This window comes from Melanaphis sacchari, unplaced genomic scaffold (genome assembly GCF_002803265.2).
Source record: "Melanaphis sacchari strain LSU unplaced genomic scaffold, SCAv2.0 Contig45_pilon_pilon, whole genome shotgun sequence".
Taxonomy (NCBI): domain Eukaryota; kingdom Metazoa; phylum Arthropoda; class Insecta; order Hemiptera; family Aphididae; genus Melanaphis; species Melanaphis sacchari.
The window spans coordinates 1217511-1505868 of NW_020271303.1; the positions used below are offsets into that span (position 1 = coordinate 1217511).

Genomic DNA, 288358 nt, shown 5'->3' on the forward strand with positions numbered 1-288358 from the left:
TATATATATAGTGAACTCTTGGTAACTCAAAGTTCAACGAGAAAAAATAAAATTCGAATTATTAAACATTTCGAGGTATCAAAATCCTGCAATTAAGTTTTATGGAGTATGAAGGAGAATTTCGAGATACCTAAAGGCGGCCGTCGTGTAAGGATATTATCGTTCCAAACATATTTTTATTTAATACTGCATGGTAATAATATCAGTGGCACGTAATATCTATACCACCAACAATACCTACGCGTTTATTGTCAGAGAGCTTTTTATATTAATGTTTAGGGAATTTCAGCTATAAAACTCGAGGGGAAAAATTCACCCAATTAAAAGTCAAAATAATAAATTATACACGACGATATAGCTTAAGCACAAACATACCTACCCACACATATCTAATACGTCTGTACCCGAAGGCCATATTTTACTTTCGGGAATAATATAATTTAGTTATAAATATGCGATGATGAACAAAGAGTGTCTGATTTTTCATCGGCAGCGGTGTACAACGTGTGTTGCAGTTAAATCGTGTATCATATTATGTTATGATAGCGATTTTATCGACATTTAATTTCAAAATGCCACAAAGCTTTTAATGAAATGATTATGCATTTAAAACGAATTAATATTATTTTGACATTAAACCATATACACGAAAATTTTTTTTTTCAAATTTCTTAAAATAATGAAATAGTATGAAATATAAGTTGAGCACCCGGCTCACAGTAAATTCCACCTCAGACGTCACGGCAAATGTGGTATTTTATAACAATAGAAATTGTACTAATTTGTAAGTATGTATTTATACACAATAGTTTTTTATCATAGTTGCTTATTGTATTTTTCATTAATAACCTTAGAGGTTCGTCATAACACGACGTACCTATTTTACCACGAGTTTTTAGTGCCAATAAATACACTTACTTATGGATAAAAGTTTAAAAAAAAGTCGAATTAGGCTTTGAATTGTAAAATAAATATTAAACATATTTCAAAACAAATATGATGTCATTTTCTCAAAAAAATTATTTTCTTTTGATCCCGTAATAGTTGGCGAAATCAGTATAATAGCCCGATAGCCGATATGCGTCAACATAAAATAAATATCATTTGAATTTTAAAATATGTTTTCGTGCTCTCTAATCATGAAACCATTTGTAAAATACTTTGGATATTTGAGTTGTTTTGAATTTTACTTCGAATTTCGTCGAAACCGTCTACATCATTGATATTAAACCCCTTCGAAAAACTTCGGTGAAACCACGCGCCCTCCCAGGCCCTAACGACAATGCATGTACATAATATTTTTATTATCTATGATTTTTTTTTTTCTTCTACAATTTAACTCCGCTGGCCAACTGCGTTTTTGCGGTCGCCTCGTCCGCCTCGGTCATGTCCACACGTAACTCCGTCACGTCGTGCAACCCCGTAACCTCACTCTCTCGCACTTACACCCACCTACACGTACCCACCCCGATACACTAACAAGCACCTACTCTCACCTACACGTACGTATACACACGGACTAACACTCGTGCGCGGGTGAGAGGAGACACGCGCGCACGCGTTCGAATACGCCGCCGCCGGCGGCTCGGAAACGGTTTCCATGCGGCGACTGCGGCGCTGCTCATTGCTCCTGTCCCTGCGAATCGCTCTCTCACCGCGACGTTTCGCGGTGAACATTTCGGACGGACTCTGTTGCATGCGGGTCTCGGAGAAGAGTCATTTTCACCCGCTGCCACCGCCGCCGCAATCGCGTCCCCGTAATCGTAAAACGTTTTTTTAGAAATTTTTTTTTTCGTTTCGTTTTTATTTTTTAGATCGCTCGTGGTTTTTCGATATATATTTATTTTTATTTTTTTATTCTCACACGTTTCCAATTATTCTGACGAGCGACCCCGTCCCCTGCCACTTTCCACCGAATGCTTCAAAATATTCCGTTCTTTTTATACTATGCATATCGCATAAACGCCATCCGTCGTCTCGTCTCCGAAGATCGGTTCAGACTCGCACGATTGTTTTGGGTAAGTCCATACACACGCACGCACACACTACTCATTGTATTTATTACGTTTCATTCGTCACAGCAACTAATTTATTGTTATCGTCCACATGTACAACTGTATGATTTTTAACACAATAATGTGCTCATGAGCATTTAACGTATCTCTAAGAGATATTTATACGGTTTTGACATCGAGTAAATTGTTGTTATGCACGTCATCTGCAGACGATAGTTACGATTAAGTCGAAAAATCGTGTACGATATATACCTATTATTAGTTCGCTATCACATTAACACGTACAAAATTAATCGGTTTGTTAAATGCATATTATGTGTATCTCTCTTACCACTGTAAATGTTTTGCGTGCATAGAACGGATGATACTAAATATTAATTACTAGTCGATAGACTATTAATTGAACTATAATACAAAATAAGTAGGTCTATAACAATATTGACTATAAAGACAAAATTCGCGGTAGCCACTAAGGTTCGTTGGATTTATTAATGTTTCATCAATTTAAAAACTATATATTTATACATTTAATATAATATAAACTTTTTATTTATTACTTTGAATTAAGTAATATTTTATTTCTATAAATCAGCTGGATGAAATTATTGTATAGTTATTCAAACAGAAAATATTCTAAAATAATTTTTTTCCGAAAACTATCAATTTAAAAATTCCCAAATAAAACTTAAAATTAGCATAAATTAATTTAAAATTTTTAAGAAATAGTAATATTATAGTTATAACTAAATGTGTTTTTTCGATACTTAAACTATAATATTGGTTTTTAAAATATTGAATAATATACAAAAAGGCCTTTAAACCTATCAATCATATAGGATTTTGATCTCTTTTAATTTTATTAATACATTTAATTTTAAACGTCAAAATACCTATTATATATTGAAGTGTGTAGTTTTATAATATAACAAAATTAAATTTTGAATAATGATATAATCATTTTCAAGTTGATTGTATATTATTTGAGATATTTAATTCATATTCTGATTAATCAATATAAAATGTTAAAATATTGTTACTGACAAATATATAGAGATTATTTTTTTTAGTTTTACATATTATTAGATGTAAACAATTATTTTTTCAAATTAAACTACTTTATTAACATTTATTTACACTTATTAAAACTACCATGGCGACCCATAGTAGTATTTATTTTGTAAAAGTTACAAGTTTGAATTGAATAAATTGCTATTATTCTAATTGCACTATCACCAGATCAACAAGAAAATTTATTATAATAATTAACTTGGTCTTTTTTAATAAACTATTAAAAATGTATTTTTTTAATGTGATTATAATATATAAAAATTAAAACATTAGATTATAAGCATAATAACTTAAAATATTCATTATCCAAAGAAAATTTGTATAATTATATATTTTTTTAAATCAATTATCTAAGTAATTATAATTTTTAGGTTTACTTTGAAATAAAAAGATAAAAATAGAAATAATGTGATTAGTATAAACATGTGTGGCAAAAATTAACCCTTGAATACAACTTTAATCTTTTGTAAAAGTGAAATTATAACTTTTATTGAAATTATTTAAAAATATTTTATTCAAAACAAAATTCTATCGATATATTTATAAGCTTGAAAAGTTTTAAAAACATCGTATAATAAATTTGCTTGGAAAAAAATATTAATAATTTATCAAAAACATAAAAATAGTTAAGACCATTATTTTCTATACTTAATCAATAATTTATAAATTGTGTATTAAAAATAATATAGGATTACCTACTAAATATCTATGCTTTTAAGTAAACGATATTTGTTCATTATTTAATACGGCGTATGAATATTGAATAGGTAAAGTACATTCAGATAGAATAATCTTAATATTATTATTATTACATTCTAACGTTTATTTTATATAATAAAATTGTACACATGTGTCACATAAATATATTTTCTTTATTTTTATGTACATAAATAAAATATACGAAACTATAAAAATTATAATACTAAGTAGGAGAGTAGTATATATGTTTTTTTTAATTATATACAAACATATTATTATAAAAAGTTTGTACAGAATTAACAGTTTAAATTACTCTTACGAGATGTTTAGAAAAAAATAAGTTTTCAATAGAGCGTTTAAATGTAAAATCATTTACGTTATTGATATAACCGAAATATGTAGGTATATTTATAGATAACCAAAGAATTCCCTCGGTTTTCATAAAATGTAAAATACGCCGATCTAAAAACATAATATACTTGAACTAGAAGTTTCGAGAAAAAAAACCATAGGTATAACTTTTTATTTTATGGGTTTCAATTTTTTTTTTCTCATTTATATATTTTGAGTTTTTACTCTGAACGTAATACATTCTATACATACAATATACATATCATTTGACGTCTTGAACTTGTTATACCATGCAACCTTTAGGTTTCAGGGTTTTATTACTTTTCAGCGAAAAAAAAACAAAAACACAAAAACAAAACTATAGTGAAAAAAAAACTTATACATTTTTAGTTGGGCGTTTCATGAAAACCGAATGTATAATATTATAAAATAAGCTTTTTAATCCTTTCAAACGTAAAATGTCCGCGTGTTTTTAATTAAGTGTCCGTCGTATATCACGAAAAAAAATAAAATCCATCCCTTTTTCAGCATAATGTAGAATTTGACGATACTGTACACGGCGGCGATATACAAACATACATGCATGCATCTCTCTACAGATACACAATATAAACATAATAGTATATTGAGCGTAATCGTTGGCGATTATACGCAGCGTCCGATTAAAATATACTATACATATACGTTATGTACTGGAACTCCATCACGTTCATCTCGGTTGTCGGTAACCACCTCAAGTAACACTACCGCTACCGTAACACGTGTATTTCCGGGTTGTATACGCACGTACATTTTGCAGGAAAAACTTAGTGGTTCAAATTACGACCGTATAATACTGTTGTCGGTCCAATCACGACGACACTTCGACCGTATTTCATTTATTATACACTACAGTAGACCAGTTATTCTAAAGCCTTTTCAAAGTTCAGACAAACTTAAGTATTATTATTATTTTCGGTGAAAGCTAAAATTATTTTTCTGTTTTACTCACGGGTGTAGGTGACCCCGCGGTCTTCAATAATCCTTAACTCTCCACCTTCTAAAGGCTTATAAGTCCCAAGTTTAAAATCAGCTAATGTAAACGACTTGAACACTATTATATGTTTTAAACGAATCATTTTTTATACTATACAAAATTATCTACTTAATATAATATATAAGACACAATATATCAACATTTTATATCGATATAATTTTTTAAGTTGTTTACTCTTTTGTATGTCAAAGTGTATTTTTTATTTCATATCTAGAACAGAATATTATTTGAAGTATTTTGATCTATAAAAATCAGATTTTGGATAATTAGTTTTCTTTACTTTCAGTTTTTAAAATAATAAGTGTCTTATGTTTTATATACCACTCAGTATATGTTAATCAAAGAACTGTGATATACAAATTATAATTGCATTCGGTAAGCAATACCTTAAAGTTTTTTTTTTTTTTTTTTTTAGCTTTTAGTATATAACTATAATAGTTCAACAAACCATACCTTAAAGTTATACGACGTTATTGTGTTGTGATCACATTTTAATAACATAATTATTGTATAATTTGACAAAATATAGTATAAAACAGAGAGATTTACTAAACATGCTCACACCCAGTTCTCTTCAATTGTATATTTATTTAATTATAACTATTTTTGTTATTTTTGAGTATAATACTCAAGTACCATCACATTGATCTATGTTTTGATATTATATAATATTGTGATGTATCACTTTTTTTTAAATATACTTTATTTCCTCGTTAATGGTTAATCATATAATATTTTTGAAAACTTTCTCTACCTAATTTTAAGTTGAATGAGTTGTAATTGATGTACTTAATATTATGATAATAAACTTTGTTTTGTTTAGTCTATTGCTTTTAACAAACTATACTTAGATATTTATATTTATTACTATATTTTGAATGTGCTACAGTCATAATATCTTTCTAAAAATCCTATACCTAATTAATTACTATTCATAGAACATCGATGAATATGAAACTGTATAATAACTTATATTTTAACAAGTTCGTAATTCTAATTTTCTAATTTGAAAAATTTGTATCAATTTGTAATAATAACAATATTTAAGTATCGTAATTAAAAATTTCAAAAATGAAATATAAAGAAATACACGACTATAAAATACATTGAGGTGAGCATGCTTGGTAAATCATTCTGTATATTCTGTTTTAATTTGATTTGATTTTTACGATATAGTACCATTTAAAAACAGAGATTGTTCATAATTGATCGTTGCGTGAGCTTAGTTAATTTGAATACAAAATATTACCCATTGAACTTATAAAAACGCATGCTAGCCTTTAGGTAAACAAATATATAAACAAAAAGCAATTTTTACTGGGAAAGCTTTTTTTAACGTACCTACAGCGGTTGTGCGGAGTGATGGTCATCTCCTACCGTTATGCTCGCTTGAACGGTTTAAATAAATCGAAAATACCCATCGACTTATTATTAAAAAAAAAAAGACCATGCTCGATGGATGTCGCTCGGTACTTCAAATCCAAAAAAGGTAAAAATGGTATATATATTTACAATGCACATGCAACGGCTGAGTACAAACTTAACGGCTGTCGTATCCTCGATCACTTTGACGAAAAAAACGGAGTCTGCAGCAATAAAAAAAAAAAAAAATCAAACATCCTCATTAGCAATACTTAAAAGTTTCTGCCACCGATAAGAGACGAGCGCTGAATCTTAGTCTACTTGGACGTTTTCACCGACGCGAGGACGACTTTCGAGCAAACGACGTTACGTAATATATAATAAGAGGTAACTGACGGTTTGGCTGTAATAATATGACATTATAGATAGTATATATTTGTCACATACCACGCCATTATTATTAGCGTCCGGCAAAATTCAATTTGTCCAGAAATCCGTCAACTCCCGTGAAAAGTAAAAGGTTTTTGAAGAAATCAAGAAATGATTCTGTGAACGGATTCGCGCGTTTAGTCGGCAGTGCGTACATTGTCCCAGAGTCAGACGTGCTTCAATCTTAACACTTCATTACCTCGATACGAATTTATTACTGCCGGGAAATCGCGTCGTTATCACCGCCACCGAACTCGCGAAAACACGGCCATGCGTGTACCAGCGTGTACCAGCCGCAAAACCATATAGAATATAATATTGTAGTAAGGTACGTTCAATTTCACCGGTTTTTAGCGAAACCTTTCCGGGGAGGAGCGGGTGATCGGCGATGCGGTGGCAGGGGTGCGACCGTTTTCCTGACAGACGTTACACGCCGACCGACCGGCTGTCGTTCCGTCAAAATCTCCGGATCCGCCGCAGTACCGCAAAATCCGCACACCCACACGCCCACCAACCATCCCACCACATGGATGCACACGCATAAGCACAGACCCACACACATTTACATCCACGATACGAACGCATCCACCTCCATAATCCGCTACCTCCACTTATCTTTGTGAACGCGTAACATTTGCGGTACCGCATAATATATTATATATATATAATATATATGATCAGCCTCCTTGTCTCGCCGTTGTCCGTTGCGACTTTTCAGTCGCCATATTCGCGTCAGCCATACGTGTTCGCATCACGCGATACGCCGCGCCACCGCCAAAATACGACCTGCACGCGCGTTATTCTCGACGGCGGTCGGTTGACTGTCACACGCGCGCGCACGCACACTCACGCACATACGTTCACGAACCATACACTTACATTAATCAATATTTTTATTTTTCTCTTTCCCATATTTCATTATTACCTTTGTTTTTTGTCTTCATTTTTTTTTTTTTTTCGTTATTGACGGTGTGTTTTCATTTTAAGCGCAGTTTTATAGTGGCCCGTTTTGATGATATATTATTATGTATTATGTGTTTCTTTAAATCCGCGTGAAATTTGTTTACGAGACAGATAACACACACGAAAACAACGATAATCGCTCGTGCCGAATGCACTAACACAGTAATATATTACAATATAAAATCACAACGTATTAAATTTGCAGACACATTTTTGTCCGCCTGTCGAAACTAATCCATTACACTTGAAAACGTCACTGCGCTGTAGTGTATATTATATCCGTAATATCATTAATTAATTGTTTGTACAAATGAGATACTCCATGCTCGCTCACGCGCTTTACTGATTGACTAACAGGATGATTAAATAAGGAAACATTTATAGAAAAGTCAAATAATTCACTTCTGTAGTAGCAGTAGTATTTTATTGGACGTGCCTAAGACGGTCGAGCGTGCAACCAACGTTATAGCGAATCTAAATTGTATTTGTGTTATAATTAAAATTGCCAACGGCAAAATTTTGTAGAGAAAAATGATAATTCCGTGACAATGTATTTATGGAAATATAAATATATATATATATATATATAATTCAATAAAGCGCAATGTTTCTCAAAAGGAGATTAATAAATTTTAAAAAAAGTCACAACAATAATAATTAACGTATAATAATTATTAAATTGATTATAACGCAGGTACAGACTATAGAGGAATAATTGTAGTCCTTACAATTTATTATTTTAAATTCATTTTAACATATTATACTGAAAATTGTTTAACCTAAAATACATTTAGTTATTCGTCCCAGTCATATTGCTGACTTGACTACGACTATGACTTGAATATATGACTTGTTTTCTCTTTATAAATATACTACGCAAAATATTTTATTCAAAAGTATTTTTAGATATACATAACTAATAATGGCATTAGTTCTTATCAAACTGTAAATATTATCAGAGTTCATCGTTTTTTGTCTTAATTTAAAACAAAATCTAGGATTTTATAATATACTCAATAATAAATAAAAAACACATATAAACGTTATAATATACTTCTATTATTTTCTATGAATTTCCTTATTAATATGTCATGTTCTTTTTTTTGTCAATTTTATTTATTCTACGTATTTTTTTATTAACTATGTAATGTTTTAAAATAGTTTTTACTTGTATGCGTATATTAAACTGTACAAATACATCATTATCATCTAAGATACCTTTCGTAATATAATTTAACAATAATATACTCAGAAAAATAGATTAAAATAAAATATAGTTATATTTCTATTCATGAAAATTATTTTTTATGCATACATATTACACACATAAAATCACAATATTATTAAGAATGTTCATAAAAAAAAATATTTTTGTATTCTCGCGAATAATTTCATAGATTTAATAAAACAAATATTGTTCTAAATACATTATTATAATGCATTTAATAAAGATAATTTAAATTTCAAATCTGTTGCATACTTATATGTAAATTCGATATGAATATTATTTTAAGCCTGGTTATAAGTTTTACATTTAAATATTAATCAATACATATATTTGCTAGATAAAACAAAAAAAAAAATGGAATTTTATAGTAACATGAGCATAACAAAAAAATTTAAGCTTTTATAGATAACATATTCATTATTTATGTTACATAAAATTTAGAAAATATTTCGGTTACCTAAATCGTCTAAAAATAAAAACAAAAATAACATATTATTCTGATAACTTATGAATTTTTTGTATTTTAGTAGATAATACCTCTTGTATTATGTTTGCTATTAACATTTTTTTTTTTTTTTTTTTATGCATATTTTAACGGTATTATGCAATAATAAATATACCTCCACGCACACCAAACTTCTTATATATAAAATTCTCCTCAAAACAATATGGACGTACGGTCTGCAGCTATGGGGTAGTGCAAAAAAAAAAACGTTAACAAAATACAAGCATTCCAAAACATTGCTCTAAGGAAATTAACAAATGCATCTCCTTACGTCTCAAATTTTTCCCTTCATTCAAACCTAAAACTAAAAACAATAGCTGAGGAATTCAAATGTTTCTATAAAAGATTCCACAACCACCTAAGCACTCATTCTATTGGCTTCTGCTACCATACCAATTAACCCCCCCCCCCCCAAGACGCCTAAGGCGCAAGTGGTGTCGTGATTTTTTATATTAAAAAAAAAAAAAAAAAATTATTAAGTAAATAATTAATAACCATAAAAAGTGTCATCAATAGCTCCTTTTATCAAACTATTTCATGTGAATGTATTTTTAGCATATATTCTTATTTTATTAATAATACAGATTGTATATTAGGTACTTGTAAAAATAAAAATAAAAAGGCATATTTTAAACTCAAGTATTAATAATTAATAATGGACATTATGAACAAATTTATAATTTAGTTTATAAAGTTGATAAAAAAATTCAAACCCATTTAATATTTCAATTATTTAAATCATAAATTATTTTTTCATTTAATTCATGTCATCTGTCTGATTTCTGGTATTATTCACATAATGCACTTTAGAAGTTCCTATTAAAACATTTAATAAAAATGTAATTAATCGTATTTCTAAAATCCATTTCAGGTCACAGGACCTAAAAAATAATTTATCTAATCTTAAAATTATTTTCTTTTATGATAGGTTTTTGCATTTTATAATAATTTCAATTTATGTTCTTAAAATGAATATAAGTCAAATCAAGTGTAAAATAAAAATGAATATATCATAATGAACCTATATTATAATATTATATTATATTACTAACATGCCAAATAGTTGTAATTATCCGCCTATATTAGCGTATCCTAGGTCTACTTTAACCTGTATGTACCAAGTCTAGATATATTAGAAATAATTAAATTTCCCTTAGCTGGGGTAAAATGTGCATAATAATATCTTTAAAAGCACAAAGATGTCTTTGAATTTTCCAGAGATTAGATAAAATTTGGGGACTTCTTAGTTATATTTGAGGTTTCTATAAGAATTTTATGTACTGATTAATAACATTTAATAAGAGCACAAGACATCTAACTGTCCAAAATCTGATAAATCCATCTAGCTGCCAGTCTAACTTAAATGTAAATTCAATTTTACATGATAATGATTAATGATAAAATAAATTTTGATCGACTTCCCATATCCTAATAATATTATAATTAACTGACGAACTCTAGCCTAGAATTTTAGTGGCCCATTTATTTATTACATAAATCAACCCATCCATTCACGATAATTGCTGATCACGCTTTTACGCGGAAGGTACAACCTGTATTATAGTTATTAATGAGTACTCATCATCATTATAACGTGTATCATACGGGTGTTAACTTATTAACTGGATCTTAAATCTATACTTAAATCTGTACTTTAAGCATTTTATTTTATAACTAAACAGTAAATTATTTCTATCGATTCCATAAACATAAAATATATAATAAATGAATTAATAACAAGAAAGTATCAAAAATATTTAATTATATATAAGTAGTTTTACGTTAAATTAGAGTTTGATTAATTATAATTAAAGAGAAAAATGTTATTAAAATATGAGTCTGGATAAATATATTATGACATCGTTCGTTACAACTTATAAACAATAATATGAGTCAATAAATAAATATTATACAAGCAATACATATGTGTAATAACTATAATATAGAATTCAGTAATCGTAGAATGCAATATTTCTGTTGGAAACGACCAAGTCATTTGTTTATAAACACTTATAGATGAATACAAATTCTTTACTAGGTACATCCAATATACATCCATAATATTAAACTTTAATGCTAAATGTTATATTGTTATACCATAAGATACTTTTATTCTTGGCAAATGAAAATAAACCTTATCTCAACACAACGCCGCAGCTAACCTTTAGTATATTATTATTATCGATACAAATTTTTAGCGAAATCTCTACTTGCCTACTGTACAAATATACCGTTATCTTTTGTGAGCCTCGGGAGTAGAACTACAGTTCGAAACACTGCGCCAATCACGACCGATAATTAGACAAAGGATTTACTCGAATGAAATTACATTTATGTCACCATGGTCCGTCACTATGTATTTGTTTCGCAAAGCGTCGAATAATGCGGTGAGTAGCAGCGCTGTTTTCTTTTATTCAAAGACAATAACGATTTTAGAAACTTTTCCGTTTACGAACACCATAGCGGTTTTCTCCACTGAAAATAAAAATAAAATAAAACGCAACTCGGCACCATTCTAACATAATATAATCCGTAAAAACTCCCAATGTAAACATAATACCAAAAACTAAATGAGACAAAGTCTACACCTGTTTTCATAATTTTTCGACTTATTTAAAATCTAAAATAAAAAATTGAATAACAATTGCTTCACTTTATATTTCTTTATATTTTTTCTTTATTACCATCAATAATACCCCGTATCTAACAATAGTATAATTTTAGAGCGCAATAATTTGATTATAAAATATTTATTTATTTATGTTTGGGAAGCGGAATAAAAATACATCAACCTCAACTTTTAATACTTAAATCAACTTTGTATTTAAAAAGAAACCTTTTTAAATTTTATTCATAATTTATAATTAATTTTTCTATCGATGAAAAGTAATTATAACATTATCATACCTTGGTATACGTAGAAATATAAAATTTGAATGAACATAAAATAATGAACTTTTTATGTAATAATAAAAAGGTTACAATTATTGAAAATAGTATTTTTTTTATTTTTTTTATTTTTTGACTAAAAGAGATAGAAGACTACAAAGTATTCCTATAAAATATTAAAACAATTAATATTTTTAAATGATACATTTTTGTGAAAAAGATAAAAGTACCTGTATTGCTTTAAAATTAAATTAATAACTTGAAATAGAATGCATTTTAATTTATTCGATATATTATACTACATAGAATAATGAAAAAAAATCTTCAACTTGTTTAATAAAAGCTTTAACATTAATCAACAACATTAAATTTCAATAATGTGTATCCAAATACAAAGAATAAAATAAAATAATAATAAAAAAAAATATGAAATATTACAACAGAAGTATGGAAAACTACAGGGATATTTCTACAATAGATTAATTATGTTCAATAAATATTATATTTTTATTAAAAAAAAAGTAATACAGAGTTTAATTTTTAAACAATACTACTATATTACGTTACAATATAACAGTCTATTAGAATACGTTTTATATTTACGACTACCGTTGGACCTAACAGTAAAATATTTAAATATGTTTAGTTTAATAAATTTAGTTTAAACTACATTAGGGTGTAATATCATCAATATTTACGTAAAATATTAGGAGCAAAATTATTTTATTATTTCGTAAACAATATTTAAAATATTTAAACTTAAGATGATATCAAGTAAAATATAATAAACTAGGCATTGAAATTTTAAATTTAGATGCAGTTTGAATTTATGTAATATTCTTAACTTAATAAAAATAAACAACTAGTAATCAGTCATCGCAGTATAACGTATAAATAAATGATGGATCAGAGTGAGATTTCTATTTCAATAAACATTTAAAATTAAAACGTTATTGAAACTGACGTATATTCGTAATTTATTAAAGAATTAAAAAATATAGTAATGTACCGTACAAAAACATGGTTCGATAAAAATAAGTAATGTTTACTTGTTAACTTTACTTAGAACATTATATAAACCTATAAGGAATACAAGTATAATATAAACAATTAAATGATAGAACTGTGTTCGAGAATCATATTTTTAGAAGTACGCAAACATCGAGTAAACACTTCACATATATGTAGACCATTGGAATCTTGGATTACATATTGAGGATATACTTTTTTTTTCATTTTCTTCAGCTTTTATTTCTTCTTCTTTTGACTAACTTTTCCAACCGCATTTTCGTATTCGACAAAAACGTGTCCAGCATTATAAAGAAGTACACGCATCCTCGGAGACATGCGAATGACGGCGGTACAAAAATACTACGACTCAGAAATAAAAGAAATTTGTATGGAAAAAAAACAAATCGTGCAACTACAAACGCATTACGTGTATATGACAGCCAACAATTAGATTTGCTTATTCTTTTGCTTCGTAACGTTTTGTTTGTATCCCATTTTTTTTTTCAATATTTATATTCCATGAATATTTTTCTCCTCGTGACATTATTTTAATATTACAAAAAAATTCATTTACTATTTGTACACAATTAATTATAACATTCGTTGCTGAATCAAATAAACCAACTACTGACTTTCTGAAATCAATTGAGATATATTTAAATTAATATACTCTATATGTTAAAGTTTTTAAAGTAAGACACTGATTCTGTTCAGTCAAGTTTCTGTGTATAATTATTCATGAGTCTACCGCAGAATACGACCAATAATAATTATTACCATAACTATAAGCCTGACGCCAACTATATTATCATATCAAATTTTAAATTATTAAATCGGTGAACTCGTATTTAAACAGTAGTACAACATCATGTCACAAATACTAACTTTTACATGAGATAAGCAGAAATGAAGACGAATTTTAATTATACTTTATGTAATTTTATAGTTTTCTATTTTAATAAAATTTTGTATTATAAAAAAATTACCTTAAACGATGGTTTATTTTTATTCTATATTTGTTTTAATATTTATTAGCTATACTATAACAGTTTTAATAGCTATTACTCAAAACTCGATTCTACTACATAGTGGTTTTTTTTGTATGATAAAGTGTGATAAAGAAATTAAACGTTTCCGTGGTAATTTACATATTTTGCAGTCTATTATAATCCGACTAGGATTGCAGTCAATAATACATAAACTTCGATTTTCCTCTCTCCAACTTCTCATTCAAAACATCTATGGGTGGCATTTACAAACTCTTTTATCATTTCTTTATTCGCTTTTAAAATTTCCATTAATTTTCCGAAATATTTATACGTTGCGCTATCGCTAAGTATCGCAAAGTATATAATACCTGAATAAACGAATGCGCATATAATACCCTGCGGCCTGTTTAGAACCTATCACGCCGACAGAATAATAATAATAATATTGTGGTGCCGACGGCCACTGCTTTGATGTAACTGATCAAAATTATTCATCACAGAATAAGTAGGAATCGTTGTAGCGTTATTGGACACTTGCGTAATCGATTTACGGCTTTATTTCTAGAGCGCGCGTATTATTATAATATATACACACAGTTGCTCCATATAAATTTTATATAAAACACGCAAACGCAAAATATTAATAATAATGCATACCATGCTCATGATTGTCTTTAATGATATGAAATGGTTGAAATATTTTTAATTTAAATTTTCATCACAAAATATTATATAGCGTACCAACATGCTATGAAAAAAAATTTTAGTGCAAATCTTATAGGTAGTATTATTAGTGCATACACGTCGTCAAATCAGATTTTATAAAAACTCAGCTGCTACAGTGTACGTGAATAATGTTCTCGAATCTGTACATATAACATTGTATACACGCAGAATAGTATGTCTGTACAAAAGCAATTCGTCGGATGTTCAAGTGGTTTGGATGTAAATAATATATTCTAAATCGAACCGTATTTAAAACGCGACCGCAATAAAAAAAAAGCAGCTTTTCTCTGGAATACAAATTAAAATTCTCAGCAAACCGTTTTCTCTACGACAATTGAAATTAATTTTCATCCATTCATACGGTCTATGGTTAGACACGTTGCAATCGTCAACTGCGATGAAATAAATAAAAATAAAAAACAAAACAAAAACGCACATTTATTCGAGCGTTATAAATGATTTATTTTCTCCGCGGCGAAATTGAATTGTATTTTTGCAAACAATAGTAACTTATTGTCTGTTGATTATTTCAAACTGCGTATGCATTTTGAAAATACATAGTATTTTTTGTATATAATATAAACAAAAGTATTACATTATTATTATCACTATTTTTAAATTGAAAATACAAATATGTTGTATGTATATTTAAAAAAATTGGTAAGTTATAACCGAAGATGTAAGTATATGTTTCGATACAGATAGATATAATTTGTTTGGAAATTAAAGTTATTCAAACGAAAGCGTTAGAGCAGTTCGTAATTCGGCCCACTTGAATGAAGAAGAAAGCTTTCAGTAATTAATAAGTGGGTTACATAAATTTAATTCAATTTAAATATTAGTTAACTTATATAGTATATACTATATATGTATACATACAAGAACAAAAACTTAACAGACTACGGTTCTAACAACATAAACTAATTCTATTTCAACGCGATTATAAGCTTTTATTATATTATTAATGGATTTCGTGATGTTTAATAATACGTTTCATCTTTAGAAGTATATTACCTATATATAGTACAAGACAACAAATCAGTAGACCTGTCAGTATAATTTGAATGTACGAACTATTGCAAAATAATTTATTCAGAAATTCTATGGTACTATAATAGTTGTTTTACCACCAAATCCGTACATTATATAAGACACTGAGAATTCTAAATTACTTTATTACGTTCTTGTATATGTATTTAATGACACTGTCAAATGAATATAATCAACAGCTCTAAATGCAAAATAATGACAGTAATATCCAAGTTACGACAAAAAAATACACAATTAGCATTTAATAAAATCTTAGTAAATATTTTATAAAATAAATTTTAACAAAAAATCCAGTATTATATAAGTATAAGTATAGCTATCAAATCATTCTATCCTCAATTTAAATTCCTATTTGTAAATCGATTTATGCATTGGAGTTAACTCGTTAATATTCATATCATACAAAAATATGAAAACTATTTTAGTAAAGCTTAATGTACCCTAAAATTATAATTCATTACTGAAAAATATTTAATATTATGTAAAAAAAAAAAAAATACGTAAAGCGTTGCTTCTAAACTTTCTTTGAAAATTCATGTTTTTCAAAATCTTATATTTAAAAGCATGCATTAATTCAAAACTAATAGCTTACATTCACACGGAATCTTTAAATATACACATTCTTGTATGTAATTATTAAAATAATTCACAAAATAAAAATGAATACCATTATAAATAACTCTGGATAACTCCCTGTATCCCTGTATATTTTCATGTCTCATGAACTTTAACAATTACGCGTATGGTGAAGTTTCAAATTTCCCTTTCTTATATAAAGTAAAAATGATCCCGTAGGGCTCAAAAACAGATAAGAAACCATAGATAAAAAAGAAACTTAAGTCGGGCTGAGAGAAATAAAGCACTAAAAAATATTTGTAGCAAAACTAGGTCAGAATTCTTAGTAATATTCTGAAATTTCTTCACCCCAACTTAATATCTGATGTTTAAACTTAAAACACATATGTCTAAATGTATCATTTACACCTGTTAACAAAAAAATATATATAAATAATAAAACTATCTACTCGAGTACGTTTATTTTATTTAAAATAAAATAATCAACATTTATAGGTATTAATCATAGTTTTTAAAAAATTTTAATGCAACCCTTTATAAAATATTTGTGTCATCTCAAAATGAATTACTTTAAATAACTCGATACAATTAAAATTATCGTCAGTTATTCATATTAAATAATGAGTAATTTATCAAAAAATATTTTCATGTATTTCGAATAATATCTTCATCTATAGTGTTGCTAATTATAATTACATCACAATCAAATCCTTGAATTCACGAATATTTTCTACTGTTGAGCTTGTTTGTTATTAATTAATAAGAAAAAAACAAAAATTATTTTGTACTATCTATAACATGCACATAAAATATTATATAGGATAAAAGTTCTAAATGGTAACATATAATAGAGTTCTGGTTTTTTTTTTTTTTTTATAACAAGAACGCATTAATATTGCATTGTTAGATCATGTTTCGCAATTTCATAATAATTATTATTTATAAGTATATGTAAATCATAATATTTACTATAACTTAATAAATATAATAATATTTAAATACATTCAAAAATAAAGAATTAAAAAAAATTTATCACTTTTGTTATAAATCTATGGATTGTTCAACATGATTTGCTAGAGTTGCAAAATCTATTTACTTAAATAATCAGATCAATGATTAATAACATATTATAAACATAATATTTATTTATTTTAATCCTAGATTATTTAAACGACAAATATATATATTTATATATATATACATAGTATAATAAAATGCAATTTTTAATTTATTTATAAAACAATTTATACTTCATTCATATTTTTTTCATGACATTTTCTGAATTAACACAGAATAGATTCGTAATAGCAAAAGCAAAATAAAAATAAATATTTTTTTGCATTTTTTTTATAATCGTCCATTGTGACTAAAATAATTCATTTTCAAATAAATCATACTATCAATTAAAATTAAAATATACAGATAAGAAATTATTAAACTTTTAGTTGGCAAACGTTGAAACGTTACATAGATTATGCTCAAGAAAAGTCAGCAAAAGTTGGATAATACAAGTTTTAAAATAATCCACTTTGGTGCACTATTATAATGTGTATCGTCGTTTAATACTTGCTCGATATTTATAATTATTACTAAATTTGAAAATATTTATGAGATAAGTACAAAAATAATATATTACATTAGTTCATAAATACACGTACCTGAATATTTTATATTTTCCTAGATAACTAAGATAAAAATTTTTTAAAATATAGTTAAGATATTTCTTAAAGAGTTTATGTGAGGATAATATGCTTAAATATCGTTAAATATTACATATTTTATTAAATATTAATATTATTTTGTTTCAAATTTTTTAAGTTTAAGAATCTTATAAAACATTTTCAAAACATGGTTACAAAAACAAAAGTTGTTATGAATTTTAACTCAAAATAGTTTGCAATTTTAACGAAATTCTTAAAAAAATTATGCGGATAAAAAAATAACTTTGGTGAAATATTGTATTAAATTTTCAAGAATTTTGATCCAACGAATAATTTTTTATCGATATTTATAGAAGAAAAAAATAAAAATCGTAAATTTCTTATGCTTATAAATATCTCAAAAATAGTCAATACAATTTTAAACTTTCATTGTATAACTAAAACGATAATATAAAAATTTTGTAAAAATTTCAAATATATACGGTTATTTTTATTTTTGAAAAACGTCAAAAAAATAAAAAATAAAATTTTGAAAATTGGATTTGCATGAAAATATTGATTTTTCTTTATTTTATTTTTTTGTTTTTCCAAATTATAAAAATAAGTGATGGTGTTTGACCTATTTAAAGTACATTTATACCTATATTTTTATTAACGTTTATAAAATGGTTTAATCATGCACTTGTTCAAAAAAAAAAATATATCATAATAAAATCGGTACATTCGTCTCTCCATTTAGAATCTAATACTAAAATTTTAACTTTTAAGTTTATAAAAAGTTTAAAATTCTAAATATTTTCTACATCTATAATTATTAGATGCTTATGTAAATAAAAATTCATATTTCATGAAATTTAAGTGTATCTTGAAAAGTTAAATATATTTAATATTTATACTAATTACATGTTTCAACAAGCTAAAAAACTAACCATTGAAAATATACTTGTTAAAATTTAAAGTGCTTATAGTAATCAAGTTAGAAAATCTTTAATTTACTTAACTATTAAAGTCACGCAATACTATTTATTTTAATTATTTTATATTATTTTTTATTACATACAATTTACTAATTTCAACTCATGTTTCAATATAATTTTATTATTATTTAAGCATTACAAAATTCAATGTATTATATACATGAAACGCGTCTAATAATATTATTAGACTATTAGATAATTTATAATTAAAATGTTCATAATTTTATAACTATTTTGTGAAAATATTTTTAAAATAGTTTAAATATATATCAAGACATAAATGATAATTTATTTATTGTATTTTATTTAAATTTTTATTTGTGTTACGTAAAGTAATTAAAAACAATATTTGTATATTAAACCTAATATACAAATAAAATAAAATATTTTAAACACATTTAAATTTCTAAAACATTAAATATTATTATTAATTAAAAAAAAAGTATTGAATTCATTCTCAAAAATACGTTAATTATGGAAATTATTTTTAGAAATAAATTTAATGAAACATATTTGCGATAAATTGCAAGTATCTAACTTTCTTTACCTTTATGACATGTGTTATAAAGTTTTCTTTCCATGAACATTTCAAAAATGTTAAACTTACATATCTTGAAAAAAATTTTTCACTTTTTTACGTATCAAAATGTATACCTCATTTAAAGTCCAATAAATCAAAGAACATAGAATAGTGAATAATTTAATAATATATAAAATCATTTTTAATTTTACTAAATTTAATTAAATAAAGTATCAAGATTTTTCAAATAATTTACTCTAGATCATAAATACTTCTTAAGACTTAAAGTGTAAAGTATAATATAAATTAACAGTAATTAGTTACATTATCGTTTTAAATATGCAATACTATTTAACAACAGAGTTGCTAATAATATTTCTCATATTTAATACATTAATTCAATCTTGTAAGCTTAGAAAAATTCAACGATTGATCTTAAACCAGAGCAAATTATTCCAAAAATCCGGTTTTTATTTATTTTTTATCAAACAATAAATATTCAACTAATATATAATTCAATAAAAAATAAAAGTGTAACGCAATTTTTATTTTAAATGTCAACAAATTTTCTTAATTATATGATGAAATTTAAATTTAAATACGCTTGAACTTTTGTTTCTGTTCTGTATTTGTGATTTATAAGTGAATTTATAATTAGTTATGTTGAAATTTAAAATAAAACAAAACAAAACTTTAAGCTTGTATATATATTCTTACGAAAATAAAATAAATTACATGATAGAAAAACAAATTCAGTTACAAGTTAAAATAATATAAAATAAAATAATGAGAACGTATAATTTATATTATGTTCACAGTTCACATACTACTAAAATATTTTAGTTTTAAAAATATATACCATGTTATATATATATATATATATTTTTAGGCCATGTACCCTATAAAAATAAATCAATGAAATATTTTCATGTTCTTTGTAATGACTAAAAAACACATTTGAAATAAGCCCTTACCTTTTTATTAATGTAATAATGTTATATAAACAACTGAGACTATGAAATATTTAGACATTATAACAATTAGATATAATACGACGTGTGCTATAAATATATAACCAATTATAGCATTATTAATTGACATGATCATTTCTAAGATTACAAATGTTGAAGTTCAATTATTAATTTTTAATTTATTATGTATAAATATAATGTTTTTCATTTTTTGAGAACATATAAAAAAAGGACAATTTATAAATTACATTATCATTTTTTTTTTTTTTTTTTGATATAATTACTTATATAGACATTAGACAGTTAAATGTGAACATTATTCAATTTAATATCTACCTTCAGTTATTGTTTGTCAAAAATGAATTTAATTAAATTGTAATATTTTTTTATTCATTTTATTAAAAATCTAAAAACTTTTTGGAAAAAAAAACTTGGAGATAAAAACAAACCTCAGAAAAAACTAACTACCTATTCTATGTTTTAATCAATGAAGGCTTAGTGCAAATTTTAAGACATTTTTACTGTTAAAGATAATTTTTTTTTAATAAATAAATTAAAATAATATTTAAACTATTAATAGTAAAAATATGCATTTAAAATAAATATTATTAAATAATGGTTTTATACAATAGTGTCAAAATTAATCTAATTTAACAACTCAAAATAACAGTAATATAGGCATTTTTTTCTGTCAAGATTTTCATGACATAAATATTTTTATCTATTTACTGGTGGTTATATTTTCTACGAAAGCTATAACTAACAACTAAACTAAATATCACGCTTCAGCCCTTAGGAATAAATATAACCTTTGGGCACGTACAATTTCAAACAAATAGCGAACACACATAAATTCTGATATCGGTTAGGTTGAGACAAAGAGAGTACATTATGGCACCAAAGTGGTAATTAATATAATATATATTCATAATATATAGACTTATAGAATAGTATATTCTAGAAATCGTTATATATTAAACATTAAATTTAGTAAGAAAATAGACTACTATAAATTACATAATATATTTTATAAATAAATCAAAATACGAGAATATATCCATGGACGTTTGTACTGAGTAATTTATAATATTATCAAGAAGAGACCATGAATTTTATTGAAACTTCAATACATTAAAAATGTTCAAACTTAACTTTTCTTATACGATATTAATGTATTTAGATTGTTTAAAGTTACGTATTGTGATAAAAATTGCACTGAAATTGATTTGTATTTAGTTTTCACATTACATTGTTTTTGCGTATATAAAAACTAAAAATTCCTCTAATTTTTTTTTTTTTTTTAATGTTCTATATAAAGAGTTTTCTCCAAAAATATACTAACATATAAAAAAGGAATAATTACATGAAACTTTTTAAATTATAAAATTCTCATGGGATACCCTGTATTATATTTCAAAACTTAAATAAATAAATTTAAAAAAAATAAATATAACTAAATTTTATCCTAATACTCAAATGTTTTATTACACACAAAACACAGATCCAAAGCTTGCCTAACTAATACGCGGTACACATTCAATATGTTGATTTTTATCATTAAAATTCAAAGAATACTATTTTTTTAACTCTATAATATTTAAAATAATATCATATTCATAAATAAAAACCTTTTTTTTATGCTACTATGTTTACTTATTGTATTGAGTTTTATTTTCCAGGAATTGAACTAAATGCACTGATTACTTATAATGTAACTTTGCAATGATAATGTCACTTAATTAAATTTGTATTTAAAATTATAAGAGAATTGAATAAACCATTTTGATAAATGAACAAATATTACATATTTTGATTGGTTCAAGTTTACTATTTACGCATTCGTAAATCAACGTATTAATAATATTTTACAAATGTATACAAAGTGTTAACAAGTGCTTATAGTCAATAACATTGTAATAAATCAGACATATTTTAATTGAAGTATTACACATAATACTAATTGAAATATTCTAATAAAATACCACTTGCATTAACAAATAGACATTTAAACTGTTATATTCTGTACTTCAGATAATTTTATATAAAATAAATCATAGTATTAGGCCAAGTGTATTGTGTATGTAATATTTATATACTGCAATACAACATAATTTAATTATTATAATTTATATAGCTTAATTTATTCATGGCTTTTTTATTACCATCAGTCAGTTGAGTGGTCGAAATCATAAAAAAATAAATATAAAATTAGCATGCGGAATAACATTCCCCACATTCAAGTTAATTATTTTTTTTAGATTTAAGATGTATTGAATAATAGTAATAGGTATATTTTATAATTCTATTTATTCAGTGGCAGATGATGCAGTAAAATTAAATTTAAAAAAGTGGAAAAATTGGAAATATCTCTACTATATAGTAAAAGTCAAATATACCTCTCTTATCATTAAAATTAATGTTTAGAATTTGAATTTAATGATAGATAATTGTATACAAATTACGAACAACAGTTCTTAATAAAGACTCAGCCCATATTTCTAGCTATATTTATATTTATATTGAAATAGTTAATTTTACTATTATAAGTATAATATAAATAAGCAATAATTAAAATTAATCAATTAAAATATTATCATTGCAAATACAATAAGATTTCAAGTTCTGACTAATATTTTTAAATTACATACAACAAAATAACTAAACTCTTTATTCTTCATTTGAATATGAACTTAATTCAACTTTTGAAATTTAAATTTCTATTCAAAATATGTGACAATTAATTTTTTGGATTTTAGTAATATATAAACATAATAGTAATTATAAGTCTTCAATGATACTTTAAATTTCCATCAAACTATTTTTTATACGTTTATAACAAATGTAACATATGAAACAAGAAAATTTGTTTTCGTAAAATTTTTGGTTTTTCATATTTTTTTTAGAAATTTGTAAACTACTTACAATACCTACTTAATTTTTTCAATTGAAATATTTGGCATGAATACAACTACTAACATCATAATATAGGTTAAACATTCTATATTTTTTACTAGCTGTAAACAATATTTTCAATTTTTTTATTGTAATAACTATAACAGGAAATAAGTTAACCATAAAGCGTAGTAGCCCATAATTTCATGATTACACTTATGTAATATTTTTTTTTATTTTTATTATATTAATATTTTTTTTTATTTTTTTTTTTTTTTTTTTTGTTATAGATAGGACCAATATAATTTCCAAAATTAATTTCGAGCAGTGCTTTATATGATATAAGTATGTAAATTATTATTTTAAGTAATGGACTTCGTGCATGTAAGCTTATAGATTACTTTTTCTCATGATAAATCAAACTCATTTGGAAAAATTTAACATTTTAACACGGAAACTGCGGTTAACAAGGTCGAACTTGGTCAGTCGTATTGATTTCACATACCTACATTTACCCCTGGATGCTTGTTCTCCCTTCCTTTCACAGCTCTCTTGCAACATGCTCAGCCAACATAAAACGGTTCATTGAGTATGGTAATGAACAGCAACATTATCTCTTATAGTATAGTAACTATATCAGTAAGGTTGGCATTTTCCGGCCATAACACATATAATGCGAGGGTATGAAATATAATTTCTATACATTTTGTAGATTAAATCAACACTATATATTAAACCTAAAAACAAATATCGATTTTCATGCGTAGATATTTAATATTATTCCTCTATTTGCTTGTATTTGATATATTTAAAAATATATTATTTATCTAAATCACCGTTCAAATAACACTGGGATTCAGATGTACACATAAATTGTATTTTAATGTTTACAAATCGGATATTAAATCATTTTTAAATAATATTAAATCATGAATATCATAAAAACTTAACTGTTAATAGTACAAATTATATTCTATGGAATCAGAAACATGTCAAGTAATTTTACTAAAAAAATTAAATAAAACAAAATTTAGTTTTTTATCACAATATTGAGTAAGCACACTTTTTTTTTTTTAATAGAAGTTTTTTCAAAGGTACTTGTAATTTAGTTCATACTTAAAAATAAACTCTAAAATAACTTAACTTATAAATCTATAAGTTGCTAAAATTATGTACGTAATTTATTTTGCCACTTACTAAATTTGTCTTTTTAATTTTATTTTTCTATCGTGAAAACAAAACTACCTACCCGTGGTTAATGTTCTCTGGTCTTCAACAGATATGAATTACTATTAATAATTGACTAATAACTCGTGCTCACGTGTAATTTTATACTTTAAAAGAAAATAGATTGATAGTTTAACTATATAGAATATATTTATCTAATATTATCAACAATACTATAAACATTAGTAATTTGAATCGTTATTAATTATTTTTTAAGTTTTATCATACTTTAAATGTATATTAGTAATTCAATGACCGGTGCTTAGTTTTAAAATAAATAAATCTAAATTCAAATATATGATAAATTAAGATGGTGTACGCATGACGATATTCCAAAATAAAATAAAATATATTTGTTTATGACATATATAACAATAACATAAAATAACTGTTTGGTTTATTATATCACATTGCTTATGATCTTCACAAATTATTACAGTTACTACCCTGAAGTAACATAATTCGGTTGGTATGTGTATATCGTAATATATGTGTGCGTATTATAGGTAAAAACGTGACGACCTAAACAGCTAGCGAGCGAGCATATTGTGTTATACGCATAACGAGTAAACGCGTTGTGGATTTGGACTCGTGGTGTTGTTCATAAATCAAAAGATAATAATAATAATAATATTATTATTATTATTATTATTATTATTATTATTATTATTACTGTACTTTGTTATAATGAAGACGAAGATGAAGACGACAATGACGACGGCAAATCAACACACTCACAATACGAATAACGCGTAGGTGTTTGTATATAATATATTAATATTTTACTCTAAAAGGCGTTTACGTCAAACGTTTACGTTTCGTTGTACGTTCGCGCTACGTCATTTCCGCTGCGTAAAATATAGAATACTAGAATGATAATATTAAAATAATAAATTATTGTGTTATATGATTGATTGAACGGTAGAACGATGGATTGACGACGGAAACAGACAAGAACGACGAATAATAATGTGAAGGAAGTAGCTTATTTTTGCATCGAATTAGTATCAAAACGTCATTCAGTAGGTATCTATTTAAAATAATTATATGATACGTTTGAATCGGTTCCGATTCCGTATCACAACATCGTCTTTGGTAATTTCCGTAGACTTTGAATACTTCATTCTCTTTCACTTACCGAATTAAAAGTTGAAATTTAAAATTATTTAAAAATATTGATATATGGTATTATGTTGTACTTACGGTTTTTGATCATTTCTTATTAAACGTATTCTTTATTTTTATATCTTTTACTTGTGTCCAAAGTTTGTAATATAAAAAATTATTTTGCTTCGATTCAATTTGTTTTTGAAAATGTCTTCTAACTGAAAAATGTTTAGGCGTACTAAATACAAGTAAGTTGTTGCTAGACTCAATGAAATTTTACCATCAATTCAGACGATGACATCATAAAATATTGAAAACTAATTATAATATTTTTGAATGTGGGAACTAATTCGGAAAATCGCAAAAAAACGCACAATAAGCGAATTGTCTGGAGATTTTAGAATATGATATATTATTGTTGTTATTATTATTACTGACCCTTTATATATTTTTAGTGGCGTTCTATTTTCTATATTTTCTTTCTTTTCAAAATTATTTTATTTATTTATTTTTTTTTTTATTACCTACACGTTTTTATTGGTATCTTGGCAGCCGATGGACCATGTTTCCCCACCTTAATCCTTGGATTACACCAAAACTACGGGCGTACATTTATTTTTCTTCTCTTCACTCGGAACACCTCATTATCTAACCCTGCATTTTTCTCCAACGTCACGATGTCTATAATAAACACTTTCGACTACAGCATCATTATTATTCTATCCGTTCATCGTATCCGAAACGCGTACAACGTTTATACATTACGCTGTATGCACACAAAAAGTATTTCTATTCGTAGATATAACACAAAAATTGCATCTCACTCTAAATAATATACGAAATGCACTGCGGTAATCTTTTATACGGAAAACACATTATTTGTAAAAAAAAAAACCATTTTAACTTTCAATAGCTGGTGATATCCTGCACTGGTGTTCCATTACCCACAATGAACTAAGACTACTTTATTTGCTAATAAAGAATTATAAGTTCTTCAATTTAATTCCAAACCAAAAAACAATAAAAGTTCCAATAAATAGTCTGTGAATCTTGGGCTGTTTTTGAATCAGATTAAGTTTCTAGCTGACAGAAGTACTTGGTATTTATTTTACAACTAATCAAAAATCTAGTTTCGTATTAACCTACCTATTAACACTGAATATTTATGAGATATGCTTGCATAAGCCATACTATGATAATGATAATAATTGTGTGAATATTATAAGAATTGAAATTATTGTTTTAAATTTATAAACAAAAAATACCAAATACATGTTATTATTTCTCATTGACTAAATTATACGCCACATAAGTTTTAATTATCCTCCACATTTTAAGAATAATAATAAATAACTACAATTGGTATAATTGCCCAATTCAATTTCTTTTTAATTGTTGTTTAAAATTAGTATTACACTTCATATTATAAATCAATAAGTATTATAAAATGTATACATTATTCAATTATAATTAAAAAAATCAATTATTGGCTTCTCTATGAACATAATCATTGCATCTAAGTAATTGTGAGTTTTTAGACAAATTTTAATCAGTTTACAATAACTGCTAATTACGACAGAGAAGTACACTATATTCTATATATTATAATTTTAGTTGTATTTAACTTGTTTCGTGAAATATAAATAAAATAATAATGACACTTAATATAATAATTGCATAATTAGTTTATATGTTACACATATTATATCATTTTATTTACATTTATTTTATTTCATTTGCTACACAGTTTTAACTATAAATATTCAATATAAAGAATACAATAAAATATTATTTACTCTTATTTTTATATTTATTCATCTTAAAAACTTGGTTATAATATTTCCCAATTAAACAGTTAAGTTAAAGAATCAATACTGGTATTTAAATTATAGAGCATAAAATGAAGTTATTAAGTCAAGTTATTCACATAAATCAGTATAATAATTAATTAATATATTTAAGATTTTCTTCTCCCTCTCTAATCTGTATAATAATAATATGTATACCTGTAATAGAACACTGCGTATATTATTTATGTTTATAAAATATTAATATAAAAAGTAAATTTGTTATACTCAGCTATTTTATTTTTTTAATTTGTTGCTTTGTTATAAATTATTGAAATGTCGTAGTTTATGAACAAATTAATTCTCAAATTCAATGGTAGCTAATAAGTATTTTTTATTTTTTCAATAATGGCAACAAATTAGATTTGAATATTCTAATTCTATAATACTTTAATACATAAAAAATGCACAGAGATATCCTAATATATTTTGAATGTTATTATATATTTTAAATATATTCTTTACTTTTAGTAACATTCAAATTAAAACTTAAAAAATAGTACATCTAGCCAAAATTATATCTCAAACAATATATTGTTAAGTTAAGCATGTGTCTATAGGTAGCTAAATGTTTATTTTACTTTTAATATAAGTTTTAATTGTTGAAAAACATATTAAACGATTAAATGTACCATTAAATATGTTTTACATATTTATACCAATGCATATTACACATACCTACATATTATTATTAGCTTTTATCGTCGTCGTCGTAAAAACCCTGCTCCGATCGCTCTCCAGCCAACACCCAAAAGGTGTATATGGTTGTATGTTGCAGACTCGATTATCGATAAGCCACAAATACCTATATATTATATTATTACTGTTGTTCGAACAAAGGACATAGTCATAATAATAATAATAATATAAAATACGTATAGCTGATAATGTACTTATACAGTTGATTCTGCGGTGCGAGTGGCGACGGTGCGACATACTGAATCCAATGTAGCTGATGACGGTAATCGGATTAGGACTGAGACGATTGGCGCATATAATAATACGCTTAAAACAATGTACATGCCTACGGTTAATCGAATATTACACTTAGTAGAGGCACGAAACATGTGGTTCTGGCAACGGTAGTTGAGTACGACAGAATTATGGAAAAATAGTGTAAGAAAGAGAGAGAGTGCATATGTACGCCTGTGTGTGTAGTGTGTATATATGTATGTGTGTATTTGTGTGTGTGTGTATGTGTGAGAGGTAGAGAATTCGCAGATGTCAGGAAATAAACTCGACTCTCGCAAAATTTCCGCACGAATTCTCGGAGCCACCGACTAGCGCACGCTCCGATTTCCTCCTCTTCCCTTATCACCACTTCATCGTCCGACGAACGCGGCGAATACTATTTAACACTCGTTGTTTATTTTTTTCGCACTCCGCTCAAACATAATTATTGCCCCCGGTTCCGCTGTGTATGTCGGTTTGTGGAAGGGGAGCGTACGCAATTATTGCCTCAGCCCTAGTGAACGGAGCGCATATTATGCAGTCTGTTAATTACCGTCATGCCGTTCCTTCCGACCGGATGTCCGAGCCAATCCACAATCTCCTCCAAAAAGAAACTCTTTCGTCGAATTCTCTAGCCACCACAGGAAATGATCTAGACTTCTATTATACGTCACGAGACCTAACTCGTATAGTGTCGAAGACGTTGATGTTACTTGTCGTTATTGTTGTTTCCGCTGTTTTTATTATCATTTTAATTATTATTATATTTTTAATACGACAATCCACTGATACCTCTATGTGCATAGACGCTGCAATGTATTTCCAACACATGTCTATACCTAAAATTCGATTGTAATACCCTCGGGAAGTTGTGTATATAATATATATATATCCCCTATATATGTATATTATGTACACGCTCAATCGATATCGCGTGGCGTACAAAAGAAGAGCCCGACACTTTGTGTGGTGCCTTTTGTACACCGTTCTTCTTTTCATAAGACACGTACTTAAGCTCTGAATACCACCACCCTTCATCGCCATCACAAGCTGCAACACCAACAACGCCAAGGAAGACAACTGAATATTCTCGAATAATACTACTCGAGCCAAACAAAATAAAATACATTTTTAACACCCATTTTATCGTAGGAAAATGAAACTCAACGGGGAAAAAAACGTACCTATATAATAAAATGTTACGTTATTAGACGTTATAGTTTAAATTATTTTTTTTCATTATTATTATTCGTATTGTAGAAAGTGTAATTGTATTATTCACGTTCAAGAATTTTAAACAGAAAATAGATTTTATCAAATTTGTTTCCAAATCACATCTGCATGACAATGGATATTGAATACCTAAACTATAAAATTGCACCATATAAGGCCCTTAATTCTTAAGAAATTAAAATACCTACAAGAAAATTACAAAACTACAAAGAAATATCGTTTTGATAAACAATAGTTTCAATCAAACTATTTTAACAACAATTATTTATAAAATATCAATAGCTATGAGATTAAAATAAGTTTTGTAAATGATTCTATTAAACATTGAAAATAATCAGACTTATTATAAAGTCACAAAATTGTACTGACTGGTTAGTAAAGTTCAATAATGCTTAACTAATCAGTAATCACTATTTTCACAAATCATAGCAATAGTCAACCATAAATTATTATAGTCAGAATTCAATTAATTTAAAACAATAACATACTTAGGTTAGATTACACAAATGAATATAGTAAATAGTATAAAATTACGCATTTAACTATTTATCAATTAATTATTTGCTTTATTTTTAATACGCGATGAAATATTTTTTTTTATCTTTTGATTTGAAAAATATATCATTTGCAATTACAAAGTTCATTTAAAAATATTATATAATCATATTTCTAAAAATTATAGTTTGATATCTTTCTGTAATAGTCACATTTTTTTTTTTTTTTATTATTATATAATAGTATATTTGAATACATTATATTATAATCTAAACTCTATTACAAAATAAAACAATCAATCGTAAAAATACATATTACTATTATAACGAAAAAATATACGTCTAAACTGTATTCAACGTGTATCTAAATTATAATTATGATTAGAGACTTTTACATTTAACATGGTTAAACATACAAGTATATATTTTGAGAATATTAAAAAGTTACATACGAATCCTTTTATACAGTAACAAGCTAAGTTATAAGACATAATTCTTAGCATATTATTGTATCATTAAACGCATTAAACTTATAAATATTTCTAAAACTTAAAAGTTAACTAATTAAATGTCAGAATTTCCATGCAACAATTATTTTTCATAACTAAATGTATCTAATTAATATTTATACAATAATATAAATAATTCATATATTTTTCGATTAGGCAGTCTAAAGTCTAAAATGCTGAAAATTATATAAGCTAATATTTTATTTACTTAAAATTATTATAGTATTAAATAAAATAAAAATGTTTTCTGCAACATTTCTCAATTTAAAATTATCGTTTTATTTAGATAATGAACACTTACTGTATATAACATTATACTAATCAGAACATAAGAAAGCATATTGACTAAATAAAATCTTTTGTCAACAGTTACTTTTAAATAATTTACTATAGTTTTTTCTAGTTTTTTTTTTTTTTTTATATTTAATTACAGATTATGTGTAACATAAATTTATTATATTTTACATAGATGGGATTCTTATAGATTTATATTATAACCTAAGTTATTTTAAGACAAGGCTATTGTTCGTTGTATAATACTATAAGGCTATATAATACTATAAATTTTATAATTTATATACTATACTTCTAAATATACCTTTGTAAAATCTAACATTATATTTATATTCACAGTATTTTTTTACATAAAAATTTGTCCTTATCATAATTTTTATCCAAACCATTAGAATACTAGATAATGCATGAAATTTTTTTTAAAAAAATTAACACCATTGTTTAATTGTATAAAGCATAAAGCCCATTGTTTCTACACAATACTCGGGTTTCTTATAATATGTTTTATGACGTAGATATACCAAAGGGAATTATATAATGAATATTATAACTTAGATGTGAAGTAATTACCGTAGATACACGTGTTTATTATACACGATAGTGTATCTTCAGACAAGGCCATCCGCTTTGCACTACCTTAACGAGTATTCTAAGTTAATAATCTTTGGGAATGTATGTACCTTGTGGCTTGAATATTCAAACACCAAACGAAGCCTAATAAAAGAAAATTGTTTTTGTTTAAGATTAAAAATGTTAATAAATTAGAAATAATAAAATGTGAAATTATACGTGAAAAAAAAATTAAGCATATTTATAATAGAATCTTGAGCGATAAATAAAATGATCTGCGTAATTAAATAAGTTAAACCATACTATTTAAAAATAATTGATACACGAACATTTTAATTAGAATTGTATACCCTATTATAATAATCGTTAATTTTATTAATGTACTAAAAGCCTTGATTTTCCAATACCATAGAAATAAAAAAATTGAAATTTAGTGAATAAGCTCTAAACATTTATAAAAAGTATCTACCCAAAGTCTTATAAGATCTTATATCAATGAACTTTTAGACATGATATCATGTAGGTAGGTACTCATAATTTACAATTATTTATGTTTTTTCATTCTCTATTAATAGTAAATACTAAAAAAAAAGTAAATAGTGATTAATATTCGTCAAAATCATGACTGTTTTATAATAGAATTGGTAAATTTAATCTATAAATAGGTATTTATTATATATAAGAACTATAAGTTAATATACCAAGTACGTTAATACACAAAATGTGATTAAAAAAAGTAAAGACATTAAAGACATAAGCAAATTATATTATATACTACGTACCTACATAAATATGTTTTTTTTTTTTTATAAGTCAAATTTTTGAATTTATTATGCATCATTATGACTCAGTGGACTAAATTGTAATTAGACCTTAGTCATTTATTTAAAGACTTTTTAGAACAACGAAATGTGTTAAGTTAAAATTACGATAGCCGTTTTCAGATGTTATATAGGGGAAGTAAATTCCATTAAGTTGACCTCTAAATGTTGTGTGCTAACAATAAACATTGAAACAGTGAGAGCCAGAAGCATTTTAAATGAGAGAGAAAAAACTCGTCCCCGTTTAGGGAATTAACCGGTGAATTAAACATGCATAATATACTTGAGTCTATAGCATGACGTTTTACCGTTAAAATGTCCACTTTTCGTTTTTTAAGCAATACACACAGTTACATATTACAGCAAAACGATTTTTATAATCGACAGTAAATTTAAACGAAATTAAACCGATCGAATCAATATTATTCAGAAGTATGCCAATTGTATGAATAATGCATAGAATCAATTAAAATATAATTCTAGATAATTACATTTACCAGCAATAAGAATAAACGACTTGAGACTCAACTGATGTTTTAATTTGCTTGTTTTTTGCCAAACCAATAATAATATAATTACTGGAAAGACAATTAAACACAACCCCGTAGTATACCCATGTTATACGTATCTGGTATCTACATACATTATAAAAATGTTTATTAAATATAATCCATCATATTATAAATCTCTTATTATTTTTCAAATTTTAATTTACTTAATATTTTTAAAAAAACAATTATTTATACCACACATTGCGCACTGAATTTTAAATTAAAATTGATATGAATAATTTACTTTTTCAAAATTCTAGATCATCAGAAATGTTTTGTAATAACTAATAACGTGTTTAGATGTAAAAATAATCGACAGTCATTAAATAACGTAGCTACAAATTTCAAATGAAACCCAATAAATAGATTGATATAGCTTAGCATTACTTTTAAAAAAAAATTCTTGAACCAGTGAAATAGATTAATATTTTAACTAATTTTAATGATTCAAAATACACTATTACAAGTTTTATGACTCGGCTATTAAAAAGAAAATACAAATTAAATATGTTTTATCATAACTTCTTACTAAAATTAATACCTATCCATATATTAAACAATACATTTAACGAGCTTTTTTTATGAGAAAATTTGTCACTATAGAATGATGCCGTAAGCCAAGCTTAATAACAATATTTTAATCCATTATATATTGTGTACCTTAATTTCTTTTTTTAGATAAAAATTATGAATAAAAAAACAACTACGTATAGTGAACAAAGCAGCCAAAAAGAGATTAATGTTATCTTTAATTTATTGTTGTCCCATCGCCAAGTGTTTTCAATGTTTTACGAGATGATTACTTTTAAACCGGTAGTTCTGATAAACGGAATTAATTAAATTTCTTGAGTTATAAACGGAGAAAATGCAACATTTTTCCATCATCCACCCAAAAATTGTCAAATCATAAAATAGTTCTATGTATAGTATATATATATACCTGTATATATCTTTCATTTTATATAATATTATTATTATTACATTCATTGTTCGTGCTTTTGGAAGCTAAATAATAAATATTCCGACATTTGATATTGTCGAGACTCGAACAATCGATGTATTTCCGAGTGTAAACACAAACCAAAGCCACCATGACAATTTTACGTATAATACGGGATTATAATAAAACAAATCTACGTTATCAAGTAAAAACACTGACTCCTTTGTCGTTTAACAAACACAGTGGATTCAAACAAATATTTTCGTTTTTATTTTCTACGATCAATAAGGATAACTACTCCAATGGTTCTAACTGTTCTAAGACCACAATGTAATACTTTATGTTAACCAAGTACATAATAAAAATAACTCCAAAACTTGGTTTTTTTAAAACAAAAAAGAAATTCCAACAATTCTCTTTTATAGTTTCATAGAATCATATTATTATATTATTATTATAATATATTATTTTATATGATTTTCTTGACATTCTGATGAACATTCTTAAAAATCCTTTTATTTTTCAAACACACACATAGTATTGTATTGTTACAATTTTAATTAAATAAATAACATGATTATAATATTAAATATGCTATAAAAACTAATGTTTCAAATAGTCTTAGTGTAATTAGTAACTATTACCTATACCCCAAATAGTCAAATTTAATATATGTACGAAATATTAGGAAAAAAAATAAATACTACAAATGTATTAAAATTAAAATAAATTTCATTAACAATTGACAATTTTAAATAAAAAAATAATTATCGTTTGATAGTCAATGTACAATTGGAGTTTTTAATAAATACGATAAAATATTACTTGATTTTCTAGTTGTGCCATGACTGAAACAGTAACTACGATAGTATTACTTCCATTTCAGTTGCATTGTTTATTGTACAATATAATAATAACACAATTACCTATACAAAATCATCAATACATACAAATGTAAATATACCTATTCATAAACAATATATGAACCATGGTGGACAAAGCCTACTTCTAAAATATATACACAATATTATGTGATATAATAATAACAACAATGGCATTCTCTACCTTTGATGGGGTGCTACATAAAATAAAATATTACTAAACAAATCACAAATGCATTTCGATAACGTTAAAATATTATTGTTTAATGTTTTACACAACAACTAAAACAACAAGGTAAAATTTTCTTATCGAACCATTTTGATACTAAACTTGTTTGAACACGTTCAAAAGCATTTTAATTGAAACCCCTAGTATGACCGCAAACATAATACCCATCTAAAGGAAAATATGTTTTCATTATTGCATTATAATTTGAAATTTCCTATAGATTAAACATGTATTTGACGCGTGCATAATAATACTATTACTAACCATGTATGATCTACATAACAGTATTTTACCATTATTTTAAAAAACAAAAAAGTGGTTTTAAATAAAAATAATATGTATATGATTTATAATCAATAATTAAATATGTTTTTAATCTTTCTTTTACCACTGACAATAAATAAATAAATAAATCTTGTAATAAAACATAATATGTTAATTTTTAGTTGCAAAATGCAATTGCACAAATACAAATATTTAACTAACTTTCGTATTGATTTTTTATTAGTAATAATGATAAATCAAAATATTAAGACCAATATGTTATGAATTTTTTTAAATTATAAGACTTAATCAAACCTTAGATAGATCAAAAAATAAAATGAAAAATTAAATCGAAAAATGTAAAAATATATACATTTATTCTTCGAATATGTTTTAAAAACGTTTACAAAAATATTATACTATTGCTTATTATATTTAATTTAAACTATCCAATTAAAAATTTATCAAACAGATTAAATACTTGTATTCAATTTTCTTCGTTTCGTACAAAATAAATTTTAAAATATCAATTTCACATTATAACATTATATTAGCCATATAGAAGCCGTTTCTGTTTTCAAAAAAAAAAAAAAAATTAATAATAATAACACTCGATGAATGTATTATAATATTTTAATGATAAACAAATGAATTTCTATGTGTTTAAAGAAAATCACTTGAAATCGTAGTAGTAGGTACATCGTTATAATCGGATTCAGTAGCTACAGTAAACACGTCTCATCAAAACATGCTCTAATTGGCCGCTGTGGCGCTGATAATACGATGCATGTTGTTACACAAATCTAACAACGTCCACGGAGAGGTTAGAAAAATAAACTTAACAATAACACTAATATTACAGCGGTAGATAGGTAAGCACGTGTTGTAATACACGTGTTCGACACGTATCTATAAACATTTCACCGTTCGAACGTTTTTCTCTAGTTCCGTAAATATTTGCTAAAACAAATTTATATATATATACATATACGTCGTAGATATAAATAAAAAATCTCGTTTCGAATTCAAAATATCACTCGGCCACTTTTCCCGTGACCCGAATCATACTTTTATTTTTGTACGCGCACGCACACAGCTCGTTCACACGCGTGTGGAAGGTTTTATCGTAGTGACGTGACTGCAAACTACACGCACACACGCACACACGCACACATACACACACTAGACTATAGTAGTCAACCCCCCTAACCCTGACCAGCGTTTTGAACACATGTGCCACTGCCGGAAATGTGGTGGGGAAAAAAGGCCACGCAAAAAAATAAAAAACAAACAAAGTTCACTTGTGTAATATACCACATATTATTGTTATATGACTATGCGGTGTGCCTTATAAACGGGTGAAAAACGGAAATCGGACAGGCAATAGTTTATCAACGACGGACTACTGGCTCGCTGTCAGCGAAGATGGCTATAATATATATAATATAATCCTAGACCCACCCAAGGCTTTCCTTCAGTTATACAATGTCTACTCCAGAATTTAAACAAAATTGATAAATGTTTATCGATGAAAAAAAGAAAGAAAGGTTATTAGGTTATTTCATTTCTCTTTGGATAGCGACAAATTTGACGTTTTTTTCAATCAAAAATCAAATAAACTATATGATATCCTTTAACCATTTATTGACGTCATAATTTCAAAAAATATCAAATATAAATTTCAAACAAAAAAAATCCTAAATAATATTTTGCCCCAAAAACGCAAAATACAATATAACATGAATAAAATTTTGCATATTAAAAAACCATAAGTGTAAAGAAATATATTTTGGTATGAACTTTTTCTTTGACGCCTATCACTAAGAATAATATGCAAAAACATTTAAATGTAATGTCGGTACCAATTATTAAATTTTCGCACCAGCAATTAAAATGTCCTCCGAAAGCTCCTGTTGAATCGCATCATACACTTCGTCATTCTAATATTGTGTGCTATCGCTGATGATGGAAACCACAAGGAAACTTACTCGGTGAAGCCGAACGCGCTCGATGAGATTCCGCAGAAATGGTTCTATACCACACAGACGAGAATTGAAGAGAACACTCATCACGATTATTCTCTCTGCGTGAATCTTTGCATCCAAATATTATATATATATATATATATATACAGTAGCAAGCGTTTCGCAATGATGTGGGTACCGTAGTAAATAATAACGAATAATGACTGTGCCGCTGCTTCGAAATTCACGAACGGTTTTACACCAGTTATCTGCGTGTCTTCGTATACGCAAACGACCACAACCAATAATATCATTACTATAGGTATCATATTATTTAAATAATTTAATAGACATACTCTGCAAAATATTTAGACACAATAATTACTAACGATTTCAAATTCTCGTATTTATTTATTTATGAATTTTATTGTCTTCACAATATTGGCCGCTATGAACGTTATACTTCAGGACTACCGATTGCTGTTTAGACTATACCTAATTCCAAAAAATAAAACTAAATTATTTTTTCAAATACTATTTTTATTTATATATATACACATATATTATAATTTTGTGGATTCTTTTTTAATATTTTTCTTTATAGTCTATTGTTAGATATCATGATAATATTTGTAAGAGCAAAAATTCTGTTGTGTACTAAACAAAATCATATTACCCAGTTTCTTTATCTATATAATTAACAACAATTTTGCGGATTGACTCACATTTATTTAAGAACTTCAGAAAAACATATTTCTCTTTAATCCATCAGTTCAATTTAGTACCTTTAACAGAATTGTCAACTCTTTCGCAAAAAAAACATAAATACGATTTTAGATTGAGGTAAATATACAAAAATATACTTAAATATTATTTTTGATAAATTTTTAGCTATTATACAGATGTATTTAATAAAAATTACAGGTTACATTTATTAAATATTATTACCAAAAAATTGTTTTTTAAAAATATTTTAATTTTAAATTTACATTTTGAAAGAAAAAAATACAAGAATAATATTTTAAATACAGAATCAAATAAATATTATTCAAAATTAATTTAGAATCCACGGCAAAATACCTGTTAAAAGTATTGTTTAAATATACCTACCTACGTGATATTAGTTTGAAGTATAGTAGGTATAGTATAGGTGTAGATAAAATAAATTGCAATGATAGTCGAAACACGTAATGAACCGTGAGATATTTAAAAATCTATAAATTTTTTTCTACTAGCGGATATTTCTTCCAGGAAGACATATTTCATGGTTGAGTTGTTATGCTCCTGTTTACCGTGGTGTACAAATCAGCACTGCCTTCTGGAACTGGTCGTAATGATTTTTATTAATGATGACAATACCTCGCTTTTAACTTTTAATCAGGTGGAAAAAACGAAATTCTTCGGCATTCGTTTTCATACTAATTCCATACCGCTAGTATTTCGTAAATTTTGTTTATAGTACAATAAATAAAATTTTCTTTACGTTTATTTTAATGAAAATGAATTATTTCTAATTTTAAGAAAATTATTAACACTACTGGTTAATAAATATCAAACTTTTTAATAAACAAATAATATTTTAAGTAATTTTAGTTTTACTTAAATAAAAACTATGTAACTGCTATTAGAATTTAATGAAATTCTAATTTTAAATGCATGAAATTATGTTTCCTGATGATATTTAAGCATTTTTTAATAACTCATTAACTTTTTTATAATTATTCATACATATTTTAACTTCAGAGAATTTTATATCAACAATTATAGCCCTTATTGGTTAGAATTAAACGAAATTTCTCACTCGTAATAAATTTTATGAACATGATGCATTAATATTTTAACATAATATCGTTTAAGAAATATGAAAATGTTATATTTTCCGGTAAAATATATTTAGTTTTATTTATATTTATTTAAAATGAACCTACGAAAAAAATATGTATTTGATATAATTTAAAATGTTTATTAAGTACACATTATATTATTATTGTAAGTGATAAAAATATATCATAAATATACTGTAGTAGTAAGTAGTAAATTTATTCTACGATACATTTATCCCCTATCGTTTCTCGTTTCCGATATTAAATCGAATTTGTCTTAGAGTTTGCACTAACAAGATAACCTTTGAATGTGTTTTTATATCTTCTTTTTCGTAATCAAGCAAAAAAATATCAACTGTAAATATCAGTTTAGTAACTTCATTGTATTTTATTGCCAGCTATAACAATTTTACATCAGAATATTTGTTTTACAATTCCCAAATGATACCTTCTCCAAATAAAATGTAAGGTTTGTTACACAAAAACATCATATAATTAATATATCCCGTGTATGATTTTATGACAGATAACAATTTTAATTAATTTTTTTATATATATATAAATAGGTAATCTAAAAAATGTAATGTTTTGTTCAAAAAATTAAATTACATTTTTTAACAGAAACAATAGAATATCAGTGCAAATATAAATAAAATTCATATAGTTTAATTTTTGTTTAAAAAAAAAAACAATATTTTATAATTAAATTTATTTTCATACGAAAATATAAACTACGCGAGTATGTTTGAAATTTTTCAATAAAATAATACTAACAAAATTGACAAAATATATCAGAATTTACGTGTAAAACTTTATTCATTTAAACAAAATTAATACATATCATCATTAATATTTTAAGAGATAGAAACGAAACTTTCTCATTTATCGTAGCATTTAAATCCCAAATGATTTTTCTTAAGCAAGTTTATATTTTATCAGCTGACATAGATTATAATATAAAGTAATAGCGGTATAAATAAATTTGGTTTACAACGACTCAAAAAAAATTTGTATTTAAGTATGAACAAATAATATTAATCTCTATCCACCTAGCTAGACAATCAAAATAAATTGATATTTTTAGTCTAGACTTAATAATAAATAATACAAACACTGGATAAAACTGTAGAATATTGACTTTTGAAATCAATTTTCTACAAAAACTAATTAATCAAAACAAATTTTTTTAACTAGGTAAATCTATACAAAAAAAAAAAAAATTCTAAATTTAAACATTTAAATAAATAATTTATATTTTAAACTCAATACATAAGTATAAAATTATTAACCGTTAAAATAATTAATGAAATATAGAAAAAAAAAATGTCTATAAAATACTAACCAACTTATATGAACCGAACATAACTATTCTTTTTATAAATAAAAATGTACTTCTAAGATAAATGTAATATTAAAGATTAATTTATGAGAGATAAATATAAGATATATTAAATTATATTTTAAAAATTAAGAACTAATAGATACCTTAACAAAAATAAATAAATCAATATTAAAATATTATTAAATCTCAAAGTTATTTTTTTTTAATATACATATATACATATATCGTATAAATTATCCAATTTTTTGATATAATTTATTAAATTGTAGGTAATATAAGCCTGAAACTGAAAGAAACATACTCAAATTGTTGATAATACGTATCAAAAATAGTAGGCTGGTTAAAGTATACTTTAATGATACTGAAAATTGGATAAAAAAGTTATAGTACATTTTTTACACATATTACCTTCCGGAAGTTTTATATTTACCATAAAAATGAGAGAATATGTTTATTATCGTGTTCATGTTTAGATAAATTTGAGTGATATACACCTGAATAAGAAAAATAAACACATTTTTTGAACTTTTGACCTGTATTTTGGGCATATGCAACAATTTTTTGTTTTAAACACAATTTATTTTTTGCTGTCATCATAATTCGTTTATCGTATCTTTTTAGAGGATCAGTAAAATAAGTATGCTGAATTAACAAATTTTACTCCCATGGGAAATATAGAGCTTAAAGAATACTAATATTTTTAATTAGTTTTGTACGATAAATATTTTTAGTATTAATATAATGTATTGTGTATCATAATATATACATTACATATTTTGTAAAAAAAAATAAATTACTTATACTATCAAATTGATTTGTATGTATCTACTTTATAAATGAATTGAGTCTTGTAAGAAATATCAGGTAAAGTTAGATTATAACTAAACAAAAAACAATTTTTATAACTTTTTTCTTATATTATTATACACGTTTTTGTAAATATTTTCGTACATTACACAAATATTTAAATCATGATTAAATTTAACTACCAAATGTTAATAGGTAACCAAAATTTATTTTAAGAACAAATATAATCATTGAAAAAGTTATTAAAAAATAAAATAAAGGTTTATTCTATCTAATAAAAAAAGTAATAATAAAGACTTTTTTTACTTAATATGGGTATATTTTTATCTTATTTGTATGTCTTGGTTTATACATAACTTTAAATTTCAACTGCATACATTATTTTAAAACATTTATGAAATAACATTTAATAACATATTATTCTATATCAAATAAACTAAAAAATCAAATTATTCAAGCCCTTAAAAAATTTAATAATGTTTCAGGAAACTAAAAATATAATAATAAATCTAATATATCCATCATTCCACACTATTATATTATAATCCAACACTTTTTTATTATAATAAAAACTGATATGTAATAAAATATTATACTTTGTAACATTCAACAATTGTTAAGTATACAAATCATTTATCTCCTTATTCCATATTCCGAGTGGTATGATATGAAATTTAAACAAATACAACAATGTACATTTTATATTTCTTAAATTTAACCCAAAATAAATAATTGTAACAAAAAAAAATAAGGAACAGTACAATAAGTAGAAATTCTGAACAATGTTTGAATAATAAAAACATATTTCATGATTACCACTCGTCAGGTAAAGTTTTATCATCTATTATAACTGCTCGTTCATTTAATTCAAAAAAAATTTATTTATCGCTGTTTTTAAAATCTCATTAGTTTATAGTGTAAATGTGTAATTGAGATAAAAACTTTTGATCATTTAATCACAAATTTCAAGCATTGAACCAATATTTTTTGAAAACATTGTGAGTGAAAATAGACCAGATTATTTTATAATTTTATACTTAGAAATCGAAAACAACAAATATTTTTATAGAATTAATTTAACCTAACCTATTTTTCTGTTTAATGTTTACATGACTCGTTCATATATTTCTAAAAACCGTACAGTACCTACTTAGAATTGATTATTACAATAAAAAATTCCATATATAACTTAATTTGTATTATTGTATTGTTTTAGTATTAGAGATAATATGAATAAATTATAAGTGATACCTAACTTTTTAAAGATAAGTTAAATAGTACTTATTAATCAGGTGTTTTTATTGATGGTTATATTAGTACTTAAATATATCGAAAATATACAGTATCTGTTTTCTAGATACAAGTTTTAAAAATGTCTAATAGTAATAGTTAAATCGATGTTATCTAACTTTGAAAACAAATTGTTTTAACCGAAACAGGTCCAGTTCTCGAATTCATTAATGGTAACACGGCGGCATAAATAGGCAATTTAGCTACAGTAATGTCGTGCATCAGTTTTCCCGTTTCTCATAAATCATAACTATTAGGTATATTTATATGTAATATACGTATATTTTCAATAACTAAATCATGATTATGATACAAATTTTAATCATAATGACATAATAAAATATAATATAAGCTAATAAACCAGATATACACCAAAGATAACTTTTGCCGCTTATTTACCTGTTAAAAATTTAATTCTAATGATTGACTTATAAACACCGTAATAAAATTATAACAATGTTTTATGTGAATAAATGTTAATATACAAATATTAACTTTTTTTTTTTTAATCTATAAATATTAAAAAAATTTACTTATTTTGTTATAACTCAAATTACTCTTCAAACGTTGTTAAAAAAAAATTATCTATATTCACAATAAAGCTTGTGGAAATGGATAATCATAATAAGATTTATCTAATACGTAAATTAGTAACGTACAATAATATCACGAAAAAAAAAAATCACATACTTTAATAAATTTAACAGAATCTTTATAACACGATATTTATAATAAACATAAATCATTCAATTTTTCAAAAAAACGTATGAAGACTATTAACTTAGTAAAGGTACATTTATCGTAGATCTCATACACCCAAAATAACTTAAAACTTAAAAAATTAATATTTTTCAGCTATTTTTATTATAGTTAAAATTAAAATAATAACGATTTTAAATCAAATTAAGTTTATCATAAAAAACTACGTTTTAAACTTCCACGGACTAGTTTTAATTTCTCTGATCTTCCTAAATAATTATTTTTTCGTTCGATAGAAAATAATTCCTAAAACTTCTATTAAGCTTTTCAAAATAGTACTCTGTAACATAATTCTTTCTACTAATAATCTTCACTAAAAATCTACCAAATTTTCATTTTTACTATTTATATAGTATTTTTATAAATATCAAATAGTTCTAAACATAATTACAAAACACTAATTAATAATCCATATGACATCAATTTATTTTCGTATCCATTAATATAATAATAAAAAATAAAATGAAATATATTTTTTTAATATAAAATTAAAATATTAAATAGAGCCATATTCTATAATATGTCTTAACATGGTTCCTATAAAAGCGTTCAGTAAGCATATTTCATAATTTTTACGCCAACAAGCATCATCACAACACTAATTATTATCCTGATGATGCCAAAAATATTAAACTTACTCAAAAAGAACTAACGAGCTCAGTGTTTGGAAATTAAGGGAAGAAAAATATTAAACTGACCCTATCTAATTATTATAAGTCTTATTTTACATGTTAAGTTAGCCAAAAACTATGAGAGAAAAAGTTTAAAAAATTTAAACGTGTTATAAATTAATCTTTACCAATCATGTTTACGTAACACATTAATATGTTATTATCTAACAAAATAAATTAAAATGCGTTATTATAAATTATTATTATTATTATTATTATTATTATTAACATACAACCGACATCACCAAATTATAATGTTTATTATTATTTTTGTTCTCAACAGTTGTATATTGCAAAATTATTAGTCTTAATTAGTTCAATAACATTAATATACCTTACTTCGGTGTATTATCTTTATTATTGTTATAATTTTAACAATGTTTATTATTGTAACGCACATATACAATTCATAAAAGCGGTGTAGAGAAAATTCATTTTTAATATTTACTTCAAATAAAATACCATGCATTTCTATTTCTAAAGATCATAAAATATTATGACCAAGTGAATTTTATTTTATTTTTTTTCCTATTACAGCAGTAAAATATTCGTACTTACCATTTTTGTGATCGTTATTAAAATGTTTATGAAGTATTTTTGAACTGCAAGTTTTAAAAATATCAATATTATAAAATTATAGTAAAGCCACATTTAATATTATTTCAAATATTTTCATTACCTATAATTACTTTAACTTAAAATAAACAAAAAAAAAAACAATTGTTGTTTTTACTTTACCTAAAAAAAAAAAAAAAGAAATAGCATTTTAGACTAATATTTATGACATTTTTTTAAAAGTTGAATTATTAATTCTCAAATATTCAAATAGTGATTAAGTATCAATAATGTATAAAAGAGTTTTGTAAAAGAATTTTATGCGTATATACGTTAACTGATCACTGAGGTAAAAAAAGTTTAAAATAACAATTTGAAGTTTGATAAAAATTTAAAAAATTTTGAATTTACCAAGATCGATTGATAAAATCATAAAATTCTGACATTTATTGACAGTTTTCGATATAACCAAAATCTAACTGGTATTTGTACATTTTCCATATCATTTATATTATATACATACAAACATTTATACAATATATATAATATTATAAGCGTTCATAGTTGAAAATAATTAAATATTATGCATTATGCAACCATGTCCAGAAATTCATCTCTATAAGTTACAACACCAGATGAATGTTATGCCCGCATAATATCACTGCTGTAGACAAATAACGAATTCGTACTTGTAAACCTTACCGAAAGTTAATGAGCATGCTGCGTTGCGGTTATGATGTTCGGATATCATAATGATGCGATAATAATACAACAACAATTGCACAAAACGTTATTATTAGACATTATACTATACCAACTACACGTTTTTATCACGGGCTTATCGCAAAAATACACAAACGTATAACGTAATAATTTATACAGTGTATAACATTCCCAGATGTCAGTCGTTTGCAAAAATAAGTCATGTGAATTACCGATCACAACGAAGATTGAAATTCGGATGCAAAGTAGTAGTATGTAAAGTCTTAGTGCCTCTTACCAAAATTCCACTCAAATGTACCTCGCCTTTGATTTTTAAATTTAACATTATTGTTTCATCTTATATTTTGTTGTTATTACGAAGGGCTAAAACCCCCTAACAGATAATTTAGACTGATCTAGTCTATGGAAAAACATTAATAAAACATCGAAGTCGTTACGATTCGCTATAGCTAATCTGATTGATTACATCGGTCTCTGCAAAAGCTTATCGCTACTGTTACAATGTTTCAGATGGAAATATAAACAATTACAACTACGCGGTTTATTTAAATAATAAAGTGTACACACACATAGTATAGTTTATTTTGATGGTAATGGAAACCTGAGACCACTAATAGTGACACAGCACAAACGCTTGAAAACAGTAGATATAGCCCCATTACCACCATTCAACACCTCACTCCCTCCTTAACCACAATGAGGACACGATTTGATGCTACGGCATTTAAAGGTATCGCAAGTAACACCCAGTCTTTTCGCCAGTGAAAAACAGCAAAAAAAAAGTGGTTAAGTAAGCAACCATTCTGTACAATAAGTATCAGCTGTCAAATATACTTAGTCATTTGCCAGCTTATATTACAAAGTATACCTATTTCATTATATTGTTATTAAAATGATTTATTTTACTATGAATAGAATGATAAAATTTTGACCAAAAACATTGAATTTATTGTATTATTATTATAGTGTTTATTAAATAAAATCATATTGTATGTATTAACTATCATAGTAAAAGTTTCAAATCTCCAAGAATAATATTTTTGAACTAAAACAAAATAACTAAAATTGTTATGCTTCGTTTAAATATTTAATTTGGTTAAAAATCAAAATATTTTTAAAATAAACTAAAACTAGTTATCATAATAATATAACTATAATATCTCAAATTTAAAAACAGTTTAATAAATAAAATATAATTTGTACATCTGAAAACTCAACTAACGTTGATAATAATAATAATAATTATTATTATTAATATTATTATTATTCCCCAACACCAGTGCAATGGAATAACAAACAAATAGTCAACCGATAGAGGCGCACTACACAATATCCGTCGGAGAAATTCATAGCCATGATACATAATATATGTTTTCAACACGAGTAAAAAACGTAATACGCATCTATTATTACAAGTCCAACCCCTATATTATAATATTACCAACCAATTGATATACCATGCGTATTATAATAATATCAAAACATACAACCATTACGGTACGCAGCGGTCGGCACAATAACGTTGTTATTATTACTATTACTGTTATTAATAATAATATTATTATTAATATATAGACGGCACGGAAATATGCTGAAGACACGCGGCACCGGCGTAATCGAATTAATTACGCCGTTCGGCGACGACGAGCGTTTCAGAGAATACAGGGTGAAAGAGTGGTGTAAGTGAGCGAGGGGTTGCATTCGCGACCGCAACCGAGACGTCGTGAATATTTCAACGCGGTCGTCCGCTCGCTTTTTATTGCACGATTCGCGTACACGACCGATGGCTCGGCCCTTACTCTCACCGCTACGCGCGACCTGCGAACCACCGCCGTCAGCTCACCCGTTAGCACACTACTCTCCCCCCCACCAACCAATACGACCACCTTAACCCTCCCCGCGAAGGACCCGGACGACAGCGACGGGTGCGCGGTGCAAACGTGTAAATTATTCACTCGCCCCGCGAAAGCCTCGAGTAGGCTTTCCGTAAATCGTTTTACCCGTACAATGGCAATAATAATAAAAATAACATTATTATCAGGCCGAAAATCGTGTGCCCCAGTGCACCCGACACCGCCTCCGTCAACTCCCCGACCGACGACCGCCGCCAGGACGGCGCATCGTTACCGCGACGGTGGTCGAAAATCACGCGAATTCTGACGTCAATTTAAATATTTGATGGCCTCGGAACGCCGTTCATTATCTCAACGGTATGATTATTGTTCGTCCGATTAATTTCACCGGCCGTCGGAAAATATATTATTTTCGTGCTTTATGTATAGTGTATGTGCGTAAAGTAGGTACCTGCTACGCATTATTAGTGACTGCGATACATGCGAACGAAAATTGACGAATACGAAAATCGTGTCCGCCGTTGTCAGTTCAACGCCAATCACGGTGTTATGAATAATTCCTAGATGACTATGATATTACTATGATACTTTTTATAATTTCTAAATTTTTTTTTTTTTGTCTTGGCCTTCGTGTTTTTTCAGAGCAGAAAAATACTTCAAACTTCCATTTTGACCGTCGTTTTTGCTAGTAAAATCGAATCTAATTTGATCGATACACTGTTGAGTGAAAAGTAGAAAACGCCAAATATTTTTAATAATTGAAAATAACTGAAAATAAAACAGTGAAAAATGAAAATATTTACGCAACACGAATGTTAAACAAAATCGATTATTTTTGTTGTTATTACTGTTGTAATTAATTGCCGTAGTGATTTGATTGTCGAAGTATGTGTTTTAGGTTTATTTTACACGTGTCTCCGTGATATATACTTGCATTCCGTTAATCCACGATAAATATTTTGTTTATATTTTAAAACCATAAATATACTGCTATACACATTTTTTCGCTTAAAAATCTATATAGATATTTAGCTTACATTGTATTAGATAAGCTATCACATATGAGCTTTAGAAATATTAAAAGAAACTATTATGGTGTCAAGCAGCTTATACTTGACAATTTTGTGAAATTTGTATATATGTAAAAAAAAAAATTAGCTATAAATACTGTAACAACGAAATAATAGCTAAGTAATAACAATGGCAATATAAAATAATAATAATTAAAATATTAAAAAAACGGTTAGGTATAAGCTACGATTTTATCTTTCTAAATTCTAAAAAAATAACCATAAAGTTTTGAAATTTAACAAATATCAACTTAATAATTTTTATTTTTATGATTATTATTATTTACCTATGATGTAATTTACAAAGTATTTTGTTTTCTTTTAAATTATAAACTGACTATTGAAATATTCACCTTTAAAATTATTATTCACGTTATTTTACCTAGCTAATGTTTATTTTTAACTTATATTAATGCATTTGTTTTGGACTGTTAACGATTATGCAAATTTCTTTTAAAATTATTATAATAACGACTAAAAATATCTAAAATATAAACTCCATTTTTTTATTAAGTGTTTGAAGTTTTTATAATAAAAAAATCTTCATATTTTCAATTTTCAATTATAATTTAAAAACATTTTACAATATTTTAATACATTTTTTTTTGCATAACTTAAAAACATGAAAATACATAAATACTATTTTGTTTGTCATTAATACCATTACCGACAAAAATTACATGTACCTAATACATATTTAACATTTAAATGAAATTCCTCCAATATTGTATTAAACTTAATTAGTATCTTTATTGCTTATCGTTTGACTCAACTTTATGGTTTTTAAACCATCATTACAATAAAAATAATTAAAAGACACTTCCGGTGAAATGGTGAGCTAGAGGAAAATGTTCTGTTGATAGAATAAAGCGTTGGAAAAATTGTATCAGAAAACTAATTGTATTCAACGAAACTTTATGTATAAAATAATATATTTTGTAGATTTTTGGTATTTTAACGATAAACTAGGTTATAAATCTAAGTTAAATAAAATTGTTCTTGAGCTTCTTTTAAAATTACTGCTAGCGTCTTTGTCAGTAAATCAAAAGACTTAAAAATCGACATTGATATTAACATTATTTTTTTTTTTTAACAAAAGTATAATTCGTTACTCTGTATCATTAAAATTAACAATACATTTTTCTATTATTCTATTTTACACACTTAAACGAATACAATTATGTCAATTTCAAGTCTAAAATAAAAATAAAAGTTATAATAAAATGTCATGGTTTCACAACAATAATACTGAAAACATTTTTGTTTTTCATTTGTGATCTTCGATTGGTAATGCTTTTAACTTATTAAATCTGTCGACTAAAATTTAATGGATGCAAATGTTGATCATGCGTTTCATTATCTCCAAAAACTGGACTCACAGATGCCTCTTCCCGAAGATTTTTTTTTTTATTTTCATTCTTACCACTGTCGGTGAAAAAGTACGCGTTACTATATACTACGCATAATAACTATGTTCTGACGGAACAATGGTTGCTATCTTTTTAATTACTACGTTCCATTGTAATGTAAAATCAAAAAAATAGTAGATACGATTCTTGTGTATTACCCCAAAATAACATAAAAAAAAAAACCTGGATTCCATAGAAATAAAGTATCCGAACGTATGTATATGAGAACGCACATACAAGTAGAACAAAAACTAATGGACTAATAAACCATGAACATATTAGATACATAATAAAATTACACAGCAACCCTTTACGATGTATACCTATGGGTGCGTCGTCGTGTCAAAGGATAAAATTTGTTTTATGTATAAATAAACAAGACGTGATTTTAATGTTTAAAAATAATGGTTTTTTAAGTCAATATTATATCGGATACAATGGGTGTATAATAACTAAAAGAATACATTTTAAATACGATATTATATACCTAGGTCATTAACACTAATTATATATCGTTCAAAAATATTGAATCTTATTATTATCCGTACAATTCGTTCGTCAACATGTAAAAATTTAAGATTCTGAGCGGGATAATAAAAGTAGAATTGGTTTTACAATAAGCTTTTTATTAATTTTTTATAACAATTGGTAATATTTTAAATCACGTTAATCCCACAAGTAATTTCAACTTTTATAAAGAAAGCAAACAAGATTATACACATGAACAAACATAGTTTTATTATAAAAATACTATGATATATTACTCTCGAAATACATCTCTCTAGTAATATAAAAATATAATGATTATATATGGTATAATATTTTTTTCTTATATCTTAAAAATAATTTTTTTGTACAGTTTAATATATATCACTTCAAAATTATAATAGTGCTATAAAAACAATATAATTAAATAATTTGGATCTATAAGGGGTTTATCAGGGTATCTTATTCCAAATAATTTACAATGAAAACTTATTGACAACAACTGTGGCTGGTATTAATGTTTACATATAAATAACTATGTTACTAAAACCTTGAACCTGGTCAAATTGTCTGAGAAATGTGTACTTTATAATAATAAAATTTAATTAAAGACACAAACATTTATTCTTCAAAAGGTGGTTTTATTATATATTTTCCTATTACAGTGGACTCAGATGTTTGAGTTTTTGGTTCATATAACTTGTAACTTTAATTTATATGTTTAAGTTCTTTTACTCTCAACACAAATTTAATTTCAAAATTAAATACATATAAATTAACGAATGAACTATATTTGACAATATTTTAAGCTGAGGACTTTTTTGTAAAGTTTTAGCTATCCAATAAAATATAATCAAACATTTATTTCATATTTAATATATTTAAAAATCGTATTAAAATCATATGGCTCATTCAAACTAATATATAAATTATATTTATCACCTAATATTTCCACTACTCCTAAAATCATATTGGCCGTATTGAAATTTCCATTGTACGATGGAAAAATGTGCAGTTGCAATTTACATAGAATATGTAGCAACGCTCAATCAACTACTTTATAGTCATAAATTACTCAATGCTCGAAGTGCATAATTATATTTAAACACACTGCCGGTAAAATTTCCACGCTCACATTATGTAAATTAAGTGTCTTTGAAAAGTTTGTGTTTACCGACTCATCATAAGCTATAAGGTTTGTAAATTTCCATATATAACTTACATTATAACAAACTATTATTTATTTCAACATCAAAATTAATTTACATTTATGTGGATATGTTTGTATTTTATGCAGAATCTATAAAAATATTTTATCACTAGGATGAAATATATTAAGATATTTCACCATTATTTATTAGCAGCGTGCTAAAATGTTTTCAGTATCCCAAACATAAATGTGGCTGTTAAAATAAAATATAATGACGAAGCTGTTTGAGTTTATACTGAACGAAACGATATTATTAGGTTGACAGTCTTATAATATTATAGGTTATTCAAATAATGTTAAAATTACTATTCAATTTAATCAAATAATACGAGCTAAACGTTAAAATAAGTATTTCGATGTAGTTCACGCGAACATCAAACGTATTAATTCTTGTGTTCCAAAACGAACAATCATTTTGACAGTAGAACTAGTAGGCGTTTGTGTGTTTAAGTCGGTTTGAAATACTTAACGAGAAAAAAAACGAAATAAACAAATAAAAATAAATTTATAGTTGAGCAAATACACAATGAACAAAGTCAAGGTTAGATTTCTGCCAAGGCCGTTTCTATGGCGAGGTGAAAGAGGTTCTCGTAGAAGTGGATTTTTATCAAGGATCCTATGTCGTGACGACTGACGGGGTATTTTCCGTGCCGGGTGGTACAACAACCAGCGTTGTATGTACAACAATGTATAGTAGTCATAGCAACGACTATGGCCAAAACATTTTTGCCCAGGGCTGTCCACGAGAAAGAAAGAGAAAAATAGAGACTATAACGATGGCGATGAAGACTCGGTATAATCACACAAAGTTGTGTTTCAGTTCGTTCGTTTACTAATAGTACAGGGAGGGAAGTGATACTTAACGAAAGGTATATATTGCGTGAATAACCTGTAACTCCGCTGCACTGTAAAACTTCAAAATAATCGGTTGTTATTAAGTTTTTTTTTTTTTTAAATCATACGTGCGTGTAAAATAATTAACTTCTTGATAAAAATTGATATATTATTATTAAAATTCTAATATGGAGAATATAATGTAAGGTATAAGTGATAAAACGATAATCACGAGACACTTTTATAGATTTCATAAAAAATAAATTTATGTTTATGCTTATTTAATGATTATGGCTTTAAGCTTAATCCCATTTATATAACAATATAGAGCACTACGAACATTGAGTGTTATAGCATTTATTATCGACAGCCACGTTATAGATGGTACATCATATTTGTACCAACAATTAAGGCAAGATAAACTATATAAATCATTCGAAAAACTAACTTAATCAGCACATCACATATTTTAAGAAAAAGAACATTGTTATCGACCGAAAAAATATTATCGCCAAATTCAGACAATTTTTTTTTAAATAACTAATTTGAAGTGCTTGATTGTTAACAAATTATCAGAAAAAATAGGCATGAAAAAATTTAACAAACCATTACATAACATAGATTACAAACAACGAAATTGATTCATAATTACTTTATAACTGATTTCCAATTGAAAATAAGTGATAATATTGTTTATTAAAGGACAAGTTTTGATTTTAACGACATGAATGTGATTGTCACGCTACAGAAATATACATTTATACTCTACAGCATTTACTTAATTTTTGTTACATAATATTAAACAATCTGTGTTCATAAAATAATGCAAAAATTATTAAAAACAACTAAGATTACACTACAATATATAAATTGTCAAAATTTCATATTAATCAAGGAAAATAATTAATTATATTTGAATAAGACGTTAAAGTTAAATGAAACACAATTTATGCTCATTTAGCAATAAATATTAGTGTCAACAATTAACGTGCTAATTCAATAACTTCAATGCCCTAATTATTATAACTTATTATATTAATAAATGTTTATATGATTTTAAGTTTGAATTAAAATAATATAATAAAGGATCCTCCTTGTATAATATATTAACACTATAACAAAATCATTTAATAATATTATTAGACGTCGAGTAATTGTACGAATAAATCAGTTTTTATTGTACAGTTTTAAAAAATATAATATTAAATTCAAAAAATAACTAAATAATATAAAATTACATACTTATAAACTTCATTTATAATTTGCAAGTGTACAAAAAAAAAAAATTAGGTTTTTAGCTTAATAAATCAAATGAACCTCTATTTATACATTTTAAAACTTCTTATATTTGGTCTTGGTTATCAAATTTATTAAACAATGTACTAAGTTAAAACAAAAATAAAAAATATATATGGAGTACAACACGTATTTGAATTTAAAAGCTAAAAAATATTTAAAAAAAGGTTAGTCTATTGAACACAGCATAATATATAAAATTTCCAATCTACAGAAATACCTTATAAAATTGTTTGATCTTTTTATTTTTTTCAAAAAGAAAATACGAGTATTAGCATTATAAAAGCAATTGCGCCGTCAGGATGTTCAGAATCCAAAATTTTGATCTAAAAATTATTTTTAATCTTTTAGCATATTGTTATACATATACGTTTTATGTCATGAATACACTTTAAATAAAGAATTTAATTTTAATCTGATTAATTAAAACATTGTGTATGAGATTTGTTCATCAATAGATCAGTTATTCAATGTTCTTTATATGTTTTTCAGTACCTGCACGATCTTATGGTCGTATAGAATAGCCGTATAAATAATACCATTGGTAAAATAATACGTAATAATATTTTTTATTTGTATGGACTTCTGCAATTGCCAAAATTTAAAACACTAAACCGTTATAGGGCATATAGTGCACATAGGTAACACAAAAACCATAACTGTATAAACTACAATACATCCTCCGTGTGGTGCCGGATGTAACCACTCCTATATCATAAGTCTGTACTGGAAAATTGCCAATAACATAGTTTGGTTACACGTCTCGAATATATATTTACAATATCAACCCACACACGTGCGGTTCTCATGCGGCTACATTTGTTTTGATGGTATAAAACAACGTTCCAATAACGCTTTATAATATAGATAATAGAATAATTATATTGACAAACCTATATTACGTTTATGTAATGCATATATACATTATAAATATATACATATATGTATAATTTATTGTTTATAAATTAATTGAAAATTAATTCTAGGCCAACCTATAAATATACAGGTACCTAATCGAGAAATCCTTTGAATGAAAGTTTGGAATTTAGTAAACTTTTATCAGTAGTTTAATAGCATTAGCCCAAGTAATATTATTTTGAATATGCATGTAAAAGCACTTCCGAATCATTTAGCGAACGCTCAATGATGTACAATGATAAATGGCTGTGGACTCATACACTCGATAAAATGATAATGAAAAATAAAATAAAGTGTTCACTTTATACACATTAAATGACCCTTAACGCTTGAAATGCATAATAACGGTATGATTTATTTATTATGTCATTTAATTTTACTTTATTACATCAAATTACAATATTTTCATCAATCTTTAAAAATTAATCCAAAAAAACTCTAAATATTAGAAAAATTGTACAGCTTGATAACTTTTGCAATAATACATTTATTATACACCTAAAGTTCTTAATATTTATAATCTTGAAATTGAGTTTTTGATACATTCATATTATTCTAGAATAAGAATAATTATAATTAACTCAATAACAGTATCATTGAATAATAAATACATATAGTTTGAAACTGATTTAATATTAACAAAATATTAATCCAATACAAAAAATAAATTTAAAATGTGCTTATACATTAAATACAACATAAAGTATAATAGTATAAGTATAAATAAATCAACATAAATAAATATTTATATTTTTTTTTTTTTCAGAAATGGAAAAATTATCATGTTATGGATAACAGTAATAACCGATTCAGTCATTTTGTATCAACGAATGAATTCTTCGTAATATGACTAGTAAAAACATATTTTTAATTATTATTGTAGCTTTTTACAAACAAACATTCTACAATAATTCCTGAAATAATTGGCTAAAAATTAATTCCGAGTTGATCTATTAAATAATATTTTAACCACTAGTAATAACATCAAAATTTTACCACAAAAAAAATAAATTCAAACATTTTCATACAAAATATTTTTAGCGTATTTTAAATATTACAAACCGGCAAACATATTTGTACATTTCTACAATTAATTAATTAGGTTAACCTTCAACGTCAAAAGAAGCGTTAGGTTAAACAATAAATACATCATGTTTTATTTTCTATACAGTAGCTCTAAGTGTAAACTATTAACAAGTGTTTGTTTTTAGAGAGGTAACTTCAAATAGTAATAATAATAATACCAAACTCATAAAATCATAAAGCAAAAAGATTGATGTTTTTAGAAACTGTAGTGATTTTTGTACAGTACACTTCACCTGTTACTATACGTACTAATTATTTAACGACATAGCACGATTCTGGTTGGTTTGAGGTGGTTGTGAGAAGAAAGATAGGTAAATAGAACACTTGTATTTGTTGAAGTATGAAAAAGTTATAATAATTTATTAGTACTACGTAAAAACAATAAATAAATAAAATAATAACTAACTTCTATGTAAAAATTATTAGTACTAGGTATGACTGAGTACTCGCGGCGATGTGATTGTGACAAAGTCCATGACGAACAAAAGGGTGAAGCCAGTCTAGCACTGTGACTACTTTCTGACCAATGGCCAAATGCTCCATCCGTATTTATATAGGTTCTATCAATAACATTTAATGGTGTAATGGCATATACTTAATTATGTAAATCAATAAAAACAACTTGTTGTTTCCACATTTGACATATTAAGCTTATTATGCTATTTGTATTATATGTATTTTAGGTAGTGCACTTGCGCCAAATACTGTTTATTAATGCCTACTTTATGTACAACATAAATTATATCACTTCTATCTTTATCATACATATTACACTTAAAAACTATTATTTTGGTTTTTAGGATTACTAATCATGGAAATGTCAGTTATTATATTTCAAAATATCAATAAGATTTGTTTTGATAAATTATTTTGTTTAACTAAAAATAGAAGAAAACAATTATTGAAAATAATAATACACGTGAATACAATATAATATATTTATTATCAGATAAAATAATATTGAAAACAAAGAAATTGTTTTGATAGCATTTTAATTTTAATTGAAAGTTTTTTAAAAACTTACCAAAGAAAATTATAACTTAATCTTAATAAAACTATATTAGATGTGAACTCAAGATTAAAATTTGAAAATTTATGAGACTATGTTTTAATAAATTGCATAATATTAAATTTCAAAATGTTTATTATTTATTGTATCTGATAACAAGACACTCATGATATATTAATATACTTATTATTAATTATTATAATTTGATTCGTAGCCTCTAGTATTTAAATTCACACATTTTCCGCGTCGACTATTAAACCACATTAAAAATTAAATATAAATAAATCCATATCATATTATATAGTACTTATTTAAGTATATTAAACTGTTTTTTTTTTTTTTTGCGTAATCGATCAAATTGCACGTCATATGTACGTATTTATACGATAAGACTTTTTACGGCAAACCTTGAGAATTATAAAAAAATATCAAAGGGATAACGTCACGTACACCATAATATATATTAACTATCACAGATATACAATTTGAAATATTAAAAACAATAAAATATACCAGTGACAAATAAAAATTTTGAAATAATTAGAATTTAAAAAAATAATAATATTTCTTATTCTTTAGTTATTAGTTGTTATTAGTTAATAAATATATTTTAGGTTACAAAACTATACATTTTTTCTATATAAAATATAGACGATAAACTTTCTAACTCGAATTAAATTTATCATACATTAAACGTAACAGCAGTTGTACTAATTTAAAAATAAATCAATATGAAAAATTTAATCATGAATAGAGTAAATGCATCATAATACTCATAAAGCATATTATAATATCATATGAAAAAAAAACTGTTAGTATTTTAAATTGAATTATTTTTCATCTAAAATACATAATATTCCATTAAAAAAAAAATGCCTCTTTTAAATGAATTAAAGTTTACAAATCTTTGAGATAATAAAGTTGAATATTTCAAATGATAATTCTTACAGTTTTATTGAAATTTACCTTTTACATAATTAACATAATATTTAAGACATATCTGTTTAAAAATAGAATTTGATTTGTATGTGTTAAATAAATTAATCAAAAAATATAATAATAATCCGACAATAAGGTTTGGATAACATTAACTACCCATTTTCCTTAATCAATAGTGTTATAAATGTGCAAAATTTCATAATGGTTTACATTACATTGCTTTGAATATCAAACTTACATTATATTTACATATAAATAAATATTATACACATAATATTTGACTACAATTTAAAAATATATTTTTATATTTAAAAAAAAATGTTATTTTGCGTTTTTATAATAATAGCTATACAAATGTTATTGTACTGATATTATTACTGATACATTGATACTTTGAGTCCTTGACATGTATGTTATTCCAGTTTGATTTGTGTTTGAAAGTCTTTCTATGTATATAGTTTCAAATATTAACTATATAACGTAGATTTATATTTTAAAATCATATTTCAATTGTTTTTATGAACAAATGTATTCCACAATCAGTTTATTGTACAGTACTTATCAATGGAATTATCATTCCCTAAAAATCTAACGACTTGCAATAAAATAAAACTGCATAGAAAATGATTAAATACTATTATTATATGAACATGGAAATAAATCGTATATTAAATACATTTACGAACTATTGACAGTTTAAAATAGTATTCTATTCGTTTTACAGTCACTTATTGTATTAAGTATGTTCCTAAGTTTGAACATTTAAAAAAAAAACCTTTTTACCATTTTAAAAAGTTGTATAAAAAGTTATATAGCTGAATCTCTGCTTACAAATCAAAGTAATAATAAAAATTTTAGCTTAAAATACAGTACATTATGATATTATTTTTTAATAAAAACACATAGTAGATTGTTAAAAAATATAGTAAGCAACATTATATAAGATAACTTTTTAATTCAATTTTATTGACTTTTTTATAAACATGTTAACCAGACATAATACATTATATTAAAAACATATACCTCTATTAAAACACATCTGTTTTTATAAAAAAACATCAGATTCATTTACCCACGTTTAATTTTGTCTATTAGACACTAGCCAAAGAACAATAACGAATTAAAATCCGAAGTAGTTAAGATTTCTATAAGCACTTGTATGGAAAATTTAAGACTGTTGTTATTTGAAATTTTAACGTTAAGCGAATAATTTGACATAATCAATGGCGTAAATAATTACTTACTTCGCCGGTAAAATATACGAAATCAAGTTGAGTGAATGAAATCGCTATGTTAAATTCATTACCATTATGCGTGTTTAATTAAGAATCGAACGTTTTGGATCGCTAGTTGTATTAATAAGTAACGATGAATGGACTCGATGCAAATACGTATATACACACACCCTCAAACGTTTATTAGCTGGAATATTAATATAGTGATATTTCTCTATAAACTAAGAAGGTGATGTACTAGTATCTATGTCACTGCTCATAATTTAAAAAGGCCAAGTGTACTGCAGTACGTTGTGTAAATCTTTCCTCGGACGCTGTGGTATTACAAGGAGATGAAAGCTTAGAACCTTTTGTCAGAGATTTTACCCTCTCAATCCAAAACAAAATTTTTAAACGAAATATTGTTATTCTAATGTAAATAAATCCATATTATTAGTAATCAATGTTAAGAAGCCGGTAAGATAGTATAAATGAATGAATAGAATTTTGGATAATTTATTTATATTATATAATTGGCGTTGGTATATGGCTCACGATAAAGTTAAACACATAAAAGCACAACGCTTAATCGCTGTAAAACCAATACATTCTAAACTTCGCTTGAAATCTATAACGTCTGATTGTATTTCAAGAGGGAGGGGTGAACCTCCTCTTAACTAAACTTCACCAACCTAATCTATAGTAATATTCATTTTTTATTTTCAGTTAAATTTATTAGTGTTAGACTATTATATATATGATTATAAATACATACAAAATCTAAGGCAAAACTTCCGAAGGAGGGGAGACGATTCACCCAACACGTCCTTCTCTAATACTTCACTGGTATATAATACAGCCTCTGTGGTACTAATATTGTACACTCAAGCGATAGTTAAATAAACAGTATACTATATACTATTATACCAAATACAATAAACGTTTATATACAGCTCATCTTTGATTGTGCAAAAACAAATAAGTTCGACGTGCTTGTTGACTTAGTGACGTATCCTTTGAGTGCAACGCACAAGTCGTTTCGCATTAATTTTTATACCAGCTATTATGGTCGTTTTTAATGAATTTTTTTTTTTTTTTTGTTAGTTAAGTTGGTATATGAAATATGTGTGTAAATTAGTTCAAGTACAGAAAATTATTATTTATTTTTATCAGAATTAACGGAATGGAATTCTATAAAAAATATTGTTTTATTACATTATATTATCGTTCAATTAAAACAATTATTTCTTTTTCTCTTTCAAAAACTATACTTTAATACTATATTGAAAATCTAAAATATTTTTTTTTAAATGCGTCGTGCATTTGTCATTAATTAATGGATTTTCTGAAAATTTAAAATAGATTCTATCGTTTTTATATTTTACATTGGTGAAGAATCTATTTTCATCAAGGTATTTTTCTATTTCGATTGAAGTATTTAAGTATTATGTACGACATTGAATATTGTAATTTTATTACACAAATATCTTGTCAAACATAATATTTCATTCTGTAAATATGCGGCAAATCCACCATAAGATAAAAAATAAATAAATAATGTCTATTCAAATTATTTTCTTTTGTTATCATTAATGAAATTTTTCATTTATTTTCATGGAACACCTCTTCTGGTCTCGTATCAATAACAGATATTTTCTTATTACAACGGATACAAAATAATATGATATCTGTTACATCACAACCCAATACTAGCATGAATGATAATTGATAACATATATTATAGAGCAAATTGTATTTACTCAAGTGTACAATAGAATAATCGACGTATCCATTAGTATTATCATGTAATGATAAAATAAGGTACTAAATTTTCATGAACTCGCTAGCAACGAAATAATCATGTATTATTTATTATTATTTAGTATTCACAAAATAGGCAAGGGTAGCGAGTAAATTTAAAAAAAACTCAAAAAAATATTTTGGAAAATACTTTTGTTACCTAATAATAATACTTATTATCTGTATATGATTTAATTCAGTTGGAATATCAAATTCCTTGCTGTGTATTATATTGATGTATATATATTATCCTCAATTTAAATATTAATAAAGAAAAATATGACATAATTATTTTTAAAGAAGTTAATTCATTTTGTCAACAGCTACTAAAAGTGTGTGAAAACAACATTTAACTTCACATTCATTCTGTGCACGTGTTCTTCAATATTTTAAGTATATATTTTAATTTAATCAATATAATTTTGTGGAAACGATAATACGCAAATAAAATGAATTTTACCTTTTGACCTTTACACTATTATAATATTATACACTACTGTGCGAACATTTAGTAACTATATTGAATATTTACACAATAACAATTCTTAAAGAAAAACTAATTTTTCCTTATAAAATATACGCTGCTCACATAAACATCTAAAAGGAAAACTAAGGTGAAAAATATATTGTAGCACACTAGCAGAATATTAAATTAGAAATAAATTAGTATACAAAAATGATATACATCATACAATTTTTTTTAAATCTTAAATTCAATTTATTTTTGATTGCAACAAAGTAAGTTAATTACTACCGTATACATTTTTTAATTGATTTATATAGTAAGTAATGATAATAAATTGATTATTATTGGAAACTAAATTTTTTTTCTCGTTAGTACAAACTTTTTTCTTGGCTTTTTTTTTTTATTTTTTTGTTTGTCATTCATGGAAAAAGTATAGCCTAATGAACTTTTCTTTTAAAAACTGAGTAATTCAGAGATCGTTATGGAGAAAAAATTAAAAATAATATATAATACTTAACGCGTAACAATATAATATTGTTCTGTTTCATTCGAGCCAATTTCGTAGAAAATTTTAAAATATATTTTCAATATCATACCGTAAATAATAATTTAGCAATAGATATAGTTTACAGTGTATGTACCATTAAATAAAATATTTTTTTGAATATTTAAAAGCTTATTCTCTATAATAATTTTACTAAAATCGTGTATAATTCATAAGATATTTTTAAAACCATCGTTTTCCCGAAGCGCAGAAATTACAAATACGACCGTGAGAGTGCACTTGTGAGAAAATCGCGAGTACATAATATATTATATCGCAATTCACCAATCTACGACAAATTTTGTGACAAACTATTTCGTATTAATACAAAGTGACTATTTGTACCAAGTACAAGAATTAAATTATTATATATTATTATTATTATTATTACTTAATTAGTTGTAACTTGTAGTGCTTTGAGGCAACAAACACGCCAGATTAAAAAAGTAATATTCACTGGAGAAATCTGAAAATAATTTTTTTTCTATAAATTAAAATTTAACAATTTAACAGTTTGTGCATAATTTGGTAGTGTTGTACTATATTATGTCTATATGGCTGCAACCGTACCTGGTAAGAAAGTTCATATTATATATCTATTATTTATTTATAATTTGCACAGGCTCAACCCTGATTTGATAAAAAAATTCATGTATAAACAAATTAAAGTCGATACAAAATATTAATAGTTAACGATAAAAAAAAATGCTCTAAAAACAATAAATTAAACAGATAAATCATTGAAAGTAAACGCCGATTACACATACACTAAAATATAAAATGGAGGTCCGGATTTATTACACTATAACGTGATGGAAAATTGTTCGATATAGCCGTGGTTCGATGGCACACTAAAAAAATACATGATAAATTTATTAAGCACAATATTATGATAATAGTACGTAATGATAAGTATTTTATGTGATATATACGTATACGGCGCATATATTATAATGATACACACTCAACAGTCCAATTGGCAATATTAGTAAACGAAATCTTATGTCGAACAAGAAATTATAACGATAAGAGTAGGGTAAGCAAAGCAAACACTTAGTTATGTATTTATTATTGGTTTTGCGGGTATCTCTCCCTATACATTCTTGACGCGGCGACGTGGGTAAAAAAATGTCTAATTTGCGTGATATTTTTTCTCCTATCCGACACGTGCTTAATAATAAATATAATACAACAAAGATCCAATAGTCACCATCCGCTTAGTAGTGGTGCGCAGATGTTTTCAGCATAAAAAAAATGAAGCCCTCCATGTTTGTTATCGTCATCCAATATCTTTTAAAAAGCCCATAATATATTGCAAGTGCAGCATGTTTATTGAACCATCTTCTACCAACAGCGGACGTACGACAAACTGTTACTATGTTACTAAATCATACGCACGAAAATTCAGATTTTTTGTCGATAATACCACGTGGACTAATACCCTCGTCTATTCCGTATATTTTATAGAATAAAAATGCGATATACTGCGTCGTGAAATCCTGCCGTTCGTGGTTTTCCATACCCCTTGGTAAAATATTACGACAAAGGACAGGTCAAATATTTTTATTCCGATTATATCATTATTATTTGTCAAATTTATCACCAATACATTTCCATATTTCCATCCATGTTCTAACACACTCGATGAGAGCAAAATATTAAACGTAGGGACGTAGGATATAAATTATCTTTATGCACTACAGACAACATTTAAAGAGAACGTAGTCACGTGAGATCGAAAAACGTACTTTTTGTAAACGTAACTGGATCCTCAAGCACTGTTCGTTTTCTATATACTTAAGGTTCCTCCCTGCCCAAAAAGCATATGCCATTACAAACCAAATATAAACGCGTGCATTCACACCTACACACAAACGTACACTTTGGAAATTCAGTGAGACGAAGGTGTATTATAGGCCACAGCACACTGATAAATTACACATGTAATAACGACTAAAATTATAATATCATTGCAATACGATATATGAAAATAATATTTTTGAAAACATTATAAAAAAAAAAATGTATAACATTGCGTGCAAAAAACTTTACATTTTTTAATATTTTTCGAGATGAAATATACATATAAAATGATGTAAAATAATAATATACGTACATCATACTGTAAAAGAAGACATATTATACTACTTGAAAAAAAACTATTACGCGCCATTTTAAAATGAACAATCTTTTATTCCTGACACCTTCGTAAAGGAATACCACAACTAGACAGTAGATAGTGATCAATCGCCACGATAGTATTTTCGGCTCGTTACGTGGTCATAAAATATTGTTACTCCATAATTTGTTTGAAACAAAAAAAAAATACAAACTCGTATAAAAAAACCCATGACCATCAATTAAGATTCAAAATACGTACCTATTATTAATATAAAATATAATTATTTTACTTGTACTTCGAATTTCGAATGTACGAATTTCAAGAATTATTTTAACTACAAATATTCAATAGATTTCCTCTTAACCATTAAATCTAAATTTTATAACCACAGTTAGCCTACTAGTTTTTTTTTTTTTTTTCAAGTAATTTATATATGAAAACGTTATCATGACGTAATGAAGTCGTGTAATCCATTAATGAATTATTTATCTATATATGTATGTCAAGCATTGTAATTGAATGGTACCCTTAAATTATTTTAACCATGCATATTTAAGTAGCTTAAACCCTTAAAGAGAATTTTTAGAAAACCAAAAGATTAATTTTAATTATTTATTAACATAACCGATTACACTCTAAAGTTCTAATGTTTCGTCCTATCCACATTAAACTTTTGAGAAAAAGCAGTGGTTTGAAATTATATATTATTTAAATTAAATCAATTATTTACGAGTACTATAAGTAATACAATCATATTAAGTATTAACTATTCCAAAATAATACGTAGTTTAATATACTTATACTTATCTATAGTGTAATATAATAAATGATAGGCACTGTTTGTATTGGTGTCATACATATAACAATACTTATAAAAAATATATATTTTTCCTTTGTTATTCTTTCATATTGGATAGAAAAATATTATTTCGTTTATAAATATCATTAAATAATTTAGCTTATACTCATAATATTTTATTGTTGTAATAGTTTTAAAATAAATACAATATGCTATAAACATACTAATCAAAAGTTAATTTTTCTTTAGGATATTAATATTATTTATATAAAAAAAAATATTCAATTATAAATTTTAAAACCAATCAATTAAATACAAAAATTATAAATAGCTAGGTATTTAATGTTTAAATTCAAAACTAAATATTAAAATATTTTTACCTAAATATGACTAAGAAGTAAGTATACTACACTGTGTGAAAATACCTTAAAAGAAATTTAATCGACAACTGAATAAATTAGTAACATCAAAACATAAAAATAAATGAATAAAAAAATAGATGTGCATTTAAACGTTTCTAACATTTCTAAATATTTAAAAAATATAAAAGAGAATGCTTCAAGTAAAATCAGTAATCACTATTCTACCGAAGTGTGACCCAAATCCATATTAATTTCATATTTCTGATACTTGGAAACCAATTAATATTTAGTAACATGATCCATCATAGAATACTGAACTTTCAAACTAAAAATGACATTCACTTTCTATGATATTTATTTACTCTTTTTCAACAATAAATTAGGTTTAAGTAATTCAAAAATATTAATAAGTACCTGAGTAGGTACTATTGATTATTTATTTATCAATGAGATATAAATGTATTTTAATTGACTTTTTTTGACTATCGAAGTAAAAAATAATTATAACCAATAATACAAACTTTGATAAAGTATTCATAGAATTTTTATCACTAAATTTATAATGATAAGATAAATAAATATAACATAATAACATCATATTAAAATAATAAAATGATAAATGTGTAATATAAAAATACATCTTAAAACCAATTACCTACTTCAAAATGTATAGGTACATACTACACATATTATACTGATATTTACTTCCTTCGTTCATAATATCAAATTTAAATTAATCAATCTTAAAATTAATCTTATTGTATAAATTGTTCAAACTGTAAATGTTGAACACAATTTCAGTTATAATATATATATATATATATATATATATATATATAACTGGCTTGTGAAATATTTATAAAATCATTTTCATAGGTAATTGAATAACATTCAAAATAAATACTTAATGTAAACGATATTTAAAAAATAAATGTTCGTGAATAGTAAAATAAATGTATTTGTGGTATAAGAAAAATATTGTTTTCATGAAAATTGTGCACACAGACTTTTTCACCTCGGCACAATAATTTAATAATACCTGTATACGCATATTAAAATATATAGTGAAGTTCCCACAATGTTTAAATAAAAAACTTTAAAAGTTCACAAAACACACATATAATAAGCATTATATAAACGAGTACATTAAGCACACTGAATTCAAAAGTTCTAGGACTGTATCCAATTTATTTTGTCCAACATACGTTAACGTTGATATACCTATTAAATAAAATCTTATTAATTTTTTTATAGTTTATGAACTTTTATATTTAAATTACATCTGTATATTACCCATGATTCTGAGGAATGAAGATTACCATCTAGCATGTAATATAGTATCCAATTAATATGTATATATAATATATAAATATATATATATTGTTTTTTTTACCATCATTGTGTAAAAATATCCACTTTAAAAAAATGTAATTAAACTTAAGCTCCTATAGAATAAGTGTGTTGTAAAATATTTAAATATATTTTTAATATTAATATACAGTCGATTTCGCTTATTACAATGCCGTATATAACGATATTCCAGGTAAAACGATTCCAACAATGTATTTGATTGATTTTATATGTTTAGTACTTTTAGTCGTGTATAAAATATCGGTTACAAGTTACAACGATAATCCGGATATAACGATGTTATTTTGAAATGAAAATTGGTTTTTATATTCGCCTATAGAAATTAATAATACATGCACAAGTAGTAAATTTGATTTCGTTCGAAGCAATAATTCTTAATCTTATCTGTAACAGATAATGTGTCTTGTACGACACGTATACTTATTTAAAGTACCGTCTATTTCGGAAGTTAATTTTTATATTGATCAGGTGCGTACTTTAGTTTCAGTAAACAGCCATATAAATACATCAGAAGTATCAATAACATTAAAAAATATTTCTAATTTTGTTAAAAAATCTTATTCAAATTATAAACAAAGCACTATAACAGTTTATTTTTCAAACAAATCGTAAACATATAATATGTACTATAGCATGTGTGTTCTTTTATTAAAAATTATAAATATCTTTAATGTTAAAATATGTAATCTTAAATAAAATAATACATCAAAAAATGTGTTTAATAAATCAATTTTTCAAAAAATCAAATTACTTTTTATAATTTTGATATAACAAAGTTTGGTTTAAGGATTAAATTCTCTAGGTCTCTTGAAGATCGTTATAAGCGAATCGACTGTAGGTAATTTAAAAAATGAAAACGAATTTCTAATATATTTATTTTTATCTGCGAAACGCGGCAAATGTGAATTAATAACAGTAGATAGGTAGTTATATCTATGATATTGAGGATAATACTCAACACACAATATTTTTGATTGCTATCGTATTAGCAACGGTGGTTAACGCTCTCAAATTGTTCAATTGTTCGACATGAGGGATAAAATCTGTATCTACTAGCAAATAATTTATAACATATAATACATCTCAAGTCAAATATTTAACTAATGATGATCACATTTTTTGAATTAAGCATATAATTTCGTTATTTAGTTTTCCTGTATTTTATTTGTATGTCAGTATAAGGGCATTATTAAAGTTATTAATTGAATTGACTGAACAATATGGATAGCATATTACTAAAGCATGGTGGTATTATCCCCACAACATAATCATAAAACATTTCTACCGCATAAAAATGTATTTTCAAGTATGCATCTAGCTTTGTCTCTTTTGTGGTATTCATTATTTTTATCAGTATTCTCCCTCTTCTTCCGCCTGTATTAAAACCCCGATACGTGCTTATGTCATCAAAAAATAAATGTTTGTTCGCACTACTTTGAATCTACTACCTAGATAAAAAATATACTCATAACATTGCCAAAATAATTAATTTACTTATAAACAAAAGCTTTTTTATAACATAAACTAATTGTTAATACATTGATCGAAACAAATTAAGTCCATTAATTTTTTCCTAATATAAGCACCATAGAATCAAAATATTTTATTTTGTCAAAATTGTTGTTATTATAAAAAAAAAAATAATAATTATTTACCATGTTATATCTTGTATTTTATATTATAAATAACAACTTGTAGATTATCGAAGTTTTAAATTCTCTATTTTTGGATCTCAATAAAGATCAAAAAAAAACAAACATAAAATACAAATACAATGTTTATACATTTTCATAGAAAATTACAATCTCACCAAAACACATTAATTTGAAATAACATTTCAGCAATAATATTAGGCATAAACAACTTAGTATGAAAGTTAAAAGATCATGTGTGCTGTGATCTCTCAAAAATTTAACCTAAATAATTAATAATTTCAATTAATAGAGTAAGATTTTATCGTTAGATTACATCTTTTTTTCTATTAATATTTCTGTCAATTATTAGTTATTACACTCATGTATGCAAATTGCTTACATTTCACAATATATTTCTTACTATTTATTTATACTTTAAAATTTGTTTATTGAACTTTGACATGTATTTTAAATATTCAATATAAAAATATGCACTAAATTTTAAACTTAACCTATATTTTTTTATATGAATTTATTACATACTAAATTAATTAACCTAAACCTAATCTTGTAAAATTTATTTTTTTTTTAGAAAATTCACAAAACATAATATTTTATAATGTGTAATTAATATTATACTTTTTAATATTTACTTTACGTTATTTTATTGTTTAGTATTAAAGCATGCAACTTAAATTAAATAAGAAACCATAGTAAAAAAAAAAAAAAAAATTAAATTATTTTCACTACTGAATTACTATTTTTGAGATTAAACACCTTTTAATATAGTTGATTAGGTAAAAAAATATCTTACAATAACTATCTAATGATGTATTTAAGTTTTTTGTGTAAAAATAAAAATATAATCTCACGCGCACTATCGTCTATACATAAATATGAAATGCAATTTTGTTGTTTTTAATCAAAAACCTCATCGACAATTGTATTTTAAGTATGTAGATCAGTTTATTTAATATGTGAAAACCAAATAAATGCATATGTACAAGCCTAAATTATTAAATCTTTTTAAAATGTGTAAAAATCACTGGCCTGTAAATATCAAAACACGAATACAAAAAATATATTAAAGACAAATAAGTACATCGTTTAACAAACTCAACGCATTTTTACCAGTTCTATTACGTCTTGTCATTTACCCAATAAAAATGCATATAATATTTATAAACAAACAGAAAAGTGTTGGTTTTAAATCAAAGAAATCTGAATACATGGTTTTAAAGCACTATGAATAAGTAATTAGTTATTATTATTATCTTTTAGTATACCTTACCAACACTGCCTAGTGCCTACCTACTATGCACATATAGACACGTCTGTGTACAAACAAAACGAAAAGCTATTAAACATCAATGCCCGACAAACAAACACTCAGAGAGGGATTTATATTTAATTCAAGACTCAATTTTCCGTTTTTTCCCCTCTCTAACCCCATACTCTAAACTGTTAGGAATTTATTATCTTTATTGACACCATCGACTCAACTGAAAACCCCGTAGGTAAGTTAGGTTAGTAGATGCATCCACATTGAAAATAATAGGAGAAGAGAGAACCATTATGTATAGGTCACGCTGTAGATGACATACCACTAAACATCCTCGTATACATTATTAATATACGGTATACATAGGTACTTATACAAAAAGAATATTAAACGTAAATAAATATTAAGTGACACGCCATTAACCTAAACAATTAAAACGAAACTAAAGAAAAAAAAATGTATAAACCTATATTTATAAATTCATTTTAAACTTTTAAATAACATATTCTAAAGCAACAGTCACGTTTATCGTATGGTTTAACAATTTTGATACCAATGTTACCCAAATGGCAATTACAATATTCATATTTATCTTATGTACTGAATTCCTTGCTATGAATAGGGTACAATATATTAAATGCAATAACCATTGAAAACTATAATATAAATCTATTATGATAACAAAGCCACGTAACTTTCACACAAATTATTTTCTCTGACTTTGTAATAAAAAAAAAAATTATCGAGCATAAAAATATAATTTAAAATTTTATAATGAAAATTACTCGTATATAATAGCTCATATATTCCCAAATATGATATTTTATAGCTCTAAGAATTATCTTTATATGTAAAATGTAAAGATATGGAATAATAAGACTATACAGTATCATGAAATACACAATACAAATAGTAAAATACAGCTAAACACGATTAACTGACTATTAAATGTTTACTTAAGTTTGAGTGTTATTAAAAATACTACTGAACATTTATTATTTTATGAATAAAGAAAATAATGGTTAAGTATTTATTATAAATATTGAGGCAAAAAATAATGATAAAAATAAAATAGAAATAATATGTCTACAAAGCATTACTATGAGAGATTAATATAAATTAAAATACAATAATGTAAATAACTCAATATTTAAATTTAATAAATAATAAAGATAAAAATTAAATTATTTTTTCGTACATATACGTTTTAAGAACATAATAAATTAAAAGTTGTTTAATTATAGAATATGACCTATATTCACGAAGCAATTTTCCAATCAAACTAAAAAATCTCAAAGATTAGACAAAAATTTAATTTAAATTACTATGATATGGTTTTTTTTTTTTCAAATATATGAATTCTGGTAAATATTTTTGAAGAATATTACAAATAATTAATGTAACGTTTTATATATAAGAATAAACTGTGACTAAAAAATTATTTTGTATCACTTAATAATTAAAAATATACCCAATATTGTAATATTTTAAAACAAAATAATTTACATTAGAGTGTTTTAATTATTTTTTAATTCCATAGCATAATCAATAAAAAAGACATATGCATAGATCCTCATTGTATAATAGTAACTAGAACATAACCTTAAAATTTAATTAAACAACACAGACATGAATACAATTCATAAACTCAATAAGTCAAGATGGCAACTATTGGAGTTTTCAATCCAGATTTATTGGCATCATAATAAAGTTGACACCTACTTTATATATAGTATTAAATCAGTATCAACAAAAGTTATGCATAATGCATAAAAATATACTTAATGTTGTATAATAAGATTTGATATTTTAATTTTAGCATCAATTTAAAAAACGTATTAATTTTTTCATGGGCCACCAATTGCACGGATCAATCACTTTAAAAAGCATTGTACTGAAAACTTATAAAATTCATATAATACTACTCGTATTATAACTTTTTCCTTTTACACTTACAACAAAAACATTAGCTACGTTACTTTGAACTAAACCTAGTTAATTTGTTTCAATAATATCAATTTTTTTATTAAAGTATAAATAAATTTAAATATAATTTGAAAAAAAATCTTATAAATTACATAATAATGTAATTTTTTATAAAAAGTTAAAGTTAAAATTAGTATATTATCTATAGATACTAGTGTGTTAATATTGCATAGTACAATGTATAATTGAAAACTTTACACTCAAATGTTAACAATATATTAATTAATGAAATATCATTATTCATTAGTTATTTATTATAGTATAATATAATTAATATTTATTTTTTATAACAGTATCATAATAAATTTAAAAAAAAAATCATTATAGTTCTAACTGTCTCAAATTGGAAACTCTAAAAAATACATTATAATATAAATGATTTTATAGCAGTTTGCATAAATAAATTCTAGAAACTAAATCAAACCAAAAAAAAAAAACCCCGAATTTACAAATAAATATTAAAAACTAAACAAACCAACAAAAACAACAATAAATGATTTCATCATACAATAAAATTATAATATATCAAAAACATAATGAAACAAAATGTTAACAAATATTATAAAATGAATTTAAAAATATCAAAAACTTTTAATATTTGTTCTTACTTGTCAATATTTGTATCATATAATCTACCTATCGTATTAACAGCATATTAACCTACACTAAACTCAATAATAAATATCAACAAGAAACTTCAAACAGTACTACTGCGTTAATATTATATACGAATATTAAACCATTAAACCATGAATATTATATACTTTTATGATTATACATCGCAATAACCGTTTTACTGAATATCAAATGCCATTTTGAGCGAAAATTGAGTTAGGTTTCGTTTAAGGATTCAATGACTCACAATCAGTCATGCAGAATAATGTATACCTAGGAAGTTACTGACGTAATATAATATACTAATTTTTTTTCAAAAAATGATGTTTCAACCGCTTGCATTTCATTTTGAACCAGCTTGCACCGCGGCCGTCGACCAAGCTATAATTGACTTTAAAAGAATCTGCGAAATTTTACCCCCACCACCATACAAAACAACAATTTATACTGGTGCAAATATTAAAGCGTCTTATTTCCATACACAGGGTACCAGATCAAACCGATAAGGAACAGTGGTAAGAAAACCGAGGACATTCGTTTTTGGAAAAATGCTGCGGACAACACTGCTACTACACAACCTGACCAGGCCTGAATCGTGTCCATCGTGGAAAACCGAATCTAATAAGTATGAACATTATAATATCCGGACGGCAACAAACCGTCGGGAACTAGAATACTATAATATATGATTTATTACTGTTGTCATCGCTATATTATTATTCAACGTGGGTTGTTATCGCTGTCGATTTACAGAGAGTAGTTCTCCCCCCCTCCCGGGTCGCCAAGATTTTCGACCGGATATTATATTATATTAAGCATATCAGGCTAATGTTTGAATGAAAATCTCAATACTTCTATATAAAATATTACGACCACGAAATTTTTATTACGATCGGGCCAAATACAAAATTCATAAAGATCGTCGAGGTTCGATTCTTTATGCCTATCTCCCCCCCCCCCCCTAATGATTTACCATTTTATGTGTATATGTGTGTATGTATATATGTCTGTGGCACCAGGGTAGTCGCTTTTTCATTGTTATGCCAACAGTTTGACGTGCGCTGACCTTTTTATTTAGCTGTAACTGAAGCTCCCTGAAATTGGACTGTTCAAAGAATAAAATATTTAAGGCCATGATAGACGACAGACACGGCTGCTTTCTACCACAAATAGTGAGTGGCCTTCGAGAAATGGAAAAAAAATTTGGACCATTTTACATCAAATGTTTACTTTTTTTGAGCACTGATCAAAAATATCGTTTTCATATTCGCTGTTCACGCATTTGGGATTAATTTTTATTTTACATCATATTAAAATTCTAGTATCACAGTCAAATAAATAATATAATACAATTCCACGAGCACACGCGCATACCACACTATAATAATAATAATATGTAACACATGATGATTGTTGTATTGTATGTATATATAATTGAAAACTCTATATTGAGTCTGATGACATAGTGCATAGGTAGAAAAACACATGTACTTTTTTTTTAATGACCAGTAAACATGTATCCATCTGTTTGCGGCGGCCGTTGCAAATAACAGAAACCATTTATATTTTATTGGCTATGACAGGTCGGCAACTGGAATAATTTAGTTCCGACGTGTCCCCGAAGCTTATAGAATATATATAGATATATGATTAAATGAATTCTATGTAGCCACAAAATCAATAACAATTCATACATGTTTTTATTGCCATAAAAATAATATTGTGAATCCACTTTAAAGTTTGAAGTAAAAATAAAATGTATCTATAACAAAATTTTTTTTTGTCAGTACTATTCAATTAATTAATTATCCATTTTATCGGTTTTATTCATATATAATATGATTTTTAAAACGTAAAAACCTGTATTTAAATACTCGGCCAATTTACAATATCCACGTTTTGCTTATTTCATCGCGGCCGTTATGATATCATAGTGTGCCCATAATTTCAGTTGTACGGGCTTTTGTTTCAAAATCATTCATTAAAAGGACTTTCCTTCATATTCAAATATTATATATAGATGTTTATTTCGGCTTACAGGATATCTTACATGTAGCCGTTAAGGATGTGAAATTCAAGCATCAACAATTTTCACTCTTTTAAATGTGAATTGTGATATGGTCAAGTGCAGTAGAAGAATAAAATAAGAACATACAAGGAACAGTGAAATTATTATGTAATACCCATAATTTTAATGTAATACTAAAGCTGAATGCGATTGAATACGATTTTAGGTAAGGATAATATTTTAAATATTTTATACTTATGTATAATAATAATTTATTTATTAGTATTATTCATTTGACATTATTTTACACGATAAAAGGAGGATATCCAAATAGACGCTCGTTATTTAACAATAACTATGCGTGATAATACAATATATATTATGTATTAGTTTTGAAATAGGTATTTATAATTAGTAATCAATATAATTACAATTATATTATTTGCGTCACCGAAGAAAAATAATGATCAAAATAACACAAAACATCAGGTGGGCTTTTGAAAAGAAATCTGTCGCGTTCGCTGCTGCTGTTACTTAGGTTTCTATATAGATACTAATACTTTAGACCACTTTTTTACATAAATTGTAAATTTTGATGAATATAATAGTAATTAATTATTCTTTTAACGTATATATTTATAGTAATTATTATTATTATTATTATTATTATTATTATTCATAAAATATAATGAAAACTACAGAAAACTTTAAGGGGTGGTCTTGGTAAACAAAACACGACTATTCGTGCGGCGGTATTGCTAAAAAGTTTCTCGTCATGGACGCTCGGAACAATATCATCTAATAATAATAAAATACGCATTTTAGTTTAATTTAGAAAACTCTTTCGTTAAACTCACAATCCAGAACCCAACTTATATATACAATTAATAATTATACAGTATGTCTGTCTCACCGTGTTTGTCATCCCGCTTACTATGTATAAATGCTACCTATACGATAAAACTTTAAAACCATTTGAATACATAATGTACCTAAATTAATAATTCAATCATTAAAATATTTACATAAATTAGCCTGAATTTTTAAGTTACAGGAATAATAAAATAAAAACAGTATTTTATTATTTCCAATTTAAGTAAACTTAAAACAAAATACTTCAATAACGTTGTCGGTGTTTTCAAAAATATCCAAGTTGATTTAATAACTAAATAATTAAGAAAATATTACGATTCTACTTTATACCTAAAGTTCTATATAGGACTGAGCTACCTTTTGACATAAAATTCATATCATTGTCGTTTCATAATTGGATGATCACAGATCCCGTAAATTTTCCTATTGTTATATTTTGCTTTTATAACCAAACTAAATAGATAAATTAACTCAATTTTTATTTGATTATTTTATAAAAAAAAATGTATTTCAATCATTTTCACTTTTACATACATTTCTGTTATTATTATTTTTAAATTATGGAATTCAGATACAATTCTATACTTTACACAAAGTTAGTCAATAATATGACAATTGATATTTTTAAAACTTGGATACTATTTTATATGAAATAAAAATTTAAGCACATTTAAGCACGAGGTTAAGTTAGGTTGGGTTTGTCATGGTATATGTCATGATTGAATAACATAATTTTCAGATCTAGAATGTATATATACACATATATAAATAAATTATACTACTTATACTCCATTAATAATGATGATATTTATGCGATACGTAAGTTCGCAGATGGATCAAACTGTTGTCAACGGTTCGGTCGCGGTGGCAGTCGGCAACGGCACTGCCGGCGGCGATCCTGGATCGGTGTCTGGCACCAACTGGACCACAGCAGTGGTAGCGCATGCGGACCTAACGCCGGTACTTTCACCGTTCGAGTCCTGGCAAAAAGTCCTCATTGTGATGGTTATCGGCGTATGCATGGTCCTCACCATCACCGGCAACATACTGGTGCTAGTATCGTTTATCGTGGATCGGACCATCCGTCAGCCAAGCAACTACTTCATTGCATCGCTGGCCGCCACGGACATGTTAATCGGTATGGCAAGCATGAAACCTGAAAAATCCAAAAACGCGTCGACAAATTATATGAGCATCTCCCTTCCCCCATCCCCACCCTACTAACACTTCTCGCCAGCCTCGGTTACGAAGTAAAATAAAGACAATACAGTCATCAAGAATCTATACGATATAAGTTCTTGGTGACTGTTTAAACTATACCAAACCTACATAAACTCCACCGTATAGCAACGAATCTACAATATTCTACGAAAACGATAGCTCCGAAATCTCGTCCCAAGAATGCTAGTACGAACTGTGAAAATTTTACTTCATGATACAGGGGGCGCAAATATCTGAGGGTACGATTGTCATATGCCCGCCAATATACCGTGTCAATCGGGAAGTGATGATTTTATATAGCGGTTTACATTACATTTGGAGAGAGTAAACTTATACTATCACGTCGCAAAAACATTTGTAAGTAAGCATATATATAAAGCTGCAGTGATGAATACGCATGACGATTTTTTTCCTTCCTTTTAAACACGTTTCAATCGGAAAATCGTTCAACTTTATTGAGTGAGATGTTTGTGGATGTATACATACATAATACCTATTTAAAAAAAATAGTACAAGTATTATACGATTTTCTATTTTCAGATTGTATTTGAAATAGAACTCATCTCTGGTCATTTATTTGTTCTATTAGCAATTAGCGAAAACCGTTCAGCGTAATAAACGATATAAAATAAAATAAAACACACATTTATTTGTTTTCAACTGACCCTCTTTTCGTGTCATTTTCTTAAATGGTAGAATAGTATGAGATTTTGATTTTAAGGCCGTTAAACTGTTTATTAATTTCATATAAAATAATTGAAATAAATATATATTACAGATGTACAAATGTGTGGTGGTTGGTATACACAATTTCATAAACTTTTATTATGTTTTATAACTGATATCGAAAATCGACTTAAATACTCCAGAAAAAATTGAAAATATTTAACAATTGTAAATTATATTATTTTGGTTATTTTAGTTAAAATCATTAATTAATTTACTGAATCTTTAACATTTGTGATAAGTTATTAACTTATTAAGAACCAAAATTTGTGATTCGTGACCATTCATGTTTAAAAAGATAAATAAACATTAAAATAATTCATTTTTATTAGTTAACATTTGAAGAAAAAAGTGATGTGATAACATTTTTTAATTGGAGTGAATTAATTTTCATGAAAAAAAATAAATATTATTCATAAGTACAGCGCTTATTTTTACTTGATCTAATCTCACATTATTTTGTTCAACACCCATTAAAGAACAACACGTAATACGATATCTGACCCATAATATACATTTTAATTTTAACCGTAGATACTTAATGTAAACAGTAAAACTCTTGTATTTGGAAACAAAGAAAATAAATGTCATTTACCAAAGCCCTACACCGAAGATTCACTAATTGCATCCGACTTCGCGTTTTAAGTTGCGATCAATTGTTATTTGAAATTACTTTCATTACTATTGATTGCGTGTCAAAATATTGTTTAAAATCTTTCAATAGACACACATATTGCTATACATCCTATATATCCAAATCATTTATACTCATCGGGGGCTCGGATACAATTCCAAATGACATGTGTCAAAGTATTATGGAATCGGAACACTAGATTATATAAAATATTTATTATACGTAATCCCAATAGTTTTTTTTCTATTGGGACCTTTGAAATAAATACCATTATCTTTTCTTTTTATTTTGACTTTTGTTCACCTTGACCTGCGTTCAAAATATATACTATGATATTTTATCACTTGCATAAAATATGATTGTTATCAGTGTTATCACATGCACTAAAATGTAAATGTGATACATTTTGGACAACCTTGGTGAAGTTTATTATTGTTCATGAAAAAAAAAAGGAATATAAAAAAAAAAAAAATATAAGGATCTAGTTGAAATTATAATAACAAAAAAAACATTATTAAATTCTATTTTTATTCGTAATCGTTAAAAAATAAATTCGGTGCAGAGAAATGGTTAAAATGCTGTAGGTATTATTAATTTTTTGTACCTACTAATCAATCATAATTAACTTGGATTATTCTTAGAATTATAATAATACTAGTATATGTACCTACCTACATAAATTATTGCCAATTAATATAAACTTTATTATCAAAAAAGTACATATTCAATATTTTAGCAAAATAAATAATTGGACTATTAAATTATTATACCTATAATATAAATAAGTTTCATACGATTTTTGTCAGACAGACTTTTAATATACTACTGTTTCACTTTAATTTAAATTCGTTTTTTATTCGTTAATAATATAATCAATAAGTACTCCGTTCCGCGTATTATGTGTAATAAATAATAATATAGTTTCTTTTATAATTATTTAAGAAACTCAGATCAGAAAATATTGATAAAACGAGTTGAAAAAACCACATGCAAAAATACGAAATTATTTACAATAATAATTAACCTTTTTCCACGCGCTAACGTAAAAATAACTATAGTATAATGACAATAAATTGACGTGGCTCGCACAAAATAAAAACAATTTTTTTCATGAATAATTGTATCAAAATGTTTAAAATATTATAAATATATTTTTTTTTAACTCAAGGTTGAAAAAACAATTTTTTCCTGACAAGTATTAAATAATTAGTAACAATAGAAATTCTTTAATACAAATGTCAATACATTATCATGAAATCTAGCAATTAATAATTTGAAACCTTGCGAAAAGTTAAGGAATTTTCGTATTTTCACAACAGTGAATGGACTGTGGAGTAAGTAAGGTATAGAATTGAATAGTTTATAAAGCTGAGAACAGTCGAACGTAAACTTTCTATAATTACACTACCACAATGATTTCATTGATCCTTTATATTTTATTTTATTAAGCAAAACGTTAACATCGCTTTTTTATTTTGTTTCACACCCACTCCATCAATATTTTGTTAACTTTATTTTAACAAATTTAATAATTGAATTAAAAATCGGAGTGATAAATATTTAATTCCAATCCAGAGTTATTGTTATAATTTTTCAACAGCAATATTATTTAGGTTAATATTTAAATAGATTATACACACTTCGAAAATGTGTTTTATAAATAAAACGGCTATACTTAATGATTAAGTACCTACAATTTCGTGTTTTATTACCCGAAAAATTATTAAGGGATATCATATACTTTATTTACACTCAGATGCTCTGGCATCTACAATTGACAAATTATTATGAACCATGAGTAAGACATAATATTATTAAAGAAATTATGTACAAAATATAATGTAAACGTATGGTACAATAAATTTAAATTATAATATTGTTATAAAAAAATTAAAACAGAAAAAGCAATACATCATCCAGCATAATTCGCAGAGGATTTATCGAGATCATACTTTCCCGTAAGCCCATCGAATGACCTGACAAATTCGAAACCACTTGTTCTTTTGTTTAAAGTCATAATATTTTTAAACGCGATAGTTTATTTGATTCCAAACAAAAATATAGAAATTAAACTCGTTAAAAAGATAAAAAAAAAAACAAAAACAAAAACAAAATGCTAAGATTGCCAATTTTAAAATACCTTTTATCCGACATACTAATATACCTATATTATTTTATCTTAAACAATGCGCCATACAACACTCGCTTTCAAAAACGATTAACATAAACTATTATAATATTTTATTACTTATTAAACAACACGATAATATTTATTAATTCTTTAAAAAAAAAAATCAACAACTCAACGCTTCCTACGAAGAATAACGTAATTCGATTTTTATCATTTTTCAGAAGAGAGGTTGAAAGTTTTAACGTAATTCGAGTTACGTCTTTTTTCTTCGGAAAAATAATATAATAAACTATACCGTAAAATAATTTTGCTGTGAATTTCCAATTAACAATTGACGTAATTCTAGATACGCTCTTGTTCGCTGGTAAACACAATACAATAATGACTTAATAATTGATTTTATTTACCACCAGTTAGGCAGAGTAAATTAAATGCCATCTCTGTTAGAAAATAATGAAAAAAAAAAAAACTAACAGATAACCAAATAAACTGAAAAATGAAAAAAATTGATTATTGAATTACGTATAAGAGCTGTTGATATAGCTGGTTACATATCGAATAATCGGTTAAGATTTTGTTTAGAATCGTTATTTTTTAAATACCACACAAAACAATAACCAATATCTAACCAAAATAGGCAATAATAAGTGTCGTAATGCTTACCACGAAAAACAAAAACATCGCCTAAACAGGTGATCCCAAAACGACGTGTCGGTATAAAAGGGTCTAATTAAGGTCTCTGATAACGAATAAAAAAAAAAAAAATATGAAACGAAACACGCACCCATTTTACGTCGGGCGAACAACAGTACGCCGCCTAAACGGCTAAATCTGTATAAATAATATTAAATTATAATCCAACCGTGACTGAATCGATGTTTCGTCTGTTTGCCACCAACAGGTACAGTGTCGATGCCGTTTTACTGCGTGTACATACTGCAGGGCTACTGGGACCTGGGACCGTTGCTGTGCGATCTGTGGCTGTCCGTCGACTACACCGTGTGCTTGGTGTCGCAGTACACGGTGCTGCTGATCACGGTCGACCGGTTCTGTTCCGTGAAGATCGCCGCCCGGTACCGGGGCTGGCGGACCAAGGACAAGGTCATGTGGATGGTGGTGCTCACGTGGATCATCCCGGCGCTGTTGTTCTTCACCAGCATATTCGGCTGGGAACACTTTGTCGGCTACCGGGACCTGTTGCCGGGCCAGTGCGCCGTACAGTTCCTCAAGGATCCCGTGTTCAACACGGCGCTGATCATAGGCTACTTCTGGACCACGCTCATCGTGCTGTTCGTACTGTACGGCGGGATCTACAAGGTGGCGTACGAGATGCAAAAGAAGAGCGAAGCGAAACAGCGCAAGATGCAGTCGATGGTGGCACTGAGCGCGGGCACCGTGTCCGGCATGGCCGGTCACGCGGCCGGCATAGGAATGTCCAAGACTCAAAGCACTCTGCTCGTGCAAGACAAACCGCAGCAGCAGCAGCAGCAGCAGCAACTGCAGCAACAGCAACAACTGCAGCAACACCAACAACTGCAGCAACAACAGCAACACCATCAAAACCAACAGCAGCAGCAGCAGCAGCAGCAACAGCAACGACAGCGGGCGGCCGGGGGCAGTAACAGATCGGCGACCGGTGATGGTTTCGACGAGAACGCGGCGGCGGCTTGCAGGAACTCGGGCCCGGACGACCACAACTCCGCGGCCGTGGTGGTGGTGGACAAGGAGCGGTCGAGCAGCCCAGCGTTCGAGTCGGACGAGGAGAGCACGACGGGCGAGAAACAGCAGCAGCAGATCAACTGGCCGCGCAAGAAATCGGTGGCCGAGCTGATCGTCCAGTCGGCACTCGTCCAGCGGTCCAACAGCGGCATACACCTATCGCCGTCAGATAATCTCATACCGTACTCCGGTACGTCCGGTACGTCCGGTAACAACAACAACAACAACCACGGTAGTCCGATCGTCCGGTCGTTTTCCAACACGGCCGTCTTCAACTACGGGGCGCCGACAGGGGCGGCGGCGCAACCCTCCCGAACGACGCCGCCCGACACGCCCTCGCCGCCCGACAGCCGGGTGGACGCGCTCGTCGGCATGGACACGAGTGAGCTGCACTTCATGGACGACAGTTCGATCGTCATCGGGTCGCCGACGTTCGAGAGTCCCACGAACAGCACTAGTTCGATGAACGAAACCATGTCTTCGGCCCAATGTTCTCCGGCGCACGGCGCCGCGGCCTCGTCGTCGCTGCTGCAGGCCGCGCTCATCCGGGCGGCCGCGGCCCAGCAGATGAGCCAGTCGTGCGGCACCACCGCCGCCGCCGTCCCCAAGGTCAACACGGCCGTCGTCGTGGACGGCTGCCATCGCGGTTCCACGTGTACCACGACCGTGGTGGTGGCCGGGCGCGACGGCCGCGGTGCAGCGGGTAACGACGACGACGACGACTACGGCGACGATTACGGTGACGACGGCGACGCAGCCGCCACCGGTACCGGCGAAAAGTCCTCGTCCGAGACGACCAAGAGCGGCGGCGGCGGCGGAGGTAGCGGCAACGGGGGCGGCGGTGGAGGGAGTAGCGGCGGCGACAAGCGCGAGGGCAGTTCCCGCGGCGACTTCGTCCGGACCATCGGCAAGCGTCTGAAGGTGAAACGGCCCAAGGTGGCCGGCCGCCAAAAGTCCAAGTCCGAGAACAGGGCCCGAAAGGCGTTCCGCACCATATCGTTCATACTGGGCGCGTTCGTGGCCTGCTGGACACCGTACCACATACTGGCGCTCATCGAGGGCTTCTGCTCCAACCCGCCGTGCACCAACGAGCGGCTGTTCCTGTTCTCGTACTTCCTGTGCTACGCCAACAGCCCGATAAACCCGTTCTGTTACGCGCTGGCCAACCACCAGTTCAAGAAGACACTCACCAGGCTGATGAAGGGCGACTTCCATATATCATAGGCCGCGACTTCCATATATCATTGGCCGCGACGTCCGCCAAGCACGCAGCACCCGTGCGCGCGTGTTCCTGAAAACGATCGTTTCCGGACCGGCGTAAACGCCGTTCGGTTTTCCGTTTCGCGCGGCTCCGTCACTGTCGTCGCACCCCTCCACGCCGATATTACCCACGTGTAACGTTGTTCCTATACGTATGTGCGCGAGATCGCCAGAACGACGTCATTGCAAAGCGGCGATCGAAACGTTCTAAACTTTAACCGCTTTGGCCTGAACACTTTTTGTGCACAATAATAATTATTATGATTTTATTTCGGGTACTTTCGTCAGTCAATAGACGTATCCTCAAAATTCGGGAACCCCTATAAACCTCGTGGGAGCATTTAGGTACGGCATATATTCTTACAATAATCATAACTTTATTTATTAATTCTGTAATATATATATATATATGTGTGTGTGTGTGTATGTATATACATATTATATACATGATTATAGAAATGTTGTAAATATACTCGTAATAATCTATCTTAATAAAAAACAAAAAAAATTAAATTAAAAAAAAAACCACCACAATTGGCTTACTATACGTTAATCGATAAATAACTAAAAATATGTGTAGTACACATTCAGTTTAGTTTAGATTTTTATAGACCTTTTTATTAACGACTTGAAGATTTATCCGTGTAAATAAATATTATTAATTACAATATTATGTATTTTTGAACAGGGTAACATCAAAACTGTACTTTAAAATGTTTAATTATTCTTAAATCTATTGTTTTGTATATATTTTAAGTTATGACATACGCATAAGACATATAAGGTATAATAAAACAATGTGATATTTATAATTATTAGAATCATTGCGACAATATTTACCAATTTAGATTAATGTTTCGTTTAATTATTGTAAAGCTTATAAAAAAAAACGAATCCGGTTCACGGATTAAATGAGCCCTAATCTGTAAATGGAATTCGTTTTCACTAGATTTTAGAAACAAATCAGCTGTATTTTACATATAATTATAGTGTAATTAGTTTATTTTAGCCATTGTTTAGATAATAATATATTTATAAATTATATTAATATTTATTTATATAGTTGTGTGTAACGTCAAATAAATTAGTTATTCATATTTATTACAATAAACAATAGGGATTTTTAATTTATAACGATTGTTGTCTTTCATTGACCTATACTAATATTCAGATAATCTTTTACACGGGAACAAGTTACCTACATTGCGGTTTTATTACTTGAAACCAATTGAAAAATTAAAAATTGCGAAATTCGATCGCATGCAATTTATATAATACATATTTAACCCACTAAGAATTTAGTTTAGTCTTGTTCCCATATGAATCGCGTTCAGTCTTCAATCACTATTGATGAACACTGAAATAGTGAATCTACATTATTATTTAAATAGAAGATAATATTATGTAGGTACAATTACTTTAATGCAGTAAGATAGTTCGATTTCATATAATGAGGATGAAATTTCCACATCAATGCCAAATAAGTTAGGACTGAAATTTGATGTTTAAGATTTATACATAAATTTATTAGAATCTCAAAGGCAACATTATGCAACATGAAATTTATCGGTAAAAGTCGTTAGCACTTTTTAACCCATTTGAAACATATAATTTATATAAGTAACAATGATTTTTTTTATTATAAGTAGATATTACCTATAACTTATATCACCATAATATTAAGTATTATGCAAATATTGCGAATATAAAATATTCGGATGTCGGCCATCGGGCAATGTATCGACTGGTACTATAGATACACAGTGAATATTTACAAAAGATTAAAATAAAAGGTAGAGTTATATAAACATAAGACTTTATAAATAAATGTACATCTACTGTTTCTAATTTAAAACTTTACGCAAAAACTAGCGTGTAAATTAACAACTTTATAAATGGAATTTTAAAATTATTTCTTTAATTACCTATTTGTTTTTTAATATAACTTTCATTGTTCACGACAGTGTAAAATTTATGAAATTCATACTTAATTACCCGCATACCTACTTATTTGAAATCAGCGTAGAATTTTCAACAAAGTTACATCATTTTTGAATTCTTGAATATCTTGAAAATATACATAAAAAATAAAAATTTTAATTGCTTCTGTTTAAAAATTATTTTTCTTGTGAAACATATTTATATACCACAACAAATAAAAAACATACAAAAATAAAAATAAGAAATGACTTACATTGTAGTAATAAAAACAAACATATTACTACGTAATACGTATAACAAGTATACCTGTAGTAAAAAATATTTTTAAAAAAACACATATTTTAAAGTTATATTGTATTTATATTGTAAATACTCGTATATTGTAATTTTTTTTACCGCAAAAATTTCGTGCATGTATTTAAGTTACTTCTTATGGTTGTTATTTAATACAATTACCGTTAATAAGGCTGTTTTTGAAGTCTGTGCCTCAACTAAAATCAGTGGATAGGTCCAGGGCGGTCGGATGCGTAGAATTTATACTACTTAACTAATGTAGTATCTAGATAAGAGCGATTGAGTTCAACGATGATTTAAAAAAAGTAATGAAAATAATATTATTGTATTATAATTATTTATTTGTAAGTAATCTACCAGCAACAATGAAATGGACCTATCCAATCAATCCAAAAATATTCAGTTACCTACCTATAAGGAAATAGTCGTAATCAATTTTACATTATTAATTACTATTTATAGTCCGCAGATCTACACTATTAATTGTGACTATACATTCAAATGTCCAGTACATTTCACCTTCTTAAATCTCTGTGTACCTACAATAACGGAAGTGAATGCGGAACTGCAAGTCTACATGCTATGTATAATTTATTTACAGATGCCTTTGCTTAAAATATTATTAATAAATTCGTGCTGTTTAGTACGAATTATTAACGTACTATAATTATACCGTACTCCGGAACTCGCAATTCAACAATAAATCATTACCTATTAGGTAAAAAATAACAGTATAAAAATTATGAATTATGATTATAAAATGTATAAAAGAATACACTTTTTTTTAATCAACACAAATTATAAATGTTTATAGAATTTTATTTTATGTACCCATCATTTTATTATCATTAATTTTTCATTTAAAATATTTACTCAAAGAATCATAATAATTCTTATAGGATCACTACCTATTATTATCATAGATATCTTATTGCATATGAATAAAATTATGAAATAGTAGTTAAGAGACAAGAAGATGTCAATATCGTGTACCTATGTCACATGCCATTTTTCAATTTTCGTAATCATTAGTCATTACACAAAAAGGGATTATAATATAAAATAATGTAATGAATAACGTAGGTATATCTTATAAAAGGAGGTACTTTTTTATCTTAATAGTAGGTACTACCGGGCACCGACAACCTCTATATCTACTGTAAAATATCTCCAATACATATTACAAAGATATATTATATTATTTATACCACATACACAAAGATATGATATCAAATATTTTTACACACATCGCAATCGCACACCCACTTAAATAACACGCCACTGGATACTGACCCACAAAATATCTAGAATTTCCGAACAGAAAAATATAAGTTTATATGTAATAAAAAATAGGTACATAATTCCAAACCGTTAATAAGCAAATAAATTCGTGATCCACTAAATTAAGTAAATTTTTCGCAATAGGTTTTGAATCAAGATTTCCATTTTCAATAATATTAATCAAAGCACATTTCACTTCAGATAATTGTTTGTAAAGGACTTTTACTGCAGCAGCTTTAGAGGACCATCTAGTATCGGAAAATGGTTTAAGAGTTACTTTCAATGATTTCATCAATATTTCCCAACGTAAAGTAGAACCAGAAAAAAAATTAAATAGTTGTTGAATTTTACCGAACAATAGTTGCATTTGTTTATTTGATCCTACAGCATTTACACCTGCTAAATTTAAACAATGTGCTGTACAAGGTATAAATGTTGCTAAGTTATTTTTTTCTAAAATTTTTGCTTGAACCCCATTATACTTCCCTGCCATATTTGATCCGTTGTCATATGCTTGGCCCCTACAATTATTAATATCCAAACCATCTTGAGATATCTGATGTAATATTTCAGTAGTCAAACCACTACCAGTTTTTTCATGAGATTCTATAAAGCCTAAGAAACTTTCTTCTACAATTACTTTACTACCAGTGACACGAACGTATCTAATAACTTGACTCATTTGCTCTGTTCTTGACACATCTGGCGTGTAATCAAACATTATTGTATAATATTTAGCAGATTTAATTTGATGTATGATTTCATTTCGAACTCTTTTAGACAACAAAGCTATAAACTCATCTTGAATTTGATGAGAAAAGTAATTTATAGAACTTTTTTTATGTGATTCAATGTGTTCTTTTAATATAAGATCATATTTACTTATTAAACTTAACAAATTAAGAAAATGACCTGCGGATGGACTCCCAGGTATGTCTGAATGTCCCCTCAATCCTAAATTGTTGTTGGCACAGTACAATATTGCATTCAAAATTGCTTTTAAAATGTGTCTCCATTTTGCTTCTTGTGATCTTATTTCATTTTGTAAACAGTCATCAATAGCTCCACCATTTTTTAATTTTTTTTCAAAAATTTTGTTTGTTGTTTGAACAACAACGACAACACAGTAAAATTACATACAAAATATAAATGAAAAATGACAGAATAATGCATTTATCACTGGAAATTAATTTTGTGCTATTTTTGTCAGTATCGTCGTTGTTCATCGACGATAGTCGATAACGTTCATACTTATTATTTAAAATATATGTTTATATTTAATTTTTATTATTTGTCTGTCTTTATATGTAATATGTGCCGTCGACGTACGCCGATTGCGCAGCTATACGTGCTTTAATAAATAATAATTAATAATAGAATGATGATTATTTTACGCTGTGTATGATTTTATTTAATGTTTTTCATTCTTTTAAATGTAGCTATTATTATATAATAAACAAATTATGAGAAATAAAAATAGTTTTATAACTTCTAACAATAAACATTAAATAAAGGCCCACAAAAAATTACGCCCACCAAAATTTTACGCCCGGGGATCAATCCCCGGATCCCCCCCCTTAGTTCCGCCACTGAATACAAGCTGCAAAGCATTGTACATGAGTACATGACTAACTAAACTAATTTTAAGAGTGAAGACATAATATACATCACATTTTTTGAGTTTTCTTAAAGTCTTCATATTGCTCTGCTTATATAACCTTAATCTTAAATTTTTATAAATTAATGACAATCGACATCAATTTTTAAACTAAAATTTTTATAAAATATTCTGATAAATTAAATTTAAAAAATTAGAAATCTTTAAAATGTCAACATAAAAAATACTATAAAATTAAACATTTTTAAATATTTATATTATACTACAATTAATAATATAAAAATAAATTTTTATAATATTGCAGTGCTAACCATATTCAAAACAACATAGTATTTTTAATTTAATCACAGAAAAGAATTGAAAGTGAAAAATTATACTGAATGTAACTAGTTAAATGAATTGAATAAATTAAAACTTAAAAAAATTGTCAATACTTTGAATAACAAAAAATATAGTTATTTATTTTTGGAAAAATATAAATACACAACATAATCAATTTTCATTTATTGATTCATGATTGTATTATTTTTTACAATTATGATAAAAATGCTTACATATTATTATGTAAGTAATGCATTACCATTATCATAATTTAATTGTTCATTAGATCGTGAAATTTCAGGGTCTTGTTTAGCAGGTGATTGTTCTTCTATTATTTTAGTTTTTGTACCTAAACAAATTGATAAAATATCAAGCATATTGTATAATACATGTTTACATTAAACTATTACACAAATTTATTTACAGAAACAGTAAATGTAAATACATTACTTGGAGAAAATATATTGCTTAGGCGCAATGCTTTCTTTTTTAACTTTGACATAACTGTTTTATTTTTTTTAACTGAAGTCTTATTATAATCAACTTCAAGAGAACTATCATGTTCTTTTTTATTATCTTCACGAATAGAAATTTCAGAAGACTTTTGATTATCAAACTTCAAATAAAAACAAAAATTATTAATTACATAAACATTTTATTATGTAATAATAGTAATCAATACCATTTCATGTGAACAATTATTCTGTTCTACACTCTCGTCCATCCCATCCGTAAACCTATAATAATCTTCCAATCTTCTGTTAACTAAATCTTTGATTTCAAATTTTATTAAATCCATTAAAGAGGTATTTTTAAATAATTCATTTACTCGTGTCTGACCAAGTATCAATACAATTTTTATACTGTCTGCAAAGTCAGGAGACAATAAAGGTTCTGACAAATTTTCACAAACATTGTTATCATCAATATTTAAACGCGCTTCCAGTCTTAGTTTCTTTAGTTCATAAAAGTCTTTATCCGAACTTAAATCACCATTACATTGATAACAATCTGAATTTGTTTGATCTATATCTGAAATATCAATACTACAGATTCCTTTATATTTATTCATAGATATTGCATCAACTTTCCGTGGTGGTCGTTTTGGAGAACACACAGGTGTTGAATTTTCAATTAAAATATTTGTTTGTATACATTTTGAGGATTTTTCAGATTTATAAGAATCACACTGTTGATATTTATGATTTAAAACTGAAACATAATTTTAGATATTGGTTGTAATAATTAGATAATATCATACATATTAATATCATTATAATTCATAAGCGCGTCAGGTCTTCTTGACAACAGTAGTAAGGCCATTGTGAAGAGAATCCAAAAATCCAAACTCTCCCCCCACTATCACCAAAATATTTAAAATTGATTAGTATTAAATTAATTATGCTTAAAATAATAAAATACATTAAAATTATAAAATTAATATATACATACTAAAAAATTAAAATATGAATTATTTGAAATTTAGACTTAATTGTTACTAGTTAGTTTAACTTTTTGAAATACAATTCATGTATAAAACGATCAGTTTTATGAAATAAATAATAGTTATATTTTTTTTTTTAATTACAATCAATACCATATATAACGACAGCTAAAATACTGTTAAAAATATTCTATTATAACCAGCATTAATTAAACCATTTTTTTTTTTTTATGTATTATTGATTAATTAATTTAAAAATAAATATTATGTTTATAATTAAAATTATTAATAACTAAGCATTAACCAAAACTACTTATTATTTTAATTAAAATTTGTTAACAATTTATATACATTTGCAATTTACAAAAAGTGAAAAAAATTAGAAATGAATAAATTAAAAAATCAGAGATTTTTAACTGTTTGAAGTTATAATTTAATGACATATTTTATATGGTTAATTTAAGCATGCAAGTAGGTATGTAAATTTGCCAATAAGAGATTTGATGAAAATATGTAATCACCAATTATACGGTCATTATACACAGTTCTTATACAAAATATAAGGTACTGATTTTTAAGTTAAAATTACTATTATTGTCATTATGTCTGATGCCATTATACTCATTATAGATATTACAAACTAGTAGTTAACTGTTTTTTAATATTATTTGTTCTAATAACACACAAATAATATTTTAAATAAAATCTATCATAACACATAATCTATCATTTTTTAAGCAATTCCAGCAACACTATTTATAGAATACAAGGATCACTTATAAAGTTATAACCCTATGGTTGAATTTTACACTCATTATCTATATACAAAAATATGTATCAATATATACAAGTAAAACAATTAACCTGTTTAGGTTAATTTTCATACAACAGAATAATGTAAAATTATGCTACAGTATCTCAATGTATCCTATACTAAGATAAAGTTTTAATTGAAAAAAACAAAACCTTAATGACAAACCTGATTTAATAAGTATTCATAAGCCTTAATGAAATCAAATAAGATTTAAAAAAATTTTATAATTACTAGTTTTAGATTTAATACAATTTTGACTTTTTTCATATTCATTTTTAAGAGTGTTATAATTTTTCTCCAAGCTTTCATATTTTTGTTTCCAATACATTTCTTGTATCTGCATAGGGTTATCGCCTGGTTGAGGTATTAACTAAAAATTAAATTCAAATTTTTTTATTTTGACTCAAATACTCTATTTTATAAATATTATAATTAACTTACATGGTATAATAATTTATTTTTATGAACAGAATTACAGTTATTGAGGTCACGTTCATCAATGTGTATTTTAGAATTCTAAATTCATAAAACGTATTACTTTAATTTTAAATAAACATTTAAAATGAATAGGTATAATTTTAAAATATATTTTACTTTAAATTTATTCTCAAAAGTTGAAGTAATTTCATTCAATTGAGTTTGAAGTTGAAGAATTTCCGATTTTAAGCTATCAACACACTCATTTTCAGGTGAATTTGTAAAAGTGCATGAGTCAAGTTTATGTCGTCGGAAACAATGATATTTCAAATAAGAAACATCCATGAACATCTTTCCACACAATTCACAAAGTGCCATCGAATCTACCTAAATTTATAATGTTTATTTAGTATTTAATAGTATTAAGAGTTATTATTTAATAATTGGATTAATAGTTATTAATACGCATCTTCTGAAAACTAAGAATGTATTATACATACTTTGTCATTGAACTTAAAAGTTGAATGTTTTTTGTAATGTAACAAAAAGTCTATTATCAATTGTGAAAGACGAAATATTTTTTTAGACACACTCATTTTCTCAATATTGTAACTAAGAACACTGGCTACAAGCATTGACAGACTTTTTACATCAGCTTTATCAATTATATCATTAATGACAAATCCTTCTATGCGGGGTCAATTCACAAAAAAACAATTTAAAACAATGTTATGATATTATATATACCATATGAAAATTACCCAAATATTCCCAATCCACCAATCCACTATATTGATTGAATCGAAACCCAGTGGAAGACGCTATACATTCAAAGTCTGAAGTCACCAGTTGCAAGAAATCATCCATAGTTAAGTTATTGAAATAACGTTGTACCCAGTAACTTATTAAGTGAAATCTTTTACCTATTAAAAAAAAATAAAGATATTATGATTGGTTTGATGGATATGATAACACATAAAACAAACAATCGTAAAATGTAAATACACCATTGCAGATTTAAACTAACGACGGTCCATATAGCTGTGTAATTAAATGATTAACTGACAAATTGAAATCTGTAAAATAATCCTACAATTCGGATTTGTGATCTCAGCTAGCAGCTTATAAAAAAAACCATTTATAAAAAGTAATATTGTGAGTTCTTCAGTACAATGAATCAATAATTATGAAATATACAATAAATTTTAAATATTATACAACAAATAAAATTAATAACGACATTGTACAATGCACAGATTATACAGTAAATAGTAATACACTAATACAGTATAAAAATTTTAAATCATCGTTATCATTTAATCATTTTCATTAACGAGTTAAGTATTAACCACAGAACAGAAATTTCTCTTTTTCTAAGTTTTCAGTAGTTTGTGGGTACACTGTTAATCTGTAAGTTATGAGTTATGACCCTTCGACCATATAAGCTAATAGACGCGCCTTATTATATGCTTGTATAGGCACAATTATGTAGCCATCATATTTAATGATATGACGTCACGTTTGGGCAAAACAATTTCGTGTTATTATTAGTTCGTTTATTTGGCGTTCACTCGTTCACAGCGTTTGCCCTTTGCCATTTGGAAGTTTGGAACACATTTTTATTATCTTATTGGCTAATTAATTATTAATATAATTATTATAATTAAGCATATTATTATTTAATATTTATTATTCATATTTTCTATATAATATTATATTATATAAAAAAAATGGTAATTTCATGTTCAGCATATAATTGTACTTAAAGATATACTAAAGGAATTTCATTTCATGGGTAAGCATATTTAAAAAATATATTTATTTATAATAACATTTTTTATAATTTAAATAATACCATCAGGTATTCAATCTTTAGATGTCAATTTCAATGACGAAAACGATATTTTTGAAAATCAGATTTACTTAAACGAACATGATTATTATAAGCTTCCAGAATTTGAAACACTTTCACATTACGTTGTAGATGTTGTAAGCTATAAATCTGGATTTGTAGTAAAGAAAGTTAAAAAAATTGTTAAATGTAATGTTTGTATTAGCGCTTTAACTTCAACTGAACATACATCTCGACTTGTAAATCTAAAACAATATTCTTCAAACACAAAGGGTGGACTCATAAATGCATCACCTGATGTTATTTATTTGTGTAAACTAGCTGAATCAGAATTTAGAATAATTGAACAAACTAACAATTTGAATAAAAAAAACATTATGGAGGTATTAGTCATTAAATGTTTACGAAATATGAACAAATCAGTTTTTAAAAGTTTACATGATCATATGTTTGATGAAGATGCTCAAGGAAATCATATAATATCATTAGTCAAAATTATTATTGCCAATTATTTAAAATTAAGACTTCATCATAAAGCAGATTCGATTAATGACGTACGAAATAATAAACGTGTTCGTAGTGTATTAACTAAACAGATTTTATTTTCAAATCAATAAGATTCAAAATCACAGAATAATAAAATTGTACTATTTTATGATTTTAAGCGTATATAAATCTGAGAGTCTACAATGAGGTAACAATATACTAGTTCTAAATATATCATTTTGGTAAATTAAATTTAATAATAATTATGTTTTAATTAATAAATAACTCGTTAACTAGGAGAAAAACCGAGATAGACAAATAGATAGATAAATGATAGTATAATACTAAGGAAATAAGAAATTAAGAATTAAAAATTTGTAAGTAAGCTATTAATCAAAAATATTCTATTGGGATAGCTGGAATACTATCTATAGTCCGGCCGCCGGCCGGCGTTATTGCCCAAACGTGACGTCACACGCTACATGATGTTGGCGTCAAGATATTTACCGTATGCCGCGTCTATTAGCTTATATGGTCGAAGTTATGACCGATAATCAAGACGCATGATTTCTAAACTTATAATAGAGTTTTGAGTAGAGTGGTTCTAATTGGCCCCATATTTTTATGGCGGTAAATTCAAAACTATAAAATCAAATAAAGGTAGGTAATTTAAATTAATTTATTATTATTATACAAAGATTATATTCTGATAAAACAAATTGATTATTATTTTAAATTTATTTATAAAATTGTTTTTTTATGAAACTTATACCAAAAACCAATTGCTAAAGAGGTGTTCATTATAAAAATAATGTAGTACTCATTTTTCCCTAGTACTCTTCTATTCACCTAATTAAATCCCTTTGACTAATTGTGAATGTTTAGTTTTATAACACATTATTCACTATTCAGTAATCTTGTATCTTAAAATTTAAGCATTTAATTTTTTTTTTTTTTATATATTGGTAGACAAGTGTATTTATTGCAAGTTTTTACCATGTTTAATTGTATATTATATTATTAAGAAGAAAAATGTTAACACATAATATTTATTGTATAATATATGATAATATATATAATATTACTTAGTAGTAATTTTAATTATTAAAAATATATCAAATAATAATTGTGTGTATTATTGTGTTATATGTGCAGTGTGCACAGTTAATTGTATTTTGTGATAGGTAGTATTTATGTACCTAGTTTAAAAAATCGAAAAATAATAAATAAATTAAAATGATAAACTAGTTTGTATATGTTAAATAATATTATATTTTAAAAATTGCTAATTTACACAAAAAAGTTCCTTGGGTATATTAAGTAACCTAACCTGTTGTGTACAAAAATATATTAAGAAAAATCAAAAAATCTATTATTAATTAATCAGAATTCAGAACTATGGTTTTAAATATTTTTTGTAATAACATTTAAAACTCTGCAAAGCTTTTATTAACAATCTAAAAATACACATTGTTTGATATTGATGTGAAATTTAGATCTTACGATTGAATTCACTATTATTCCAGATTTCTATATTATGTTTGCTTAAGATTTCTTTATTATATATCTGTTCTTATTTTATAAATAAATTATGCATACATTTCGTGAAAACTGTTCTTTGGTGTCAAGAGGGCTGAAATGTAAAGTGCACACATTTACTGACTTTGAGATATATTTATATTCGTTTTATGGAGATAATTAAAATAATTGTATACCTAGATATTACAGATACTATCACCACAATATCCCTCGTTAATATTACAAATAGTGTGGATAAAGGTTTTAATTGTTTATTAAGTACATCAATAAACCATAAAAATAATGCTATGGAATGGAAAAAAGAGTTTGAACTACTAAGTACAACAAATTATAATGTGAGTGGGTCTTTTCCTGAAAATACACAAAAATTAATGTTTAAAGTAAATATTTACAGATGAAATTTGTTTTGATAATTATTCTATATTTACCTACATATTATTATCTACCTATACAAAATATACTATAAATATATAGGTACATTTTGACCAATTTTAGAAGAGATATCATTGCCATCACAACACTCGTCCATGTTCGAAAACAATTAAGCCTCATGCAAATAGCAAAACATACATCAAATACAGCAAGACTCACCATTTCTGTAAAGCAGAAAAACATGAAAAAGCAATATTATATTCACTTATTTGTTGGTATATAAAATGCGCATTTAAATGTTAACCTATTAAACTAGGACTAATATGAAAATATTATTTTACACAATATATGCAAATAGATGAATTGAAATTTTATACTTTATTCCTAATTTAATTGTTTTTAAGTAACAATTAATATGGTTGCTAAAAATGTATTTCGTTAAAAGTTGTTAGTTACTAGTAATTTTTAATTGAATAACTTATCATTAAAATTTAAATGTGTATACAAATGTAATGCTAATGGCTACTAGCCTTAGTTGTCGAAGTAAATATTTTTCATTTCAAGAGTTCAAGACCAATAAAAAAAAAATTAGTTATAACTTATAACTTATAACATTATGTAATATGTATTTAGCATTTTACAGCTGATCATCTTTTTTTTGTCATATAGCTAAATATTACAAATTACAATCCTAGAGCGCGTTAGCTATCTTCTCAGAGGGCATGCAGGAGTTAAGATTTTTGACACTGGTTGTTCCCTATTGTAATTGTTATTCATCATTCATGGTAATGGTATTTGATGATTTGGAATATTTGGATCTCAGTCGATGAATGACTATTGAGGTACTGTACTTCCGTCTATCCTATCGTATACAACGTAGGATTTCTAGTGTGTTCATCATCTGTGAAGAGAATTTCAATTCGATTTCATACCAAACTTATTGGAAAAAGTAAGTGAATTTTATGATGTAATGTTTATATTTACCCAACATGAAATTTTTCGTTTTATTTATATATATTAATGTGGTCCGGTCAACGTTCCGCGATCACTATGGCATGACGCTGTTTTTTTATTAATAACCAAGAACCGGCTTAATATTATATTATTATGTAATACCTATATAGGCAAAATTATTAATACGATGTTCAAACGTTTTTAAATTTCGAATACTCAATTTTACATGGTTTTAAAACACTGCATTTAAATATTTTCTGGAAGCATCTTAAAAAATTTGTGTAACTAAACTAAATTATAATATATCATACTCGCCACGGAATAAGAACGTACCTGGGCGGCGGACCAAAACAGGTCTGCCGTCTGCGCAACGAGGTACGTTCTTATTCCGCGGCGTGTTTAGTGGAAAATCGTGTATATTATTAGTAGTGTTTGACAACGTTATCGATAACATATTTTCTTAATAATTTCGATATCGATATCTAAAAATATCGCACTATTAAAATACGAAAAAGTTGACGAATTTATATTACTTCTACCAAGTAGATAATAAATTACGGACTATAGTGATATATTTCAAACAAACATTGATGGAAAAACTTTTTGAAGAAGAAAATTCGTTAACTGAAAATTACGTATTTCTATTATTTCTAAATCTTATTTTCTACTTTTAGATTTTAATTTTTAATTTTACATACTTATAAATTAATATATTATAATAATTAGTAATTAATATACATACAATTATTAATATATACAAATCGATATCGATAATTTAAACTTTATCGTTGACGAACACTAATTATTAGGGTTAGAAGTGTTGGGAATTTAATATGATTATATCATTTTAATATTATTTGTTTCACCTATACACATTGCAGACCAAATTAAAAATCCCTTTAATAAAACATAATAGTTGAGAAGTTGTTGTTATAACTTACATTATATTTAATTTCGAATTTCTAGCCATAAATATATTTTTCTTTAATACAATATTTTATTGTATATTATTGTTTGTTCATATTGTAACTTCCCAGTTATTTTTCTTAAATTTTAGATTTCTGAGAAAATTTTTAATAATTTTAAATAAAATAAATTATATCAAATTATTGAATATTATTATAATTATGTATGTAATGTATAATAAGCCCTACTAAGCTAGTGCATGAGTTCTGCTTTCTATTTTTCATTAGAATTTAATTTGACAAAATAACTCCCTGTATAAAATTTTACTGTGTCAACAATTTCAATTATGCACCTCAACAAATTTAATTTAAGTACTTCTTAACAATATTTTTTTAAACTTTTTTGGAGAATTTTTGAGAAAAGTAAATGATAAAACATAAAAATTAAGAATATTTTGTATGCTAATCATAGGCCCAAATAGTGTTTGAAGTTTAGGGGGGGCTAAAGTCAAAATCCATCCCAAATTCCCAAACATCTTAAAATATTTTTCCTCACTACGCTCAGTTAACAGAAGAGGCTATACAGAACTTAAGAAGGCTTAGCCCCCCTCGCTATTTGCACCTATGATGCTAATATTAAATAAAAATTAAATTAAGCTTATTTTGAATTACAGGTGAATATTAATTTAAAAGTATGTTCACAACATTTGAAGCAAAACTAGCTTGTAAAGCTGTTTCAAAACATAAAAAGGTATTAAAAACTATGAAGAAAGGTGCAATCGAAGTATTGAAATATTGCAAGTCTTCTGTAGTGAAATATTTTGATGATTTGATGAATCCAAAATATATCATCCTTAAAAACTGTATTGTATACCAAGTGGGTAGTAATCCCAACAATACTAAACTTTTTTATTGAAAATTAATTGTTTATTATTTTTATAAAAAACAACATAGTTCATTAATCCAACTAACATTATTAAAGAAAATGTCTAAATTTAAAGATATTTTTGATTTTTACTCCCAATAATTTTACTACATATATAATATTATATTCTTTAATGTGTAATAGTATAAAATAATAACACTAAATAGATTTTATTTTTATAGAACAAATAGTATCAAAACAAATTATTTTATTTTAGTTTTTTAAATTTTATTTCAAAATATTAATTATGATTTATAAACATAATATTATAATATTAAAAGTTAAAAAAATTTTTTGGAAATGTATAAATAGTATTCTTTTAAAACGTATGTATACATAATATGTTCCTGATAAATAATTGTATGAAGGATAGTTTAACTAAAAGTTGAATGTGTTTTTTTTTATAATGTAATAAAAATTCAATACTAAAAATTTGATATGTATTATTTAATTTTAAATAAATAATTAATAATTACCTACTTGTACTACCTAGATCTTAAGTTATAACTCTGTGCTCTAACCATAAAATTATTTGGACTGTAGCAAATTTTGTACTGCTTGGTCATTTTTTGATGTTTTTAATGCATTTTTTAGCACATTTTTGAACTATTTCTCGTATTGAAAAGTAGTTGAAACTCGTATTGACTTTATTGAAACATAAGTACTTGACATAGTACTATATAATATAAATTATTTTCGTATTGAGCTTAATTTTTTTATATTATACTTTCTTTGTATAGGTAATAATTTGAATTTATGTAATAAATAATGTATTTTTAGAAAATTTAGGTTATAAATGCATTTTTCGGTATTTTTAAGGGCATTTATATCCAAGCCTTAGTAATAACATAAGATTTTCACCTTAAAGAAAATTATGTATACGTATGCCAAATGAGTGATTATTATTGCTTATATATAATTGATATTTTTTAATAATCAGCATAAAAATTTTCAAGATATTTTGTTAATAATATTATGTCAAGCTTAAAGACATATTATCTTTAAATACTAAAAGTATTTAGTTATTAGTTATTAATTTAATTTAAAATTTACTGTTTAATACAATACATTTGGTTGAAATTTTTTGACCGCTTTATTGATGCCATACAATTATTATTTTTTTTTTAATTTAAAGTACATTTATATAATTGTACTTAAGGTAGGTTAGGTAAATAATGTTCCAAGAACATTTTTAAAACAATCTTATAATCTTATTGTGAAATATTTAAAAACTAAAACATTTTCAAAATAATTTTTAATTATAATTTTTTCCCTAAATTCTGTTTGCCGTTTATGATAAATATAGGCATAATTAAGGATAGGTATAACTTACTATACAGGATGGCGTTATTTGAAATTGTTTAGGTCATACATTAATATTATTTTGCAGCACCATCAAGCCCAATATTTTTTTTAATTTGGGTTTTGGACTACATCATATTCAAAAATCTAAACAATCTAAATGTTTAGTGGTATATTTTTCCTGTACATTCCTGATTCTCAACAAATTCCTAAGTGGCAACAATAGAACAAATGGCTCCAAGATTGCATGTTTTAGTTTGTTGAAAATTTGTTTTTTTAAACATTGTTTTTAATACTCTTAGTTATTTAAATGTATAACGATTTATTTGGATTAAAGTTAGAGTTTTGTCATAAAAAATAAGATCAAAAATAACTGCAGTACACATGTATTAACATACAATATGCATGGCTTCCGTCTATTGGTTAATTAAATCTAATTACCAGGTTTTACTCTTGATTTTAAATGAATTTAAGTAGGTTTATTTATATATATCAAACAATTATAGAAAATATAACATAATATATTATTGAGTACATTATTGAAGAGTTTACTAGTTTAAAACCATGAAGATTAGAACTAATAGAAAAAAATTATTTTAATCTTCATAGCACAACTTTTACTTGAGTGACAAATAATAATCATTAATGGAAAATTATTTCTGACGAATCTTCACCCTCTATTAAGCCAATCTCTGTACACACAAATTTGAATTAAAACAGCTTTCTTGAGTTGATGTATCTATTCAAAAAAATTCATAATTATAATAATAAAAATAATTACTCAGGTTGTAACTATAATAACAGTATTTATTAAGCAATTCAGTATAATAAATATTAAACAACAAAAAACATAAATTAAATTAGGTAAATCAAATATTTTTAAGAAGCAAAAATAATGATCTAATATTACATGTCATTTAGTTATTTTTTAAAAAATGCTTTAAATTTTCATAAGCGACATTAACCACGCCCCAACTTATAAATGACCTTGTATAATTCATATGCACTCCTCGATAAAAATATGATATTCTATTTCCACGTTCTTGATAAATTTCAATTGCTGCTTCTTTAATACTTTTAAATGGACCACCCAAGTTGCTTTGCATGTGTACTTTAAGTACATTACATGGATAAAATAGAGCACTGTTTAAAGCACCAATAAATGCCCCGGTCAGAAACTCTTTAAACAACTTATAGCCTGTCCATGCAGTAGAGGGTATTACAATATATGAATTGGCAGCTTCGCGTAATAAGAAAAAGGAAATATTAGAAGGCCCGTTACGCAACAAAATTGGTGTAAGACCACGGTAAAATTCAGACACTGAATAATCAGTAGCAATAACTTTAATTGCATGTCGCATATTTATAAAATTTTTATTATAATGGTTATTCTGAAGTAACGTTTGTACACGTTCAAATGGTGTTAATGTAGCTTCCGCTGTACCAGCTACCAATGCTGCAATGATTTTTGCTAATCTGGTGTTTAAATTACATTCCAAAAGTGGTTTTTGGATTGCATCATAAGTACCAAACATTAATGATGTAGAAATTGTCTTCTGAAATAATGGTGGATAAATCCCTCGATAAAGAGTAGAAAACCCCTCATTCATAAGTTGAGAAGCTGCATTCCTTAGGCCTACTCCATGTAGCATCTAAAATAAATTTAATTCAAATATATAAGTGTAAATAATTTACATGCAGGTAAATATATACAATCTGATTAAGAATTGTATTTTAAAAAAAAAAACAATAAAAACTGGTCAACAAGGAAACAAAACACAATATTGACACGTTAAAATTAAACATTAAAGAAATATATCTATCTAAAAATACAATTAGTTACTAGTCTAAAATAGTACGAGTTTAGATTTTGTATAGTTTCTTCTTCATCCGCTTTTACAGAATAAACATAATTTATTAGTATATTAACTTTACATGGAATGATCCATTATGAAATTGTCTAAAATTCATTGATTATTTGAGAATAAAAATAAAAATAAATAGTATGCACAAACAATATTTAACTAATCAATCAGAAAAAATAATTTTACAGATTTTTAAATTTTCAGTATCTGGTGTTTTATCTAAATTTTATTTATCTGAATAATAAAATCTTTAATTTCTTAAAATAATTTAAGAATTTTTTATTTTAAAGGCCCAGATAAATGTCAATAGCAAAATAATTGGTCAGTTTTAGAAATGCTTTAAAAAAAAATTTTAATCTTATACTAAAGAGTATTATAAATCACACGATGGCACAAAATTTAATATTTTTAAGTGCAAACAAAAGTAAATACAAAATAAAACTCTTGATACATGCCTTCTACCTCACACATTATACGTTATAAAAAATCTACCATATATTTTTAAATTTAACTGAAATATGAATAAATACATAAATGTAAAAATATTATCTATTCCATAGTGATAATATTTATACACAAAATAATTTAAAATATAATATTACGTAACAGCTATTTTATCATATAAACTCATAATAGAGATAGAAAAATATTCAATACAAAGTTTTTTTTATTAAAAATATGTAAAATAATTAATAATTTTTATATTTTTTTACAATATTTTAATGAAGGTTTTGAGGGTTAACTTAATAAATATAAATGTGAACACTTATACTTTTTCACAATAATGTGAAGAACTTTTATCAGTGTATTACCTAACCATGGTAAGTAAAGAAGTAGACAAACATTTTACACTGATCACCCTACCATTACACTCCATTTATCTAAAATTTAAATACTTATAACTCATAAATTATTCATCCAAATTTCAATTTTGTATTAAAGTACTCCAAAAAAATTATTCAATTTAGATTGTAAAAGAAAATATAGGTTACCATTTAAATTTTTAAAGTTGAGCCCAACAAAATACTGTAAGAAAACAAAAATATAAAAATTACTAATTACTAATTATTTTAAATATTTCTAAATAAAATAAACTTTCATTTTAAACATTTTTCTCAGCTATTATGAATGCTTTTAAGATGAAATAGCTATAGCCTATAACATAAATGTAGAATCACACTGTATATATAAATATATAAATTTTATCTAGTAAAACATAATTCAATAGTTTATAATTTATAGACATCCAATCACGTCACAATCTAATTACAAATTCAAACAAATTTATTAAAAATTAAAATATGTATAACAATTAAAAATAACTATTATTTTATTATACCTAAATAATTCATAAAAATATTTATTCTATATTACAATATATTTTGACGTCATTTAGATAACAATCAAATGGATTACCATTATTCAGCTAAGTATTAAAGTAAAGATAGTGATGTACCATCCATTTTTAGTTATTAAAATTTCAAAACTCTCTATAAATTTTTTATGTGTTATGTGTGCACCACTTATGGGATTGATAAAAAACTGGGTCTTTTAGTTTCCCTATGAAATCAACCCTTAATCTCTAACACCTTATATATAAGCCATTCATTAAAATGTACTTCAATTTAATTTTAAATTATTTTATGTAAAGTCTGTGTTTTTATTCTACTATAAAGTATCTTGCTTTGATAACATCAAATTTTTCATTTTTACACATACCGAACACCAATGGGTCCATATTTTCATAAATAAAATCAGGTTCCTCTTCATTGCTCAACTTGTCTACATCCAAATTTTCAGTAGCAATATCAGTCCCTAATATTATATTTATATATTTTTATTATTTTGAAATATATTATAATTTTTTATTTATGTATTTATTAATATTTTAATTAAATATAAAAATATATGATAGACCACATATAACATATAGTAATGGGTGTAGTAAACTGCACATAACTAGAATACTAAATCTAGTTTATAAATTAAAATTAAAATAATATTTATACATGTGGATTTTTTTTTTTTTTTTAATTTTACATATCATGTAAGTTGCACATTAATGTATACCTAATAAAATAAAATAAAATATACTAGATCATAGAAAATATTTAATTTAGTTTATTAAACTGTATACTATAATAACAAATTAACTGCACAAAAAATGGGTTTTTATTCCAACAATTAGTGCAAATTAAGTAAGCAAAATAAAATATTAATAACATTAAAATTAAAAATAATAATTAAACAACATGCTCTTTTGGACATAAACATTGAATGGGATAAAACAAACACATTAAATATAACATAACAATTATAGTAAATTTAAGTATGTATTAGTTTGTCTTTTATGCTTTCTGCAGATGAATGTGCTGATGATCATTGCCACAGTGCAATTCTAAAAATAATCATTTTATATAACATGAATAAAATATGAAAATGTGGAGGAAAAACTAAAAATGTATTAGTATAAAATGAAGACACTACAAAATATTGATACACACTACAAAAATAGAATATTCTACCAATGATATGTATTTAATAATTTTGTACTATCTTTAAATTAATATAATTTCAAATTTAAATAGTTTAATTTCATAAAAAATATATAGTAATAACAAAGGGTAAATAAACTATATTATTAATTACTGAATTTTCATACTTATAAAATTGAAGGAGAGAAGGGGATGGTCTCAATGCATTCATTCAATCAATTTTGAGTTTAGAATACAGTTGAAGCAACAAAATTACATTCAAAAACATTAGACCAATCCGAATATGATATTAAAAAGGATGCTACACACGCATTTGATATCTTCATCTTAAAAGTATGTAATATAAAAATCTATATCAAGCAATTCATATTTTGGTTGATTTGTTTGCTTTAATATTACAATGAATTTTAATTATTAACTATCTATGTTCATATGTAGGTATTTTCAAAATTCAAACTGCTGAGTATTAATTTTCTATGTTGCACACTTGTAAGATAGAGATTAAAAATCTGGTGTAGCATACTCTAAACAAAAAGTGTTCTCATTTTAAAAAAAATGCATAAGTTGAAAAATTGTAAGTCAAAGAAATAGATGTCTTATTAGTTTAGCTCATGTTCTGCAATCCAAATTTAATAATATACCAAAAGTACTGAGTTATAGTGCTTCTTATTTTTATTCATAAGCAGTATAATATCTATATTAAACATATTAACAATTATCATAATATCTATTTAATTTTATAAATTAATAATTACGACTAACAAAATAAATTTACCATAAACAAACAAAATATAAAAATCTGGTTCATAATTTTATTCTATACTTTATAATTATTACCTATACTTAAATATCTATTGTAAATATTATATATTTCAATTACTATAATAATGTACATTTTAATATTAACACTAATTGAGATCTAACATTGGTAAAATATTCAAAACTATACTATAATAAAATAATTCTTTAAATAAAATGAAACTTGTCGAGTTAAATAGCTTGCTTTAAAATATGTAGCATTTTTTCAGAGATATCAAATAAGGTGCAGTATGTCTTTCACTTATAGTTTCTATTGTGGCAGTGTATAAAGCTTTTAGAAAAATTTGGTAATAGACAAGTTTCACTGTTCATACTTTATTGAATAATCAACAATAACATGCATGATAAATAATAACTTTAATAATAATGTAAAGAATTAAATTAAAACTAATAATATAAAACAATATACAAGAAATCCCCATTGTTGAGTAACTAAAAATACCATGCATACAATTTGTTAAAAATTAGACAAAAAAATTTGAACATTAATTTCTGCCTAGAAAACATTACACAAGTGAATCAAACTATATCATTGGCACTACAGCAGACAAGTAATTATAAATAATTGTAAGATCTATTAAATTAAATATTTTTTTACATTCTATTAAATATAGGTTGAAATCTATCATGGTTAAGAGGGACTTAAAGCATACATTTTTAATAAATATAATATAGTAAAATTATTTTTAAAGAAGAAAACTTTATACATTAGAACCTTGATCTTTAGATTTTATTCTTCAAAAATATCAAAAATATCCTTAACTACAATAATATAAAGTATATCTGCTTTTTAATAGCTATTTAAATGTAAATCATATTATATTTTTGTTATATCAAAGTCTCAAAAAAAGCAATTGTTATAAATATAATAATTAATAATATTTTATTATAGGTATATTTACGTTGTTTTTACATTATTAAATAAGTAAAATGAAAAAGTAATTAAGTTTAGAAAACATAATAGTATAGGTTAGTAAAACGTTGTTATTAATCTACATAACCATCTACTTGACAGTTTTAAATTCACTACTTAGATTTATTTCAAATTATATTTAAAAAGCTGAAAAAATTAGTTTTTTTTAAAAATGAATACCTGTCTGAATATGATTTTATTAATTGGGAAGGTAATGCCAATATTGATAATAGCAGCTCCACAACCGCAAACAAATTCTGAGTATTCTTCTCGACTCAAATGCATAAAAAAGGCCATATTATTGTGTTCCTATTAATGTCAGCTTATTTTTAGCTCATATATCATCCTGGAACCATACATAATGTATTATTATAACTGGTAATTAATCTACAAGGTTATGTATGAATTATATAAATAAAGGCAATGTAAATTTAAGAAACTAATGAACTAGTATCGTATTTACCTATTTTTTGGTATATTCAGAAAAACAATAAACTCGTCAAAAGTCAAAATCCCAATTCAACGTCTTCGAAAAACAGAATATTAAAATTGTTTGCAACCAATAAATAAATTAATATAGTAAATTTATCAAAAACTTGTCCGTGACTGCACCCAACTCAAACAATTCATGATAATATTTTGTTACATTGTGATAATGGTATCAATAAAAAAATATTTTATAGACCATTATTATACTCAGGGTATAAGGTCTATGTTAAGGTTACAAAATTCAGTTATTAACTTTACACATATATATACCATATAACCATATACCATTAAATATATGTATATAAACCATATTATAGACAGTGATGTTAGTGATGTCATTCATTGTGACGAAAGTTAGACACGAGATGAAGTTAATTAAGATCCTCGAGACAGTACTATCATTGATTATAAAATACTAAATAGTCTATTCCATAATCAATGGTAATATCTAATTACAAGTATAATATTTAAATTTTAAAATACATTAGGAAAAAAATTAAAATGGCATTTTTTATATTTGGAATTTGGTAGAATTACAATATTGCTCTGCTCCAATTTCATCGATTCTAGTAGTAAATAAAATCTGGCTGTTACGACGAAAGAACAACTACCCCCGACATGTACGTAAACCTCGCAATAGTTTAGTGTTAGCATCGCAGAACCTGGGCCTGTGACAAAAGAGAAAATTAATTGATACTACTGTTAAAAAAAATAAAGTAAAACTATTAGGTATTAGCTTAAAAACGATTTTGTATTCGGTAGTTAATCATGACACAATTTAAATAAGTAAGAAAAGAATAATTAAGTACACCTGTGCGCGGGGTACACGAGACCAGTGGTCGGTTGGACCGTCCAACTTAGACGAGCGACGTAAGAGAGCTAGTCGACGAAAAAACACGTACGCCTATAGATATAATGTAGCGCTGGAGAGAAACGCGCCAAAACATAATTATAAATAATGAAAAATACATATAATTTACAAAATAATAATAATAATAATAAAAGTTAACTTGGTTGCCAACATCAACGGTTGATAAGGAATTATAGGTGGTACGAATCATAATCATAGATATATATAACAACCTCATAAATAATATTATCAAATTGTCAACAGTGAACAGTCACAAATCACATAAAAATGAGTAATGACTGGTTAAGAGATCGTCATTTTTCAGTCATCCAACTATCCAAGATTGAATATAGATAATAAAAATTATCTATTTCTAAGGTGCTCATAAGTCATAAAGTCTTGTAATCTCGTACACTTACCGTTTAAAATTCTAGATCAGTCATTATTATTAAATCAACACTCCACGGTATTGATTATTGGTCCATCAATAATAAGAATTTAAGGCGTTATTGGTGAGTCATTAATCAAATGTAATATTTAAGCTAAAAGTTTTACCTGAGAAATTTGATATATTATTTTTTCAGTCTAAAATGGCGAATTTCTCGTCACCAATGCCATCCAGAGAGTTCTTATGGGATGTGTTTCAAAGGTAAATAAAAATAATTAAATCAATAATATTTTAGTGTAACACAGTATTGTGTTTTAGGGTTGACAAAGATAGAAGTGGATTCATCTCTTCAGACGAACTGCAAATGGCACTCTCCAATGGAACATGGACTCCATTCAATCCAGAAACTGTACGTCTTATGATAGGAATGTTTGACAAGCACAGTCGAGGTACTGTATCTTTTGACGACTTTGGTGCCTTGTGGAAGTATGTGACTGATTGGCAATCATGTTTTCGATCATTTGACCGTGATGGTTCTGGCAATATAAATGTATCCGAACTTAAAGACGCCCTGTCGTCATTTGGTTATAGACTCAGTGAACAAATAGTTTCAGTTATGCTAAAGAGATTTGATCGCTTTGGTCGTGGCACTATACTTTTTGATGATTTCATTCAATGCTGCGTTGTATTACATGTATGTATTATTAGTTTTATAACAAACATTATCTATTATTCAATTAACTTTATTTTATTGTATTTTAATCATAATCATTAAATTAATTTTTATTTATTTACTTATATTTGTATTTATAGACACTAACTGCTGCATTCCGTCAATTTGATACTGATCAAGATGGATATATTACTATTCATTATGAACAATTTTTAAACATGGTATTTGGTTTAAAAATTTAAATGAGCTCTATTGTTTATTTATTTTTTTCATTTGTCTTGAGAGATGACCAGCATAAAGAATAATTTATAATGAAATATGATATACAATTTATTTCAGTTAGATAATTACTTTATCTGTTTCTTCTTATGACATAGTGGTTATTTTTAATACTGTCTTAATGTGATATTTTTAAGCTATCAATAATTTTATTATTGTTATATACATGAATTAATAATTTTCATAATATATATACTACCATTTTAATATTTTATACAGTTCCAATTTTATTGAAATAAACAAAAATAAATTTCAAACAGATTTTAATTTTTATTAAAAGAAAACATTTGTTAAAAATGTATGGCACGTATATAAAATACAGAGAAAGATGATAAAAATATCAATTTTTTAAGTTTGATTCACAAAAAATATTTAATTAAACATGAATTTTTTTGAAATAGACGTATGTAATGACTTAAGAATATTCAATGTATTTGGAAACATTTTGCAATAGAAGATCATTTGTATACTTAGCAAAAAGTGCAGTCAAAAGTGCTACTCCATAACCAGTAGCTCTTTCACCCTATAAAAAAAAAAAAAAAAATATTATACAAAAGACAATTAAAAAAATCAATTGGTTATCTACATATTTCAGACTTCCATAAATCTAACACGTTAAAATCAATTAATAGAAAATAGCAAATTTAATATTATTGAGTATTTACAATTCTGAAACATATTAAATTTGTCTATGATGTAAGGGAATAATCTATATACTTCAAAGAATTTATTATTTTACTAAGTTTAACGTCCAAGTAATAACAATACAATAACGTAATTTAATTTTTTGATTTTTAAATTATACAATTTCAAGGTAGAATACATAAATAATTTTGAAAGAAGAAAGCATTTTTAATTAGCATTAGACGAGCAAACAAATTTATATTTAGTATAAACCTTTACTATTAACTAAGATAGTTTTTTTAAAACTAAAACAAATTATGGATTTGACCTGAGAATAGGGTCATCAAACTGGGAAGGCAGGATATTGGGAGTTTTTGATGGGCTCCACTTGTTTAAATTGGGCAACTTGTAGGGACTTTCTTTTTTAGGTTTATTAGTTAAGGCTCATTCTGTTGATAAACATAGACACATTTTCTAATGTGATTGTATTCTTGTTGATTGGTTCGTGACTGTCAGATATGTGTTATGAAATATTTAAGGAATTCCTTAAAAATAAATATAGTACCTTCAGTATTCAGAATAATGTAGTATACTTTTGAAATGCGTAACAAATAAAAATTTAGTTTAAGATATTCTTAATAAATAGAATACTCATATAAATATGTTTTTTTTTAAGGTAGTTTTTATAGGTTTTCTTAAAAAAGCTAATTTTTTTTATTTTCCCGGTAGAAATTTTTAACCCAGTCCGGCCCTGCCTGAGAACAAGTTGAATTTAAATCATTATAAATGTATCAAAAACTTTAAAATGAGCATCTCTAAGAGAAAAAAATCAATGACAAACACTTAATTACTTAAATTTTATAGTATACTTATATGGTTAAATAAGTAATTTCTATTAAGTCCATCATTTAGAAAGAACATAACTTAAAAGGTAGCAAATAGGTTTATATTCTTCAGAAATAATACAATACAATATTTATAGAGGGTACTAATTGGACTCATTTTATAACCAAAGTATTTAATCCATTAACGGAATGAGTCAATAAGATGAAGAATTCAAGAATAAAAAGATATACATATACATTTTTATACAAAAAAAAATATGTAAACATGGCTAATCATATGTATGAATTATTTATAATTATAAAGGTAAAATAACAAAAAATATATTCAAAAACATGATACTTTTTGGTCTTATGAATTGAAAAAGTATATTAATTGTATAGAAAATCAAAAACTACATTAATTTTAAAATACAAAATGGACCCATTCAAACTTATGAAGTAAAACTGACCACATTTTTTGTTGTCTAATATATGTAAATCAAGATTAGCTGTTTGAATTCTATAGGCAAATTAGTTAATTAACCGTAATTTTAATAAAAAGCTTAAGCTATAATTATATTTACGTAATGAGAAGGCCCTGCAATGTCCACATGAATCCATTGATTAGCTGTATCAAAACCAAGATGAGCAGCTATAAACAGTCCAGCACATGATGAAGTAGCATTTGATCGATCCTAAATAAATAACAATTTAGTATTTAGTCATAAAAAATAAATGTTATCTTACAGCGACAGAGTTTTTCATATCAGCTACAGATGACGAAAATTCACAAAAATGAAGTTCTGGACAGTAGACAATTGGGAATGTTAAATCACCAGATATTAGACCAGCGGACACAACATTTTTTTCCCATTGTTCTGAATTGGACATTACTGCAGCATGATACTTTCCTGTGCTAATTGCCTAAAAAACAAATAATTTAATACTTCAATACTTAATTAAAAATTATGTTTAAACATACCTGTGCTCCAGTTAGTGTAGCCATGTCTAATATCACTTTAGCATTAAGATCTCGGGATGCATACACTACTCCATCTGATAAAACTAAACGTCCTTCAGCATCAGTATTATTGATTTCGACAGTTCTAAAATAAAATTTTTATTATTGAAAATAATTAATTTCTAGTATTGTTGGAAAATAGAGACACCAATACAAAGCTAACCTTCCCGAGTAAAGTGTATGTATATCATCAGGACGTGTTGAATCTGGTCCAACTGAATTTTCAGCTAAACAAAAAACAGCATGTAGATTTTGTTTAAAACTTGACTTTACTATAGCATGGAATGCTCCTAAAATAGCAGCTGCTCCAGCACAATCTCGTTTCATGCCTGGCATAGCAGACTAAAAATGTTAAATGAACAAATTACATTTTCTTTTTTTACACACATTAAAAATATATTTACTTTTCCTTTGATACTAAGACCACCAGTATCATAGACAATGCCTTTGCCAACCCAAGCAATCGTTTCTGTGGCTCCAGGTGGGGTGTAAGATAATACAGCTAGAGCTGGACCTATAGAAGATGCTTTACCCACACCATATATTCCTCCTAGACCTTTATTCTTCAACTCTTCACCGCTAATTATTGTAGGATTAATATTCAAGTCAGCTCCTACATGTTTTATCTCCTAAAAGTTGTATGCGAAATTAAAATTACCCAACGTATTCAGCCATTTTGTTTGACTTGCATCTAAAAAATGATTGACATTCATATCATTACACGGAGTATCAACAATTCGTGCAGTCATTTTAATAGCATTAGCTATTCTTTCCAAAGTTGCTATTTCTTCTTTTTCCACCTTGGTCTCACCATTGCTGTCAGGCAGTATTAAAAACTCTACTGTAACCGTTACAGTAGCTTTCTTTTGTTCTTTTAGTTTGCCAACATATATTTTAGTTTTACGGCAATAATCGTAAAATGCTCGAGCTGCAGCACAACCTGAGGCAAACATGTCTTTTCGTTCGCAAACAATCTTTAAAAATAGTATAACAATTTATTTTTAAATTACTTGAAAATAAATAAAATTTAATAAAACAAATAACTATTGCGGTATTGCTCACTAACCACAATGCATTCATTGTACCCAGCTGAATTCAAATTAATCAGTTTTGTAAGCATATGGGGTTGTGCTGATGAATTGTGACGACTATGACTGTTGGAAATTGCCGCTAAAGTGGCGGTGTTGAGAAAAAGTGGACAAGTGTCTGTTGGACAAGGATTTAATACAGACAAAGCAGATTTAAAAGTCTAAAAAATAGAAAATCTTACTGTAGTATGAAACATATTTTTAAATATTTATAAAACTTTATTCTTACCTGTTCATTAACTCGTGGTTCTAACTTACATTTGACTGCAGAATAAGATAAATTAGACAAATGTTTTTCTTGACCTACGATCAGTACTGGTACACTAATCGGATCGGTTTTACTCAAAGATGCTGAAAACTTTACAGTGGTGCTAGCCATTATGTTGACTTCCCACACACTAAAATGATGTAAACTAAACCAGCTTCACGTCTACAGCTAGTAGAATAGAAAATATCTAACACCGCTCTTCGCTTATAGCAGACAAAAACGATTTCTGGAAATTCTGCATTTGTTATCTCGATTACACTGTGATCATCTAATCAGTTATCGCTTTTCTATGATCTTGATTCTTATTTTAAGATTTAAAAAAGTGAAAGCTTAATGACAGAAAATAGATATGAAATTAAAGAACATCTAAACCAAAATCTTTAAAGAACAAAATAAATAAAAAGTAGAATCTATAAAGAATTTTTTGTAAATTTTAAGCCCGACATCAATGAAGTATTGATTATGGGTCAGATGTTAGAAACGAGAAATATCATTTACCGCTATCACAAATAAAAATAAATTTTACTGACCTGCTGGCTGCTGTAAATCACAAAGCTAAATAATAAAAATTAAAATGCAAATGGTCACTATTACTTTTGAGTATGTAACTATTTACCACAGAACTCATTAATAGTAAATACATTTGTACCAATTTAGATAATGAAAAACTATTAAAATACTAATAACTCTTATTTGAGTATAAGTAAAGAGGATTATGTATTATTATTTTTTTTTTTTACATTCTAATACTTGAAAATTTATTACTATCTAGAATCTATAATATTGACGTTGATTAATAATTACTGTCTTCTTAGTAAATGTACAACTATATCAAAATAAAAATATAATATCTTATATAGATTTATTATATATATTAAATTTAGTTCATACCCCATAATATTCTTAATTCATGTTCTTCGGTAACCAATAGTCGCGTTGTGTATTTAAGTTATTAAACGAATTAATTAGGTACCTGAAAAATATCTTTTTTTGGGACGCAAATCATGAGTAGCTTTTAATTCCGCTTGGGTTAATTTTGAATTGCATCTAATTGTATAACAAATTTCATATGAATCCAACCAATAGAAAACGACAACAACAAATGTTATATTTATTCTATTTTAAGATGGATTGAATCCTAAGTATAATTTAAATATTTTTATTATTTAAATAACCTATACTAAGTTTAAATCCTTATAATTTATATAAATAACAGGTTTTTTAATATACCATGTTTCTGATAACAGTATTAAACTTTCTTACAATTTTTTTTTTCACTCAATTGTTCCAAATAATCCCTTGAATGCCCCACATTATCCATTTATTAATTTTTTGTCTAATGGGCAGAGGAGAATGGCATTATTATATTTAAATTTTAAGGATTTTTGGCATTTGAATAATTTTATGATTTTGTTTTCACTAAGTTATTAAATTATAAAAAATATTGTATATATTATATGAATAATTGCATTTAAATAGTATACTGCACACAGATGAAACCAGGGAATTTAGCAAATGATAACTGATAAAAGAATTAGGTTTAATGTGAGAAGATGGCAGTAAAGCCACCCACTGATGAAACATTTATTTTATAGTTATCAAAAATGTTTAAAACATTGTATTAAATTCAGAGAGGAATAATAAAAAATTTTAAAATTTAAATGTTTAAATTCAATCTTTGATGATAGGAAAACTAATCTATCATTATCTATTTTTTGTTCCAGAAGGAGAAGTGTCTTAAGAAAATTTTTAAAATTCAGAAAAACAAATAAAATGTAGAAAAAAATATTTCCAATTATTATTTGTATAATCTATAGTGGTCAACTATATTATTTGTACATGTATATAAATAATATAGGAATGTGCACATTACACACATACACAAATTAATGTAACTATAAATAAATTTGAAACTAGATGAACCGTCATTCTCTATTATTCATTATTGTAAAAAATGTTCAAATAAAACTAGTTATCTTACCCTTACTAGTTAGATTACCCTTACTGGTATGATAAAAAAAATACGAAAACCACATGAATTCTAAAAATTTAAATAACATGAAAAATTGTCTATTGAAAATTAATATTTCTCAGTATGTGTAAAACTTTTAGTATTATAATTTTGATTGACAATTTAGGATATCAGGTGCTAATATAAAGTTATACCTAAAATTAAATAAAAAATGCAATTAATCATATTTAGTAGAATAAGTGTATAATATATTCAATATTGTAATAAAACAATATGTAATCATACATTTGCTAATTGATCTTTTTTATCACACACAAGTTCAAAAAAAAAAAAAAATATATATATATATAACGATAAAAAATACAAACTCAGACTGTCAAGTCATTTATGATATTAATTAACTTATTGTCTAAGATTTATTATAATAAAGTCAAATAATTCAATTAATTATAAAATAACAAATTGTTCTAACAGTTAAGGTTATATAATCGTAACTTGGAGATTTTTTAAGATATCTTAATAATTTTAAATTAGTATTACATAAATACTATAGCTAATTATAGAATACAACCCATTAAAAAAAAAAAATAAGTACCAATTAATGTTATTAATATTAAACTTTGCAGTAAAATAATATAACGATAAATAATTAACAGCTAGTGTTTTATTCAGTAACACTATTTGTTCAATACTTTTGAACTAATAGCATTCAAATTAGTTTATGCATTTTAAAGTTGCCGTAATATTAAAGCTTTTTATAAACCTTAATTTGATAAATACAATATTCTTTCAATAAATAAAAATAAAAAAATAATTGAATTAGTACAATAATTATTAAAATAAAATGTACTAAAGCAATTTTTAAATTGTGTTATTAATGATAATAACTTGTATACAAGTGATGTATGAACAATTAAAAAAAAATAATATTTCATAAGTATGACTACTCTGTAATGAGATTAAAAAAAAATAAGAATTATAACTTTTAGCAACAATTATTCCATGAACGCTAATACCGATTTATGTAAGTAGTTAATAAAATTAATATAAAATAAAAATTATTTTAATAATATATTATATTTAATGTTTTTTGTATGGTATTTTGAAACACATGATTTTAAAATGATCAGCCATTTGTTTCACCTAAAATATGTAAGTTAAAAATATTATGATCCGGCATCAAATAATTTATGCAATAATAATAACAGATAAATTATTTATAAAAATAATGTAAATTAACTTACTACACAGCCTCCATAATATATGTGTGTTCCAATACTTATAAATGCCATAATGTACATACAAATTAATTCAATGGGAGGTAAAAACACACTAAAAAATATAGCTACAACCATAAGCGACAACAAATTGTTATGTGCTTCACAACGAGTCTTGCTCATTTGAGCCACAATTAAACGACACTGAAATAATAAATAAATAGTTATCAATTAAGTGTAATGTACAAACAACTGAGTATAAAGCTTGTTAGGCATTACAATTTTATTTATATATGAACATGTATATATAATGTCATTTGAACAATGTACAAAAGATATTGGATACGTTATGAGGTTTAAAACAAAAACTGTACATTGTATATCAAAATGAAAAAAAAACTAAGCAGTTTAATGTTTGTCCAATATTTGGTATTTAAAGTAGGTAAAATAAAAATGAAATATCTAAAGTATGTATGAACAAAATAACTTAAACTTTACCAAAAATTTTTCATTTATAAACTGTAAAATGTGATTAACTTAAAACATAATATAATAAATTATTAATTTAAAACAGCTTATGTTTCACTTACACAAATATTTGAAAATATTGCTCCACTCATCATAAAAAATATTCTTGGATCTCTTTCAAGAATGTTTGTAGGTGACATTTTTACCCATATCAAGCATAAAGACACAAATACAGTCAAAGGAATTAATGGTCGACTGCCTTCTAAAACACTTAGATTTTTACCTGTTTTGTCCCTGTAACTTCTATTAAAGTAATAAATAAAAATAAAGAAATTAAAATAACATTCACAAATATAATAACAAAAAATTATAAAAATAAGTTTTAACTACTTACACATAAATGTTATAAATTGAAACTGGAATATTAGTAATGAATGTGGTAAAATAAAATGTTATTTCTGTGATATGTCCAAAGGAATAATTATTTATTAAAGTCATTTTCCATTTTTCAGGACCAAAAATAGCAGTAAGACCAAAGAAAAATACTAATCCCTGAAAATGATAATAAATTTAAGATTAAAAAAAATAAAATACAATTATACGAAAAATAAATTTTTTAGATTTAGTCATTCAATTTACTTGATTGTATGAAATGAAAATGTTACTCGTTATTAATATAAGATAATATAAATATAAAAATAGGATTTAAATTATAATAAAGGTAAAATTTAATTTTAATTTAAACTTACAACCATTGAAAAGTCATAACTCCATGGCAAATATAATACTCCAGTATTATACTTTTCCCAATGAGCCAGATAAAAATTAATGAAAACCATTATGCAGATATAATACATCCGTATTGGTTGAATAGTATTTGGATCATCACGCCCAAATATTGAATAAAGTGCAGTTGGGATAAAAACAGTTGTCCAGGAATCCAGACCGTGATCAAACAGTTCACCTAAAGGACCACTTGTGCCTGTACGTCTAGCTTGTTTACCATCAAGACCATCTAAAAAAATGTTTAAAACAATTATTATAGTTTTGATTATAATAATTAAAAAAAAAAAGTCAAATATAAATACCAAGAGAATATGATATGAAAATAAATAAAGACACAACACCAAAAACCCATTTTGGTATTGGATCACCTTTGTAATTTATTCCAGATACATAAAAACCATAGTCATAATAAGCAAGGAGAAGTGAAGCTCCAACAGTAAAAAGAAAACCAACAAAAGTTAGCAAATTAGGTGCAATCCATCTTGGAATAACCTATAATTAAAAAAATAATAATGAAAATAAAAATAAAATATTTTATCAATAATAATACCTACTTTAATTAATGAGTTCCAAAATGGATGCATAATATATGTACCCAATGGATTTGTATCAATTGCATTATACTGAAAAACAATTTCATTAATCAATTTAAATAAATATAAATAAATTTATCAAAAATATATAAATTGTATAGTTGTTGTATTATCTGTTTAAACAAAACTAAAATACTTAGTTTTTCATTGAAAAATATTTTAGACAATTTGTTAAGGAAAATAAAATTTCATAAGCAATTAATAAATGTTTTTAATAAGTTGATATTTAAAATCATAGTATTAATAGGTAAATACATATTAATAATTTAAACTAGTTGTAATTAGTAAAATACGAATGTTATGTTAAATATATTTTGTAAATAAGGACAGTGTTAAAATGAGATATTTTTTATTAAAATTTACTATCTAAAAATGATTAATTTTCTTTCTTTTTTTACTTCTTAACACATTCAGAACAATTTTTTATGAGTATATTAATAGTTTTACCTAGAAACTTCTTATTATACTTATTAATCTATAACAACTACCTAATATATATTTCAAGTTTAGAATATTATTTTTTAATATTGTTAGTATTTAAATTGTATATCCATTTAATCATTTAAAAGTATTATATCTAATAAGTATCCATAAAAGGATAGAAATAATTAATAAAATAATTTAAGAACATATTAAAAATAAATTTAGGAAGGTTTAAAAAATTAAAAATTCTTTTTGACTTCATAAAATTAAAGAATAATATTTAGGCCAAGGTTAGTCTTAGTATAAAATATAAGGCATACAATATATAAAAGGAGCTTAGGATTTAATAAAGAATTAATTTATAGCACAGTTGTGTTGAACATATTAAAAAATAACTTTTGCTACAAAATAGATAACAAAATGTTCTTTAATTTAAAAAAAACCCCATTGTAAGGAATAATAGAATTAAGTATTAAGTAATTTTCATTAAAAATAATTTTATTCTGTTTCAATGGTATACAACAAATTTGTAAAAAAATCTTCTTTACTAAAACAAGAATTTTAAGTGTTTAAAATAATCATATCTTAATTAACAAATTATTTTTATCACTATTGCTTTATGTTTCACAAACAAATATTCCTCATGATTATGAATTATAATTGTCAAACTAAGATATATTATACCATATGAGAATATTGAATATGATAAGACTAATACTACTAATAACTAAATGAGCATGACATTAGTACATATTATGCAAGTATTTCAATTAAAAATATGTCAAGAAGCACTTACTTTGTAATTGTCAAACCCATCGAGATGGTCCTTATTAAGATATAAATTATCAAACACCATTGTGTAAACTTATAATAATGTTAAAAATTCTGTAACTTAGCTATCAATAGTTTAATTATATAAAACAAATTAATTAGGAATCACTCATAACAATTTAGCATGAAAACTATTTCATATCCGATTAACAAATAATCTAGAAGGATTTTTACCAGTTTGTTAGCAAATTAATAAAATTAATAACAGTATTATTGTAATGAATAATATTAGACGAGATAGCTGATACGTGTGGCTTATGGATTACACTTAGGTAGGATTCATTTGTAAAAAAATTTTAAATACATTTTTATTTGTTTGTACATAGAAAATAAAACTATAAAGATTCGCGGATACAGATCTCAATAAAAAAGAAACAAAGACGCATATTTATTATTTAATATTAAATTGTTAAAAAGTTGATCCTTGAACTTTGGATTGTTGTTTACTGTTTTGTACTCTTATCTCTTTTAGTCCCATTAACAGTAAAGTTAACACCGCCGGTAAAATATCATGCCAACACAGAGACCTACTCTGTGATAAGAGATAACTAATAGGTAACAGTTTAGCTTATCACTCAAAAACGTAGATCGATTAAAAGTGGTGCTTATCATTGAATACAATACCACACTGCAACTGCTGGCGCCGCTATAGAGCCACAATTTATGAAAAACTATAGTTCATAAAGCAAAAAGACCTCTCTACGATGTCTTAAGTCTTTTATCAATTGTCATGTCGATTATGCATAATACAACAACTAAGTAAATTAAATATAAACCTATAAATGTATTTATCCTATGTTTGTATGGATGTATAATAATAATTGATAATACGAATTTAAGTTAATAACAAGTAAAGTACTAAAGTACCTACCTACTTACGCCAGTCATACAAAAAAAAAAATAACATATCAATATAAAATCAGCACATTTATTGTTCTGCCCAAAATCTATAAAATATATTTATTTTACAAGCTTTTCATTTCGATATTTGTTATTAAAAAAATGTCGATAGGTAATTGTTTTTAACTATTATAATTTATAGGTACACATTTTAATCGTATTTATATATGTACCTTGAATGTTTTGATATATAATATATTATACATTAGACCTACACGATGTATACGTATATTAATATACCTAGTTTATTATATTTATTAATTTTTTTTTATATAATTTATTTTATTAAGTAACCTATTATAATAATTTAATAACAAGCTTAATTGATATAATATTGTATACATTACGGTAAACACAGAGTGAAGAGACCGCTTAGAGGAAGTATTTCGTCAAATATTTATTATTATTTTAATTTTTTTTTTCTTATAAAAATCAATAATATTTTTTAATAATTAGGTAGGTTTTTACTTTTTACCATATAATATAGTATATACTATATGAACCAAAACCACTGCTACAGTTTAGTATTTGTATTATTACATTTTCAATAAAATCTTTTAGCGGTTGCATTTTTACAAATCTAGAAAAATTTCACATTTTATTATGTAGGCGTAATTTATTATAGTTGGCATATATTATTTAGGATATAAAATACATTTAATGTCAGATTGGCATATGCTGTTTACCTACTATTTAGTACCTAAGTACAATATACATAAATATATGCTTAATGCTTTTATAGCCATATAGCCTGATATAGGTACATATTAAATAAGAAATAATTATTTACAGTCATTGAATAATTCAAAATATATGAATATCAAAATGTGTTGCATTTTTTTTTTTTTTATTTAAGCTTCCTGTATACTAATTACTATTATGAGTATTATGTAGATACTAAATATAAATTACAATAACGTATTAGTATTCAGTTTGTGATTGTTATAATATTTATCTCATAAATAAATTCTAACACTGTAAAATCAGCATCGGATGTGTTATAATTTAACAATTGAACTGTTTTTGTTCTTTTAAATAGTTTTATTAAAATTATTAATTATTACGGTAAAAATTATTTAAAAATAAATATAATTCTTAATAGAAAAAATTGCATTTATTAAATTAATAATATTTAATGGTTATAAATTATAATAGCATAACTATATTTACCTATATCATGTATTTACATATTATTATTAACTTTTGAGTTAAAACCGTAGATCTATAAAGAAATGGATCGATAATAGAAAGTGAAGTCTAATAGTCAATATTGTTAAAAAAAATATAGCATATAACTTGACATCATCGATTCTATACCTATCCATTAATAACGAGATAGAGAAAAAAATTCTACCAAACAAAAATAACTTCGTTTTTAGAAAAAACCACAAACCAAGATATTGACTATCTTTTTTTAACAATATTAGTAATTAGTAGGATAGGGATCTTGCCGTTCATATATTGATGTCTTTAGTCAATACCGTAGAATAATGTAAAAAAAAAACTGAAAAAATCGAGATTTTTAAATATCCAAAATATTTATTTTGAAAATTATACCATATAAAATGCTATAATTTAATATTTGGTGAAAATTGCATATATATCTAATATTTAAATTATATTAAAATAAATCGATTTTATCAAAATCTAATTTTGGATAAAAACTAGATATTTCCTTCGTTTTAGATTTTTAACTTAGAAATAATAATACAGTTATTTTACAACAATGTATGTTTTTATTTTTGCTTAGACTGTCTGTCTAATATTTTAATATTAGTAATAAAAAAAGTATACACTATATGCTATGTTCATATTTCTATCATAATAATTTATTTTTACTTATAGTAATATCCAAATTTAATTTAATTAATTTTGTCAAAAATATTGAATTTATTATATTATTAATATTTAATTTCATACAATCCTAAAAATTTCTACTTTTAATCAAATAGCTAAACTCATAGCGTGGCACTACTTATATTGTGCCTGCTCATAAATGTTAACATTTTTTGTTGTATTACAATATTATACATCATCAAACTTACTTATTATACACAGTTACATCGTAGAGATTATGAATAAAATCTTTTTTAAATAAGTAAATATACATGTAAGTCATTACAGTAGATCGGTATCAATAAGTTCATGATATAAATAGGTAACATCATAAAATTAATCTAAATGTTTTTAAAATGTAATTTTATGTATATAAAATATAATATTTAACGTTTAAATTTTAAATCTTCATTAAAAATATTTTTGAAAACAACAAAGTAACGAAAATTGTTAACCTTTGTTTAAATACTCAATCACGTCTAAATTTTATCTTAAAATATCTTTAAAAAAGTTGTACTTATATATATTATTTTAGAATTTATTTTGATTTCAGTATGAACTATTTACGAAAAACCTTGTACTTAAACCTCGTATTACATTTTCAAGCTTTATCTAAAAATATTTAACATTCTATACATTTTGAACTACACTATAATTTTCAAATTTTTGTCACTTAGACGAATTTTGTTGAGCACCTATAAAACACACACACACATATTATTGTAAAATTAATTTATTCATTGCTCCACTCAAAATTTAAAACACACAATATTATTGAAAAACAATACACGTTATTCAATACACAATACTCATTCAGCTAAGAATCTAAGAAATTATTTATATTTAAACCGTTTAGAGTTAATTAAAATCTCAAGATAGCCAATAATTATTAGAGCCAATTTATATAATTATTTTAAGAGCTAAATTAATCAATTAGTAATTTAATTTTGTATTTAAATAATTATCTACGAGTAGTAACATCTAAGCAGAAAACTTGTATTTATGTACCTATAAAATATGCTGCGTAAGCGGGTGAGTATGTACGAGAACAAACATAAAAACATTGCGTAAAACCATGGACCCATACATAAGAGTGCATGAAATACGATATTCGTTGATATTTGATACTCGTTTAGTCATTTAATTACATTCAAGATGAGGTCAACGTCGATTTTCATTATGTGCATTGCATTTTCGTCAGCAGGTAACATTTGAACTATTTAAGGGAGTTTCCTGAGATGATATAAATTTTTTTTTTAGCAAAACTCCCCCTTTTCACTGTGAACTATATAGTAAATATTTTTTAAAAATGTTAATGTATTTATTCAAAATTTTAGCAAGTGGTTTCTCAGTTATAATTAGAATATTTTTTCTTTGGATAATAGGCCTTAAAAAGGGTTTATAAAATATGTTATTTAATAATAAATCTAATATTTATTTTAAAATTATAATTATCGATAGATTAACATATTGTTCACTAAAATTTTAAAATTACCATAATTCCCATTTCTTCCAAACCCATTAAGTATCATGAACCTATTATATTATCTTTAGTAGTTGGTATACAATACAAAAATCTTTTACTTTACTGTAGGTAAACTGTTATATAACTCAAAAAATGTTTCTTCGAATTTTGATTTAGATAAATAACATTTGTAGAAAAAATGTACGCTAATAATTTATAAATAAAATGAGGGTTCTCATTAGAAAAATAGTAGTTTGTATTTTCACAAAACACTCATTAAATAGTACAAAATATCTCAAGAATTTGAAAAATAACGTATTAAATTATATAAAATAAATTTCAAAAATCATACATTGAATTTAACTACTTACATTATAGAAGAAGAAAAAGGGATTGAGTATACTTGGTGAATCATCATCCTTTATAATAGACAAGGAGAAAAAAATACTTTTGTATAGAAAGGCCTATATTTTGTGGAGCTCTAGGTGTTGAGCTCCATGACTCCTTAACCCTGTCCAAAGACCCCGGCTAAACAACGGTATAATCCTATCTTTCGATCTATTTAAGACACTTTATTAGCTTCGAGAAGTAATGTAAATGATTGCCACAATATGTGCAACGTGCAGTTATTTTCTGGAAGAAGTGGATTTGGGACAGGTTGTGAACTACCCTCTGAAAGTGATACGGGAGAACGTGACGTCGACCATCAGAGTAGTCGTCCAGCCATACGTGCAGTACGGAAACCGGTCAGACCCACACTTATCCCGGCCACCGCAGATCGGCTGAACGATGGCCGATCCTTCGCAGTCAGCGACCTATTCGTCGATGGCCTGCACATCGTATTGCTGAAGCTGAATGCTATGTGAACCGAAACGAGTACGGGCGTTGTAATAGTTGCCGCCGAGCACACCTTGTACTATCTCAGTGGTATGTAAGGTATATTACGTTTAATCTGTGCGTCGTCTCAAAAGTGGTCGAACTGCAAAAGCCCACCCGCGTAACTGACTTTGTCATAGATCGGATCAATTTGAGTATTATGTACGGCATGCTCAGACCGAACTGCCTTTACTTGGCCACTGTGCAAATGAAAAAGACGACCACGTGGCTACGCGACGGTCGAGACGACGCTGGACATTTGCCACAAGTGATCACTGCGTTCGCAAACACTATCAAAGATTACTTGTCCGTCGGCACTTGCGCGATCATCGCAAAAACCTACAAGTACAATATCACAACCGATGCTAATGAACTTGGCCAATATTAAATAATTACTCAATATTTTTGTGTATTTCAACAATTTTATACTTTTCAATATTTTTTTTAAATTTTTTTTTTTTTTATTTGACATGAATAATAGAAAAAATAGGTATTTATATAATTTGATTATTAAATGATTTATAAATCAAATAAACAAACATTATAAGTTTAATACGTGTCGTATATATATTATATACTATTTTAGTATTAATTTGTTTTACAGCAATTTTCATTTGATAAGAAGGTTCAATTAGTTTCCTATATATGTTATACTCCTACTTATTTGTACGAGTTCTATCATCATTATCGAAGTCAAATTTATAAATTTTAATTTTAAATCTAATGAATAAATTAAATAAAAGTTTTTAATGCCATGATTAATTATAATAACGTGTAATTGTTAGTAAATATAATGTAATATTCATTATTATATTTTTAATATTACAATGCTCGTAAATATTTATTTATACATATAATATTTGACTTAAAAATACATTTTATAAACTTCAATAAGTTTTTCCTTTTTTATTAAACTAATAAAACTTTATTACTTTAGATTTGTATACGAAGTTTACATTAAAACAAACTTCCATTTTTTACAAAACAATTTTTGAATTTATGTCTTCCTTCATTTAAATTTATTAACAATTCAAAAATTGGTTGAAATGCCCTAACACTCATAAATTATCATACATTACTTTTCACATTACAAGTTTGTATCGCAAACATTATGATTTATGAGAGTCCATATTAACAGATTATTAGGGTTAAGTTAGTTTTTATTGTTTTAAACAATTGAATTAATATATTATTACCCACTCATGTCTAAGTTATCTTTAAACACTTCTTTAGTTAAGGCGACCATGAAAAACGAATTTTATAGTATAAACAATTGTAATTAAAAAGTTATTTGAATTTGTATAGTGGTATTATAATGTTTTTTCTCAAATCAAATTATTAATGTATATGAAAAAAGAAAATTTATTTTTTTTCATTTTAAAATGAATTTAGAACAAAAATTATAAATACAATTATAAATTATAAGAAATAAAAAAAAAAATTATAAATTTTGAATGAAAGAAAGTTGATTGTGCCATACTATATAATAAAAAATAAAAGAAATTTAACGGTTATTAAAATTTAGGTTTATACAATTTAATAAAATACCTAACCTTTTTTAACAAAATTTACTTTATAGAAATAAATATTTTTATTAATACTTAAGTCAATAACTATAAGTAAATTAAATATTTCCAATAAATTATAATATATTTTAAGTATAAAATTAAATGTACATCTATATATTTAATATATAATACAGGATACGGAAAAATTAGGAATTCTATTTAATATTTTGGGAGTTTTAAGCTTTTTACAGGAATTCTGTTTCCAAGATTACACTTATTACAGGCTAAGTAGTAAGTACTAAGTATACTTTCCTCAAACTTTGAAAGGAAATGTTAATGAACACAAGCTCAGATCAAGTGTTTAAGTCATATATTGGTAAACTAAACGTTTTCCTCTGACCTTTTCATATAATCATTGTATCAACATACAAATTATGTTTGTACATGAAAAGAGTATGGCAAAACTAAAGTTAGAATTAGCCAATTTGTAGTTAAACTCTTAAGTCGTAATTTTTCTGACCCGCTTAGCTTATTACAAATCTATAAAATGTTTCATGAGTTAAAAATTTGTATACATTTTTTCAAGAAAATTAAGGTTAGTATTTTCAGAATTTTGTATGAATAACTTTATAAAATTTAAATTATGTTTATTTTTTAAGCATTTTTAATATGGTTTCCTTTTTTAATAATATTAAATAATATGTATTTATTGTACCATGCACTTTTAATTATTTTATTTTAGATTAATTTTTTTATGATTAAATTTAAATAATCTATTTATAATCAATATTTTCCACTTTTATTCGACCATTGTGAACAACGCCTGGGCAACGTACAATATTATCTACTATGGTCATTAAAATCAGGCTTTATTCACAATGTTTAATTTCATGTTTTACTCATAATATAATATTATCTAGTAAATATAAAATAAACTTTAGTAGGTAATTAAAACTAATATACCATTACGAAGTTTTAAATAATATTACATATTGCATGGATTTAATTAAATATATATGAATAGTATTTAATTATTCTATAAAATATATATATTTATATACATTATACATTGATTAATAAATTAATATTTTTAACCGACTAATTTTATTTTGTAACCTTTTTTTTACATCAGTTTATAACTATTCTCAAGTGAAAGCCCCCCTAATGAATTGAAACTATACAAAAACAAGTTCAATTAATAATATTAATAACTGAATTAAAAAGAATAATAATGTTTAACTAAACAGATTATTTAATGTTCAATCTATTGCGATATAATAAAATTTATCTTATAATTATTTGAATATTATAGTAAATTTTAATTCAACGATACACATTTTTTTACGAAAAACAATTCTAAGCAGAGACGATTAATCTGTGACTACATCACAGAGTATAATTCATGATATTTTTATATTTATTTATTGTACTTGAACGGGTATTATCCTTTTTACATGTTTGTTAATTGTTACTAATATTAAAAATGAATTAGTTTTAATATAAATGATTATAGAAAATGAAATACTAGATACAATGGTTTACGAAAATACAAAACGGAGGTTTGTATATTGACATTAAATATACCGACGCCACGTTTTAAAATTTTACTAAGTTATACTAATATACTAATTTGAATTAATTTTTAACGAAAATGTTGTTGATTTGTTTCAAATTCCAATGTAAACTTGACAATATACGTTAAAATTTTTACATCCTCCATGACTAATATTTTTTAACTAAAAAAAAATAATGAATTTCGTTATTCATAGATTAAATATGTAATTTCGTCCATATTTAAACTCAAAATTTTTATGAAAATAAATTGTGTCTATGTATTTTAAATATTTTTGCATAGTATAATTACATAAAATTATAAGAATAACTTATGTATGGATTTTGTACATAGCGTTCAAGATTTTTAACTGGACGTAAAAATCAAATGCTTAAAAATATAAATTATTTTGTTTTTAGATTCATTTTCAGTCTGTTTTTGGGTAAGTTGTTGTGACTTTCCTAATTTCCTATAACTCTATTGCAATTATTATATTAAATTACATAATACTATAAACCAAAAAACTTAGTGAATTTATACCGTTATTCCCAATCTATTCAATGAATTATGTAGTCCGCAACAAGTTAATACATAATAAAATGACAATTTAGGAAGACTTTGCGATGTTAAAATAACAATATATGAACAAATAAGGTTGTATAGGTAAAACTATAGGTAAATCTATTATTTTTTATAGAAATAATATAATCACTAGTAATGATTCATTAATAACTATAAATTGTACTATGATTGCATTATAACTTCTAGACGTTAGTAGATACGTCTATAGAACTCAGAAAAGTATATAACCATCGTAAATTAATAGGAAAGAAGCTAAGTATGCTTTTAAATTTTTAGTCAATTCTCCTTTTTCTATTTTCTCTTAAGCTCGAATGACAAAGAAACAAAATTACATTTGAGGTAAGTTTTACCATTAAGTAATAAATAATTTCCAATAGTTTCTATTCATGCAATAACTTTTTTTTTTTTAATGATCTTTTTATAAAAGTCGTTTAAATTAATATACCATTAATTAAATTGAACAATTAAAATTAATTTCCAAACTAAGCGCTAGTTAAAAAATTGTAATTAAAAAAAAAAAAAGATTGAATAAAATAATTGTAAAAAAACGATTGTTATTTAAATATTAATTAGTATCATATAATTATATTGTTCATTTTGCTAATTTTATTATTATTATATTATCATATTATTATGGTATTTATATGTATGTTATGTAATAGTTATATATTTTATAATGATAATACAAGTATAATATTAATCAACACAATACACATTGCAATAAAACAATTTGCCTACAAACACATTTAAGTATACACATTTTATATTTAAAAATAACTAAAAAAACAAATAAACAATTAATATTCATTGAAATCCCTATTATTGTTTTTACTTTAACATAATTAAAATAAAATCATATTTATAATTGATAGTTTTTACATTTAATTGAAAATTTTAAAACTATAAAAACATTTTACTAATTAAATAACGAAAATGATCAAATTATATATGGTGGATTATGAAATATACTGATTTAATTAAACATGTTCAATCTGTATTAAATTAATTGTTTTATTTTAGCTTTATAAATTATTATATTTTGCAAATAAATTAAATCGATAAAAATAATTTTTATACATACTCGTATAGTATTATTTTAAGTAATAATTTAAATGTAATAATGTAATAGATATATTTACACTATCTGTTTTACTTAGAAAAATAAATGAATTATATTGCAACGATTTTAAATTATGTTATTTAATCATCGTTTTTCTAACGTTTTTATTTTAGAACCAGAGCAAAGCTTATTAGTTTTATAATGATTTATTTTAATATATTTAAATATATTAAGTAAATCAAATTCTGTTAAGCAATGAATCTTATTTTTGTTGATGTCTAGATTACCTAGTATTATATTTTAAGCTATTTATTGTAAATAACTAAGTTTAAACTGTACATAATATATATAAATATATATAATTGGATTCTGCTTTTAAAATAAATAAAATTAAGTTAAATAATAGATTATTCATAAATTAGTTTTTCACTGTTTAAAAAATAGTTACGATTTTTAGAGGACTTTTGAAGTTTTGAATTTAATAAAATTTAATATTCAATCAAACAATTGCGATTAAAGTAATTAATAATTATTATATAGTTATATTCAAAATAATAATATTTTTAATAGAGACTTGGAACTTTTGAGCATTATATCTAATAATTACTTATAAATAATTTCTTTGTGTTTATTTCAAAAATAAATAACTTAAATTAATAATTTAAATTTTTATTAAATACTTATATTATTATTTTCTAAACATGGTTTTATCTTCAAAATATTTTAGCTCTTTTTATGTTATTTAAAAACATTTGAAAATGTCGACATTTTTTTTTTTTTTATAATTGTACAATATTGATAAATTAGTGAAGAAATTGAAAATTCAAGATAAGATTTCTCACAAGTTTTTCTTAATGAAATTAATAAGTTCAAAATAATGCCACATATATTTTTTAAAGGCGTTTGAAGTTGAAAATTTGAAGAAATTTAATATCCACTCGTAAACATTTCTTTTCAAACTATTTGTATTATTATGTTTTATTTAGATAATTATAATATTAATTCTTAATTTAAATATAGCAGTAAATATTTTAAATTATTGACTTTTTACGATTGATGTATGATACACTTTTTGTTTTGAAATAAAATTGTTTGGAAATATAATACGTCAGTTTCCTCATAAGTGGGTTTGGCTATTAAAATCAATAAATATAAAATATATATTTACATTCATTTTTTTTTTTGTAAGCATTCATAATTCAAATTTTTAAGAAATTCATTAATGTTACTAAAATTTGCGAATTATTTTACAGTTAAAAATTTATCATCATATTTTAAATTTTAACTACTAAGATTTTTATATTTAATACACGATTGCTTTTAAGTTTTTTACTAGAAATTAGAAAAAAATTAGCATTAGTCCACATACATTTTATTTAATCAAAGTTCAAATTTCAACGATATTAAATGTTTAAATTTTAAATACATAATCTGTTATTTTGTTATTACTTATTATTCAAAAAATATTATTCATAAAGTAAAGTACTAATGGCGAGATATACTCAACCGTTAACACTCATTTTAATATAACAACGTGACTTTTCTATATCTTATTGTTTTAAATTTATATAAAAAATTAATTCCTAAAGCTCAAGATATTTATAATTTATAAAGAAACTTAAGTTAAATTACAAATTAAAAAAACGTATCTATATGTTTTTAGTATTTTAAAAGCGTTATGTTAATTAAGAATTACGAATGTAATGTGATAATAAGACAGTTTATTATAAAAAAATCAAATTATAATAATACTTATTGCGAAAGTAATATGAACCATACGTATTACAACAGTTATTATTGAAATCAGATTGTCATAAACGATTTATCACGTGTCGGTTTAGTGATGTTTGAATGTTTGATTGTATAGGTACATCTTTATGAATGTATAAACTAAAAGTGTAATTGAAAAAAAAATGTATTTTAGTAAATGCCCATCAATTTGATCCATTAGAACCTTTGAACATATTCTTAGTGTCTCGAGTACGTTGTAAAAGTTGTTTTGTTTTGTTTTCACTACGTAGGAATAATATAAACTATACACAGAGATTGAGGAGAATTCTGATTTTAGAGGGGGGATAGGGAATTTATGTAATGAAGATTAAAAATAATTACACATAATAATGTTTTAGACTATATAGGCGATTGAAAAATTATCGACAGAGTTTTTATTTATCAGTTATTATACAGGATTTAAAACAATTAATTAGCCGAGTAACTATTATAGATGGGCAGTAATGTTATGAAAATCATTAGCTAATATATTTTCTTGAAACTATATAATTTAGGAATTTGGTAAAATTATATATATATTATATATTAAAAGTTTATGTTAAAAAAATAAATAAAAATAATTATATAATATAATTATATTGAGACATTTGTAAAATGTTGTTATCCCTCCTCGCCAAAACAAAAAAATATTTGATTCCTTGCCTGTTATACCAACTCCAGACTTTTCGATTTTCTGAAACATGTATAAAATGTATAATAGTACAACAATATAGGTGTGCTTGTAGCGGTCTTTGCCTCCGCCCGAAACCATTTCAACCGACATTCGATAAACACATGCATAATATTATTATTATTCATATGCTGTGACAACCACGACGTACCGTACCTACGACCTTACATCAACGGCGGCGTCGGCTGCTCGACGAGGGGGAACAAACATCTGTGCTTTGCGCGCAACACACGCGCTAAAGTGGCTGACATGCGTGCGACGCCGTTTTGATAACCCCTATATAACCATAATATTATATTAAAATATTATACTGAGCGCGGCGTTATGACTTGTATTTAACGTGCGCTCGACGGTACAATGTCGTATCGAATGTACGATACAATATGACGAAAATAATAATATATTATTACTATTATATACCTATTTTACAATGACGGCGAAGTATGTTTCGATACTGCCGCGAAGATAGTGGACACGAAGACAGCGGCCTAGCGCCGTCTGAGACCAAGACGACTTATTATTTCGAATCGCGGACGCCGAGGTGCAACTTCGATGATGGCAGCGCCGGTAGCTGCAGGTAAGAAATGTTTTCTCAAAGTATAAAATGTTATTAATAATTTTTATTCCAATAAAGTGTGTGTGTGTGTGTGTTACAAACTAACAAATCTTTGATTTAGGTAGTTTATAATATAGTCGTGTACTCGTATATTTATAGTCATAGGTAAAACTAATTGTCAGGCAATAGCCTAACCTCATGCCGACAGGACAGGGCGTCGACTCCGCTGGGAGGCAAAAATATAATACAAAAATTACTCACATATTACAAAATTGTTGGTTTTTTTTTTTTTTTGGTTATTACACTAATTCCGGGCCATAACAATAATTACTAAATATTAATTTTAATGAATCAATAATGGTTCCATAAACAAAGTTTAGTGATCCATGATTGCTCCATTACATTTTAGGGAATCATTAAATTAATCAATTTTGAATGCAATCCTCCATAATATTTAAAATATAAATGTATATAATAAAGGTGTAGGTACTGGTTTTTACTGATCTACTATTTATATATACCACAGTCTGCGGGTAACTCACACGTGAAATAATAGGATAGATAAGTACCGCGTGAAACTATACGTGAAGGTACAAGTTTTATAACAAATACCAAAGTACTTCGAGTACTTTGACTAATATAGTAATATATTACAATAATTTAGCTGTAAATATATTTTAATATGAACACCTATGTAGATAACCACTGCGCGTGCGTGTTTACAACCTAAAGTACGGAATTATAATAAATTATAATCTTTCGAGATTTGTTTTCGACATGACGTGTGTATGCGATAATACATTTTTATACATTACTACACTGTAAAGCTGCAACGTCATTTTCTAATTTTGCTATACTTGGGTACTCATTTGATAAGAGGCCGTGCACTCTTGCAGAGAACCTACATAATAAAAAATAATAGAAACCGTATTATCTACATGGAGTACCGAAAAAAATTATCAAATTATTACAAAGTATATAGGAGTGTTTTAAAAAATTCTGATAGTGTACTAGAATTTAGATTCCATAACTAGAGAAAAACAACGTTCGTCCCCTCATATGGATACTTATAGTTACCTACTATTGATATGTATATTGTATACATTCATGAATATTGTATATAGTATATACAACGATATACCGTGCAACGAACGAATAGTTCTTTAAACTTTATTGGGTACATGTTACGCGTGTGCCTGTTTACATCAAGTGTATATACATAATAATATTATAATCTCTAAACAATATTTGTTGGATAATATTGGTTTTTCCTTCATTGGTCGTTGATATATTATGAATTTTATGTCGATTACGTAATTCTTCTTAATTATGTAGATATTCAATATTTTCTACGTATATATATATTATTGATACTTTTTTTAAATATAAATTTTTGTTAAATTTTTGATGAATGTAAACTTTAATTTTACATTTGCACGTGTTCAATTAATCTAATACACATTTTTAAGCTTTTACGGTGTTCAATCTCTATGCATTAAGTATAATTTTAATTAACTAGGTATTATTAATGCTGTGTATAGTATAAAGAGAATAAAATGTATAAATTCGAAAAAAAATAGTATTAAAAGTTATATAGTGCAATACTGGAATGTTTCAAGTGTTTACGATTAACATTTTTTTAATTAATTACAATAAAATACCAAAATTATTTATGAAATAATCGTTATTCGTTATTATACTTGTGAATATCAAATTTCGTCATAATTCTAGTAATAGTTATAATAATAAAAATATTAACTGCTTTAAAAATAAAACAATAGACATGCATTAACTCAATGTACCTACCTAAAACATCTTCCTCTGGGACGTTTCATATAAATGTCAAATGTATTACAAAAATACGAGTGTTTGTTTGTTGATTGTGAACATTCATTACCTACATATTATAAAATGATATATTAATATTTAATTTATAATTTTATTTCTAAAATGTAAACCATATTCTTGAGATGTTTATTCTAAAATAATTTACAATAATAGTATTATAGTACGGTGAAATAATGATTTTTAATAATTTCGGACAGTTATGTATTGCATGTCAACTTGTTATAATAATTGTATCGACCAAGCTACTTTGTGTCACACCCTCGTCTGGGCGTGGCTTGAACGTCTGATGAATATTATTTTTGAGGTTTTTTCCTGTACCCGATTTACTTATACCGTTTGTTTAGTTCTCATATGTTTGGTATAAATATAAAATACAAACACAAATAAATGCATGCTATACATCATACTTACAACTTTCTTTCTATTAATTTGAGGGATAACAAAAATATGTACTATACAAGTTGAGCGTAATAAAAAATTTAAATTTAAATTTTCAAATAAAATTACAAATAATAAAATATAAATTAAAAACAATTTTATTCAAGACTGAAGTAGTTATATACAGCAACAATCGATATATATATATTTTTTTTTTAATGTTACAGATAAATAGATAATAAGTAACATTATTGATATTTGTAGGTAAAAATGTAGGTAGTTTTATTGAAATAGTAATAATGTGTATTTTGTAAGACATATCCAATATTAATAGTAAAGTTAATATCAGATATGTACTTAAATTAAATAGTTTATTATTTAAATCTAAATACAGTAGTCAGTAATCTTAAAACAATATAGAAGAGTTTTTTTTTATACATTATTATGTAAGTATAACATACGCTAAACATATTAAAGTATAGATAATACATGGAAAAGGAATAAACAATATTTCTATTATTTGTTGTTAAAATTAATTTTGAAGTTTAAAATAATATTTACTGTAGTGCTTTACTAACTGATAATCTTATAGTACCTACTTGTTAAATTTAAAAAAAAAGAAAGGTTTTTGTTTAATTACCTATTGTGTTAGTGTACTAAATAATACTAGTAATAATACTAGTATTAATTTACTTTTAAAATTAATATAATTAAAATAGTAATATAAGCAAGTAGTTTATATTTGAGTGTTCACTGCACTCTTAAACATAATGATTTTTTAAGTTTAAGTTGGATTATTCCGGTCAACACCATTTTTTATATGGGTCACAAAATTATAATAATTCTAAAATTTCAACCTTACAGAAATCTTTTTTTTCAAATTATATATAAAAAAAAAAATGATTGTTTTGAGTTCAAAAAAACACAGATTGATTGAATTGAAATTACATATTAATATATGTCGTTATACTTATTTATATGTGTTTCACATTTAATATTATAAATTAATTTTAAATTAAATTTTTGAATAATTTGAAAAAAAAATTTTGTGCGAGAATTAATTTTTAAAATCATTATGATTTTGTGTTACGTGGAAAAAATGTTTTAAGAGGGAGTATTCCTCTTAAAAAATATCCTTGTTAAAAAGTGTTGTGAATATACCAATACATACTTAAATATTTATTTTACAAAAAAAAATAAAGATGTTTTGATTTTGAACAAAGCTATAAAAGAATTAGTGTTAAAATATTGATGTGTGTTTTTATGTTTTGTGTATCCATCATCATGCTTTGGAATTGTAAAAATGTTATGATAGTTTCTGGAGTTGAATCTAGTTTATAAACTAGAAACGTTCACACATTGAATTGATTAAAATAATCGAGAAAAACTAATAATAATATGGAAAAACGACCAACGGAAATGATTTTGAACACCAGTTTTATTTGAAAAATTCGATCTTTTTTTGTAACTTATAATTTAATAATAAACAACATTAGAGACTTGAAATGTTCAAAAATATTTAAAATTGCGTTTTCTAAGCATAAGATAACGTTCAAAACAATTTAACTATGTAAAACATTGAACTAATCATAAACATTTTAAATATTCGATTTTTTCCTAATATAAGTTGGTCTTACGATGTACAGCAGTCTAAAAATGCAAACTAAATTTGTTTTTATAATATTGTTTGAACTTCAAATTTTGACAAAATTCATCAAAGACAAGAACATTTTCAAATTAAACAGTAATTAAAAATGTATATAATCTTTAAATGATTTTACCTACATTCGTCATAACTCATAATTAAAATAATATTACCTATAGGTACTGTTAACATTCCATGCCATTACTTAAATTATCATTTTCTATACATAGTGAAAATAATAAAAAATTATACTAATTTAAGGCTTAATAGGTATATATAAATATTTGAAATTTTCGAATTTTTTTAATTACCACAACATTTTTTTATCAGTCAAAAAGCTTAAAAATTTAATACAGTAAGGCATCTCTTAAATTATTTTTTTAGCCACATTTTTAGTTAATATGTTTATAGTTTTATAACTTGTAATTAATTTTAATGATTTTAAGTTATGATATTTTTTATATTGATTATTTATTTTTTACTTACTAGTTTTATAAATCGTTCTGAAAGCTTAAACTGTTGACCTTTTTAATAAAAGTGGACTTTTAAAAAAGTTATCTTATTCAATCTATCTTTTATTTTCTTTACAAACAGTTTACAATAAAATTACTTTTTAGCAAAATCGTTGTTCAATAGATGGTAAAGAATCTATTTATTTCTCTCAACGAAACGTCTTTATAGAATGTGTTATAAATATACATATAACAATTTATATAGAAACATGAATAATATTTAGTGTGTATTCATATATTATACGGGCATAATGTATTTATATATATATTAAACATCTATTAATTTTTTGTTCATTTGCCCTCTACAGGCTATCAGTTATCGTACGTTTATTATAGATTAAAATTCTAAGAGAAATTCGGAGTTTGTACCGTATTTATCATTTAGGGTCAATTTATTTTTTTTTTTTTGACCCGAACCAATAGCGTTATCGGTGAGTTTGTACGCAGGTGGTCTGTAATAAATTTTTATTTCATTGACCACGTATAATAATGATCTGAATTGAAGAAATATTGATTCCTCATAATGAATAGTATTGTTTTTTAAATTTAAAAATATTATATGTACTCATTTATGCAAATATGTATTATGTGTGAAAAAGCTTGACGGTTACACACTGAATCTAAATTAATTCATAACGCATAAATGGTCATAAGAGTAATCAAATATTAATTCAGTAGGTACATTTTTAAAACATTGACGTATTCATATTTTGATTATCATTACAAAGTTAACGATATTTTTCTTGTTTTATTTAGTGCGTATAAATGTAAAATATGCCATTGAAAATGATTTATCATTTTTAATATCAATATATAACTAATGCGATACTTTATCTTAATGACATAAAAGGTAAAGGAACAACTGAAATAATATTTCAAAACAAAATTCAAATTTGTATTAAGGTAGAAATAGATATCACTTAAAGTATTTTTTAAATAAACATTTCAGGACAAATGATAGTACCTAATATATATTAATATTGATATTATACTATTATGATGAATTTAAACATGTAAAATTGCCACACAGAATAATTTGTAATATATATAAATTTAGTGTTTTTGTTTATTTTAAATTCTATATGAACAAAGTTGAATATTTAAATTTAGTTTTTATAAAAAAATAGATCATAAAAAATATTATTATTAATGTATTTTATATAGAATAAAGATTTAATAAGAAAGGAATAGTTTATCAATATAAAAAATATTTAACGTAACAAAGTTCAAACGGTGTTAAGATACGCCATTTTATGTTTTTAATTTATTTTAATAATACTCGTATAGGTAATAGATATAAATAATTTTAGTAAGAGTGTAAATAAGTATATCGATTTAATAATAATATATAGGTACCATAAAAATTATAATAAGTAAAAACATATTAAAATCATAAAAAATTATTAGGTCTTCGTTATCAATTTAGTATTAATTAATAATTAAAATAATAATATTCATTTCATTATACTAATCAAATTTTTACAAAACTAAATGCCTGTTGTCTACTAAAAATATATTTAAAATACACCTTATCTATACCTAAATTTGCTTGATCATTTAATCACTAGAGATATTTTGTATAGGTAATCATTATTTTCAGGACATTTCTATAAAATAAAGTTCAGTTAATTTAATGTATTATGTATAATTTTTTAACACAATCAAAGCAAAGAATTTAATTTTAATTAAATATTCTTAATCATAGATGTAATCATATTACATGTACACTTTATAACAATTATGAATAATTTGAAATATAGGAAAATAAATAAACTATAAATTAAATAATAATACTAGTATTATATTATTTAGTATTTTATGTATAAAATATTTACAATATCTATGTGTAATAAATTAATTACAAGTTTTATATTTAATTAATAATTATTAATATAAGAGGAATATTTTTAGATTTTAATATTAAAAACTATCTGTACTTAAAATGTTATAGAATTATATCTATTTACACTTTACAACCAAACGGACTAATAATATTAATTAATAATAATAATATTCTTATAGAGCTCAAAAAACAAAATTCTTTAATAAATTATAAAGTAATAACAATAAACTAGTGATAACACTATAAATAAATCGTTCAAATTAAATTTTTTGATTTTTTTTTTTAAATACCTATATGCAATTGTTAAATTTTCTATAATTTAGTTATTGTATATTATTAAGAGTACGTAACATTACGTTAACGTTTGATTTTATATTGTTATTTTTAAATGTTTTAGTATAATAGTGAAATTATTCATTATCAAGTTTAAAGATTATGTTTATACGTTTGTTAGGTTTTAAGATATTTCTTGATGTTTTGCAAGTTATGAATATGTTAAATATTAAAATTTAAAAATTCTCATAACTTGTTTAATAAACTAAAATATCGTATAAAACCGGAAGCACAAACACAGATAATGTTTTAACCTTTAAGTTTGACAATTAGTCGATTTGTTCTAATATTAAAGCTAAAAACACAAAATTGATTCTGCTGAACGCTAATTTGATATGTATGTATATTTTTTAGAGAGAAATAATACATTATTACAAATGGAATTAACTCTATAAATAAATAAAATAAAATAAATAATTACTGCATATTTTGATGTCTGTATTTTTGAAACTATTATTTATTACAGTTTCTACTTGGAGATTATTTTTTTTACATCTTTGATAATAAGGAAAACATAAATTTATAAAAATAATATTGAATATTATTACTCAATATAATATAGTGTATACATTCATAAAATAAATTGATATATACGTACTTACAATCAGCATACTTTATTACGTTTGGGTGTAATAAAGACATAGTATAAAATTGCTATTTGGATTAATGCCAATTATGACCGTATCCAATCTTAACAATTACAAACGTTTATTTTAGGTAACCAAGTTGGCAAAATTCTATTCATTTATTTTTTTTTTTGCATACAGGTTGTTCATATGCATATGTTTATAATATTCTAGGCCAGTTAAAAATCATCAATTTATTAAATTCTTATATAATGATAATTGATAAAAGTAATAACGATCGAATTATTATAGATGGATATATTTGAAAATGTACTTATAATAATATAATATGAATATAGATATAAATGTATGTATATTAATAATTTCTTTATCATTAAAACAAATTATAGTTATAAACAGAACAATTTATTAACAGAACAATGAATATAATTAATTTTTAAGCAAGTATATATGTAAATAAGTATGTTTAATTGCAATGGGTCTGTTACTTGAAGATCTATAGATCTATTGTAGGTATGCAATATATATGCAATAATCATTTTACAAACGTCACTTTGCATTATTTTCTAGTGCACGATCCCGTTGGCCGTTGGTGGTAGAATATTATACATTTGTACAGTAGAAAATTCTTCTCAAATGCGCAATCTCAAACGAAAGCCATTCGCAACCCTCCAGATGGGGTCCACGATTTCAGACTCCACCCTGGAAAAATGTTACCCGCCTCTCACACACTAGTTTCTGAATATATTAGTCTAATGCATATTCGTATTAATCATTTATTCTATGATAAACTTGTATGATTTTGATATCGATATCGGATCGCGTACTCCAATAATTTTGAACAGTTATTTATGTTTTTTATTCACACTTACACATTACACGGTGACCTGCAGGGATGACGGAAATGACACTACGTTGCCGGTCGGTCATCGTGTAATATGTATGTTGTATAATATTTACAAGTTATATTTTTTTAATGTTTATTCTATACTCCTATCATATACGTCTGGTTTACGTTGTATGTATACAATTGCATGTATTTAGAGCATATGTAATATAACAATTTAAATGATAGTAATTTATCCTTACAACCATCGGTGTTCATGCAGTGAATATCGACCGTTCGTGATCTTTGACCTTTTTTGTCGAAAAAAAACAATATAATATATTATATCGTTGTCGGTTTTGCATTTCCTCGTCATAAATGGAATTTCATTAACCACGGGTGTAAGTACTATAAGATACCTATTGTTTTTAAATATTTTATTTTTTTTTTAACCCACAATTGCTGCAGGTGGTTTTAAAATTATGACAATAAGTACTCGTATACGCTAAAATTATACCTACGTATGTCGGGTCGAAGCTTTGGCCATAAGCATCTCTAATACTACATAAATGATTCGTTTTAGTTTTTAGATTACTTAAATTTAAATTTCATTTCGATTTGAAAAACATTCGGATAGTGGGCATACACCGTTCAAACGTTGCGTATTAATAGAAGACTATAATTGCCACTGAATGCTGTTGTCTATTATTGCGACACAGGCGGGGGTGAAGGTTTGTCTTGGCATCGTATTAATAGCGAAAATATTATTCAACGTTCCCGAATTTCACATGCTTTTATTATTGTTCGTCGCCCTCCGCTGAAAGTATAGCTCAGTCCAGTTTCGCCGATAAATATTCACTTAAAAATGAACCAAACCGTCGCAGTGTCAAATAGTGACACGAATTTGGGTGAAACAAATCCGTTTTGTATATGTTATCGAAGTTATCTGAAAATACAATCGTCTGGAATTCGTAAAGATATTCTGTATATTATCTTCCAATGCGAATGACAGTTTAAGATATTTTTTGAACGTGTCTGATCGCATATAATTTGGATATAAACGGGTAATTTCAATTTTTTCCGAGAATAAATTTGTATAATATTACTGTATCAAATGAAAAAAAAACCTAAGGAGGAATTTATTAAAATATCTGTTGTTCGTAAAGTATAGTTTATGTATCCATCGATGTTTTTTTTCATATTATAAATCATCATTATATTATATATTATCGGTATTACTGGTATTAACTATAATTTTTTCTATACAATAAATTATAAGAGTTATAGTGATTGATTAATTTATCAAATATAATATTGTTTCTGAATTAGTAGTTTTAAATAATAAATCACAATTTTTAACATTTTGTTTCAATATAAGTTATTACTATTAACCATATTTATTTTATACAGAATGCAACTATACTGATTTAATTAATCATAAGATTTTTTGATACACAATAAACTCAGATAAAGGTTTTTAATTTTTAAATTTCTTCTGGATGCTCTGTTCCAACAATTGTCTGTTTAAAGGAAGCCACCGATCGCCCATATAAAAATATCAAATTAATTTCGACAAGTATATTTATAGGGGTCGAAATCAGGGTCATCAGCATTCATAGTTAGAATAAACGGGCCTATTAAAATGGTTGACAACTTATAACAGTTAGGGACGCATGTAGACACTACGGCAATATTGAAGGCAATTTAGTTATCCTCAATTTATAAACGTACCTAATATTTTTTTTATTTTTTTTTATAATTGTTTTTGTATATATATAAGCTTTAAGACAATTGTAAGTTTTTGTAATGGTCTATTTTACTATTGAAATAATATTTCATTTATCTAACACATCACACCTACTACATACAATAGTAATCACAGCCAATATGTTAATAAATATACATAATATTTATACACTAGAACCGAAGAACAAAATGTAAAACAATAATATAGTAAATATTATTGGTTATAAATTATTATGGTACCTATATATTATATACATAATATTACCTATACATTCATAATCTATTTTATGCACTTTTAAAGTTAAATTTATAGTATATTATTGTTTATAAAACTAGTAATATAATTATATGATAATAATTAATATTACATCACTATAGGATATTTCAGTATTTGATATAATTATTGTTATTGATATTATTATTATTATTATTATTATTGTTGTTGTTGTTGTATGACTGTATATAAGTATTTTTTATTATTTAATTATTTTTGAACACAGTTATTATTGGAACATTTAAAACCGATTATAAACGAATAAAATAATTGTTTTCTTTTACCAACGACATAAATACGTAACGTGGTAAATTTCTAACGAACTAATAAGATACATGAGACCGACAAATACGATAAATATGTTACCTATTCATTTATGTAGTACTGCACGTAGAATGAAGACATAATTATTACATAACGGATCACAAATACAACCCCGCCCAATGTGAAAATTATTAAAACACATTTTTCATTTTGTGTATTTGTATAATATCAGAGATACATTCAGACATATGCAGCGGGCAAGGACGAGTGTGAGCCCTTAGTTTCATTTTACAGTCTTCTGTAACTTGGCGACTGAACGACCCACGCCAATGTAACGTCAGGCAGCGTTCACCGTAGGCTAGAGCAATTTTGCCTTTTATAGTTGTATATCAATTAAAATATGTATCTGTCAGAAGTTAGTTAATTCAGATTGTTAATCACGTTTATTAGTCATTATAAATATCGGTTCTATAGATTATCCACAGCTGTTATCAATTATAAATGCACAAGTATTAACATTATGTTAGTGTGCTATTATAATTATAACATAAAAGTGAATAATATAATATTATATTATTATGTAATACTTTTCAACCGATTGTGAACTATTTTTGATATGAATTAGTTTTTTTCTTGACAAAGAATCATTAATTTAAAAACACAATTTATCAGTTTTTTTCTTTACAGTATGCCGTCATCGTTAGATGAGTTTATATTAGTTGAAAAATATTTTATCAGTTAAAAAAAACGATGATCCAATAGAAATATATATGTAAGTACATTATCCACAACCGTGAACTCTGGTACATACGAAAAACATTGCTTTCAATCTTAGTTTTCACAATCAAATTTATACTTCGATTATAATAATAATCCATAATTATTAAAACTAAAATTTAATTATATATTTTTATTATTTTTATTAATTATATAGCAATTATTTACCAATTCCAAATACCTAAGAATAATTGTTACATACGTTTTAGAATATTTATACATTCAAAAACACATAGTCGTTAATTGGACTGTAACAAGCAATCGATATATTATTTTGTACGTTTAAAATTGGTTATACTTTACTACAAAATATTATTACAGTTTAAACTTTAAAGTACATAGAAAGGTATTTGTAAAATGCAAAATTTAAAATGTATTATATACAAATAACAAATAAGAAATAAAAACTATAGATATAGGATTTTAACTTAACCTAACCTGATAATTTAACCAATAGGAAGAATTAATTAAAAATTAAATATAGATTGAACTATATATAATGTGCAACATACCAGCTGATACATATAATCTGATGAAATTATATTTATATTAAATTTATATTTTCAAAATTATAACACGTTTATAGATATAGACGATAAAGGTTAGTACTTAAATATATATATATATATATTCTAAAAATGGTTCAATACTTAATTAAAATACTGAATATTACGAATAAATGCATTTCAATTTGTATACGTTTATATCCAGGTTTGACCGCTTTATAAATGAATTATAAATTAATAACTAACTATATTAATATTTCATAATTATTTTTGTATAAATATAGACCTATTATATTCTAACATTTGGTGTTTTGTATAGAATTTTTAAGTTTAGGGCAATTCGCCATAGTATTTAGGCTGTGTGTCTGGGCAGTATGCATATTTAAAAATAATTAGAATATTAACAAGGCTAAAAAGGCCAAAAACCTATTAAGCATTGTATATAATACAACTTAGTTGATACTATGAAAGAATTTCATTAATTGTTTGATTATAATATAGCAAGTAATGATTTTCTTTAATAAGTACTACGTTTTCAATGATAAATATAAAAATTATATATTTTTCATGCTCTCATTATATTTAGGTAACAAACAAAATTAAATAATGGAAATTTTTTAAAAATTGAAAGAATAAAATGGTATTAATCAAAATTTCTTTTCAAGAGACACTATATAGTTTATAGCCGAAGTAGATAACACTAGAAAGAAATATGCAAAACGATAAGGACGCGCCTTATAACAAATCAAATTGAGCTAATAATATGTTATTGCTTCAACTCTTAGATAATTATTACGAATATTATACATAGCATGTATTGTATACAGAGTGATATGTATAAAATATTTGTATAAAACTTATTTTTACTTAAAAGTAATATTTATTTTTTTAAATATATCATAGTTAATTTTAAAAATTCTATAAAAACTTTAACCTTGTTTTGCTTATTTAAATCAATTTCTACACTATTGTCAAAGGCATATTTTTGAACCAATTAACATCTATTAAATGTACATTAAGCCAGAATTTAAAACGTGTATTATGTTATACACATATATATTTATAAAGTAATTATACATAGGTATCTAATTCAATAACTCTATGTTTTTCCTTCCAAAATATTCTATCATTTAACATTAATTTCCAAATTAAATATCAACTGCTAGTTTTATAAAGAGGATGAAATAAACATTGTTCACATTTGTGTACGGTTAATGAATTATTTTAAAAATCATATTTAAAAAACTTGTAATGATTATTCTTTAAGCTTATGAAATACTTTTCTGTGTAGGTTAAAGTGCTCGTGAGTGAACAAAATTAAATCCTATTTAAATAATATAACACCAAAACCTTAAGCAAAAACCGTGAACACACGTAATTCATTTAACACGCGATTTGTTGGTTTTTTTTCTTTGGTCTTTGACCTTACATACACATTGATTATATTCAAATAATTTTTTTTCCATAATATCCATACAACTACTAACGCAGTTTTGATAGCAATAAAATGTTCTAACATTCGATTTTTTTTTAATACTTGAATTAAAAGTTATTATTGGTATATAAAGTAATTGTTTAATGAACTACATTTTTTTATTTGTTAATTTGTTAAAGTAATAAATTTTTTCTATAAAAAAAAAAAAAATGTACTACTATTTCATTAAACTAAAACTATGCATGCATATGTAACAAAAGTAACAATCAATCAGTTACATCATAATATTGTACATTTAAAACGAAAAAATAAAACAAAACGACTATCAGAATAATAACGATTCCTCATTTTATCAATTACTTCCGCAAATCGGTTGGATATACATATATTATAAGTTATAATAATAAAATAATGTCAACCGCATAAAACATAATATTATATACTATAGTCGTTTACAGTAATATAATATAGAGCTCGCATCATATCTAGGTTCGCAGTTGATAAGATTAGAAGGCCCGTTAAAAAAAATCATAATAATAATAAATAACGTTGAAACCACATTCCCAGACGTGTGTAACGAAAATGCGATGAGTAAAATACATAATTATTATAATACATAATATTGTGGCGGGGAGCGTGGTGTATATATTATTAAGGATGAAGCTTTTGTAGATATGCAACATTATATGCGTATGTATGAGTATTATATTTGAAACGTTTGCGCGATGCAAAGGCTCTTTTGACGACGGCCACGCCTTTTTCAGTTCGCGTCTGTCAACCGCACGTTCTGGTTTTAGTTTTCTGTGTCAAATATTATCGACGTACGTTTATTCGGTTTTTTTTTCAAGTGCACGATATTATTACGAGTTTGCCGCACGATAATATAATGCTGTTAAAAATATGTATATATATATGTGTATATAATATATAAAACACATATATTACATATGATGTTTTAATTTTTTTCTAGCGTACATATCGTATATACATATGCGTGTACCGTTTACTCAATCCGAATTTATTTACAATTAATCATTTCATATATAGTTTATAATGTTGCACCTATACATGTTGGGTGTAATCGTATCGACCGATTTTGTTTTTTTACTATTATTATATTCATGACAAAAAAAAAAAAAAATAATAATAATATAGTTTTCGTTTATAAAAATTATAATGTTATTTAAATGGTTTACGAATTGAAACAGTTTTCATATACGGCAGTACATATCGGCTCTGCACCGTGGTGTTTCCTGTTGCGTAAATATTCAACTTAAAGGTCAAAGGATATCATCAAGTGGCAATGTTACTAATGAGTTACCCGGGATCCAAGTTCGATTTTAAAATATATTTGTTACAACTCCATAATATACTGTATATACCACGTGTGTATTTTTTTAATTTTTATTTTGAGCTTGTATACCTATACTTACTTAGTTTATAATAAAATACATTGAAATTTTACAATACTTACAATAAAATAAATGTTTTCTGTTAACAGAAGGCGAACAATTAGGCAGTGTACTAAAATAAATATATAAACAATAGGAATAAATCTGATTTTATTATTAAAAATTTAAGTAACGTTTTTGAAGTCAATACAAGTAATTTCAACCATTTATTGTAATATTATACTTTATTTGTTGTTCAATCATAACATTTTAGGCATTCAATAAATATTTCTTAGAAGATTTATATTTAATTGTTAAATTCTCAGTAAATTCATATCAATTGAATTATTCAACTTTTAATATATTGCGTTAATTCATCTTTGCCCCAGAATTTTTTTTTTATTAACTTTATGATATAATTGAAACGTTTTAGATATTTTTTATGAAGAATAATCATTAAAAATAAAATTATTTATAGTTATTTATATTCAGAAAAATGTTGTTCAATAGATATTTTATTTTTTATATTAAATTCAACAAATATTTTAAGAAATAAAAACAATTATACAGCTACGATTAGTTATTAAAATGAATCATGTTGATTTGTAATAATAACAAGTTAAATAATAAATTTTGACAAAACAAACGTGCACTTTAATACTATTTACTTTACGATATAATAATATATTTTAATTAAATATTTTTCATACACTTTGTTCACATAAAGCTGATAATCTATGTTCAAAGAGTCCATAAATGTGGTAGCAAATGTTTGGACCCCTGTGTGTTTTAATCTCACGAATTAGAGATGGTTTAAAATATTATTAACGAAAATAATATGCACACATATTATGTTTGTATATTTCTCGTTATATTGACTTAAACGTCTATGAAACCTCACACTGTTTTTATCATATTAGATAAGGCTGTTTGCCCTAACTAAAAGGCCAAAGATCATGTTTGCGCGTTATCTCGGTACAGCTTAGGTCATCCGTTAGCGCTCGTCGACCTTTGCGCGCGCAACCAATATATTTATGTAAGAGCCGACGTACTCAGCGCGTCAGTTCTTCGTCAGACAGATACCCGAACGATCTTGGGTAGTCGGAGTTCACCATTATTATTTTGTTTATTATAATATTTTTTATTCGTGTAGTTTTTATTTTAAATTATATTTGTATGATTACTTGACAGTTTATAATTTTATATTATTATTACTATTAATGTAATATATTTTTTACATTTTTATATGTAGGCATCTCTCAGCGAACCCTTAAATACGGCCACTATTGTATGAAACATCGTCCGATTCACATTTTAGAACTACAATTCTTCACAGGTTAGTTGGTTTATATATATCATAAAATAATTAAATTATTTAAATTATAATAGATAATTATTTATGTGATCTAATTAATTTATCATTTTTATTTTTTAATGTTTATAATTTATCCAAGCCTTGTAATTATTATATTCATTACCTACGTATTTATTGTTAATTTTTTTAATTAATTTAAACAACGGGTAATGTCTGTTTAACTTTGATTCTTTGTTCGTAGTTATTATCAGTTATAATTTTATTAATTACTACAGATTGCTTTTCAAGTGTTTTTATAGTGGTGTCATAAATTATTTTAAATCGTTTATTAATAAACGATATAAAACTTTATTGTAAAAATATATTTAAAATTATTTCTTTGCTTTTATTTTTTTTTTTTTTGTTATTTGATGATTTTTTTTAATAACAATTCACGTATATTTTAGTACTGTAATTATTTTTAATTATATTGTATAATTTGAATTTGTATATAAATTCGTGTATGTAGTCATCAGATAGTAAGTTATGATTTTATTGTTTATTTTATATAACTTTAAATACTTACATACTCGTAGTTATCGTATTTCCTGCAGTACTTTGGATCTGTTAACGTCTTACTTGGGCAGGATTAGAGTGAAAATTTATATGTCTAATACTGTCAGGTAATGATGTCCTCAGTTACCCATATATCATCGAAAAAGCAGAATCTAGTATTAAAAATAAACTTAATTTATAAAGAAAAGCTGTATATTGTAAACTAATTTAATTCATGAAATGTATATACTAAAAATGCATATTGTTAATATAATATATTAATACATAGTCTTATTCATACATTATATTATAAACTAGATGTGAACAAAAATTGTATACCTAAGTCTATAAAACATTTTTTTTATATATATAATACATAATAATATCTTGTATAGTATTAAAATACTATTTTATTATATTTTATCATTTTTTCAAATGCTTATGGTATGCACTATACAGACATCAGTGTTAGTGAAATGTCTGACACAAGATTATGTTTAGGAATGTTTTGTTTAGTAGGCTAAAATCAAAAGGCAGTTGGTGGAAACATGTGCAAGCCAGATATTAGTGTCATCGAAAGATTTATGAATGACTTCGAAATACCTCCTGGCCAGACGAATTTGACACATCAAATATAAGTAACCAAACATAATGTCACAAATTAATAATTATAATAATTAATAAATAGCTATTGTTTATCATACTTATATATTTATAAATTATTAAAGTGAGATTATTGTAAAATATTTAGGTTTTTACTTAAATAATTAAATTAATGAACAATAGACGAAATATTTAAACTATACTATCAAGATGTTGATGCAATACTCGTATTAATTTTCACTCTTAGACTCACGTATAGCACAGATAAAATTCATAAATTTAAAATTATTTTTTATGATTTTTGAGTAATCTTAGAATAAAATAACCTATTCAAAAATTATAGAGAATAGTATTTTTAAGGATTTGACATATTTGTTTAATATTTTATTATTGTTTGATATTATATTTGACTTTAAAAATAAATTGTAAATTTAAATGAATATTAAATTATTTTTTGATATTACTTTAAGTAAAACAATATGTCATGTTCATCAAAAATATCATTCTCTATTATTTTTTTCATGGGTAAATTTACTTAGAAATTACTAAAAAAAACCATAAAAAGTGATTTTGCGTGATTGTGTTATCTAAATTATGCGTAAGTCAGATGTCCAGTGACATCTTAACATTACTTACTATTTATTTTCGTTAAGTATTCAAATTATTTTATTCTAATAATAATCTGTTAGTAGTTTTTACGACATTTTGACCAAATTAATTATTAATTCAATTTTTTAATATGCTTAATATAATTTTTTTCAAAAATATTTTTTAGCTTATCTTTAAAATTGTATCATAGTCATAAACATAGGTAATAGGTACCTATGTCCTGTATCTATTAAAAAGTATGAAGTATGATATTTTATTTTATCACTATGTAATAACTAATACTACTTTAACATTTCCCACGTTTAACAAATGTAGATTTATACTTATGTGATATAACACCATTTCTAGACAAATTATACAATAAAAACATGTCTACTGAACATTATTAATAATATTGGTTGTTCTAATATACAAACAATATGTAGGCATATAACCTAAAGAATATTATCAACTGATCTACAGCCAGTAAAATGTCAATGGCTTCTTAAACTAAGCAGAATAATATAAATTATAATAATATAATACAAACGTTAGCACAACAGAAATGTAGTGTTTATAAATATACATGCAATACATACTTTACATTCGTCGTATTGATATCTTATCGGTGCATCACTATTAGGTACAGTATTGTTTTATAATTTCAAATTTGAATAAAAAAAATCAACATTAATATAACAAAATCGAATCAAAAACTATAGTCTGTACCTCCGTTAAAGCAATGATTAGCAAGTGATAAATCTATATAATGTAACGATCCGTATCAGTATAACGTTAGTATATAATTTTAGTAGTTATAATTCAATTTTATTAGCCTCTTTGTCATGCATTGAAGCATACCCTCTATAGATCGTTAAAGGGTTATACACTAATTTTTGTAATTACTATAAAAATAATTATAAATAAATATATTATGTTATAACTTTTAAAGTTGTTTAATTTTAAGTAGGTATTAATTTTTTTCTTAAAATGTATTAAAGATTTTTATTTATTTATTTATTTATTATTGTTAATTCTTCCACTAAAGCCCAATAAAAGTTTTAAATAAATACATAAAAACATGGTAAATTAAACAGAAAAAGAAGAATAGAATAAAAAAGTAATATTATTAACAGTACAATTAATGAATATAAAAATAAAATTCATGCATAAAATCTAATGATATTATTATAAAAAACTTACTTTTTGCAAATATCCAATATTAAATATATAATTTATTAGTTACTAGCATTAATTATACATTTACTGAATTAAATACATAATTTATATTATGTTATCTTTTACAACTAACTTTAATAATTGTTTTATTAGTATTAGAAAATTAGTAAGTTTAAAATAAAAAAATATTTTATCCTACGCAAATTATTGTATAATTGATAATTGTTACTGTATTATTATTATTAAAATTACGGGCAAGACCGCTTTCGACCAAAAACGTATCCTTCCCTTTTCAGCCGATTCACTTTTTGACCAAATTTAAAAAATACCGATTTTCTTTTCGACCAAAATCGTACTCTTTCCTTTTCGGCCAAAACAAAATTTTATGTAATGCATGTAAAAAAATAAAATAGTTGATATATAATTTTTTTGTAAAACTAGGGCAATTGTATAATTATATAATTTTGAAAATGATTAAAAATATAAATTGCATAAAATGATGTAAAATAAAATGTGGAAAATTATTTAAAATATAATAATATCTATATATATTAACATAATTTTTCTGTTAATATGTCATAGTCATAAACCTACTTATGTGGTTTAAATTTTATTTTTTTAAATAATATTATGCATATTACATACTGCGACATATTATTATAAAAATAATGTTAATATATAGATATTCTTATATTTTACATTTTTTACATTTTATACTTTCAATCATTTTCAAAATTATATAATTATATAATTGCTCTAATTTTACAAAAATTATATACCAATTATTTTATTTTTTTACATATATTATATAAAATTTTGTTTTGGTCGAAAAAGGAATCGGAGTTTTTTTAATTTAGTCGAAACGTGAACCGGCCGAAAAGAGAAGGGTACATTTTTGGTTGAAACGGCCATGCCCTAAAATTACTACTCTTCTATAGTTTAAATTAATTTTAAATGTTCATGGTAAAAAATTAATTTTTAAAAGTTTACAAAATTCATAGAATATTATTAGTCTTTAAAACTAAAGATAAATATTTTAACTATATAGTAGAATCTCGATAAGTTGAAATTCTCGATAACTCGGAGAAAATCATTCCACGTGAAATCTCTTGGGCTTCGAATTGTTGAGATTCTATTGTAGATATTATATTAAAGCCAAAAATAGCATTTTAATAATTGAATTAATATTATGTCTATTATTTTCTTATACTTTATTTGATATAAAAATAACCTATTAGGTTATTAGGAAAAAATAATTAAAAAACATTCTCTTTAATTTCAAGGTAAGTACTTATTTATATTTTATTGTTAGACAGTACATAAATTAAATTACTTATTTTATCATCAATAAAATCAATAAAAATAAAATCGTACGGTTTCCTAAATGTTTTAAAAATATGTATATATTTATCTTTATAATATGATAGATCTAATAAAAATAAAACAATTTGTATAACACAATAAACAAATTTACGTATTTTTTTTCAATCTACGTTACAGCATGGATAATATCCAATACTAAGGTAATACCAAGTTTACTAAAATAAACATTTATAAATGTTCCAAAAGAATACATACAGTAAATGACTTAATTTAGTTGTTTATACTAATTGTGTACGTGTTATACATATTATAGGTACTATCATTTTACATTATTGTTTGTATATAATATTATCAAATATCCAGAAACTTTCAGTTTATTGAGATTCGATGTATGCAAATTATATAATTCTAAATAATTTTCTTCTCATAACAATATATAGATTTTTTTTATATTAAGCATGCTTTTTAGATTTTGATTATATATTTTGACTTGTATGTCATGAAAAATAAATCAATTGTCAGTGATACTTTCGTCTATGTATAAAGTTAGATAATAAACTTATAATATAGTATTTATTAAAATTGAATTTTGGTCAAAAATATTTACCTGATGGTCCTATATTACTATTTATATATTAGAAATTAAAAAAAAAATCATACTCTTAATAGCTTATATATACTAATCTGCGTATATACTATATAATAATATGATGATGTTTAAAATAATTATTATTAAATGAACCTGCTAATAAATTTATTAGAACTTATTTTTTTAGAACACTTCATATTATACTAGATTGATGATTCCTATTGTTATTGTCGATAACACCTTTTTTATATAAACCCACAACACTGCTGTATACAGACATCACATAATATATTATATACTTAATCGCCAATTTAAATAAAATACCAGCATTTTAGGACTTCAATTGGTAGACAAAAATAAACAAAAAAACAAATAAGAAAAAATACATTTAAAAGAGAATACGAATACTGTACAGCGAAAGTACTGTAGTAACTTACTCTCATGAAGGCTATGGTTAACACAAGCGTTGAAACATAATAATAAATGAACAAGCTGTCTAAATATGCCTATGGGAGGGTGGGGAGCCATACGGGTTACAACTACTATTATATTGACTTTATTAAACAGCACCACTCATTCCTGCTAGCTTCCGTTTAAATTACATTAATCTGAGAGATTTTTTAAAAAAATACCAACATTTACCAACAAGAGATCACAGTGTTCTATATAAAAAAAAAAAACTGTTTTGGATAATTAAAACTGTTCACAACACATATCTATATAATATTACGTATATTATATTATATGTATAATAATCAAAATTCATTATTTTAACCATTATTCAATAAATCAAGAGTAAAGAAGTATAAAAATATTCAATAAGAAAATGTTCTCAAATTATGAATATATAGTCGTGAAATAAAAAATATATCAGCTCGAATTATTAAGAAAAAATGTATAATGTATATAAATTTAAAAATAACTAAAAAATAGTCAAATCACTTAAATTTCCAATGTTCTTTAATATATAATATATATATATTATCATCACATCAACATTTTGAATAATACAGGTAATCTTGCACTCTATTGTCTTTAATAATAAACATTATTTATTAAACTAATAGAATATACTTATAAGTAATAAGTTATAAGAGTGATATATTAAGTTACAAAACATCTCACAAGTATATTTGTACTAGAATATTATATGATTATAAATTACAATGAATCTTAAAGCTATTAAGATTTTAATTTTTCCTACGAGATTAAATTAGATTCAAAAATATTTAGGTTTTAAAATTTATGAATATTAATATGTTATTTATAATTTATATACGATAAATATATACATAAAAATATCAACACTAAGTACACAAAAATCTAAAAATAAAAAATGTCCTAACACAAAACTGTCCAAAGAAAAGTATCTACGTATACTATATACACTTTAAAAAAATTATAACTGGCTTTCTATACCACTAATACCCGAGTAGTCAAAACTAAATTACCTATTCATGATTTTTCCTTATTTTTTTTTCTGGTTATTTTGATAAATATTGAAAACTTTGATCATTTTAAAGTACAAATTAATTTTAATTTAGGTACTATCCAAAACGGGTGATAGGTACTCTTCGCCCAAATATTTTAAAACTACTTTCCCTTTTCGCCCAAGAATATTATATAGCACTTTTCGACCAAATTTTTATAATACACACTTTGAGAAACACTTACTTTAAATTATTTATATCTTACAAAATAATACATTTTATTTAAATTATTTATTTGTGTTAATTAGTTTTATAAAACCATTTAGCATTACCCAAAGAATACCACGAGGAGGCGACTTCTATTATTCTCCAAAAATGTATTGTGTTTTTGTACATTAATATAATTTTGATATAATATAAGTAAGTTTTTATTAAAAGTATAAATCGTCAACATTTTTTAAAAAAAGTATTAAATAGAATAGTTAAATGACATTGATTTAATAAAATCATATTGATTAATTGTTCCTGTTTTATATTTTTGTATTTTTTCCTCATTTTTTCGTTGTCGATCTATAATTTTTTTATCTTTGGGACACCATTTTAAATGCATACTATTTAATTTAATGTAGATCTCAGTTTAAATTTCATTAATAACACTTAACCAGGTACTTATTGGTGGAGAAATATGACTAAAACTTTTGCTAATAAAAGAATGAAAAGATTCACACGCGTTAGTTGTTCTTATTAATTTCGACGTATTAGATGCCCAAATACTCGGTGGAAATAAACTATCTTCAGAGATGTAAGTATCGGTTAAAAAATAGCCACAGTAATTTGTTAATTTGTCATTTACTGGACAATCAGATAGTAAGTCTTCAACGAAATAATTTGATACTTCATCTGGATTTAAAAATACTAAACCAAATGTATACCGTATCCACTTACCGATTTCTGAAGATTCGTCTTTATAGAAAGAAGTTAAACCACACTTTTGAATATTTCTCCACCATGATTGAGATAAATTAAATCGGCATCCAATTATTGTTGTATTCGGCCAGACATTTTCAATAGCTTTATGAATTGCTAATTCAAAATTAACGGTAACTTTTCTGGTGAGAATAGAAAACCAAGTGTATTGCACTTTTCAACAATTATAGTAAACATAAATTCATAAGTTTTGACCGATTTATCAATGAGCAAACAAAATTCTAACGGAATATAATGTCTATTTTTAAATCCTTGTAAAGTGAAAATTTGATTAAAAAATCTTGAAGCATATTTAAAAGTATCATCTACGTATACATTTTCGACTTGGCTCAAGAATAATAAAAAATTTTCACATGAAAAAATCAATATATTTTTATTTTTATCATTGATTAATAAATACAACTCTCCTCTAGTAGTAATTATTTTTTTTGTATTAATAAGGGTATGCACTTCATTAATATTAGTAGAATTAGGTGAGAGTACACTTTTATGAGCTTTATAAATGTTTTTTCTTATCCTATTAATATCATTTACAGTAAATGTTGATGCTGCATGGTTATTATGAGCAATTTCCTTTAATATTACTTTTTTCGGTTGTATATGCATATCTTCTACAGTTTTACGTTTACATCCAACATTTACAATTTGACGAAGAATATTTGTTATATCGTAAGATTAGTGATTATGTTATCCAGTTGTTGAAAGAAAAATATCATTCTTGTCTGAGTATATTAGTGCACTACAAGTTCTCGTAATACATCTCCAACAAGTAGAGTCATATTTTTTACTTGTCGATCCAAAGTTATACTTAAAATTATTATAAACTACCTTACTCGTTTACTTTCTAAGAATTCCATAATTTTACTTAAATTTACAAAAATAATAAAATCGTCAACAATGTTTAATAAAAAATTTACTGTTAAAAACGCACTCAACATTTCGACTCGAAAGTAAACGAAACTGCACTCAATGTTTAATATAAAATTACTGTCGAAAAACGCACTAGAACACTTCGACTCGAATGTAAAAGAAACTGCACGTTATTAAAGCTAGTATACAATTATTATCTTATCTTTATAAAATAATAAGCAGACTACACTGAGATCGATATATCAAGACGGTGAACCATAGTAGAAATTGTATACTTATATAGTTATATAGTTTCCAAATATTGCTAAGATAAGATTAAGATATTGAGCGACCTTTTGTGGATTTATATGTTAGACATAAATAATCAATGTTATTTAACTATTCTATTTAATACTATTTTAACAAAATGTTGATGATTTATACTTTTAATAAAAACTTACTTATATTATATCAAAATTATATTAATGTACAAAAACACAATACATTTTTGGAGAATAATAGAAGTCGCCTCCTCGTGGTATTCTTTGGGTAATGCTAAATGGTTTTATAAAACTAATTAACACAAATAAATAATTTAAATAAAATGTATTATTTTGTAAGATATAAATAATTTAAAGTAAGTGTTTCTCAAAGTGTGTATTATAAAAATTTGGTCGAAAAGTGCTATATAATATTCTTGGGCGAAAAGGGAAAGTAGTTTTAAAATATTTGGGCGAAAAGAGACGTGGACGAAAAGCGAAGAGTCATTTTTGGGCGAACGAGACTAACCCATCCAAAAACACCTTTAAACTTGATCCTCTCCCTCAAAATAATTACAATTAGATCCAATTTAATAACAAAAATTACCCTCAAAATTGAAAATTATTTTTTCGTTTACCTATTATGTATATAATATACAAACAAAAAATATCACATAGTTGTAAAATTAATACATATATTATAATGAATTTCACCCCGTTCGGAATCTAAAATGTATATTTCGATATAAGTATCATAGCTTACAAATCATAAGAAAGTGAATCGTTTAAATGTTTTATCATTATGCATGACAGGTTGAAAACATTTGAGATCTCGAACAGGTCGAAAGAAGAATATTTAAATAGAAATCACGGGTAACAGTAATAATTTATTAAAGATAAAGTATATACTCGTATAGTTAAGAATAATAAAATAAAAAAAAACATGACCAATTTTGACGATTTAGCGAAGGTTAAGATAATAGATTGAACCAATTATTTTAAAGTTATTTACCTATTATTACTATAATATTAAAATTATTACCCCAAATTTGTTTATTTTTGCTTGCAAATGGTTACTAGTAAGGAAAAAATTTTCAAATTTTGAATGAACTCAAATTGAATTACCTCCAAAAACACCTGAAATAACTTATCTAGATTTGAGAGTCAATTTGTGTGCGTCTAAATAAATTCATGTCACGTTAGAATAAGCTTTATTAAATATATTAAAATAACTGTATGCTTGTGTATTGTATGCATACAATAAATAACTGTTATACGTGAAATCTTAATATTTACCTAAATATGAGAATTTTGTACGGCGTATTGTGTAGACAATTTGATGTCATTAATAAATTATATTTTTTGAAGGTTACGGCAACGACGGCACCTCCTTTAATATTTTCATAGGCAAAATCGTAAATTATAGAAAACTTTCAAAAAATATTAATTTAAACCACCCAGAATAACAGAGTAGTAAATGTATTGGTTTCAAAATAAAAAATAAGTATATATATATTATTTTTGTTTTACATCTTTAATTTTTTTATTTATTTTTGTGTTGTGAACTCTTTTATAGTTAAAAAAGTATTTAAATCTTCAATATTAAAGCCTCAGGGTAGTTTCTTTCTAGTATTAAACTGAATCTAATTGTAGCTTCTTTAAGGGAAGGGTCAAAAGTGAATAATTCCCAAAACTTAAAAATTATTGGAAAAAATAATAATAAATAAAAGAAAAACGGGAATTTTTAATTAATGACTAATGTAGAGAATTTAATTCATCACAATATATTTATATGTTCTTTTTCTAAAATTCTAATAATTTTCAAAATATTCTGACACTTTTTGCATTGCTATTTATATCTAAACATTTAAAATATTTGACTTTTTTAGTAACTTGTTAGAAAAAAAGCTTAAAAATGTAGTGCGAGGTTCCTCATCCTCAAATAGAAATTAAAATCTTTTAAAAAAATGTTCGCAACTTTTTTATTTACATTCAAATTAAATTGTGAAATTTTTAATTTTTATAGGTATCTAATTATTTGAAAATTTAATACAAGTTTTCTCATACGTTTTCTTATAAAAATTATAAAAAAATTAACACAAACTCTTAAATTTTTTTGACTATTTTAATGTAAATTGTATTCATATACATAAAAAATGACAATTTTGATAATTTTGTTGTAACTCAAAAAATTGTATTCGTACTAACTAGTGCACTTGTTTTTATTTACTACATAGTTTATATACATTATACACTATAATATTTTGAAAATATAATATAAATGTTAAATTATTTATCAGTTATCACCAATATATTCACACACCGATTGACTGATGTACCGATTACTGTATAGAATGGGTGTATCGGTAATCAGTATTGACTTAAAAATTAAAAGTTAAGATTAATACAACAATAATTTATAATATTTAATGATTAGGTACATAATAATCAATAATATAATAAACTCGATATTTTTAGCAACAAATAATTTAACATACCTTTAACTATAATGAAAAACAGTTATTTGAAATTTAATAAAATATTTTTAGTAATATAGGTCAACAGACAATTTTTGTTCAGAATAATTTTGCGTGTACCGTTTCATTTTAAAAATTTCAATTTGGATTTCCATTTTGTAGAATATAGGCACCTACTAGATGTCTTGATAACTAAACTAACATTTTTCCCGAAGTTGAGTTGTAAACCATTCAATTCTAGGAAAAGTGCTCAATGACCTTATTCCTTGATAAACAAGCATTAATAGCATTATTATAATTTATAAAATACAAATAAATTTTCACATTTATAATTGTAAGTAGATAATAATTATAAGTGATAGTACTATCTACATTCTATAGGCCACTAGGCTTGTGTTTGTCCGATGGTCATCATACACCACCGTCATCAGACTCTGCTTGTAGAATGCACAACCTTATACACATATATTATAGTCCGTGATAGAATGTAGATAGTACTTATCGTTATCACTATTACAAAAAATAATTTATTATTATTTAGCTTAGGCTATAGTAATTAATAATTATATTAGTAATTAGTAATTTATTTAAGTTATAATATTGTAAATTATTAAGCAATAAATTTTATATTATTATAAGCACAATTTCATAATCGGCCAAAACTAGTTTTTGAGTGTTAATTGATACTTAATGATTTATGTTAAATAAATAAATTTTTATTTTAGTTTCAACAATTTTTTTATTATACAATGGGCGGAAAAAAATTACCATCGTATGTATTTATTATTCATTATTAAAACAATTATTTAAAGTTTTTTTTTTTTGTATATATGTAGTAAAAATCGAATGTATGAAAAAGAACGAAGAGATCGTTTGAATGTTAGTTTTGAAGAATTGCGAACTGTTCTTCAACCGTCAGACTCTAATGCTTCACTAGGTAAAGCTGACATTATTAACCATGCAATCGACTTAATTCGTGTATTGCAAAATGAAAAATTGAAGATAACAAATATACATAGTAAGTAGAATTTTTTTTTTTTTGAAACTATACTTGTGTCTATAAAACTTCCTTAAAATTTAAATTATATTTTTTATCTCAGGAAAAGAAATTATTCGTTTACAAAATAAAGTAACCCATTTATGCTCGAGAATCAAACATCTAATATCCATTTTGAAAGAATCAAAAATTAAAATACCAAAAGATAAGTCTGTTAAAAAGACATCTATACAAAAAAGATCAAAAATAAAACATAAAAAAGATACTGGTATCAGGAATAGCAGTAAAAAAAAATTTAAAAGTAAACAAAAATTAACTCAAAAAGTAAGGCCTATTACTTTAACTACTAAACCTGTTAATATACCAGTTTTAACTTCAACTAAGCCTACATATATTTTACCCAATGGACATTTGATAAAAATTGACACTGCGCCTATTATACCTCACTCTCAAATTATATTTGATGTACCCAAAATATTATTATTGCCAGATTATAAAAATTCGGAAGTGTTAATTGTTCCAAAAAAAAATGATGCAACTATTACTACATCTATGAACAAGAGACCTATTCCATCATTAGTAACATACAATAGATTATTAAAAGAAACTAATTTTTTGAAAGATACTAAAATAGAACTAACTAACAATAAAAAAGTAAATAGTAAATCTGAAAATAAAAATGAATCTAATAAAATACAAAAAGTTGAAAAAATCATAAACAAAAATAAAATAGAAGGAAGTGATAAACTTGACTGTACAGAACCAGTAAAATCAAATGATAATAGAGGTACAACAAGTCATACAATTGAAGCTATAGTTAAGGACATCAATCAAGATAAAAATGAAAAATCTATTGAAAGAGAAGAAATTGTAACATGTAGGACAATTAGTGATGGAAATAAACATATATTAAAATCTGTTGAAACTGTTGATAATAAAACAACAACTAATTCACCTGAGTGTTTATCAACAGCTCACACTACACCAACTGTTGTTAATTCATTAAATATATTAACTGAAGAAAATCAAAGAAAATCTATTGAAACAGCAAAAAACATTATCTCTTGCTTTGATGATATACGGTTACCAATTCCAAACACAGATTTTTCTACAGATTTATTTAGTTCTCTTCAGGGACCAGTTGGAGGACATCACGCAGATTCTATGTCCCCAACAGAAGCTTTTCTTCTTTCTTTTCCCTTGGTTTCAACTTCAAAAAATACTAATATTTTAAATGAATCTGAACAAACTGAAATGCATTCAGCCACACCTACAACAATATTGCAAATTGGTAACTTAGAATCTCCTGCTACAGAATTATTCCAGAAAAACGATGATTGTGAAAAGGATCAAAATAAAGATAAAATGAAAGATCAATTTGGTTTTAATGTCAAACCATTCTACAATGATGGATATTTAGACATTAATAAAAAGAATGATCAACATTATGGTTATAAAGAAGTTAAAAAATTAAAAGCTATACCTCCACCTCAACCAACTGCTTCTACTTACCATAAGACATCATATAATGATATTTCTTCTTATTATAGAACAACTCAATCAAATTCTGATCTTTGGAGATATACTAGTTATAATTCGTTTGATAAAAATCTTAATAAAAATATTAATAAGACTGATAAATCTACATCTACAGCATTTGCAAACAATGTTCCTTATGTACCATATGATCTAAATACAGTAAATTCAACTAATACAACTACATACATTGATACTGAAAATTATCAGGAAGTTTGGCCTCACAAACCAAAACAGAAAAAGAAACAAAATGAAAAAAGTGTTCCAGTTAACTGGATGACAGATAAAGGTTGTCAAAATTCATATGCTAAAAAAGATGACTATAACTATCAAAAGAAAAACAATTTTGATATGTCTTTTGATATACAATCTGAACCTAAACAAGCATATTCATGGTCGCCATCAAAAACTATCCCGTTATTACCTCATTTGGATACTAACATGCCCTCAACATTACCGACTCTAGTAGGAGATTTAGCTTTGAATATTAATACAGGCTCCAATACTCCATTTGATCAAAGAGTTTATGAGTGTAACAAAAAAAATGACAATATAATCCCTGTTACAAGTACTGAGCAAACTATGCTTAATTATAAATCTCGTTCTGTTAATTCAAATTTTCTATCTGTTAGTCAGTTAGTAGAACAACCCAAGTCAAATGACAAACGAAAAGGAAGAAGTTGTGCTAAGGATTATTGTTGTGTGTACCAAAATCAAAAAACTGATAAAGATTATTATCAAAATCAAACCAAACAATATTATCCCGAAATCAATACATTTGAACAAGATCAGTCTTGGGTACGATCAAAATATTCACATGATTCTAGTAGATCAACTAATCATAGTGCTGAATCTTTAATTAGACATCAACAAAAACATGGTTCTATTATAAAATCAGCATCAAAAAATCAAAATTTAACTAATAAACAAACTAATTGTTATAGAACAAGCCAAAAACCAAGTTATAATAACAATGAAAATTTTAGCAATTATTATAATCAACCCAATAGTAATTATCTATATGAGAATAGAAATGATTTAGATAAACAATCATCTTCATATCAAATACCAACTAATTTCTATACTCCTCCAACAACTACAAAACATAATATTTCAAATTATATACCTCTACCTACAACATTTAGTATGACAAGTTCAAGTTATAATAAACCAGTTCAACATTTTACCCAGAACACAAATAACTATTATAACAGCAGTAGTAATGTTAATACTTTAACAAACTTCAATTTAAGTACTATATTTCCAGAAATGATTGATAAGGTAAATTATAGTTATTAGTTATTATTTATTGGCATAAGCGTGCATATGAGGTAGTCATAGCTGTTGTATCTTCACTACTCTGCAGCAATTAACTTTTCTTGTTGTGTGTAATGATAATTGTTGTAATGTTCGGTATTGGATATTTGACAGTTGTCATCTGTCGCGATGGGTCATAATCGATTATAGTCAATCTCAATGCGAGTGCCGACTTACACCTCTTTTTTTCTTTTATATGTTATTATGTTTCGTTACATACAATTATACTTTTAAATATAAAAATACCCCGATTGAGCTTAAATTCTAAATGTTTTTTTCCTGCCTTTGGATACTCCTTTAAAATACTTTGGCATTTACAAGCAATATGGGTAATAGATATTAGATATGTTAAAAATTATTATAATATTCATAAAAGTGTTATAGGTAATAAATAACAATATTACGGTTAGGAGTCTGACTAGTGAGTTGAGTAATACTACTAGTAATTAGTAGTATAATTATTATTAATGTCTAGATAATATTAAATATTACCCTTCATCCCTTCTCAAAAATTTTAATAACTGTTGGACCAAAACTTAAGTATACCTTACTGATAATGTCTACTGTGCACGCTAATGCTTATTTTACATGCTTATAAGTTATAAGTTATAAACATAAATGTATTTTAGGAACCAAATATTACACCTTTAGGCGTTCCAAGTAAAAATAATGAATTTGATGTTATGAATAATTATGGAGCCAATATACATTCATCTTATTAAATACAAACTATTTAGGTAAGTTTTAATTGATTAAATAATATTTTTTTTACATTTTCTGTTGAAGGTTATTTAGCATTAGCAAATTATAATAATATGTATTTGCTTCTATATACTGATATACTTCATTGTTAGCTTCTAGAAAACTAAAATATTTTTATTAACATTATTATGATAACAATAAAAGTAGTGAAAATATAATTTTTTTTTTAATGTTTTTGTCATGAATTCTTTTGTAAAAATATGTTTTTAAATTGTTATTACTTTTCAAGATAATTATTAAATTCTTTTCAAACAATCTATACAATTTAACATACTAAGCATGAGTGAGTTAACAAGTTTAGGTTATGGGTAGATAAATTGCCCACTGGTGACTTTCCGATTAATATTTACTGTTAATAGAATCACTTAATATGCTCATAATATGTATAGTATATTTTAGTATTATTATTGATATAAATAGTATTATAATACTCAATATTATATTCAATTAATAAATATTTTTTTATAATGTATTCAAGTTATATCAAATTTAATGATACTTAAAAAAATTTTTATGATAATATTGGTTGTTTACAAGTTTCACATGATTTTTTTCTAATAAAAAAAAATATAATATTCAAATATTAAGTAATTATTATCAACTATTATATAATTTTTATTTAGATAAATATGATATTTGTAAATTTAACTATTCTTAATTTGGATGCACAAATTCTAATAGTCATCAATATAAATACTTCTTAATTAATGAATATTAATTTGATAGTTAGTGACATTTTTTGTATAATTTTGCATTTATATTTATTTTCATTTCTTACAGGTATTGACTTTGGAGATTTTTATATTTTATAAAAGTAAAAAATATTGTAAGGAAACTGAAAATTCTAAAATGTGTATGCAATCAGGAAATTTTTTCAATTATCTTGACAAAACAAGTAAATATATCAATAGTTTAATGATAGAAATTAATATTAACTATATTTTTAATTGTTTTATAGATATCAATAAATTTCAAACTATCAAAGTATAATACAGAAAAGCAGAAAATTATAAATCCTTACAACCATCATTTCCATAAAAATTTTCTATTTTTAACAGATTTCTTATTATTCTATCAAATTAATTCATCAAACTTGCTCACCCTTTCTAAAATTATTCAGTTATTCAAAATTTGATCTTCAGAGTTTTTAAATATACTTAAAGATCACATTTTCAATTTTTTTATATTTTTTGTACTACTTAAGGCATTCTGTGAAAACTTCTGTTTTTCATATGACAACCTTTTTTTATACTATAAAATACAGTGGATTCCACTTAATGTAGGCATGTTGGTATCAGTTCTATTTGACCACATTAAGCAATGTCCTTAAAAACTGAAATTTGTTCAAAATGTTTTTATTTTTCACACGTGAATCATACAGTTCAAAAAAATATTAAATTACTATATAAATAAAACTAAATATAACACATTAAATGAAATTACTTTATAGATGTGGAAGGTATACAAAAGTTGTAATGCTCGTTGTTTAAGCTGTTTAATGTGGATCTGATTTACAAAAGTGGCACACATTTCAAGCTTATTAGATGGACTATTTTAACATGATAAAATAAAAATTGCTCACATAAACCCAACCGAATGCCCATATTATGCAATTTTTTTTTAATTTTTTTGGTATACATTGGAATACCCATATTTAGTGAATGCTCACATTACCGATCCATTGTATTCAATACATAATTTTTTTTAAATTTTTGAAATATAAAAATTAAATACAAAACAAGTATTTTTTGAAACATTCAAATTTTTTACATAGAATAATTGTTTTATAATAATGAAAGTTTTAAAGATACCGAGGCTATAGTAATTAGAGACATTCTATATATTTGAAAATTTTGAAGATCAGATATAAATAAAAATTTAAATTCATTATTGAATGAAAAAATTGGAATGAACATGCATGGTACACCTCCCTATATATATTATATAATTATTGGAAACTTTTATAAGTATAAAATAAACAGTATTTACTTGAAATATTTGACTTTTTGTGATTATTTCCTACTCCTTACAAAAAAGCTAACTGGTATGATATAAATATAAGCCATTTATATAAATGACAACCAATTATTCAAGAATACTTAGCGCATAAACTTTGTTCAGTTTTTGTTGGTATAGTTTATCTTTTTAAAAGTATAATTTTGATCTGTTTTAAATGTGCTACTCATGCCTTGATCTTATAAATTAATTGAACGTTTTACTTTTCCTGTACTCAAACTTAGTACTTTTCAGGAAATCATTTTTTCATACATTCTTTTGAGTCGAATTTAATTGATTTTAGTTTTATTATTAATTTATATGTATATATAAATAAATTAAGCATACAATAGGTTTGCGTGTAATGCGCTCCAAAACTACACAACTGTTTTTAATTTTACTCATTTGTGTGATTTGATATTGTTCCAACTTTAAACATAAAATAGTTCATATCTTGATTAAAGATATATGAGAAAAAGATGAAAAGAATCACCGTTTTAGTTTTGAAATAGTGCATCTGATATTTTGATATAACTCTAAGGTCTTAATATATAATTTTGATTTTGCAGCAACAATTGTTAATAGATGATGGGCAGAAGATAACATACATGAATAACATTATACATTTTTATAATTTAGAATAATAAAAATAGTTCAAAATTAATGTTATTTACCACATTTATAAAATTTAATTTTCATGTTATCAGTTAAGAACTTTGTAAATAGCATTAATTCAATGGATTATAACAGCCACAACAATGCTTGGCAGGATCATCTAAATGTGTAAACATAATTTTATGACTACATTTTCACAATTTAATTATTTTTATATTTTATGAATATAAAAATCTTTGAATTGTTTATAGTAAAGTTTATCATTTTATTTAATAAATTTATATTTTTATTAATTCTAAGACTTTAAAGAAGGTTATTCTTAAAAATACACATATATTATTTTAATAATAACTAAAATATTTCAAAAATCATTCATTTTTTTAAAATAATATATATTTTGACAAAATTGAATAAATTTCCAATTGAGTAATAAGAATTTATTTTTTTAATAAAATTTCATCTTTCACTTGAGACTAAAACTTAATTTAATAATTATCATAACATGCTAACTACATTAATTCAGAAAATTATAAATCATACATACTGACATGCTTGAATATTTTTTATTAAAAATGTGAGTTATTTTAGAAATAACGAAGACACCAAACTATAAAAAGTTAATCCATTTACACATTCCTTCAAAAGAAATCATAAGAAAAAAATATTAATGTAGTAGCAGTTTAAGTTAAGAAATCAATAATTTTTGCAATGGTAAAAATGCAAATTAATTTAAAAAAATAAAATTCATTTTTAAGACTTAAGTCAAGCTAAGAATAATAATTAGCTAATCTTGTATTCAATTTCCAGGCCTTTTAAGTAACAATTTGATTCATTTTTGTTATTGAAATAATTGACAGCAAAAGAATTGCATTGAAATAAATGAATATCTAAACATAAAAATGTACTAGTTTTATAATTTTGTTAATTACAAAAAAATATATAAGTATAGATATAATATGAACAAATTCAAAGGAGCCCTTCCATTTCTTGCATAAATTGCATATATGCATCATCTTTAGTCTGTTGCCCAGCTTGTTGGTTACTGGCAGCAATATTAGATTTATACTCTGCAGCTTTGTGTTGTTCCCATGCATTATCTCGTTTGTTTGGTCTACCATCATCTCTTTTCACTCGGATTGATGTAGGCAAGAATCGTGTGATATCAGCTGCGAGATTTCTATTACAAATAATATAATTCACATTATTAATTACTCTAACTAGGTATTGTAGAATAAATATACTATTTTAAATATACCTCATTTTTGGTTTTGCTTCAATAGTAGATCCAGTATTATGTTGAGCTTCGTCGCGATTAATAAGTTGCGGTTCGGCACTCACAATATTTGGTGTTACAGTAGTAGCAGTAACAGCTGCTGCAGTTGTATTCATATTGTTATGCATACCAGAGTTATACCTCATCATTCTTGGTGGCATTCCAGGAGGGGGTCCAGGAGGTAATCTCACATGCATACGTGGTGGTAAACCAGGCGGAGGTCCAGGAGGTAACATTGGTGGTCGACCAGGAGGTGGGCCTGGAGGCATTCTACCAGCAGGTCCTCCTCGGTATGGCATAGGAGGAGGAACACCAACAGGTAAACCTATATATAAATATTTTTTAAAAAGCAGTGCCAATATTGAGTTTTAATTAAATAATGTATTATTACGCATTTATCATACTTGGTGGTAATCCTGGAGGTAAACGTCCTGATGGAGCAGGTAATGGTAAAGGAATTTCATTAGAGTCTTCATGTTTTCCTGTTGAACTCCTCTTTTGAACTTCATCAATCTATAAATAAATTAAAATTGTTTGAACTAGTAAAGAATATACACAATTCAATAAGTATTTAGTTATTCCTAACCTCTCTCATGAACATCTCTATATCGTCAGTAGTTTTATTTTCTTTGCCGGAATCATCTGGTTCAGCAAATCTTAATGTGCGGGAACGTTTTGGAGCTAAGTGAACAATTAAAATTAAAATATAACACTAAAAATAAAAACTTTGTTTTAATCATTATCTAACCAATTTCTCCGTCACTAGAATCATCTTCGTAATCATCATCATCCTTTTCTTCATCTGTTAATATTGGTGGTACACCTGGGGGCACACCCGGGGGCCGTTTTTTTGTACCAGATATTGGTGACATTGGTGGACTACTAAAACGAATAATACTTCTTTCGTAAGTATTTAAACAAAACAAAGTTTTAATAGTACATATCAATATAAATAATTACTAACGTATACAATGGTGGCTTTTTCAGTATTCCTAAAGGCAATTCATTAGAGTTATATTCTGTATCAGAAGCAGGTAATGGAATATTTGATGTCATAACAGGTAATGGAATTTCATCAACTGATACTTGTTGAGCTGTTTTTACTGCATCAAAGTATGATATTAACTTGAAACGACGTTTCTCGTATTCCGATTCTGCTCGTTTGATCTCATGATATTTATCAAGTTCATCCTTTACCTGAAAAAAGCAAAATTTTTTTATTCTCATATAATTTTTAATTAATATTTAGTATTTAAAAATCTTATATAATAAATAAATAAGTAACTAATCAACAACAAATTTAAATCAAAATACAAAAAACCTTAATAATGATAATATATTTTAATGGTAGGTTGGGCATGGTACTTACATACATTTTCATAACTCGATCAAATGTTTCTTTAAGTTTTCTTCTTTTTTCCCTTAATACTTTTTCATTAAGAGGAGATGGCTGAACAACATTATATTCTATATACAAATTTCAATAATATGTTATATATATATTTAATTAACAATGATTTCTAAGTAGAAATACACTTTAGTATTTATAATAATTAGCATTTATTAAAGGTATTATTAATTAATTTATACTACAATTACACTTTTGTTTACACACCATTGATCTATTCTCTTTTTTTACCAATATTTATCTACGTTTTTTTTTTTTAGAGGTTGCGATTAATTCAATCAACTATACACAAAATGACTTAAAAGATTTAATATTTACAAGCTAAAAAAATTTTTAGCTTGTAAAATCAAAAATAAACTTTGTAAAATAATTCTAACCAATAATATTTATTTAAAATGTATTGCAATCATATAAATCTGGAAATCTGGATACATAGTCACTAAAGACTCAGTCAATTTAAGAAAAATATCTGCTTATTTACTATAGTCATACCTATATTATTTAAAATAATATAATATATCAAAGTATTACAGGTAATTAAATAAATATAACCATGTTAAGTTTGAATTTATAATAAAATGTATAATTGAACAATATTGTATAAGTATATAATACATAATTATATTTTATAATTTGTATATTGATTTGGTATTACCACATTATTTGAAAAATAGCTTTATTGTACTATGCATATATTTCCATTAATATATTTTAGAAAAAGCATTATGTATAAATATATTTAACATTACCCATTTGATCAATTTTTTCCATTTCAGCAAGTATTTGTAATGGATCTTTTCCTTTCAATACAGCAGTTCTAACAATCATACGTTGTTTTTTATTTTTTTTTAATTCTTTTTTTCTGGCTTCCTTTCCTATTTAATTGTATAAAAAATGTTACAATATTTTATATACTTGATGATAATTCATGCTTAATAAAGTATATATTTAATATATTAATACTTACTCGCTTGATCTGTGGGATTCATATATTTACCACTTTTAGTGGTGTTTATCGAACGTCTCCCCATGATTTCAGTTTTCAATAAACGATTAGTATTTAGACTTAAGTTGAGTCAATTAAAAATAAATTGTATACATTCAAATAAAATAAGATTAAATGAATTACACTATTTTTGATTAAAATATAAAATAAACAAATGTCAAATAAACTGATAAGAATTATCACATATTAGTGGATTATCCTGTATGTACCCATTGAACTCTATATGATAACTGGAATGCTCACCAAGCAGTGTTGCCCGAAAGAGGATGTTAGAATGAGATAGCACATACTAATGGTGTTACTATCTTTGTCTTGCACATGGCGCTAATGTCTTAATTTCATATTTTACCGCGATATTATTTTAGTTTGGTTCTTAAAATGTAGTTGCACCTCATTATTTTTTTTAACTTCCACAAAATATTTTTTATTAATTTAATAAAATATAAATAATTAAATGATAAATAAATAGTTTATTAGTTTATAATTATAATTTAAAATAATATAACAAGTATTGAAACATGTTTTTTTGTAGACTTCTGCATTTTTTTGTCATATAAAGGAAGTAATAGGAAATTTTAAGTTGGGAATAAATTAAGTTGTAAATTGAAAGTTAGAAGGTTTTAGTTCATAACTCAAGCATATGAAATAACAACTGCATTTTTAGTAAAATAATATTTATTAAAATATAAACATAGTATTTATAATATTAATCATAATTGAAATAAAAGTGTACTTACGCTATTTACCTGGAGCTATATCTACTACTTACTTTAGATTGTACTTACTACTTTCCTAACTTAAGCTTAATATTGTAGATTTATAATTTAGGAAATATTAGTACTGGAAATATCCAGAAAAACAAAATCTGCAATACATTTTGTTATACTTCATGGCCAAATTTCCTAAAATAAATAAATATTTAAAGATACTATGATACTTTGTAGATACTTTAACTATATTCATAACCTTGGAGTTATATGATCTGTTAAGTTAACTAATGTAACTTATGTTGAGTTAAATAATAGATGTAAATCTGTTTAAAAATATCAATGAGTAAAATCAATAACACCATATAATAACTTAATACTAACTTGTGAAATGACAAGTCTTTTCTAACATCACTAGAGCTAGCACAATTAAAGGCACTACAAAAATTCACCATTTTAAGTCTTAACTGCACAGTAGGTACACACTATTTTAATTATTTTTAAAACTTTGAGAACGCAGAAGGCAGAACAAAAGTCAAAACGTTAAACGAACAACGAATTTAAAATGTATTGGTAATCAATTCATATAACTATGTGTGATAAAAAAAGATAGCAACACCATTCTTATCTGCTGTCTTTTTCTAACACGCTATCTCGGTTATGTTTACATTGGTCTTATGACTGGTGAGCATTCCAGTTATCATATAGAGTTCAATGTATGTACCAAACTATAATTTCGTAAACGAATGTTTATCAAAATTAATACCATATAATATCCATATTCTCTATAACCACAACGTCCACAACTATAACAGGTAACCACCAATTACTATGATACAAACATTTTAAAATGTATAGGTTTTTATTTTATTCCTATTAATTAATTACTTCATTTTCATTCACTTTTTTTACTCTTTGTAGTATATATTTAAGTATATAAGAATAGCATTCTCGAGATATTAAATTATTTGTTAGTTATTAAATTGTAATAATTAAATGTTGTTTAGATGCATCCTTATAAAATCATTTAAAAAAAAAACCCGGTTAATTCGTTCTGCTCTATATCCGAACAACAATTGTTGAGTTGTTGAGTTTATCTCTTCATTTATAGATTCTCTATAGTTCTTATTATAAGTAGTATCCACAGAACTCAACTTGAAGGGGCTAGGGGGGATGCAGCCCTGAGCCCCGATATTATTTGGGGTCCCGGGCCTCTATTTATGTTTAATTATTAAAGAAGCACTATGAAATTTTATGATATTATTGTTTACGTAGTTTCGTTAGTAACATATCTCGCAATGGAATTTATGATTATTCTCTAATCGATAAAATAAGCTAGGTGTTAAGTTTTTAGATAAGTTGGTCAAAAACACTGAATCATTATTATGATTACGTTAGCACTGACTATAAAAATATTAAGGGTTTTCCGTTTTTGTGAGCGCTTAGCTCTTGTCTAAACTCGGGTATAAAACATATTCAAAATTAAAACTAATTGAAAACGTCAGAAGAATGTCCCTTTACCAAGAAAAATTAAACTCACTCGTTCGTCTATTTCTATCTGCTGAAAGGGAAATAACTAACACACTTGATTTTTCAGATCTATAGTTCAAAATTTTAGTGAACTAAAATCTAGAAAAAAAAACCGTTGTCTTAAATTCTAAATCATGTAAATTTTTTTATTATTTACATTGACTATGTTGAAAAATGCATTTCCACTTTGACTTTGCGTACAACGTACATGATATATATCAGTAAACATTTGTTTAAATTAAAAACTGTATTTACACTTCTTTAGGTACTTATATTTATATTTTTAATTTCATCATTTTATTTATTTTATATAATAATTACTTATAGACTTATGGTATAATTTATTTATAATCTTTCAAAATAAATTGAATATAAAAATCTATATAGTTGATAATTTAGAATTTAGATAATAGTTAATTTTGGGACCTCATCAAAAAATTAGACCCGGGCTCTAAAATTTCTAAGTTGGGCTCTGAGTATCCAGTATAATTTGCTGTAATAGATGAATAATGTGTTAAATTTGAATTAAATGATAAATCATTTTAAAACTTAAACGAAGTAAAATGATTCTTAATAAAGACATTTACAATTTAGCCACTAGTCAACCTACATTTCTAAGGATATTTATTATTATAGGTATTTTTAATAAGTAATTAATTTTTTAGTGAATGATCGGTAGGTTGAACTATTTCTTAGATGATTTTGATAAATTTCATAAACATTTGAAGTTTAATCACATAATTTATTTAAATTGTTGTAAAACCATTTTTAAGAACTATTATCCTTATTTTTTTGCATAATTATTTTAATAATTAGGAAAATATTCATTTAAATTTTAAATTAGATACATTAACGTTTTCAAAAAAAAAAAAAAATAAATAAATAAATAAATAAAATAAAATAAATATCCACTAAATAATTTACAGTTAAATATAGAGAGGTTCCCTTTAAAAAACAGAAGTTTGTATATCTCCACAGAACACTTCGTAAGTACCAAGTTAAAAATATCTTTAGAATTTGAAAATATGGTCTCTAAGTAAATTTAAAAATTTCAAAGATTAGAATTTGAACAAATTTATTATTAAATTAAAAATGAAAGTGAGCAGCTTGTTAAATAATCTTGTATAAAGTTTTTTACTTACAAACAATATTATTCACAGGAAAATAGAAAATTATGTATCAGTTTATTGTTAATACTATTATTTGATAACTATAGTTTTGTTATCGTTGATACCTACTATTTCTATTTCTAAATTTGCCAAAACAAAAAATGTTTTTAATGAGTTATTATTTTGCTATTATTTATTAAATTATTAAACGAATTTTACAGTTTATAATAGGTTTGGTAAATCACTGTAGACTGTTGTAGATTTTAGGAAAAGTTTCAATATGCAAATGATGAAATGATAATACAAATAAGAACACGATTGAAAAATTATTCAGAGATATTTTTTCTGTTAATAAACATTAAATTATTTTAACTTTGTTCAAATTATATAACAATTAACTAAAAATTAATTAGGTAAATATATATTTATTATAAAAAAAATTAACGTAAATAAAATATAACTATTAATAGTTCTATTTTAAATAAAGTAGTCATATTGAAAGATAATTTTTTAAAAACTTGTACTAGGTACTTGGTTGAAAGTGTGTTCTTGCTTATTATTCTGTTATTACAAATTATTGATAAACAGACATATTTGTAACTTTATTATACGATATATTTTTTTGTATACATATTTTCTATATACAAATACATGCAGCGTATAGATTGTTAATATTCAACTACGCGCTAAAGAATACTTTGTGGTATAGTTATTCATTTTTAGTTATTTTTTTTGTTGTAATCTAAAATCGATACACACATAACACATCATTCTTAGAATTATTAAATAACATCAAATTTCATTCTGCTTTAAATGTTATGGTAAAACAAAAAAAATTGTGAGTGATATAGTCCAGAGGCTCATGGTGGCAAAATCCCAGTCCATAAATGTCCATAATATTTTCTCTCTGATCTATTTAATATGCTACTGATTATGTACAATACTAAAGTTTAATTTAACTATTCAATGGTGTGTGATACAGCTACTTAATCTTTACAAAGGGCTATAATTCAAAAGTCAAAATAGCGCCAATAATTGGTAAACATTGATTTAATACTACATTTTGTTCAAGTTGGTCATGCATTTCAGAACTCCAAGGAGTTTATATAAAACATTTACGTCAACAGCGTCACTTATAATTTTTTTTTCCATTTGTCAAAATAATTGATAATTTTCTTTTTTTACACAACAGCAACGAATGAACGGATTACGGAAGAAATCTATAGTTTTTGTTTTGCTCGAAGCTTTAGTCATTTAGTGACTGTTTTTTCATTTTTCTTTTGACTATTTTTATTAATATATTTGTATCATATTAAACAATTTATCAGTTCATTGTTAAATATTATTTATTCTTAAGATTAGTTCCGTTTACTAAGTATCTCCACGTAAGTAAAGATTTACGTTTTTATCCTTGTTTTGTTAGTCCACCATTAATTTTAATGCTATAATGTTCTTATGATATTATTGTGTACTTATTCAATAAATAAGCTCCTACGGTATTTGTGTGTATAGAAATGTTTAAATACTGAATATATAAATACCTAATATTATAGCTAATTGTTGAAAATATTGCTAACAAATTTATTACATATGAAAATTTTACTATTTGTAACTTGCATAATTTAATAATAATTTTAAATTTTAAGAATGTTAAGTTTTGGTATTACAATCAAATTCCTGCTTCGAGTCTAGTTTTTACATTAAATACTATTTGTAAATAATTGTATTCCTATACTTAATGTAATTTTGGGTGGGGCCAAACCAATGGATATTTAATTAGGGATTACAATATCTTTAACTTAATATAAATTTAGCTTATTTTATGGCTTAATAATTATTAAGTGAATTTGTCAAAAAACTATAAATTAAAATGTTTGATGATATAAAGTACAATAATTATTTTTTATGAAAATTATAGGTAAATAAAAACTTGAATTTATGTTTTTATAACATTGCTTAATAATTTACTATATCATAAACCATTTAACTCTTTATTTACTGTATATTTTATTGCATTTTATTTGTCATAAAAATAATGGGATCATGTTAAATTGAATATATTTAATACTTAATTATTTTGTAAATAAGGTACTAATTCTACTACGTCCTTAAAAACTAACATTTTAAGTATCATATATATATTAAAATATAATATTATTTTCATTAATAAAGTACTATCTAACTTAAATATTTATTTTAATTTTAAATGATTGTTGATTATAAATAAATATAATAATATGTTTATAAAATATAAATTTCTCTGATTGTTAGTTGACAGTTTAAATAATTATGGTTTAGTAAGTAAAGAGTTAGGTATTCATTTGTATTTAATATTTTTTTGAAAGTAATACATTTTATTATATTGTTATTATATTTTATGAATTAATTATTCATAATTGTTCAGTTAATATTTTAGTTTTTATTTCCCTATAGTTAACTATTTATTTGATTTAATAGATTCAGGATACTGAAATTTTATCACAGGGAACTGATACTAAATTTAGTCGCAGTTCAATGAGACGTGCAAATTATGGCGGTGGTAGTCGAGGAGCACCAAGAGGTGGCGGTATGAACAGAAGCGATAGTTATAGCAGCCGTGGCTCAAATTTTGGTAGCCGTGGTGGTGGAGATAGTGATGGATATAGACGTGGTGGACCAGGAGGAGGTGGAGGAAATAATTTTAATAGCTTAAAGAGTAAGCAACCTGGTGGGGCTCTACGTAAGCCAAAATGGGAAAATGAAACTCTTCAACCTTTCCAAAAAAATTTTTATACTCCTCATCCATTAGTTATAAATCGGTATGTATTTAATATTTGTAATAAATTCTATTTGTTAAATTTATTTATATTTAGTCCTAGGGTAGAAGTGGAAAATTATGTTAGGGAAAAAGAAATTTCGTATGTTGGTAGTAATATCCCAGATCCAATTATGAATTTCAATGAAGTCATTCTTCCAGACTATGTTTTCAATGAAGTTAAGTAAGTACTTGAGTATTAATGTATTATGAATGATATAAATAATATATATTTATGAAATAATTAGAAAACAAGGATTTAGCAATCCAACTCCTATTCAAGCGGTTAGTTGGCCAATTGCACTAAGTGGAAGAAACATGGTTGGAATAGCTCAAACAGGTTCTGGAAAAACTCTTGCTGTAAGTTGATGACATTTTGTCTTAAATAATTTTATTTTCATAGTTATATATTCTATGGAATAAAATAAGATATTTGATTTTAAAATTCATCAAAACATACTGATTATTTGAATAAATTTAAAATTTACTAAAGTTATCTTAGGTCAATTATTTCAAATTGCCTATATTTTTTCTTAATGTTAAAATTTAAATTGCTGACATTGAATTGTAAAAATGAAGTTATTTATTATAATAATTATTGTTTCTACTTATGTTTTTAGTATATGTTGCCGGCAATATTACACATCAATCATCAGCCTCGTCTCTTACGTTATGATGGTCCCATAGTTTTAGTATTAGCACCTACTCGTGAACTTGCTCAGCAAATTCAACAAGTAGCTGTTTCATTTGGTACCTCTACATTTGTAAGAAATACTTGTGTATTTGGTGGTGCTCCCAAAGGTCCTCAAGTTGATGATTTAGAACGGGGTGTAGAAATTGTAATAGCAACACCTGGAAGACTTATCGACTTCTTAGAAAGGAATACAACTAATTTAAAACGATGCACTTATTTAGTACTTGATGAAGCTGATCGTATGTTGGATATGGGTTTTGAGCCTCAGATACGTAAAATTATTGAACAGATCCGGGTAAATAAATTAACTTTAATTTTTAATATTAAATCTTATACGATTAGATATATAAATCAATAAATATTTACCAGCCGGATCGTCAAGTTTTAATGTGGTCAGCAACATGGCCCCCCGAAGTTAAAAATTTAGCAGAAGAGTTTTTGGATGATTATATACAAGTGAATGTGGGCTCTTTAAATTTATCAGCTAATCATAATATCTCTCAAGTAGTCGACGTATGTGATGATTATGAAAAAGAACAAAAGTAAGATTTATTAAAGTTTTAATATATTTCTTGAAAATAATTAAACTTTTTTTTCAGGCTATATGCTTTGTTAACAGATATATTTTCTCAACCAGACAATAAAACTATCATTTTTGTAGAAACTAAACGTTCTGTTGATAATATTGTGAAATTAGTGAATCGGAATGGGTAAAACATTTTTATTTTTAAATTTATCTACTTGATAACATTTTTAACTTAAGATACTCAATTTTTGCTGGTTGAAAAAAAAATATTAATTTATATAACTAATCAATGTAATGTTTAATATCTGTACTATTGGGTATTTGCTCATTTTATTCATTTGAATAAATTATTACTATTATTTTTATATTGAGTGTTTTATGTTTCAAATTATCACCTAGATTATTTTATATAATTTAAATATTATATTAATTTTGTTTATCATAATGAAATGTCAAGATGGAGATCCATTGGAATACATGGTAATAAGTCTCAAAATGAACGCGATCACACATTGAATCAATTTCGTTCTGGTCAAGCAAATATTCTGGTGGCAACTGATGTAGCTGCTCGTGGTTTGGGTAAGTTGCAGTAAAGAAAGCAAATCAGACCGTGGAACCCAGATTCCAGACTGGTTGTAATTGTATCGATGCCTTCGATGGTCTTGTATCTACTTGCTCAGCCGGTCGGGTTAATGTCAAAGAAAACAGAGCACATCGGATGATTTTCAAGGCACGTAATATAATATAGCCTATTTTCTTTTTTCTTTTTTTTTTTTAATTCTTGATTATCAATTCAAGAAAAAACTACACAAACAACATGTAGGGCTGGTGTTTTAATCACGCCATGTGTGTGATTATATAAATCTGGTCAAAAATGAAATGTGAATATATAAGCGGATTCAGGTTATTCTGTGATAATTTAAAGCTCATCTAAAATGTATCGATTCTAATCCGCTTAAATGCTCAATCATTTGATCAGTAATTACATCAGCCCAACACTTAATAAGGAGGCTATGTTATACCAATTGACCTTAATTAGGCTAATATTAGTGCGATAGAATTTTAATTATCTGAAATTTATTAATTTTTATTTTATTGACTACTTGATAATTTGACTACATGTTTATAATTATTGGTAAATTATTCATTAAACTTTAAGATACTATCTAAAAAGTTGTTCAGATAATTAAATAAATTTGACATTTAGTTAGTGACCTACTGGAAACACCATAATCTTCTATAATTTTATAAGATAAACTGAAATAAAAATATATTCATTCTAATTATCCAAAATAAAATATATTGCCAGAGAATACTATAATATCTGATGAATGAAAATCATACCACATTGATCGACTATATATTCAATTAACCTATACATTTTTAACTAACAATCAATTATAAAATTGTATGAACCCTTGAAATAGAGATCATACACAAATGATTAAAAATCTGACTTCTCAATAGAAAATAATTAAAAATTAATCATGTATTTTCTGGAAGATATAAAAAGTTATGCTTGTAATTTAATTTTATATACCTGGTAGGTCACATACTAATGAATGTCTAAATTTCTACGCAAATAAATATCTGTTGAAAGAGACATTCTCGATAGGCATAGAGGAGTAATTAAAATATAAATGTGAAGGAGCAAAATATTCAATATATATTATTAGCATTGTGCTTATTTATTTTTTTAGGAATTTATTTTAGTTTTATTCTTAGCTTTTAATATTGATGAGCTTAATCAATTCTTGGACAAATTTTTAATTATATTGTAATGTAGGATCAAAATTTAAATAAATATGTATATAATTATTTTTATTGTTCATACATTTTGAATGTCAGATTTAAATTATTTTAATGACACTATCGACAACTTACATTAAAATACTTAATTGAGAGTTTAAATTTTAATTTTGTAAGAAAAATATTTATGTTCCTTAGTAAAATAACTTTTGTACCAGACATATAATTTTTTAAGCCTTTTATATTTTGTTTAAATTTTTTATAATTTTAAAGCAACATTAAAGTGGCAATTATTTCAAATTTCATTAAAAATTAAAAATCAATATTTAATGAAATATGCAGTTAAGTAGGATTAGATACTAAACTCTGACCATGATGTCAAGCATTTTTAATGATTCAGTTCAATATTTTTTACTGGTCTTCTAGTGCAGAATGCAACAAAAAAACACTGAAATGATAATTCTTCTTTAGTAACATAACAGTCTAATATAAACATGATAGCTTCTAAAATTAATTTATCTTTTAAACTATTTTACTAAATATACTAAAGGAGTATTTAATTAATGCTAAACTAAACATTGGATTTATTAATCAAAAAATCATTGTAACTAAAATAATAATAATAATAAAAGTAATATTATCTCTGATAAACAGTGGTATTAATAAATTGTACATTATATTATGTATATAATAATTATAGTTACTTCAATAGTATTTATATGTATTATTAATTGCTTGAATATGATTTACAAAATTTATTGAAAATACACCATTTATTATAATACATATAATGCAATATAAATTCTGCCTATTTAAGGTTGTTATTATCACAAAATAAACAGTGATTATAAGATATTTAAAAAATAAATAAATATTTTAATAGTTTTTAATGTGTTAAATATTTTTGAAATATTTATTATAGTTTATTTGTGTAACTACTAGAGTTTAGTCACTAAATAGTTTTAATGAGAAAAGTTGTAGATGAAATTTAAATGTTTACAATTTTTTCTGAGTATCAATTTTGTATTGATGTAATATTTTATATTGATATTATTTCAAGTTGTTTTGTAAAGGAAATATATTTTGCCCTTCAGAAACGGTTAAGACTCATCATAAGAAGTTAGAAGATAAAACATGACATAATACTAATGAATAATAACTATTATTCATTGTATAAATTTATATTATAATGTTGTATATTATGTCACAAATAATGCTCCTTCATGTTAAATAAAGGCATCTGAAATATTTTATATTATGTCAATCAGTCTGGTAATTTTGTATATTATTTAAAAATGTATTACAGGTTAACATCATTCTTATTCAACAAAGTAATTTTGTTCTAATATACTTAAAACTGTTTTTATTTATATTGCTACAGTTAAATAATATTTGAGTATATTATTTCATTTAAAAGTATTTTAATTGTGTGTTCTATTTCTATAAAATTTTGTTATAATTATATTGTTTATATTATGTGGATACTTTTATAAAGTATCTCATTTAAGTTTTTAAAATTAGTAAATTGTTTTGAAGAACTTTCAATTTTTGTGTTGAACATTTTATTAAAGTTCATAAAAATTGTAGTGCTTGATTGATTACATATTTTAAATTCTTAAAAGAGCAATAAATGTAATTCTTATTACATTAATAATTAATGACCCAATTTTTGTAAAACCATTTGATAAAATTATATTAGGTACAAATACAATAATTAAAAATCAAATCATTTATATCAGTATAAATAAATTTTAACTTATTTTTTTGTGTATTAAGGATTTTTTATTGACTAATTATTAATCAATTTTAGGCAAACAAACTGTTAATTAATTAATACCCCTTTTTTGTTTTTTGAAGAAAAAAAGTAGTTTTTTAATACTTTTTAAATTGGTAAAAAACTTGTTAATAAGTAATTTGCTTTCATGTTGATTTATTTCTTAGACAACAATAATCAATGCAATTTAAAGATTTTGCTTATAAATTTTTTTAACAAGCATTTAAAATTGTATAACAGGGTCTAGGTTGGCCAACTTGCAGTTCTCATCTTTGTCAGATGCAACTCACATTCTATTTATAAAATCAAAATTTCCTTATCATTATGAATCTTAATTTTTTGGTATATATTTATAGAAAATTATCAAGTTATATAAAATGTATCTATGAACATTTTGGCTCTTGATATTGTAATAGTTATCCTTGTAACCCTTGAACATTTTTATGTTGGCCATCCCAGTTATATAAACATCGAAATGAAGTCTTAACTCTCATTAGAAAATATATTTCTTTAATTGATTTATTATAATTATAAATTTTAAAATAATATGACAAGTGTTTAATAAAATTAGAACTACATGATGCTTTATTTTTCTTGTTAAGCATAAAAAATATGAATAATTATTAAAAATATTTATCTACTTTTAACAACTGCTATCACATATATACGATGTCATATAACAAACACAACTATCATCTTGCTCTTGAGTATTCACTTTCTTGTTAATTAAAGTGTAAAGAAATAAAATCTTCAATTAAAAATAAATAAGTATATTTTTCTAATGGAGTAAATTTAATAGCTGGGTATAGTCATATTTTAATGCAGTAGTCTATACTAGAGTAACTAGTGTGTTTTTATGATTTAAATAAATTTAGTGTTTTGATTGTATTAGTTATTAGTAAACATCTTAAATTAAGATGTTAAATTTAACACTTTTTTTAAGTTATCTGTATTGAATCTAAAATGATTTTTTCTTTTCACTAACTATGCATTGGTCTATTTAGATTAGTTTTCTTTTTAACCTAATTACATGAATTACATGTTAAACAGCTTAAAAATACACAGAATAATTCATTTTATAAGATTTGTTTTTAATATTTAATTAATTTAAGGTTATTATTATTTTTTTATTCTGTTTACTATCCCTATTTTTATTAATGATATACATTAACTATCCATCTTAATCATATTTTGATTTTTTTAAATATTAATAGCTTAATATTTTATTGCTAATTAGATGTGGACGATGTCAAATATGTGATAAATTATGATTACCCAAATTCATCTGAGGATTATGTACATCGTATTGGTAGAACAGGTCGTTCTAGCCGTACTGGAACAGCATTTACATTTGTCACTCCCAGCAATGCTCGTCAAGCCAAAGATCTCATATCTGTCTTACAAGAAGCTAAACAAGTCGTTAATCCAAAGCTTTTTGAACTTGCAGAAATGGCTGCTACTGGAGTGTTTGGAAAGAGTATGTTTTGTTAAATAGTTTAAGGTCTTTGATTTTTTGAATAATAATTATATACTAAATATTTTAGTGGATCGCTCCAATCGTAATCGTGACCGCGGTGGACAAAACAATCGAGGCCGTGGTAATCATGACCGTGGTAGTCGTGGAAATTATGGTAGTGGTGGCCGAGGTGCATATAGAGGAGGAAATCGAGGTGGTTACATGGGCGGAAGTCATAGTTCTAGTCGTGATAGCTATTCAAGCGGAAATCAGGGAGGTCGTAGTGGATTTACAGGAACTATTCCTGTTAACAACATTATGAATAATAACAATGGTACTACTCCTGGTCGTGAAAGAGCTAGCAGATGGGGAGATAGCAACAACAGTCAAGTAACTCAGCACCAACCTAGTCAGCATCAACCAACATTTGTGTCACAGCCGCCAGTTCAAATGCCTAATATGAGCAACCCACCTCCTGGTTATGTGAGCAATTATGGGTTTCAGGCGCCACAACCAAACAGTAACTTTAGAGGAGGTTTTTAATTTATGACTTTCATTTTTTTTTCTTTTATATATATATTAATTATAAAGCACTTTATTTTCAAACATAATTTTATTAGATAACAATGGAATGTCTAGAAAAAGTAAAAAATAAAAAAATTATACCCGTGTAATATTATTTTTAGTAAATTATTGATAAATTATGATTTATGAATATACTTATTTATATAATATTTATATATATATATATATATATATTCAATATTTCTAACTAAATTTTGATTATTTATTATTTGAAATTTTATTTTAAACAATTATTAAATTGAATGATAAAAAATTCTTTTGTTCTAAATAGTACTCAATGCTATTAAGATTTATGTGGATAGAACATTTTTGTATTAATGTTTTGATATTTAAAATACTTGGTTTATAACATGTAAAATTATATTTTCTGCTGATAAAAAAATGTATGTTAAGTATAAAAACATATAATTCATTCTTCTAAATAAATTCAAATATATTTCAAAATGTAAGTTCTCACTCGTTTGTTAGTTATTACTATTTTTTTACACAAATATTCCATAAAAGTAGATATTTTATGGTTGGATGTTAACTATTGTATTGTATTATATTTTATTAAATTTTGCAATTATGTTAAAAATAAATTTTATGCAATAATATTAAATGGTAATAAGTACATCAAATTGTTGAATGTAGATATAACGATACTCAGTCTTAGTGCTTAAGTAGGAAGTATAAAAAAATGGTTCTTAGATTTGGAAAACAAATTGGTAAAAGTTATGTAATTGATTGAATTAAATTTCAATATTGAATTCATACAATTTTTTAAAGTGAAGATTACAAAATTAATTTATTATACTAAACAGAATGTACCCTGTTTCCCACTCCCAATTCAAAGACTGGTGATAACATATCTCAAACTAATAAATAATGATTAATATGAATTAATTACATAATAAATATTTTATTGGTACTTTTAATTTGGATTTTATAAGTTTGAAATCCAATCAATCCTGTGAACAAATTTTAAATGAACTTTCCTTGTTCTAATTTTTTGTAATGTAAGAATTATAAAAAATTGTGGAACTTGCTTTGATGTGTAGTAAATATTGAGTGAACTTGGTCATTGAATGATGAAGTAAATTTGAATTCAATAATAAAGATTTAATTATTTTATTTGAATAACCATCAGCCTATAATAAAAGGAGAAAATAAATAAAATTGCATTAACCAGTAGGTACTTTTTAAAAGTTGAACCTTAATAGGAGAGCTTGAGATAGATATTTAGACCATATTCAAAATTTTAATGTTCAGATGTGAAATTTAGAGCTAATTAGAGCACCTTCATTTCAGTTTTGTTTGTTTTGGATTTGAATCATTTTTCAATTAATTTAAAAATGTAAACAGAAGAATCAAGTTTGGTTATATTTTTTTTTGAACATTTAATAAACAAATATATGTTTATCTTTCAATAATTATTAATTCATGATGCCACACTATTTCAAAATATATGTTATTATTCTTTCTAAATCTAAAAAAAAATTATAATTTATTTTTTTCATACAAGAATTAAATAAGTAGCCAACATTTAATTGGATAAGAAAAATGTATTATGTTGAGATTTAAAACTGATATTTGAAATAATACATTTACATTTTAAATATAAAATGTTTTTTTTCTTTTTAATAATATACACACATAAACTTAACTTCACTTGTCTGAAATAGTTGTATAATTTAATGATGAATATAAAATATATTTAAAATGAATGTTATGAATTAAGAAAAAGTACAAATTTAGCTGGTTAATAATAACAGTGGAGTTAATTTAAAACTTATTCCTTTACATTTTAGCTCCTATCCTGGCTAGCTTATCAGCTTCCTCGTTACCAGTAATTCCTTTATGGCCAGGAACATATATCTAAATAGAAAACTAATTAAATTTAGAACAAAATTTGAAGTAAATTGTTTTTATATTACCCAGCTAACTGAATCCATAGACTGAATTCTTTTATTTAATACCATAAACATTTCTTTATTTTTCACTTCAGCACCTGCACTAGTTTTCCACCCATTAGCCTGCCAACGCGGCATCCATTCATTTACACTTTTAATGACAAAATCTGAATCTGTGTGTATACTTATTCTAGTAAGACCTAAAAATAAATTAATGTTGTTTAGAAAATTTGCAAGTATAATTTGTTTTAACAACATACACATAAATTACCAGTAGAATTAACACGTTCAATTGCTTTAATGGTTGAAAATATTTCTGCATTGTTATTAGTTTGTATTCCAGGTACTTTTATTGCCAAATTCCTAATAAAAGTATTAATTTCAACAATGTACTAAAATATGATTTATCACAAAAACACTTACAAAGGATGACTTTTTCCAAACCATACTCCAGCTCCTGCAGATGCTCCTTTATAACCATTATTCGAACAAGCACCATCCGTATAAACAATAACTTCATTTTTTTCATTGAACGTGAACGATTTTTCTAAAATTTAAACAATATGAGCATATTATCTTTTAATCTGACACCTACTAAATAAATAATTCATTTAGTTTTGATATTATTTTTGTAAAAATGTAATTTAATTATAGCTTTAGAAGTTAAAAAAAAAATAAGTTTTTGAATAAACAACTATTTATTTATCTTAACTGAATAATAAATTATTATATAATGTTATGTAATTAAATAACTGTTATAATTACTTGCTGATTCTAGTTCAGATGGGAGTAAGTCGGTACCATCTATAACATCAATATTAGGAGAACAAAAATCTTTTTCATTAAAAAATGTATCTGATGGTGTACTAGTTAAACATTAAAAAAAAAATATATTTTTATGAGTTTGTTATAATCTACTGTAAGTAATATAAATGTTATAAATGAAGAGAATCAATTTACAAAAGTTAAGAAAAATTAACATAAAATAAAATAAAACAATCCTATAAATTATTTCTTTCATATTACTAAGGATAATTATATAACTGTATCGCACACTAAAGAGCAGACATACTTTATGGTAGTAACCAAGGACAAGTGTTCTACGGATTCAGTTTCATTTACATTCAATATTTCATGAAGTTTACCAATTACTAAATTGTTTAAATTTTTTAATTGGTCTAAACTGGTCACCGATAATCCTGTTAAAGATGATACAGCAAGCAAATCACTGAATGCCATTTTTATCTGAAGAAAATATCCAAAACATAGTAATTAGTTATTAATAAATTAAAATATAAATAAGACAAGTACTTTTTTTATATGGTCTTTAACTAAACTGATCGGAAAATTTGAATTTTCGGATCTTTTCCTTTTCACACCTTTGGAATAATCATTAGTGCTTGGTGTATTTTGCACAATCTGGAATTTGAAATCTTTAATATATTTCTCTGCTTCTATTTTTGTATCAAATTTCTTAGCAAATGAATTAGGAGTAGCATCTCTCAATCCACGAACTGCTTCCCTATAAATCGATGTTACTATTTCAATGTTTCAATATGAATTAAAAACAAGCAATTTGTTATGTTTTTAATTAAACATATTTCTTCAGTAGAATGTGTTGAAGTGTATATTCAAATACTAAGATGAACTTACCAGTTTGCGGCTATTGCACCCGCTTTCTTAGACTTGAAAATTACAGCATAGAACGGCATATCAAAGAAACTACAAAATATTCGTTTAATCGATAATAGATTACGGTATTTATAATTATAACCACTGAAATACATAAAACTCAGATTCGTAACGATTGACCATAGAAATACTATCAACTACCTATCGAGTATCTAAACAACAACGAAAATAAATTCACAGATGGTGATAAATTTAACTTAAAATTGGTTAAGTCATAAACGATGACGAATAACGGATGGGAGTGATGGCTCAATCGTTCATATTCAACCACCGTAGTTCAAGTAGTTCAACTGTCCAAGATAAAAATTAGAAAATGAAATTTAAAAATGAATACAATTTTTATCATCATGTTTATAGATAAGAATATTACGATCTCCTAGTTCCACCATTGACACAGCTGACGGGTCTGAAGCAGTCGACAGTCACATGGATCCCCCGACATCTAGATTCAGGTTGGAAACTGTCGTAAGAGGATAAAATTGACAAAAGATTAAAACGTCTATACTCTACGGGGTTTTATAAATTAATTCAATTTATAGTTGAAATTTTTGACTTTTAAGTTTTAATTAGTATTGTTAATTTTTATATTTAAATTAAGTTATTTTATTAATTTTAAATAATAAAAAAGTTTCACTTTTATATCGTAATAAGTAGGTAATAAGTAACTAGGTAGGTATATAATTACGGTTATGAATTGGAATAGCTTTAGATATAATAATATTATAAAACCATAAACCCTATAAATAATTCATATTACGTGTATATATGAGATAAAAAAAATATAATTAATGTCTTATTAATATACCTACTTTAATACTTTTTAACTTTTGATTATACCTGCGACCTGCCATAATTTTAACCTAATGTTCTAATAATATAATATTATAGATATTATAATACCTTTTTATCCCATTTTTAGTCGTTTCAAAAATAGGGTATCGGGTGAACAATTCATTTAAATTAATAGTAGGTACACAATATAGATTTTTACCATTAGTAAGGATTAAGGAGTAAAGACACTTACATTTTTTCACATTTGACATGTCACAAGGGTGGTAGGTGGAACAGGTTCATCCCCTTCATGGTTTATAATGTCGTGCTATTAAAGTTCGTCACTCTTGAGTAGGTCGGAGGTCCTAGACCCTAGTTCACCATTTTGGAATGCTAATGTGATTCTGCAGATCAATAATTGACAGTAGTTTAATACATCAAGTGAGTACTGAAAAAATAAAGTAGTTTTGTACTTATTTTACTTCTTCTTAGTCAGCTTAATGGTCCAATTAGGACCAACGCTGCCAAAAAAATCTACCTTTCTGAAACGTTGTCTCTAAAATTGCGTTCTGGTCTATTAAAAATATATATCAAAATATTTTGTAACTATGTCAATCAATGGGTTTTAGATTGTCCTAGATGGTATTGTTTTATTTATTTTTTTGACTAACACATTTTTAATTTTGATAAAAAGGTGGGTTTTAATTGGAAAAAAGAGCCTGTACCGTCAAAGGACACTCCTTAAATTATGTAAAATATGAGTAAACATAAAAATGTCATAAGTCCAAAAAAAATTCATCGTTGATAAGGAATGAATAGCAATACATGCTTGCGAATCATAATGCATACTATATAGGTTTTAAAGCGTATTATACGTTTATAATTCCTATTATAGTATTATATATCCATTTCCAAGAGAACATAGGTGCACATCCAAACTATAATATATATTTTATATGCATTTATATTCTAAATATATAAGTTTATAATAACGATAATATTTTTAATTTTATAATCAAGTTATAACTTATAACACATTTTGTATATATTTTTTGCCTGCAGTCGTATAAGTTGGAAAAAAATAAAAGGTCATAGGTTTAATCATTTCATGGTTTAAAGTTTAATAACTATTTATACATAGGTACTCACATAATATCAAATAACAGATGTAATTTAAGTAGATATAACATTTAATTCATATTGTGTATCAATAACAACTAATCATACGAGAATAACAACTCAATGCCTATATATAAAAATGTACTAGGTAATAAATATTATCTAATAAATTTTGCTTACACGAATTATGAAAAATATTTGTGTAAAATTCTTTAAATATGTTTTATGAGCATCTTTTAACTAAATTGGATTTTCTCGCGAAAAATAACAATTTATTATCAAATAGTTTTTTTAAATTATTCAAAATCTAAATTAATCATAGATTTGAAATTTTCCAAACTTAAACATTTTCTACACATAATATAATTTTCAAAATATTTTGACTTGTTTTGAGCTATTTATAGAGATTTAAAATTTTTGAAGTTTCTTAATTATTTCCACAAATTTAAAAATATCAACAATTATTTATTTTTGTATTATACCATAAAAACCAAAGTTGATTTATAAAAAACTAAATTTAAAATTTGCTTATTTATTTATTTATTTTATTTTTTTAAATACCTCTTATAAGTACAAACTAGATTTAACTTGCTATCAGAAAGAGCATTTTTCCATTAAATATACATTTTGAATACATTATGTACAAACAAACAAAAACAATACATTATTGTAAAATCAACACTGTCTTCACTCCGTTCAAAATCTAAAAAAAAAAAACGTTAAAATAAAACCAATTGTTCACTCAAAATATATAAATCTAATATAGAATTGTTACAAAAACGCTAATTTTGTGAAATTATATAATATATTTATGATAACATTTTGAAGAAGATAATACAATTTAATATAAAACATGAGAAATAATAAAATATATAAATTATTTAAATTATTATTTACGATATTTTTTAATTATTACTTTAAAGTTTATTTGAAAAATGTTGTAATTTATAAGACTGGGATAAGATAATTTAATAATAGTGGCACCAATTGAATTTAATAGGTACAAAATCTCACATAAGTTTTTCTTGTATACTCGTATGTGTAAAAACATTAAAAATACATAAGTACAATATAGCCCAGACGGTCAGTCATATAGTCTTTTTTCGTAATTAAAATTTAACACATCCGTTATAGTGACTCCCTAACACCAACTGTTCAGCACAGCTGCACAGCGGTACCCATTTGTCCATCACCATTTTATGCATTAATATCCTTATAATTATGTTTGTTATTTGATGCTACAAAGAAGATTTATCAATTCACGATAAAATATTAGACCTACTATTATTATTTGAACATTTCCATTTCATTTTTCGTTTCTTTTGTTGTTTTACAAATTAGTACTTTACACGATTTTACATAATTATTAAATTATATTAGTTCTTTTGAATTTTTCACGTTTCAAAGTACCTTATTATTTTAAAATGACAAATGTTACATTACAACTATGTTAATTGTAAATTACAATAAATTAGTGGTATACCAATTTTTTAAGGTAAGTATCTATTGAATACAAAATCTATATGTGAGTGCCTAAAATATAATTGCTAGATAGGAATATGGGATCAAGGAACAAGGTTACATAATCTAACCTTTCCTCTTTGAATTTAAGAAATAAAAGCAGTTTTTAATTTATATTACTCATTTTTCAAGAAAACAACGGATCCCACTGAACATGTTTACTTTATAAAACAGTATTAGGTCAAATAATATCCTATAAATAATAGTTAGCATCTGACTTTTTTATTATAATAATCAATTTTTTAAGCTTATTTTTAAAATATTTATATTGAAACTATTGATCAATAAACTATAGAAGATAAGATAATATTTATAGGTACCTATATAAATAATCGTATGTAAATCGTTAACTTAGACTAAATTATTTTAGAATCATTGGGACTTCTGTAGGTGGAAAATAATTAAAAATGAAAGCTTTAGAATTTGGTAAGTATATATAATTTCTGAAAAGTTAAATATATTATATTATGGATATATACATAATCATCACATTTTACTTAATTCGAGAATGAAAATTTTGTCAATATATTAAATTACTGTTCTGTTATAGTTTTTATTTTTTTCTTGGTCGTCTCTGGATATTGTAACGAGCTGGAATTTCCCAAAGGATTTTTATTCGGGGCTGGCAGTAGCGCGTATCAAGTAGAAGGAGCATGGAACATTTCTGGTAAGTCAATGTATAATTATTTATTATAATAAGTGAAATCACAGTGTTTGATTAAAAAGTAATGAAGTTACTTTATTTGATGATAGAAATTGTTATAAAAATAGTTAACTTTTTAATCTAAAACATAATTACGATACTTCCATGTTATGTAAAAAAAATAGTTCACATCGTGCATGTATAAATGTATTTCTTTAATTTATTTTTAAGTTATTTGATAAATAACGTAAGTACCTATAAACACCTACATAATAATACAATAATATTAAAAAAAAAAATTTAAATAATTAATTAACAGTTAACAATTGCAAATATATAACTTACAAAATTAAATTATATTAAGATATAAGTTATAATTTATAACTAATAAGATATATTTAAGTTGTGTAAAAACATAATATCATCATTTTACCCGACCTGTTTATACAAAACGTTTTATACATTTCAAGAAAAACAAATTAAAAAATAAATTTATTTAATCGACTTTTTTTGTAATGTATATGTGGTTCAAACGATTGAAAACTGAATTGTGACGAGTTAAAATTAAATATACATACAAGAATATATTTATTTGTATGCCCAATAACTGATTTATAAATTAAATTTATAATATATTGTTTATTTTTTGAACTCAAAATACTTGAAACGGTGACGCGTATTATATCATAAGAATTACATGTTAATCAAAATAAGTGCCCATTACATTTTCGTTCAAAAAAGCGTTACATTCGTTACGCTATCACCTAACACTGCAGATTATAGATTTGCAGTTTAAGTATATCGTTGTTTAATTTATTTAAATTGTTACCAATTATATATCTATTTACGACTCGCTCTAGCCACTAAAATTAGGTTATATTAGGTACGTGATAATTTATTGTTGTTAAATTTTATTAAAAATGTCTTACGTGCAAAGGCAAGTCCGAGAGTATCTGGGATGATTTGACGCATCATAGGAAACATTTGATGTTCATACACACGTTTGTGCCGAAGATAAACAAAAACATTAACTTTCGTTTATCCGAGCCGTCGACAGACGCCCTTTTTTTCGCCTCCAAGACCACCCCTATCTTGGGCCATCAACCCGTCGAGCCAACCTCCTCTTACATGGAGACCATAGATAAGTACATGCAACAGTGGCTGGATGGTAAATACACTGCGATGGTTGGCGCTCCACCGTCTTCAAATTTCAACCAACTATTCAGTATTAATTACAACTTGACGGACTTTTCCTACGGCACGCAACCGTTGATGGTTGATCTGCCACACCGGCCGCCTAGGGTGGTGGACTACTACAAAGGGGTAGCCATTTATGAACCGCTACCCGACAATTTGTTTCGTTTTGTGCTCAAACTTCCTTCCATCAATGAAATTTCCACTTACGACTTGTACACTTTGCACACAGAGTCTCGCCCCGATCTAAACACGGCTACTGGAGACGTAGCATGCAATTCGTATTACAAGATCGATGAAGACGTTAAATTGCTGAAGGATCTCGGGGTAAATATAGTACTTACCGGCTACCTCGAAGTAGTATAAGTTATACGATTTTAGCACAGAATGATTTTTTTAACCACAAAATAGTTGTTTATGTGGTTTTGTAAATAATTTTTTTAAATAAATGTAAAGTCTTTACAATTAATTTTTTTTTACAATTTTATCATTACTATTTTTAAAAATTTTTAACATCATATATCGAAACAAAAACATTTTTCTGAAAATTCAACTCATAAAATTTGAATATTGTACTTGTAATAGCTAATTAGCTCTAAACATTTATAAATTTAAAAAAATAAATGGAGTGTATATAGTGAAATAAAATATGCTGATTAAGTTGTGTGAATAGTAAAAATATGTAGTTACAGTAATTACTTTTAACTTTTCTAGGCAAAAGTTTATAGATTTTCATTAAGTTGGCCAAGACTATATCCAAAGGGAAATGCCCGAGAATTTAATGAAGATGGTGTAAATTATTACAATAGATTAATAAACACACTTAAAGAAAATGGTATTGAACCTTTTGTAAGTATTCATTAGAGATGATAAAAATTGTTATCTAAAATTAATTATTTATTCAATAATAATATCGTTATTTATTATTTTTGTTAATTATTGTATTCGAAAAAGTTTCGGAGCCGAGCTCAGTTTAATTTATTATATATGGTTAATTTTTTTTTTAATTATAAATGTTAGTAAATGATGATAATAAAAAAGAAGAGACTGTTTTTTTTTTAATTCTCTAAAAATAGTTGAAGTACCCTTGATTTAAAAATTTTGATTTTTGATTTCTTACCTAACTTAATTAATAAGAAAATAAGTTTTAAGAAATAAATACCTAATAGCAAACGCGATATTTTAAAATTATGTAATTATAATTTAAGTATTTATTATTTGTAAATATATTACTATACACATTTTTTAAGCGCTCGTATGCTTTAAATTATTTATAGACTAATAAAAACATTATAGCATTATACATATAGCGTAATTGATTATTCATTAATTGTTTTTTTTTATAATATGGCAAATTAAATAACACGAAATTTAAATAAAGGTTACAATACATCATTTTGATTTACCAAGGACTCTGCAAATGATTGGTGGTTGGTCAAATAAGGCCATGATAATTTATTTTAAAATATTTGCCGATTTTGCCTTCAAAACTTTTGGTGACCGAGTGAGTTTATTTACTACAATATTTATTAATTCATTAAAGAATCAAATTTAAATACAATTTTGTTATTATTATTTAATTTTAATTAATTCTTAAAAATTAAATAAAGTGTTTATAATAATTTAGGTTAAACTATGGACAACAATTAATGAACCTTCTGTGGCGGTTGAAGGATACAAGTCTGTGAATGCTGCTCCAGCGTTTGGACATCATATGAGTGGTGTAGCCGATTATTTAGCTATACACAATATGATCCTTGCCCATGCTAATGCATATGATATTTATAAAAAACAATACAAATCTACCCAAAATGGTAAAATTTATAATTTTTTTAAACAGTTGTATATTTTTAATTTTTGTATTCAGCTAGGCGAGAACTAGTAGAGTATATCATACCAAATAATAATTGTATTATTATTTAGAAATACCTATCTAGAATGTTATATAATGTATTCACATTTTATATTATGATTGAGTTTAGATATTGTTTATTGACTATTACACATAAACACTTACTATATAGTACATTAGTACATTAATTATTGAAAATAAAAACAAAATTTATTTCGAGAAATCACTGAACTGTTTTACTACTATATATCATATATTTTAATAATTATTACGTATTAAAATATATTTATTTATTTTTTCAGGGAAAATTAGTGTTAATGTAGTTGGTGATTGGTATTTTCCGTTAAATAAAGACAAACAAGAGGATAAAGATACTGCTGAAGCAGCATTAAAGTTTCAAGTAGAATAAAAGTTTATTTATAAATATTATGGCTTTTGATTTATTATAGTTTTCGAAATTTGAAATTAACATTTTTTTGATTTTTGTACAAAAATTAGCAAAACTAAAAAGAAATATTAAAATACTTTAAGTATATAATCTAATACCTACATAGGACTTCTAAGTTTTGAAAACCAACACTTTGATAAGTTTGATTGCCCTATACTTAGTTAACTATACTATAAACAAAAAATGTACTTATACATAACTAATATTTATGTCATTGTAATAGATTGAAATAACTAATATAATGAAATATTGTCTAAACATTTTTTCATTTCCATAACTTATTAAAATTTTATTTTTGTAAAATCTAACCATTTTGAAGAGTTTTGAGTATTTAACTTCAATAATTCAATTTGTTATGATATAGACTGGGATGATACTCCATCCATTGACCTATGGTGATTACCCAGAAGAAGTACGATACAGAGTATACAATAATAGTGAACGACTAAATATCTCTAATTTGCGTTTACAAAACTTTACTGATGATGAAAAAAAATTAATTAAAGGTATATAATAATGTATAATTAATGTTTTGCATTTAATCAAATAAATTTAATATTATTAAGTAAAATAATTATTTTTTAGTATTTATATGTACCAACTAAAAATAATATTTACATTTAAAATACTCGTTTACATCAAGTAAAATTTCAATGTATCTTATAATATATTTTACATAAATAAAATAACTAATAATTAATAAACCTAACATTAGGTAATATTTTCAATTCATCTGTTTATATTTTGTGTGAAATTTTTTTAAACAACATTTCAAATACTCATTAGTCATTTCCACCAAGTATATAAAATGTAGTATACTGTTTATTTTACTTACAGGTTCTTATGATTTTGTGTCATTAAATCATTATATGTCCTTCGAAGTGACTGATTTGCCTCCAAATGAAAGAGAAGGAAAAAGTGTAAGTGAACTCGATGCAAATATAAAAAGGATGCTACTTAAAAGTGATGAAGAACTTGAAAATAAACCATGGTGTAAAGTAATGTATACCTATACTATTAAATATTTAAGTAATGGTCACTAAAACATCTTCATTAAATTCACTGATAATTATGAAATAAGCAAAACGTCAAGAATAAAAATAGTGTAGTATAATATAGAATTTTGTATTATGTAACTGTATTTAAAAATTACAAAAATAGAATATTTTTTACATCAATTATAAATATATAAATATTTTATCAATCTGTAGTACTACAGTACACAGTCAGGCACGGCGCTAAGGAGGGGCAAAATGAGGCTCTAGCCCTCCCAGAAAACAATTCAGCCCCTTCGCCAGCTCCCCTACTAAAAAATATGTACGATATAATAAAGTCATAAAACATTATTTTTAAAAGAGCTATATCAGAGAATTTATGAAATATACTTTTTTTAAATTAGTAATATTATGTAAATACTTTCGTATTTTCAAAGATATGTGTTTTAAGTTTTTGCTGTTATAAAAACCGATTAAATAATATTAATATTTTGTATACACAAAAATCGAAGAATATTATTAACTCAATTTAATGTTTGTTGTATACAAGTAAAAATATTTTTAGTTTACTTATTATTTTTAATATGTTTAATTAATACACTAATATTGTGTAAGAAGTTATTTAATAATTAATAAAAAAAAAGGATTTCCCTAAGTATCTACATTTTAATGTATATCCATGAACTATTTTAATCTCCAAAATTCAACAAAAAATACAAAGTAGATTCTTTAATACATAATATACTATGCAAATACCAATTTAAAAATGTATTGAACTAAAAACTTGAAATTTACTAGTTAAATAATATTATTAGGTAGGTAATCACAAATTTTTATTTTAAAAAATATTATTCCTACTGGTATTGATGCAATTTTATAAATTGTTGTTAACTATTTTAACGTTTTAAGATTTTCAATCATTTACTGTTTGGTGCATAAATAGATATTGTGTAAAATATCAATATTTAGTTTATTTAATATAATTGTCACTACTAAATAAATTGAATTTAGTATAGATTACAATAATTTAATTAATGAAGTTTGAACAAATAACATCTTCAGTCTTTTTACGGTGGATTAACCTACTAGTTACTAGTATTATCTAATAAGGGAAAAATCTACAACAATTTTAATAAAATATGTTTTGAAATTTGTAAAATAAGAAAAATAAATCTTAGCCCATGTAAAAAAAATATTTGCGCCGCTCTGCCCCTCCTGAAAAAAATTCTAATGCCGTGCTTGTACACAGTACACACTAATTATCACGATAACAGCACTTGATAAAGGAGAATATCGAAATCATAATATGACAATAACGTAATATTATATTTAGAACTTTGCAATGTTACATTAGTTTTGATTATGAATTTTATATAATACGGTAAAAAATGCTAACTTTGATTTTGTTACATCATTTTCATAGTTTATAATCATGATTAGCTTGTTTATACAAATATTCAATAATTATATGATTATACGAAAAGAGCGAAGAAAAAAGTTAAGTTGACCAAACTTGAGATAGGACCGCATATTAACATATCACACATTCACACATTGCTACGGCCATTTACAATTAATATTCTGATGGTATATTAATATGCAGCAATACAATTCGACCTATGAATGATAATATTTATGATACTTACCCGTCTGAGTCAAAGAAAAGCATATTTGCCTGCATAATGCATTAAGTGCAATCTTCGAAATAGAATATCTATACAAGAGTTTAAGGTATTTAATTTTTCAATTACAATTGTTTATATTATGAGATTCATGATTAATTGTTACTTAAATGAACGGTAGCCGGTAGGGATAATTAGGTGTTTTAAAGATATAAATTGGAAATTAGTAGCTTTGTAAAATGATATAAATTAAATTTTTTAAACAATAAATCCAACATAAACCTACCATAACAATAAGACTATTAAGACTCGTGTTTTGCGGTACTAGAATAATCTGCTAGGTACCTAACGTAAAGAGTAATTTATAATTGATGAGTGTTAGGAGTGTTAGAACAGTTATACAATAAATTATAACCAATTTGTATTATATAATTTACATACAATATACATTATTTTCTAGGATTTATAACGTTTTAACTTTATCTAACTGATTATTCTATTACATACACAAACTGGATCTAAATTAATTTTTAGAAATCATATCTCCGTGTAACGTAAGTATATAACATACAAAAACTAATAAATTTATAATTTTTAGAATACACCGGAAGGAATGTCTTCGATTCTAAATTGGATTGATAAGACTTACAACCATCCAGAAATTTTTATTTCTGAAAATGGATATCCAGAACCAGAAGGATTAAATTTTTCTTCAAAGAAATTGGAATACCATCACGTATGTATAGTACAATAATATTTAAAATATGTAATATTGAATCCAGTAATTATTTTTTGTAAATAATTCAATTTTCAAAATATTTAGACTGAGTTTAAATTATTTATAAGTATTTGATATATTTAAATTTTTTTATTTTTTATTTCTTTTAAACTATATGTCTACTGTCTATATGATTATATGTGTATATAAATATATTTAATTAATCATAACTCATCATTAGTAACGTAAATAACAGATACATATAAATTAATTTAAAAAATATAATAAACAAACCTTTTATTATGTTATTCATTTCTGATAATAATGTTCACTATTATTTTTTAGGATCACCTAAACCACACACTTATTGCAATTAAAAATTACAATGTTAAGGTTATCGGATACTGTGTTTGGTCTTTAATGGATTCCATGGAATGGTTGAATGGTTACAGGTATTTTCTTTCACTTAAATAATAACACTGATAATCACTAAGCAATAACGATATCTAAAAAATATTGAATATTCTGTACTAGAGTATTGTAAATGATGTAAATAATATATATATTAGATGTTTATATTTTAAATCAATGATTAATATTTAAGGCATTTTTTTAGATTTCAGTTAAAACGCATGCGCCTACCATTTATTTAAAATCATACTGTTTAACAAATTCATTTTTCGGTTGTCGGTTGTTATTACTTACGCTTCAAAAAACTACATTAAAAAGTTAAAGTAATTTAAACTTAAAAAGTACTAGGTATATAGTCTACACTTAGAATTTTTGAAAATTCGAAAAATCACATTAAAAAATTATTATCTATTGTTCTATTGGAACATTTATTTAGACTTTCTACAAAATAAGAATATTAAAAACAGTCCATTTCTATTTTCTAAGAAGTTCGATATGAGCAACATAATGCATTATAATTAGTACTTGCATAAAAGTTGTAGTAAATTCTTAATAGTGTGCGTAGTGTGTATATTATAACTTCCGCACATACGTAAAAATATTACTATTGCATTATATATGTATATGTAATATGTATCGTCTAATGTCTAACATGTGAGAGAGCTCTCCTTTTTGTTAAATAATATATTTCATTTGTTCAATATTTGTTTTATTTATTACATAACATTCTGAAAATAGATTTGAATTCAACTTGTCACAAGAATAACATTTCTTTTTTTCTTTTCTATTTAGAAACATCTATTAAATTTCTAATTAGTTAATAAAATTAAATCTATAAAATGTACCAAATATTCAAATTTTCTTGAATTTATTTTGTAGTTGTAAATATTATTTTAAAAACATGATAATTAATATTTTAAAAATATGATAATTAATATTAAATTAAATTTGCTTACACTTATACGTTATCACATTCATGGCATTTAAAATTTGTACTTCATTAGGTTGAAATACGGAATTTACAAAGTCGACTTCGACAACGATGACAGACCACGTACAAACAAGTCATCAACCAAGTGGTTCAGCGAGGTATTCAAAAATGGAAAACTGGTTAAACCGTTCTTAACAAACGAAAATTGTTGTTAAAAAAAAATAATGCTGAAATAATATATGTACAACTCTAATTAAATAACTAATATACAATAAACGCTATTTTATTTATTCCTTATATATTACTCAAGTGATATAATTATTAAACTGCAGGTTCAAATGATTGAATGATCACATATGAGTATATGATATAAATTATGATCATAAATAAAAGTATAAAACAATTAAAATAGATCAAAAATTGAAATATTTTGTCATTAATATCAAAATTTTTCGAAATTTCAAAAATTAAAAATTATGTTTGCAGTTACAAATTCATAAAAAATGTTCAGTTTATGCTTAAAATATTAAGATTTTAATGCAATTTACTTTATACATTTAGCAACTTATATTAAAAAAAATTTCTACCAGAAAACCATACTAACTTTTTATGATTGTTTGAATTTAAAATATTATAACGATAACAGATATTCACCGTATAATAAATAATAATTATAATTAAAATAAACATAATTTTTATCAAAAAGATTAGATTTTAAATGTCATTGTGTGTATAAAACATAATCATTTACGTAAACATTTTTTATATTTCCATAAATAATTATGTTTTTGAATTATAAAAAAATAAGTACCATTTATTATAATTTTAACAAGTAATTTCATAAAAATTTAAACTTAAATGTCAATTTAAAAAAAAAAAATTGTGCCAATATTTTTTAGATGTTTTAATTTCAGTATGAAATACTTATTAGTAAAACTAGGATTTTGATGAATTTTCACTTTTCTTTATGTATTATACAGTTCTGACCAATCACTTAATTTTTTTCGTTATATAACAACTTAGAATGTGTAATTTTTATTTTTTATTTTTTTTTGTATTAAATGCATTTCATAATATTTTTAAGATCATTTTTACAAACATTACATTAATTTAAAAAATTTAAATTTTGGTCTCATTTTTGTTTATTTTAAGCTTTTTTTTTTAATATGTGCTGTATAGGTAATCCCAATTATCTACTTCATTCCATTGATATTGAAAAATATAATTAATTGTTAACTCAATAAATAAATATATTTGTTTAATATACATATTTCTTAAAATTTTTTTTACCTATTTTGTATTGTATAGACAATTAATAAATTGTAATTAATAATTAATAATAGTAATTATTTTAAAAATAATTTTTTTCGTTCATTTAAGTACATTTTTAGTTTATAGATAATTTTTGCATTTTTTTTTAGTGCATTTTTAAATCATTAAATCCTAGCTCTACTTATTAGTAACTTTACATTAAATTTACAACTGCAAAACAAGTTACAAATTTTTGTGATTTTTGTACTTACGTCAAATGCTTAAAAAATTAATTATGCTAATATATTTTTTACATTTGTATATAGCTATAGGAATAACTTATGTAAACTATATTTTAATCAATTTTCAAGTTTTATGACCTCACGAAAATATTTTTATCGGTATTTAGAAACATAAAACTAAAACAAATAAAAAATGTTAAATGTCTTTAAATAGGTAACCCTAAAAAATTAGAAATATTTTTATATTATGTAAATAAAATTATCTTATAATATTAAGCACTTGTTAAAAATTTTAGATTTACCTTAGATTTTTTTTTTAGATTATTTTGAAAAATACTAGGAATTTTTAATTTTGACCTCTTTAAAATAAGAACTATATACAATTTTCTATTCAAAATCATCCTCATAATTTAACCATTTTTCAACTATTTATAGTGTTTGCATACATTAAAATACATTATTGTAAAATCATTACATTCATCACTCCGCTCTGAACCTAAAATATATAAATAATTAATTTCATCATCTTTCTTTTTTGTTCAAATGTTAGTTTCTTTATCGGAAGATTTTGTACGATAGAAAACTTGAGTGTGCGTGTACCAACATTCATAAATGAATACCAATTAATAAAGTTCATATAATATTTTTTACGTACATTAAACTGTTCCTGAAAAAAACACGGTTCGTGGTTAATATTTTACTATTTTATATTTTCCCAAGTTAATACTATTTATATAAAAAAAAAAAACATTTTGTTTCTAAGCAATGTGTCGTTCTTTTGAAATATTTTTCTTTATATATTATTATTTAAGTTATTGGTAGGTACAAGCAGTGGCGCCAAACCCATACACGAACTGAAGCGATCGCTTCATATAATAAAAAGGGTGGGTGGTTTTATTTGTATATGTGTTTTTGTTTTTACATTGCAATATAATATATATACTAAATAATTAAATAAATAACTTAAGTTATTAGTTATTAGAGGTAGACAACATATTATTACCTAATCCATTTACCAAATTATTTTGATTTTGCTTCACTTAAATTAACATGACTCGGCATCACTAGGTACAAGTAAAATAACGATTATTTTGACTGGATATAGGTATCGTACACACCTATTGGTTATTATTATGAACAATTGAGGTAAAGCGGAGAAAAAATAATAATAAATTTGTATGATACACACACGACACACCGCGACCGTCGATTGAATAATAAATATTACGCGCTCCAGTAACAAGAACTCCGCAAACCGTGTGGTAGTGTTAACCGAGATAGTAGGCGTAGAATATTGTCGAGACACTTAAAAGCGCGTTATCTCAGTCGTTGTAAACGGTTTAGTTTGGGTATCACGTCCTCGTAAGAGTACTGACCACTTTTTGAACAATAAAAATGGATGTTATTCGTATGATGCTATACCTGCTCATGCTGTTTCTGCTATTTACAAACATACAACATAGCAATACGTTCAGTATAATCCACTATGTGTTGTTGGCTTTAATATTAGAATGAACTGACCTTTTATCATAAAAAAGAATGGTAAAAACATTACTAACGTTTAATCGTTGATATTTATCTCTCGATATGAACAATTTTAATTTGCAATAATCTAATTACTCTAATCTTGCTTAAAAATAAAAATACCAAACAAAATAACTAAAACCTAATCACTGACGTTTTTATTTTTAACTTGGATAATAGATCACTAATTCAATCAAATATTAAAGCCAATGACACATTTGGGTGTGGCGTATGTTTCAAGTAGTGTATAGTTAGATACATAGTATGGGGACTTAATGATTTGATTAAATATTTGGACTGGATTTTTAGGAAACGCAGTTTGTGTTGGCTGGCTTAGCTGAACCCAATAACTGAATTCTAAAGGCCCATATGAGTTTAAGTAGGATCTTATATGTTAAAATTTTATTTCTTGAGAAAAAAGAAAGTATCAAATTTTAAGAAGTATATTCAACAATAGATGATACCTTTAAAATGGAAAGTTGTTCGTCGTGGATCTGAGAAATCTTTGTCTAAGTGGCAGTCTAAGTAGATTTATTTATTCATAATTTTAATAAAAATACAAACGTAAGAATATTGGGCAACAAACGCTCCAAAAATTATAATAAATCAAAAATAAGAATACAATAATAAGAACATGGATAATACTCAATAATTAATTAATAAAAATAAATAATAATACACATAATACATGAATTTGGTAATACAAATTGAATACTTATTACACTTAGAAAAATACAAATATTTGTATACCTATTATATAAAATAATGTTTTATACAGATTTATTTATACCAAGTAAATACAAAATGATATTTCTAACATAATTTAAATAAAGGTTAAGTTGAAAATAATATAACTATTGCACACAATATATCATTCCTCTTAACTTTTGTATTTTTGGTCTTTTATGATAAAATAAATCTTTATTTTCTTTTACAATTTAAGTACAGACTATAACGAATACAAATATTGTTATATAATATTATTGTATTTGTTATAAATAGGTGTAGAAATTGTAAAATTAATTTGCACTTTAAGAAAAAAAATGAAGATACAACATTTTTATCAATACACGGAGTAACAAAATATTATTAATAAAATTTTAAAGCTATAAGCTGTATAGATATTAAAATTTCTATAATAAGTATTAATCAATATATTATTAATTTAGTTGTATACAAAATAATTTATACATGTTATTTGTATTAAAACATGTTTTAGACAAATGAATTTGTTAGTTATAATTAAATTTACAACTATAAAGATATGATATTATTACAATTATTATTAAGCGAATAAAATTAATGAAAATAATACATATACATAATATTGATATAATTTTTGCTATACTGTTATAAGGAACTTTACTAATAATAAATATTATCAACAACTATTTATGAAACATGTTAAGTTGATCAAGAAATAATATTTAAAAAATATTAATTTTACTTAGATAGTGCTATTTTATAAAATATTATGTTTATCTATAATAATGATAGTATAATAATTAAATAATTATATTAATTTATTGATTTTAACAAATATAATTAACAATATTATGTTTTAGTATTACTTATGTAAAAATTAATTTAAAATTTTTTTTAACAATGATTGTAATTTTGATATGATATTTGTGTGTGTATGTATAACTAGTTAAGTACTTCAGTATTAATTAATCAAATTAATAATTATTTGTATTGTGTAGGTATATAGCTTGAAAAATAAATTAAATTGTATTATTTTACAAATATATATTTGTACATTTAGTATGTATTTTTAAATAAACTAACATTCTTAAAATATATTTTATCTATATAGTATACTTATTTTTCAACAATGTTTGATTAAACAAATGTTAATTTGTTTAATTTTCTAGTTAATAAAAAAAATATTAGACTATATTATTAACATTCAATACAAAGAATAAAACATTAACAGTGATTACAAAAATAAAATTATTTGATAATTTTTATTAGTGTGATTGTATATCAATTGCTTTGGACATTAACATGAAATATTTATAATTCCAATAATAATAATAATAATAATAATGATAATACTAAGTAATAATGATGATCAACACAAAAATGACGTATACAGGAAGTAAACTTAACATTTAAAAACTATATATACATCTATACTCTCTTCCTCTCAAGAAACATACTCAACAACCTACTTGTATCCACCTCATGACATATGAGTTCTACATATGATTAAATTGGCGTGAGTAACAAATAGTTGTTACTTGTTACTTGATCATTTTTTGACAAAAATTAGTCGTCGCCAAGTATGTTTCTTAAATTTAACTGAATATATACCTATAATGGACGGATATTTGTTTGCAAACTTTACTTATTTGAAAATAATTATTTTAAATTGTAAGAAATAATATGAATTAATTTTACAAAAAACTATATGGATGGTAGATAACAAGCTTATTAAATAAACAAAATTGTTGAGTACATGTAAATTATAAAATAGCGTGTAATAATATCACAAAACCAGTCACTAAATATACATATATCGACAAAAATAAATAATTTTTTTTTTTTAAGAAATAATCATATTAGATCAGATTTAACAGATAAAAAAATATATTTACTAAAAGGAAATTTGTCTATTTTCAGTCTACATATTTTGTGTGATATTGGAATGTTAAGGTTAGAACCAGATTTTTTTTTGAGATCAGAAGAAAATGAAAAAAATTATGGAATAAGAGTATTCTAATAATGTTGTCAATAGAAATGCAATAATTTTGTATAATAAAATGGGTATTCATCTAGAAAAAATTAATTAAAATATTAAATTTTAAATTGTCAGCATAAACCAAATATTCACAAGGAAAATTTTTTTATATTATTTAGATAATGAAATATTTTAGGTAAAAGAACCCGAGTAGCATAATGTAGAATTAAATTAAGTGTTGATTGTGTAGTGTTAGTATTAATTTTTTGAAACTATTTTATAAAATATAAATACTAAACTACAACTATTAAACACTTGAAAACATGAAGTGGAAGACAAATGATCTAACATCAAAAATAGCACTAGTTATTTATAATTCAAATTTTTTGGAATGCTAATGTCCTACTAACTTAACAATAATACAGTATAAGCTCATTTCTTTTTTAGACACATAGTTAATGTCTTCAGAAAAAGTGACAAGTACCTTTTATGCCTATTGGTCTGTAGTACTAGTAGATTCATTAGCTACTTGTAAAGCTAAACCTGCAGTTAAATCTACCACTTCATCTTGATCATCTTCTTCAGAGGTATTAACAGTGGTAGCAGCGCTATGTGCTGATTGTTGTGATCCACTAGATAACTGTGATGTTCTTGATAAAGAACCTCGCCGAGGGGCTGACATTGTGGTTCGCTGATTAGCTGGTTTTACAGTAACAATCAGGTTATGACTATTGGCTACCATCATATCTGTTACCTATAAACAATTAATAAATGATTAATATTAATACTACTGGAGTATAATAGGAACCTCCTAATAGTTTTACAATATGTTTTTTATTTTAAAGAAAAAAATTAATAAGTTTTAAGCGGGATTTAATGGTTAATAATTTGATACAAATAATAATGGCGTTTTAAAACATTATTACTATATTTTCAATTAGTTTCTAAGACAAAAGCAAACAGAATCCTTAATATGTAAACAAGCAACCATTATTAAAATAGGCTTAAATTATGCTTAAATTATAATTTTTTTATTTTAAATTTATCTTTTAATTAATATTAAATATACCTGGTCTAAAGTTTTACCGACCACTTCAATACCATTTACTTCTAAAACCTCATCATTGACAGCTAAAAGTCCAGTACTTTCTGCCAACCCTCCTGGAACTAATCTGGAAATGAAAATACCAGGGACTTTTTCTACACCAGAAGGACTAACTCGCACACTTGTGCCATCTCTAATATAGAAACCTAATGGTCGTTCTGAACCATGTTTAAGTAGTCGAACTCGCCGACATGTGTCGGGAACTACGTCTACATCTATAATTGCGGACACCTAAAATCGAAATTATTAGATACAAATTTTAAAATATTTAACATAACAAATAATTTATTTTACTTGTCGAAAATCCTGAGGGTTTGATATCCAAAGATGTTTTGCTTTGCTAGGTGTACCACCCAAAATTGATGATATTATATTACGAGGCTTATATGTACCATATCCGTTCAATTCTTCAAGACTTTCACCTGAAATTACAATAAAATAATATTAGATTTAGATATAATTGATTTAATATAAATTAAATTATTTAAAAATGAGTATGGTCTGAGCAGTATATTGGACCATTGACAAACAGAATAATGGTTTTTGATAAATTTATACTTTGATTTATTAATTTACCTAATTTCTTGGTGGAATAACAACTTAAGGACTCTAAAACCTTTATTGTTTTTTACTCTATAACTAACTACCTCATTTTATTCCATATTGTTTGATATGTTTTGTCAATGAACATCATAGCTTAGACTTTTGAATAACTTTGAAACACTTATGTTGACTATAAACAATTTTTTACTTAGTTTCATAAAAATAAAAAATATCTCATGTAATGAAAACAACTTAAATTAAAAAATATTATTCTACTAAATATTTACTAACAGTAAGTATTTATATTATTATTATTATAAATAATAGATTAATAATTATATTACTTAGTACTTATATAGACAATACTATATAAGTACATATTTTTCAAACCACATTTATAATTCATATTTATATTTGTATACTTTTTTTTTCATTGAAAAATGAAATAATTTATATACATGTAGATAATACAAAATATAAATATTTATACTTTAAAAATGTAGCATTGATACTAAATGACTGTCTTCGAAGGCTAGGTTTGTTGTAGAGACAAAGGTTTTTATAGTATCTACTTAAACTAAACAATAAATATTTAAATTGATCACACATGGTTCTGTGATCATAAGCTTATTATGTAATTTTACAATTTTCAAGTATTTTAGAATTACAGAATGAAAGTTCAATACAATTGGAGTATGACTATAATATTATCTAAGCTAATAACTTATTTTTTTTACAAAATTTGAAGATTATAAATTAACTAACATCTATATTTTCATTCTATTGCCATCTTAATTTCAGTATTAATGGGGTTTTTCCAAATTCTGTTTTACATATGGAAGTTAAATACACATTCATTTATTTTGCTCTTTTATAATAGTCATGTTTAAATTTCAATTTTTGAATATTAAGAAAAAAAATATTCAACAATATAATGTTGTGTGTATAGGTAATTGTGTTAAATCTAATAAATTATATTTTTTATATAATAATATAGAGCTCATCCTGTAATGTTTTTTAAATGATATTTTAATTGAAGAATGCATAATGGTTCTAAGCAAATTAAGGTGTACACATTACAGCACCACCTCAACTATCAATACTATATGAATATATTGACTGACTCATAGCTATGAAAACTATTCTTATTGTAGTAGGTAAAAAAATGTTGCTAAAGGTTTTATTTATAAAATAATAATCTGATTTTTCCAATTGTATTAATATGATGTTGCCAATTAAGGTTATCGTCTATAGTAATACCTAGATATTTTCAATGATATTTTCTTTCTGAACTAAAGAAATAGAAGTGCAATTAAATTTACTGTCATTAATAGCAGTCATTGTATTTATAATATATTCATTACAATTTTTATGGTGTGCCTTAAGATAATTATTTTCAGTAAGTGGCAATTTATTTATGCTTAAGTTTATAAACCAAGGTTTGGTTAAATTAAATTCCAAGAGGTTATTATCAAACCATGATTATACAATGCTTAATACATAAGTAAAATTATAATGAATATGATTTTTATTTATGTCATTAATAATAATTAATTTGTAATCAGCTAAACAGAAAATCGATCTATTACAGTTTATTTTTAGTAAGTTATTGATATATACAATAAAAAGAAGTTTTTAGTTAGTTATTTGAAAAAAAGTAACACAAGTTTAAAAATATGCGTTATTCAAAAATATAACGCTAGCCACTAAAAATATGATTACGATTTGCAACCTCATAGTTTGAGAACCTCTACTATAGGTAATTAATAATCTGTATACTGAACATAGTCAATTACATTGAGTTAAGATAAATTAAAAAGATGGATACATAATTTTACATAACTTTTTTAGAAAATTATCTTAAATAAAGCTACACTCAGATCATTTTCATAAATCATATTATCATTTGAACTATAGAATAGATATGAAAGTCCATTATTGAATTTCAAAGCTATAATTGATATCAATGGTATGTTAAAAAAGCAAAGTAAGAATATTCCATATCTATTGTATTGTTATTATAAAGATACAAAATAATTTAAACTATTAAATTCATACTACTTTTACTATAACTCGCATTAAATATTTTTAATTGATAAAATATAATTGTCCATGTGTCATAATTCATAATAAATGTATTAGCAATTATGACAAATTAATTTGCAATTTTTATTTAAAATCTCATGTATTAATAAGTTATTAACAAAAAAATGTTCAATAATAAAAAATAAACAATATAATCTATTAGTCAATTATAAGTAACTGAAAATTATATTCTAAGCATGATGTTATAACACATACATTTCTACTTATATATATATTTGACAGTTAGGCATTTAGATTAGTTAGAGGAACAATGAAAAAATTGGTATTTATAGATTTTAAAAAAGTATGAGTAAAAATGCAGACAAATATACATTTTTAACATTTTAGATCCTGAGAGTGAGTGCTACACTCACAATGTTCAATTGTATTAATTTTACAATGATATATGTTGAACTATTTTAGTTATTTTGTTGTATTTCAAAAAATATTAATTATAGGGACTTGCAAAATTTTGCTAAATACATATGTTATTTACTAGACACAATGACATTTTAAACTATTTATACTAAATGTATTCAAACCGTCATACACTGTGTTAGTATTAACTTATAGGTTAATAAAACAACAGCTAGTAATATTATAATTATTGTAATATAGGTAATCTATACGTTTTTTTAGGTGAAAATTAGTTCAATCTACTTTATAACTAATAAAAACAAAAATAACTAATTGCAATGTAAATGTATATAAATATAATTATCCTTCGAAAAATATAGTGACAAAATCTTTACTCAGTCATTTTTTTATCGAGTGCAAACGTGCAGTGATTACTTATTGACATCAAATTTAATACATTTTTTATAGTAATAAGTGTAGTTACCGCAAGGAAAACAGTGGCAGTTGCGTCGGGGCGTATACATTTTTTTAATTTTTAAGGTGTTTTACAGCACTATTTTAGTGATTAAGAGTATAATTTCTATCATTTTGTGGGCGAAAAAAAATTTAGATTCGGGGCATTTTTACACACCTTTGGGTTATAGTGACCTACCTATTCAATAATTGCCAACAAAAATAATGCATCTATATCATATATATGATCATAATCTGAAATAGTTTTACAAGGTTTAGGATCAAACAAAATAACGTGAAATAAAACTTTTAAATAAAGACAGCCGTTACTAAAATGTGTGCCACGCTACCGTAGAATTTTATACCCATGGTCTACAAATAAATTTTAAACCCTACAATAGCTGCGACGGAATCGATTACGATTATGTTAATGATACTCGATCTGGTGAAATCCATTATCGTAATAGTATAATCATTTTTTTCTAGTTTTATTGGTTTTTTTTTTAATTTATTATAATTAGCCATGACTTGGGGAAGGGCACCCATGGAAAACAACAAAGGGCTTTGTAATCTAAAAAAGTTTGGGAATTGCTCAATAAAGATATGGAAATAAATATTATTATTATTGTATATTATTGATTTAAATAATGTGAAAATATTCAGTTCAGTTAATAAATTTAACCTGAGATTTTATTCGAAATTTTTCTGTGTACAGTATCATCTTTAATAATTTTATTTTCTCCGTGTATATACTTGATTATTAAAATTGTATTGTTTTAATTATATCAAATTAAAGAACCTAATAAATATCATATTAAACACAGATTAATATAATTAATTAACAGAACGTTATATTTATTTTCAGAACTACAAATATTATTAATAATAACTTAAATGCAATAGCCCAAATCTTGAGACAGACTTCAATCCCTCGTTCCATATAATTTTAGTTAATTTTATTTATAGATTAAAACCCAATTACATGAAATTATTAACTTTGTAGATAGAAAATATGAATATAAAATAATTACTAAATTTGAATTTAACGAGACATAGCATTTAGCTATATTATGTAAACATAACCTCTTGTAATCTTATACAAAAATTAAGAAATTCAAACATATTTAAAAAATATATTTATATATTCCATATCTCCTAGTCAGAAAAAAAAAGAATAATTCTTACAATAAAACAAAATTTTAATAAAATTGAATACTAATAATAATTTTTACATATATTATAATATATTCTTCAGTTGATTTATAACAACTTTACTATATATGTGATTTAAATTTACATAAAATACTATAAAAATATCAACGAATAAGCTATATTAGCAATATACTAATCGAAAAAATAAAATAATAATCATTGGTCATTAATTTTTGTATCAAAAATATGGGTACCTATTTAAATACGCTGTAGTCACGAGATCAGCATAACATGACTACTGAAAATTAATAACTAATTAGTTAAGTGTAAAAAAAAAATTAGTTATATACTCCTTTTACAATACATTTACATACATAAAATATCATTAGGACGACCTAAGCTGAGATGGGAATATCAAATAATAATAAACTTGAAGCATGTAGATGTAGAACCAGATACAGATGACCAAGTATTGAGATAGTGATGGAGGGAAATTTTTGTCAATATGGTTTTAAAGACTAATAACTACCAAGAAGAAGAAAATGCATTATTCGTACCATGTTATCGTATCAGTTATGAAGTTGTCAGTAAATATACGAAAGATAAATACAAAGGACAAAACAGTAGTTATTGGAATATATGTATCGCGAAATATTATTTTATATTTTTATCTAGGTATACACGGTATATAGTGTATATGTTTTACATTTATATTAAATTATAAAATACGACTACTAAATTTATTACAGACACTTAATCTAATACAGGACACGTGTAATGGACAATGTTCAATGAGAATATGAGATGAATATACAAAATAAAACGTCAGTCTAAAACTGGTGTGAGTTAACTTTTGGCGTGTTATAGAATATAAAATCACGTTTGATGTAGCAATATAATAAAATGACAAAAAAAAAAAGATCTTAAATTTAAAAATTGATTTCAGCTCCTGCCGTCACATCCTTGTAAAATTAGTAAGAAAGAAGACAGAAATTATGAGATGCCTTACAATAGGCTTATATCGGTGTTGGTACTAGGCGTGTTTTAAGATATGAGTACATGACTCACTGAGGGGATCATCACGGTTCCACGGTTCATTATCGCTAGATGGCTAGACATTTACTGTTGGCTATGGCTGCATAGAACACTAACCATACTTAATGGCAAGTTCCGTTTGCGTTTCTCAACGGTCAATATTTCCGATGCACTGCTTATGGGGAAAAAAATAAATACATTCTACCAAATCTAATGACTTTAGGAAACAAAACCTGTTTTCGTGGGAAATTCTCTTGGATCTGAACAGTTAAATGTTGGTTTTTCTTTTATTCCTAACTACTACCCATAGTTCCACATCAATTAAAATTCTTCACAGACAGCTAAATAATTAAAGAGCATTGCTATATCAAACACTGCTGTCGGCGCCTTGAATAGAAACACGAATAAAATAAATTTTTTACATTTTGAAGTTTTTATCAACTATTGGTGATACAAACCATGAATAATGTTATTTAAAAGAAATATGATTATAAAAATTGATATAGATAATCAAGTTATTAAACAAACTATACATTAATAATCAAAATTTATATGGTATAATGTATTTAGCTGATAACTATTTTAGTATAACTTCTAGCTCAAATAATTATAAATAAAACTAAAAAATATAAAAATTGTCTTTAGTGTTTACACAATCTAATATAATTTATCATAAAATAGTAATACAATACCTACATATATAGATTATGAGCACAATCAAAATAATTGTTAGTATTCATAAAAAAAAAAAAAAACCATCATTTTTTATTCAGATGCCAAACCCACACATTTGTTTGAATTCATAAGAAACAGCTTAGTAGAGACAAATTTGTGTATAATATAGTATATAAGGTATAATATAAAATTACTATTCAATATCCACCTCAGATAACTTAAGACTGATAAAAATGCAAATGACACACTATTTTCACTTAACAACTTTTTTCTAGATGTGGTTTAAACCATAAAAGGAATAATACAATATACTGATGGTTACAAATAATAAAATAAAATATCACAATTCAAAATTTAGAAAGTTATTTTCAATGAAATAAAGTTTCTTTTATGGTTAATGATAAAAATATCAAATTAATTTAATATATTCATATAAAATACATACTTAACAAACCTAAAATTAAACTATATATAGGTTTTAACAATTAAATACATATATTAAGTCAGAACATTGATAATTAGCTATATTAACATTTTAAGGAGAAGGTACATTTTATTAAAGTGTTTTTAATTTTATAGATAAGTAACTGGCCAATGAGAATATATTGGTTATACAATGATGTGTTTATTTTTGTTTGGCATCATTTTTAAAGTAAAAAAAATGTTTCAATTTTTAACGTCTAAGATAGTTTATGGTAGAAAATTGGATATAAAGTATTGTGATGAATTAAAAGTAAAAAATTTCTAGTACTGTTGCAAAATAAATGTAAAAAAAAGTAATTTTTAACTCAAAACTAGTTATTAACAAAATAATATTTATTCGTTTTAAGTTATAAATAAATAACCATAGATTTGAAGTTTTCATTTAAAATTAGAATTTTTCTGATATGATACAATTTTAAAATATTTAAAAAATTTTAATTTTTTTTAGCTATTTAGTCTTATTTCAATTTATATTGATAGTAATTTTGTTTACAGTTAATAAGCTTGAAAATAAAAACAAAGGTTACTTCCTAATAATAAAGTATTAGAAGTTCAAAATTAGATAAAATTAATCTAAATCATAATTATTTTATAGATAAAATTAAAAAAACTTTTGATTTAAATACTTTAAGCTTGAAAATTGAATATAAAATTGTCTATTAAGGTATTTTAACAAGAATTAAAAAAATATATATAATATATAAACCACATTACTTGTCATAAATGTTTTGGTTTTAATCAGGTTAAGAGTTATTACCAATAAATGTATATTATAAATTGGCAATCTATATAATCCTATAAAATATAATTAAATTTGCCTTTATTCTAAGTAAAAACCTTAATACAACCTATATACTCAATATATTATATTACAAGCTAAATGAAAAATATTGTGTAACACTCATTGTGTTCGCATTTTTTACTAGAAATTAACAAGAACTCCGCCCCAACACCTGCCAACTTATTTTAATGGTTCTCAGAACAATGAACCACTTGCTTATGAATTATTATTTATCTTAAGACAATGGAGATTAAAAAAAAAACATGTATATAACCATACGGGTATCATTTAGATGAAATGTTTTGGTTATTGAAATACAATACTCCCGAGTAAATAGATTATAAAAAATTATTTTTTTATTTTTTAACCATGAGCTATAATAAAAATTGTTCTATAATATAACATACACATATTCAAATTTAGTAATTATTAATACCAATTTTAAATTATAAAATATCCAATAATTATGGAAAAAATAATAAAAAAAAATAACCACTAATTAGGTAATTTTTATTTATTATAATTAAACAAAATTAAATTTTAATCTGAAATTTTTTCTAAGATGTCATATAAAATAGAAATAGAGATTACAAATAAATGAAGTTTTTCAAGTAAATTAATTATATATAACATATTGTAACTATTGTAAACCTAATAAAAGTATTTTGAAATGTTTAATTCAGAAACAAATCAAAATTTCAACTAAATTTTCTTAACTATAAACATTTCTCTAATAATTTTATTTTGAGTAGATATAAATTGTTAATTTTATGTTTCTTGATTAAAATAAATAAAGAAAACGGTTCTAAAACTAAATATGGAACATCAGTTTTAATGTGTATAATAAATTAATTTATAGTAAATCATAATATATGGTCAATATTTATACATCAAAGGCTATAGAAAAAATGAAAACTTAAAATTTTTTTTAGCTATAAGTATTGAAATAATAGATTTCATTACTTCATTAGATTTTTTGTAACGGAAGGAAATATAGGTAAAGTAATAGAACAATAAATAACTAAGGAATTTAAAGATAAAATATTTGATAATGGTTATTTTAGAAAAATTTAATTAAATAGTGCAGTGAATATAAGTAGCAAATATAATGACTTAGTAAATGATAAAAGAAAACCAAATATATTAATTATATGTTACATAGTTTGAATTTGGTAGTAATTAATTTTTTGAGATGTTAAAAATACTTCTTTTTTTTTTTTAATTGTATACTTTGAATGACAAATTGAAAAAAAACAACTAAAAAATTTCTGAATAACCACTGAGGCTGTGCACTTTAGCCTACTAGATGGTTTATCTAGAATTGATTGTATAATATCACTCAATCATATTTACCCAGATATTGTGAAAGTTTTAAACATGACTTTAACTGATCATAATATAGATAAATATGATTCAACACTCAATAAATATTTTTAAAGCAATCAAACAATTAGTATAATACTTTATTGATGAATAATATTCATCAATTTCATCAATAATTAATTTAATATCTTTATAACTAAAATTATCAAAGGGTAATATTAGAGATGCTGTTAATTTAATGAAAACCACATTGAAAAATATTGAGAAAGTCCATAACTTTGATATTTTGATAATGAAGTTAATTCTAAACATTACAATAGAATATGATGCCATCAATTTTATGTAAACAAATAAGTAAGACAAGTAAAAAAGTTTAAGAATAATCAATGCCAGGATCAAATATCTTCCAAAGAGAAATTATTATTTTGTAATGTATATTTTTTGATGTGTTGACACTGTTGTCACACAATTGACAAGACTTCTTAGTATAATATCAAATAGCAAGACAAGTACAAAAGTAAAACAGTTGGCTGATGAATTTTAGATCTAGCAACATTTGTCAGAAAAATTAAAACTTTTAACAATTTGTTTGTTTTCGGGCTTAATATTTCTCACAGTGTTTTTGATATGACTAAATTATTAATAATTGAAAATAATAATTTAATTACTAGTTTCTCCGATTTATCAACAAAATTTTACTTATATCCTTACAATAAAAGTATCTATAGGTAGCAGAAAGAGCAGTTTTAAAACTAACCAAAATTTATTTCAGAAACACTATCCCAAATATAGATCTAGAAAAATTGTTAGAATTTTATTAAATAGTGAGTCTATAAGTTAGCATGGTTTGTAATCATTTACATAAAATATGAGTAGCAAAAAAATTATTTTAATTTTCATTTTTAGTTCAATAAATTATTATTATGTATTTTGTCCCATGTATACAAATTAACAAACTTATATTTAATAAGTTAGATTAAAGATCTTAATCTCCATATCTACAGTAAAATTTTAATCACAAAAATCATGAAAGATTTTTTCATTAGTATAATCTTAGTTATCTAATACAATTACTTTTAATGATACAATATACAGGATGTAATATTAAAAATATTAAGTTGTAGTAGGCACACAATGTTTTAAATTTTTTAACAAAATCTTACCTTTACGTTGTACGATTATCCTTAATAATGGCTTGGCTGTTAAAACCGCTCGCCCTAGATTATCGTCATTGTTGATTGGTAATAGATCTCCATCTTTCGGGTCCGTATATGACAATACAAATGGCACCTCAATTAACTTGTGCAGACGTTCAATAAGAATTCTAAATTGTTCATAAGTACCAACATCTGTTTTCGGTAAGGAGATGCGACGGAACTCGGCGTCAAACTATAAAATAACATATAGCTGTGTAGCAATTGTAAACTAACTGATCATTCCCGGTACCACATACTTTGCTTTTGATTTCCAACTTTGCCATAATTGGAAAATCTCGTTCCTCTGAATGTCAACTGTTAAGTGATGGTGTCATAATATCACCTCTCCCTCATCGGCCGTTGGAAACAGCTCAGAGGTTTAAATACACCTGTTGCACAATGTCATTACTTGTCTACTTTGGGTCGTAAAAAAAAAAAAAAGGCGTACTAAATAACACTCGTAGGGACACTATCAGTGGTATAAAGCAGTTACCACTACTTACTAGGAAGTAAGCAAAAGCACTGTCTACTGTCTAGATAAATTGCGGCGGACTCAACTAGAATTGATGAAGGAAATAAAAACACGTAATTCCATAAAACGCTGTGTCTAGACGGTAACACGGAGTGGAATGATAACAGCCGATCTAACAGTGCGTCTACAGGAGAAGACGTTTAACTCCCGTCGGTTATCATTTCGTTCGGTTCGTCTTATCACTGAGTATACTAGATAATATTCTAAAAATTTAAGTCTGAAAATACTACTTAGTACTAGCAACCGTGCCTGCCGCCTGGTAAAGTAGTAAAACGTTTTTACTAAATAACAACTGCCCTGCGGTAGTTAGGTTTCATCATTCTTAGTAAAAAAAGTACACAGTTAATTTTTTTTAAACAATTGTGCTAAAATGTCTGTCAAATTAATTGGCAGGACTACAAATTTGTATGGAAAGACACTATGGGAAATTTTAGGCAATCTGAGAACTATGGGTATTGGTCGTCTAGTGACTAGGAACTCTTATGATAGATATGAAGAACCTAGCTTCTTTAAAGTATTGTCCGTCGAACCTACCGCACAAATAGTGAGTAATCATCACAACATTTAATTGTAAATCACTTAACATGCACTTTGATACAGGAAGACAAACCAAGGAAAGTAATAATTCACGCTGAGAAGATATTCAGAGGTAAACGTTACAAAGAACCAGTTGAAATTTATAGTGTTTCGTACAAACCTGATTATCGTTTAATACCCAAAGATGAGGAACAGTTATGGTGGGATCGATTGGCTAATTGCAAACCTCGAGAGAAATTTGTACCTGGATCTATAGAGTTGCCACCACTCATGAGAGTTAGTATTGATTCATTACTACTTATGTATACCATTTGAATTAACAAGATTTTACATTTTGTTTTATAGTTGGTATTAGAACGAGACAACAAAGATTCTAATATTAAATTACCATTAAAAATACGAAGTGGTCGAGATAATATTGCTCATACAGATGAAACAAAAACTGCATCATACAGCCCAAGTTTTTTTAAATATCAACAGAGTAGTTAATAATTAATATGCATTGTATTTATAATTATACACAATTTTTTTTTCATAAATATTAGAAGGATTTGTTTTTAATTTCTTCGTATTTATTTCTAATACCTATTAATTTAACAACATACAATATTATGTTAATAATTCTAGTTTTTAATTTTCAATTTTTGATGTGTGGAACTCTAGGGTCATCTGGTCGATAAACTGAAAAATAAAACAAAAATAAATAATTAATAGCATACATTGAATATAGCTTAACTAAAATGGGAATTTCTTTTTTAATGACATTTTATCATATCATAATGATTAATTAATAAAAAAAATAATATTCACGGTTATCTACAGTAAACACCTTTAGTAATATTACAGAACACTTAAGTTTAATTAAAAAATAAATTATAACTACACATAAAATTAATTTTTAGATCCAATTTTTAAATCTATTAAATAGTTCTACAGATTTTAAATTAGGAATGAAATCCTAACATTTGAAAATGCATATCAGTAGAAATATAAAAAGAAAGAACATTCAGGTTATTTACTTGAGGAGAAAGAAGAACAAATGATCAATGTGTAACTTAGAGAACATCAGACATTGTCAATCTGCAGAATGTATATAGAAAAGCTATTATAAGTCTATAGAAATGGTTAAAGATATAGGTGCACTAGTCTACTAAAATGTAGTGCTAAAACTGTTAATGTCTCACAGAGCCATTGTATTTCAATACAACAATAATAGAATAGTTGGGGATAAAAAAATAAGGGGTACTGAATTTGAACCAAGGGGAGCTAAAGACCCTTTTTCACATCTCTAGTTGCGCCTTTGGTTAAGGACACAATTAATAATTATATAAAAATAAGTTAAACTTATCGGGTACAACATTAAGCATACAGAATAGTATATATTATACGTACGAGTATACTTCAATTTATATTTCTTGTTATTTCCGTCATTCTGTTCATATCTATAAGTATGATACATAATCAACCCTAAGCCGACAATGCAGAATGGAGAGCAAATTGTAATCAATGGTATTTCATGCATAGCTTGTCGCAAAATGCCCTTCACTATATAAACAAAAAAAATAAATAAATAGTTAATATTGGATATTAGTTATTAGCTTAAAAACATACGTCCACGTCCATATTTTTCTGGATTGAGAATTGTTTCAGTTTTCATTTTGGTGTTTCAAAGTAAAAATTAAAGTTATTAATCAAAAATAATTATGAAATTATAAAAATTTTCTCAAATTAATTCTTATCAAATTACTTCTGTGAAAATATGAAGCATGAAGTTGGTAACAACCTTGTGATATGCACTTCTGCACTAAGGCCACATAATCGTCAATCGATGCATAAAATCATGAACAACGAATTTTGATATGGATGACCTAAGCACACAGCTGCTGCTGCTGCTATTACTGCCTATTCTCTGCTTGCAATCGGCTTGTATTAGTATTGGTCCCGCCTCCTATCTCGTTTAACTAATCACTTGCCACTACATAATGAAACACAATATCTGTATATAAAGTTGGAAAATGTTATAAAAAAATAAATAAATAGAAATCCCAGATTTATTTATAAATAGTTATATACTAATATAGGTAGAGCCGTGGGTCTAAGATAGACATTAAAATTATATTTTTAACTGGTGTTTGGAATATTTGGAGACTTAATAAATAATGAGACGTAAAAAACTAAAAATAAATCTATTATTTTCATAACCACTGTTTTAATTATTTTTTTTTATTTAAATCATAATTCATGGATAAATTCAATGGGATAGTAAGGACAATTCAGTAAAATTGGATTATATCTAGTTAAAAAACTAAACCAAAGATACACTAGATTGAAATTACTATGCCCCTTATTAAACCATAGCTTAACCCTATAAATTAAAATATTCTCTTAATTAACGTAATTTGTTATTATTGTTTACTTAAAATATATTTACTATATTGTCGATTACTTATCGAAAAAAAATAGCATAAGCTATTCTAATAATGATTATTAATTTAACTATAACGAGAAAAGGCACGTATGTGAGTGTAAAAGTTTGAAGAGTGTCACCCTCGCCTAATGAAATCAATAACAATCAATGTCTTGATAGTTAAATTATATCATAATATATGAATCACAGTATGATAGCAGATAGGTACATGGTTTAACTTTATCAAGCAGATATGACAATTTGCTACTTGATCCCTAGACGTCTTTAACAGAGATACGCTTCTTCAGGAATAGTATAACCACTTTGACATTGTGAACGTAATTTAAAAACAGTTCGGGCTTAGGTGCGAAATTACTCCTGTAAAGAATGCATATAATTAAAAAAAAAAAAATTTTAACAAAAGTTTTATGTTTTATAAATTATAAGTTTGCTTTTTTTTAAATAAAAATGTCATCAAGTTCCTTGAGTTCCATTACATAATGGAATAGGTGTTATTGTTATATCTATAGGTGGCTAAGTTTTTTGATAAACTTTTTGTAGTTATTGAGAAATAGATGGCTACTGGCTAATGACGCAACAAATTATTAAATTAACTAGTTAGTGTAAAGATTCTGCTCTTCTTATTGTTGTCATTTTAATGGTAAACAATGGGAACATTTTAGTACCTATAGATAATACCATTGATTCTATAATAATCAATAATACCTATACCTATGCTAAGAAACCTTTATAGCTCATTGGAATGAAATTATATTTATGTCGGTACCTAAATAGTCATTATTCTATAAAATGTCAATTTATATGAACTATAAATATAAATACCTAACAAATAACAATTATATTATAATAAAAAAAAAATACATGATGAATGCAAATATTTAATGTGAAACTGTACAAAATTAATAACACAAATATAATATAAATTATATATTCTATAAATGTTTAAAATAATAAATAATTAAATTACATATTTACATTTAAAATAGGATGCAATATTCATAAAATACATAAACTATTCATTGAATTTATATTAAAGTTTTGGCTTTAATTATGCTCTCATAATACTCTAATGGTAGTCCCATATTCTTTAAGTCTTCTAGAGATGATTTTAACATTTTATTTTTGAAATAGTATAACATAGCATCCCAACACATAGCTTTCAATTTTGGGATTCTAACCCATGCACACAGTATGTCATCTTTTTGATACATATCAATTGCTTCAGTACTGACTATTCCATTATAATAGTAGATGCGACCTGAAGGTACAATCGTAGATGAATGCAGAAACATGGATTTGGGTAGTTTACATGGCATAAGATTACACCACTGAAGAGTGATAAGATTTAGACGCCAAATATCTGAGAAAAAGTTAAAGTTATCAGAACCACCACTCATATATACATATTCTGGTTGGGTTGCACATTGTGCCCATCCATAATAACAGCGATTTGCAGGATAAGATGATGATGAATTCTGGAGATCAGGTAAAGTTTTAAAATAGTCCCATTTATTAGTTGATATGTCAAATACTTGTATTTCCTTGAAAAATAAAATATTTAAAAAATAATATAAAAACCCAAATATCATAAATTTATAAAAAATAAATAAATAATTATCTAAATTTAACACGTATTACTTAGGTATTGGTTTATTATTACAAAACCTGGGAGTGTGATAGTGTTTTTGTTCCCACATCCATAATATGATTCATATGTTGGGTAATGGGTATAAATCATAGACCTTATACTACCTTAGTATAAGGTCTATGGTATAAATGTATAATACTTGACAAATTTAATCTAAGGCTAATTTCATATGAACTTAATAATTTTTGGATAGTAAAAATGTAATTTTCATGCAGTTGACTGAGAAGATAACTAACCAATACCATTACTTTTTTAGAGTAACATTTATAAAGATTAAATTGGTAGCAAATTCTATAGCTACATTTTCAGAAATTTGATAAACGCCTAAAACAATTATGGATATAACATACAATTATTTTAATTACTATATATTTTAAGATATTTTTTACTATGTTTTACATCAAAAACTTTAAATAAAATATATCTATACAAGAAAAACAATTTTAGACGACTAGTTTTAGATCTCATGAAGTATAAATTATATATGTTTCAGGATTAAATAGGTTGTTTCTGAACAGGCTTCCTACAATTATAATCATAAACATATTGTATCTTTTTAAACTAAAATGGTTTTTAATTTTAATATAAAATAATTCAGAATTTATTATAATATATTATATGAAAACTTATGTATAGATGATACGTTTTGATTTAACTGACAATAAGTTTATCACTGCAAATAACAACGTTTGGAAATACATTTTTGTCAGAACCAATAGAAGATAATAAGTTTTTAAAATTTATTTTCAGCTAAAATTAATGCAATTTTTTTATGACAAAACTATCAATATTAATTTTGGCCATTTTTGAAATATTTGAAATAGGTTATTCAAGAAACAACTTACTTCAAATGTGTCTAGAAACATATTTTTAAGTAGAATCATCACATGAGCACCACCAAACATATACAAATGATTGTCATAATAGGCCACTTCACGTCTAAGACTTTCATCAGTTTTTGGGTATTGACCACGAGCTTGACATAATAACTGCCATTTTTTAGAACATAAATCAAGCCTATAAACATCCATTTCATTTTGATATTCAGATGTTCCATTAAGAAAATATACAAATTGTCCGTCTATAAGAACTGGTTGACCATACTCAGTAATGGGTATACCATTTGTAGAACAAATCTCTTCAAATTCTACACAGTCATATTGATTTTTCTTTGTCAAATTTCCTGAGTACAAAATATTACCAAATGAAACATAAATCAATAATTAAAACTAAAATATTAAAATTTAAAATGTTAATTAATAAATAAGTTATAAATACCGATAAAAATTTGAAAAGTGTATTTATTAATGTACTCAAAGTCTTTTCCACCATGTATAATAATTAAATTACCAGACAACAAAATTGAAGTTAACTTAAAATAAGTTGGCAAATTCTTGCATTTTATTTTTTCCCAACGATCAGCAATAAAATTGTATCTTATCAAAGTTTCATTAACAAGTTCCTAAAATGTAAGAAAAAATTGTTCATTTATTATATAGAAGAAGTAGATAATCTTAAGATTTAAATTAAATAAAAACCTCAGACTTATTCTCTGCAGAATGTTTTCGATATCGATTGTATTTGAACAAGTAGTCATCATTACATGCAATCCCCTGATCAATTACACAAAGAGGACGGTTCCATTCTGGCGGGTTCTTAGGGTGTATATCAAACACTAAATGCTTGAATTTGTATTCCATTGATGTCACCGTGATATGATCTATAAAGTCTCTATAGAATAATCATGAAAGAGATATATTAAATGTAGAACAGACTAAAATGCACATAAACATTATCATTACTAATTCATTACTGATCACTGATCAGTAAATGTTGTTTTTTATTTATATTTAACAATTTAGATCCCGCTTTGATGTAAACACATTTTGAGACCATAAAATAAATAAAACTCATAATTAACAATTATTACAGGCAACTATTTTGTAAACATTTTTATTGAATATAGTACAAATATAAATATGGTATTAATACTTAAAAGGTTAAAAAAATATTTACAAGTTAAATAAAAAAGCCTAAGTAATAAAGATTTTTTTTTCTTTATTAATATATACACAATAGGCACAATTAGAGTATGAGCTAATGACAAAGAAGAATGAAATCTAGAGTAATAAATATGGCAATAATTTCAGTTTAACCACCTAAATCAGCTTAGATGTTTACCCCGATATTAATTGTACCCTTATTAATACCATGATACGTAACCATTTATATTTAAAAACATCTTTACAAAGTAATAAGTATGACAATTAAGTGAATATGTGTGACTGAATAATATAGAATAATAAGAGGCTCAGACCTCTGACATCAGTTATTATCTAATATAATAAGGTAATTTTTTCCGTAAGAGCTAAGTGTTATACCATTATTTTAAATTATGCCTCTAGTATATTATAATCAATAATATACTGAAAATAGAATTTGAAATAATAATAGAGATCGCTTAAAAACAATTTTTCTCCTTAAATAATACATCCATTCATTTTTGAAATACTTAAATATATTTAAAAAATATTTTATTTTAAAATTCTTAAGATTTTTTTACTACTAAAGGAGTGTTCTATGAAGATAGAACTTCTGTTTATAAAACAGAAACCTCCTTATTTTGCTATGAATTATTTAGTTGATGTTTTTGAAAGCGCTAACGTATTAAGAATTAAAAAGTAGTTCCTCAGTTGATAAAATGTTTATAGTAGGATAAAATCCTTAAAAATGGTTTTACAAAAATATAAAATTGATGTGATATTGGTTGGATCTAGTATTTATTTACTTGGGTATTTTCAATAAATTATGAATATTAATGGTTAATTATTAATTACTACATCTTCAAATCTGTGTAACCCTAATATCTTTCAAATCTATTATCATGGAACTATTAACCATAGTATACATAGTTAAATTACTCAAAAACAAATAGTTTTGATTTTGATACCTCAATATTTTCAAGAGATTTACAGTTGAAATTTTGAAGTAAGATTCTCATTTAAAAAATAGAAGGTTCTATTTCTGCAGAACACACCTTAAGTAGTATGAAAAATTCTTAGTCATTTTCAAACATGACTTTTAAGTAGGTATGTTTAAAAATTCCAAAAATCAGATTTTGAATAACTGCATTGTTGAAGAAAAATGAAGGTGGTATGCTTAGTGATTTCTCTATCATAAGTACTAGGTATTACGTATTAATTAACTTGTATTTTTTACTAGATGAATCTCACTCGACATCATATTATCATCCCTCACAAAAAGGCGAGGGTGCGTCTGACATATTGTGTAACAATTGTCACAGACAACTGTATCATTTAATTCATAGAATAAATATAAATAATAACAGTAATAACTATCCAGCTAGTAAATCTGAATACATCACCATAAAGGTACAAAAAATAATGCTACTAGTCTATGCGAAAATAATTATACCTAGTGAATATTAACAGAACGGGAAAGTGTGTTGAAGACGATCCTTACTAGATGTATTTAACAAGTTGTGATATCATGTATTTGGTAAAATGAATTATTGGAATTTGACTATGAGCATATTTTTCGATATCCGATTAACCATCGAAGAAAATATCCTGAATCCTGATTAAAGATCTGAAGAATGTGTCAGTCGATGACCGGATGAGTGACGGAGTAATAGTTGATGACCCATGACTAAATAAATGGTTTAGTCATGTGATGACACAAGCAGAACTGATTCCAAAATCCGCCGACCGCGATACTCCACAATTCACTGAATCTAGCGTTCACTATTCACATTGGTGAATTTTCACTAAACTGCAACAGCTGGAAATAGGAATACGAATATATCACATTATCACTCAACAGTTAACAATGATAATAATCAGGGCTCGTAAGTTCATGCACTAAAAAATTTATAAATAAGCATGCAATAACGCACTAAAATATTGAAAATATGCATTAAAAAGTTCAGTAATATGCATTTATATGCACTAAAAATTTAAAAATATGCATTTAAAATTTTAAAGTATGCACAAAAAAATTAAAATACATCTATATATTATCTATCAAAATCGATTAGGTTAATATACATTCATATTTTTAAAAGTTATGGGTACCTAAAGTTATTTTTTCAATTTTATATAATTTATTTATAAAAATTATTTTTAGCTTAAAAAGTTATAAATTACATTATATTATTAGCGATTTTTTAATTAATCTAAAATAAATTGATGTAGATCCGCACGCGTGTGATTAGAAGGAAAGTGGTAACGCATTAACGCAATAACATTATTTCCGTGGTACTACGTGAAACATATAGGAACTCAGTGTCATACAAAATAAAAATAAACTGAAAAATACCAAAATTTTGTAAGCATACTAAGCATGTTCGGGAAAGCATACTATAATAGAAAGAATTTTAGCATTTATCGGTACAACATTTTTATTACCTAATACCCTTCACAAAAAACAATTATCTTAAATTTACTTGAAATAATATGCGCTAATAACCCCAAAAAATTAACAATATGCCAAATATACAAAAAATTTGCTCTATCAAAATTTATGTTTTTATTAGGTACTATTTTTATGAAACGGATTTGTAACTCGCTTAGCATGTTTTTCAATGTACCTAGCAGAAAAAAACATGCGAATACATGAACTTACGAGCCCTGATAATAATACATTATCACAGAGATGGACATAATATAAGAGTTAAGCATAAATATATGATATATATAAATATATGTTTGAATTAAACGACGAGATGGTTTGTAGTTATTGCACCATCTATGTAAAATATCTGAAATAGACATCACGGTTATTATAAATTTCTATGACATTTTTTTAAGTCCATAATAGTATCATTAATATCCATACTCCGCAGACATACAAAAACAATCTGTGATAATATCGATAATATCTGTATTAAAAACTAATCGGTTCCCAGTGGTTCCCACTATGAATTAAGAAAGGGTGCATGACGATTGTACATGAAGAGAATTGAAGACTATAAACTTTCTAATATTTATTAAATAACCGTTATAAGTACACTACTACTGAACATTTGAACCTTTATCATTGTTGATCATGGATACTCGCGTTTCGCTACCGGGCCATAATTTAAGCACAAAATTATAAACATTTTTTTTTTTAGTATTTCGACCTATTTTTTGTGAATAGAATTAATTTATGGGACTCATTGTGTTTTTGGGAGTTTAAACTCGAGATTTCTTTAAATTTATTCTTACTCAATAAATTTTACTTTTTTGTGGATCTAATGAAAAAATATGAGTAATAAGAAATAATTAATAGCGTCGTACAATATATGTGTATGAACTAACAGATTACTAACATAGAATAGATAAACTTGACATCTTTATTAAAAGTTAAAAAAAACTGCGTTAAAAATGAGCACCAATTAATTAAATTGATATTAACTGTTCTTGATTTAATGTCAAGGATCTACTAATTTCCAGTTTTTTTAAAATATTTTAATTAATAAAACATTAAAATGTATTTAAAAACATTTAATCTTGATTACAAAATGTAAGGCGGTTAGGCATACTCTGTACTTAACTAATGTACACATAATTGCACTTAATATTGTTCAGCTGTTCAGAGAACAAAGCATTTTAAGTTCATATTCCATAAAATCATTGATTTTTATTATTTATTACATCATTTTGATTTTTTTCTTTTACCGTGGTATTATCATGAATAAACTTAAAATAATAATTATGCTCAATGATAGAATAGTCTGAAATTCAAAAAAAAAATTTCCAATTTTATATTGTAGACAACATTTTTAAATAAAATTAAATGATAACAGATAAAATATAACAAATATTTAATAAGACACATAGTAAACAATCAGTAAATTTCACTAAGTGAAATTCTTATAAAACAAAATTCACAAGATGAAAAATATATTATATATTTTGGGACGGTAGTATCAGCACATTCTAGTAGTTTAGATAATACAATAATATTATAAAACTATAGATATTAAAATAACTTATAAGGATTAAACTATACCTACATTTAATTTAATCACATTAATTAGAAAAAACAAGAGACACAATAAATAATAATACACTCTAACACAATGTTTATATATTTATCATGTACAAAGTTAACAATAATAATCGAAAATAGTAATATGAGTAAAAACAAACACAGAGTTCTTTTTTAATTATTTATGCAAAATAGTTGTAATCAATGAGTGTGTGCTATTAGCCATTAAAATGCTCTGGTGATCATAGTCTTAGTATAACAAGACTATAATATTAATTAGTGAGCAATAAATATAAACCTCATATATATTATGATTAAAAATATAATAAAATATATAACAGTTCTGTGGCTAATGTAATGTTACGTGATTTTAAAAACTGGACCAATGCGTGAAAATATTCTGCCAAGGACAGTTTTCAGTTCGGGTTTTAGATCAATACTGATCATTTCACATAATAGAGGATAGTGTGTAGAAGATTGCACAGCAAACTGTAATAAATAATTGAGGTTTTATTTTTATAAATATTATATTACTAAACTAAAATAATTTGAATATACCTTGTCTTCAGGTAATTTGTATAGTTTAGTAAATATGAGCAATAAAATAGGATTCCATGAAGTTCGGTGGTAATGATTGTTCAATGATAAATAATACTGAAAAGAGTCATTTATAACAGTACTAGCCACATTTTGAGCATGTGCCCAATGCACACGCCGTGACTCATCACATATAGCTTTTAGTGCTATTCTCAATACACAAGCTATACTTTGAGTTTCTTGTGTAAGCATATTTGATATATCATCATTAACTGTAGAAGTAAATAGATAAGTAAAATATGATAACTAAGAATTCATTTTTAAGATTTTTCACTTACCATAACTTCGCTGTGGAATGTTTTGCAATAATGTGTAGTTATATTGTTTGGTATAATTATGAACACGCAATAGACAATCAGTTAACATGAACAAATGTTCAGAACTCAAATTACTATACATTCCTTGCTCTTCTTGTTGTTGTTCCATTATTTCAGGATTTTGATTGATTGTAGTGTTTTGAGCTAAAGCTAAATATTCTTGATCCTCTTTACGCGATGTGGAAGGGAAGAACACAATATTGTCTACAGTGCGAATAAGCTCAAGGCGAATAGCACATTTAGTAGTTATTAAGGTGTCTGGTTTAACAGGCTGAAAAATAAATAATAATTACATTAATAAAAAAAAAAATGCTCCATTAAAATTATTGTTTATTAATAACATTTAATATACATACCTCAGACCTTAGATCCTGTTCTTCTAATGGTCTTGGCATCATACTGTCGAACATTGAAACAATTGTCTGACAAGTACAATCCCAATTCGCTTTATCAAACTTTGAACCATTAGATGTTATCAAATTTTCTAAGCAGTATGTACTTGACTGAGCTAATTGATCATTGTCTGTTATAGAAAATAATACACTTATAAAATAATTTAAAACTGGAGCAAACATATTTAAAGATTATACCTTGTTGAATACACCATTGAAGTTGAGCATACAAATCTTGTAATAAAATAGCACACAATATATCAAAGTATTGTGTAAAAACATCTACAATTGATGTAAGGGCATGATTACATGTGATTGTCATCCATTCAATCCTCTAATATAAACACATCATTTTAATTGTTGAATAAGAGTAATGTATTGAGAGTAGTATTGAATGGAACAAAAATATTTTAATAAATTAAAAAACTTATTACCTCAACACTGTGTTCTTGATGTTTCACATTATCAAATATACGGAATAGCACATTGAAAAGGTCTTTCCACCAGTTTAATTTAAATACAGTTCCATGAGTTTTAACCAATTCAAAAAGTACAGTTAAGGCACGAGTTCGAATGTCTAGTTTACATCGACTAACAATACATGACAATTCAAATAACAATGGAAACCACCCTCGTACCCACACACCATCTTCTTCAAGAGAAGATGATTCTTCAGAAAAATGTTCTGCAAATATCTAAAACAAAGTTGAAAATAATATGATATTAAGTATTTACATAAATATATGTTAAGATGTATGACTTATTAAGAGTTTTTACAATACTAAGCTTACTTGAGGTTTATCATGAACACAATCTGCACACGTACGCAATAAATGTATGGCTTCCATACTGATTTCTGGGAAACCAACATTACATGCAAATTCGGACAAACATTTTACAGCATCTTGGAATGACTCCATCATAATTATACAATTTTGTTTATAAAATAAGTCTATTCAACAAAACAAATTTAAAAATGCTGAAAAAATAGTTATTTTACAGTTACTTACTGATCACATGTTGTGTTGTACGAAATGACATATCAACAATAGCTCCATCTTGATCAGAAGCTGCCAAATGAAAAACACCAAATATGTTTTTCCACCCAGATCTAATGTTAGCGGCTTGTGAATTTACCATTTGAGTAATACATCTAACTACCATATCCCTAATAGTCGGGGAATGATTTTTCTTCATAATTATTTCAAATGGACGCAAAAAGTCTTTTTGAAATTTAAAGTTAGCAAACTCTCCTTTTTCAATGAATTTCATGGATAATTGGCGTAATGAATCCAAAGCAAAAGTCGCAATATCTTCATTTGGATAACAGCCTACACGATTAAAATGTTCACCTAGTACTTGCCACATTCTTGACCATTGGAGTCGAATACGTCCCATATTATAATAAGAAATTTCCACAATTTTTTGCAAACTGAACATACGGGGATTAGTTGAGTTAGCTAATTCGTTAATAGAAACCTAAAAAAAAAATTGGATAATGCATCATGCAATGTTATTATTTAAAATGAAATTTACATACTTGACATAATGCTTTAACAAACTCCACAATGGCATCTCCATCAAGTCTTGTAGAACCAGTAAATATACGATCTACAGCAACAACAACACTCTGACTACTTGTCTCTCCTATCGATCCTTTTCCACTAGCTAAAGACTCAAAGGTATAAGTATATATAATAAAAACAAATAGTGTAAAACTTACAATCCAATGCAGTAAAGTTTAGCTTTTGACTAAGGGCTTCAATAGGAGGATAAGTTTTGCTAATAACTTGTGATAAAAATTGTGGTCGAACTCCAGTTCCCACCATTTGAGCAAGTTCCAATTGTGATATACATTTGATAATATCAAGCCAAGAAGTGCCAAGATAATTTCCATCGGTGTATGCAACAGTTATTAAAGTTTTTATTGTCTCAATATTCTTAGCTTTCATTTCAGTCACAGGTGAATTGGCAGTCAATAAAGTAAAACGTGCTAAAGCTTGGACGTAGGCATCTCGTTCCAACTAAAATAAATACATGTTTTATTTTCAAAAAATAGAATTAACTTAGAATGAACTTACAGTCATGTGGAAAATACAAGCAATTCTAATAGCACATCGTATGCCATCCAAACACAACATTGCTATTTCTAAATCATCACAATCTTGTAAGCCAACACTGAATGCTGCCAAAAATGGTGTCCATGTCATCTAGAAATGAAATAATAGTTGTATTTTATAAACAGAGTTCAGACTTAAAAGCACTTAATTATCAAAATAAGCAAATAAAAATCATTAATATAATCAAAAATAATCATGTTAAAAATGGTACATTCTTTCAAATTTAAATTTCTCTACATTATAAAATATTAAGTAATTAAGTAACCTAATGCCAAGTATATTTTTCTAAGTCTATAAAAATGCATTCGTTTTTGTATGTAACTATCATTTTTATTTTCTCAAAGTAAAAAAAAAAAATATATTAGAAATAACTAGTGGAAAACATTAAAAAAATCATTAAGATAAAATAAATAAAAACTTTTAAATGACACATTTCATCTTGTGGTAACATGAAATATATTTCAATAGTTCTTCAGTAAAGTTGATGTCAAGTAATAAAGTAAGCAAATACTCTAAATTGTAAACCTTCATTATGATAGTTCAAAGTAAATATTGAATACAAGATCAAACCTTAAACATGGGTTTAACATGTTCCAAATGTTTAGCTTCAGTAAATGGTGCTCGAACATGACTAACTGATTCCATAAGATTTTTAGCTGCTACTGCTATAGCTTCCATTTCCATGTTCCATAATACTTTCCGTCTCTTCTCATTTGGTATTACTAATACATGAAATAAATAAATTAGATTAACGATATTTAGATAGTTTAAATTATGCATAATACATACATTGTTTTCCCGGTTTTACTGTTGATTTCATCTTAATTTCATGACCAGCAATGTCATCATATATTTTACTTAAATATTCCTCAGGTAAATCTTTATTATCAGATATACAACTGCCTCTGTTCATCTTTATATATTGCTCTTTCGTCATTTTGGTTTTCACTTGCGGAGAATGCAAATCTGTAGTTAACATAATGATTGAATAGGAAAGTACATACAGTGTATCAGCACTGTCAAAAAGTCCATTACTGTGAATAAACATAACATAAATTTAGTTTTTTTTTTTTTATGTAATTTAATGATAGCTAAAAGATGTTTAGCTATAAAATAATTACTTTGGATTGCACTCAAACCATCTGCTAGCAAATTTTTCCAATAATCTATCAATTTTTTGAGCTTCACCTGGCAACCGAAAACCATCAAGAAAAAATCGCAATGCTGTAACAACATCTTTACCAACAAAATTCATTTGATCTACATAGTAGTACATAACCTAAAATAAATAAATAATAAACATAAAATATCTTGTATTGTATAATATAATATATAGATTAGTAGTCTTATCCAGAGAGCACAAGGGTCATGTATTCTTCCCCTCCATATTAGGTAGATATTTTATTTTTAAGATGAAAGCATAGATTGACTGAAAACTATTAATTTAAACACACACAGAACATACTTGGAGCGTAATAGGGATAAAAATTAAAAAATCCACTCCCTTTTAGCCACTATTTCCTTAAAAACTTTATTGAAATTAAATGTTGTGAAGGTGAAGTGTTGAGATACTTTTCATTATAAAGCTGAGATAATACTGTTGCTCATACATCAATAAAATTTGGTTATCAACTGCTTACTGGTACATATTATATTATTATATGATAAATAAAGAAATATACAGATATACAGATTATTAACAAGTGTTAATAATATCTGTATAAATGATATAGCATACTGAATGCAACATAATATGATTTAAGACATATAAACCATAAATAATTATAACATTACCTCTTTGTTAAAGTCCTCATTTTCTCCAAGGAAATCTCCAATAGCTGTTTTATCTAATCTTTCATCAACATGAAACCATTCTGCAATGTCAGAAGGACTAGTTCCAAGAAGCTTTTGTTCTTGAAGGAAATTTATACCATGTTTGGGCTTACGATTAAACCTAAAATATATCAATTATCAACAAAAAATATGTATTTCAATAAGTGGCTGTTATGGTTATATTTTTCAATTGAAACAACTTATGCACAGCAGGAATGCTACCTAATATACATACACAGTTTTTTTTTCGTATTTTAAACTATCTTTCTAACATCAAAAAGGCATGTCTAACAATAATTAGCTGTATCCATTTCAATTAATTTTAAAATTCTTAAAATGTCGAGTCCTAAGACATATATCAATTATGTATATATAAAAAAAAAAAATACACATATAATGACAAAAAAAATAATTTATTAAAACATAAATAAATATTTAATGTTGTATGGCTATTTAATCATGATAAAAATTCAGAAAAAAAATAATTATAAACAAAATTAGTTGCATGTTGTCTTTTTCTATAGTAATCATTGTTATGCATGTTATAAGAATTAAAATATTACAAAAAATATTACAATTGGAAATTGAAAAATCACGAAAAAGCCATCATACAAATACAGACAAAGTTCCTAACTTATGAGTATCTCAAAATTGTAATATTCTCCAAGTTAATATTAATAAAAATTTATGAGGGGGCTTTTGATAATAATTGTACCTAGAAATTAAATAGTAAATAATTTCTTTAATTTAACATTAAAAAGCTAACTAGCCAATAAAGACATATAAACAGTACATAAATTCAATATTATTCAATTCAAATTTTATGTTGGGCACCATCCTTGTTTAACCAATTAAACCAATCACTGATTTCAATAAAATTGTTATCAAGACTTACATAAGTATGCCTGTTTCCCAGACTTCTTTCTGATGTTTAAGCACTTGCAATTGTTGAGGCATATCTGGAGCTTCTTTGTTACCAGAACTATTTGATGTTAAACTAGATTCACTGCCATCTAACGAGTTAAGACTGTCTTGGGTAACGGCTGACTCATTGGCATCATACTCACGTACATTTCTTTCTGGACCCAGATTAGTTTGAGAATTAGGATTGACATACAAATCTTTACTCCATTCTACCATGCACTTCAATATTGATACTAAACATTCAAGACCACGAATACGCATGGATTTTTCTTGATTTAGAGTTGCACCTAGTTCTATTGCTTGACGACCTTGTGCTATTTTAGAAAGATCATCAACTAATCTAAAAGAAACAATAATATTTAAAAAGATTAAAATTAAAAATTTTTTCTTAATTATTAATTAATAATTTAACATTTACCTTTGAAAGAGATTTGCTGCAGATAAATCGCAATCATAATTGACATACATATCAACAACACTTTGAGCATCAGCACAAATACGCGTTAAAGCTTGAATAACCATCCATTTGTGTTCAAAAGTTGAACTTGAAGTCTCCAAAATATTTAAAAATATTTCTTTGAAAAACACCTATAAGCCAATATTTTAAACATAACAATCACAATAAATTAATATGAATTCTATTTTTGCTTACCTCAATTTGCATTTTTAAATGTGTTTTAAATCGTGATAGCAAAGATAAAAATATAGCTAATGAAAGTTCAAATACTTCAGGTACAGATGATGTACCATTGTTAGATAAAGCAACACATAAAAACTGTTTAATTGCTGTTATAAACATTGGATTCGTGCGAAACACAGGACCAGCATTTTGTAAAATGGATAATAAAAGATGTAAAGACAAGATTTTTGAACGTAGTTCATGAGACCTTAAAATAAGTTGTTATAAACAATTTAAACAAATTATTTAACAAAGTATTTAACAAAAGCTTACTTTGGATCTGGCGTTCCTTCAGGCAATGGTTTCATTGATAATTTACATAAAGATCGAAAAACTAGAAAAGCATCTTTTTGTAAAATGTGATTAAAAGAAGCAATTGTTTTACATTCAGCTTCATTTGTAGTTTCCAAACTCTCCTAAATAATTAATAAATAATAAGTATAAATAAAATAATTATAAGATCAACAAACAACAATTATTTACTTGGGACATGGATCTTACAATATCTTGGGCTAGTTCTTTTGTTTTGTTGCTATGATCAATACTTTGTATAGCAGTATTACATATATCATTGACAATGTCATAAATAATGTTTTCATCAATATCTTGATCAATTGAATCATCACTCTGAACTGTTTCATCGACTTCACACAAATCTACAATTTCTGACTCATATTTAGGTACTTCTACTTCCATTGCTTGCATTTCCATTCGAGTAAAGATTACATTCAACATTTGGGTAAGAGTAGCTCGAGCTGTTGTCTGGTTAACTAAATTTCTACTAGCTAAATAAATATTATAACATGTTTTAACTGCTTTTAAAATTGTTGCTTCATGCACTTCAACATGTTGACTCGTAACTACAGTTAACAGTGCCTGGAAAAAAATATATAAAAATAATATAATAAATCAAAAATTCATATTTTAAATATTTTTACTTTAATGATTTGTAATAAAATTCCTTCATCTGTTTGTTGACCTGTGAAACAATCACAGATAGTTTCTACAATTTTATCTATTAGTGGCTTGCCCGTGTCATTGGTGCAGTTGCCAGTTAAGTGACCATATGCGATGAGTTTCTGAAATCATCAATCAGTAAGCATTAATTAACTCATGAATCTTTTTGTCAGTATTGAAAAAAATGAGTAAAAAAAGACTTACTTGTAAGCAGTCCAATGAAGTAACGACAATTCTAGGCGACTTACTTTGACAAGCTAATTCAAATGGTCTGAAGTATTTCTCAGCTGATATAGCCGAACTGCCATCTTTGGGCAGAGGCAAGGCAGACGATGCATCCGTCTTCTCTTCAGCTTGGCACTCAGATTTTATGCTCTCTAGAAAAATTTATGAAAACATATATGAATCAATTCATCTGCGTTACAAGCATTCACCTTTGCAATTAAATGAATATTACTCACGCAGTGCGGCTTCGCATTCCTTCCTCAACTCGGCATGATATGACTTCTTGACATCCTTGTCCCCGAGAATCTTCTCCAACGCGCGTATGATGAACATCTCTTTGGCGTTGGACCTCTTGATCATGTTAACCTGTAACGGGCGTGGACGACCATCAGTGTCGCCGACAACGGACGGAGATGGGAACTGCTGTTGAATGAGCGGTTATTGCGGCGGAATAAATGGCGTGCGTGTACACAACAATATTGCCGAACCGATTCAATTATCTATTTGCATGGAACGCATAGCGGTGGTGGTATTGAACAATCGTTGCATCACCACGGCGGTAAAATATCCTAATTTTTAGGCATAATAAAAATATTGCAAATATCAATGTAGTCATCAAGACTCAAGTTCCAACTGGATGTCCGATAGGTGATAACGGCCATCGAAAGATAACAGCCGTCTTGAGTATTAGCGGCAGATCGTGGCTACAGATGGCAGCACCAGTTAATAATCTCATCATATCAATTTAACTTGATTATAATTGTGATATTGTTATAGCAGTGGTATCATAGATAGTAAATTTTTTTATTGTTGCTATTTATTAATCACATACACGAATTATAAATTAAAAAATCATTGATGACCACGATTATTAAATTAATACGTGCCACCGTGATAAATTAATAATTCTTTTATTTTCTCTAGATAAATAGTTAATACCATTGTCTTAATTGTAATTTTTATGTATAATATTAGTAAATATTAGGTATATAATATTTATATTTCAGTGTTTAATAACGATTTAATAGTATTTCCACAGAAGTTTGGGATTAGGATTATTGGTATTCAATTACAATGGTAATTTTGACTTATTAAAAAAAAAAAAAAAAAAAAAAAATGCTTTTTAATAGGTAGCTTGTAAATTTATACCTAAATTTATTTTTCAGAATATTTCATCATTTTCAGAAAAAGATTTTAGCGTTGTAGATTGGATTAATAATACATTAAAGGACAAACCTCCAGATGAATGTCGTGAGGTGTGTATAAAGTCTATATAATGTATAAGTATTTATTATTTATAGCTTCAATATTGGATGGGAATCATAAATATATTATATTATATATTTAGGTACTGTTTATTGATTATACTTATGAAAATGAAATCTATAAAAAAAATACAAACATTTATTTTTTAAATAGGTTATTCCATCTATGTTGAAAAAGTTACAATTATGTGTAGAACAGGTACATGAGGTACTGGATGAAACAACAACACAAGTTCTTTCTTCTCTACCTAAAGTTGTCAATGACATTGAGCAGTTTGAAAATCAAGCGTCAAACATACAACAAAAAATTATTGACTTAAAACAAGAAATTAATACAGTAATTAACTAAATTTAATATTTAATATCAAAAAATATTTATAATTTTTTTAATTTGATGAATAGGTAAAAAGTAACACTGGTGAATCATTATTGAAACTCCAATTGTATGATGGAATCAAATGTAACATGGAAGTTACCAAAAATGCTTTGGAGGAAGCAGACAATTGGACAAAACTTATTACTGATATTGAAATAGTAATTTATAACAATAATTAATTTGTAATATTAATATATTAGACAATGTGTTATATTTAGTTAATGGATAATGGAGAAATAGACCAAGTAACTAATAGATTGATTAGAATGCAACGTTCTTTAGCAGTCTTGGAAAATAATTCTGATTATGAAGAAAGAAAAAATCAGTTGGAAGAGTTAAAGAGCAAACTTGAAGTAATATTAATTCCAATGGTTAATGTGGCTTTTGAAAATGAAAAAATTGGTATGAAAAATTAATGTGTAAAATAATTTTGATATGTTTTAATAATTTAATGTATAAAATATATTTTATAATGCATGTTACAGATGATTCAAAGCATTATGTAAATATATTTACTGATTTAGAAAAACAAGATCAAATTATTAAATATTATTTAAAATGTAATAAAAACAGATTACGTAAGGAATGGTCATCAAAAATGTATTCAAATGAATATTCAAAAAATCCTTTAATGTTTTTTGAAAGCTTTTATGAAGCATTAATAAAATGTAAAAAGCAGCAAGTAAGTTACCATCTATATAATTCTAAGCTATTTCAATAAATCACCTAAAAATTGTGTGCAATAAATAGAGGAATAATATTTATAGATTATTCTATGATAATTGTGTTAAATATTTAAAAATTAAATTATAAAATATACTTCTGTTAAAAAATGTATAATTTTTTGCAAAAGTTTTATACTTATTAATATTATATAATGTAGTAATATTAATTTGGGTACTTATCACTTTATCTAATGAAAAAACCTATTGCGGCTCTACAAACAATTTGGCTTGTTTTTCATGTCACCATACTAAACTTAATTATAGGATTTTCCCCATAATCAAGACATCAACTAACTACTATTATTAATATTGGTGTAGAAAATATGTTACCAAGAAACCTAGCCAACTACCTTTGGGATGATTGGGTTTTATTTTTTATTTATTGATACGGCTTCAACATAAAGTCATTAGCCGGGAACAAAAAAATGTTTACATAATATATGATTGGGTTTATTGAAGGGATAAATAGGGTTTTAACCATTAGTCTACATATGTAGAATTGGTGTGTTGTTTTGATGAACAGAATAAAGTATAAATTATTTTATTAAAAAAATATAAAAATTTTCTCATGTTTTTAGATATATTCTTATTATATGATTCAACTAATTATGAAAAAATTTTGTTTAAAATTAGTATTTATTATTTTTTTAAATTTAAATTTTAATAAGCTTAAATAATATTATACAGATGATTTTGTACAAAAAATTATTTAATATTGAAGTGCAACCTGAAATAGAACGTCAATTAATTTTATCATATGGAGATTTGTTTAATATATTAGAACTTCCAATGTTTGAATTGGTTGATGTTTCTATCAAAATCCATCAAGAACCACTTATTTTACTATTAGATTTATTTATGGTAACAGAAGTATTTATTAAAAACATTAAAAATGATTCAAAAATTAGTAAGTATTTTAGATATTTAATTGATTAACAATTCACTAAAAATTACATTTATATAGGCGATTCATTTGATTGGGATAACATATTAACAAGTATATACAGACCATTGATTCCACAAATTGTTTCTTACAAAGAATTAGAGTATGAACATTCAAAAAAAATCACTAATTTTGAATTAAATAAAGATGATTTAGTAGATGTAGTTCAAGCTTTTGGCCAGTCTCAATTAACTGTTTTCAGAGCGTCAGAAGAAGCAAAACGTCGAAGTGCTGTTTTAAGTCACTGTGTTTTTCCTGAAATGATCTTTGCTATTAACGTAATAAAAATAATTTTAAATCACATAATGTATTTAAATAATTTTGATGAGAATTAATTTGATTTATAGAGAATGTTTTCTAATATTATTGAAGGAGGAAAAGAAGTATTAAAAAAAATATTAGTTAACATTAAAGCCGGAGAAAACTGGAATTTATTTCAAATATGTTTAAAATTTTTACAATCTTCGGGTAATTATTCAAAATACCTAGAAATATTTTTATACATTTAACACTTAAAATTGTTATTATTTTTTTTTTTTAGGAGAATTTTTACGTGAATTATATTTTGTAGAATCTGAATTTAAAAGTTGTATTTTAACAAATGAACAACGAGCATTAAATGTTTCAAAATATTTATTGGTTGAAGATAAACAAATTGAATTGAAAAATGTTATTGATTTATTAAAAAAAGGTATGTTACATTTTCAATTTATAGATTATTATCTTATTGGTTATGTATTGAGAATAGTCTTTAAAAATATTATTTAAGTATTTACTTTATTCATCATTTCATGAAGTTCTGCCAATAGATTGTGATTTTTACATATACAAAACATTGTTGATTTATTTACATTTTTTTCCTTTATAACACAATATAATATACTTAATTTATGTAATATCTATTCTATGTTTGTATCTATAGATAGTGATTGGAAATTATTTAAGGAATCAATTCAAGCGACAGAAAAAATGTGTTCTCACATATATCAAACTTTTTATAAAATATCATTTAGACCAATATCATTTTACTTAGAGCAACTGGAAAAAGTAAAATTTAATAAAGAAACATCTGATGCTCATAGACTTTCTCCAAGAGAATATATTACTCAAGTAATGTAATATTTAAATATGATAATGAATAATTAAGTCCAAATGTTTCTAAAATAAATATTTAGCAAACTTTTTTTTTTTAATAGATTGGACAGTATTTAATTACACTTCCTCAGCACGTTGAACCATTTTTAGTAAGGGATAATGAAGCAGTAACTGTAGTTTTAAATATATCTGATAGACGATACAGTGATGCTTCTCTGGAAGAAAGTTTTACAAATGTTTTATTAAGGATATTAGCAAGAAATACATGTGATGTATATGTAGAACAGATACAGTCACTCAGAGAAATAAATAATTTGGCTGCTCAACAACTAGCCGCAGATATTGGTAAATTTTTTATGAATTAATTTTATTCAATTTTTAACAGTACCTAAATAATATAATAAGGATGTGGTTAAATAACTATATAATTTAATTCATTCAAACATATATTTCAGAATACTTGGGATATGTATTAGAAGAACTAGGAGTCAAACTTGATGAGACTACTGCACAAATTATGGACTTATTAAGACTAGAAAGTGATGAGTACATAATGAAATCATCATCTATTGCAGCTCCAAAAGTAGTGGCTGTAATAGCAAAAATTAGAAATATAAGATAAAAAAAAGCAATTTATTTGAAAGCTATTATTATTTTTACAAGTATAAAATAGCATATTTAATAATCTCAACTCAAAATTATGTTGAGTATTCAGGAGCCCATAATTTAAATGTTCTATCATATGATGAAGATGCAATATATTTTGAATCTGAAGATATATCAACTCCCATTATTTTGTTGTCATGTCCAGATAGCGTTTTTAACATTTGCCATGTTTTATTTGCCCAAATCTATAGTAATTAAAAGTTTTTATTAAACAAAACAACACAATTTATTTAATTATTATTAGTACCTTGATTGTGTTGTCATATGAAGAAGTTACAATAAAATGACCTTCAGGTTGGTATCTTAGTCCTGAAACAAGACTCATGTGTGCTGGAATAGTGTATAGACATGATCTTTTTCTAACATCCCAGATACGACATGTATTATCTTCACTACCAGTGGCTATTTGATAACTTGAAATTAAAGTTATTTTAGTGTTAAATTGTGTTATAAGCTTTAATTAAATAAAAAATTACCCATTGGGAGAAAAGTCTATACTATATATAGATTTTAAATGACCTTCCATAAACATAATACATCTTCCTGTACGTAAATCCCAAACACGTCCAAAAGCATCTAAGCCCCTGTTAACATGTAAAAATTAATTAATTTAGAGTATGTAGATATATTTTTATCAGTAACTTACTATTTCAAAATCTTAAATTTTAAGTTTTTTACTTTTAAGAAAACAACATACATTTTTAATTTCATGTTTTGAAGCAAAATATTATTTAGAATAATTTTGCACATAAAAATTGATATTGGGACAAGTAGTTTATGAGTTATAAAGTTTTAAAGTTAAGGTGAGCATTAAAAATAATGTTTATGGCTTGGTGTGGTTCGTTGGCTGCTACCAGTCACGGAATGCGACTGGGAGAAAGTAACGGCTACAACTACTAACTCCTGGATGGGTGACCATCAGGGTTTATAGTGGTTAAAAAGCCATACATACACATGTTTGCTATCAATCGTAACAACCACAACAATTGTAAAAACAACCTACGTACCAACCTTACCCCTAAAACAGCTAATAGCTCTAGTTGCTGGGTTTAAGTTCAATAAAAAAAAATAAAATGTTTCATTTGGATTGAAAGTTATATAAAATAAATATTTTTAAAAACATTAACAGATTTTGAAATAATGAGTGTTTTTTGATAAAAAAAATTGCCCATTACACAGTATTAATACTAATAAAAAATATACTGTTAAAAATTAGAAAAAAAAAAATCATACTTACCCAGTTGCAACAATTGAACCATCACACTGAAACGACATACAATAAACTGGTTTACAATGTCCTTCCTGATGAAGAACTTCTTCCCCTTGTTCTAAATCCCATAGTCGCCAAGAATTATCAAAACAGCAAGTTCCTAAAAATCGACCAGATGGATGAAAATCTGCTCTCGACACTCTAAATGGTGCATGACCTTCCAGGTCTGCTACTGGTTCTTCTTTATCACTAAAGACAAACGTTTTTATAAAGTTGTGTGTTTTATGACATATTTCACACAAAGAAGCAGAAAAATAGCATACCTATTCATTGACCATAACTTAACAGAACCATCACTAGCACATGACACAAGATCACAGACATTTACATCAGAACCTGCATGTGGATTAAATGTGATGGAGCAGACATTACAATTATGTCCTCTAAATGTTTTGACTAATGAACAATCAGGAACTGACCATAATTTACACAAACCACTCCTGAAAAGTATGTATACATGTAACAATATTTAAAAGAAAAATAAACACAATAGAAATTTAGTAATAAAAAAAATTTACCAAGATGATGTAGCTATAAATTTAGAGTCGGGACTAAACCGGCAGTATGATATTGGTCTAGTATCACCAATTTGACTACAATAAATAGAAAGAGATGTTGTATATTTGTGTAAATCTTGTAAACGAGCTGTAAGTGTTGATTCAGGTATGCTAGCTTCTTCTTTGAGCATTTTTAAACGAAAATGTGATCTCAACAATGAATATTCTAAAAGAATCATTATTTTTTTTAAATAAAAATTGAATGTTTTTTTTTTAAATGATAAATTATAATGTTGTTTACAGTGAGTTCCGCTTAATGTGATCACTGGTTTATAGAATCAAAAATGAAAATCTCAAACCAAATTGTATGTTACTAATGTTAAATTGACCTTTTATTAGAATCACTAGGTACCAGATAATTGAATCACTTTTATGAACAATCTTATCGTTTTTATGGTATTTCAAACTGATTAATTTATAAAACCCATTTTATTATTTAATTTATCAGTTAATTTAATTTCAGGCTAATATGGAAATGAAATTGGTAGACTCTCAAGTACAATCAAAAATAGATAGCTTCTTTAATTTGTTTTAAATGTATTTATTTAATTTTAATTTTAATTTAAGCATAAATGTATACCTAAATATAGAACCATTAAATAAAAAAAAATGTAAAAATAAATAATTTTATGTCTTATAAATTATTAAATATGTATGTTAATTTAAATAAAAATGTAATTGTATTAAAAGATTGAATTATGAAAAAAATGTTGTAAATGTTTTATAGAATCAACCGGTTAATAGAATCAAAATGACCTGCACCAAAGTGATCACATTTAGCGGAACCCACTGTATTATATAATTTATAATACAAACCTGCCATATATAAACGTGCATCTAGTAGTGAAGGGGGCCCTTCATGGTACCAGGTTGTATCTTGATCTTTGATTTGCTGTCGTTTTTCTTTTTCTTCTTCTGGTTTTTTCACTATAACATCTTCTCCTACTCTAAAACAAATTTTAAATATGCATGTTAGTATTAAATCCTAATGTTATTAAAATAGTAATTTATCAACTAATTCTATTTTAAATACCTTGAAAGCAGTTCTCGCAATCTATTTCTCCTCTCTGCTGGCCCTTCCCCGAACAAGCATATGGCTTGTCCTAGCTTCCTGAGATTTTTTTTAACTTCATCATCATCAGTAGAAACTTGCACATGGCGGGCTTTCTTTTTACGTTCAAATTCTTCAAGTAATGCTTGTTTATCTTTAGATATTGCATCCTCCAAATCAAAATATTCTGTAAACAACAATGCAATTAATAATTCAATAAAAATACTAAACAAATTGATTTAATTGAATTTATTAAAGTTTATTTTATATTATTACCATTGGATACGTTTATGTTTCCTCCAATAGCTTTTGGTTCGCCTTCGCTGTCAGTGGCAGCTGAAGATAAACGGATGCGTTCTTGGTCTTCTAATGAACCGTAGTGTATTGTTTTTTGTTTTTTTACGTAAGTAATTTCTTCGTCGTCAGACATCTTGTCAAAATAATTTGTGTTTTTAAAATTATACTATACGTACACTTAAAACTATTAAAACGGTTTATTGTAAATGTTTTTTAAATATTTTCATGTAAAAGTTTATCAAATTCGGTCGTCTTTGCTTGTCGGTAAACACTAAACAAAAAAAATCGGTTTATGATATCTGCTACAACGGATGTTAGAAACGAGATATCTGATTCTTTAAATCAGGAACTGCTTTAAAAAATAATAATAACCATACATAAAATATATATATTCTATTTTAATTCGATTTATTTTCAATATTTTTATTTTAATATTTAACAATAATGTTAATATATTATTATTGATGTTTGTTTTTTTTTTTTAACACGCACTAAAAATTATGATATAATATACCTATAGCCTACAACCGTACCGAGAATACCGTGGTTTTAGAAACTATGGTTGTTGGACGTTTCGTGATTGATCAACTACGAAAAGTTTTTCTGTCTTTCTAATATCACTTAGTTTTGTAATTCAAAAATATTATTTTTTTATACCTCATAGCTCGTATAGAACAACTATTATAAGCTATTCCGCAATCATAATATTTTTAGCTTTGTCCGTACAATAATAAGATTTATAAATAATATATTATCTCTAAATATATTTGGTAATTTAATGGCATAGATAATCGTGATTCCAGCTAAGATAGTATTATCTTAGTCCGTAATTATCAATTATCACAATGAATGATAATGAATATGAAGTTTGTAATTAATAATTATTAAATTTTTTAAATTTTTTAAATTTATGGCAAAGTGTAATTCTTTTCTTTTTTGAATTAATATTATCACCATCATCATAAATGAATAATAATATTGATATATGTATATTATGTCAGTGACTAGTATAGAGATTTTTTGATCAATGATTGTTTATTATAATATCTTATAAATAATGTTCTTTTTATTTTTAATTAATTTTAATTTTAATTAAACTGCACGAGTAAAAATGGTAAAAAATTATCGTGTTGTCGTGTTTGGTGTGAAAGGTGTTGGTAAGACAGCAATATTGGAACAAGCTATTTATGGACACTTTAGCAAAAATTATGTGAGCATATTATATGATAGAATTAATAGAAGTCTTATTATTTATTATTACTGTTTAATTTTGGTTGTAGAAATTGTGGCCTACTATCGAGGATATATACCAGGCTTCTATAGAAACTGATAAAGGGATACGTGAACAAGTTCGTTTTTATGATACTGCTGGTTTGGATTTGACACAGTTACCCGAGGTTGGATTGTATTCAAATCCAGATCCATCGCTTATGTTGTCATTTGGTCAAATAGCTAAACAGTATGCATCCATTGCAGATGCATTTATATTAGTATATGACACTAGTCGACCAGAAACGTTTGATTGCTTAGTCACATTAAAAAAAGAAATTGATAAAAATAAGGAAAAAAAAGATGTAAATATAATATAAATTAGAATGGCGTATTATCTTACAATTAAAATTAACTAAACAATATATTTTATGTTTAATGTATTTATTTTTTAGACCTTTTATGTCATTGTTGGTCATAGAATGCGAGAAATGGATATCAAAGCTCCAACTTTAGAGAGTCCTACTAGTCGAGCTTCCCATTGGTCTATAAGAGAAAAAATGAAACATTTTGAAGTTAATGCTTTAGACCGGACTAGTTTATTTGAACCATTTATTTATATTGCATCAAAATTTAATACTGCACAACCAAAGAGTAGTTTTCCTCAGCTAGTACGAAAAGGTACTCAACATTAATGCAGATTAATTTCATTGAATTATAGTTTTTATAATGGTATTATTTTATATAATAATTTATTATGCAATTAATAAATATACACAAATTGACTAAATAATTTCTCATTGTATTTCATTATGTATAAATTGTAATTATTTATTTTTAATAAAAAATATTTATGTTTGTATATTTTAAAATGTTCTAACCTTGCTTTAAAACTTAAAAGTTGATGTGGGGCCTTCTCACTTTTACATATTTAATAAACTGATTCACTCTTATATTAAAAATAACAAAATTAAAATATTGAAATAAATATAAATATAAATTTTATAAATTAAATTATGAATTGCCAAATATAAATTTTATAAATTAAATTATGAATTGCCATATTATGTTTTATGGAGAAAATAAATGCAAGCACAATGTTCTCTTAGTACTAAATGAAATTCAAAATTGTTTTGCTTTTAAATCAGTAAAACTCAATTGTTAAAAATATTCTTTATGTTTTGCAAATTATGATTAATTAATATTTTATAATAACATAATATATTTTTTTCATCTGAGAATATGAGTTAACTAATACAACATACTATTTTCTACAATTCTTGAATATACTTATATTTTTTAATGACTTAATAACTCAAAAGCTATATAAGTGGCTACTAATTATACCATCAGTTTAATAACTAATATTGTCAATAAAATGATAAAAGTTTAAAGCTTTCAAAAGGCAATAATGATAAGGTACTGAAAAAATTTGCTGGATTTCAAAACTAAAATTTATATTATAAATGTTTATTAGTTTTAAAAATAAAAATGTAAAATAGGTATACGGCATTTTTTATAATTTTATTTTATAGTCGAAGATAATATATTTACATTTACAAATAACATTAGTGTAAAAATCAACTAATAATACCTATAAATTTTAAGTAGGTAGGTATTGCGTAATTTTTATTTTTAGACTCAGCAATTAATGTTAATATAAATAATGCAAAAGTATTAAAATAATGGAATGATAAATAATATATTAAAATGGGTTTTTAACCGACTAAAACCACATTAAATAATAAAGCAACACTTTTGTTAACATCTATAATTAAAATAGAGGTTAAATTCTGATTATAAAATTTTAGTAGAAAAGAAAACATGTTATATTATAATTTATTTCATACCACAATTATATTTTTATAATCAAAGTTATTTTTTATTTGTTTAATTATAATTTATTATAAATTAGATTGTTATTAATTAGTTACTATTTTATTTATATTTTCAATGCAAAATCGTAGATTCTGAGTGTATAGTGATGGTAACCTTAAGGAGCATAGAATGTTTCGATATTTAATAGGTACTGAAAAGTTGATATTTAAAAAAGGGGTCAAAAATAAAAAATGTATAGTCTTTTGCACAATTTACAGGGGAAAAAATAGACTTGGATGTTTAACTAAATATTTATTTTATGGTTTTTTAAAACCTTAATAATTTTCAAAATATTTTGGCTTTTTTTTGTATTATTTATAGAAATTTGAAACTATTGACATTTTTAGTTATTATTGGACTTATTTATGAGAACTTTTTCGCATGGTTTGGCGTAATTTGTTCTTACCATAATTGAAAAATATCAAAAATACATAGCAACAATTTCTTGTATAAGCGTTTAAGATTCAAATTTTTACGAAATTTGTGTTTAAACATTTAAAAATTAACAAAAGAAATTCTGTTAAAAATGAAGAAACAAAGAAGTTTATAAGTTTTGGTTTTTTTTTTAAATTCCTCACTATCGATCTAAATGATAAGTACCTAAGAATTATGCGTTCAATAATTAAAGATAAACCCTGAAGTAAATCTACAGCTTATGATTATTTCAATAGATTAAATAATATACTCATAAGAAAATTAGAATCTACGCGTGGCTTATGTCAAATCAGTGGTTTATTTTCAAAATTTTGGCCCAGGAGTGAAATTTTCAACAGCCCCTTCTCATCTAGGCATTATATATTTATACTGAGGTCGAGGATATGTGCATTCATCTTACTAAAATTAAATTGCATAACTTTGAAAATATTATTTTTTTTATTAATTAAAAATTGGATAATAATTTTGAATTATTAAAAAAAAAATTAATAGTTTAATAGTTTATTATAAATTATTGAAAGAAAAACAATGTATAACTTCGATCCCCCTAAGCGAACGGGCCTGGGTCACCCGTACGCTTTGATCCTTTTTAGTACCTACGCCACTGAGTCTAATTTTATATATTTTATCTAAAATGATAAATTTAACGAACTTATTACGTAGACCAATAAATCATGTTTAAGGGACTATCTATTAGCTCATTATTTAATTAAATTGTTTAGTGATTGTATATACAATCCAACATTAAAATACTAAAGTAAAATAATTTGTAAGTTAAGTCGTCAGCAGTGTAGAATAAAAGCTTACCAGTTACCAACATGACATCACGAGTTGTACACTATAAATATAATGTATAAATAATGTTAAAACACAATAAAATATAACCCACAGAGGTCAGTTTATTGTTATTTGTTATTATACGCCATTGTAATCGTGAATGTATCAATAGACGTAGACATTAATTGATTATTATCGAGTGGAATCGAACTAGAGTGTTGTTATTTGCAGTAAAGATCCCGCATTACAAGTACTCGAAAAGTTATTAATCGCGACGAATAAAATAATCGAGTGCAGCGGTCAAATTCTCCGAGGTATGGATCCCAGTTTGCTTCGACTCGGCGGAGTTCTGATCACACGGGTGCTGTTTTGAGCACGTCTGGCGCCGACCTTGCGACTCGCACTTTGTTCGCCCGCTTCGAGCTGCATTTCTAATTTTTCTATTTTTTTCCTAGTCTTTGCCGACGGATTTGTAATGAGATGATTGGCAAAAAACAGCGACAAGATGGATATCATAGTGCCACATAACACGATGCCGATGATCTGGATCATCGTAAACCCTGAGAAAGAGAATAGATATATATAATTACGACATACAAATACTCACTGATGTATTAAGTAAAAAACACACGTTCGCAAAATTGTCGGAAACATTGTTGAGCGGGTAAAATCAGTAACCACTCGTAGTATCGGAGGATTTACATAGATATTAGGTGTACCATTAATCTTATAATATTGTTCTTGTTTCCTAATAAAGAAATGATCTATAATTATTTTATATTTTGTCTTTAATACGAAGAAAAGTTATTGTAATTTTTCAATTCGTTATATTCATGTTAAATAATATTTTTGTTAAAAGTGATATCGAAAAAAATAAAAACACTATTGAAACACTATCAAAATTCTCCTGTTTTATATTGATTCACAATACATCAGCCACACAGCTAGTATAGCTTTCTCGGTTCTTTCCTATTCGTGTTATTATTTTATGTGATTTAATATGATACCTTCGGGTTTTCGCAATATAACAGTCGTGCTGACTTCTTCAGATCCGGAAGAATCGAGGATTTTCACGGCGCATGTCCAGTTTCCGTAGTCGGAATCGTCCACGCGGTCGATGGACAAACCACAATGGCCTGCCGTCAGTCCTTGGCCAGAATACGCATACCGAGGCGGTGGCTGCGAGTTCGATTTCTCGTCTACGGCAAATCCAAATAAACGTGGTGTGAGAAATCGGCAGTAGGCTATAGGCTGTTTTTCGACTGTGTCACATCCTAACATCACCCGACTGCCTTCGGTCGCGTATACTTCCTCCTGGCGGGCTGCAATCACGGATTCTGCGCAAACATGATTCATAACAGATTTCACACAGATAACCATGTATATTGTTGAGTGCGATGATAATTGCGAGATAATCATTTATCGCATTCCTATTTATATACGTAAGAACAGGGGGGATCCAGAAATTTATTGGGGGGGGGTAATAAATCGTCATTCCAAGCCCTGACAGTTTATCGTAATTCTTTTGGGTAGAGGGTAACCTAACCTAAGCAGCTTAGGCTAAGCTCAAGGGGGTATTTACCCTATTCCCCCCCCCCTGGACCCACCACTGAATAAGAAAGACTAGGACCAAATGTTTGATGGGGCTCATGTTTTATCATTAGTTATTTGTATGGAAATTATTTTCCCTATACACTTTTACTAATGGAATAAATTGGAGTGTAATGCAATGATTGCATGAAAACAAAAAAAAAAAAAACAAAAAAAAAATCAGTTATTATAATTATACTATTTGTACCAATTGTACCCATACATTATTTTAAACTTGTATTTTAGATTTGACCAAAATAACCTAAATAAGTAATAGCTGTGTTAAAAACGTAAGCAGTTTACATTGCATAGAGTTCAAAAAGATTGAAACTTTAATTTTTCACAGGCAATGTCATGCATATTAGCTAGTTTTATATAGGTACCTACATTCGTACATAATACGTATACACTTACCGGAAACCGTAATGTCCACCGTGCCGTACATTTCACGGCGGTCGTCACGTAGACCCAGAGCGCAAAGCCAAGCACCTGTGTCTGATGTGGAAGCGTCACCGATGGCTACGTGGCATTGGCCAAATGACAACCCTTCACCTGTATACCGGTACCTAGTTCCAATCCTATTCCGGTCGTCGTTTGCAGTTCTGTCCGGAACTGTCACCGGAATAGCAGTACCGTTGGGGTGCCGCAACCAACAATAGTCGATCTCTGAATGTACACTGCACTCTACATGAAACGTGTTGCCTTTGGGCACCATAACAGATTTGCTGGCTGTCACCGTGAGCGGTGGTATACCTGCTGAGTGAAAAAAAATCAGGAAATATTATACATAAAACCATATTTTCTATGATAGTTAAATATGATAAAATGTTTCACCGCTAACTCTGGTTTGATATCAGGTATGGGTGATAAGAATTTTGCAACAAATAAATAATTATTCTACATAGAAATAAATATATAATATATGTATCTAAATTTATTTAATTTGTATTATTTAAAAGTTTATTTTTGAAATAAAATCAGAATTATAAAAAGTTTTTGTTATAGGTATATAATTATTTATGCTGTGTAGGTGTATAATATATATCATATTGAGTCACATTGTAATGAAATGTATTTTCTTCACCATTGTTAGTTACATACCTTTCGTATTGTTGGCTGGTACTACGACGATGAATCCGCCGTAAACGCGGTCGTCGGACATAGCGTTCATGCATTTCCATCGGCCAATTTCGGACTGTCTTAGCGGTTTTGCGAACGACACACCACAATCATTGTACGTTGCACCGTGGTACGAATACCGACTAGTGCCTCTACCGTACGCTAGTGACAGGATCTTTGTGTCTTGTGGTAACGTAAGCCTGCAGTATTTGGACTGAAAGTCATCGTCCCGACCAACAGCAATGCTGTCACCTTTGTCGACTATTGTGGAGGTACTATCACGGACGTTGCAGAACACCCGCACTTCGGAAGCTGTTTCGTCGTATCCGATTTCCGTTATTGCGCCCTCTAGACATGAGGAGGATGGCTGTGTGTAGTGACCAAAGAAAAAAACACAGACAGTTTGCAAAATCGTGGTCTCGGACGTGTTGGTGTATTTATAATAAAGGGTTAACAACATAACATTACGTTCAGTGGTATTCACCTGAGTAAGGAGGGGATTGGGGTAAGGCCAGAAGAGTTATACATAGACCTTATATGTATTTATATTGAAAGAAACTTATTAGTAAACTTATAGTATATTTTTAGAGTTTCTGAAGCAACATTTTATACCTACTGTATAAGATGCCTATGTGGTTATGTCCTATACTCCTATGTGGCTGGTGTCCAATAAGGTTATATTATAACTGATAAATAATAATTACCTATACTTAATGACGAGTGTAAAAAAAAAAAATTTTAAATCAACTTAACCGGATCATTTAGGGAAACGGGAAAATTTACGGTGGAACGAGACAAGAAGAAAGCGAATAAAAACTTTAACGATAGTTATTGTTGTTGTTGTTGTTCACCTCGGTAAGCGTGGAGGCGAAGGGTGTACTGAACTTCGACCGCGGACTCAGCAGTAACTGACCAGCATGTCCACACGTCCTGGTGATGCGATCCAACAGACTTGACGTGCACCCAACACTGACCTTTATGCCTCGACACTTCGCCGGACGGGCCGGACATGCGGCAGTAAAACGCTTTCGGTGGTCCGCACGTGACGTTCACTGCGGTACCAACTGGCACACGGATCGTCGTCGACCTGGGCCATTGTTTCGCTGTAAACATACATAGTAATAAACTGTGCGCGTCTTGACCGATATGATAATATGAATATTGAACGAAGGGTATATTATTTTATAAACGTGATAATATTGTTTTAAGAAGTGGTGAATGAATGCCGGATAGCGTCGTAGTTAGATGTGGAAGAAATTAGTTGTACAATAAGACGATAGTTAAACAGAAAAACGTAAACAGCGATAATGATGACAACGATTAGCTTTGATAGTATTTCTAAAAATAGGATTGAATTTAAAAGCTGAACCAGAGCTTATAATTAATTGCTTATTGTTTAACGCTATTATTCATTATTATAAATGACAATAGCAACGTTTATTGATTATTACTGTTATATTATTATATTAAAATAAATGAATCCGTCGATTATATCACTGTGTTTGTTTAAATTATATGTAATCATTATTTGTGTAGAGGCTAGGAACTAATTATTTTTAAAAAGTAGTTTTATAAAATAGCTATACTGTCAGAAAAATGTTTTTGTGTGCTCACCTTATTTTTTCATTTAGTACCTAATGCATTCATTTTTGAATATATTTAAAGGTCATTTTTTGAGATTTTTGTACTCTGTATTTAAAGAGTATTATGGGGATATAAATTTTTATTTTTAAAACAAGAACAAAGGAGGGTTCTTCAATTATAAATTATTTAGCGAATAAATTTTTTTTTAAATGTTGACATATCAAAATCGAAATTAGTACAGTAGTTTTTGAGTTATTTAAGTTTGTGTACTAAGGTCTAAAGATGATTGGTTTGGAAAATATAAGAGCTATGGTGACTTGAACATACTAGAAATAAATATTTATCAACATTTGTTCTTTGTAAAAATAATCCAAGTATAATAAAATTCATACTAGATTCAATACTACATCTATTTTATATTGTTGTAAAACTATTTTTAAGGACTATGATATGATTCTAAGTATATAAACATTCAATATTTAAAAAACTATTCGTCTGAACTTTGAATTATGAGGTACCTACATTATATTTAAAAAAACATATATAATATATATATTCACTAAATAATTTACAGAAAGGGAGGGAGGGTTAATCTAAAAACAGAAATTTGTATCTTTAAATATTATTTATAGTCTTAAGACTTTAAAAATATTTAAAAATTCCAAATATCATAATTTGAATGAATTAGTTATTATAAAAAATGGGACAAGCATGCTTGGCGAATCGCTTAGTATATAGTTAATTATTGAAAGTTTTAAAAACAAGGAATGACTATGTTGTCCATTAATAGTAGGTTAACACATACAGAGAATTAAATGTTTTGTTTAATAAATAATAACTATATGGTTTTTAATATCAAGATTTTTTATAGTATAAATATGTAAGTAAGTAACTAGTATTATGTACAAATGCGTTAACAAACTAAATATTATAAATGACAATTTATAACGTCAAATATTCTAATAACAAGTTATCGGTCGATATTATTTAATAATTGTAAGAACTACTATACAAGTAGGTACTTAAAAAATATTTAACAACCATGCAATTTTTGGCAACGATTCAAAAGAGTAAATAAATATATTTAAAAATATGTTGTATATAATATTATGTTCATCACACCACGAATGTATTATTAAATACTCTCTTTAAGAATTGATCGAAGTCCAAATAGGCGAATCATGAATAGTTACACTGCGAATTAATAGACTCATAAATAAAATAATACATAGATTATGGGTATAAGGTACATCATGAATCATGACATTCATTATTCAACAGTTTTTGTGATAATAAAAAGGATTGAGAATGATTCGTTGGTGATTTTAGTCTAATTTTTCAATATTATACAATTTGTACAATTATAAACTATACTAACAATGAGCTACGGATATTGTAGGCATAATAAATGAATATACACTTCATTTGATACGTTTCAAAATGATATTGATAAAGAAAACTTTTGAATGCTCTCTGTTAATTTTCGGTGAACAACATAATATCCTTCCCCTTCAAAAAGTTTTGGTTGCACCACTGAACTTTATGCTTCAAACTTCAAAGTTGAATTCCTTACATATATTATATGTACTTCATATGATTTTCTTTGGTTTAAGATAAAATGATCACTGTTTAAACTTTAAACGTAGGTACGATAATCTGTTACAAAAGTATGCATCAAATACGCTGAGCACAACGAATAGTACCTATTGTGTAATAGAGTAATACCTATAAGCTGGTATAAATTGCAATCAAGTATTATTAAATCAATAGGTTTATACTAATATACTATAATATTATACATAATGTAGGTAATACACTAATACCTATTATAGTATTGTTTGTATACCTGACTTAATAATAAACTATTCACAGAATTGCTTCAATACTGTATGTTATACAGTATACTGTGCTAGTTTACTCTATCTACATGAGTGCTTTTTAGCTTTTGTTTACTTATAGTAATGCCTTTACAGTGTTTCATATATAAACCACGTTTGCTATAGCGGTTGTGGATAATCCACTTTCGTTTGAACGAAGACTACGGAAAATAATATCTATACTTATTACTTATTAGGTATGTAGGAATATAGGATAATACAAAAGATTTTATTATTTTCATATTATTTAACTAATCAAAGAAAATGGATAATCACGTTAGCTGTTAGGTCACCATGTGTAACAAAGGATGAATTAACAACCATGTTCTTTTAGTATAATTTAATCTAAAGCCAAATTTAATGATGAATTTAAATCGAAATTTTAACGAGTAATTTTTGAATAATTTAACGATGTGTAGTACTAAGGATAATCAGTTTCCACGATAATGATGATTTGAAAACTATACTAACTATACTATACCTACATAATTAATATTAATCTATCAACATTTTATATTTTGAAAAAACTGTTGCCTATCGAGTATTATATTAAATACTATATAGATTTAATAATACATATAATATGCGGAGTTATATATTTAGCGTAACACTAAATATTTTAATATCGTGTTCTTGAAAATGTTCTTTTTGCATAATTTTAATTTGTTAAAATTCAAAATTTTTTTTAAAAATTAATATTTTTTGATAATCGATTATCGTTTTAAATTTGAATTTTTTTCATACATTTGAATGCCAGCAAAATGTTTAACTAACATTTTTCGAGGTACCAATCCACTTCATTTAAATACTTTTAAGTTATTAAAAGTTTATAACTCATAAGGCTACTCGTCTAAAATTTAATTTATATGTATCGCAGTACTTCAAAAAAAATAAAAATATTATTTTGAAAAAAGAAAATAAAAATACATGTTTTTATTTAAAAATATTTAAATAATATTAAATATCTAAATAATTAAACATAATATAATCCTTAAGTATAATAATTATTAAAAACTTCAACAATTATTTAATTTTAATAAATTCTTTATACAAAGATAAATGAGGGTGATCATATTAAATGAATAATATACCTACATAATATATTAATTTTAATCAGTTTTTGAAGTTTTTAAGTATACTTGGGTGTCATTAATAATAGTTCGGCGCCTATACATTGGTTGATTAAAATCAGTTGGTTTAAAATATACCAATTGTTAAAGCATTCAAGTCAATGCTGTAATACAAATATTAACATTGACATGAATGTAAAATAATTTTTCTATATAAAAAAAGTTTCTTATTCAATATTTCCAAATTACATTTTTAACAATACTTACACAATATTTTACATTTTAATCAAAGAAAATAGAACAGCGTATGTATCCCAACCGATCTCGCCATCAACTGTCGGTAAATACTATAGTTATTCACTCCATTAATCACCCACACTGTTTCATTAAAACAGTAAATCAATAATACGTTAACATTACCAGAACAAACATTTTGGAATTATTTCACCTCTAGTTGTGTAGTTCACATGCCAACAAGGAAATACAATATTATAATTTTAACAGTATAAACATCATATTACACAGGTACTACATACATATATAAATTATAATATTTCAAAATACGACGCATTACTGCACAACATATATTTTATACACTAGGTACTTAATATTATATCGATCGCATCATACTCCAAAATAGTATTGTACAGCTTGTGATAATAGACTATAGTATCCGAGTTGGGTAATTATATACTAACGAAAACAGCGTCTATATTTTCAATTTTGCACACTATATAGATTATTTGTGTACGTGGACGGTCATAATTTTTCATTGTTTATAGAATATAATTGTATTGACACATTATGTCGGTGAAACAATGATATATAACTACACTGATTGGGAGCGACCACTTAGAATTTTCGGGTTGGGATTTATCCTTCATAATAATAATTAAGTTACGTCAGCACTCAAAAATATAAGCAATAAAAATAACAAAATAGAAACATGAAACGTTCGATCGAAGAATATGTTAATAAGTTTGAATATAAACACTATTAAACATTTTGATGATTTCATTATTAATAAATAGGTAACCTATCTCAGAGTTGTGTACAATGGTGGAAGGGAGTTTGACAGTGTCATATCTCTTATGGGCATTTTTTTGTTGTTTAATAAATTCTTTAAGAACACTACAAACATTTTGAAAATTATCCAAAAAATGTAATTTTATTCAAACAGTAGCATTCTAAATAATGATATAAAAATATATACATTTATAATTTTTGGCCTCCAGGAGTCTAGAGAATTATTTCTATAATTCTGTGAAAAAAAATATTGAATGAGCTCTGTAGGAACGTTAAAAAAAAATTCAAACTATAATAGCGTTTTAAATAATAGTAATTACAGCACAAAAATATGATAATTGAATAATTTTTAATTTTTTTAGGAACATTGATCATATTCTGAAAAATTATCATACAAAAGAAGTAAGTGGTCAACAATTTTAAATTTCAAAATGGGCGCTTGCAATGAAATGAACGTAAAATAATGTTTTGATAAAAAAAACTTAAAAATTTAATGTTGTTTATGTAATCAAACATTCCTTTAGTTATTTCATTAAAGGTTATACATATTTTTCATATTATATAATAATATAAAACATATCGGCAAAATATAAATTTTATGAAGTATAAATATACTCTAAATCTATAAAATATAGATAATAGGATTAATTGTCGATCCAAAATATTAGGTTTACTCGAAGGTATAGCTAAACGTGATACTTTCAATTGTATTAACTAAAATTATGATAGTTCAAACGGTTTAAAGATATCATACTGCAACAAAAATATAATAATTATAATCAGTGTTGTGTGCGAAAGTGATAATCGAAAAAGACAGTATTTGAGTTTTTAAAGGGGTGATGGTTGGGTGGGTAGTGGCCAATATGCAATAAGTAATAATTTAGAATTTATTTATTTGTTTCACGAGTAGAGTAGAAAATATACATATGAATACATACTGTATAGGATAAAAATAAATTTATAATTTTATAATTTGGTTATAGTAATATAATCAATTGAAATAGGAAAAGAAGCTCTCTAGATTGACCCTACCTCATAAAGCGAGTGAGAGGTTCATTATTTTGGTAATCTGTAGCACATGAAGTTACAACGAACGGAACAACGTTACGGATAGGGCGCGTAGGAACTCTAAATCTATCGTGTTAAAGGTAAGAAGGAAAATCAGTTTTACCACTGATGAGATTTTGAAGAAAGATTAAGTTACGAGCAAGACGACGACCGGCTAGAGATAGGAGATTCAAGTTTAGGAGCATTGGTTCATCGTCGTGAGACAAATGAATGGTATTTAACTTGAGCCAGAGAGATAATTAAAAAAAAATACAGTAATAAAAACCTTTATTGAGTTTTGGGTAGGTGGGTGGAATATTAAACTTACCTGTGAAAAATTTCAAATTCACTACGCCACTGATTGCTGTCATAGTTGCAATTTAGAGCTATAGCATTGTCAAGCGTACATTATAATTGAAAAGTGAATTTGAGGGGCTATTTTTTTACACACCAATGACTTTTTTAAGAGCATACTTTTAAACATTTACATCTATAAAATGGCTAATTTTTGTACCTATTTATACTATATTACTTATTATTACACAATATCTTCACGTAAAAAACAAAAAACGATTTTCATGGCAAAAAAATAGAGACATGAATCACGAAGAGAAGAATCATTTCATTAGAAAACATTCTAAACTAACTAATTAACTATAACTGTTTGCTCAAAAAAAAAAAAAAAAAAAAAAATGCTAATAGAAAGTAAAATATTAATAGAAATGAAAATATTATTTATATTTCAGCGTAGTATAAATACACATTATAATTTTATTAAATAACCTAAAAAACTTAAAAAGTTTGAATGTTTACTATATATGTAACAGAAGTTTTAAATTATTACACTATCCTTTATTATACATACAGAACATGAAACAGATTTAAATTTTTATATAATATGCTATAGATATTACTTGGCAGATGTCAATTCATAAAAATATGTAAATCCAATTTGTGACAGTTATACTATAAATTCGATTTGTGCTGGAAATAATAAAGTTATTATATGCGTACAGGTACGAGTATACGCAGTGTACAATTTTCAGTTAAGGACAGAGAATTACAAACTTGACATCGTAGAACAGCTACAATTCCTTGATTAATTATTCCACACACGTCGTATACAATCTATATACAATAAACATATATATTTTAAAAGGGAAACGTGACTGACTAATTTATCAACGCTGCATAGCTCAAACTATTTGACGGATTGAACTGAAATGAGGCATACAGATAGTTATCAAGACGTCCATTAAGAAAGGATTTTTGAAAATTTAACCCCTTAATAAAGATAAAATAAAAGTCAATATTTCTAAGAAACTGGGTTCTACGGGAAAAATAAAATCTAATCCGGTAATATCACACATCCTTAATAAAATAAAAATAAAGCATAGATAAAATTATTTTTCAAGTATAGAAGGTATCAAGTGTATGAGTATGTTTGTGTATAGTTTGTTCTCTGCATTTTTGTTTGTTTGTTTAATAGCTTATTTATTAAGTAAATGATTAAATTAATGGTTTTAAAATTAAAAAAAAAATGTATCTGCTTTGCTAAAAAATGTTACCTAAATAATCAAGGGGATCTACTTACTTAATTTATGACGTAAATTACCATGTTAAAACTTTTATTAATTTGATAAAATAAGTTTTTAATTTTAATTTTAAATAAAGGCCATAAATAATGTTTAGAATTTTAAAAATATAAAATATTACTGTAACCTATATATGAATCACTCACAAATTTTGAAATAAAAATCGAATTATCATAATTTTCATTTCCCACGTTTTATTAATAATTTAAGGTAATTCGTATATACTGAGTTGATTTACATTTTACAATTTTATATGATAATTTAATTTAAATTCACTCGTAATTTATTTGTTTTTAATAAAAAATACTATTACTTATTAATAACTCATTAGTAATAAGTAATAAGTATACTTCATCATAAACCTATTTATAGTACATACTCTCACTTTTGAAACAGTTATTTATTTTACGTAAAGTTGAATTAATTTTTGCCGGAAACATTGTATTTATTATATTTATAAATTATTATAAGAGTATATTGGTTTTATATCATACTATATTACTGTTATTAACTGTTAAGTCAATATCGACTTATTGGAGAACGATGTAAATATGTTTATAGTATAAATAGGAAAATAACTTAAACTTAATCTAAATATTTTGAAAATATTATTGTGTATTTTAAAATATACTATTAATAAATGTATAAAAGTTTTAAGTTCCAGTCAATAATATTTTTTAAATAAAATAAAATAATTAAAATTGATATTCAATGTTTATCTATATTTGATTTTGTTAAAATTTAAACTTCAAATATTATGCAAAATTAAGTTTGTTATGCTCATACATTTTTAAGATGCTTGAGTTTCAGTTATTGGTATTAACAAATTGAACATTTTTAACTTATCTACCATCAGTACCAATATATTATAAAATATAGTGACATTTTATATAAATATATTTTCAGAAAGGATGATATTATTTTGTGGGAGTGATTATGATCTTTTAACCTATTTATATGCGCCACTGCAGTACAAAACTACAACCATTATTCATTTTAACAATCAGGAAATATCAAACTTAAATTTTCACGAACTCTAAACTTAATTTGAAACTTAAATATTATTAAAAAATTTAAAGTTTATAATTGAAATAAAATACATATTTATTTTTAAATTAAATTTTGTTATACTTTTCAAATTTAATTTATAGGTTATATATTCGCAAAGGCTAGAACAATAAGACATTATTCTAAAATCATTTAGTTGTTTATATCTTTTAAGAGGACTACATCATATTATCAAAACAAATTCAAATTTGCATTCAAACTAGTATTAACAAGTTAAAAGATTAAAATTAAGTAACTTTTAACTGAGTTACATATGAGTTAAATTTCGTTCTATATTATAAGCATTTACCAATCAGTCATTTAGTTATTATATAGTCAAGTTAAATTAATATTTTTCTATTTTGAATTCCACAGATTTTAAGTATATTTTGTTTTTTAAATTTCACTAAAAACTCGTAGACTGATGAAGTGTTGAATGTACCTACAACCTACTATTTCTAGATTTCGACAGATATCAAGAGATCAATTATTAACAATAACTTATATAAATATGCATTTATATAGTTATTATATAGGTACATCTTACTCAGTCTTAACATGAGTCGTAAATATTTAGTTAAAAATATAAATATAACTGATTTAAAACTCGACTTACATTTTTTTATATTATAATACCTAATTTTTTTCTCAACTTATTGAATACTGGATCGTTTTTAACGATTTTTCTCAGACCATTCGGGATGTCTGAATTCAGATTTTCCAAAAGCTTTAAACAGTTATACGTATAATTTCTTAGAATTCGAAGGGTTCGACAACCTCTGCCCATTATGTTTTTACTGTGGTCGTAGGTATAGACATGATACACTGGCAATACGTTTACACAGTGTAATTATTACGCTCTGCAACGCAAAATTAAAAATAAAATATATTGATCGCGTTTACCGACACATGTGACGCGACTCGTGTCCCGACCGTATCGCCCGTCCACCGATGACGCGGTTAGCGTCCAATTTCCGACGCCGGGCGTGACGCTTACGGCCCTGAGACCGCATTGCCCCGACTGGTAACCGTCGCCCAGGTACGTGAGATTAGCTGGGGTGTTGACGGTGGCGGCTACGTCGGACAGCGTCGTCTCTGTGCCGTTGGGCAGCACCACGGAACAGCGGTTCAACAAGCCCAGCCCGCTCTGCCATCTTAAGTACAGTGTATCGCCGTCGGTCAGCCACACGGGACGGCCGCACAGAACTGCATCAATGCAACGAACAACAATATTTAAGTATACATAATATATATATATATATAATTCATAATATATACGTAATATGTAGAGAGCGTCAGTTCAGAGCTGTCCGAACATTATACTTATTTTTTTATTCCTGAAATGTCATCGTTGAATAATTATTGTTTGGTACACAAACTCGCTTTACGACGTTTTTTTTTTTTTTTATTATTATTTTATACGACATACGTATATAGGTTACGATTAAAAAATATATCATATTATATTTGAGCGATTAAAACAAAAAATTGTAGTGTAAAAATGATATATGCGAGGTTCCTTATATAATCTATTTACAGCTGCATATAGTTGAAATTTTGAAGTGAGATCTCATCCTTATTTGAGGAGCGCTAATCATAAATAAATTACGTATATTTTATGTTTTACAAAATATTGCAATTTAACTAAACTACCGATAAACTGCTAACTTTGTAATTTAATTTAACAAAAAGACATAGGTTTATTTCGGTGTTTTCCGATGGCAGACAAAGTAATAAAAATCACGTGAAGGGCGGACGAAATTTAAAAATATATAATAATTGCGGGCACAACAATATGACAAACTAATTGTGAACAAATTTCCTATCATTAACTTTAATACAACGATTGCGGGCGTCGAGGAATTTGTGTTTGATATGACGATTAGCATTATTGTTTACACACCTAACTACTCTATTAATGAATATTTATCAGCATTAAGATTAAGATTGTATTAGTGCTTTTGAGACGGCAGTCAATAAGTATTAAGTCAGTTTAACGACGATATTACTCGTGCCTGTTTAAAGATCTATCGTCTTTATTAAATATTAGTGAAATGTACAGTGATGTGAGATAAAAATAATTTTTATTCCACCTGCCAAATTTTTTTTTTTTTTTTTGGTAATTTTTTCTGAGTCCTAAAAAAGCAGTAAAGATAAATATTAGTGTTCGCTACTCACATCGGTTTTGTGAACTTGATGTCCGAAATATTACGTTATAATATTGGTTTAAAAGATTCATCCATAACTAGTATATTATAACCGTTTTATTTTCTTCAGTTTTTGTAATAATTAGAGTTTATTAAGATCTGAAATTGGGATCTCTATGATACCAAGCAATAAACATAATCCTTATTGCCTTGTGCTGTGAAAAGTCGTAATAGTCGTGAGCTCGATGTAAAACCAACGTTTTACAAAGAAACGGCTATTAGTAAATTCTAAATACTGGTATAATATATTTTTTGATAAAACATTGAGTTTGTTTAAACCAATAAGTGTCAACGTTAAGTAATATTTGTGAGGGACCTTTAATGATTATTAATGAAATTGGAAATTAATTTGATTTTAACTCAATAAATCACTTTGCCAGGTTAAGTTATTTATAGTCCTTTTTACTAAAATTATACACCTACTAAATTCATTTTTTATTTTAAAATTATTTACAAATTTAACTGTACATTTTTTTTTTTTTTTAAATCCATTGAATAATATAATTAGTATAATAAATAAATTATCCAATTAAAAAGAAGTCAGAGAACTTTCTACCACAAATTCACAAAATGTAATTTAACGTTATTTGGTCGACTCACCATTATTGACACAACGTGTAGGTACGATTAATAAGTAAAATATTGCAACCAGTGATTTTCTCACCAGAGCGTAGAATTTATATAACTACAATAAGTACCTAAGAGAAAAGAAAAACGAGTCATGTGTCCGTGTGTACAATATTTTTTTTATCTAGTTTCATATTAATAGAATTACAATACATAGTACCTAAGTATATATTTATATATACATATTATATACCTAGTATTTATTATATAAAACCGTAAAGGTAACTAGTATCCCGTTAAATAATGATGCGAAAAAGCAAAACGTTTAGTCATCGTTCACCGTATAAGTGTAACCAGTGTCCGAATAGCGGTCGAGTGTACAGATATCGGGTTGCATTTAATGTAATATAATACCATTATAATCATACATGTGTATTGACATTGGCATGGTGTAGTCATAAATAATATATTAGTATTAAATTTGATATTAAATTCCATTCCAGCAACTATTCCGGGGAGAGGGTAATTTTTGTATTAACCACTAGAATCAATGTTTCCATTTAATACGTGGGTACATTTCAATCACGTACAGTATTTAAAGCAGTATCAAACCAAAGTTAAAACAAAATAATACTTAAAAATTTACAAAATTACTATAGAATAATACAGTCTTATCAGTCTTAGTCATACACCCATTCCAAAAATTTTAGGATATATTATAATTTACTAATAGCAACTGTTACCTACATCTTTCTTTAAACCCAACGTCGTTAACGTTTTAACGATTAATTTAGGAGATATATATGTGTAAACTGTAAACTTGTTATACATTAAACATTAAACATTACTATTATTTTATGTACATGTATTTATTTAATCGTATGAAAATATATAATCTTGTATAGTCGTATTAAACAAATCGTTAACCCGGAGCACACATTTACGATTATGATATTATATTACTATTACGTTTTGTGTTCACTCACCTCGGACGACGGTTGTCGGCGATGATGACAATAGAAGGAGTACCTGTAATGTGACTTGCGCAGCGACGGCGTCCATTTGTCCGTCGGACACACTGAGAGCGCGACTGACGAAAACGTTTCAGTTTTTCAGATTTTTTTTTTTTTATTCTCGTTTTTCGTTTTGTCACCGTGACGGCGTTTTCTGTGACGCCGGCGTGCACAAGTGGGAGAATATAAATTTTATATTTAGAACCATAGGAATATATGCATATAATACATATATTATCAAGTGTCGTGTATAATACAATATATATATTATTATCATCGTCATCATCTGTATATTCTGTTAACGATGACGGTAGCCACGAAGTACGAATAATCGGAAAAATTAAAGCTGAATTCGCTGTGCCAAAACAACACGCTTAAAACTTGGTTATAGTTATTAATTATAAACATAACAATAAAACGCTATTAAATATAGGAACAACAAAACATATATTTTATTATACTTGGATTACACGATAAATGTTTCTACATAATATGAGTATTACTAGTATTAGGTATTATAGGTATGTATAATAGTTATTAATAGTAGGTACGTAATTAATTGTATAATTCAGAAACATTGTAATAAGGGTAAGGTTACAATAATTATCATTGGTGACCATCAAAAAATGTTTTATCAAATATTGCAAGGGTGTTGTTTTGAGGGAAATCATCCAAACATCAAAGTTATAATATTTGCGTAATTTTTAATTTTACATAAACACTATAATACTAATCCTAATTGAAAAAAACGCATACTCACAACTTAATGTCTAGTGACACTTATAAACATAACGTGTTATATAATAATATAAATTGGTAATTAGTAATTACAATAGGTACTTAAAAATAAAATAAAAATACAATTTTTACACAATACAAATTGGTAGGTAACTATGATATAGAACATACATAATATTAGAAGGATACTAAAGATACAATTATAAAAGATTTACTGATAAAAAAAATACGTCATTTTACGACGGCGTAATGTTTCATTTCAATTGTAAATGCTTACATCCGCTCGAGCAATTAATTAATTCCACTAAAGCAAACAGTATTTAAATAGTAGGGCAGTAGGTATATGTAAAATACATAAATTATATATGTATACATTATTGGAATCTGGAAATGTTGAATGTTATTATGCAGTGTATCAGGATATTATAATTTAATTTAATTTTGAGCATTTCAATTATCCGGTCTGGGAACATTTATTTGTGCACGAAAACAGTAAAATACAAAATAATATACCTGGAATGTTTACGTCAAATAACGATAGTTAAACATTGATTAAAGTGTGTACCTTGGCCGTGGTAGTAATGAAAGCTATTTTTATTACGACTTATGTTTTATTATATTACGGAACAAAAAGAACGAAGAAGTTTTTTCGTTGATACTTGTTATTCTTAAATTTCAAAAGAGAAATTATTGAAAGTTTAAATACCGATTAAAATTTGGTTATAAAACAATTTTCTTACTTTGTATTTTTTCCTTTGCTAAGAAAATTGTTTTGTCTAATGGAATAAGATAGATTATAGCTGTTATACTCTTAACTGGTATATTTTTATACAGACTCGGTAAAAAAACTTAATGTTACTTAATATATAAAATTACACAAATATAGATTATACATATATCTACTCGGATACTCTTTATATCAATAAAAGGACGTATACATTGAAGTAGGCATATTAAGTAGTTTATATATTATGTACTTCAATTAAAAAAAATAAAAATATTACACACGAGTTATAAGAATTCTAATGATTATAATGACACACGGTGTACTTATACGTATCATTGATATTTTTTTCTAATATATACTTATAAAACAATTAAAAGTATTACTTTTTATTTAACATTTATATTCATACATGAGCATTTTCATCACTGAGATTGGTTCTAGCACCTATTCATTTTTTAATATTTTTAATGTTTCCAATAGAAGAAAACTTACTTTTGTGTTCCCCGGCTCATGACCTTTATCTAGAGTACCATGAAAACGTTGTATACTTTCAACCCGAGAACAATTGATTTGTGATCGATATTTATAATGAAAAACTGTACGCTAAAAAAAAAAATGATAACATGGAATGAAAGTTATCACAGAAATAATAAGCGGGAACGCAATAATGTAAAATTGAAACTTCATAATAAATAAATCATATTATCGAAAAAAAAAAAAAATTTCAAGAGTTACAAGTCAATAAATAACGTCTAAGAACTTGGAAAAGCGAATATACCATATACGCTTGTATAAGTAGGTAATTGAGAAATGTTAATTTGATTGTCAATATTTCACATTAACATTTATATTTATATAATTTGATTTATTTAGCCATCGCACATTATACTATATTATATTATTATAGTACAGTTACGGTCAAGTCCAGATATCAAATGATGTAATAGTGAAACCGTTAAATGCCACTTTTTCACAATCTGTATCTGAAATGTATATGTGCGCGTAAAACGGCAGACACGCGCACGCGATCACAAATCCAATTATTAATGCGCAAATACATAGAATTGGAGCCTGGAGGACGACCACTTTGATACGTAAATCGTGCGTAATAATCGATGAGCCGTTATTATAATATGTTCATAAAATGCACCGACACAACTGTGACACGATATTTTTTCTGGGAACGTTACGTTGACGCAATAAGTTTTTATGCGGTATAATAATAATATTTTGTTGGTCGGAAAAATATTGATTTTAGGCAGACTATTATGCTGCGTCGATTTATCTAATCATTAATATTCACCTTAACAGAGTGAGATGAGATTCGCGTTCCGGATAAATGCGACGGTTTAGGAATGCTGCGATGACTACGACAACGATCATAAATTACTATATTTTTCTACACCTATGTACACACATGGAATATCATAATATATACACACGACACACACGCTCGCGGTTGGAGGGACCGACAAAAAATAGGAAGAGACAGATACATAGATAGTGAGATAATGAAAGAGAGAGAGAGAGAATGAGAAACAGAATACGATAATACGTCATGACATTATCACATCGTTGTTTGTTCACGTCGAGATCATGAGTAACAGCGTGGCAACGGTTCCCGCGGTGACAGCGGCTGCAGCCGTCACGGCGACTGTGGCCGTGCCGCCGCACGCTAGTTGTTCGCGGTGATACGGTACGGTGAGCGGCACGTCCTGCGGCGGCTTGCACTTGTTGTCGTCCGACCCGCCGCCGCACAACTCCTCGCACGCCGGACACACGATGACGCCCTTGTGCAGCCAACCGTTGGCTACCAGCCGGATGACCAATTCCTGGCCCGGGAAGTAGCACGTGTACGTGTGGTTGGACACCTGTAGTTTAAATAAACAAATAATGCGTCGTACAACATTGTGATACAGTATATTATAGACAATTCTACGTGAAATATCATATTATATTGTAATATTGCACTGTATGATAACGATACATAAATTCATAGAATTATTATCTTAGTACATAGCAAATAAGACGTATAGGGGGGCTGTGCTCATGGTTCGCTTCGCATATCAACCCCATTGTCGGGTTACGCCAACCTACCAGAGAACTCTGTCACAGAGATCCTGCAAATTTCAACTCCCCTCATCAACGATACATTTTTAGCCAACTGAATATGATATTTTTACCAACTTAAGTTCCGTTTTTTTTTTTTTTTTTAAAGACCCGCAGTTGTGTCTATAATAATTCCCTTCCTTAGGTACTATTAAAACGAAAAGAAATTTGAAACTGATTCAAACGTTTAACATTAAAACCCCTTTAAAGAAAAATCGTTAAAACGTCAACAATTTTATATAATTATTATTTTATTGATTTAAATATTGAAAATAATTTGTTATTGTCAGATCACAAAAATAAACTATACACTGTTAAACAATATAAGTATATAAATTCCGAGAATATAATTAATATGTTTTGTTCTGTTGAAAAACAATTAAGTAGTGTGTTTAAGACTACAAAATAATACTATTGTATAGAAAATTATAATTTTCTGATACCTAGTTTGTACTACTTTGAAGTTTCTTATGATTCAATTAAAATTTATGAAAGTTTTAAATTATTTTCTATACTTTCTTTAAAACTATGTAAATAAGCTTATAAATAAAGTGATTTATCTTAAATGCAAGTAAATTAAATTCAGACTTTTTTGTTTTAGCTATATAAGGATGTTTTATTTAAATAACAATTTATTTATACAAAAACAAATTTAGTAAATATTAAAAAGCTATAGTATTTTATAAAATTAACTAGAGGTACTTTTTTTTTTTTTAATTAAATAATCTTCATTTTTTTTTATTATTATTATCAACTACATAAAAAATATATTATAGCATATTAAAAATACGGCATATTACGCAATATATTCAATAAATTATTATTGAAATCAAAATAAATAATTAGAATAAAATATTTAAAAAAATAGTATAATTATATAATATTACTTAAAAAACTAAATCATTAAATTAATTAAAAGGTTGTTAAAAAAAAACAACGAGCCGTCAGTAGGAAATCGGAATTAATATTTAGTACCTACTAAATGCCAATAAACGTATATATATATATATATTAGATAGCTACCAACCTATACACATGATTGATATTACTGAAAAATTATATCGAATATTCATAATATGTCTAGTACATAATTGTTTAATTTCGAAACAAGTTATTTGAAGTATAAACATATAAATAATTTAATTTACATTCTGTTTCATGAATAAATATCAATGAGAAAAATCAAAAACATCTATAAATAAATAGGTATCATTAAATAATTTAGATTATTTTTTTTTTTGAATCACTCAAAATATATTTTTACAGCATATTTGATAATTAAAGTAAGGAAATACTTACAACAATATGAAGTCTTCCGTTTTGACAGCTGTATTCGTAACAACCAGAGCCCCAGTGTTGCCATTGTCTAACTTGCTTGCACGTTTGTTCTTCCCACATCTGATTAGTATGATCGAAACATTTAGAATTGTCTCCATATACTTCTAACGCAAAGTTTTTATCCGGATCTATACAGAATTAAATAAAACTATCAACTGTTTACTAAGAAAAACTATTATGTAAATAATTATATGTTCATAGAAGATAAAAAAACTACAATACATCATTTATTTTTATTTTAACTACTTGTTTTGATCAGTAGTGTATTTAAGGGGGGGGGGGGAGATGAGGGAGATATATCTCCCCCTTAACTTTTTTTTTTAGCATTTTTTAGTTTTGTAAATGATAAATAAATAAATAAATGATTCAATATTCAATATGTTATATTATATAATTATAAGGTTTATGGTTTATGTATTTACTATGAATAGATATAATATATAATAGGTGTGTAGTTATAATAAACTGATAGTATCTTCATGTATTTCAAGTGGAAGGAGAACAATTATTTCTGTCATATCCCCCTCTCAAATAAATCCTAAATACGCCACTGGTTTTGATCCATCTACAACTATTTTATTACGAGGTAAGAGCTACTTCGGTTTTATAAAACTCAGTCTATTACACAAATCGAAATTAGATTATAATATATTTTTAGTCAATAATAAATGGTTTGCAGAACTTTAAAAAGAAACACTTGCTTACATTTTATTTTATAAAACTCGACAACATATTGAATAAAACAATTAAATTATGTTTCAGTTTTAAATTTACCAATATCTATAATTTAATATTATATCTGATACAATGATGCATATTATATTACAATTTTGTTGTATTATTCAACATTTATATTAATTTAATATCATAATAATTGATCTGAAGAATTGTGATACATGTCATTTAAAGTAAATATTTATGTACTTACGTGGATTATTTTCTGGATACTGACAATGTGATCCTCTTATCACTACACTTTTTGACCTCCATATAAACTCTTGTATATATGGACAATAATCCGCAAGACTTACAGATCCTCCGTAATATGCTTCACGACCGGGTGTTACGTGTGGGATATTATCAAAGTTCTAAAATAATAAAATAAAAATAAGAATAAATCCAATTAATGGATAGCTATATATTATGGCATTTCATAGTGTTAACATTATTTAAGTATTTCTAAACAACTTTAAAAATGTATACTTGTTTTAAGTGAAAACGGACATTTTTATAAAGTTTAAAGTTTATTTGAATTAGACTTCAAATTTCACTAACATTACTTTCTTAAACTTATATATATTTTTATTCTTTAGAAAATAATATTATTCACTGAATATGTTTGTGTGAAGACCTATAATCTAAGTATTAAGGTTCTCGAAGATTTAATTTAAACTTATATTAGTAATTTCTCCATACTTTCTTAGTATTATAAATTTGATTAACTTTTAAATGTAATCTGAGTGTTTCCTGGATATTACTGCTGTTAAATTAAAATTAATTAAATAGAACCAGTGAATAAAGATTAATTTCTACTCAGTATACGTTTATGTACGTACTGTTTTCAAATTAATTAATCAAAAAAAAAAAAAAAAAAAAAATAATTAATTTTTTTTAGTTAAAAAGGATAAAAAGAAATTTTATAAAAAAAAATTAAAAAAAAAAAAAAAAAAAAAAAAATGTGTAATTTAATATTTATTAGTTCAAAAGGATAAAACGAATTTAAACTTTAAAAAAGATAATATTATGTTTACAACATAATTTAATATATTTTTGAAAAAATATTCTAAATAGATTTGAAAAATAAAATATTTTATTCAATTTTATATTTGTTCTAATTTTTAAGTTATTATATTGTTTTAGAATTTTACCTAAATTATTTATTTATTTTACACCATTGTACCTATACAAAATACAAATAACAAAGAATCTTATAACTTAAATTTTACTAAAAAAAAATCTATAAGTTATTATTAAATTGAGTGGATAAATTCAATATTCAATAACTATATAAAATTTAATATAATTTAGTTTTAATTTATCATAAATTAAAATAATTATAATTCTAGTTGATAATAAGTATGATTAGAATAGATAAAAGTATAAGTATAAACTAAGTATTATTTACATGAAATAAAATAAAATATAATAAATAAGAGTTCATTACTAATGTGTTTCAACTTTGTAGGTTTTGTTAAAAAAACATGTTTCATACCTAATATCCTTTGGTATAAATTATAAATTAAAATGTACAAAGTTTCTGTAGTATATAATATTCAAAGTTGTATCATTTAGTTTTTAGAATATTTACTGATAACATAGAAGAACAAATTTGGAAAAAAATAACTAAAAAATATGTTTCTGACCTGATAGAAATTTGGTAAGGGCTGTACGTGTTCAACTAGGTTACATAGTGCTACTGAGCTACGATCATCTGTGCACTCGGTTTCCAGAGGATCTCTTTTCACTTTATTACAGAATGGATGGATAGATTGGCCTTTAATACGTTTCATGTCCATCCATTGTTTACAGCTTTTTGTTACAAAATCACAGCCCAAGTTTTTGCCCCAGCTAAGATCTTGAGCTAATGAATAATTAGCTTTATACCATCCAGTATCTTCCATCAGTGCTAGTGTTAACCGCGAATATACTGGATTCTGAGTGTGAGTACCCGTCATTGCTTCATTCTAGAAAACGTTTAAATATAATAAGTTTTAAATGAAATAAGTGTTATAATAGTAAAGTAGAAAAATGCAGTTAACGACTTAATGATAAATAACGCAAGTATACGTGAATTAATTTTCGAATATTATAGTCGAGTCAGAATTTTCTACGCTTCAATAGCACTAAACTCTCAGAAATAATTATACCTATCTTAAACCGAGATTTTTACTTTCCTTGAAAATTAGGTTATGATTAATGGGTATTTATAATACGCTATATGTATATGTATATGTATATGACTAGACATATTTTAACATTTTATAAGTATAATTGTTTTTATTATCTTAGTAATTTATTACCTACTTAATTTAATGCTTCAATTATTACTAATTCAATTAAAAGTATAAGGATAAATAAAAAAATAAAAAATAAGTAACGCGGTAATGCGAACCTTATGGTATTATTTAAATTTAAAAGTTGTAAAATACATATTTTAATTATAATACAGGAATAAACATGGATAATTTATATTACACACAATTCTGAAACTAACTATCATAAATTATCAGCAGGAAAAGTGAGTCGACTATTAAAAAGATATTTTTTTAGTCATATTAAATTAAAAATATTATTTATTATAAGATATTTAATAAGTAAGTTATTATTAATTAAATAAATATCTCAAGAAAAACTTTAAGCTTTTTGCGTTTTGTTTTAATTATTGTTCAAAATAAAAATATTCAGATCGATGCACAATAATAGTGAATAGCCGTAAACAAAGCAATTATCACTACCTATATGTATTATAATTTCTAAATTAGTTGTACTAAACGAACATTACATTATAAATGAAATAATAATATTAATATAATAAAACATAAATATATAAACTAAATAAAACTTGTATGAAATTTATATTGATAAAATATTTGCTTGGTGTGTACTGTGTATGCATTTCTAAAGTGAATTTTTTTTATTTACAATTTTCATAGTTGTAAAATAATTAAATATTTTTAGTTTTTAGAGTAATGAAAGTAATATTTTTGACGAACATTTAAAATTAAAAAAAAAAAAATCCATAAAAACGTTATAGGTAATCATGCTACATATTCATAATATTGTTTTGAAAGTGCAATCATTTATAATAGTTTTCAAATTTATAAAACTAATAATATACTAATATTAAGTACAGAAATAAGATATTATGCAGTTTCCTCAGCACTTAATTATAAAGTGAAATATTCGAAATGGTTGTCTAACAACGCAATTATATGCTGTGGAAAAGTATAAATTTTTGATAATTAAATAAGTAGAAAATTTAATCAAAGTCTCTATCGCGCGTTGTGATGATTAGATTGAATAGATGACATATTAGAATTAAATATTTGAAATTATCAATGCGAATATGAGATAAAGAAGACTTTTTATTATCAAAAATATTATAAAACTCTGGTTATTTTGTTTTTCTTACATTATTTTATTAAAATAAAACGCGGAAATCATTTCATTGTATTCATAATATAATTTGAAAATTGTATTTAATTCATATTATTATTATTTTAATTCATTGAAAACTAATAAAGGGCGAACTTTAATGAATAAATTATTTACATTTAATACGTTAAAGACTTATATGGAAGTAAACAATGACTTTATTACACTATTCTGTATCTTTGAAATTATTAAATTAACTATTGTCTTATTGTTCTTCCTGAAATAAGGGTAGCAATCGGAAGTATGAGAATTAATTTTTCTAAATGAAAACTGAGAACAAAATTAATACTGTAAAATTAGTTATTAAAATCAGGGTTATATTAGTTAATCTTGATACAACTTAGGTTTTATATGAGTGTAAATTTAGGATTTACTAGTGACAAATTGATAATTTATTTATAATATCTGTTTGTTTAATTAGGTTTTTGTTAGCTATACAATAATGCATCTATTGTAAGATAAACAAATTTAATTTTTACATTAAGTGTACAGTTTATTTATGTTAGATTGATTAATCGAATTTTGTTCAAATTTAAATAATTATTATGAAAAGTTAAAAAACTTAAAATTCAATATTATTTGATAATACTATTATCATTTAAAAAAGGCTTAAAATAAAGTCAATTAAGCTAAGGTAAATATATTATAAACTTATAAATGTATAAAAATCTTATCATCTATAAAAAAAATAAACTTAAATATTTTGTAAAAATGTTAGCCATCTTATTCATTTAAAAATTATAACAATAAATAAAAATATTTTGAAAACAAATTTTTAGTGAAAGAATGCTTCAATTTTCGAAGTGACTTCCAACTAGAATCTAGTTTGTACGCAGTTAATTTTTAGTTGCAATTAAAAAATTAATACCTACAAGGACTAAAGTTATTATATTTTTTGCCAATTATACGTTTAAAATTGTTTTCTTGATTAACATTGAAAACATTTTTGTCCTTTAATCAAAGAGTTTGAAAATGTATTCATAAGTTTTTCTTAAGACAATTTCAAAACTTGAATAATGCATTTTATGTGAAATTTTTTTTATAGACATTTTAGTTCAAATTATAAAGAAATACGATAATTACTAAAAAATATTTATCTTGCTATTTTATTTTTATTATTATGTATTAGTATTTTACAAACAATGAAAATTTCTAAATATTAAAACATTTAAGCAATTATTGAATGGTAGATATAGGTAAACCGGGATTCTATTCACACGGTATTTTAGTTTTGATTTATCAAATTATTAATAAAAATTTAATTTATACCAACTTAATAAAAGAGTAAATTATGAAATAACCTTAAACATTGACAAATCGTATATTAAAATATTAAATGAGTACGTATTATCTTAAATGGGTATGTAAGTATAAATAATAGTAAAGTAATCTGTTTAAATTATTTGTGTACTTACTCCTACAAAAATATTCATTTTACATTTTTGTTTAATATACAAAATAGTTGGTGGGTGCTTTTTGCATAATTTTCAAATCAATTTAAAACACTGTAAACTTTTTTTTAAAGTAACTATTTAAGATGATCAAATTATTATTTAATGAAAGTAAAATTGATTTATTAAAATAATGTTAAGTATTAACATTGTATATAATGTGTTCAAACAAGTTTTTAATGCGCAGGAACATTAAGTATTCAATTAAATTTGGTAATTAGACATTTTAATACATGTACTATAAAAACTTCATAACTAACACGAAGTTTCAATAAATTTCAAAAATTTTATTAATTTATAGAAGCTAAATTTAAATCTAATATGTAGATTCTAGATACTCTATAATGGGCAAATGTAAACTCCCCTAAAATTTTGTAAATTCTCCTAAAAACATTTTGCTACCGTATTACACTTACATAAATTCCCCTAAAAAAATTTAGAACCATTTAGCGTAACCCAGAGGACACCACGTGAAGGCAGTTCTATCTAATTAATAATAATATCATTGTTAATATTAAGTTAATAAAATGCTTATTGATATTAAGATGAGATATTTGTTAAAATAAAAATTAAAAATTATTTGATTTAATAATTTTTTTATTTAGTTCAACTAATATATTTTATCGAAATTTTATTAAAATAACTTAAAATTTTGTTAATTTTATCAAATATATTATTAATTTAACGAATATATATTTTGAATTTACAAAAATAAAATTATTTAAAAAAAGTGGTTATTATATTGAATGTAACTAACTTATACTTAGTTTAATAATAACGATAATAATTTAATGATAATGAAAATATCAATTAATTAATAAAATTTAAATAAATAATGAAAAAATCGAAATAAAAATGCAAAAATGTATGGAAGTGTAATACATGGTAGCAAAATGTTTTTAGGGGAGCCCATTCTAAATATTGGCTATGAGCGTAAAAAACAATATTATTAGGTCTACAGGTAATGTATTAAACAGGTAGTTATAAATTAGATTTTTTATTTTATGATTGATGCTAATTTTACTATGTTATTTTTTATCATCTTATATGATATACACATATAACCCAATAAACCAATTACTTTAGCATATTGGAAAAATTTAAAAGTTCGGAGAAATTTATTGGAAAAAAAATGAAAAAAACGTGTACACACTTCTCATAATATTTGTAGTACTCAATCCATCATTTTTGTTTACAATAAACTTTCAAAATTGAGAAAATATTTCAACACAATAATCAACTTAAAAATAAATTCTACAACAAGACTGATAAATGTAATTAATATTAATTGATAATAATGTAATTGTATACGCGTTTATATATTTAAAAAAAGAATAGATACAATTATAATAATGTTAAGATAATTTTTAGAGTAGATACCTCAAAAATTCTTTTTTCCCAATGAGTGAGAGCCGTACCATCTTCCCCTTGGTCTTCCAGTTCAGCTCCTTCTAAATACGAGCAGTTGAAATGTTTTCGAACCTCTTCTACAACTCTAGGGGTTACCATCATTTGAACTTCTTTGTCCACCACGCCGCCATGAACTGTCCAGTTGCGTCTTATCACAGTCTTGATAACTTTGTCACTCCACTGTCTTGCTTGAAGTCTATAATGATCAAACGATTTACAAACAATTGTAAGTAATACTTATTATTTTATGTAAAAAATAACAGAAAATATAAAAACTAAAAAGTTTATGTTGTTTAATTTTAGATATATTATAATTTAAGTGTAAATTATTGGAGGGCATTATCGTATTTTTTACTGAATTGACCATTAATTAATTTAATACTACTATTACAATAGATTTTAAGTTTTTTATATTTATTTAATTTATAAGCAACAGTTTAATATTTTATATGTTTAAATATTATAATAAAAAATAATAATTTTAAAAACGTCCAACAAATAATAAATTAAAACGCAAAACTTAACAAGGTCAAAGCATATCGTTTATTTTAATTTAAAAAATTTAAGTATAAACTACCTAAGAAGTAACTATCAAATGTATTTTTAGTGCAATTTTTAGTAATATAATTTGCATATAAAAAAGAAAATATATTTTATTTTTATTTAAATTTTGTATTAAGAATATAAATTGACATTACACTGGAATCTTTAAATTATTATAGTCTATAGGTAATATAATTTTTTGCTTACATTTGTATTGCTTGTAAAAAATGCTATAGCCTTCAGAGAAAACACAAAAAAACGTCAGTAAAACTAATTGAAAATCAACTAAAGTATGAAATAAATTGTAACCATTTGAGAAAAAAATGCACCAATAGTATTGTTGTTTAGAGTTGTAACGAGTGAATCCAGTCTGGAGATAAAATAAATTAAACATACCGCTACGGTAGACACTTATGAACAAGGTTACTGGGTGAGTATCTATAATTTATGTTTTACAAGAACAAAAAAAATATAAATCTGGATTTAAGGATTAACTTTAAGATTTAACTTTCGAAAATATTTATGAAATGGACTATTCTCATTAAAATAACTACGCTTTAACTTAAAAATGTCATTATAATATTAAATACCCTTAGAAATATATAATTTTGCTAGTGGTAAAATATAATATTTTTATACCTGCTAGTATCAATATTTATATAGAAAATATTAAAACAAAAATTGTTTCACATAAATATAATGTAAATAATGTGATAATTTTATCAGTTAATATTTATAAATATTTAATTAATTAACATTTATAACATATTTATTTAAATATTTACCGATATTCTTTAAAAAGCTTGCAATTAAATAATTTTTAAATAATATGAATTGTACGAAAATACCTACCTATACTGTAAAATATGAAAAAATATAATAAAACAAAATTCTTGATTTAATATTAAAAAAATGCCTAATACATTAAACAACTACACATTATTTTATGTTCAAATAGTGTTTATACAGACATTGATTGCAAAACTTGTTTGGACATTTTATGAGATTTTGAAAATTGGTTTTAAAGGTTTTAGTTAATAGAATGGATAAATGTTAGTGTTGAAATCGGAAAATACATAAACGCGTAGTTGTAACTACTTCTGAACATTTCGAAAAATTTTTATTGATTAAATATTTTATGAATGTGAAGCTCGTTTTTGCAATATCGACATGTACAATTTAATACCAAAATAATTTTAAAAAATATCTCAGCCAGGTACGAATCCCCGGTTTCCCTTTCCTAGATCTGACTCAGAGTATAAATAACATAGGTCGTTTTAGCTTACTTTTCATTGAGCCTGGGTTTGCCGTTGTCTTCTCTGGCAGTCAGTGGATACCCATTAGCGTCTCGGTAAAATGCGAACAGGCTTACGGAAAAACCAAGCGCGTGCAGTATTTCGTGCTTGACCGTGGACAGAAGCACTTCGAGCTCCTGCGGCTTAGTGCTGATGCTTTCCGGGCAAAGGTTAGCATGCCCGGCAATCGGACGGTCCAGCGATGATTCTTGCTGGCAGTGAGCCGCGTACGCCACTGTTAACCCTTTGTGGCATCTTTCTGTCTCCATCGCGCTCACGTAGAACACGAAATCAGCTCCTTCGATGCCCACACCTGATTTTGACGTTCCCGTACCGCAATCCATGCCCGATGCGTTACACGTTTTGCATGCCTAAATAAAGATACTCGTTATATATATGCCAGTTAGTTCGTCAAGCCTGCTAAACACCATTTTTTTTTTTTTTTTAATTAATGTATTCAAATTCTCTAATTTTTGGAATTTTCAATAATATTTAAAGGTAATATTATATTATAAAAAACTTTGAATTTTACACAATTTAAGAAGTGGTTTCTGAGTTATTAAACTATTTATACTGAGGGTAACAGTCCTTAAAGATAAATACATAAGTATACATAGATTTAATCTAATACTTATCATATTCAGACAAATTTTACTAAGTTTAAAATGTTGATAGGTTAATATCAATTACAGTAATTTTCTAAATCTATAATAATGATTTTATGTGAATTTAGAGCGATCTGAATTTTTACCAGCCATTGATAGATTTAAAAAAAGTTGAATGCTAAATTTTTTTTGAATTTTAAAGAATTTATAGAAATCACGTTGAAATAAAAATTATAGGTCAGCTTCAACAAGCTGAAATATACGTCATAAATTCATAATAATATGTCATAATATATCACTAAAGCAATACATTGATAGCCTGGGCCGAATCAAACGAAATTGGAGCACAGTGTGCCTACTTACTATAAAGCGCTCTTCACATTTTTATTAATTTAAACTTAAGAAGAGAAATAACTTTTAAATAAGTCTGAAATGTTTAATATAATACTGTATACAGTTTTGTAAAAAACGTTTGGTAACTTTCCATTTATTTGAAAACAATAATTATTGCGCAAATATGATTTTTTTCAACTAAATTTTTTGGTTTACGATTTTTCGTTACGTAGGCACAAAAATTCTATTAGCACGGGTAATAAAATAATAATTATGTCTTGTTTGTTTATTGAACATTGATTTTAAAAATCAATATAGCTGATTAAAAAAAAATTAATATTAACCTAGGAAAACAAACGACACAGAAAAAACAACAAGGTGAAAAATATCAAATGATTTTTACTTAAAATCACTTTTAAGTAAATTATAAAATAAAAATAAAAATATACAATTTATAATAATAAATTAAAAATATTGTAGAATATATGCTATATAGATGTCAAAATTATATTTTATAGAAATCATAAATATAATTTTAAGTCAATTATCAAATTAGAATATTAAAAATTGATAGATATAACGATAAATATCGTAATGATGTAATAATTCTAATTTAACTTTTTATTATTGATAACAAGACCTTAAGATTAAAACCAAAATAAAAATTTGATACAATGTTGAAACTTGTTATAATTTTTGTCCTTGTGTAGTACCTTGAAAATTATAATTTTGTTGTTTTTTACCTGACATATCTACCGATTACCGTTAACAATATGAGTAGGTTAAGTCCCTTAGATTTTTGGAACCAAGTGCACGTTAATCCTGATTTTACTTGTGTAAACCTAGCCGCCATTAATAAACAATTATTTATTCCACAGACAAATGCTTATAATACAATGCATTTAAAAATTAAAATACATGACCTAGCACGGTATATTATTTATACTGCGAGTATAGTTGTGTCACGCTTATATCACCACGCCATAATGGTAATACAGTTATTGAGTTCTGTATTCCAAGACACCACAAATAACAATATTCACTTATACAATCGTTGATATTAGTTAATTTAGATACTTGTTACTTATTATATATTTAAATATATTTAAACTACTTATAAATGAATAATTTAACGCAGGAATTTTGTTACAAAAATACTATGAAAAATAACATCACTTTTTTTTATAACTAATAATATTTATTTACTTTATTAATATTACAAATTTTACCTCCAAATGCTCTTCAGGAACTTGTACTTCACCGCACATTGTTCGGTCTTCACATGCGTTTTTGCAGTATGGATGAGGATCCCCTTTTCGATAAAAAACTTGATTGTTTACACATTTTCTGCAAAAAATCCGAAAATTTAATAGAATAAAATTTGATATATGTATTTTATAGTCGGTGAAACTATTTAAATAAATGTGTTAAAAATCTGTGTAGTTTACATTTAAATAAGTTTTGGACATGGTAAATCCACGGGCACTATTTAATTTGTCATAAGCAACGCCGTGAGTAATCAGCTAATATTAAACATATATTCATACATTATACGACTGGTATTAATGTGTGTCAAAATTTAAAAGAAATAATATTTTCATCTGCATTGTTTTTAATAATATTAAGAACGTATTGTAAATATATTCTGTGTTAATTTAAAAATAACTACTTATTTCGTGTTTTGACCGGTAATAACCGATCAGTGATTACTGTTTAAAATTTGAAGAGCTTAAAACGAACATATGTTTTGTATGAGTGTGTGTCATCATTTTTTGGTGAAGTAAAAATTATTCGATCTTCAGCTCTTTGGGTGAATAATAAAAAATTCCTAGTATTTTATTAAGTAATCGGGAGAAACTTGAAGAAAAATTAGAGAAAACTGGGAATTTTTATACAAACCAGTTTCTGGCAAAATTAATTTTGTTTTTTGTTGTAATTAAAAAACAAATAACCGTAAACTTGAAATTTTCACCAAATATTTATATGAAACATACTTAGACATGATATAATTTAAAATATTTTGTCTTTGTTTTTATTTATTATTTATAAATATCTGAAGTGTTTGATTTATTTCAGTTTTTCTTCAGTTTATATACAATTAAATTTTCATTAATGACCAAAAAAATTTGATAAATTAATACTTGGTCTCTTATAAGTTTTTCTTATCACAATTAAAAAATATCGAAAATATTTGGAAATAACATTTTTTTTTTTTTAAATCGTTTGAAGTTTAAAATTTTTGAAAATCATTAAAATAATGAAAATTAATGAAAAAATAAAAATTATTTTTTAGTTAAAAATTAGTCCAAATAATTTAAATAAGGTTACTTATAAATAGTTCTAAAAATTTAATAACGAGGTAAACTCGATAGAGTAACATCCTGATTTTTCAATAACTTAGGATTGAATATTGTTTTGAAATTATAACTTAAAGTATGTAAGACGTTATTATTAGCTCTATAATTTTAACGCTCCTTTAAAAGTTGTAAATACATATCGTTTAAATTTATTAATATTGTTCTTTATTTATTTCTGTTTATCTTAGAACCATTTGAGTAAAAAAAAAAAAAACAAAAACAAAGAAATTCTTTAATAAAAAGTCAATTAATTTTTAAATATAATTTCCTTTTATTAATGCATATCATTAGTTTTAAATAGATTTTTCACATAATTACCGGTTGAGTCGAATAACGTTTTCGGTTTTGCGAACCATGAGTGCTTGTTCCCAAAATCGTACAGCTTCCGGTAATATGGTATTCTAAAAAGAAAAGAAACAATGATCAACAACATTTTGATTACATTTGAAATGTGACAGTACCAGAAAATAAAATCAATTAATCGGTTGGCTTATTAAGCCATTTAGTAGGTCGCATAGTATAATGTGAAATTGTTATCAATGTGATCCCCTTACAAGGGAATGGTGTTATCCAATACCTACTCTTATTATTAGCTTTAGACGCTTTCTAATATCCAGTTAACCGACACGTGTTACTCATTGAAAATCGTTTCACATATAATGGTTCGATCTTGATAGTGTACACAAATTTACGAATTTGGTATAACAGATTTGTGGACTCTTTGCCTCACAAGTTAAGATTTTGCATACAAAACAAGAAATATGTTTTAAATTTTGGATATTTTTGGAATTCTATTTGTGGGTTATAATACTCTAATATAATTCAATGTATGAAGATAGAAATTTCTTAAGGCACTTTTTTTTTTTTATAATAGATATGTTAGGTAAAAATTTTAAGTATATTCATTAATAAAAATCGATGATAAATGATAAATGATAGCTTTTAAATTTAATAATATAAACACATCTGTTGTGCCATGTTACGTCAAAATTATATACTCCGAAGTTAATTATAATATGCAAGTACAACTATTATTGTTAATATCGTTAAAATAATATATTTTTACCTTCAAAAAATGAAAGATTATTAGGGTTGTTGTCGTACATAATATCTTCAGTAATTATTTAGATTTGATTACAATATTTATTTATTATTTTTAGATTTTCAAACAATTTTTCAAGGACAATAAGATAATTGATGTTTCGTAATAGGAAAAAAGGTTCTTCGTGTGTAAACTTTACATGACAAATATGAAAAACGAACAAGGAAATACTGATTTAATAATGGCTGAAGGTTTAATATTTTTTTATTAATCTTAAATTATTATTAGTACGTTAAATATAATATCTATACAAATTAATTCTTTAAAAACAAGAATATTTTTTATATCTATGATCATTATCCATATCCAGCTATTTCCCAAACTAAGTGAATAAATAAAAGCGCGGTAAAAAAAAATTGAATATGTAATACAAATACAACGATCTTTATAAGTAATAAAAAAAACCTTCATAAGTAAAAAATAAAAATCAATACATTTATGATTCATCGATATGATCAAAATTTAAAATAAAAATCATAATATTCACGACGAAAGAAATTTACTGTAATTATAGAATCGGTTTGTTGACTACAGGTTTATAAACAAATTATTGTCAAATATTAACATATTTTTCAAAATTTCAACAAAAATAATAATTATATAATTTCTAATATTTATAACAATCCAATAGAATATAGAATAATTTAGCCAGTCACCTTTAACACATAAATCATAATATTAAAAAATTTGGGATATTTAACTATTAATGTCCTAGGATTTAATAACTGTATAAAAATAAATAATTACATACATGAATTTGGATAAATATAGGTTATTAAAAACCTTTGAAATTATTTTAGAAATACATTTTTATTATTTATAATTAATTAAAAATAAAAAATTGGTTAAATATACTTAAAAAAAATATAAATATACTTATAGTGTCTTAAGGGTAGTCTACAACTAATGATAAATATAGACGACTAAAAATAGTATGATGGTTTTTATGATTCTTCAGAAGAAAATTTTTTAAAAATAATATACTTTTAATAATTTATATTATATATACATATATTGAATATTATAAATTATCAGTGATTTGACCAAATGCTCATAAATAATTGCTGGAAAAGATATAAAAAAAGTACAGGAAGCAACGCATAAATTAATTTCTTTACAATCTTTAACAGCAAATTTGATTCAATCCACAAAATATTTTGTGTACCTACGTAAAACACAAAAATAAAAAAAATACAAAAAATTATTATTCAACACAATTTTATTCGAAAAAAATATGAAATTAAATTTTTTTCTATTTAAAGAATTTATTTTGTATATTCAATATTTTTTTAAATGTTTAAATTTCAAGCATAAATTTAATGAAAAATAATAAAGACCATATAATTATTCATTTTTAATTACATTTTAGAAGATGTCTATAGTTTAGATTATATGACATATATTTAAATAAATAAATATTTATAAGAATTATTAATTATAAAAGTTGAAAGACTGTCAAATTCTTAAATGAAAAATTGATTTTGTAATTCCTTCAATTATATTATTTTAATAATTTTTTAGCAGTATAATAATTTTTTTAATTGATTAGATAAAAGTTTATATTTTTTCATTGTATTTCTGATACTTAATGTTCAATTGATAAATATGAAAAAAAAAATGCATTTATTGATTTTTATATATGACTGTTTAAAATCAAACTAATAAAATATATTTTTGATAAATATTAGATAACTGTATTATGGATGGTATGTAGTTATGAAAAAAAAAAACAATTTTTAAATTATATAAAAAGTTATTTCCAGTCAATAATAAAAATAATTTTAATAATTTACACTAAGTAGTTGAATATTTTAGCTCAAAAAAAAAAAAAAATAAATAAATAAATAAAAAATATAGTAAAACAAATTAAAAAATATAGTAATATAAGTGAAAATATTAAATGTTTTATTGTTTGTTATCCAATAAAAATGTTGATACTCGAAAAAAATATTAATAACGTTAAATTAGAAAATATATACATAAGTAGTTTATACCAGTGTTAGGTAGTAAGACAGAATGCCCTCTTTTCTAATCTACCCCTGTATAGTAGTCCTATCAAATATTTTTTTATATTTAATTATGTTAATTATTTTATATTAATATGTAATATAGATTTGAGTTTAAACAGAAAAATGTGTTAGGTAATTGATTTTTATTTTTTTAGATTTATTTATAGTATGATAAACAAATCAAATTTCAATACATATTTTTTTTTTAATATTACTACAACAGCTATATAGAAGAAGCATATACAGTTACATAATATACAAAACTATAAGTAATTAAATTATATTAAAATGTATAAACAAAACAAAACTAATATTAAGTGAAATTAATTATACTAAAATAGAGTATTCCTATCTTTCAATTTTCTTTTAGGTTTTTATATGCTATGCTTTTTGAAAAAATAAAGAATTTTTTGTCAATATTTTTATATACCAACATTTTATAACTAATTTGTGCATTTAAGATAACTACATTTAATTTTTTTATTGATCATACAATTTAGTTTATTTTAATAAATGTTTTATTAAATCAAAATCAAATGTCATTTTTATTTACTAAAATTATTATAAGAATTATATTAATATTTTGTCGAGTGTTACTACTGGGTAGCTACTCCCCTCACGACTTCACCGTCATCTGTATATCTCTTTCTTCAGCTCATATGCTTATTGTATCTATAATACAGATTGTATATATCTAATAAATGTTAAAAAAAAAAAAAATATTAACATTTTAATTATTTTATTTTATTTTCAAATTGCATTTTCATATTTTAATGAAATTGTTAGAGACAGTTAAAATAAAATTATTGACTAAATTTTTAAATCTATTTTTTTGGTTTATACATCTGAGATTAGAAAAAAAAACTAAATGGATTAGAAACTGATTACAGATAACAATTATTTGAGTAATATAATTTGTTTCAAACTTTTATTCTGTTTAAAATCTCAATTAATAACTGTGACTGATCGATTAGTATTATATATTGATCGCTGGATTAACTAATAATAAAATAAGTGTACACGTTTTTTAAACTCATAGAATTTTTATAATTTTTGATAATTTTATCATTTTTATTTTGTCATTTAAATAATTAAAAATTAATCGTTATTTTTATTTTTTAGACATTAATTTATTGATGTTATTAATTTTTTGACACTAATATTTCTTTATTGCTTGTATAACTGAAATACAATAAATAAAAATTAAATATTTTTCACGTGAAATATAGACGTAATTATGTGAATGTTAATTAATTAAATCTCACTAGTTTCATAAAAACTATTTCTTAAACAAATGATTTTTAATTTTTTTAATTAGTTCATAATAATTTGGTACATAGAATATATTCTATAAATTATAATATAGATCGTAAAAGGATGTTAATGCACTATTTGTCTTTTCTCTCAGACCCACGCGTGACAAAGCAAATCTGCATTTAGCAGAACCGATTTTCTGTTGTTAGTTTTAATATTGGAGATAACTGACCTTAGATCAAATTTAAAAATAGTATTTAGAGCACTTTTTAGTAATATTTTATTTTTAATATTTTCCAGGTATATAAATAATATTCATACCTTCATTTTTCATGAGTCAATTTCCTTTAATATTAAAGCTAACAATATAAGAATCGTTCTATTCAATATTAATTTAATGGGTTGCGTATGGATCAGAAAGAGAAAAAAATAGTACGCTTAAACCCTCTTAAGAATTACAGAAAAAAAAAATGTTTTTTCTAATAAATAAAAATTAGAAAATTAAAAATAGAGTATTGATAGATCATGAATTGTATTATTTAAGACAATGAAAAATTAATTTATACATTAGGTATATAACATTTTTTATACATAAGGTAATTTTTTTTTTTTACTATTGAAAAAGGCTTTATTCACAATCTATATAAAATAAAGCATAATAAGTAAATGGTTTAATTATAAATTTCCTAATTAAAATGAGTTGAGAAGAACCGTTTTATATACATATATATATATTTAAGGCCGTCTTTAGGACATTTTTTTTTAAGTTTTCCCGGGAGATTGCTGGGAATGATAATTTATGAAATAGGTACGAGAGATTAGGGGGTTTTGGTTTGAATGAAGTCTGGAATGAGATTTTTGTAATGACGGATTGCTACTTTGTTAATTGTTGGTATTTATAAATCATTATATAGAGCATTGTTGATCATGTACCATGGGGCTCCAGTGATTTGTCTAACTCATTGAATAAAATGCTATAGAATTGATCTTATATTCAAATGTTTGGTTTGACTCCAGACGTGAATGCCATATGGCCAGAGAGAAGTTATAATTATTTTATACATTAAAATTTTGTTTCCCAGATTCATTAAGGAGAATAATATTGAGCAGAAAAAGTGTAAGCGTGAGTATTAGACTGTTTTTTTTCATATTTTGTATGTTGAGCCTACGTTAGTTTTTTGTCCGAAAAGACTCCCTAAGTATTTGGTTAAATTTTTAATCGGTATGGGTATGTTGTTTGAAAATAGTTGAAAGTAGTCATTTTTATTAAGAGTGAAATTTAGTTGAACTGATTTGTAGCTAGAGTTCTGTGACTTGTTCTGAGGAGATCAGGTGTGTATACATTATAAAGGATAGGTGATAAATCACTTCCTTGTGATACTCCAGCGTTGACTTTGTAAGATTTTGTAGTAGGGAGAGTAACAGTTATTGTGCTTGACAATAAAGAATTGGTCTTCGAAAAATTATTTTAGTATAAAAAAATATGGAGCAGGTAGAAACGATTTTAATTTAAACAATAGACCATCTTACCAGACACCATCGAATGCTTGGACGATGCAAAGAAATACATCTTTGAAATATTTTTTTTTTTTTAATGACGACGATATTTTATCAGTGACTCGATGTGTATTTGTTGCATTGGTGATTGAGGTAATTCTTCGAAATGGTAACTTTTCAAAGAGTTTATCTAATATCGATAATAGGCTTATAGGCTAGTATGAAGTTACTAAATGTTTTGATTTTTCAGGTTTAGAAATTAGCATGATAGTTTAGAATTTTCATATTGGTGGGATATAGGATAACCTAAACAATGCATTATACATATGGGTCAGAAAAAGGATAGCTTTGTTAGTTAACTTTTTAAGTATTTTGTTATTTATTATATCATATTTGGGAGATTTATTTTTGTGTAGTTTTGTAATAATCAGAGTCTTTATTTTATGAGACGTGGTTGATTATACTGGTAAATCCATAGATAATGAACTGGTAAGGAAAGTTTGGACGTTTTCTATGTGTACTACATTAGGGTTTACGTTGGTATGTAATTGAAAGATTTTAGAAAGATGGATAACGAATAAATTTGCCTTTTCTCTGTTATTTATAGTAAATACATAAAAGTTAAGAATCTGTTTTAGATTTGAATTATGAATATACAATTTTGTAGTAATCAAATATTCCAATCATACTTATAGTTTATGTTTAACAGGTAAATAAATAAAAGGTAATCCGCCATCTTTATTTTCAAATTTTTTTATAAAATGTGGAAAATAACGACTAAAAAATAAAAAATAAATAACCATGAAAGTTAATAAAAATAAAATTTGGCCACACTTATAGTGGTCACACCATGAAACACTTTCGTTTAACATGTTTAACATGACGCCTCCATTATACTACGTATTTAGGTACACGTCATTACCGATTCTACCCACTTCTAATAAAGTTTCTCATTATAGATAGTTACTAGTTGTATAATCATGACTAGAGAAATACTACAATAAATATTTAAATAAGCCCAAGAACGGAAACTAGTACATTGTCTCAGTGTCTCAAACGATTCATGATCCAGTTCTGAGATTGAGTTTATGTAATGGTTTAACGATTACTCCCAGACTGCCTCTCCGGAAATCGATTGTCGTTTTTTAACGAAAGCGTCCACAATGACTTCAGGCGAATTAGTATTTACCACAATACTTTGGGTGTGTATATTTTATACACCAACATAATTACCGAATCGAAATTTCTTTGAATGGGAATATGGAAATATTAATAATTTATAATATTAATTAAATATAAAAATATATTTTGGACGTTGAAAAGTTTATTCAAAGTTATTAACGGTTATTCAAGGAGACAAAATGAAATTTTTATGTGTTCATTTTAATCGTCTCAATATTAAGGTTTTGAAAAGTAGAATTATATTTCATTAATTTTTCAATTATTAGTTTCAACTAAGAGTTGTTAAAGATATTATAATTATTTTATCAATAAGAAAAAGCGTGAGAGCCTACAGAAGTACTTATGTAATATTATGATTAAAATGATTTAAATAAAAATTGCATATTAAAAAAAAAATCTAATAATGAAGCACATTAATATTTAATAATGCACGTGTCATCATTCTTTTCAACTTTTAGCGGTGTTTTAAAAAATTAATTAGTAATTAATAAAACTATACTCATAAGTACTAAGTTTTAAAGTGTATAAAATTCAACATAAAAAAAGAAAAAGAGCGTTTGGGCAATTATTCTAGTTGAAAATATTTTCGAACGTACTAAACAAAGATTTAAAGACATTATTTTTTTCAAATTAAATAAAAAGATAAGAATTATATAAGACAAATTCTAAGAGTTAATCAATAAAAATATAACACAATATGGTATAATAACCATAGTAAAAATATGATTGGTTTATTTGTCATGAAATAATTTATATTTATATTGTATATAATGTGTATATTGTGAACATACTAATTACTATATAGTATATTATATATTACATTTTAACAAAATTAATTCAATTAAGGTTTTCTCTATGTTATTAAAAATATGTGTTGAATAGTATACCGTCTATACGGAAGTAATGTTTAAAACTAACGTAAGTACAAGAGTTCAAGAGTGTATCAGAGTAAAATTTATCAAAGTAACATTAGCAAAAGTTTATTTTTTTATTATGTTTACTTACAGATTTATAAAAAGATAGGTACTTAATATAAATTTACCAATTTAATATTTTATCAGTGATTTTTTTTATTGTTAAAATTGATGAATGATGGTTATAACCTCTCAGTAACTATGCCTAAACACCACTCAGATACAATAATAAATAGGTTTATTAAAGACAAATAAGCATACGTTCATACATTTGTACGTGTGTTTCTTATGAAAAAAAAAAAATAACGATAAATAATAAATAAAAAAAAAAAACTACTTTTGAATTAATACACGACTTAGTATCTAAGTAGTAAGTACCGCCTTGATTTTATTTATAAATATATATACCTCATTCAAACATAGTATTATGGTTGTTATCAAATTTTGATTAATAGAAGATTTATTTTTAATTTTATTCAATTTATTTATTTTTCTAATACATTTATTTGGTGCATAATATAATACAGTGTATTAATTACACTAATATATTTTACAATATGTACAGAGTATATAATAATAAAATAATATATATAATTATGTAATAATAAGAAAAAAGAAGAAAAAATACACCATACTCCATCATAATTAATAAATAAGGATAATATATATTATTTTTATTATATGTAATGAAAAAATATATTTTTTTTACTAATAAATTAATATAAATAAACTTTTTTAAATAGTGTATTTTTTTTTCTTCATACCATTGTCTAATGATTAAAGATAGAAATTATTTTTATTTTTTAAATATACTCAAGAATTGAACTTGTAATTTTAAAATTATCAATCGCAGTGTTAGATAATTAAAGAATTATGATAGGTAAGTCGAGATAATTTTGAAATAAAAATATGTAATATTTATTTCTCTTTAAACACCTCCGATTGTGATGTAATGGGTCAAAAGGGCTTTCATTACTGGACACATACCTAGAGAAAGGATTTGATAATAGCCATCATATACAGATAGCATCACTTATGGAGTCATGGACATTGGACATATAATGCGCCTCTCTCCAACTTTAAACGTTATAACAATATTACCATATGTTAAAATTTAATTTACTTTATGATAAAAATCTATTCCTATTCTAATAGTATAAAAATATGTACACTATAAAATTATAAATAACAAAATATTTAAAATAGTATAAAAAGTAATTTTGTTATTTTCAAAGTTACATTAATACTTCAGGCATAAATAATAATAGATGGTAGATAGATACTAACCTATTTACACGAGAATTTTAAAACATATAATTGATTTTAAATTAAACATGAGCAGATATAAAACAAAAACTTCCATAACACCACTGCGAATTGCACAATTAATAATTTCAGCAAGTTTATAAAATATTTATGTATACTTACATAATGAATTAGATTATGAAAACAAATTAAGTGGATAACTACAGTACTATTACATTTAATAAGTTTTAATTTTTTTTTTTTTTTTTTGTGTAAAATATTTAATTATTAGAAAGCTATTAAATTGTACACAATTATAAAAAACAATATTATTTAATTTTTAGAGACAATTCTTTCACTAATGATATTTTCTTAAGATCTAACGGAAATTACGCTAGATACTTCTTTAAATGAACACAATTTGCATATTTAACAAACTTGATAATATTATTATAAAAAGACTAAAAATCTAAAAAAAAAACTTACGTTTATTAGCTGAAATTTCTCTTCGGTAAGCCTGAAACAAGATAAAAATATTAATTAATTACAGGAATACGTATAAATCTTGATTTATGTATAATTTATTTTTCGACATAGCATTTTGTTTTTAGTGTTTGACTGAATCTTTTATAACTGAAAATACATTTTCAAAAATGGCTTTTATATACTCAGGTAATGTTGAAAAAAAAAGATAAAAGCATAGGTTATTACTTATTGATTATTTATATGAGAAATATTAAATAAAAGAAAGGTAATATTTTGTTGGAGGTTTTAAAATTTAAGAATATATTACTTAAATTTT

General features: G+C 25.4%; 23 protein-coding genes, 1 long non-coding RNA gene and 1 pseudogene across 34 annotated transcripts in view; 10 read left to right on the plus strand and 15 right to left on the minus strand.

Moving 5' to 3' along the window:
- The first annotated feature begins 1650 nt into the window (after positions 1 to 1650).
- On the plus strand, positions 1651 to 83072 carry LOC112598172 (muscarinic acetylcholine receptor M2). Of its 2 annotated transcripts, XM_025344553.1 has the most exons (6): positions 1651 to 2018; positions 55613 to 55699; positions 72561 to 72700; positions 74116 to 74309; positions 75781 to 76094; positions 80570 to 83072. In XM_025344553.1, the coding sequence occupies exons 5-6, from the start codon at positions 75788 to 75790 to the stop codon at positions 82609 to 82611; spliced, it is 2349 nt and encodes a 782-aa protein (XP_025200338.1). In that variant the 5' UTR covers positions 1651 to 2018; positions 55613 to 55699; positions 72561 to 72700; positions 74116 to 74309; positions 75781 to 75787; the 3' UTR covers positions 82612 to 83072. The 2 variants fall into 2 exon arrangements, with proteins under 2 accessions (XP_025200338.1, XP_025200339.1); XM_025344554.1 differs by lacking the exon at positions 55613 to 55699.
- A 3143-nt stretch (positions 83073 to 86215) lies between these two features.
- LOC112598234 (zinc finger MYM-type protein 1-like) lies at positions 86216 to 86884 on the minus strand. Its single transcript, XM_025344636.1, has one exon. It carries the CDS (start codon positions 86882 to 86884, stop codon positions 86216 to 86218), a length of 669 nt encoding a protein of 222 aa, XP_025200421.1.
- A 1424-nt stretch (positions 86885 to 88308) lies between these two features.
- Positions 88309 to 92020, minus strand: LOC112598149. 3 transcript variants are annotated; one of them, XM_025344522.1, is made up of 9 exons: positions 91783 to 92020; positions 91539 to 91700; positions 91278 to 91465; positions 90955 to 91164; positions 90802 to 90876; positions 90592 to 90730; positions 88785 to 89314; positions 88553 to 88718; positions 88309 to 88451 (listed from the first exon to the last, which is right to left on the minus strand). In XM_025344522.1, the coding sequence occupies exons 2-9, from the start codon at positions 91642 to 91644 to the stop codon at positions 88342 to 88344; spliced, it is 1524 nt and encodes a 507-aa protein (XP_025200307.1). In that variant the 5' UTR covers positions 91645 to 91700; positions 91783 to 92020; the 3' UTR covers positions 88309 to 88341. The 3 variants fall into 3 exon arrangements, with proteins under 3 accessions (XP_025200307.1, XP_025200305.1, XP_025200308.1); XM_025344520.1 differs by having other exon boundaries at positions 91764 to 92020; XM_025344523.1 differs by lacking the exons at positions 91278 to 91465; positions 91783 to 92020 and having other exon boundaries at positions 91539 to 91623.
- Positions 92021 to 92520: 500 nt separating this feature from the next.
- On the plus strand, positions 92521 to 93774 carry LOC112598200. Its single transcript, XM_025344595.1, has 2 exons — positions 92521 to 92572; positions 92654 to 93774. Exons 1-2 carry the CDS (start codon positions 92569 to 92571, stop codon positions 93244 to 93246), a joined length of 597 nt encoding a protein of 198 aa, XP_025200380.1. The 5' UTR covers positions 92521 to 92568; the 3' UTR covers positions 93247 to 93774.
- A 6211-nt stretch (positions 93775 to 99985) lies between these two features.
- LOC112598221 (solute carrier family 25 member 51) lies at positions 99986 to 106684 on the minus strand. 2 transcript variants are annotated; one of them, XM_025344621.1, is made up of 4 exons: positions 106505 to 106684; positions 105668 to 106361; positions 105385 to 105550; positions 99986 to 100764 (listed from the first exon to the last, which is right to left on the minus strand). In XM_025344621.1, the coding sequence occupies exons 3-4, from the start codon at positions 105499 to 105501 to the stop codon at positions 100030 to 100032; spliced, it is 852 nt and encodes a 283-aa protein (XP_025200406.1). In that variant the 5' UTR covers positions 105502 to 105550; positions 105668 to 106361; positions 106505 to 106684; the 3' UTR covers positions 99986 to 100029. The 2 variants fall into 2 exon arrangements, with proteins under 2 accessions (XP_025200406.1, XP_025200404.1); XM_025344619.1 differs by having other exon boundaries at positions 105668 to 106684.
- A 130-nt stretch (positions 106685 to 106814) lies between these two features.
- On the plus strand, positions 106815 to 107867 carry LOC112598222 (programmed cell death protein 6). Its single transcript, XM_025344622.1, has 4 exons — positions 106815 to 107055; positions 107128 to 107192; positions 107250 to 107625; positions 107745 to 107867. The coding sequence occupies exons 2-4, from the start codon at positions 107134 to 107136 to the stop codon at positions 107844 to 107846; spliced, it is 537 nt and encodes a 178-aa protein (XP_025200407.1). The 5' UTR covers positions 106815 to 107055; positions 107128 to 107133; the 3' UTR covers positions 107847 to 107867.
- A 353-nt stretch (positions 107868 to 108220) lies between these two features.
- LOC112598219 (probable aminopeptidase NPEPL1) lies at positions 108221 to 112117 on the minus strand. The gene is made up of 9 exons (XM_025344617.1): positions 111670 to 112117; positions 111419 to 111601; positions 111042 to 111326; positions 110757 to 110981; positions 110516 to 110694; positions 110314 to 110437; positions 110079 to 110255; positions 109916 to 110026; positions 108221 to 108406 (listed from the first exon to the last, which is right to left on the minus strand). The coding sequence occupies exons 1-9, from the start codon at positions 111817 to 111819 to the stop codon at positions 108299 to 108301; spliced, it is 1542 nt and encodes a 513-aa protein (XP_025200402.1). The 5' UTR covers positions 111820 to 112117; the 3' UTR covers positions 108221 to 108298.
- Positions 112118 to 114609: 2492 nt separating this feature from the next.
- LOC112598220 (ethanolaminephosphotransferase 1-like) lies at positions 114610 to 118462 on the minus strand. Its single transcript, XM_025344618.1, has 8 exons — positions 117964 to 118462; positions 116706 to 116774; positions 116454 to 116643; positions 116115 to 116380; positions 115760 to 115917; positions 115488 to 115668; positions 114925 to 115101; positions 114610 to 114823 (listed from the first exon to the last, which is right to left on the minus strand). The coding sequence occupies exons 1-8, from the start codon at positions 118021 to 118023 to the stop codon at positions 114761 to 114763; spliced, it is 1164 nt and encodes a 387-aa protein (XP_025200403.1). The 5' UTR covers positions 118024 to 118462; the 3' UTR covers positions 114610 to 114760.
- A 4334-nt stretch (positions 118463 to 122796) lies between these two features.
- Positions 122797 to 123463, plus strand: LOC112598235 (annotated as a pseudogene).
- A 34425-nt stretch (positions 123464 to 157888) lies between these two features.
- On the plus strand, positions 157889 to 161876 carry LOC112598193 (homeobox protein 2-like). The gene is made up of 4 exons (XM_025344588.1): positions 157889 to 158065; positions 158130 to 158311; positions 158394 to 161107; positions 161773 to 161876. The coding sequence occupies exons 1-4, from the start codon at positions 158043 to 158045 to the stop codon at positions 161863 to 161865; spliced, it is 3012 nt and encodes a 1003-aa protein (XP_025200373.1). The 5' UTR covers positions 157889 to 158042; the 3' UTR covers positions 161866 to 161876.
- Positions 161877 to 165409: 3533 nt separating this feature from the next.
- LOC112598140 (WW domain-binding protein 11) lies at positions 165410 to 168365 on the minus strand. Of its 2 annotated transcripts, none has more exons than XM_025344506.1 (9): positions 168164 to 168365; positions 167946 to 168071; positions 167158 to 167255; positions 166753 to 166985; positions 166537 to 166667; positions 166375 to 166469; positions 166193 to 166301; positions 165771 to 166113; positions 165410 to 165692 (listed from the first exon to the last, which is right to left on the minus strand). In XM_025344506.1, exons 1-9 carry the CDS (start codon positions 168225 to 168227, stop codon positions 165482 to 165484), a joined length of 1410 nt encoding a protein of 469 aa, XP_025200291.1. In that variant the 5' UTR covers positions 168228 to 168365; the 3' UTR covers positions 165410 to 165481. The 2 variants fall into 2 exon arrangements, with proteins under 2 accessions (XP_025200291.1, XP_025200290.1); XM_025344505.1 differs by having other exon boundaries at positions 166537 to 166670; positions 168164 to 168363.
- Positions 168366 to 168859: 494 nt separating this feature from the next.
- Positions 168860 to 169602, minus strand: LOC112598189. The gene is made up of 2 exons (XR_003114878.1): positions 169294 to 169602; positions 168860 to 169235 (listed from the first exon to the last, which is right to left on the minus strand). It is a non-coding gene; the product is annotated as an uncharacterized LOC112598189 (long non-coding RNA).
- A 3144-nt stretch (positions 169603 to 172746) lies between these two features.
- On the plus strand, positions 172747 to 181151 carry LOC112598147 (ATP-dependent RNA helicase dbp2-like). Of its 2 annotated transcripts, none has more exons than XM_025344517.1 (10): positions 172747 to 172933; positions 174006 to 174346; positions 174401 to 174526; positions 174591 to 174702; positions 174963 to 175331; positions 175406 to 175578; positions 175636 to 175746; positions 176020 to 176141; positions 180323 to 180562; positions 180630 to 181151. In XM_025344517.1, the coding sequence occupies exons 2-10, from the start codon at positions 174063 to 174065 to the stop codon at positions 181082 to 181084; spliced, it is 1992 nt and encodes a 663-aa protein (XP_025200302.1). In that variant the 5' UTR covers positions 172747 to 172933; positions 174006 to 174062; the 3' UTR covers positions 181085 to 181151. The 2 variants fall into 2 exon arrangements, with proteins under 2 accessions (XP_025200302.1, XP_025200303.1); XM_025344518.1 differs by having other exon boundaries at positions 174033 to 174346.
- Positions 181152 to 182715: 1564 nt separating this feature from the next.
- On the minus strand, positions 182716 to 185095 carry LOC112598180. Its single transcript, XM_025344568.1, has 8 exons — positions 184672 to 185095; positions 184330 to 184540; positions 184091 to 184263; positions 183784 to 183884; positions 183442 to 183565; positions 183290 to 183381; positions 183043 to 183218; positions 182716 to 182983 (listed from the first exon to the last, which is right to left on the minus strand). The coding sequence occupies exons 1-8, from the start codon at positions 184803 to 184805 to the stop codon at positions 182906 to 182908; spliced, it is 1089 nt and encodes a 362-aa protein (XP_025200353.1). The 5' UTR covers positions 184806 to 185095; the 3' UTR covers positions 182716 to 182905.
- A 645-nt stretch (positions 185096 to 185740) lies between these two features.
- LOC112598179 (myrosinase 1-like) lies at positions 185741 to 197285 on the plus strand. 2 transcript variants are annotated; one of them, XM_025344567.1, is made up of 12 exons: positions 185741 to 185922; positions 188672 to 188788; positions 189702 to 190285; positions 190673 to 190807; positions 191340 to 191462; positions 191586 to 191772; positions 192113 to 192210; positions 192623 to 192764; positions 193096 to 193256; positions 195474 to 195611; positions 195939 to 196045; positions 197009 to 197283. In XM_025344567.1, the coding sequence occupies exons 3-12, from the start codon at positions 189752 to 189754 to the stop codon at positions 197148 to 197150; spliced, it is 1767 nt and encodes a 588-aa protein (XP_025200352.1). In that variant the 5' UTR covers positions 185741 to 185922; positions 188672 to 188788; positions 189702 to 189751; the 3' UTR covers positions 197151 to 197283. The 2 variants fall into 2 exon arrangements, with proteins under 2 accessions (XP_025200352.1, XP_025200351.1); XM_025344566.1 differs by lacking the exon at positions 185741 to 185922 and adding an exon at positions 188508 to 188547 and having other exon boundaries at positions 197009 to 197285.
- A 5545-nt stretch (positions 197286 to 202830) lies between these two features.
- On the minus strand, positions 202831 to 214436 carry LOC112598113 (partitioning defective protein 6). Its single transcript, XM_025344468.1, has 5 exons — positions 214081 to 214436; positions 213791 to 214016; positions 204035 to 204162; positions 203705 to 203971; positions 202831 to 203389 (listed from the first exon to the last, which is right to left on the minus strand). Exons 1-5 carry the CDS (start codon positions 214105 to 214107, stop codon positions 203129 to 203131), a joined length of 909 nt encoding a protein of 302 aa, XP_025200253.1. The 5' UTR covers positions 214108 to 214436; the 3' UTR covers positions 202831 to 203128.
- A 129-nt stretch (positions 214437 to 214565) lies between these two features.
- On the plus strand, positions 214566 to 215426 carry LOC112598114. The gene is made up of 3 exons (XM_025344469.1): positions 214566 to 214899; positions 214956 to 215168; positions 215238 to 215426. Exons 1-3 carry the CDS (start codon positions 214726 to 214728, stop codon positions 215379 to 215381), a joined length of 531 nt encoding a protein of 176 aa, XP_025200254.1. The 5' UTR covers positions 214566 to 214725; the 3' UTR covers positions 215382 to 215426.
- Positions 215427 to 215525: 99 nt separating this feature from the next.
- LOC112598190 lies at positions 215526 to 216726 on the minus strand. The gene is made up of 3 exons (XM_025344584.1): positions 216504 to 216726; positions 216285 to 216437; positions 215526 to 215573 (listed from the first exon to the last, which is right to left on the minus strand). Exons 1-3 carry the CDS (start codon positions 216547 to 216549, stop codon positions 215530 to 215532), a joined length of 243 nt encoding a protein of 80 aa, XP_025200369.1. The 5' UTR covers positions 216550 to 216726; the 3' UTR covers positions 215526 to 215529.
- A 1570-nt stretch (positions 216727 to 218296) lies between these two features.
- Positions 218297 to 220882, minus strand: LOC112598236 (kelch domain-containing protein 10 homolog). Its single transcript, XM_025344638.1, has 5 exons — positions 220782 to 220882; positions 220507 to 220699; positions 220247 to 220430; positions 219814 to 220151; positions 218297 to 218861 (listed from the first exon to the last, which is right to left on the minus strand). Exons 1-5 carry the CDS (start codon positions 220880 to 220882, stop codon positions 218346 to 218348), a joined length of 1332 nt encoding a protein of 443 aa, XP_025200423.1. The 3' UTR covers positions 218297 to 218345.
- Positions 220883 to 225079: 4197 nt separating this feature from the next.
- Positions 225080 to 233648, minus strand: LOC112598217 (brefeldin A-inhibited guanine nucleotide-exchange protein 1). 2 transcript variants are annotated; one of them, XM_025344616.1, is made up of 23 exons: positions 233243 to 233648; positions 232986 to 233158; positions 232763 to 232903; positions 232326 to 232700; positions 232098 to 232240; positions 231798 to 232032; positions 231564 to 231733; positions 231117 to 231485; positions 230183 to 230342; positions 229510 to 229667; positions 229178 to 229422; positions 228959 to 229110; positions 228350 to 228478; positions 227992 to 228292; positions 227809 to 227936; positions 227279 to 227747; positions 227060 to 227220; positions 226703 to 226963; positions 226467 to 226602; positions 226233 to 226399; positions 225838 to 226147; positions 225521 to 225771; positions 225080 to 225451 (listed from the first exon to the last, which is right to left on the minus strand). In XM_025344616.1, exons 1-23 carry the CDS (start codon positions 233364 to 233366, stop codon positions 225323 to 225325), a joined length of 4887 nt encoding a protein of 1628 aa, XP_025200401.1. In that variant the 5' UTR covers positions 233367 to 233648; the 3' UTR covers positions 225080 to 225322. The 2 variants fall into 2 exon arrangements, with proteins under 2 accessions (XP_025200401.1, XP_025200400.1); XM_025344615.1 differs by having other exon boundaries at positions 232308 to 232700.
- Positions 233649 to 233971: 323 nt separating this feature from the next.
- LOC112598163 (conserved oligomeric Golgi complex subunit 7-like) lies at positions 233972 to 238053 on the plus strand. The gene is made up of 13 exons (XM_025344540.1): positions 233972 to 234083; positions 234173 to 234262; positions 234426 to 234608; positions 234674 to 234805; positions 234866 to 235049; positions 235133 to 235329; positions 236060 to 236279; positions 236337 to 236593; positions 236663 to 236783; positions 236857 to 237006; positions 237238 to 237425; positions 237512 to 237755; positions 237866 to 238053. The coding sequence occupies exons 1-13, from the start codon at positions 234081 to 234083 to the stop codon at positions 238030 to 238032; spliced, it is 2136 nt and encodes a 711-aa protein (XP_025200325.1). The 5' UTR covers positions 233972 to 234080; the 3' UTR covers positions 238033 to 238053.
- On the minus strand, positions 238025 to 241578 carry LOC112598162 (U4/U6 small nuclear ribonucleoprotein Prp4-like). The gene is made up of 9 exons (XM_025344539.1): positions 241231 to 241578; positions 240937 to 241141; positions 240720 to 240850; positions 239865 to 240069; positions 239610 to 239786; positions 239314 to 239535; positions 238553 to 238660; positions 238324 to 238489; positions 238025 to 238261 (listed from the first exon to the last, which is right to left on the minus strand). Exons 1-9 carry the CDS (start codon positions 241382 to 241384, stop codon positions 238109 to 238111), a joined length of 1521 nt encoding a protein of 506 aa, XP_025200324.1. The 5' UTR covers positions 241385 to 241578; the 3' UTR covers positions 238025 to 238108.
- Positions 241579 to 242188: 610 nt separating this feature from the next.
- Positions 242189 to 243238, plus strand: LOC112598183 (NF-kappa-B inhibitor-interacting Ras-like protein 2). The gene is made up of 3 exons (XM_025344570.1): positions 242189 to 242461; positions 242532 to 242825; positions 242916 to 243238. The coding sequence occupies exons 1-3, from the start codon at positions 242363 to 242365 to the stop codon at positions 243153 to 243155; spliced, it is 633 nt and encodes a 210-aa protein (XP_025200355.1). The 5' UTR covers positions 242189 to 242362; the 3' UTR covers positions 243156 to 243238.
- A 2409-nt stretch (positions 243239 to 245647) lies between these two features.
- LOC112598207 lies at positions 245648 to 261363 on the minus strand. 3 transcript variants are annotated; one of them, XM_025344603.1, is made up of 7 exons: positions 261266 to 261363; positions 258409 to 258711; positions 249111 to 249362; positions 248242 to 248607; positions 247555 to 247893; positions 246558 to 246887; positions 245648 to 246110 (listed from the first exon to the last, which is right to left on the minus strand). In XM_025344603.1, exons 1-7 carry the CDS (start codon positions 261339 to 261341, stop codon positions 245851 to 245853), a joined length of 1926 nt encoding a protein of 641 aa, XP_025200388.1. In that variant the 5' UTR covers positions 261342 to 261363; the 3' UTR covers positions 245648 to 245850. The 3 variants fall into 3 exon arrangements, with proteins under 3 accessions (XP_025200388.1, XP_025200389.1, XP_025200387.1); XM_025344604.1 differs by having other exon boundaries at positions 246558 to 246749; positions 247555 to 247896; XM_025344602.1 differs by having other exon boundaries at positions 247555 to 247896.
- A 364-nt stretch (positions 261364 to 261727) lies between these two features.
- The window catches only part of LOC112598224 (leishmanolysin-like peptidase), a 62994-nt gene continuing 36363 nt past the window's right edge, over positions 261728 to 288358 (minus strand). Inside the window, exons 3-11 of the mRNA XM_025344624.1 lie at positions 288043 to 288073; positions 278672 to 278754; positions 277226 to 277343; positions 275050 to 275429; positions 273191 to 273416; positions 268568 to 268888; positions 267133 to 267292; positions 266166 to 266332; positions 261728 to 264628 (exon numbers count right to left, since the gene is read on the minus strand). Of these exons, the coding sequence (XP_025200409.1) occupies positions 264341 to 264628; positions 266166 to 266332; positions 267133 to 267292; positions 268568 to 268888; positions 273191 to 273416; positions 275050 to 275429; positions 277226 to 277343; positions 278672 to 278754; positions 288043 to 288073 (1774 nt within the window). The 3' untranslated portion in view covers positions 261728 to 264340. The remainder of the gene's footprint in view (positions 264629 to 266165; positions 266333 to 267132; positions 267293 to 268567; positions 268889 to 273190; positions 273417 to 275049; positions 275430 to 277225; positions 277344 to 278671; positions 278755 to 288042; positions 288074 to 288358) is intronic.

Excerpts from the sequence above, each read along its gene's own strand:
- LOC112598172 (XM_025344553.1), top strand. The coding sequence starts at position 75,788 with ATGGATCAAACTGTTGTCAACGGTTCGGTCGCGGTGGCAGTCGGCAAC. Across the intron at positions 76,095-80,569 it reads CGCCACGGACATGTTAATCG|GTACAGTGTCGATGCCGTTT; the intron begins GTATGGCAAGCA and ends TGCCACCAACAG.
- LOC112598234 (XM_025344636.1), bottom strand. The coding sequence starts at position 86,884 with ATGTTTGATTACACGCCAGATGTGTCAAGAACAGAGCAAATGAGTCAA.
- LOC112598149 (XM_025344522.1), bottom strand. The coding sequence starts at position 91,644 with ATGGATGATTTCTTGCAACTGGTGACTTCAGACTTTGAATGTATAGCG. Across the intron at positions 91,466-91,538 it reads GGTGGATTGGGAATATTTGG|AAGGATTTGTCATTAATGAT; the intron begins GTAATTTTCATA and ends GACCCCGCATAG. Across the intron at positions 88,452-88,552 it reads AAGCAATATATTTTCTCCAA|GTACAAAAACTAAAATAATA; the intron begins GTAATGTATTTA and ends CAATTTGTTTAG.
- LOC112598221 (XM_025344621.1), bottom strand. The coding sequence starts at position 105,501 with ATGGCCTTTTTTATGCATTTGAGTCGAGAAGAATACTCAGAATTTGTT. Across the intron at positions 100,765-105,384 it reads ATAAAATCATATTCAGACAG|ATGCTACATGGAGTAGGCCT; the intron begins GTATTCATTTTT and ends AATTTATTTTAG.
- LOC112598222 (XM_025344622.1), top strand. The coding sequence starts at position 107,134 with ATGGCGAATTTCTCGTCACCAATGCCATCCAGAGAGTTCTTATGGGAT. Across the intron at positions 107,193-107,249 it reads TTATGGGATGTGTTTCAAAG|GGTTGACAAAGATAGAAGTG; the intron begins GTAAATAAAAAT and ends ATTGTGTTTTAG. Across the intron at positions 107,626-107,744 it reads AATGCTGCGTTGTATTACAT|ACACTAACTGCTGCATTCCG; the intron begins GTATGTATTATT and ends TTGTATTTATAG.
- LOC112598219 (XM_025344617.1), bottom strand. The coding sequence starts at position 111,819 with ATGGCTAGCACCACTGTAAAGTTTTCAGCATCTTTGAGTAAAACCGAT. Across the intron at positions 111,327-111,418 it reads GGTACAATGAATGCATTGTG|ATTGTTTGCGAACGAAAAGA; the intron begins GTTAGTGAGCAA and ends CTATTTTTAAAG. Across the intron at positions 108,407-109,915 it reads TTGCAGGGCCTTCTCATTAC|GGTGAAAGAGCTACTGGTTA; the intron begins GTAAATATAATT and ends TTTTTTTTATAG.
- LOC112598220 (XM_025344618.1), bottom strand. The coding sequence starts at position 118,023 with ATGGTGTTTGATAATTTATATCTTAATAAGGACCATCTCGATGGGTTT. Across the intron at positions 115,102-115,487 it reads CAATATTTTCAAATATTTGT|TGTCGTTTAATTGTGGCTCA; the intron begins GTAAGTGAAACA and ends TTATTATTTCAG. Across the intron at positions 114,824-114,924 it reads TATATTATGGAGGCTGTGTA|GTGAAACAAATGGCTGATCA; the intron begins GTAAGTTAATTT and ends TACATATTTTAG.
- LOC112598193 (XM_025344588.1), top strand. The coding sequence starts at position 158,043 with ATGGGCGGAAAAAAATTACCATC. Across the intron at positions 158,066-158,129 it reads GGCGGAAAAAAATTACCATC|TAAAAATCGAATGTATGAAA; the intron begins GTATGTATTTAT and ends GTATATATGTAG. Across the intron at positions 158,312-158,393 it reads GAAGATAACAAATATACATA|GAAAAGAAATTATTCGTTTA; the intron begins GTAAGTAGAATT and ends TTTTTATCTCAG.
- LOC112598140 (XM_025344505.1), bottom strand. The coding sequence starts at position 168,227 with ATGGGGAGACGTTCGATAAACACCACTAAAAGTGGTAAATATATGAAT. Across the intron at positions 168,072-168,163 it reads GAATCCCACAGATCAAGCGA|GAAAGGAAGCCAGAAAAAAA; the intron begins GTAAGTATTAAT and ends ACAATTAAATAG. Across the intron at positions 165,693-165,770 it reads GAAGCAAAACCAAAAATGAG|AAATCTCGCAGCTGATATCA; the intron begins GTATATTTAAAA and ends TATTTGTAATAG.
- LOC112598147 (XM_025344517.1), top strand. The coding sequence starts at position 174,063 with ATGAGACGTGCAAATTATGGCGGTGGTAGTCGAGGAGCACCAAGAGGT. Across the intron at positions 175,332-175,405 it reads AAATTATTGAACAGATCCGG|CCGGATCGTCAAGTTTTAAT; the intron begins GTAAATAAATTA and ends AATATTTACCAG. Across the intron at positions 175,747-176,019 it reads AAATTAGTGAATCGGAATGG|ATGGAGATCCATTGGAATAC; the intron begins GTAAAACATTTT and ends TGAAATGTCAAG.
- LOC112598180 (XM_025344568.1), bottom strand. The coding sequence starts at position 184,805 with ATGTATTTCAGTGGTTATAATTATAAATACCGTAATCTATTATCGATT. Across the intron at positions 183,885-184,090 it reads TCCTTGGTTACTACCATAAA|TACACCATCAGATACATTTT; the intron begins GTATGTCTGCTC and ends ATGTTTAACTAG. Across the intron at positions 182,984-183,042 it reads CTATGGATTCAGTTAGCTGG|ATATATGTTCCTGGCCATAA; the intron begins GTAATATAAAAA and ends TTTTCTATTTAG.
- LOC112598179 (XM_025344566.1), top strand. Across the intron at positions 190,286-190,672 it reads AATTGCTGAAGGATCTCGGG|GCAAAAGTTTATAGATTTTC; the intron begins GTAAATATAGTA and ends TAACTTTTCTAG. Across the intron at positions 190,808-191,339 it reads AAAATGGTATTGAACCTTTT|GTTACAATACATCATTTTGA; the intron begins GTAAGTATTCAT and ends ATTTAAATAAAG.
- LOC112598113 (XM_025344468.1), bottom strand. The coding sequence starts at position 214,107 with ATGGCAAAGTTGGAAATCAAAAGCAAA. Across the intron at positions 204,163-213,790 it reads GATAATCGTACAACGTAAAG|GTGAAAGTCTTGAAGAATTG; the intron begins GTAAGATTTTGT and ends TTGTAATTTCAG. Across the intron at positions 203,390-203,704 it reads TCGGTAAAACTTTAGACCAG|GTAACAGATATGATGGTAGC; the intron begins GTATATTTAATA and ends AATTGTTTATAG.
- LOC112598114 (XM_025344469.1), top strand. The coding sequence starts at position 214,726 with ATGTCTGTCAAATTAATTGGCAGGACTACAAATTTGTATGGAAAGACA. Across the intron at positions 214,900-214,955 it reads TCGAACCTACCGCACAAATA|GAAGACAAACCAAGGAAAGT; the intron begins GTGAGTAATCAT and ends ACTTTGATACAG. Across the intron at positions 215,169-215,237 it reads AGTTGCCACCACTCATGAGA|TTGGTATTAGAACGAGACAA; the intron begins GTTAGTATTGAT and ends TTTGTTTTATAG.
- LOC112598190 (XM_025344584.1), bottom strand. The coding sequence starts at position 216,549 with ATGAAAACTGAAACAATTCTCAATCCAGAAAAATATGGACGTGGAC. Across the intron at positions 216,438-216,503 it reads AGAAAAATATGGACGTGGAC|TGAAGGGCATTTTGCGACAA; the intron begins GTATGTTTTTAA and ends TTGTTTATATAG. Across the intron at positions 215,574-216,284 it reads ATATAAATTGAAGTATACTC|TTTATCGACCAGATGACCCT; the intron begins GTACGTATAATA and ends TTTATTTTTCAG.
- LOC112598236 (XM_025344638.1), bottom strand. The coding sequence starts at position 220,882 with ATGAGTTTTATTTATTTTATGGTCTCAAAATGTGTTTACATCAAAGCG. Across the intron at positions 220,431-220,506 it reads CTGCAGAGAATAAGTCTGAG|GAACTTGTTAATGAAACTTT; the intron begins GTTTTTATTTAA and ends CTTACATTTTAG. Across the intron at positions 218,862-219,813 it reads TGTTTCTAGACACATTTGAA|GAAATACAAGTATTTGACAT; the intron begins GTAAGTTGTTTC and ends TTATTTTTCAAG.
- LOC112598217 (XM_025344615.1), bottom strand. The coding sequence starts at position 233,366 with ATGATCAAGAGGTCCAACGCCAAAGAGATGTTCATCATACGCGCGTTG. Across the intron at positions 231,734-231,797 it reads ATTTAAAAATGCAAATTGAG|GTGTTTTTCAAAGAAATATT; the intron begins GTAAGCAAAAAT and ends ATTGGCTTATAG. Across the intron at positions 229,111-229,177 it reads AGTAAAACCGGGAAAACAAT|TAATACCAAATGAGAAGAGA; the intron begins GTATGTATTATG and ends TTCATGTATTAG.
- LOC112598163 (XM_025344540.1), top strand. Across the intron at positions 234,263-234,425 it reads CTCCAGATGAATGTCGTGAG|GTTATTCCATCTATGTTGAA; the intron begins GTGTGTATAAAG and ends TTTTTTAAATAG. Across the intron at positions 235,330-236,059 it reads TAAAATGTAAAAAGCAGCAA|ATGATTTTGTACAAAAAATT; the intron begins GTAAGTTACCAT and ends AATATTATACAG.
- LOC112598162 (XM_025344539.1), bottom strand. The coding sequence starts at position 241,384 with ATGTCTGACGACGAAGAAATTACTTACGTAAAAAAACAAAAAACAATA. Across the intron at positions 241,142-241,230 it reads AAACATAAACGTATCCAATG|AATATTTTGATTTGGAGGAT; the intron begins GTAATAATATAA and ends TGTTGTTTACAG. Across the intron at positions 239,536-239,609 it reads AAGTTATGGTCAATGAATAG|TGATAAAGAAGAACCAGTAG; the intron begins GTATGCTATTTT and ends GTTTGTCTTTAG.
- LOC112598183 (XM_025344570.1), top strand. The coding sequence starts at position 242,363 with ATGGTAAAAAATTATCGTGTTGTCGTGTTTGGTGTGAAAGGTGTTGGT. Across the intron at positions 242,462-242,531 it reads GACACTTTAGCAAAAATTAT|AAATTGTGGCCTACTATCGA; the intron begins GTGAGCATATTA and ends TTTTGGTTGTAG. Across the intron at positions 242,826-242,915 it reads AAAATAAGGAAAAAAAAGAT|ACCTTTTATGTCATTGTTGG; the intron begins GTAAATATAATA and ends TTTATTTTTTAG.
- LOC112598207 (XM_025344602.1), bottom strand. The coding sequence starts at position 261,341 with ATGGACGCCGTCGCTGCGCAAGTCACATTACAGGTACTCCTTCTATTG. Across the intron at positions 258,712-261,265 it reads GCCGACAACCGTCGTCCGAG|TTCTGTGCGGCCGTCCCGTG; the intron begins GTGAGTGAACAC and ends GCATTGATGCAG. Across the intron at positions 247,897-248,241 it reads ACCAGCCAACAATACGAAAG|CAGGTATACCACCGCTCACG; the intron begins GTATGTAACTAA and ends TTTTTCACTCAG.